Raw genomic sequence first — 284,509 nt, 5'->3', positions numbered from 1 at the left:
GAACCACCAAGAACCAGAAAATGTGGACGAGAAGTTGAACCCGAAGACAGCCTTGGCCTCAATGCTCAATCCCGCACTGGAATCCGAGCGGCTTTTCACTAAAATGCAATTTCTTGATAGTAAACTAGAGCTTCTTAAAGCGGACATTGCAAAAAACACTAGTAACATTAAGAAACTGAAAGCAGATCAAATGGGCATCAGTGACCATGTTTACAGAGCTTGAAGACAAAGAGCGAAGAGACACTATACGTACCTCCAATCTCCCTGAAAATATTGACAGTGAATATTGATTGATATTATTGAAGGTAGGCGCTACCTCCTGTCCTTGCTCCCGAAGTGGTTCCCCACTATCTCCGATAAAAATATAGAGATGATGAGGACTCATCGCCTTGGATCAGAGAGGGGGTATCTCTATGTCTAATCTTATCTTTTGGTCCTATTGGTGGGAGTGGCTGGAGTGGGAAAGAGAGCTGTGGCTAAAGAGTACACAGGTGTCTCCAAATAAATATATAATGCATACTATTACTGTCAAAGTGTTAAGTGTTGAGTGTGCCCTGTCTTGCTCAGATACTATGACTAAGTTGTCTATTGCAAGTTGGAATATTAGCGGCCTCAATAGGCAAACCAAATAATCAGTGTGTTTAGATTGGTTAAAAAGAAATAATATTGAGCTGGCATTTGTACAAAAAACTTCAAATCGGCAGAAACATTTAGACTGGCAAACCAGTACAATACAGAAGTATTACACCGCATCAGCGGCAAGTTATAACTCAAGAAGTTATGGAGTTTTGATACTCCTTGAAAGGGATTTATTTGTATCAATAACTGGAAGTTTTGAGAGTGAGGACGGACGAATAACTTAAGACCAATTAAGACCAATTTTAGTGGGAAAATGTTATTATTATACAGTGAATATTTTATTCAAAAAAGATTCACTGCTCCCAATCAGCCCCATTTAAACCCTCATGCAGTTGGCTCGGCCGCTTCAGTCTATGCTGCAATCGTAAGTTCACTGTGGCTCATGAGGTCCTTCTTTGATCCTTCGGCTCGGAAGAGCGTACGTCCACTGCAACGGCCGACACGCCGCCTGCGCATGGGTCTGCGGCATGGTGCCGGGGCTGGCCGGGTGTCCTAAGCAGAATGCTTGGTGCCACCATGCTCCCAACCAACTTTGAACTTAAACATAAAAAATAAAAAAAAGTAATTTTTTAAAAATTAACTTCATCTTATAAATATTTTATAATTCACAATGCAAAGTGAGATTTGGGGGCCTCCACCAAGAAGTTTTCAACAAAACTCAATTATTTTTCTGTATTCTCGTCTATTTTAGATGCAATATTAATTCATACAATATTAGCAACTCTTTACTGAGGGACCCAATAGTCCCAAAATATCCTTGCTCCGCTCTTGCGTCTCCCAAAGCCTTCTCCTGCTTTTCAGAAGAACAGATCAAGGCTCTAGAAAGTACTACAGGCTGCAATTATTCACACTTTATGTTGCATTTAAGAAATCAGGATTTATACATTTGTAAGAAACTGAACCACTTTTCACTTCTCTTTCTATGGAGAGAGCGATGTGACATTTGAGTTCTAGTTCGTATTGTAATACAGACTATGCCTACAGTAGGGTCACCGTTAAATTGCAAAAGGATCAGTGCAAGCTGCTGCACAAGCCTGCCTGGTCAAGCTGGTGGCGCCCTTTGGAGTGCTTGATGCCCTACGCACTGTGCGTACCGTGCGTAATGGTACGGTCCGGTCCTTCCTCTTTCTCTCTTGAAACCGCCCACTCCAGGCCCCCTCTATGTAGGCCATACACACCAATGCACGCTAACATTTCCCCACATTTCGGCGCTAAGTTCCCGCAAGGCTCGTGTCAGGCTTGTGTCCCTCATCCTCCTCTGGTTTTGGGGGTTATTAACAAGGCCATGGTCCTCTTACACCTATGCCCTAGCTGTACGTTTGTCCTGAACCGCCTTCATCCTGGCAACCCAATACTCTCTGCACCCCTAGTAAGTCATTGCTGCTCTCAGCAAATACTGGTGGTTGTTCTAGCTACCAGTATTCAGTAGCTAGAACCACCAAGTATCAAGTTTATGTTAGAGCTGCAGAATATATCGCATTTGAATACAAATTGCTATTTGAATTTACACAATTTCTATTTAAATATTCAGTCTTTTTTATGAAACTTAAGCCCTGTAGTTTTGACGTTCACAAACATGTTCTGTTTGTGAGACTGGGAAAGGACATGCAGCAAATTGTCAGAGCCATGATGGCTGTTTGCATTGCAGGTATGTGCGTTATGGACTTGACGAGTGACACATAAACATGTTCTTGAATAAATGTTATTGCTGCTAATATTTTAGTTTTTCCTCAAACACAATTGCTCCATGTTTAAAAGATGCATCCACCATCCACCATTCAAGTTCACAAACTTAATGGTTCAAAAAGAAATGAGAAAAAATAAGAAAAAGCCTAAACTACAGACCTATTTCAAATCTTCCTTTTGTCTCTAAAATCCTTGAAAAAGTTGTAGTTAAACAGCTTTGTCGCCACCTACAGGACAATAATTTATTTGAAGTTTTCCAGTCAGGATTCAGAGCCCACCACAGCACTGAAACTGCATTAGTTAAAGTCACAAATGATTTGTTATTAGCTGCTGATGATGGACTGGTCTCAACCCTCAGCTGGTTTAAATATCATTTATCTGATAGTTACCAATTTGTTAATGGAAACCAGAGCTCCTCATCTTGCTCTAAAGTAACTTACCATGCCACAGTGATCAGTACTCGGTCCAATTCTGTTTACTCTTTATATGCTGCCGTTAAGCAAGATTATCAGAAAGCATGGCATTAACTTCCGCTGCTATGCAGATGAAACCCAGCTGTATTTATCCATGAAACCCGATCAGAGCGATCAAGTAGACAGACTTAGTGCTTGTGCGAAGGAGATAAAAACCTGGATGACACTTAACTATCTGCTTCTTAACCCTGAAAAAACCGAGGTCATTGTGCTTGGCCCTAAGCATCTACGAGACGCTCAATCTGAGCAGATAGTCACACTGGACAATGTCAGTGTAGCCTCCAGTTCTACTGTAAGAAACCTCGGAGTCTTATTTGACCAGGAGCTCTCATTTAAAGCTCATATAAATCAAGCCTGTAAAACAGCCTATTTCCATTTGCGCAACATAGCCAAAATCAGAAGAATCCTGCCTAAAAGTGATGCTGAAAAACTTATCCATGCATTTGTAACGACTAGATTAGACTACTGTAACTCCCTGCTCGCAGCGTGTCCTAAAAGCTCCATAAAAACTTTCAACTGGTTCAAAATGCAGCAGCAAGATTACTAACAGGAACTAAAAGAAGAGAACACATTACGCCGGTGCTCAAGTCCCTCCACTGGCTCCCTGTCGAGTTTAGAATACAATTTTAAATTCTACTCCTGACCTACAAAGCCATAAATGACATGGCCCCATCCTACCTCAAAGATGCTATAGTACCATATCAACCAAACAGAGCTCTTCGCTCTCACAATGCTGGCCTTCTGGTGGTCCCAAGAGTCTCTAAAAGCACAGTAGGAGGTAGAACGTTTAGCTACCAAGCTCCTGTGTTATGGAATCAGCTCCCGGTCCATGTTAAATATGCTGACACATTCTCTTCATTTAAGACCAGGCTTAAAACGTTCCTCTTTGAAATCGCTAATTGTCAGGCCAGTTAGGAACAGAAATATAAACTCAGTTTCAGCAACACTGCCCTAGGAGAAACTATGCTGGGGGAAGTATAGCAGCTTGAGCACTATCCTCTTCTTCTGACTTATTCTATCAAACAATATTTAATATTTAATTCCACTTGCAAACTGTTCACTGCCTTTTCTTTTTCTCACTCCTGAGGACCTGTGGACCCAGATGCTCCTCTCCTGGTGAAGTGGTCCCTACCCCGTATGGACGGTCCCTCATCTGCCTGAAGAGTGGGTCCAGCTCGTAGATTTTCCTGGCAGAGAAGGGTCTAAGGACAGAGGACTCTGGAACATCGTCCCTCGCCACCGCAGACAATGCTTGATTCACTTTTCACTGTGGCCCTCAGAGGCAACTGTTGTAGTGATTTTGGGCGTTACAAAAATAAATTTAATTGAATTGAATCGAAATAGCAAATAGAATCACCATTATACTAGTTCTCAAAGTTTTGCTGCTCTAGTATATATGCTCAGAATAAAGAAGTCTTATGGTAAATGCAGTGCAGTGATTTACCTGTAGCCTGTGAATGGCTTGGTCTCGGTCATGTTCAATGTCATGGTACTCTGTCTTCTTACTCTGCAAAATGTGGATCTCCTGAAACAGGGCCTGTGTAGTTAGATTTATGACTGTGAGAGGATGTTTCACAAATGTTACACAGACTGGTCCTGACCTTGTCCTTGGCCTTGAGCAGAGCCTCCAGCTCCCCCAGAGACTGGGTCAGCTCATCCTTCAGGAGGTCACTGGGACCATGGCCTCCATGGGCCTCCAGATCAGCCACCTACAACATACAGCTATTATTATGTAAAAATGGCTTTGTTTTGATGTCAAATACTTTTTTTAAACATGAGTCAAATCAACTTTTCAAGGGTGTAACATGATCTAATATGGTATAATATGAATGCATCTGGTCCGGACTTCTAGTTTTGGCTTCGGTATGGACCAGGGGTCGACAACCTCTTTAGCTTACCGCTCTTTAGCGCCCTCCTTGTGGTTCCCTGGAGCTTTTTCCAAAATTTATGAAAATAGAACTAGATCGGGGGATTTGTTGTTTTACTATGGTTTCTGTAGGACAAACATGATGCAAATATTCTTAACGTTTTCCAATGCTGTAACATTTTTTAGAATAAATATTAAATTTCAAAATTTCTGTCAACAAAGATTTGCGTCGCTCGTTTCAGCGTGACGCACGTGGGCGGCGCAGGTGGCTGTTGTAAACAAACCGTAAAGGAAGAAATTATGACAACAGAGGAAGAAGGAACCGAATCATGTGCTTTCATTGCCAAAGCAGAAGGATTGCTTGCATGTTTCATTTGTCATGTCAAGTTGTCAAATAACAAAAAGAGTCATTTGGAAAGACATTTGGAATGACATGAAGGATTCGCCGCAAAGACAATGAAGGAAAGAGACATTAATTCAGCTCAAGAACAAACTCAAGTGCCTGTGATGAGTTGTGTGACGTGATCAATATCGAACAGGCAGCTCTGTTATGAAGGTATGTGAACTTTGACAGGCCGACTTTGAAGAAATGATCAAATATATAATTACAGGCTGTGTTCAATTCCACTGTTGCCCAGATATGGGGGGAAAGAGAAGATGATTGTATTGTTAGTGAGGTTTGAAGAAGACTGCGTTTTTGCTTTTTTCTAATCATCAAAATAAAAATGACACAAAAAATCTCATTTCTTTTGTAATGTATTTCTATATTTTCATCAATGCAACAAAACATAATACATTGACATTGTAATGAAAGTTAAACTTTGAGCACCAAATATGGCCGACTTTGAAGAAATGATCAAATATATAATTACAGGCTGTGTTCAATTCCACTGTTGCCCAGATATGGGGGGAAAGAGAAGATGATTGTATTGTTAGTGAGGTTTGAAGAGGACTGCGTTTTTGCTTTTTTCTAATCATCAAAATAAAAATGACACAAAAAATCTAATTTCTTTTGTTATGTATTTCTATATTTTCATCAATTTAACAAAACACAATACATTGACGTTGTAATGGAAGTTAAACTTAGAGCACCAAATATGGTATAACAGTGTAGTCACGTGGTGCGTCACTCTCTCCAGGGCGTGCTGCAGGGAAAATAAACATTTAATCAGGAATTCTCATGTATATCTCATCATATGTATTTGTAGCATTGTCATTTTGATAGTAGGCTCACATAGCTAATATACACTTACAGCCTTTATTCCCTTCATATATGGCTTATATAAGGCTTTTAATTTTTTGCAGCTCCAGACAGATTTGTGTTTAGTTTTTTTGGTCCGATTTGACTCTTTGAACATCAAAGGTTGCCGACCCCTGGTATAGACCAAAGCCATAGTTCTACAGTAGGTGTAGGGAGATAATGAAGCTAACTGTTGAATAAACTGTAGCAGCCAGGAGAAAAAGCACTATCAGGTGTTTTGGGTCATGTTAAAATATTGGACAAGAAGAGTTCAAAAAAGCGCTGCGACTTTTTTTGACACTCAGTTTTTAGTCTATGCCTCAAAACTCCTGCCATGGACACAGTGAATAAATATACCTTTGGAACGTACTTTTGGCCATCACAAAGAAATTAATGACACAGACCACACTGATAATCAAAGACTGAACTGACATAGTGACAAACATTTGACTAATGGACTTAATTTAAAAATGGACACATTTGAAAGACTGTGGAACAGACAGGACTCCTATTTTCATTCAAATGTGTGATTTTGTTTTGTGATTTTCAGTTTAGAGCCACTTCTTTTCTTTTTCTTTTGCTCTATGGTCATATTCTGTTCTGTGTTTTATCTTTACTTTTCATAAAAAGAAATGCATTTGGTCCTTATCAAATTAAAAACTTAAGTGTATTACATTTAGACCAAGTAAGTAATTTATTGTTTTAAATTTGGTAATGTGCCCATATTTCACAGGGATGAATTACATTAACTTTTTGAATGTTATTGCATCTTACTTGCATCATATTGTAAGTCCTGCATTTCACATAAATCGAATTATTTGCTGGCTTCCATAAAAAAGGGAACACATCCCTCAGAACAAAAAAAGGCTCCGCTTAGATCCACAGTTGAGATGTTGAAAATATACTGTTGTAAAATCCTATCTCGCAGTGTCTCATGCAAGTCCAGACCAGTTCAACTTCCCACTTTCTTGTGTCAACAAGAAATTTTACACTTGAACTCTGCTTGTGCATGAGTGTAGAGCAACAGAAGGAGGAGGAGGCAAATAATGACCATACTCCTTGGTGATTTCTCAGTTTTCTAAGTGGGGCATGGAAAGTAGGATACGGCTGTCCTACAAACCTCTCTCCATCTCGCACAACCCCAGAGACGTGAGCCATTTTCTGCCACCTGGACCTTGCTTGCAGTAGAGTGAATATATGGAAAACTCCAGTCCTCCATAAATGAAATAATGTGATCAATAAGCAGCGTAGAGGAGATCAATAGTGAGCAAGGCTAGGAACTTTCATGTGCATTTACTGTCGTACTCTCACACAATAATGTCACATTCATGAGCATATAACTGATGTAAATAGAGTGTTTATTTTACCATTATTATTAGTATTATTTTGTCTTACGCTAGCTGTTTTTATTTTATTTTATCTTTATTTTTTCCCCTCCATTCCTTATTAAGAAATGAGAGGTTCTGTCTATAGGAGTTTTTGTTTATAAGAGTTTTTGTTTATAATAAGAGTTCTTCTATTAAGAGTGTTTTTTAAACTTCCTATAAGTTATCTGTCCTTTTCCTCTGTATCTACATGCGTAGACATGTGTGGACAATAAAGGAATATCTTATCTTAACTTGCTTTGGTGATTTGGTGCAACATACAACAATGAACAATATATGATAAATCAAATAAATTATAACGTAATTTTATTTGTATTTATTTTTGTCATATTTTCCTTTTTTGCCATTATTATTATAATTTATTACTATTATTAGGCCCAATCCAAAGGACAAGAATCGTCCCAGCGAAGAATTTATCAAAATTGTATCCCGGAAATGGCCGGAAAAATGCAAAAATCAAGTAGTAAACAAAAACAAATATGCGAATATGAGTGTTATAAAAAAATATAACTCAGAGCTCTAATTTTGAGCAAAGACCCCATGAAAAAAATATTGAAAGACGGCTCAGTAGCGATTAACATGGGGCCAATGGGAGCACCTTGTTGTACTTTTGTCATCTCTGCCTACCGTTTTCATCATAACTGTTGCGTATCTCTGGCATGAGATGTCCTATTTTCCAGCACAGATACACATTATGTGCAAAAGGATGAGCTGAAGGCAAGGATATACAATAAATAGCTACACAGAGCCCCCTTGAACATTTAAACGTCCAAACATTTACTTTGACGTAGACAACTTAAATTAGGCACAGACATCCTTCTTACCATTCTGAAAAAAAAAAGTCAATGACAGCATATCCCTATCTGCAACAATATTACCATGGCAACCTGACAATTTTTTCAGACTATAAGTTGCACCAGAGTATAAGTCGAACCAGCCAAAAAATGCATAATACAGAAGAAAAAACATATATAAGTTGCACTGGAGTATGAAATGCAGTTGCAAGTGTGAAAATAACAAATATCACATATAAGTCGCTCCGGAGTATATGTATATAAGTATATATATAAGTCGCACCCCAACTATGAAAACTATGAAAAAAGATGCGACCTATAGGTCCGGAAAATACAGGTATTGTCATTGACTTACATGGGTTTTGGTTTACAAGCATTTGAAAGAACAAGATGGACCTTTATTTAAATTTAAGGTCGTGGCTGGAGAGCCGCGGCGCGGTCAAATTGCCGCGCAGTTTCAGGGGCCGCGGCATTTCCCTTATAGCCCGTTATAGCCTCATGGCTAACCCTAACCCTAACCCTAACCCTAACCCTAACCCTAACCCTAACCCTAACCCTAACCCTAACCTTAACCTTAACCTTAACCTTAACCTTAACCTTAACCCTAACCCTAACCTTAACCCTAACCCTAACCTTAACCCTAACCCTAACCCTAACCCTAACCCTAACCCTAACCTTAACCCTAACCTTATCCCGGCGCGGTCTAAAACGGCGCTAAAACGCGGTCAAATAGCAGCGCAGTTTCAGGAGCCGCGGCGCGCGGCCGGCACAAAAATAACATGGCAGTTTCGGCCGCGCGCCGCGGCACTGCAGACACTCCTTAAATTTAAATATACCATATTTTGTTTTTTAGTCTATGTTCATTAGACCCGAGTGCCACTGATGGAATAAAATGTGAATAAAGCATAGGTTTTATCATTTGCATCAATATATAACTATGAAAGTATAACCACATATAAGTGTTTTTATATTGGTCATTGCAGTAAAAGATTGTCAGAGCGGCTCCTTCTGTTTAGGCAAAAGATATATGCTGTTTAAACCTTGCCATGATAAGAAGCCGATGTTAATGTCTAGACAAGGACTTGTGAAAACTAACATTGTGTGTGTTTATCTTGGGACCTTGTGAATTTTGATCCTTGACTGCTAAACTCTCAACCAATAAACTGAGGAGAGATGCGGAGAAAGCTCAGAGATGTTTTGCGACGGGCTGAATAAGACCTCTCCAACATTCCTATTATTTCCATAAGGCCGTGTGAGTACCCGATGCAGGAAAGCATTGTTAGTTTGTTATGTTTTCCAAAAACGATATTATGATATTTGAAAAATTGAAACATTGTTTTTGCATTTGAATATTATCATTTTTCTTTCTTCTTGTTGGGACAACCCCTTTACTTTTCACTCAGTGAACATTGACAAAAAGACCCAATGTACAAAAAATGCATTGCAAGATAGGCAATAGCCAAAAACAAATCTGATCGTTGAATCATGAAATTTGGCGCTGACGTAAATAATGGCAAGGGAAATAGAAAATATTATTACAGCAACGCCCATCCTCCCAACCAAATGTAGGCCATATTGGATAAAAAATTTGCTAAGCACCACTCATCAGTTTTGCCAAATGTTGCACTTTTACAAACTCTTCCTAGGGTGTTCGCCCAAAAAGCTGAAATTTGGTGAAAATGGTTTTGAGGAGTGGGGCATCAAAAGTTATCTAATTTATGTTGATACCTTGCACGGTCTCTGTGCTGCAAAGCTGCAAAATGTAGCAACATTTTCAGACATTGTCCAAATTGCGTCAACTTTGAATCAGTTTGTTTACACGTACACTTTCTATAAGTTATCTGTTCTTTTACTTCTGTACCAACTTGCGTTGCAACACCAAAATTTCCCCATTGTGTGGACAAATAAAGGCTTATCTTATCTTATCTTACATTAGTTCTACTAACTTACTAATTTATTATTTATAGATTTACCAGTACTTTGTGAGTTTAAGACATTTAATGTTGGCTGAACAATCGCCACAATCAAGGGTTCCCTCAGAGGGGTTTACAATCAGATTTATAACTTTAGTAAATACAAGCTGCAGAACGAAGCGTGGAACAGTTTTGTCCCATAAGCAGCCATCCTTCTGAACTGGGACTTTTTGAGCAAACGTGTATATTTGACTGTTTGTCATGTTATTGTCATTATTGTATTGATGCCAAACCTGAAAATTGCTGCACTATGAATCTACCTACTGGTACAAATAAAGTCATCTGAACGGAATTACTGATTACTGATTTATTAAAGTAAACATACTTCTATTAAAGGTTGAATAGAGGATTTTGGGCGATTAATCAGTGTCTCTTTTCCTCGTGGCGTGGAAATCACGACACTAGAGATGCGATGCAATCCGGTCGCACTAATAAACAAACGCACGTGTAGCAGCAGAGCTGTTGCATAATCATGCACGAGGTGTTTTAAAAAAATAAAAATAAAATAGGACGAACAGTTGCTGATTTCGCAAATCGGCAAACAATCTTCTATTCAACCTATAATAGTTCCTTTGACCAATAAAAAAATTATATCTTTATCTTTGTGTTCAAAACTCTGTTCAAAAGCTATTCTGCTTGAGGTCAATATGGCTACTCCCCTGTTATAACCAAATTTAGTTACTGTTATAACCAAATTTAACTTTTTATTGTCGTTTAAATGAGTTTCTTGTAGTTGTATAATATCACATTTTCTTTTCTCATCTTTTTTACTATATTTGACTGCTTAATTGGACTCAATATGTCATTAAAATTTAAAGATGTTGAAATAATTATTGTATTTTTGGCTCGAGCATGGAATGGAATTCATTCATTCCATGGAATGGAATGCGAAGAGACTTTGTTCTCGCCTGGTTTCTTCTTATTATTCATGGTCATTTTGCCACAACTCAGGCATTTTTGACCCCCTGAACATCGATGAAAAGTCACATATGGGGGACATAGACGCGATTGGCTCGGCCTGAACTCGAATAAAATGGAGGTTGCGAGAACGCCCGTCGCAACAGAGCCACGTAGTTCAAAAAAGAAAAAACATGAAACTCTTAATCTTTGGCCTAGGGACATGAAACTTGGAACAGTGATAGAGCTACCTTTGACGAGTAAAACACACCTGGCATTATCGCTGTATGATAAACAGTAAGTCAGCCATGTTGAATCAAAGTGGCGCTGCCACGTTTGACTTTATTTCTTTCATAATCGTACTTGTCCTAGGTTTTTTGTCCGATCGACCTCAAAACAACACTTTTTCCATCTAGAGACATTGAAATGTAATAAAAATTTAAAAAATAATAATTTGATTTTCTTTTCAGTCTTTATTTTCCGCCTAACACGCCCTCAAAAAAGGCTTAATTTCCTGTTTTTTCAAGGACAAGTCACGCCTAATGGAATTGATCTGCGGAGCTCATATTTCACTCACTAATGTGTTTTTATGGTCTGATTGGAAATAGTTAATACCCATGTAACAAATTTACTCTATAGCGCCCCCTACCCATTGTGTGAAAAACTCAACATTGTCTAATTTGTTTGAAACTCATGACAGAGTGTCCTGCAGGGGGTGACACTCATGGTCCAGCATAGATGTGAATCTAGCCAGGAATTCTGCTCCTGGTCTCCTCTGGAGCAGCACCAGGTACTGCTCCTCGGGAGCAGACCAGGTGCGGGCGGAGGCAAGGCTAGTTAGCTTAGTTGTAGCATGTCTAGTCTGGTTCTCTGGGGTGTTATTGTTGTTCAGTTTCCTGAAAATAAGCGTCCAGGCTCATTATATGTATGTAAGAAATATTGACTTGCCCCAGGTGAACTTGTAATATAGACGGATAGATCCAACAGATTTAACCGCAGCTCAAAAAACCCGACTTAGCCATTAACTTAGACTGCATTTCCTCTTCATTCCGGGAGATTTTGACTTCCAGGTTTATGGCTAAAATAATGTCTCTCATTGTTGAAATGAGAGACACCTGGCCTCATCCAGGTCACGACATTTGTAATTATTATTATACAACCACGTCAGTGTAATCCCTCATTCATCCAGATGTAGTCATCTGTACACTGTTTTAGAAAAACAAGACGTTTCGACTCTCATCCAAAAGTCATTCTCAATCTACAGCCAATCACAGGGTGGTTATCGGGCCAAGAAGATTAGTTTCAGGGGAAACTGTACTACAAATAGATGAACAGGAGATGCTATTATCAGGAGGTTCCGCACGGTGAACAGCTCAGAGTACGGACAGCTCAGAGTAGGATAAATAAATATCCAAGTTCTCAGACAAGATCTGCCAATCGAGAATTACTCTTGGATGAGAGTCGAAATGGCTTCTTTTTCTAAAACAGTGTCCAGATGACTACAACTGAATCTTTTTCAACAATTGTACAACAATAATAAAATCTATCAAAAGCAAACTACAAATTACTCTCCTATTTCTCGGGTGGTAAGAATACAATGTGTTTGAAAAATGAAAAATGACATGTGACCAACCTGTTCCCGAAGCCTCTCAGTCTCCTCTTGGTAGGCTGCTAGCTGTTTCTTCCATTGCTCCACATTAGCGTTTGCTTCATGCAGTGCTGCCACCAGCTTGGAGTTACTGTCCTGCAGAGAGAAGAGCTCTGCTTCCAGGTTCATCTCACAGATTGACCTGGACAAATGAAACACGCAAACATTCTTTTGTGAAGTATTTAGCTATATAATCCAGAAATAAATAAAAACTATGTGGCAGTTAAGCTCAAGGATCACAAAGACCTATGTTTTCCATTTGTTTGATGTCTGTTACTATGTCAGTTCAGTTCAGCACCCCAGATTCATGTGTTTTTAAATTAAATATGTGAACTGAACAAATCATTGAGGCAATAAAATAATAATCAAAGCTTTTTTGATCACATCACATAGGGTATGGACATTTCTGGTTTGGTCAAATATAATGGAACATCATCTGTGTGGCTGGCAATTTTATGTTTTATGTTACAACCCATCTAATTGTAACACCGTGAATTGTTTTCGATTGTCTAATAAATTGGCCCAATGGTTCCAAGTACAAAGCACACAGGAGGGGAGACCAGGCACAGCCCTGCCTCACCCCACTTTCCAGAGTCAGTGGATTTGTCAGATAACAATTGGTTTTAATTTGTGATGTTGGACCATCGTAAAGAGCACCAATATTTTTTGTATAATTAAATTATCCATTTAAAATTTGTTCAGCACTTTAAATAAATATGGCCAGAAAACAGAATCAAAAGCCTTCTCAGCGTCCAAACTAATTATTACGGCTTTGTTTTGTTGTTTTTGTATATGGTTCATTATGTGTAAGTCATGTTATCTTGTGTTTGTCGTTTGTTAATAAATTTAGTTTGATCATCATGGATTGAGTTTGGGAGTATTTGTTCCATTCTTTTGGACATAATTGAGGTGTATATACGATAGTTCACATTCAGAATAGAAATATATGAGGCACAATCGAGTCGATCCTTCCCTTCTTTAGGTATCAGGGATCTGATGGATTCCTTCCAGCTAGGAGTTTTCTTAAGTGTCCAGCTAAAAGTGGCTAAGAGGAAAGGCGTAAGGGTGTCTTTTGAAGCTTTGTACCACTCTGAGATGAACCAATCACTCCCCGGAGATTTATTGTTCTTAAATCTTTTGATTGCTCCTTGTATTTCCAAAACACTTATTTAAGCTCCTAATTTTTTATTTTGTTCTTCTAACATAACAAGCAAATTCACTGTGTCCAGAAAGGAATTTATAACATCCTTTTTATCTTCTAGAAATGTTTGAAATAGTTTTTATGGAAGGATTCAAATGCTCCTCTCCTTGAACCGACACCTTAACGTGGTAGAGGGGTTTGAGTGCCCGAATGATCCCGGGAGCTATGTTGTCGGGGGCTTCAAGCCCCTGGTAGGGTCTCCAAAGGCAAACAGGTCCTAGGTGACGGGTCGGACAAAGATCGGTTCAGAAGCCTCTTATGATGACTACAAGAACAAGGCAGTTTACGTCGCCCGGATCAGCGTCACCGGGACCCCATCCTGGAGCCAGGCCTGGGATGGGTGCTCCATGGCGAGCGCCTGGTGGCCGGGTCTTACCCCACGGGGCCCGGCCGGGCACAGCCCGAAAGAGCGACGTGGGGCCGCCCTCCCGTGGGCCCACCACCCGCAGGAGGATCCATAAGGGGCCGGTGCAGAGAGATCTGGGCGGCAGTCGACGGCAGGGGCCTCGGCGACCAGATCTCCAGACACAGAGACTAACTCTGGGGACATGGAATGTCACCTCGCTGGGGGGGAAAGAGCCTGAGCTTGTGCGGGAGGTTGAGCGATACCGACTAGATATAGTCGGCCTAACCTCCACACACAGTTTGGGCTCTGGAACCCACCTCCTCGAGAGGGGCTGGACGCTCCACTTCTCTGGTGTTGCCCGCGGGGAGAGGCGGCGGGCTGGTTTGGGCTTGCTGATAGCCCCTCAGCTCAGCCGCCACGTGTTGGAGTTTACCCCAGTGAACGAGAGGGTCGCGTCCCTCCGCCTTCAGGTGGGGGACAGGTCTCTCACTGTTGTGGCGGCCTACGGGCCGAACAGCAGTGCAGAGTACCCGGCCTTCTTGGAGTCCTTGGGAGGGGTACTGGACAGTGCACCGACCGGGGACTCCGTTGTTCTACTGGGGGACTTCAACGCCCACGTGGGCAATGACAGTAACACCTGGAGAGGGGTGATCGGGAAGAACGGCTTCCCCGATCTGAACCCGAGCGGTGTTCAGTTATTGGACTTCTGTGCTAGCCACGGATTGTCCGTAACGAACACCATGTTCAAGCACAAGGGTGTCCATCAGTGCACATGGCACCAGGACACCCTAGGCCGGAGGTCAATGATCGACTTTGTTGTCGTGTCATCTGACCTCCGGCCGCGTGTCTTGGACACTCGGGTGAAGAGAGGGGCGGAGTTGTCAACCGATCACCACCTGGTGGTGAGTTGGATCCGCTGGCGGAGGAGGAAGCCGGACAGACTTGGCAGACCCAAGCGCATTGTGAGGGTCTGTTGGGAACGTCTAGTGGAGCCCTCTGTCAGTAGGGTATTCAACTCGCACCTCCGGGAGAGCTTCTCCCATGTCCCGGGGGAGGTTGGGGACATTGAGTCCGAGTGGACCATGTTCTCCGCCTCCATTGTTGATGCGGCTGCTTGGAGTTGTGGTCGCAAGGTCTCCGGTGCCTGTCGTGGCGGCAACCCCCGAACCCGGTGGTGGACACCGGAAGTAAGGGATGCCGTCAGACTGAAGAAGGAGGTCTATCAGGCCACTCTGGCTTGTAGGTCTCCGGAGGTCATCGACGGGTATCGGCAGGCCAAGCGAGCCGCGGCTCGTGCTGTCGCAGAGGCAAAAACCCGGGCCTGGGAGGAGTTCGGGGAGGCCATGGAGGAGGACTATCGGTCGGCACCAAAGAAATTCTGGCAAACCGTCCGGCGCCTCCGGAGGGGGAAGCAGTGTCTCACCAACACCATTTACGGTGCGGGTGGAGGCCTGCTGACCTCGACTGGGGATGTCGTCGGACGGTGGAAGGAATACTTTGAGGATCTCCTTAATCCCTCAGTCACGTCTTCCGAAGAGGAAGTAGAGACCGGGGACTCGGAGGCTGGCTCATCCATCACCCAAGCTGAAGTCACTGAGGTTGTTCGCAAACTCCTTGGTGGCAGGGCTCCGGGGGTGGATGAGATCCGCCCTGAGTACCTAAAGTATCTGGATGTTGTAGGACTGTCTTGGTTGACACGTCTCTGCAACATCGCGTGGCGGTCGGGGACCGTGCCTCTGGACTGGCAGACCGGGGTGGTGGTCCCTCTGTTCAAGAAGTGGGACCGGGGGGTGTGTTCCAACTACAGAGAGATCACACTCCTCAGCCTCCCCGGTAAGGTCTATTCCAAGGTACTGGAGAGGAGAATTCGACCGATAGTCGAACCTCGGATTCAGGAGAAGCAGAGTGGTTTTCGTCCCGGTCGTGGAACACTGGACCAGCTCTACACCCTCCATCGGGTGCTCGAGGGTTCATGGGAGTTTGCCCAACCAGTCCACATATGCTTTGTGGCTCTGGAGAAGGCTTTCGACCATGTCCCTCGGGGTGTCCTTTGGGGGGTGCTCCGGGAGTACGGGGTCCGGGGGCCTTTGCTCAGGGCTGTCCGGTCCCTGTATGACCGGAGCAGGAGCTGTGTTTGCATTGCCGGCAGTAAATCAGACCTGTTCCCAGTGCATGTTGGACTCCGCCAGGGCTGCCCTTTGTCCGGTTCTGTTCATAGTTCTTATGGACAGAATTTCTAGGCGCAGTCAGGGGTCGGAGGGTGTCCGGTTTGGGGACCACAGGATTCCATCTCTGCTGTTTGCAGACAATGTTGTCCTGATGGCTCCATCAAACCCGGACCTGCAACATGCACTGGGACGGTTTGCAGCCGAGTGTGAAGCGGCTTGCAGTGATGCAGTCGCTGCATCGGACCGTTGTGGTGAAGAGGGAGCTGAGCCGAAAGGCAAAGCTCTCTATTTACCGGTCGGTCTACGTTCCTACCCTCACCTATGGTCATGAGCTTTGGGTAGTGACCGAAAGAACAAGATCGCGGATACAAGCGGTCGAAATGAGTTTCCTCCGCCGTGTGGCTGGGAGCTCCCTTAGAGATAAGAGAGGAGCTCGGCCACACGGGGGGAGCTCGGAGTAGAGCCGCTACTCCTCCACGTCGAGAGGAGCCAGCTGAGGTGGCTCGGGCATCTGTTCTGGATGCCTCCTGGGCGCCTCCCTCGGGAGGTGTTTCAGGCATGTCCCACCGGGAAGAGGCGCCGGGGAAGACCCAGGACACGCTGGAGAGACCATGTCTCTCGGCTGGCCTGGGAACGCCTCGGCGACCCGGCCCCGGATAAAGCGGCTGAAGATGGATGGATTCAAATGCTAATTTGGGCATGTTTGGATAAGATTGCATAATGTTCCCAGTCCCATATTATTATGTTTTTTTTTTGTTTTTTTTTTCAGCTTGTTGTTTTCTAAGTTTTCAAGATAGTAATTTTGAAAATTTTGATCCACGCTCATAATACCTTTGTTTGGTACAGAGCATTTTCTTGTGAAGTCAGATAATTTATTCCTCCTCGTATCTTTTTAATTTCCTGTAAAATTTTAGGACTCACATTATTTTCCTCCAACAATGGAAATTTTTCACAGAATAGGCAGAATAAAAATATCCCCTGGATAATTTTTCTCCAGATAAGTCTTAATGTTGTTTTAAATCCTTAAACAGAGGGCTTAAGCAGACTGGCATTGAATAGTGTGTTTCTTTATCTTTCCTCCAGGTCTACAGTAATGTGAAAGGAGCATGGTCACTTAAGTCTATTGTGCCTATATCTGTCTCAGTGATTTGTCCTTTTATTGAGAATAAAAAAATAGTCTATTCTGGATTAGATTGTATGTGGATTAGAAAAAATGGGTATACTGTTGTGCCTTAGGGATCATCTCCCTCCAGATTCTTCATTCATTTGTGGAACTTTGTTCTTCCAGTTTCTCTTGAGTTCGACACCTCTAATGAAGGTTGAATGCGAAGATTCCAATCGCCAACACAGATTAGGGTTCCCTGAAAGTGGTTTATAATCAGGTCCATTATATCAGTATTAAAAAGTGATATAACTCTCTGGTGCATTCTACACATTTAATAGAGTAAAAACCTTTCCATTAATATTCCCTTAACTAGTACATATCTGCCTTCTTTGTCCTTACATTCAAAACTCTGTTCAAAAGCTATTTGGTTTGAAATCTATATTGCTACTGTGTTTCCTTCCTTCTGTGTTTGCATCTATATGATGAACAGTACGATTTTTTTATAACCAACTTGTGTTCGGTTTTGATGTTAAGTGTCGTTCAGATGTGTCTTGTAGATAGATGATGTCTATTCTTTCGATTGTTTTATTGGGTTCAGTATGCCATTCACATTGAGGGATGCTACTTGTAACACTTCTGATGCCATTGGGTTGATAGTATTCATCTTGCCATTGATCATTTTCAAATGTTTTTAAACTCTCCGGTCGGACACAAAAAACATACACGAGAACCATAATAACACAGATAACAGATGAAAATAGAAAATAAGAGGGTTCATGTTGGGAACAAACACCGAACTCAAAACCTGATCATGCGAGTGATCGTAAAAGAGGAGGGAAGTCCATTCCTAGTCCTAAATTTGGACACTTTGAATAAAAAAGGCCAGCTAACAGAATCAAAAGCTTTTCAACATCCAGACCTCTTATTACAGCTTTGTTTTGCTGTTTTCTTTTATGGTTCATGATGTGTAAAGATCCTTTTATTAGGGCTCAAGCATGACAAGCAAGGGGGGGACCCTCCGTTCGTGCGAGAGCTGTCGAGAGCAGTTGCTGTCGCCAACGCGGCTGGTGCAGAAAAGTAGTGAAAGCTTTTTTGCGCCAAGTTCGCTCTAGTAACGTGCCTACGCACTACCCGGAAAAAGGAAACAAAACAAACCCTGTATGAGGTTTCGGCCAATCACAGAAGACATGAGATTCTCATTGAGACGAAAGCACGTGTTCTGCTTCTGTCATTCTGATTAAGGTCTAAACAAAGGCAATTGACAATTACAGGTTTTGACAAGAAACATTAGTTTCTCACTAGAGCATCCTCTTGAGACCATCTCAATGTGGTCATCTCACAATTTCGGTTGAATGGGATGGTCGTAGGGCCCGTGGACCATGTGGATTGAGTAAATAAACATGCCGCGACAGGTGACATTATTTGGAGAGTTCATAACTTCAGGGATGTTCACTAGAGGTGACTAAGGTCTATCAAGCTACTATCGTTTTATCAACGCTATCTCCAGAGAGAGACAATTTTTTTTTGTATTTTCAGCTTCAACCTATTTTGAGATGATCCCTAAATGGTATGGAAAATTAGAGCTCAGTGTGCTGCAATTTGGAGTGAAACCCCTGAGAAAAACCGCCACCTCAAAAGTTCAATTTCAATTCAATTTATTTTTGTAACGCCCAAAATCACAATAGTTGTTGCCTCGGAGAGCGACAGTGAAAAACGGATTCAACAATGTCCAAAGGGACAAGGGGCGATGTCCCAGGGTGTCCTGTCCATAGACCCTCCTTCTCGGCCAGGAAAAACTACAAAAACTTCCTGGAGAAGTTCCACAGTGAAGGAGGGATCAGACTCCCTCAGATGGACAGGCGGGTGCGAGATAGACAGTGGAGCTGGACCCACTTAGGGTGCTTCCAGGCAGATGAAGAACCGATGGCTGCAATGGGAGCTCGGACAGGGAAAAAATTCAATGCAGACAAATGAAACTTGGCATAAAACATATTCGGCCATATTAGATCGAAAATGAGAATTAAAAAGTCACACATCATAAACTTTTGACATCTCTGCCAACAGTTTTCATTGAAAACAGTTCAAACTTGGTCAAAACGTGCAAAACCCATGTGCGATTAGAAATTTCAAAATTCTAGCTTTTACAAACATTGAAGGATTTGAACGGACCCAGTATAGCGCGCATGTGTGGCAGTAGGCCCTCATAGCCGCTGACAGCCTATGGCCTGTGACCTGGGCCTTTAAAAGGAGGCTTCCTCACCTGCTTTGGCCCTTCTCGCCTTTGACATCACCCGCCATCTGGGAGCAGTGCAAGCGGCACGAGGACCGTAGCATTAGTTGTGATCGCCCTAAAACAGCCCAAAGTTTAGGCTTAAAGCCAGTGATCACACCAGCGTGTTAACCAGGCTGGTTTGCGCTGGCTCACCAATCCTTGTTTAACTTTTTTGTATGACTCGTGCCACACGTTCCGGTAAGCCGTCTCGCTTCTTAGATGTCCATTCTAACCAAACGCAATCTAATTTGTGCGTGTCGGGATTCCTCCCAGCCGCGGCACCTCATCCATGTTAAGATTGTTAAGCATGGTTCGTCCAAATTAAATGCAATCGTAAGATTTCAGTTGTCTAATTAGTCGCTGCTCTATATCGGAATGTATCGCTCTTCCTCTCTCCCTCGCTTGTTGTGCACGGTTCTGGACATTCATATTAGAGTTAATTTCCTAAAATATTGTACATTCTAAGATTGGTAACTCCACGGGTCTCTCCTTCAACCCAAAACCACAAACTTCCCTCCAAGTGTCCTTGGGGGGGTTCAAGGCACGTTTGCACCGGCCCCATTCTCCACTGACAGACTGTAACATATCAAAGTTTGGAGTTTCTGAGTGTCGGCACTGTGGGACTGTACCAGGGCCCAGGCCTACTACTACGGACCAGCGCCACCTCTGGTAGGGTAGTTGGGCCTTAGGGGACAATCTGGGCTGCTGACAATCTGGGCTGCTCTTTTTATAATAATAATAATAATAAATCTTTTATTTATATAGCGCTTTTCAGGGACCCAAAGATGCTGGACATATACAAAAAAAGGGGGGGGGTATTTACAGACGGGGGGGACAGCACGTACAATACATAATAATGAACAGATAAAATAAACAAGACAGGAGAGGTAGAGAGAAAATGATGGGGATGAAACGGGGGGGGGGGGGGGGGGGGGGGGGGACGCTGGACATATACCGGCCCCATGTAGACACAGACACAACACGCTATAGAGCAGCGACTAATTAGACAACTGAAATCTTACGATTGCATTTAATTTGGACGAACCATATTAATATACGGAGGTAGAAATGTAGACAGTGGGGTAGAGGAGGCTAGGGGTAGGGGAGGTCGTAGGCTTGGGTGAAGAGGTATGTTTTTAGGCGGGATTTAAATGTTGTGAGTGAGGGAGAGTGGCGAACAGGTTGGGGGAGGGAGTTCCAGAGTTGGGGTGCTGCTCGGGAGAACGCTCTGTCACCAAAGGTTTTGAGTCGGGATGTTGGTGCAGTCAGGGTGAGAGTGGAGGAGGAGCGGAGGGCTCGGGAGGGGCGGTGGGGGATGAGGAGGTCAGACAGGTAGGGGGGAGCTAGGTGGTGGAGAGCTTTGAAGGTGAGGAGGAGTATTTTGAAGTTGATGCGCTGCTTGATGGGGAGCCAGTGGGGAGCCTATATCTGAGTCTCCTGGTCCACTCAATCTAACGATCTGCGCTTGCCTTTACCTGTGTATGTGTCCCTGGCAACAATCCAGGGTGGCGTTGTTGGAAACTAATACAATAAATAACTATTAATTTAATCCATATGTGGAAGACATCCATCTAAATATATTACCCCTATCGTAGCCACGACACATGCAGAATTGTGAGCTGGACGTAATGATATGCTACTTAAGGTTCTATCTTTTAATATGGCTCTCTGGTGCTTAACTTGTGAAAATGTTTACAAAGTGTGTTCACAGTGGTGCACAATCTCACAAAGTCACATCATTCTAACGTTTATCTTTAAAAAGGGAAATAAAATTAACGAGCGCAAAAGTCTGGAAAATTGGCATATAATTGGAGCTTGGCTAAAATTTACGTTCCATGAAGTAGCCAAGAATCTACTTTACAAAACGGCTCAGTGGCATCCTCTTGAAAATCAAAATACATTATGTCAATGGAGGAGGCGGAGCTTATTTTTTTTCTTCATAGACAAATTAAACTTGGCAGATACCTAAAGCATCTCGAGACAGTCAAAAACTTATATTATGGCCACAACAACACAGAGCGTCAGTCACTTTGGTTCAAACTTGACACGCCCAAAATCCTATCCCCGTATTTTAATAATAATAATAATAATAATAACTTTTATTTATATAGCGCTTTTCAGTGACCCAAAGACGCTGAACATAATAAAAAAGGGGGGGGGGTATTTACAGACAGGGGGGGACAACACGTACAATACACATTAATATACAGATAAAATGAACAAGACAGAAGAAGTAGAGAGAAAAAGATGGGGATGTAACAGGGGGTAGAAGTGTAGGCAATGGGGTAGAGGAGGCTAGGGGTAGGGGAGGTCATAGGCTTGGGTGAAGAGGTATGTTTTTAGGCGGGATTTGAATGTTGTGAGTGAGGGAGAGTGGCGGACAGGTTGGGGGAGGGAGTTCCAGAGTCGGGGTGCTGTTCGGGAGAATGCTCTGTCGCCAAAAGTTTTGAGTCGGGATGTTGGTGCAGTCAGGGTGAGAGAGGAGGAGGATCGGAGAGCTCGGGTGGGGCGGTGGGGGATGAGGAGGTCAGACAGGCAGGGGGGGGCAAGGTGGTGAAGAGCTTTGAAGGTGAGGAGGAGTATTTTAAAGTTTATGCGCTGCTTGATGGGGAGCCAGTGGAGAGAGCGGAGAACGGGAGTGATGTGATCACGGGACCGGGTGTGGGTGAGGAGGCGGGCAGCGGAGTTTTGGACCATTTGGAGTCTATGGAGGGAATGGGAGGAGATGCCAGTGAGGAGGGAGTTGCAGTAGTCAAGGCGGGAGGAGATGAAGGCATGGATGAGGGATTCAGCAGCGGGGAGGGTGAGGCAGTGTCGGATTTTGGCGATGCGGCGGAGGTGGAAGTATGAGGTCTTGACAATGTGGCTGACATGGGGAGTGAAGGAGAGGGTGGGGTCCATGATGACACCGAGATTGCGTACCAGGGTAGAGGGGGTGATGGTCGAGGTGTCGATGCTGAGTGAAAAGGGACCAGTTTTATTGAGAGTGGATTTGGTGCCAATGAGGAGGAGCTCTGTTTTGTCACTGTTCAGTTTGAGGAAGTTGAGAGTGAGCCATGATTTTATTGTAGAGATGCAGGTTTCAATGTGGCTGAGGGGAGGGTTTTGGGTGGATTTGGTGGTGAGGTATATCTGGGTGTCGTCAGCGTAGCAGTGAAAGTCCAGGTTGAGTTGGCGGAGGATGTGACCAAGGGGGAAGATGTAGCAGATGAAGAGGAGGGGGCCGAGGACTGAGCCCTGGGGGACCCCCTGCGTTACTGGGGAGAGGGTGGATGAGTGACCGGAGAGGGAAATGAACTCTTGCCTGTTGGTGAGGTAGGATGTGAGCCAGTCAAGTGCAGAGCCCTCAACACCCAGTTGGCGCAGCCTTTGTAGGAGGATGGAATGGTTTATAGTGTCAAAGGCTGCGCTGAGGTCTAGTAGTAACAGGATGTTGAGGGCCCCGGAGTCTGCAGAGGTGAGGAGATCGTTGAGTACTTTGACCAGGGCTGTTTCAGTGCTGTGAAGTGGGCTGAAGCCAGATTGGAGGGGTTCATAGAGGTTGTTTGACTGGAGGTGGGTGTGAAGTTGGGCGGCGACGATGCGTTCCAGCGTTTTTGAGAGGAACGGCAGGTTGGATTTTAACGTACTTGTCTTAGGGTTTTTAGCCAAAAATCACCAAACTCAGGTAGTATCATCAGGGCAAATGTGGGGTCCAAATGTGTTAGAATAGATTACATAAGTATCAGGGTCTGGTCATAACAAGCTCTTGAAGAAGAAGCAATTTTGAAAGCAGAAAAATCCTTGTAATGTTTTTCAAACGTTCTCGTATTTAGACTGATCATATAAGCCGTTTGTGTATTTTGATGAGCTGGACATAATGAAATGTGAATTAAACATCTATCTTTAAACATGGCTCTCTCTTCAATTTGGTATAAACAATATGCCATTCATTTTTTTGGGTAAAAAAAGCGTTTTCATTAACGTTCAGGGGGTCAAAATTGGGGTGGTTTGTGTGAGAAAAATAAAGAAAATAATAATAAGGCTGAGCAAAATAATGTCTGTTTGCCGTAACCCGACCGACCCGGTATAAAACTAGCTAACTGAAAAAATTTATCAGCATTTTGTTAAGAAAACACCAAAATCTTTTATTTTTCAACTATTTCACCGACTCACCGACCCACTTGAAAAATGTTGGGTCGGGTTACAGCAAACAGACTATATGGGGTAGCCTAACTCTTTTTTCGACAATTTCTTTCCACTATAAAAACTCGAGCTAGAGTCACATGATTTTGTCACATTGTGCCAGGTCACAAATTAACCGGTTATAAATGTTTTCAGTTGTCTACGACAAATAAATTGTCTTTTATGATTTTTTTCAAAATCAAATTTGGAGAGGATGCAAGAGAGCTATTTTATCAGATTGCTACATTTTTATATCATTGGGTTCAACTTGGAAATCTTTCCACACACTCTACAAACATTTTCCAATAAAACTTTTTAAAGAAATTTTGATTTTTTTTTACATTTTCCAAAAATTAAGATTTTACTTCAACTTCACTATGACCACATTTCATTGCGCATGGGTTTTGTGTCTTGTGGCCAATTTTGAAGTGTTATTGTTGAAAACTGTAGGAGAAGATGCCAAAAGTATGACGAGGTGCACTTTTGTCAACGTCTTGTTTGATCCAATATGGCCAACTTCCTGTATGATTTAGGGCGGGGTCGTGATATAATTTTTCACTTATCCTTACATTAACAATTTTTTGGTCTGAGCGTTATATTTTTACAGCGACTTTTTTTTGGCCTCAGGCCCCATGTCAATCGATTTTTGAGGGGGCACTTTGAATATTCTTTCACAAGGTCTTAACTCAAAATTAGAGCTCACTGAGTTCTAATTTTTGATACCACTCATGGGCATATTCATCTTTGTTTACAACTAATTTTTTGCGTTTTTCCGGCCCTCGGATACAATTTGAATAAGTCCCTCGCCGGGACGATTCTCGTCCTTCGGCTCGGGCCTAATAAAATCTTGCATAACTCCATTTAACAGATAAGTCATTATTTGTTTGTTCTCATTTGATATAAATCACACAGTAAATAATGGCAAGAAATCTGTATATAGATTCCGTCAATGCAGTATGGTCCTGAGGTGTTTTATTGAAGTGTCCTTTCTCTCCTTTGTGCATGAGCATGGAGGCCGAAGCATGAGGCGAGTCGCACCCCTGATAGGGAAGGGTCCCCTGGGGTCTCCGACAAGATGTGTCTTGTGTTAGGGTCCAGAGCCTGAGCATGAGTAAGTGGGGATCAGCGGTCTTTTTATCTGACCTCGGAGGTTTGGCCTAGAATGGGAATGAGTTTAAACTGGCTTTGCCTCTCAGTCAATCTTATTGTTCTAATTTGGACAATTTCCACTTGAAGGTGGAATGGACAATTTTTTGGCCCAAATCTGAGTCTCATTTCCTCGTGGCGTGGACTGCCGATTAGTCCTGCACCATATCAATCATAGAACGCACCTACTGCTCACCTGCAGCCTCGCCTTTAAACCAGCAAAATGACATGCAACCATAACGAAATACTGCAACATTGTCAATGAACACACATCATTAGCAGGCAGTCGATGTAATCCCTCATTCCTCCAGGATAGGCCACAGTCAGAGAGCTGTATCTTTCAGTTCCGTTCCCACAATCCGAGCACTACTTTTTAAAAAGTTTTTCTAGGGCCCAAATATATGAAGAATCTTCGACAAAAAGTTCTCCGCGAACAACCTTGCAGTATTTGAGAAAATCGTTCCGAAAGTTGACAGTTTCCTCTAAATTTGGACATATTGAGGTGTATACCACTTTTTGGTAGCCCGTCATCTTGTAACCATTAGGCATGCGACAATGATTTTTCCCCAAGTCATCTGCATTACTACTTTCTACACATTCCTGAAGTCCCAGTCGATTATCTTAATTGACTTAGAAATACAGACATAGTAAAAACATTTTAGAAACCCGTCATTCCATATTCATTGAGGCTAGGACAATAATCTTTGCTGGAGTAATCAGTACCACTCCCCACTTCAAATTCCCAAAGTTTCAGTTATTAATCTTAATCTTGACTTTTTGGTCAAAATTCAGAAATTCTAGGTCTGGTGGCACAACTCTATCGACGATCTGCTAGTGCTCAGTTACTTATATTTAGAATGCAGAGATAAGACTAGAAGTCAATGTGCCAACATCAGACTCCTCAGCCCACAATGCTTCAAAAGATTCTCTTCATGGAAACATATCACAAAAGATATGACAAAGCTGATTTCACTTGCTAGAAATAATTCCAAAGCCCTTGACCTGAAAACTACAAATCCATTAACACAAGCTAAATTGACAGTTATTTCAAGTGTCCAGCAATGCACATTCATCAAGAAACTGCATAAAGGGCTCCGAGTCTCAAAACCAAGTCCCTTATGGACTCTGAATCCCATTATAGACTCAGATGATTGTTAAAAGTGGGAGGCCGGACAGCACTAACTGACCTTCCTTATAACGAAAAGCACCCACTGATACTTCCTAAAAAACATCTTGTGTCAACGCTTCTTGTCAAACATTACCTTCAAGACGTTGCTCATCAAGTTTGTCACTTCACTGAAGGTACCCTTCAGTCTGCTGGGGTTTGGTCGTTGGAGCCAGTGTCAAGTGTAATATTTCAGTGTGTCACTTGCCACAGGCTTAAGGGGAAACCAGTTGAACAAAAAATGGCCAACCTCCCTGAAGATCGTCTTGTGGTAGAACCCCCCTTCACTATGGTGGGCTTAGATGTGTTTGGGCCCTGGATCGTGGTCACACGCAGGACCAGGGGTGGGTTTGCGGAAAGTAAGCGCTGGGCAGTTTTGTTTAGTTGCCTTGGATCTCGCGCAGATCACATAGAGGTAATCAAATCTATGTCCACCTCAAGCTTCATTAATGCGTTGCGAAGATTTTTTACAGTTAGAGGCCCTTCAAAAGTTCTCAGATCAGACCGTGGCACTAACTTTATTGGAGCTTGTAGAGACTTAAAGTGCCACACAATCCAGTGATCCAGAGATCCAAAATTATCTTAGAAAAGAAGGTTGGACATGGACATTTAACACACCCCACTCTTGACATATGGGTGGCTCATGGGAAAGAATGATAGGTGTTGCCTGTCGTATTCTTGACGCCCATGTTACTGCAGTAAGGACCTACTCGCCTTACACATGAGCTACTCTCAATACTATGGCAGAAGTTATGGCCATCATCAGCTTGACCATTAGTTCCAGTTATCACACCGGCTATGCTTCTTCTAACTTAAAAGGCAGGGGCTGTGCCCACTCCCGAAGGGACATTTAACTTTAAGGACATGTACAAAAAGCTGTGACAACACGTCCAGAGCATGGCAGATGCCTTCTGGAAGCGCTGGAGACAAGAATATCTGATATTGCTTCCGCCAAGAAATGGACCCATGACAGAGATAAAGTTAAAGTCGAAGATATTGTTTTAGTAAAAGATGAGACAGTTAGACGTAATGAATGGCCCATAGGACTCATTACCAGGTGCATTACCACCGAAGACTAGAAGGTCAGAAAAGTGCATGTCAGAGTGGTAAAGCAGGGGACTCCACAAGAGCACTTACGGCCAGTGACACAACCTAAAAATCGCGATTAAAAACATTTTGGTCAGAGAGAAAAGAAAAAAGAAGTGGCATAAAGTATTCATGCCGGATGGGGAGTGTCATGGCACACTATGTACATGTGATTAGCATGGCATATATATTGCATTTGTTATTGAGATGTATGCACAAGTAAGCACAAACGTTAATTCGTGCAATTAATATGTATTATTGTCTGTGTTTTACAGCTTTACAATTTATGACTTATGGTGATTAAAGCCAAATTAAACCATTTGTCTGTTAATTGTCTCTCTAGCAGGCGCGTCTAGTAAGGACAGAACAGGATGACACAAACTGCACCAATGAACAAGGACTGGACTGACATTATGACAGACGTTTGAGGGAAAACAATGATGTCACTAAACTCTATTCCATACATTAGGACAGGGGTGAGCAAACTACGGCCCGCGGGCCACATCCGGCCCGCCGGGCCTTTCAATCCGGCCCGCCAAGCTTGTCCAAGTTCTATTAAAATATTTTTTTTTTCTTTTTTTTTTAAATATATATATATATATTTTTAACAAATATTTTCCCGTAGGCTTTATTAGACAGTAGATGGAATGGGAAAGAAAGGAGGGGGAATGAGTGAGAAAGGAGGACATGCAGCAAATGTCGGAGTCGGGATTCGAACTCACGATACTGCGGCTGGCCGTTCATTTTACCTTTCGCCTGTAATGCCCACATTTCCCCAATAGATGGCGAACTTTGACCTTTTTGGTGCCCTCTTCTTCTCTGATAAGCGTTTTGCATCGAGACTTTCTGTAAAAATGAGCTTATCAAGGAAAAGAAAAGTGCATAGTGAGTGCCGAGTGTTTAATGCGGAGTGGACAACTAAAAATGTTTTCATTGAAGTGCAATCAAAGGCTGTTTGCTTGATATGCCAAGAAAATATCGCAGTTTTCAAGGAGTACAATATCAGCCGTCACTTTGCTACGAAGCATGCCAACTGCGCTATCAAACAGTCAGCGCAAGAGCGGGCGGCTACGGCTCAGAGGTTGGCGGCTAATTTACAGACTCTGCAACATTTTTTTCACCGACAAACTTCGATTCAAGAGTCAACCACCAAGGCAAGCTTTTTGCTGGCATTCAAATTAGCAAAAGCCAGCAAACCTTTTTCCGAAGGTGAGTTTTTAAAAGATTGCATGATGGAGGCGGCAGGTGTGCTGTGCCCGGAGAGCCAAGCCAAGTTTGAAAAAATCAGTTTGTCACGTCGGACTGTGACGCGCCGTGTGGAACTGATTGACGAAGATTTAGCCATTCAAATAAACAAAAAAACAGAGTCTTTTAAGTTATATTCACTGGCACTTGATGAAAGCAACAATTTGAAAGACACGGCGCAGCTCCTAATTTTTATCCGTGGAATTAATGAGAGTTTTGAGATAATGGAAGAGTTTTTGAGCATTGAGTCTCTGAAGGGAACAACGAGGATTTGTATGACAAGGTGTCTGCTGCCATCGAGAAACGTAAACTACCTTGGAGTAAACTTGCCAATGTCACGACGGATGGATCACCAAATTTAACTGGAAAAAACATTGGTCTGCTAAAAAGAATATTGGACAAAGTGAAAGAGGAAAACCCTGAGCAGGATGATATTTTCCTTCACTGCATCATCCATCAGGAATCACTCTGTAAGTCTGTATTGAAGCTTGACCATGTTGTGAATCCTGTGGTAAAACTTGTGAACGTTATACGTGCAAGGGGACTCCAGCACCGTCAGTTCATCACGTTCCATGAGGAAACTGATGCAGATCATCAGGATTTACTTTACCATTCTCGTGTCCGCTGGTTAAGTTTGGGCAAAGTGTTTCAACGCGTCTGGGACCTGAAAGAGGACATCAGCGCATTTTTGGAGTTTGGGGGGAAATCTGACCAATTTCCTGAGCTAAGTGACAAGAAATGGCTTTGTGATTTTGCGTTTGCTGTGGATATAATTTCACACTTGAATGAGCTCAATGTGAAACTGCAGGGGAAAGATCAGTTTGTGCATGACATGTACAAACATGTTACAGCCTTCAAATCTAAGCTAGCTTTATTCTCCAGACAAATTGCAAACGCATCTTTTACTCATTTCACCACACTTGGCACGCAAAAAGAGGCGACGCGATACGCAAAGAAATACAGCAAATCACTGGATGACCTGCAGAGAATTCAGTCGCAGGTTCTCTGATTTTGAAAACATTGAAAAGTCACTTCAGCTGGTGTCCTGTCCCCTGTCACAAGACCCTGAAACAGCACCACCTGAGGTACAATTGGAACTGATCGATCTTCAGTCCGACTCTATCTTGAAGGAGAAGTTCAACACTCTTAAACTGAACGACTTTTATGCTTCACTGAACGATTCCACATTTCCAAACCTCCGGAGGACGGCACAGAAGATGCTGGTCTTGTTTGGCTCGACCTATGTATGTGAGCAGACATTCAGTGTCATGAACATGAACAAAGCCCGTCAAAGATCCAGCTTAACTGACTAACACCTCGGATCTATCCTGAGAATTGCCACAACAAAACTGACACCAGACTTTGATGCACTGGCAAAACAGGGAGATCAACAACACTGTTCCCACTGAGATAGAAGGTCAGTTTTCCTGCTCTTTGTACATTAAGCCATGCATGTGTTTGCTTTGTTACAAGTTACAGGTCAAATTTTGCGTGTAATTTATAGTAATTCACACCATCCATATTTCCCTGACCTGGCCCCCCGACAAAATTTTAGAACCCGATGTGGCCCTCGAGTCAAAAAGTTTGCCCACCCCTGCATTAGGACAAGATCCAGAGTTTGTGACTGTCGGTTTATTTACATTTTGAGCAAAACCAATGGTATCTAACAGGATGCTGAAAGAATTACTGAGAGGAATCTCCAGCTATCACTACTTATTCCCAGACTAACACTAAGTTTGATATAAAGTCACCAAACTCTGTTAAAAACTATGAATAGAGAGGTCGGTAGATAACTATGAACAAAACTCCTTTTTGGTTTCGCCAATTTGGACACGTGATTGATAGCATGAGGCTTTCAAATGAGCGAAATGCATTGTTAATTTTAAGACTCAAGAGTAGGCTGAGTGTGAGATCCCTGCCATGCCACCACCTCGGCCAGTGCTCTTGGCGGTCTGAAAGTTAATATGGGTAGGTGGGGTGGACTCATTAAGTCTTACATAATCATCTTGTTGAACTCTAGAAGATGCAGACAATTCTATGTCTATGCCTGTGGACCTTTAAGGTCAAGTGCACAACACAGCCTGAACAACAAAGCATTGATAAAAATACATGGTATGCACTAAATACTCCATCCATCCATCCATTTTCTACTGCTTTATCCGGGCCGGGTCGCAGGGGCAGCAGTCTAACCAGGGACTCCCAGACTTCCTCTCCTCAGACACTTCCTCCAACTCCTCCGGGGGGATCCCGAGGCGTTCCCAGGCCAGCCGAGAGACAGTCTCTCCAGCGTGTCCTGGGTCTTCCCTGGGGCCTCTTCCCGGTGGGACATGCCTGAAACACCTCCCAAGGGAGGCGCCCAGGAGGCATCCGGAGCAGATGCCCGAGCCACCTCAGCTGGCTCCTCTCGACGTGGAGGAGCAGCGGCTCTACTCCGAGCTCCTCCCGTGTGGCCGAGCTCCTCACCTTATCTCCAAGGGAGCGCCCAGCCACCCGGCGGAGGAAACTCATTTAGACCGCTTGTATCCGCGATCTTGTTCTTTCGGTCACTACCCAAAGCTCATGACCATAGGTGAGGGTAGGAACGTAGACCGACCGGTAAATTGAGAGCTTTGCCTTTCGGCTCAGCTCCCTCTTTACCACAACGGTCCGATGGAGCGACTGCATCACTGCAGCCGCTGCACCGATCCGCCTGTCAATCTCACGCTCCATTCTTCCCTCACTCGTGAACAAGACCCCGAGATACTTGAACTCCTCCACTTGGGGCAAGGACACCCCACCCACCTGGAGAGGGCAAGCCACCTTTTTCCGGTCGAGAACCATGGCCTCGGATTTGGAGGTGCTGATTCTCATCCCAGCCACTTCACACTTGGCTGCAAACCGTCCCAGTGCATGTTGCAGGTAAGGGTTTGATGGAGCCATCAGGACAACATCGTCTGCAAACAACAGAGATGAGATCCTGCGGTCCCCAAAGCGGACACCTTCAAACCCTTGACTGCGCCTAGAAATTCTGTCCATAAAAACTATGAACAGAAACGGTGACAAAGGGCAGCCCTGGCGGAGTCCAACATGCACTGGGAACAGGTCTGACTTACTGCCGGCAATGCGAACACAGCTCCTGCTCCGGACATACAGGGACAGGACAGCCCTGAGCAAAGGGCCCCGGACCCCGTACTCCCGGAGCACCCCCCAAAGGACACCCCGAGGGACACGGTTGAAAGCCTTCTCCAGATCCACAAAGCACATGTGGACTGGTTGGGCAAACTCCCATGAACCCTCGAGCACCCGATGGAGGGTATAGGGCTGGTCCAGTGTTCCACGACCAGGACGAAAACCACTCTGCTCCTCCTGAATCCGAGGTTTGACTATCGGTCGGATTCTCCTCTCCAGTACCTTGGAATAGACCTTACCGGGGAGGCTGAGGAGTGTGATCCCTCAGTAGTTGGAACACACCCTCCGGTCCCCCTTCTTGAACAGAGGGACCACCACCCCGGTCTGCCAGTCCAGAGGCACGGTCCCCGACCGCCACGCGATGTTGCAGAGACGTGTCAGCCAAAACAGTCCTACAACATCCAGATACTTTAGGTACTGAGGCACTAAATACTGCTGTAATAAAAATTAAATCCCTGACAATGAGCATATCATTACTTGTATAGGCTATAGCCAACAATAAACCCTAATTTTAGTCATATAGGAATAGCCGACAGCAATAATCTGCCAAGCTCCATGTGCAGCCGAGTTCAAATCCTGACTCCGTCAACTTAGTGCATGTCCTCCTTTTTCTGTCATCTCCATTTCACACTAAGCTGTCCTGTTTAATAAAGCCTACAAGCCAAAAAAATCATAATAATGCATGACAGGCATAATTTAATTTCTGGTTGTAATTATTAACAAACACAAAGACAACAGCTTTAATAAATTGTATAATTCAATATCCCTCCTGCACGAGCTGCTCTTTCAGACAGCTCCTCTCTCCTCCCGCAGCCTGTCCTGCTCCTGTCACTGCTCCTTTCCTGTCCTGCTTCTGTCCTGCTCCTATTCTGTCCTGCTCCTGTTCTGTCCTGCTCTCCCATCACTGCTCATGTCACTGCTCCTGTCACTGCTCCTATCTTGCCCCTATCCAGCTCCTGTCTTGCCCCTGTCTTGCCCCTGTTCTGATCCTGTCTCTGCTCCTGTCTCGCTGTATCTCTGCCCTCAGTGCTCTAGGCATTTACACACCTGTGATAATCCTGATAAAAACTAGCTCAGTTACAAGTTGGTTTTATACGTGGAAAAACAACACGCAGATTTTTGTATATTCTTACCGCTTTCATCTGTCCAGGGTCATAGTGTCGGACTGCCTTACATCTCATCCTGTGCCGCCGTTTTTAGTTCAGAGCCCCGTGTAAATATAGTTTCAGATAAAAGTTTATAAATGTTTAGTTTTTGGCTCTCCCACTCCACAGAGAGATGGACTGAATAATTTCTTCAGACAGGGACAGCAGTTTCCCTTTGAATTAGATCTTGAGCTGAGGTTTGCACTGTGCAGCAATGGCGCTGACAGGAGAGAAACTACGGCTCATAATCTGTGTTTACAAATGTTTAAATGAAAAAATAAGTAATCAACACATGAATAGGCGTACAAACTAAGTGATTTTTTTTTGTAAAATAATATACCAGTCAAAAGGAACATATTTTAGTGGGGCTTGGGGCTTGGGGCTAGGTCTAACGACGTCTATGCCCCTAAACTTGTGCAATGTCGGCGAGTTACCCTTCTGAGAGCATCTTCTTTATGCGCTCCTTCTCTGCGGCCAGCGTGATGTCCGCGCTCTGGCTACGGAACAGCTTGTCCTCGGGCCCATTTACGTTCACCACAGGAGGAGACTGCAGGGATTCCGAGAGGTCCTAACAGACACATGAGTAAATGCACTGGAAAAAGACTACAACCCACAGTCACTCCAGGGCAGCATATTCAAGCCAACAGCCACAAGCCATGTTGCAATTCTTACATCCTGAAAAACATTGGTGCATGGACAGAAAGTGATCCTCTACACAAAGGATAAAAAGATTTGGTGACATTTCCAATATTGGTTTTACATTCAATTACATTTGACACGACTGGATTTAGATTTAGCCTAAGCATTAGCATAACTATGTAGATTAAATTATGTATAAGATACATTTTGTCGTAAAATGTTTGAGTACTAGTCAAATGATTATTTCTATTGTACATGAGACTTTTTAAATATATTATCAACCAAATAAAGGTTGAAATTTGGTGACAGAAGTTTTGTACATGGAGAATATTTATAAAAAAGAAAAGTATTAAAAATAAGTGTATTATTATTATCATTATTATTATTATTGATCATAATAAATCAGTTATTATGTATTCATTTCTCTGTGATAAAAGGTTGTTTTGTATGTTTCAGAGTATGTATAGTCAAGATAAAAATCAATCAAAATGATGAAAATATGACTATGATTAGTCACAATTAGTTGATACATTGTTGCCTAGAAAGAATAAGAGTAGTCTAAGAAAGTCTGGCAGATATCCCTTTATAAAATCATTTGTCCTAATATCCGGCAAATTTGTCAATTTTCAAAATTACAGTAAAGGTAAATTTCTCCATTATATAAATGTAAGTCCAATATTATTTCAGACAGTTGTTTCCATCCCTGTCATCCATTTCCTTGTTATTGCTTTTTTTTTTGCTACAGTCAAAAACATTCCCCATGTATCCATCTGTGTTTTATATTGTTCATGTTTTATGTCCTAGATATAGTTTTAAAGTCAAATCTGATGTGGATTTCAGTTTGCTGTATTACATTGACATCCGTCCAGTATTTATAAACAACAGGGCCAAAACACCTGACAGTCAGGTGCTACTTGGCTCACAGTTTTTGATTTTTTAACTTTTTAGAAAAAAAATAACACTTAATACAAGAATAATAGTTGTTTTGTTCGGAATTAGCTTTAAAACATTGGTATTGAATCACCTTTCTAATATATAAAGTTAAGTTGGAAATGCTTTGAATGAATGGATGTAGAACTTGCAGCTAAACTAGAATATCTCCTTGGTAAAAGCAAGTGCAATCTCAGCGTTTTATGATTTGAATAGAAAAATGACCTCTACAAGAACCATGAAGCATTACCTCTATTGTTCAAGTGTGCATGAGGCCCAGCAAGCAGGCAAGACAAGCTTTCTCTTATATCTATTCAGTGGGAGGTTTTTGTGCAGTGTGAGTTGGATGGGAAAACCAACTGCAACAGGACATGCAATGCTAGTATTATGCTAAAACACTGTGTTTACTATGAAATGATGTCACGCATGAGTAAGAGAAATGCATTTATTTATTGACTGCAAAAAATATTCCAATATGATCTCAATAGTAACTGTATCTATGCTTTTAGATCACATTGCCTATGTAAACTCCTCTGTTTCCCACTTTCCCCTAAAATGTAAACAGTATTTTTTTCTTGAAAAATTTAAATCTGTACTTACCTTTCATTATTCACCCCTTTCTTATTACTTATGTGTATATAATCAGTTTCTGCCTCATTTTTGGAATCTTTTTTTTGGTATGTATATATTTTATAGCCTAATATAAGTAATTGTATAATAATAATAATCAAAATGGCAGACTCACCTGAGAGAACTACCCAGAAATAGCAGAAACAAAACAAAGAAGATTAAGATTTGAGTGAAGCATCACATTCATCATAGTTGAGATATCCAACAGTTGCATTGTTTCTAGATGACTAAAATGCTTTTTTAAAAGACAATTCCCAGCTGTTGTAAATTTTAAATACAAAAACGTGCTATTGACAAATTAAATATTGTCAGGATTTGTAAGCAGGAGGGTGGTTTTGTGGTGAATATTCTGCCGTGTCCATGCACTGGGGAGCTGGGATAATTTTACCTCTGTCCTACTTTACCTAACTTCCTCTGGTTGCTCTCCTCAGAGAGACATGACCTAGCTGTGGTTCTGGCACTTTTCAGTACTGCTTAGAAGATATTTGATTTGATCAAGAGATAAGGTTGTACGCAGTAGTGTTGTAAAAGTACTCAATTTCAATATTCCAAAGGACCACCATAGACTTGGATATCACAATGATGATAAAAAAGACAATAGAATGTAATTTGGACAGAAAATTATGTAGTTTCTTTAATATTACTATGTGGTCTTCATTAATGGGGGCTTAATGTTGCGTGCCATGCACACAAGCATGTTTGAAAAATAGTAATTTGATGCTTTGAAAGACATTACCTTATCGTAATTAAAAGCCACTTGGTGAAAATCAAGTCACAGGTAAAATGTTGGATGGAACAAAGAATGTTATCCATCCTCCAAGGACAAGCCACACTGCCTTCACCAGACCCTCCATTTCCCTTTTGGGTCAACACCTCTGATGAAGAACACAGAGGAAGTTGTTCTCTTTGTTCTGCTGGATTAAGACTTTCTCAGAACAAAGTACTTAAATGAAAATATTTCACATTTAAATTTACTTAATTCTTACTGTGTGATCTAAACTTGTAACTAAATCATGCTTTAGTTTAGTCTGACTTAAGATCTTTGTTTGAAATGTGTTTATGTCATATTTAATGTCTTCCTCATTACCTTTTAACGATATGTGTTCATTGACATTGTTTTTTATTGTGGTCATTCATGTCATTTGCTGATGTACATTACATTTGTCCAAATTAGGAATAAGTTTGACCGAGAGTTAAAGTCACTCCCACTCAATGTCACACCTCCGAGGTCAGATAAAAAGACCTCTTCTCTTCTACTTCTTGATCTGAACCTCTACCAGGACACACCAGGTTGTAGACCCCAGGGGCCCCTCCCCAATCAGGGGAGGGGCCACGTCTGGACCACGTCTCATCATCGTGCTGAGCATTAGAGTTATAATTATCAGTCAATGAATCGAGTACTCCCCTTTCAGAAACAATTAACATAACAATACAGTTGCAAAAATTAAAACACACAAAATGACAACAACAACAAAAAACAAAAACAATAAATTAAAAAACAAACAAACGGATTAAGTAACATTGATACATCATATATAAAAATAAAATAAACCGAAAACAACGCCAGTATTTCAATGTGTTTTAGTAGGCCATATATTTCTTTCCAAAGTAATTTTATTTATTTACGATAACATGTATTATTATTATTATTTATTATTATTATTATTTTTTAATTCATTATTTAGAAATTCATTTTTTACTAATATAATATTTTTTTATGGATTTTATATACAATGTTATACATTGTTATATATATATTTTCAATCGTATTTTGTCCATCAGAAAGTAGGTATTAATGTTTTGCTGAACAAGCTTCAGATGGTGCCCTTTTTAAAAATAAATATGAACATTAACTACTTAAAATCCCACACATGTGTAATGGCTTGTCCCAGAGAATATACATTACAACTGTATGGTGCAACTGTATGAGGAGGAAACAAGATAAATTCCTACATAATGGTTCCGCCATGTGCAGGGATTCTGCACGGAGACGGCACCCAGATTCAATGCAAGTTTTACTGCTGTTTTTCAGCGTGCATCTATCAATTTCACATCGAGATGGCTCAAGACACATGGTTGATGTGTATTATGACATTTAAGAATCGCCACGATGCACCATTACACCCCTTGTATACTGTCAGGATATGATCCCAACTTGAAGGTCAGATCAGGCCCACCAAACAATAAAATCCTGCCCACGGCCTATTATCCAATCTTCCAAAATGTCTTGTTTGGATCTGGTTTATTTCTGGTTCTTGTTTAATTCTGCTTGGACCTGGTTTGTGCCTGGTGTAGTCCTTGTTTACAGTGCATCCGGAATGTATTCACTTTTTGTTATGTTTCAGCTTTATTCCCAAATTGATTAATATGAGATTTATAACAGTGGATGCTGCGGGGTCCAGAGGGCGCGAAAACAGAGCACACACTGTGGTCAGCTCAGTCTGATCGTATGTGCGGATCTTGTGTTGTGCCGTCAGTCTGCGGTGATGTTTTCCAAATAGATGTTCCTCTCTAAGCTGAGCACATTCTAGTCTCCTCGGTCCAGTTTGGTCCAGACCGCGCCGTACCAATGCAGCGCAAAAAGCTTTAAAGGCCAAACGCTAATGCAAAAACTTCGCCGACATGCGAGAGAAAGGAAGGGAAAAAAGTGCGAGTGTGCATGGAGCTGTGGCTCATCTCATTACTCCAAAAATACTTCCAGCATTAACAATTTTGAGAATAAGAAGGTGTTTTAAGTGTAAGCTTGACAACCAATGGTTTAGCCAATCAGAGCCTAGTTAACAGACAGCTCTGCCGAACAAACCTCTTGCTTCTTATGAAGTATGACTTGGCTTTAAGAAAGGGCGTAACAGCTCATGTTTACATGAGTGGGAGAAAACAAAATAACCACGTAAAATGTGACTGTATTCTATAACTTATAATTTGTGTTATTTATGCCCATGATGGTTGTTTTATTATGAGTATTTCCTCCATGTGAGGATAGTAACATAACTCTTCATTCATATTCATATTTTGGCATAATTATGCCTCTTGTTTAGAATTTCACACCCTGTACTGTCATCAATTGCGCTGTCAGGATGCCAGGAAATGAGCTCCGCTGTGCCCACGTTAGCAAAATACACTGCTGTTTTATAGAGCATTGTTGGTAAAATAAAGCTAGGTTTATGCTTGATGCAACATTTTTGCCCACACTCTCGCACACCGTCCGCGTGGACCTGATTTTCCGTCGCGGCGTCAGGGAAAAATGTTTAACTACACGGACGGTTCCGCGCAGAAATTAATTGGATTTCATAGCAGCTAGCTCCAATTTCTACAGTAGACATAGCCTGAAATCCGCGCAGACTACTGTCAACGCCTTCTCCGCATGTCTCATTTCTGAACAGAATTTACATGCAGAAAGTATAATCCAAACTTAAGGGGATACTATATTTTGGATTTTATAACATTAGGTTTCATTGGGCTTTTGTGAGCATTTTTTCCTTTATAACAGCAGTCAAAATTATCACACAGGAGCTGTATCTTAAAGATGATCAGTGAGAAAAGGATGTACCTGAACTCAATTTTGAGTGTCATGGCAAATGCTGTGATTTATTATATTTTCTATAAATTAGCAAAGAATTCAAACAAACTTTTCACGCTGTCATTATGGGGTATTGTTTGTAGAATTTGAGGCAAATAAAAAATGTAATACATTTTGGAATAAGACTGTAACATAATTGAAAAAGTGGAATACTTTCCGGATGCACTGTAATTCTGGGATAGGCCTGGTTCATATCCGGTTGGTGCTAGTCTAGTCCTAGTTTAATCCTGGTTCAGTACTAGTTCGGAGTAATGTTGTAAAACTTTTTATATTCCCCCCCACAAAAATCTAATATAGCAGTTGTTATATTGCCATTATTGAAACAGATCTAGTGTTGGGGATATTTTGTGCAACACCAGATTATGTTGTAGTGGCGCTTTGTTGACCCATAGTCCAAAGCCCTCTGAAAAGTTTGGCCTTCAGGAAAAGTCTGTTTAATTGCCCTGCAGTAATCCAAAGAAGACTATAAATCAAAACTGCATTGCATTTCCTTTGGTTAATGTGAATTCCTCTTCACATTTGTTTACATTTGAAACTAAATAGTGAGTTGGCTGTGTGAGCATGCTCCACATAAAAACAGTTTTGGCTTAATCTCCTTTTACCTGTGAGTCTCTGACAGTCTGACAGCGGCTCACCTGAGGGGCAGCAATGATCAGTGCGGTGCTGGCCAGTTCCTTGTCCTGGGACTTCTCTCTGGCCATACGAGCTGCCTCTTTCACCTCCCGGAACTTCTCTGAGAACTGTCAAAGGAAGAACATACATCTGTCTTACTTCAAAATAAAATTGGGGAGCGCCTCAATGGATGTGAAGGTGTTTTAAAATGAGAACCAGTCAAGTGCTCTTTGAGATGGCGGGTGAATTCCTTTGTTACAATATAAAAATTATAGTCTGCCAAGGATGTAAATATAGCAGACAAAAATCTCTGACAAGTTAAAAAGCTTGATTTAAACATGGCGTATTTAATTAAAAAAAACTTGAGAGTGGAGTCTGCATGTCCTCCCCGTGTTACGGTGGGTTCTCTCCGAGTTCTCCGGCTTCCTCCCACCATCCAAAGACATTCATGTGTTGATGGTAGAACTTCTACACGGCCATCATTGAGTCCATCTCACCTACACCATCACTGTGTGGTATGCTGGAGCCACAGCCAGGGACAAACAGAGATACAGCGCATTGTGCGCTCTGCTCAGAAGGTGATCGACTTCCATCTCTGCAGGACCTGTACATCTCCAGGGCTCTGGGACGTGAGGTCGGACTATTTGAGCCACTCCCCTCAGGCAGGAGGCTACGGTCCATCCGTAGAACCTCCAGCCATAAGAAAAGTTTATTTCCCTCTTTAAACAAACAGTAGGACTGTGTAGAGAACATTGTGTCTCACCAGAAAAATTGTGGAAAGCGCTCTTGCCTCCCAAGAAGGAGATCATGGGTTCGATTCCCGGACCAGACCAACATCACATGATCTCTCTGGGTGGAGTCTGCATGTCCTCCCCTTGTTACCGTGGGTTCTCTCCGGGTACTCCGGCTTCCTCCCACCGTCCAAAGACATGCATGTGTTAGGCAAAATTGGCAACTCTAAACTGGCCCTAGTGTCTGTATGTGTCTGTAATATCTATGTCTCTGTGTTGGGCGAGTTGGCCTTCCTGCGACGAGTTGGCCACTGTCCAGGTTGTACCCGACCTAAGGCCCAAAGTCACTGGGATAGGCTCCAGTCACCCGCGACCCGAAAGGGAACAAACGGTAGAAAATGGATGGATAGATTTTATTGTCTGATTATTCTGGACGTAAAGTGGTTGCTGTACCTGATGCAGCTGCTGCTCTGTGGCAAAACCCAGCCCGTACACCGTGTTAGCTCTGGTGTCAGCCCACTGCCCGAACTTCTGAGACGTTTTAGTGAACGTCATGCTGTGGGTCACGCTGCAGTTGATGATGGCCTACAACACAAGTGACGAGTACTTTCGTTTACTACAGAATGCAGTGGAGAAACATATTGTGGAGGTTGAACAAAGAAAAAATATGGATGGTCCAACAAGGATTTTTCAGATACAATATACAGTACTTGTCTTATTGTTATCATTATTCAAAATGTGAGGATGTTGAAATCAATGTTTTTAAGGACACATATTATGCATTTTTTTAAAGGATGTTTTGGCCCTAAAGGCTTTATTTGACAGGACAGCCGAGCATGAAATGGGGATGAGAGAGAAGGGAGGACATGTAGCAAATTGTTGGAGCTGGGATTCAAACTCACAACGCGGTGGCTAGCTGCATGTGGAGCCTGGCATGTGTGCTGCCGCCTTAACCGCTCAACCACCGGGCAGAACTTATACATCATTTGTATTTTGATTGGCTTTTAAAAATGCTCTTGAGTCCTTCTGCGTTGGCATTTTATGTTTTAGAACTTTGGTCAACAAAAAGTACAAATGACTTTCTTTCAGTCAGGCATTTCCCACGTCAGGAATTCAAGATTCAAGATTACTTAACTTGTCCCAGAGGAAATTTGTCTTGGACACACAGGCTGCCAACCAGAGGGAAAACAATAAAAATACAGTTTGAACTGCTTAGAAATCACAGAATCTGGTGATGTGTTTTTTAAGTTCTTACAAAACAGGATTAATCAAACTAGCATATATGAAGCTAAATACAACTCCAAGTATGTTTTTGAGGAAATATGTTGGACAACTTGGATATGGCAAAAAAAAAAATCTGGTATTGATCCATTGTAATTTAAAAAAAAAAATGAAATTTAATCAAAAACAACCAGAGAGAAGTACAAAATTAATAATACTATTAATAATAATAATAATAAATATAGCCGCAAGCGGCAATGATCGGCCCTCGCCACACCGCCGCCACGCCGCAAGAGGAGGGGGCGCTAACGCACCCCAATTGTCCTTTTATTACGCCTACTGCTGAATCTATGACGCTGTCACATCTTCTCCCCTTTGTTTTACCATCAAAAAGCTATTTTATTTTGAATTCTTGGCAAAATGTGCGGCTTTGCCGCACAGACACCGTGACTCTTTGAATAAAAATGTGAATAACTTTTGACGGTTCACCCCTGAAGATGAGTCTCACCAAATTTCATGTTGATAGGGCTAACGCCCTAGGAGGAGTTGGTGAAAGTATAAAGTGTAAGCATGTTCTGGCGATTTCCCCATTGGAATAACATGGAAGGTTTCTGTCATCACTACGGCAACACCGTAACAATTGACATGGGTCAATGACATGGCTCTCATTTACATTTTTGATGGGAATGCCAATATTTGGTTTTGTGTCAAATTTCGCAAAACTAAACATTTAACCTCCATATAAAATCTGTAGGGGGCACTGTGGCGCCAAATAAATTTATTTCACTTCAAGTAGGTTTAGGGCAAAGAGTTTAACAACTGATTCTAATTTGACGCAATTCGGACTTTATCTGCGCAAACGGCAGAAATTTTAAATATGGGAGATTTCTGAAATTCTAGCTACAGTTTGCGGCTTCGCCGCACAGAGACCGTGAGAGGTATCAATGTAATTTGGATAACTTTTGATGTCCCACTCCTCAGTAGCATTTTCACCAAATTTCAGCTTTTTAGGGCCAACGCCCTGGGAGGAGTTTGTAAAAGTAAGACGTTTGGAAAAACTCCCAAGTCATAATTAGCCATTTTTTAACCAATATGGCCAACATTTGGTTGGGCGGACGGCGTTGCCGTAATAATATTTTTTACTTCTCTTGTCACCATCTACCTCTGCGCCAAATTTCATGATTCTACGATAAGATTTTTTTTGGGTAATTTTCTATCTTAATGCATTTTTGGTACATTTGAGGGCGCTGACACGCCAATTTTCTAAATTTTAGAAAAGGGAGATAGCCAGAATGTAAGGAGGCACGATTTTTAGAGGTGTGTAAATTTTTGTGACTTTTCGTCAATGTCCACTGGGTGAAAAATAGGGGGGTTGGTCCCGAGAAGAAGAAGAAGAAATATAGCCGCAAGCGGCAATGATCGGCCCTCGCTACGCCGCCGCCACGCCGCAAGAGGAGGGGGCGCTAACGCGCCCCAATTGTCCTTTTATTACGCCTACTGCTGAATCTATGACGCTGTCACATCTTCTCCCCTTTGTTTTACCATCAAAAAGCAATTTTATTTTGAATTCTTGGCAAAATGTGCGGCTTTGCCGCACAGACACCGTGACTCTTTGAATAAAAATGTGGATAACTTTTGATGGTCCACCCCTGAAGATGAGTCTCACCAAATTTCAGGTTAATAGGGCTGACGCCCTAAGAGGAGTTTGTGAAAGTCTAAAGTGTAAACATGGCTATTTCCCCATTGGAATAACATGGAAGGTTTCGGTCATCGTTACGGCAACGCCATAACAATTATGACATGGGTCTCATTGACTTTTTTGATGGGAATTCTAAAATTGAGTTGTGTGTCAAATTTCATATAATTTCGCAAAACTAAACATTTAACCTCCATATAAAATCTGTAGGGGGCGCTGTGGCTCCAAATTAATATATTTCACTTCAAGTAGGTTTAGGGCAAAGAGTTTAACAACTGATTCTAATTTGACGCAATTCGGACTTTATCTGCGCAAACGGCAGAAATGTAAAATTTGGGAAATTTCTGAAATTCTTGCTACAGTTTGCGGCTTTGCCGCACAGAGACCGTGACAGGTATCAATGTAATTTGGATAACTTTTGATGTCCCACTCCTCAGTAGCATTTTCACCAAATTTCAGCTTTTTAGGGCCAACGCCCTGGGAGGAGTTCGTAAAAGTACGACGTTTGGAAAAACTCCGAAGTCATGTTTGGCCATTTTTGAAGCAATATGGCCGACATTTGGTTGGGCGGACGGCGTTGCCGTAATAATATTTTTTACTTCTCTTGTCACCATCTACCTCTGCGCCAAATTTCATGATTCTACGATCAGATTTTTTTTGGGTCATTTCCCATCTCTCAATGCATTTTTGGTACATTTGGGGGCGCTGACGCGCCAATTTTTTTTATTTTAGAAAAGGGAAATAGCCAGAATGTAGAGAGGCACGATTTTTAGAGGTGTGCAAATTTTTGTGACTTTTCGTCAATGTTCACTGGGTGAAAAATATGGGGGTTGGTCCCGAGAAGAAGAAGAAGAAGAAGAAGAAGAAGAAGAAGAAGAAGAAGAAGAAGAAGAAGAAGAAGAAGAAGAAGAAGAAGAAGAAGAAGAAGAAGAAGAAGAAGAAGAAGAAGAAGAAGAAGAAGAAGAAGAAGAAGAAGAAGAAGAAGAAGAAGAAGAAGAAGAAGAAGAAGAAGAAGAAGAAGAAGAAGAAGAAGAAGAAGAAGAAGAAGAAGAAGAAGAAGAAGAAGAAGAAGAAGAAGAAGAAGAAGAAGAAGAAGAAGAAGAAGAAGAAGAAGAAGAAGAAGAAGAAGAAGAAGAAGAAGAAGAAGAAGAAGAAGAAGAAGAAGAAGAAGAAGAAGAAGAAGAAGAAGAAGAAGAAGAAGAAGAAGAAGAAGAAGAAGAAGAAGAAGAAGAAGAAGAAGAAGAAGAAGAAGAAGAAGAAGAAGAAGAAGAAGAAGAAGAAGAAGAAGAAGAAGAAGAAGAAGAAGAAGAAGAAGAAGAAGAAGAAGAAGAAGAAGAAGAAGAAGAAGAAGAAGAAGAAGAAGAAGAAGAAGAAGAAGAAAGAAGAAGAAGAAGAAGAAGAAGAAGAAGAAGAAGAAGAAGAAGAAGAAAGAAGAAGAAGAAGAAGAAGAAGAAGAAGAAGAAGAAGAAGAAGAAGAAGAAGAAGAAGAAGAAGAAGAAGAAGAAGAAGAAGAAGAAGAATAATATTCCGATGCGAAAACAATGTTTCCCATTTTTCAAATATCATGAACTATACATTTTCGGAAAGCACTCGCGCTTTCCTACCTCATGGTGTGGGTCCCTGGTCACTGACGGGTACTTTCGTTAATTTTGATTGGGCTCCGCCCACTTTGTGTTTTTGGCCCTCTATACAGTAATAATGTTCAATTTTTGCATTAAATGCTTATATGCACGGAACATGCAAGATATGGGGAACGTATTCGTGAGCTACTTAGTGCAAATGAGTGCTTGTTTAGTGCGTACTTTTGCACGGGCTTCGCCCGTTTACAACGGTAAAGTTCCATTTTCCTACTACTATTTAGTATGCACTGGGCGTGCGTGAGTGAAGGAGTGCGTTAGTGAGTGTTTGGAAGTGGGCGAGCGCTTCGCGCTCGATTTCGTGCGCACTACGTGTGCACTTTCGCAGCCGTGCTTCGCACGGCCTTACGAGATTAATAGGCCTCTCGCCAGCTTGTGCCGCTCGGGCCTAATAATATTCCGATGCGAAAACAATGTTTCCCATTTTTCAAATATCATGAACTATACATTTTCGGAAAGCACTCGCGCTTTCCTACCTCATGGTGTGGGTCCCTGGTCACTGACGGGTACTTTCGTTAATTTTGATTGGGCTCCGCCCACTTTGTGTTTTTGGCCCTCTATACAGTAATAATGTTCAATTTTTGCATTAAATGCTTATATGCACGGAACATGCAAGATATGGGGAACGTATTCGTGAGCTACTTAGTGCAAATGAGTGCTTGTTTAGTGCGTACTTTTGCACGGGCTTCGCCCGTTTACAACGGTAAAGTTCCATTTTCCTACTACTATTTAGTATGCACTGGGCGTGCGTGAGTGAAGGAGTGCGTTAGTGAGTGTTTGGAAGTGGGCGAGCGCTTCGCGCTCGATTTCGTGCGCACTACGTGTGCACTTTCGCAGCCGTGCTTCGCACGGCCTTACGAGATTAATAGGCCTCTCGCCAGCTTGTGCCGCTCGGGCCTAATAATATTCCGATGCGAAAACAATGTTTCCCATTTTTCAAATATCATGAACTATACATTTTCGGAAAGCACTCGCGCTTTCCTACCTCATGGTGTGGGTCCCTGGTCACTGACGGGTACTTTCGTTAATTTTGATTGGGCTCCGCCCACTTTGTGTTTTTGGCCCTCTATACAGTAATAATGTTCAATTTTTGCATTAAATGCTTATATGCACGGAACATGCAAGATATGGGGAACGTATTCGTGAGCTACTTAGTGCAAATGAGTGCTTGTTTAGTGCGTACTTTTGCACGGGCTTCGCCCGTTTACAACGGTAAAGTTCCATTTTCCTACTACTATTTAGTATGCACTGGGCGTGCGTGAGTGAAGGAGTGCGTTAGTGAGTGTTTGGAAGTGGGCGAGCGCTTCGCGCTCGATTTCGTGCGCACTACGTGTGCACTTTCGCAGCCGTGCTTCGCACGGCCTTACGAGATTAATAGGCCTCTCGCCAGCTTGTGCCGCTCGGGCCTAATAATATTCCGATGCGAAAACAATGTTTCCCATTTTTCAAATATCATGAACTATACATTTTCGGAAAGCACTCGCGCTTTCCTACCTCATGGTGTGGGTCCCTGGTCACTGACGGGTACTTTCGTTAATTTTGATTGGGCTCCGCCCACTTTGTGTTTTTGGCCCTCTATACAGTAATAATGTTCAATTTTTGCATTAAATGCTTATATGCACGGAACATGCAAGATATGGGGAACGTATTCGTGAGCTACTTAGTGCAAATGAGTGCTTGTTTAGTGCGTACTTTTGCACGGGCTTCGCCCGTTTACAACGGTAAAGTTCCATTTTCCTACTACTATTTAGTATGCACTGGGCGTGCGTGAGTGAAGGAGTGCGTTAGTGAGTGTTTGGAAGTGGGCGAGCGCTTCGCGCTCGATTTCGTGCGCACTACGTGTGCACTTTCGCAGCCGTGCTTCGCACGGCCTTACGAGATTAATAGGCCTCTCGCCAGCTTGTGCCGCTCGGGCCTAATAATATTCCGATGCGAAAACAATGTTTCCCATTTTTCAAATATCATGAACTATACATTTTCGGAAAGCACTCGCGCTTTCCTACCTCATGGTGTGGGTCCCTGGTCACTGACGGGTACTTTCGTTAATTTTGATTGGGCTCCGCCCACTTTGTGTTTTTGGCCCTCTATACAGTAATAATGTTCAATTTTTGCATTAAATGCTTATATGCACGGAACATGCAAGATATGGGGAACGTATTCGTGAGCTACTTAGTGCAAATGAGTGCTTGTTTAGTGCGTACTTTTGCACGGGCTTCGCCCGTTTACAACGGTAAAGTTCCATTTTCCTACTACTATTTAGTATGCACTGGGCGTGCGTGAGTGAAGGAGTGCGTTAGTGAGTGTTTGGAAGTGGGCGAGCGCTTCGCGCTCGATTTCGTGCGCACTACGTGTGCACTTTCGCAGCCGTGCTTCGCACGGCCTTACGAGATTAATAGGCCTCTCGCCAGCTTGTGCCGCTCGGGCCTAATAATATTCCGATGCGAAAACAATGTTTCCCATTTTTCAAATATCATGAACTATACATTTTCGGAAAGCACTCGCGCTTTCCTACCTCATGGTGTGGGTCCCTGGTCACTGACGGGTACTTTCGTTAATTTTGATTGGGCTCCGCCCACTTTGTGTTTTTGGCCCTCTATACAGTAATAATGTTCAATTTTTGCATTAAATGCTTATATGCACGGAACATGCAAGATATGGGGAACGTATTCGTGAGCTACTTAGTGCAAATGAGTGCTTGTTTAGTGCGTACTTTTGCACGGGCTTCGCCCGTTTACAACGGTAAAGTTCCATTTTCCTACTACTATTTAGTATGCACTGGGCGTGCGTGAGTGAAGGAGTGCGTTAGTGAGTGTTTGGAAGTGGGCGAGCGCTTCGCGCTCGATTTCGTGCGCACTACGTGTGCACTTTCGCAGCCGTGCTTCGCACGGCCTTACGAGATTAATAGGCCTCTCGCCAGCTTGTGCCGCTCGGGCCTAATAATATTCCGATGCGAAAACAATGTTTCCCATTTTTCAAATATCATGAACTATACATTTTCGGAAAGCACTCGCGCTTTCCTACCTCATGGTGTGGGTCCCTGGTCACTGACGGGTACTTTCGTTAATTTTGAGTGGGCTCCGCCCACTTTGTGTTTTTGGCCCTCTATACAGTAATAATGTTCAATTTTTGCATTACATGCTTATATGCACGGAACATGCAAGATATGGGGAACGTATTCGTGAGCTACTTAGCGCAAATGAGTGCTTGTTTAGTGCGTACTTTTGCACGGGCTTCGCCCGTTTACAACGGTAAAGTTCCATTTTCCTACTACTAATTAGTATGCACGGGGCGTGCGTGAGTGAAGGAGTGCGTTAGTGAGTGTTTGGAAGTGGGCGAGCGCTTTGCGCTCGATTTCGTGCGCACTACGTGCGCACTTTCGCAGCCGTGCTTTGCACGGCCTTACGAGATTAATAGGCCTCTCGCCAGCTTGTGGCGCTCGGGCCTAATAATAATAATGCTAATATAAATAATTTAAATAATGATGGTCCAATACGACATGGGGCGTCGGCTGAGGTGTGCAATGTTAGAGCTACTTTCGGGATGGCGCTGCTTTAAGATAAGATAAGATAAGATAAGATAAGATATTCCTTTATTGTCCCACATGGGGAAATTTCATTGGTGCAACGCAGGTAGATCCAGAGGTAGATACAGAGGTAGATACAGAAGAACAGATCACTTATAGGAAGTCTGAAAAACATACAGAAAAAAAATACATAATACATAATACAGAATAAAAAACATCAGCAGTGTGACGGCCAACCTCTGAACCATGTGACCCAACGGGTTACAATTCTCTGAGGTGTCACTGGTTAGGGCTAGCTCCTCTATGACATTGAAGCTGATTATGAGAGGATCCAGGTCAATGCTGCTGACAAGGACAGGAACAAGTACTGACTGCTCGCTCATTCCTGGGACAGCTTTGTGGACCAAAGTAAACTTCACCTCAGTCCATCTATCATAGGGGATCTCTTTTATTTTATTTCATATATTTTATTCCTTTATTATGATGTACATATTCATAAATGCAGGGAGAACACAGTGTAAAGGAGGGGGGTATGTAGTTGTACTTTTTATATGAACACACTGTGCTGCATTAAAATTTGCTTTGTGCTCACTCTTGGATAGTATGTGTATTATTATTACATATTATATATACATACACCAGTGCGGTCAGTGCAATCAAGGCAATCAGTGATTGGTCAACAAAATCTAAATTACCATGTGTCACAACTATATATAAATTGTTCAAAATATATCAAAATAAGCCCGTTTTCCTCTCACTTCTGCTGCTGAGGCTTGCCTGAACTCATTGTGTCTTTTAGTGGTTGCTAAGTAGAAGTATGGTCCTGCTTTTACCATAGCGGCACAATCTGTGACGGTGTTCAGAGGACCCTGCCCGGTTTTGTTTTTTGTTGTTTTATGTTTGTTTTTTATATGTTCTAAAAATGACAATAATACAATAAAAAGGGAAAAGGGGGTAAAAGAACAGGACATTTTCCACTGTCTTCTGGACTTGTGTCTCCAGTGCATCAGGTGATCTGTTGTGTGGAGTTCCTCAGGGCTCCGTCTTGGGTCCCGTCCTATTTCTGCTTTATATAATTCCCCTGGGAATGATCATTAAAGAGTTTAGTGATGTGTCCTATCACCTGTTCGCTGACGATATTCAGCTATATTGCTCTTTTAAACCTTCTGAGATTCAGAAGCTGAACTCTTTGGTCAGTTGTTTAGTGCAAATAAAACAATGGCTGAGTCAAAACTCCTTGCAGCTAAATGCTGACAAAACAGAAACTCTGATTATTGCCCCTGATGATGTCATTCCAGGGATAAACCAGTACTTGGGTGTTTTAGGCCAGACTGCTCTTTGGTCTTTGACAAAGACATGTCTTTAGAGCACCACTCTAAGCTGTTGACAAGGAACTGTTTCTTTCAGTTGAGGAAAATCTCTAAGCTCAGGAAAATGGTGTCTCAAAATGACCTGGAAGTTTTAATTCATGCATTTGTGTCTTCACGTTTAGACTATTGTAACAGTTTGTTTTCCTGTCTTAACAAGAAGGAACTCTCTCGTTTGCAGCTGGTCCAGAACTCTGCAGCGAGGATCTTAACCCGCACAAATAGAAGGGCCCACATTTCACCCATTCTTAAAGCCCTTCACTGGCTGCCAGTCTCCTACCGGATACAGTTTAAAATTCTTGTTTTAACTTTTAGAGCTTTAAATGGTCAGGTCCCATCGTACATCAGCGATCTGATTAAACCGTACGCTCCCTCTCGCTCACTAAGGTCCTTGGATCAGAAACTGTTGTTAGTTCTTCGCACTTGTTTTCGGACCAGAGGAGACCGATCCTTCCAGGCTGTTGCCCCCAAACTCTGGAACGATCTTCCGTTCTCCCTACGGTCACTGGACTCAGTTACTGCTTTTAAGGGTCAGCTTAAAACCTTTTTATTTAGTCAAGCCTTTTAAATGCACTTGTTTTACGGACTGATTTTACTGTATATTGTTGTATATGTATTGTTCACTGTAAGTTTTTTGTGTTTTTATTGTTTTATTCTGTGTTTTGTGAAGCACTTTGTGACCTCTGTTTGTGAAAGGTGCTATATAAATAAAATTTACTTACTTACTTACTTACTAGGGGCCTGTCCTGATAAGGACAGGCTGTTTTCCCTTGACAAAAGTTTAATTGCATCTTAATGTAAAATCAACTTTACAGTACATCAGAGTTTTATTCAAGAAAGGAGCATGTTTGTGACACAAAATGTTTAAAAACACATGCAACAGAGAACTTTAACTTAGTAAAAAATGTAATACCACCGTTCGGCACATGATATTCCCACATTGCTTTTTAGCAGATGAGGGGGGGCTCGGGGGCAATTGTCTACATGACTCTGGTCGATACCCTACTGTAAATCCAGAATTTTGCACTTCATAGACTTGTTCTCCGCCCGCAGTTTCAACACTTCTGCTCTCAGCCGATGTGACTGTCACTTCAGAGGCTGTTTGAAGCCCTCAGGTCAGTAACATGAGGTGCGCTTGTCTCTGCGAGGCGTCCCCTCGAGAGCCATGTTAGCTACGTTAGCATCATTAGCTTGTGAGAAAGTCTGTTTTCCGCTACAGGTTACTACTGTCTGTTAGCTTTGATTGTTCTGCTCCCAAAGCTTTATCTTCCTTGTTTTTTCTATCTTTACTCAACTCTCACATTGTCTAGCTCCTCATTTTTTTGGTTATGTGGGTGAGCAAATGTAGGCAGAGACGCAGAGATGCAGGCAGAAATTTAGGTCACACGAGCACCTTTCCCAGAGCCTTCTACTTCCACTGAACTCACTAGTGTTAAAAAGACACATCTAATGCACTGAGGATAGGGCTTCAACTAATCAATGTGTTGTTTGACCACAAAATATAGATGTTTACTTGCATATATGTAATGCTATGCCATTCTGATGTTTTTCTTGCATTTTTTTTATAGCACATGGCCTGTTTTGAAGTTTGTGCATTGTCCATTTGATTATTAAATAAATTGAAGATTATCTAAATACTCGATTATATGTGAATAATCTATTACATTTTTTCAGCCCTAAATGAGGAAAAACTGGGAATGACACATAGGCACACATTAAACTTAGAAAAATATAAACATAGGGTACAGTGTACAAATAAACAAGAACCACACAGCTGATTTACGCAGCTCACATGTACAATCATGCATTGAAGTTTCACTTTTGTTTTCTACGCAAGTAGCATTTGTTAAAGGCAGCCAGCACAGCACATGCTTTTTATTCACATTTAGGCTTTAACAACCTGTTTACCTGAAGATTGGATACTATTTACCTGCCACTTCATGAGCCACATCTTTACATGCGCTCCACGCTGGATTTTAACCACACCACATTTACCGTGAGATTGAACTTGTGTCTGCGCTGTTTGTTGTTTGCATTGTGTCCGCTCATTGACGCAGATATCTAAAGCCAAGGAACTGGAAGTTGGCTCAGCCTCCTATTGTAACCTGGCTCCCTCTCTCTCCTCCCTGAGTAAATGATTACCTTTTGAATGTATTTAAGAACGTTTTTTCTTTTTTTAACAAAATTGCTTTTTTAACTCCTGTTTCAAACCATCTTTTCAGTATAGAATCTTCACCTCACTGTCTTCAATAAAGTGGTTAGTGGCTTTAAGATGAAGATGCACGGCGCTCTGTGGGTCTGAATTTGCATGTCTTCTTTGCTGATAAAGCCTCTTGTGTAGAGGCTGTTTAGTTTCTCCTATGTAGCGTGCTTTACAATTTTCTTCACTGCATTGGATAGAGTAAACTACATTGCTCTGTTTATGTGTCGGCATCTTGTCCCTGTCCTTAAAAAAAAAAAACTTTATCAGGAGATCCCGCCCGGTCGGCAGGGTCCACTCGGAGAAGGATAAATATCTGAGTTACCGGTCTTGATTCACAGATTGAGACTCTCAGATAAGTGTCGAAACGTTTAGATCAGGGGTCCTCAACCTTTTTTGCACCACGGACCGGAATAATGTAGGTTTTATTTTCACGGACCGGGAAGATAAATATGGCAAAAATAAGAGCATAAAAATTATAACTCACCACACGGCTGAATCAGTGGGAGCCCTGCGCGTGTTTCTGTGCATGAGGTTGTCCCATCTAGGAGTGATGGGAGACAATGACACCCGCAGTGTGTTTAAGTCCAGTCTGCTCTGTAGTTTTATCTTGTTGCCGTCACGGCAGAAAAGCCGCTTCACACAGAAAGGATGTCGTAAATGGTAGTAAGGTTTTTTTTGTGGCGATGACAGGGTATTCTGGCTTGATTTTCACCCAGAATGTCAGCAGAGTTGTTGCCTCAAATATACATTTAAGACTACCATCATTTGCAATCTCCAACAGCTGATCCTCTTGTTGCACATGCTCGATTCGCCCGGTTTAATCACAAATGGTTTGCGGATCTTTTGCGCACGGGAAGTAGCGCTCAAACTCTTGTAAAAGTAAAAGCAGGTGATCGTGCAGCAGCTGGAGAATGCTGGCCCAGGAGACGTGTCCACCAAAATCCCCGCTAATGTTTGGAACATGTCATATATCAATCGATCCACTCGCCGCCGCAGTTTTGAAGGTTTCATTGCCTCGTTAGCTAGCTTTTCCCTGCATATTAGTCCACTCTGCATAATATGCAGAATATGCAGAGTGGACTCGGTGCGAGTGTCACCTGTAGCGACAAACCCATATTTAAGTAGGACTCCTGATATTGTTTATTAAATTTAGCTTTCTTTTTCTTGGAGGTCGTGAGCTCCTTGTCTGGCTCCTCACTTGGCCTTATCCCCTTTGCAAAAACGCTCTCCAAAGACTTTTGTTTTTCACTCATTTTCGCGAACTTTTGGGTCTACTTTTGGGCAACGTGTTTGATGCGACGCATCCGCGATGACGTATCACGTATAATGCACATATCAGCTATGTTATCACGCAGGACAAGAGTAGAGATATAATATACTTGCCATTATATTTAATGGATTTCATCGGCAATTTCCTATAAGGCTGTTCATTATATATCTACAGACAAGCCTATTAGTGTGTCAAGAGGGACATGCGAAAGTTACGTCGGAGAAGATGCTGTCACTGATAGATTATTTTGTTTTTGTGCTGCCCGGTACCAAACGCGTTGTGGACCGGTACCGGTCCCTGGCCCGGTGGTTGGGGACCCCTGGTTTAGATGAATACAACTGAATCTTTTTCTACAATGGAACACTCCTGGACGAATGAGGGATTACACCGACACGTCCATTATTTATGTTGAAATACCCATCCATCTCCTTTTTCCAGCTTCATTACATGTTCGACTGTAAAGTTCCACTTAAAGCTCTAGACATTACTTCCTCGATTTGAAAAGTATGGCAGGCATGGGCTGCAGCTTACAGCCTTTTGCCTGCTCCTGCTTTCCACTCGCAGTGATGATGACATGCCTTCTGTGTTTCTGAGTTAACCAGCACTGCAGCAGATTACAATGTGAGTCAAACGCCTTTTGTGAGCCTCGGCCACAGCGATTCTGGGACAAGCAAATGTGGTTAAAACAGGTGCTGAGGAGAGATCAATCTTCTGACCAGTCTGCGAGGCACTGGACAGCTGAGACTCTTAACTCCACAATGGACTTCCTTCGGTTTAGGTTTTAATGAAATGTGGAAAATTAAAAAAAAAAATGTACAACACAATATTTTATCTGAATGTTTGTTGGAAAATGTGGTTGGTTTTAGATTGTATGATGTCACACTTACAGATGAGGAGAGAAGAGTCAGTAGCCCAGGCCAGTGTTTTGTATTACCAAAGCTTATGTAACAGAATTCTTTGTGTTGAATTATGTCAACGTATGCAAAAATATAATTTTAAAATGTTGTGTTCCTAACATGTTATGTTTTTACTTCAGTTGCCGTTTAATTTAGTGCAAAAATAGTCTGTAGCAACCAATCTCACTGTCCCTCCAAATCTGTGTGGAAAACACTGGTCTGCCTGGCAAGCATTTAAGAGTTTGAAGTCCACTTCAAACAAATTGTGAACAATATATTCAAAGCAGCAACCAGTAAACAGTCAGTGAACACCTTTGGTGATGCGCTCACAGAAGGAGGTTCCAATCACAAAACTGCACAGATGTACAGCATGTGTTACACTAGCTACAGCTGCTGTCCTCACTTCAGAGGCAGCAGCAGGTTCATATTAATTTGAGATTGATGTGCAAGTTAAGCTTTATCAACTGAAGCTCCAGGCCAACCAGTGGCACTGTATACAAAATAATCTTGGGATGTAAATCTGACTCACTTTCCTTCTGCAGTTTTAATGTCTCATACAGGGCTCTTTCTTACAGGGGAAATTAGTTTTATACCAGGAAACCAGGTAAAATCCTCCAGCTACAGTAGTCCTGACTAAGCCTAGCACAAAGATCTGGAGATGCTGCATGCAGCAACCACTGCTCCTGAGGAAATGCTCCAGTGGCATTGGTGGATGGATCAAATGCAGTTGTCTCACACACAGTTGGAGTATTAGTACGGAACATTAGATACGTGACCCTGATTCTTAAGGACAGGATTGCATAGGTCAAATCTGTGTATGGCTGACCTTAGTCCCACCCACACTGATGATGCGGTACACATGCCGGTTGGCATCATAGAAGAATGACACGGTGACTGCATGTTTGCTGGCAGGAATCCAGTTCCTCTTGGTGGCCGGGTCGATGTGGAATACATGAGCCCGCGTACTGAAGAAAGGCTGCTCCCTGCCACAAAACAACAGACAATTAAAAAGCTTTTGTGAACTACAACAGAAATACATTGTTATGTCTCAAAATACAAATAACCTTCACAACAAGTACGGTGTTTGTGCACTGTTTAATAACCTCAAAGTTTGCATCCATTCTCCACTTTATAGTTAAAACGTTATATGATTGTACACCATATATTATCATGAGGCCAAAATATTGTACTAGTTATTTTCATAAATACCAAAAGATTTTGTAACAAATGAAGCCTGCGTAAATTCACCTGGAAGACCTAACTTAAATCGGCGTCGGCCACCATGGAAGGACCCCTCTCCCCAGCGCCATCATCGCACTCAAGCGGCGTCCGCCTGTCCGTCTGTGAGAGTCAGATCCCTCACTTCACCATGGACTCTTCCAGGTTTCTGCGCTTATCCCAAGAGGTTATGCAGTTTTTCCCGGCCAAGAAGGAGGGTGTAAGGACAGGGGGCGTCTGCATCATGGCCCTCGCACCTGCTCCTCATCCCCAATCAACGCTCTCAAGTGACTCCTCCCCGCTCCAATCAGCACCAGGCGGTCGCATTTAAGCCCTCAGGCAGATGGCTCGGCCGCTCAAACCGTACTGCGACCCACCGCCTCCCCTTCTCCTCCTCTGCATTCCCCTCATCCTCAACCTTCTCTCCACATCTACCACCACCAGTCTCCAGGCTCCGGGGGGAGACATCTAATTAAATTAGATTATAGAGTGCCCATGATCACTGTCTTCCACCGGGGTCTGAGCGCCAAATAACCTCCGTAATAAAGCTCGCTTATCATTCTCTTCTGTGTCCTGTGTCTGAGTCTCTCCAGGGTGAAATACTGTTGTTCATACGCAACAAATATCAAAATGAAATAAATCAAATATTTTGAGGCCAAAATTGTGACCTGAACTGAACCAAACAATTTACTTTTCGTAAATGATGTTAAAATCTCATTCTCGTGGATCCAATCTTGTATCTCGTCTAGTCTTGCGGGACATATATGGTAACAAGTTTTGCTCTGGTTTCTAGCCAATCAGGACACAGACTCGAAGAGTGAATTGTTCCCAAAAGAACTCCATTATTTGGCCAGACACTGTACTTTTCTCTCTGACCCCATTAGTGATACAAATCCACTCGAACTCCTGGAGTCTGTCTGTAAAACCTAATGAGAACTTTCTCAGTATTTTTCAGATGAGAAAAATGGCCACCTGCTGCAAGCTGTGATCGGAGGATGTGAAGACAATGGGTCTGTGGTGCGACTTACCACAGCATAACCTGACAGAATTATTTGGTGAAATTGGACCAATTTGACTGTTTATCTAACACTATTTTGTTTTCTGACTGAAGCATAATTCTTGCATATAGTTAAATATATTATAGTATAAATTAGGGATATAATGTAACCGAATGCTTTAACCGCTGATGCAAAATCAGTGACGTCACACCTAGGGCTGCAACGATTACTCGAGTTAATCGAATAATTTGATTACAAAAAAGCTTTGATTATTATTTTATTGCCTCGATGCTTCGTTTAATTTACATATTTTATTAAAAACACGTGAATCTGTGGCGTGCGGAGCGCACGGAACGACTTGTGGCGCTTTTGTTCCCCACGGAGCTAGTTCCTGAAGCAACTGAAGCACAACAGAGAGAGCGGCGTGTTTTAAACTCACAATACATGCGTTCTCACTTCCGGCAAATTACCAGTACATCCGGGAACTTGAACCCGCCGCCATTTTGACCGGGTGACGCTTGCAACAGCTGGACAGCACGTCATTTTCTACGTCATACTGAGCGCATAGTACTTTACAACCGCACGACTACTATATTCACCAAAATGTCAAAATACTGCGTTGTTTTTGGACGCAATGTTCGCGTATTGGATAGTCAGAAACTTAGATTGCCAGGTGAAAATTCCCGAGCTTTCAATCAAAATAGTTGTAGATACTGGGCCAATCCAAATCAGTCAGTCGGGCTGTCCCTCCACAAACCCTGCGGCATTCTGTAGGGACATTCCGCTGGTGTCAGACCAAAGAATGACAGCTTTGTCATGTACCTTTTTCTGCCGTCATCGTCTAAAGAATTATAAAATTCGTAGCTCATTATGCCGCGCTCACTATGACATAGAAAATTACGTGCTGTCCAGCTGTTGCAAGCGTCACCCGGTCAAAATGGCGGTGGTACAAGTTCCCGGATGTATTGGTAATTTGCCAGAAGTGAGAACGCATGTATTGTGACCCATGGATCTATTATAGGTGCGACCGGGAAGAGTTTTGTGTAAAAGAGCACGGTGCCGCGAGCTGCCGCTCTAACCACTACAACTAGTTCCGCGCGCCGCCCGCCCCAGCACCCGCGTCCTCACTGCGCCACCGCGTCCCCCTGCGTCCTCACTCTGCTTCCCAGTCACACTCGTACATTTAAAACATGCCACGCACTCTTCTGCGGCGCCTTGAAACGGCCAATACATCCATGGAAACAGCAGGAGGACCGTGTTATAATAATCTGATGTGAAACAGAAAGTTTGCGATGACACAGAGCCAAAGCCGTAAAGTAACAAAATGCAAAATGTAGAGCCACCGCTCAAAACACCAGCATTACTGGTCCCACACACAATGTTTTACAAGCAAATGTCTTATTTTAAGTTATGTGACAGAAACGCAAATGAATTCATACTGTAACTGTTACAAACAGACAAATTAATTATCCTTTAATATATATTCTTTATATACAAACAAAACACTTGGACTGGTGAAGTGAAATGTTGCTGTTTTGGGGACAAACTTATGTGAAATTAAGAATAAAATGTGTTTTTTTAGGCAGAAACTCAATTTGTTATTTGTTTATTACAATGAACTATAACGCTTATTTTTTTTTAAATGGTTTACGGAATGTACAAAAACATTAACCGATTAATCGAAGAAAAAATCGATAGATTAATCGATTACTAAAAGAATCGATAGCTGCAGCCCTAGTCACACAGGTAACATGCTGTAGCCGGACCCTAATTGTTCTGGTCGGACATGTGCTAAACAGAGCGGAATTTTACGTTTTACACGACGAATCTTGCAATAACACGGAGATGTGTAGCAATGCACTGCTCTCAAGAGGGAAGCGGGCTCTTTGAGTGGCCCAAACGGAAGAGTAGAGGACGTCTTTGGACATGAATTCCAACGGCAATGTATTTCACAGAAGACAGTTTCCAAAACCTCGCGTAGTATCGACTTGGATATGCGAAAAAGTAAGTTGCAAGATATTTTCACATCAAGGCAGCTTTCGTAGCCGTCGTATGCGGCTGTCTGACTGACGCCGTTTGCATGATGGCATGTTGTTGTTCACGGCGAGAGTGCAAACTTTATGCATATTACTGGTTGTAAAAATTATACCAGGAAGTTGAATGGACCGGTGTGAGTCCGCTGCGCTGCGTCTTCCACCGCAGTGGACTCTCCCCGGAGGACGCAGTGCAGCGGACTCATGCTGGAGTCCGGTCAATGCGAAAGAGGCCGGTGTTCGCCGCGCTGTGGATATTCCGGTGCAAGCGCAGACTTCATCATCCACATCGGTGAGCAGCAGCACGCACGGGCACTTTAGATAATGCTGCTATTGGACTTGTGAACTTTCGGACTTGTGGGGGGAAATATTCCAGTTTCACACGCACTATTCAGAAAGTCTGTCGATGTCCAGTCGCCATCTCATTCTCGTCTCCTCATCATCATTCTCATCCGCTCTATTTTTGTCGTCTGAGAGGCGTCAGGCTCAAATATATGAGGCAGCAACTGCAGGACCTATTCTTCAACTGAAATACAACATAAGAGGACATCATGTAACGAAGCACCAAGACAAATACAAACACCTGGACATGACACAAAGGCTTCAGAAGATTGAAGAGCTAAAAAGAAGTCTGGTTTCACAGCAGACTATGTTCTCTAAAGCCAAATCTCAAAGTGAGGGTGCTGTTAAAGCCAGTTTCCTTGTGGCAGCAGAGGTTGCAAAATCTCCTTCACTGAGGGGGAATTTATCAAGAACTGCATGCTTAAAGTTTGCGATGCAGTTTCCCCCGAAAAAAGGCAATTGTTTTTAAATGTGAGCCTGAGCCGAAACACCGTTGCAGACCACGTGCGTCAGCTTGCGGACAATATCCAACAGCAGCTCGTGAAAATGGAAAGGATTTCATTTCATATTCCCTTGCCGTGGATGAGAGCACTGACACTGATATTGCCCAACTCTCTGTTTTCATGCGTGGAGTAGACTCGAGCCTGTGCGTAACAGAAGAGTTGTTGGGATTGCAGTCAATACACGGCATGACTACGGGGAAAGATCTATTTGAAGAGGTGTCTACATGTGTTGATAAAATGGGACTGACGTGGAATAAACTTGTGGGACTGACAACAGATGGAGCGCCTGCGATGTGCGGGAAGAAAAGTGGATTGTGGGGAGGATCAGAGGAAAGATGCAGGAGGAAAACGTCACAGGTGAGCTGACCGCTTATCATTGTATCATACACCAAGAATCCTTGTGTGGCAAAGTATTGAAAATTGAACATGTGATGAGCGCCATTACACGAGTGGTTAACTTTATCAGAGCCAAAGGTTTGAACCACCGCCAGTTTAAATCTTTTCTGGAGGAGTTCAATTCACAATATGGAACGATTTTTCGAGTTGCGTGAGGAAATCTGTGAGTTCATGGAAAGCAAAGGGAAAGACACAACAGAGCTCCGAAGTAAAAAGTTTCTGTGTGAAGTGGCGTTTTGGTGTGACATCACGAGCCACATGAATGCGCTCAACCTGCATCTTCAGGGACGGGGCCGTGTCATCACTGACATGTACGCTAACAGTCAGGGCTTTCAGAACCAAGCTTGCGCCTGTGGGAGTCGCAGATGTTGCAGGATAACTTGAGCCATTTTCCGCATTGCCAAATAATGCAAGAGCTGGACACAGCCGCCGTTTTTCCCACTGCACAGTTTGTTGAAAAACTCGGCATACTCGGTGCTGATTTGGTGGCGATTTGCTGATTTTGAAGCTCAAAAAAGCAGGTTTGAACTGCTCAGTAATGCATTTTACAGTTGAGGTGGAAAGTGTACCATCAAACCTCCAAATGGAGCTGATTAACCTACAATCTAGTGACACACTGAGGGGAAAATATGAGTCGGTGGGCCGCAGAGTTTTCACGTTTTCATCCACGACTAGGGATGCATACCTAAACCCACGTTCAGGTTCAAGTCCGGATTCGAATCCAGAGGTTTAGGTTCAGGTCCGGACCTAATGAGTCCGGACCTAAACCATGCCATATTTGCATAATGTTATAACTGCATAACACAAGCTACTTGGCTAAATTAAGTTGAAGACACTTGAACAAGGACGACTATCAAACACAAAGCTTAACTGCAGAGTGCAATAAACTCAACTTGTCTGGTTTATTCACAGTTTTTTAACAGAAGTTGCAACTTACAAATCACAAGCTATGAGCTAGCTGCTAAACTATAGCTTAACAGTTAACACACATTACTTGAGGAACAACTCAAGACTCAACTCAACAACAAGAGCAAGTATTGTTGACAGGGTCAGTCTGGGTCAAGGGTCAAAGCAGCTGTTTTATCTGATACAATGTTTTGCCTTTAGATACATTTCCACTCTATAATTTTGCAGATCCATTGGCATCAAAAGTCACCAAGGTTGTGTTAAGAAGTTTTCAATAAACGTTGAACCCCTCCGGCCCTTGACTTGTAGCATTTTTTTTTTATTTGGCTCACTGTGTATTTGAATTTGACACCCCTGGCCTAGAGTATGATGAGAACAAAGGTGTTGTCATGAGTCTGCCGCGAGTTCCGTCGAGAGACAGAATCCCTCTGTGATTTCAACCCAGCGTTCATCGACGGCAGCAAAAATCTACACCTTTCCAATGCAAGGGACCACACCAGTTCGAGCTGCCATGCCAAAGCATACACCCATCACCTTAGAGCTATCGGCAAAGCTGAACAGGTAGGTCTTGAACTTGTTGGAGTATTATTTATTGTGTACTAGGCTGTACTAGCGCCGTGGTGTACTGGCAATTTCAATTCAATTAACTTCATCGACCACAACAAGATGATTAATGTGGCAAGTGATTAGGCCCAGGTGAAAAATAATATCATGATATTAAAGACCACGCAACATACTTGCTGTCAGCCAATCATCTGAGACTTTTTTGTTATAAATAGCAATCAGCAGATCAGATGTGTTTGTTTTTAATTGATAGTCAGTGCATTGCAGTGTAGTGTTATTGTTTAATTAATTATAGACTTAAATATAGACTTCTGCTTGTATTCTTGATTGTATTAGTAATTATTGAATTACTACATCATGTCAGATCATGTCATAGGCTTTTAATTAATAATATACACCACCCACACACACATGTAGGCCTACCTATAGCCCTACTACTAACTGGATCATAAAACATGTTTTTTCTCATGTTTTATTTGGCTTTTATTTTACAGATTCCTCAACAAGATCCTAGACAGAAGACAATTCTTGAGGGATTTTCCAAAATGGATGCTACAATCAAAGAGCAGCTAAAGAATATATGCCACATTTGAAGTGGCATATCTAATTGCCAAAGAAGAAATGTGAAGTTATGTGAATGATAAGCAATGTGGAACATTCATTGACTGCCACGGAGAATATCTACAAGAGACTTTAAAAAATGAACAGAGATTAGCAACATTTTTGAGTGTCTTAACAGATGGCACAACTGACAGTAGTACTCAGGAACAAGAAGTTGTGTATGTGCTATACTTCAATAGTAAGAACTATGAAAGTGTTGATTTTGATGAGATAGAAGTGAAAGCTGGTATTTTTGTACCTAAAGTCTGTTAGACAAGCTGATGGAAGTGGCATCCAGTCAGCAATTGAAGCAAGCTTTAGCAGCATAGGTATAGACAGGGAAAGTCTGTATAAGTCTGCAGATGGTGCCTCGGTCAACTCAGGAAGAAAATTTGGTTTGGCTGCGAAGCTGAAAGAAAAGGCACCATGGCTAATTTGTATTTGGTGTGTGGCCCACAGACTTCAATTAGCCATCAAAGATTCACTAAATGACAGCTACTTCAAGTCTGTGGACCATATGTTGATGAGACTGTATTACATATACTTCAAATCATCCAAAAAATGTGTGAACTGAAGGGTCTTGTAGATATCCTCAAAGATTGTTATGACAAACAGTGCATGGAAACCAAAAAAATCTTGTGGAACTTGCTGGATCAGCTAGAAATCTCAAGCTGTTTGTAGACAAATTTGGTCTGTATATTCAGCACTTGGAAAGTCTGGTGGCTCAGAAATGGCAGGATACTTACGAAAGTGGAAAGATCCTCTCATGTTACTTTATTCTGCCTTCTTCATTGATATTCTGAAGCCAACTTCTATTCTGAGCAAGGTGTTTCAAGGTAAAGGAGTTGATATTGTGAGCCATTGATGCTATATGTAAGTCAGAGCGTAAACTTGAAGCCCTGAAAGACAGCCAGTTGGAGAACTTTCCTCCTGTCAAGCATGTTTTGGGCAAGATAGATAAGCCTAATACTGGTTCCTACATCTACCAGGGTGTCAACTTTAGCTCTGACAGCTACCACCAGGCATTAGAGAAGGTCAGGCTTAAAAAAACTGTGATAATTGACAAGATTATCAAAGAAACTAAGGCCCGTCTCCAGGTAGACGATCAGCAGTCTGTTATGTAAAAAAACTACTTCCATGATATTGAACTGTCAAGGCTAGATAGCAAGGGCTACAGCTCCAAGAGTTCAAGAAAGCTCAGAAGACCAAGCATCGAGCAGTGTTTTAGATGATGAAGGTGCACAGAACATCAATGAAGAAGCTCTGAACCAAGATGTTCTCTTCCTATTCAATCATTTGAAAGCACTGCTTGGGAAATCTGGGCTTTCTTGCTCAGAGCATGAGTTCATCTGTGAATGGGAAGATCTGTTTTATTATGCCATCAAGTATCTCAACCCAAACTTCATATCTCACAAGAAACAGTTGTTTCAGTCTGCCTATGCTAGATCCAAATGGCGTAATGTTCTACTTCTCATTGAGATATTGTTCGCATTGCCTGTAAGTATTGCTAAACTTGAAAGAATGTTTTCTAAGCTAAAGCGTACTAAAACAGATTTCCGGTGTTCACTGGGAGAACAAAGATTGACACACCTTCTTAGGATAATGGAAGAGGGGCCTCCTCCTACATCATTGATGTTTCACCAGTAGTAGATTTGTGGAACTCTAAGAAGGTGACAAGGGTCCATCAAAAAAAAGGAAAGCCTACAAAAAACGGGCCCAAACTTCCAGTAGTCTTGGAATGTCAGCTACAAGTGCCTGTAGCTCAACCAGCAGCAGCGATAATCAATGCAGTGAATCTGAAAGTTGCACTGGTTTTGAAATCTGGTGGGAAAATGCATTCCTATCAGATTCAACACCATGTATTTTCTTTCATGACAAATGTGACACAAGTTTAAGTTTAGTTCATTGTGAAGGTCACAACTTCTATTTTTCAAAGAAAATAAATCAAAGTTATACTTGTGCATGGTAGTAATATATATTGTTGAGTGACCAGTTTCTCTCTCTCTCTCTCTCTCTCTCTCTCTCTCTCTCTCTCTCTCTCTCTCTCTCTCTCTCTCTCTCTCTCTCTCTCTCTCTCTCTCTCTCTCTCTCTCTCTCTCTCTCTCTCTCTCTCTCTCTCTCTCTCTCTCTCTCTCTCTCTCTCTCTCTCTCTCTCTCTCTCTCTCTCTCTCTCTCTCTCTCTCTCTCTCTCTCCTCTCTCTCTCTCTCTCTCTCTCTCTCTCTCTCTCTCTCTCTCTCTCTCTCTCTCTCTCTCTCTCTCTCTCTCTCTCTCTCTCTCTCTCTCTCTCTCTCTCTCTCTCTCTCTCTCTCTCTAGGGACGTAAAAATAATAATTTCAAGGCTTGAAACACTATAACATGTGCTGTGATGTGGCAAAATAAAGTTTTGCTTTTTTAAATTTGATTTTTCATATTTTCCTACAAAGGCACGTCACACCACAGGGCAAACACACCTCAAATGTCAAGTACACAACTATTTTTTGATAACACATCCAATCTGAACATTGAACATGCTAAAGATGCTAAAGAGACCCCAGCTGATGGAGGGTTTAAGGGGGGTCTGTCAGCACACACAGGGCTCATTCTGATTGGACAGAGGCTAATACTGTACCCCAGGATAAAGGACCCCACTAATACCCAATCTAAAGTAATCTTCCCTATCTAAATCCAGACGCAGCTGCCACATGTACAGTATATAGTATCTACAGTGCTTTTGAAGGAAACCATGCTTCTGCTCAGTACATAAGACACAACAAGGTCCAAACCTACCTTCAGTGGCATTGTTGGACCGAGCAAAGCAGATGGTCATTGTTTTTGTTGTGCTGTAAATAATTGTAGCCCTTAAAAAGTTCTGAAATTATCATTTTACATTTTAAAACACACACATGCACCAATACCTGTGTGTGTGTGTGTGTTAATTATGTATAGATGGATAGATAGATAGATAGATAGATAGAGATATATAGATATAGCGATAGATAGATAGATAGATAGATAGATAGATAGATAGATAGATAGATAGCTAACTGCTGCGAGGTTCTGACTTCCTGAAGTTCCACAGTATCAATAGGACCCTGCTGAGATAGACAACCTGGTGCAAGTCACTAGGTTACTTAGTAACTAAATGACTGTTAATCATTACCTACTTAAAGCAGGGGACAATATCAATTATGCAGAATGAATACATGATACAGGCTGATTTAATGTAATTTCCTTACCTTTCTCTGTGGTGAGGGAACATCTTCGACAAATTCTTCTCTGCAAAGAAATGAGTCATTCAAACGGTGTTAGAGTTAGGGTCCTAATCCTGCACATTTCAACTTAATAATATAAATATATAATATAATAATATAAATATAATATTATTATATTATTGTTATTATTATATTATTATTATTATTATTATATGTTATTATATGTTACAGCCTTATTCCACATTCATCATTTGACTCAAAATTCCATAAACAATACCTCATAATGACAACTTATAATATCCATCTATCCATCCATTTTCTGCCGCTTTATCCGGGGCCGGGTCGCGGGGGCAGCAGTCTGAGCAGGGACTCCCAGACTTCCTTCTCCCCAGACACTTCCTCCAACTCCTCCGGGGGGATCCCGAGGCGTTCCCAGGCCAGCCGAGAGACATAGTCTCTCCAGCGTGTCCTGGGTCTTCCCCGGGGCCTCTTCCCGGTGGGACATGCCTGAAACACCTCCCGAGGAAGGCGCACAGGAGGCATCCGGAGCAGATGCCCGAGCCACCTCAGCTGGCTCCTCTCGACGTGGAGGAGCAGCGGCTCTACTCCGAGCTCCCCCCGTGTGGCCGAGCTCCTCACCTTATCTCTAAGGGAGCGCCCAGCCACATGGCGGAGGAAACGCTTGTATCCGCGATCTTGTTCTTTCGGTCACTCAGCTCATGACCATAGGTGAGGGTAGGAACGTAGACCGACCGGTAAATAGAGAGCTTTGCCTTTTGGCTCAGCTCCCTCTTCACCACAACGATCCGATGCAGCGACTGCATCACTAAAGCCGCTGCACCGAACCGCCTGTCGATCTCGCGCTCCATCCTTCCCTCACTCATGATACTTGAACTCCTCCACTTGGGGCAAGGACTCGCCACCCACCCGGAGAGGGCAAGCCACCTTTTTCCGGTCGAGAACCCTGGCCTCGGATTTGGAGGTGCTGATTCTCATCCCAGCCGCTTCCCACTCGGCTGCAAACCGTCCCAGTGCATGCTGCAGGTCCGGGTTTGATGGAGCCATCAGGACAACATCGTCTGCAAACAGCAGAGATGGAATCCTGTGGTCCCCAAACCGGACACCCTCCGACCCCTGACTGCGCCTAGAAATTCTGTCCATAAAAATTATGAACAGAACCGGTGACAAAGGGCAGCCCTGGCGGAGTCCAACATGCACTGGGAACAGGTCTGACTTACTGCCGGCAATGCGAACACAGCTCCTGCTCCGGTCATACAGGGACCGGACAGCCCTGAGCAAAGGGCCCCGGACCCCGTACTCCCAGAGCACCCCCCAAAGGACACCCCGAGGGACACGGTCGAAAGCCTTCTCCAGATCCACAAAGTACATGTGGACTGGTTGGGCAAACTCCCATGAACCCTCGAGCACCCGATGGAGGGTATAGAGCTGGTCCAGTGTTCCACGACCGGGACGAAAACCACTCTGCTCCTCCTGAATACGAGGTTCGACTATCGGTCGGATTCTCCTCTCCAGTACCTTGGAATAGACCTTACCCGGGAGGCTGAGGAGTGTGATCCCTCTGTAGTTGGAACACACCCTCCGGTCCCCCTTCTTGAACAGAGGGACCACCACCCCGGTCTGCCAGTCCAGAGGCATGGTCCGAGACCGCCACGCGATGTTGCAGAGACGTGTCAACCAAGACAGTCCTACAACATCTAGATACTTTAGATACTCAGGGCGGATCTCATCCACCCCCGGAGCCCTGCCACCGAGGAGTTTGCGAACAACCTCAGTGACTTCAGCTTGGGTGATGGATGAGCCAGCCTCTGAGTCCCCGGTCTCTACTTCCTCTTCGGAAGACGTGACTGAGGCCTCCACCCGCACCGTAAACGGTGTTGGTGAGGCACTGCTTCCCCCTCCTGAGGCGCCGGAAGGTTTGAATTTCTTTGGTGCCGACCGATAGTCCTCCTCCATGGCCTCCCCGAACTCCTCCCAGGCCTGGGTTTTTGCCTCTGCGACAGCACGAGCCGCGGCTCGCTTGGCCTGCCGATACCTGTCGATGACCTCCGGAGACCCACAAGCCAGAGTGGCCTGATAGGCCTCCTTCTTCAGTCTGACGGCATCCCTTACTTCCGGTGTCCACCACCGGGTTCGGGGGTTGCCGCCACGACAGGCACCGGAGTAAACAGTTTTTTTTATTGTATTCAGTAACAGTGTATCTGTATTGTATAATACAAAATTTGCCGTAAGTTATTTGACTTGCAAAGAAATTTACCACTACTTAAGACTACTACTACTACTACTACTACTACTGCTACTACTACTACTACTACTGCTACTACTGTCACTTTATCTAGTTGACAAGTACAGACATACATGTACCTTTAAGCCAAGAAGACACATACGGGCTAGTTTCAGCAAGTACTTTCAACAAACGGAACCTGTTGCTTTGGATGATAAAGCTTGACTGGGATATTTCTTGGTGACACAAAATTAGTCAATTGTTGCATTTAAATCCTGTGTCAAATGCCTACTCACACAGTACAAGTTTGTTTTTCAGAAGTCTTTGATCAGAAAGAGGTGACATTCAGTCCATTTGTACCAAGTTGACTTGGGTTTACTCGCTCGTAAACATCCTTGTTAAAGATGAGTCTTTTTTACTGGCAGGATCAATGAGGTAGCCCTAGGTGCGTGCCGAGCAAAGGAGCTTGCATGCGCGTCAACTGCTGTGGGGATATTTTCAATAGCAGGAATTGGGTCAGGATCATCAGAAAGATGAATGCAGCAGTGTACAGTGACATCCTTGATGAAAACATGTTCTAGAATGCTCTGGACAACGGTTTATCTTCCAATTAAACAACATCTCTAAGCAAACAGCCAGGATAACTGAGGAGTTGCTACAGGACAACTCTGTGAATGTCCTTGAGTGGCCCCGCCAGAGCCCACCAGATGCTCAGCAACCAAACTTATTGGGGTTGGGAGGATTTGCAATGACGAATGGGAGAAACTGCCCATAAATAGGTGTAGCAAGCTTGTAGCAAAATACTTTAATTAGTGCCAAAGGTGCTTCAACAAAGTATTGATCAAAGGCTGTGAATACTTATGCAAAAGTTTCAAGTTGTCATTATGGGGTATTGTTTGAAGCATTTTGAGCCAAATAATGAGTTGAATGCATTTTGGAAAAACAAAATGTGGAAAAAGTAAAGCACACGCATGCATATTACTTTTATAGGTCACTTTTATAGGAAGCTTTTTTTTTTAGAGATACTATTTAATTCTAGATTAAGAGTTGTATTCATTGTGCACAAAAGTAGGACAAACAACTGGACTAAAAACTGCAAAGGTCTAAAACAGGCTACAAATCTGGGCTTTAACTTACCCAGTTGCGATGTAAAAACTTGAATTTACAGAAGATCTCAAACGTCTTTAATTTGCCGTTTAAATCCCAGCCATTGTCCCAGTTATTATTTTATCTTGGGCTGCAGTCACTCCTCGGAGCGGGTACAGGGCTGTAGCTCCCTGTTCGCGTGGCTCCTCCGGCTGTCCGTCCATGCCGCGCCGCTCCGTTTTCTTTCTCACTATGCAACAGTACACGCAATGACAAGCCCCCTGTCGTCTCCTCTCGTGTGCGCCTTGCTCTTCATGCAGACTACCACCGCCTGCTGGCCTCGCGCTAAACTGTCACTCAATGCTCTCGTCTCACCACTGCCTCATATCGGGGTTGCCAGATTTAAAAAAAAAAGAAAAGGTTTTTGTTTATTTTTAGGGCTCGAGCTGAGCACCACGTACAAGACCTATTGTAATTGTCAAATGTTGAGGGAAAACTCAAAAATCAACTTGTAAACACCGACAAATATGCAAATAAACGGTGGCCTTCAGTGAGCTCTAATTTTGAGTAAAGACCCGGAGTAAAACTATATAATTGAATTGAGAATGACTCTTGGATGAGAAACATCTTGCTTGAAAAAAATAACAGTGTCCTGATGACTGCAACTGAATTGTTTTCTACAGCTCAATTAGAGCTCTGCTCAAATTTAAGTTATATAGGGTCGCCAAGAATCTACGTTACAAAACGGTTCAGTGGCGCCCCTTGAAAATAAAAATACATGAGCCTAGTTTTTTAATATGGTTAAACTTGGCAGATACATAGAATATCTTGGGTTGAACAAAAATGTATATTATGGCCACACCTTAAAGCACACAGGGCGTCATTTTGGTTAAAACGTCCAAAAATCCTGTCCCCACATTTTAACAAATTGTCTAGGGTTTTTATCCGACGGTCATCGAACTGAGAGAGTATGAGTACGAATGTGTGGGCAAAAGCTGTTTGAATGATTCGCACAAGTCTGGTCATAATGAGCAGCAATTATGAAAGAAAAACGAATTGCAATGAATTTGATTAGAAATGCATTGATATAATTTAGATAGTATTCCCTGTGCGATACTATGTGCGTCCGGTATGCACTGATTATTGATAAATCTTCAGCTGAGTCTTCCTCGGTCAGAAGGAACAGACAAGTCCAGTTCACACTTTGAACATTTATTGAGGGGATCAAACATTGGGAGGAGGAGGTCTATATACAGATGGGTTGAGAGGAAAGGTGCGAGGGTGTGTGTGTGTGTGTGTGTGTGTGGTTATCTGAAAGAAAAACAATAAAAACTGTGTCAGGAACAGTCACAAACAGGTTGCATTGAATATGGATAAAGGCATGTAGTTACACTCGGCGACCACCAGAGGGAGCCCTGATGCAGTTACACTCGGCGACCACCAGAGGGAGCCCTGATGCAGTTACACTCGGCGACCACCAGAGGGAGCCCTGATGCAGTTACACTCGGCGACCACCAGAGGGAGCCATAGTGTAATAGCATCAAATGACCACCAGAGGGAGCCATAGTGTAGTTACATTAAATGACCACCAGAGGGAGCCATAGCTTATAAGTGGTTACAGGTGAAGCTTAACTTTATACAAAGTAAACTGCACAAATATACATAAGGGACTATTTACCAGGAAACATACAGGACAGAGGATTGGATTATGGACATGCATGTGTAGAATTTAAGAACTATTTGTAGGTAGTAACAGGTGGAGCAGAGCCGCGCGCTATCACTTTAACAGGCACGCAAACAAGCATCTGCGCTCTAACTTATAGAACTTTAATATGCATGCATGGTTACAAACAATACTCACATCATATGGACGCACACGGTACCTATACACACAGGATAAGGTTGGATAAAAGGGCAAGATAAAAAGGCAGGAAAAAGGGCAGGATAAAAGACAGCGAACCTGGGCTCTGCTCCTCACACAGTGATGGCAAAAACAGTAATGGAAAAACACACGGCATACGGGCCTTAAGGAACTACAATGAACCCTGTTGCATTGTGGGATGTGTAGTACTTTCCCGGGGGACTTTTAACAGCCGCCCCTGTATTTGCAGGGCAAATACACACATACTAAAGTCCACTAGTCTAGAGAAATGCTAACAGCGTCTTCAGGCACTGCAGGAAGCTCTACCAGTTTGGTTACAGGGCGAACGTAGGTACTGTCATTAACCTGAACCTCTTGCGGCTCTAACAACGCCGTCTGATCCAGGGAAAACTTTGGTGATGGTGCCAACTGGCCACAGTCCTCTGGGGAGATTTGCATCCACTATCATGACCACCTGTCCTACAGCAACATTGTCAGTAGATTTACGCCATTTCTGTCTCAGCTGAAGGCCGGGGAGATAGTTCTGGACAAAGCGCTTCCAAAAGTGGTCACTTATCACCTGGCTGTGTTTCCATCTCCTGTTGGACAGAGCATCATGAGGTCTGTACACAGCCTGAGGTAGTGCTGAGTCACGCCGCCCCATTAGCAGGAGATTAGGTGTGATGGGGTCCGCGTCCGCTACATCGGAGGAGGCGTACCCGAGGGGTTGTGAGTTGAGGATACCTTCAACCTCTATCAACGTGGTAAGCAGGACCTCTTCTGCCACAACTTGGTCCTTCAGGACGACCTGCAGAGCCGACTTCACCGACCTTATTTCCCTCTCCCAGGCTCCACCGAAGTGAGGCGCGTACGGTGGGTTAAAGTGGAAGTTGATCGTGTGCTTGGCCAACTTTTGCTGTAGTTCTGGGGCCATGTTGTCAAAGGCGGTCTGGAGCTCTTTGTTGCCACCCCTGAAGTTCGTGCCTCGGTCTGACCACAACTCGTATGGCTTTCCCCTGCGTGCGATAAACCTGCGTAAAGACATAAGAAAAGAGTCAGTGTCAAGGCTAGGCAGGAGATCCAAGTGCACACATCTGGTGGTGAGGCACTTGTAGATGATCCCCCAGCGCTTCTCTCTCCTGCGGCCAATCTTCACCAGGTATGGGCCAAAACAGTCCATGCCTGTGGACCAGAATGGTGGTTTGTACAGTCTCAGGCGAGATGAGGGAAGATCAGCCATTTTTGGAGTAGAAGGAGAAGCGCGCCATCTTCTGCAGTCAACACACTGGTACTGATGTTTCTTAATGGCCTGGCGTCCTCTGATGATCCAGTAGGTGCGCCGTATCTCTGCATAGAGTCTCTCTGCGCCAGGGTGGAGGAGTTGAGCGTCGTAGTGTTTGATGACAAGCGTAGTCAGAGGATGATCTGCTGCCAGCACTATAGGATGAATGCTGTCTGGGTCTACATCTGTGGCCTGACGCAGACGTCCTCCAACTCTGATTAGTCCGCTGAGCTTGTCGTATTCAGGAGAGAGAGCACTCAGACGGCTGCTGGTTGGTACTGTGTGGCCTGTTCGGAGGGCTTGAACCTCTTCAGGAAAACTGTCTGTTTGTGCAGAGCGAAGCAACTGTGTCTGTGCCTCGAGACGCTCGGCTGCAGTGCAGGGAGTGGCCGCCCCATGCAGGGACTGGTGAGTGGCCAGGACTAGGTTGTCCAGAGTTGCATACTGTGCTGGATTTGGGAGGCTTGGAAGTGCAGTGGTATGGCCACAAAATGCTGCTTTCTTGAGCTCCTCACTGCCACAGTCTGTGAGCTCTGTCGGAGTCTGTGGCCACAGGTCCGGTGTTCGAGTCAGGAAGTGTGGCCCGTCCGACCAGCGGCTGGAGACAGTCAACTCTGCCAGGTGTTTGCCTCTTGTGAGGTCATCAGCAGGGTTATTTCCAGAGTTTACATAATGCCACTGCTTTGGAGAGGTCAGCTCGTGGATCTCGCAGATTCGAGCCCCGACGAATACATTGTAGCGGCAGGAGCTGGACTGGATCCATTGCAGCACTGTGGTGGAATCTGTCCACAGGTAGACAGACAGCAGTGGGATTGTGATTTCGGTTTGAAGCACCTTTGCGAGTTGGGCTCCGGTGAGCGCAGCACACAGCTCCAGTCGGGGCATTGACACTTGCTTGCGGGGTGCGACTCTGGACCGGGCCATGACAAATGAAGTGGAGCTGTGCACTTGCTCGTTCTTCACTCTGAGATAGGCTACAGCCCCATAAGCCCTCTCAGAGGCATCACAGAAGATGTGGGCCTCATTTGTCACACCGTTGCTTTGTTGAGGAGGAGCATAACAGCGAGGAATGGCAACGTGCTGAAGATGTGAAAGCTCTCCCTCCCATTCCAGCCAGGACTGGAGCAGCGTGCCTTCTATGGGCTCATTCCATCCTCTCTCTGTGCTCCAAAGGGCCTGCACAATGAGCTTTGCCCTTGTGGTGTATGGGCAGATATAACCCAGTGGGTCATACTGACTGGCCAGGACTTTGTACACATTACGCAGTGTGGGGGTTTTGTAGGTCACTGGGCGGTACTTGTATCCCAGGATGTCGGTTGGGCAATGCCAGCTGAGGCCCAATGTTGATTCCTGAGGATCAAGACATTTGAAGTTTAGCCACAACTCACAGCTGTCTGACCTGGCTGTGCTGGGTAGATGAGCAACCACTTCGGGGATGTTACTGGCCCATTGGCGTATTTCAAATCCACCTTGGAGGAGAAGATCTCTCATTTTGTCTATGAGAGCCTTAGCTTCTTGTGGATTGGAAAGGGACTGCAAACAGTTGTCCACATAAAAGGCTTTGTGCACTGCGTCATAGATGTCCTGGTGGGTGTCTTTGTGCGCCCTCACATGGCGCTGTAGTGCAAAGATAGCACAGCAGGGGCTACACGTAGTCCCGAATGGCAGGACTCTCCACTCATAAACGTCTGGGGGCCGCTCTGTTTCACCATCTCGCCACAAGAACCGCAGGAGGGGCCGGTCCTCTGGCAGCAGCCGGACCTGGTGAAACATGGCTTTTATGTCTCCGCTAACAGCCACAGGAAACTGTCGGAAGCGGAGGAGCACGCCGAGCAGCGTGGGGCCCAGTGGAGGTCCTGGCAGGAGGTAGTGGTTGAGGACGGTCCCCTGGAACTCAAAAGAGCAGTTAAAGACAACCCTAGACTTGTTGTTGTGATGTACTATGTGGTGTGGTACATACCAAGATTCAGTAGAGTTATCTATCTGGTCTGAAGTCAGCTTAACAACATAGCCTGTGTCTACTAACCTTTTGATCTCCTTGTTGTAAGTGAGCGCTAGATCAGGGTTCCTAGCTAGCTTACGTTCTGTGGATCTCAGGAGGCCTTTGACTACTTCCGGAGAGACTTTAAGCTGTGGGAAATCTTTCCTCCTAAGCAGGGGAGTGGCATATCTCTCTATCCCTTCTTCAGGAACTCTGATGGTCTTGGCCTCTAACATATCTATGGCTTCTACATCCTCTTTAGAGCGTGTAACCTCCTTCTCTGGTCTGTAGAGGGGAGCGTCTAGTTGCCACAGACGCTGTACATTCTGCTGTAGGGCTTCTGCAGGAGAAAGGCACGATATGTTCAGGCAGTGCACCTCCCCCTGCTGTGTAGGCAGACTGCTGCATGGACCCTGGATGGTCCACCCGAGCTTGGTGCAGATGGCCACGGGCCCATGGGCTGGCCCACGCAGGACTGGATGGACAGGAGTGATAAGGTGAGCATTGTCAGAGCCAATTAAAACCAAAGGCTGCACCTGTGTGAAACCCTCAAGCTGTACCCGCTGTAGGTGGTGGTACTTCTCCTTTAAGAGCTCTACTTGGCATGACTGTTCAGCTAGACTCAATTGTGTAGCGGTGAAGGCCTGCGTTATCTTGTAGCGGGTTTTCGGCTTGGACTTTGGTGAGAGCTGAAATGAGACATAGGCTCCCTGTACCTGAATCACATCATGACGGATAGTCCTCAATGAAAGGGTCTCCTCTGCCTGTTCTAAACCTAGGGATTTGACTGCCGCTGGAAGTATGATAGTTTTCTCTGAGCCGTCGTCCAGAAGAGCAAATGTGTCCAGGGACTTGCTGTCATGGTGTAGCTGAACGGGAACGACCTTGAGCATAACACGCCCTGAGTGTCCGAGAGGACCCATGAAGATCCTGCTGATGCTCACAGTTAGAATGTTAGGGTCGCGTTTCTTAGCTTCAACTAGGTCATGTAGCACTGACAAGTGCTGATCTCCGCAACTGCTGCACGGTTTCTTCAGGGTACACTGATCAGGAGAGTGTTTACGGCCACAGCGCCAACATTTGGATTTCTCTTTTACCCAGGAGGCTACAGCTTTAAGGTCTAGCTTCCTGAAGTCTTCACAGCCGTTAAGGTAGTGCTCTGTGCCTTCACAGTAAGGGCAATATGGCTTAAACTTCTGCCTCTGCTTAGAAGGGACGGAAGGAGAAGCTTGTGCCCTGGGCTCTGGCTTTGGTTGTGTTTGAGCAGGGTCTGAGCCATAATAAATGGAGGTAGACTTACTCTGTGACTACGGCCCTGTAATGCCTCTTGGGTTGCTTCTCTCTTGGCGTGGCTTGTCTGCCAGCTGAGGTTGAGAGGTGTGTCTTGACAGCTGCAAAACCTGTGATTTCCGTTCCAGCCATTCCGAGATGTCATACATGTTGTATGTGCGGCTGCTACCAGTGCGGATGATACCACGTGTGATGCAGTACTCAATGAAATTGTCCCTGTAGCTTGGAGGGAGCTTGGTGAGTAGTCTGTCGACATGTGAACCACACTGAAGCTCACTGGCTGCCACATCATCTATAGAGCTGAGGAGACCAACCAAGCTGGATACTGCTAGTGAGAAATCTTCGAAGGCCTGAGTGTCACCGGCCCTAATAGGAGGGCTATTAAGTATGGCACTCAACTCACTCTGGACTAACTGCCTAGGTTGTCCGTACCTCTGTTCTAGCGCCCTCATAGCACTAGTGTAGGGAGTGCGGTCATGAATGTAGCGCCGGGCCACCTGTGCAGCACACGGATGCTCTAAATGGTCTAGCAGGATGTGGAATTTATACTCCTCTGTGAGATGAGTATGTGGGCCAAGTAGACTGTCTAGCTCCTTCTTCAGCAATGCAAAGTCACTCTCTCTGCCTGACCTGAACGTCGCCAGCTTAGGTTTAGGGATGCCATATGATGAAGCTACTATCATTTCCATCAGGTTTGGCGGGGTTACATCTGCGGTAGGAGGATGATAGGCATTGGCTATATCAGTGGGCGGAGAAACATATTGTTGGTTAAGGGCAATAGGCTGCTGTACTCCTGCCACCCATGACGGCTGATACAAGGGTGTAGAGTAGTGCCTACTGAAATCTGCAGGCCCATGAGGCTGTGCAGAGTTAACCTGGTTAGAGTTGTGTAGAGGAGGCAGATGTTGCAAACTCGGGCTGTACAGGAGTTGGTCTCGACTTGGCTCCATTCTTTCAAGCTGCATTGATTGGGCTACTCGAACGGCAGGTTGTCGCTCAGGATGAATAGCATGATTGGCTCTAGTTGGGGGAGCAGGTAGTGGAGCAGGCCGAACCATCGGAATAACTCTCGGGTGCGGAGCAGGCTGGACAATAAAGCTTGTATTTACTGCAGCAGGTTGCACTGGCCTAAGCAACAGGTTCATATGTGTTTCGGTGTCCTGCCTTGAGGTTGATGCTGGTTCAGCTGTAGGCGGAAGAGAAGAAACTCTGACTGGCGCAGGCACATCACTGCGCTGAGGAAAAGGGCTACTTGACGTACAGTCACGCTCTAGGTTTTCCACGCGCTTGGTTAATGCACTGCTGGTTTCCGTCATGGTGACTTGCATCTCTTTCATGGTTGTCAGCACTTTGTCCCAAGCATTCTCCATCTTCTCCCATCTAGACATCTCCTCCTTGTCTGATTCTACTGAAATGCTGTCAGATAAGTCCTCTGGATCAGATAAGCCATGTTTGTAGTCTGCCAGATGTCCTGGAAGCTTCCTGCTCCTGCGTGGACGGTGACTACGCTCTGGACTCTTCTCCTGAGGCGCCTCATCTGGATTCTGTGGAGTTGTCATCTCGTTGACTCAGCCAAAGATTATCCGGCTCAAAGGACCACTTGTGCAATACTATGTGCGTCCGGTATGCACTGATTATTGATAAATCTTCAGCTGAGTCTTCCTCGGTCAGAAGGAACAGACAACTCCAGTTCACACTTTGAACATTTATTGAGGGGATCAAACATTGGGAGGAGGAGGTCTATATACAGATGGGTTGAGAGGAAAGGTGCGAGGGTGTGTGTGTGTGTGTGTGGTTATCTGAAAGAAAAACAATAAAAACTGTGTCAGGAACAGTCACAAACAGGTTGCATTGAATATGGATAAAGGCATGTAGTTACACTCGGCGACCACCAGAGGGAGCCCTGATGCAGTTACACTCGGCGACCACCAGAGGGAACCCTGATGCCGTTACACTCGGCGACCACCAGAGGGAGCCATAGTGTAATAGCATCAAATGACCACCAGAGGGAGCCATAGTGTAGTTACATTAAATGACCACCAGAGGGAGCCATAGTGGTTACAGGTGAAGCTTAACTTTATACAAAGTAAACTGCACAAATATACATAAGGGACTATTTACCTGGAAACATACAGGACAGAGGATTGGATTATGGACATGCATGTGTAGAATTTAAGAACTATTTGTAGGTAGTAACAGGTGGAGCAGAGCCTCGCGCTATCACTTTAACAGGCACGCAAACAAGCATCTGCGCTCTAACTTATAGAACTTTAATATGCATGCATGGTTACAAACAATACTCACATCATATGGACGCACACGGTACCTATACACACAGGATAAGGTTGGATAAAAGGGCAAGATAAAAAGGCAGGAAAAAGGGCAGGATAAAAGACAGCGAACCTGGGCTCTGCTCCTCACACAGTGATGGCAAAAACAGTAATGGAAAAACACACGGCATACGGGCCTTAAGGAACTACAATGAACCCTGTTGCATTGTGGGATGTGTAGTACTTTCCCGGGGGACTTTTAACATTCCCCTTGAAATTTCCCTTGATTCTAAAAAATCCATCAGAGGGTAATGTCATTACTTTGTTTAATGTCTTGGTTAAAATAACTCCCTGTTTGTAAATACCTTACCTTTAAATACAAATGTCCTGTTTCTCCAAGTCAAAGGATTATTTCACCATTTCAAAGCTTTTCATGTGATTCTCTTTTACAATCTGGTGGAAAACCTCTAGACCTTTTCTCACGTCAGTTCTATTTGGTAAAAAACCTTAGTCATAAGCCATCAGTTTAAGATTTTAACATCTCAGTTTAGTTTATATGTTTTGATTAGCTCCACCCACATTGTAAGCACAGATTTTACCCAGGGATTCTTAACTTCCTCCAAATGGCTAAACCTGTTTGTCATCTGCCACTAAGGCCTGTACAGAAACCCCCGGCACATCATTCATCTAAATATTTTTTCCATTGAGCTTCATATTCTGGATCGCACAAGTACAACAGCGCTCTGATTTGAGCTGAAATAAAGTATTTTTTCAGATAAGGTATACCCCAGGCTCTTTTTTCTTTTGCTAATTGCAGAGTTTAAAATCGGATTCGAGGTTTACTGCCCTGCCATACAAATCTTGAGATTGTATTATTCTACTCATTAAACAGCCGGTTGGGGATGGAAATCCGAAGAGTCTGGAATAGACAGAGAAATAATGGCAAAACATTATTTTTTATAGTTTCAATCCTGTGATTTAAGTATGGGATTAGAGTCAATTTTTCAAGATATTTATTTATAGTGGAGAAAAGATGAGTAAAGTTTTTTTCTCTAAGGTTGTTGACCATTCTTTACCTAAATATTAAAGATATTCTGTTTCCCATTTAAATGTATTTCTTAAGGACATAGGGGGTTGACAGTAAGAGAGGATTTCAGTTTTTTGTACATTAAATTTGTATCCAGATATTAGACATTCAATCTGTAAAAATGAGCAGATTGAGAATGACTCATGGATTAGAGTGGAAATGTTTTGTTTTTCCTAAAAACAGAGTCCAGATGACTACAAATAAATATTTTTCTACAATAGAACACTCATCGACGAATGAGGGATTACACCGACCACTCTTCTTTGTTTTCTAACAGCCCTGTAATGGGCTATCTACATCCTGTTGTTACTAATCCACAGTGATACGCAGTCTCCCCAGTTCACCATGCCTTCTCGCCGCCCTCTACATGTATAAACAAATCCAATCGCCCACATTTGGCACTCAGATGAGTGGACGCAACTAGACACAACTAAAGCTTATGTTCTAAAGCAGACAGTAAGTAGTGAACATGGAGCTGTCGACATGGAGCATAACGTCCCATGCTGGTAGCTCCACCTCTCGTCGCTCCACCTTTCATCGCTCTTCAGTTCTCTGTGTTTTGCATCGTCCTGAGAAGAACCTCTGCCTCTCCTGGTGTTCTGAGCATTTGTTTTTTACATTCGAAAGTCACTCGAAGAGTTGATGGGAAAGACAAACCATATCTCAATTTCTTTCTTCCTGTATTGCTCACAGATGTGGCGGAACTTTGCTTGTTGTTGACGAACCTTATATGGTCCGGGGCGAAGGTGCTACCCAATGACCGAGTGGTTAAGGCACAGCGCACCTATGCCAAGTGTTGGTTCTAATTTACTGAGAATAACAAGACAAGATTCTGGTCGTTATAATAAAAGTATTTATTCCCTACGATTACAAAACCATCCATCCATTTTCTACCGCTTGTTCCCTTTCGGGGTCGCGGGTGACTGGAGCCTATCCCAGTGACTTCGGGCCTTAGGCGGGGTACACCCTGGACAGTGGCCAACTTATCGCAAGGCTGACACAGAGACATAGACATTACAGACAGTTCACTCTCACATTCCGATTACAAAACCAACAGATTAAAACGCATGTCATGTCCCTCAAGTTCCCATCAGACATCTGTGCTCCTCATCTGGGGGCCTCTCACACACAGGACAAAGAATATGAATATTCATAAGAAGGTGGATCTTTTCTGGCACCTCTTGGTACCAGGCTGTACCTTCCAGGACATCCTAATATGGTCGTGAGATGCGACCCTTGACCCAGACAGAGAAGCTGGGGGAGCAGAGACAGACACAACCAGACAGAGCAAGAATTTGCAGTATGTGTGTGTGTGTCCAGTCTGCAATAACAATGATAGGTATATTAATGCATTACAATATTAAATGCTTATTAATTCCTTCACAAGCTTCAAGTGCAGCCGGCTGCAGTGTTGTGGGTTTGAATCCCGACTCTGACAGTTTACTGCATGTCCTCCCTTCTGTCGCATTCCCCATTTCACACTTTCTTCTCCTGTCTTTATTAGACAAAAAAAAAATGATTATCTGGGGCAAAGAAGACAAAAGCAGTGTCTACAAAAATTAGAACAATTATTTTTTTATTGAGTACAATAGCAAAGAAAATTATAACGGTCTCCTGCCTAAAACCACAACCTCGTAAATTGAATCACTGGTGGGAAAGGATTACAGATGTCAGAAAGGGTGACAGCGAGATTGTGGTTTAAAATGAAGAAAATAATACAGGCAACAAAGGACTAATTTATACTCAGATCCATATGTGTAACCTACAGTTTATTTATTATTAGGCCCTGCGAGGCCCTGTAAGGCCATGCGAAGCCCAGTTGCAAAAGTGTGCACTAAGTCCGCAAGAAATCAAGCGCAAAGAGCTGACTAAGCAAGGCAGGTTATATAATACTTTGAAAACATGAGTTATCAAGTGTTAGAATCTTTTCAGCTGTACTTTCAGCATATCCAGCGTCTGCTTTTATAAACTTCTTAAGATTCATTACTGCCTCATGACCAACGTAAGACGTCAGAATAAGAATCAATGAACAAATTGTCAATGAACAAAATTCACAAACATAAGAACTTTTCTTGGTGAATCGGTGCAACATAAAACAATGAACAATGAATAAGTCATAAGTTAAAAAATAGGCTTAATATGTACACAAATGTACAGTTGTACAGATATTCATATGTAGTGCAGAAAGTGAACAGTGTAGTGAGTGATTAAATCGTAGTTAAAGTGAAAGCGTTTAGGAAGTGGAAAAGAAACTGTTCTTGTGGTGGGAGGTTCTGGTCCGGATGGACCGTAGCCTCCTGTCTGAGGGGAGTGTCTCAAATAGTCCATGTCTGCACATCCCACCAGAGTCCTGGAAACGTACAGGTCCTGCAGAGATGGAAGTCTGCAGCGATCACCTTCTCAGCAGAGCGCACAATGCGCTGCAGTCTCTGTTTGCCCCTGGCTGTGTCTCTAGCACACCACACGGTGATGCAGGAGGTGAGGATGGACTCAATGATGGCCATGTAGAACTGGACCATCATCTACGCTGGCAGCTTGGCTTTCCGCAGCTGCCGCAGGAAGTACATCCTCTGCTGGGCCTTCTTGATGAGAGAGCCGAGGGTGAGCTCCCACTTGAGGTCCCGGGTGATTGTGGTGCCGAGAAAGCAGAGGGAGTCCACAATGGAAATGGGGGAGTCTGTGATGGTGAGGGGGGACTTTGACTTTCCTGAAGTCAACGATCATCTCCTCTGTCTTCTGGACGTTGAACTCCAGGTTGTTACCGCTGCACCAGGACACCAGCCTGTCCACCTCCCTCCTGTAGACAGACTCATGCCCGTCCGATATGAGCCCGATGAGGGTGGTGTCGTCCGGAAACTTTATTCGTTTTACGGAGTCGTGGCTGGAGGTGCAGCAGTTTGTGTACACGGAGAAGAGCACACCGAAACGGCGAGGCAGTCTTCAGCGGAACCATCTACTCAACATTAGCATTAGAGTACTCAAATTACTTTTTTAGAATAACGATGAACATAATAAGTTAGATTTGTGCACCCATATAATCTAGTACTCCCCAACTTACTGTTATAAATCAGTTAGTTTTGGTTAGGTCATCAACTCTATGCCGGTCTCATCTCCTCACCGCAATCCCAGAGCTTGGCATGTTGTGAGCATGCGCACTGCAAAACATTTTCATTGCTTGAGGAAAGGTCCACACATGCATTTTGCATGACATTGTATTCTGGTAATCCGTCAACATAAAAGGTAAATAAACATCCTTTTTTAATTAAACAACATTTAAACAGACACAATGAAAGAAGAAAACAACGTGAAAAATGACACAGAATAAAAAATAGTAGAAATCCAGCAAATAATAAAGCAAAAAACCACAACATCGAAATCGTCCCATTTAGTCAAAAGTCTGTCAAATTTGAGAGTTCAGATTTCTAAACTTTAATGAATTTACACTTTGTGTTGCAACAAAGTGTAGATTACTTGCTGGTGGCAAGTCCAACACAGTTTATAACTGTACAAATCTTATACCAGAAGAGATATTTGAAGCTGGCATGTAGTAGCAGAGTAGCGGTTGAAAATGTACATTAATTTACGCTCATGGCCTTTGGAGAGCATTCACTTTAGAGGAGCAGTGAGGGAGGGGTGGGATACATCAATCAAGAGCGACTGTCAGTTTTCAAATTCCCACAAAAATCCTCCAATATAGCTTTAATGCCCTCCACAGTCAGAATGCTTAGGACAAATGAAGCCTGCATAAATTCAGCCTGGAAGACCTAACTCCATCCATCTACGTCAAGGCCACCATGGAAGGACCCCTCTCCCCAGCGCCATCATCGCACTCAAGCGGGCGCCCGCCTGTCCGTCTGAGAGAGTCAGATCCCTCACTTTACGATGGACTTTCCCAGGTTTCTGCGCTTATCCCAAAGAGGTTCTGCAGTTTTTCCCGGCCAAGAAGTAGGGTGTAAGGACAGGGGGCGTCTGCATCATGGCCCTCGCACCTGCTCCTCATCCCCAATCAACGCTCTCAAGTCACTCCTCCCCGCTCCCAATCAGCGCCCAGGCGGTCGCATTTAAGCCCTCAGAGTTCATTCCACACTGCGCGACCTGGCTAGCTTCGCCCACTCCCCTCTCTACTCATCTGTATGGCGACTGCGTCGGCCCCACCTCACTTCCGGTCCCGCCTCCTCCACGAGTGGAACGGTTTTTAATTTTTCCATGACAAATCATTCCGTCTCTGACTCCCGGCGCTTTTACACGATCGCTCCTCCTCCTCTGGTTTGGGGGGTATTAAAACTCTATTATAATCTAAGGCCTGCCGGCACCTGCCGTCTACCGGCACTCTCAGCCCACGTTCTGCCGTCTACCGGCACTCTCAGCCCACGTTCTGTCGTCTACTGGCGCTTCCAGGTCTACGCTCCGCCGCCTGCCGGCGCTTCCAGGTCTACGCTCCGCCGCCTGCCGGCGCTTCCAGGTCTACGCTCCGCCGCCTGCTGGCGCTCTCCTGTCCACTCTCTGCCGCCTGCTGGCGCTCTCCTGTCCACGCTCGCCTGCCGGCGCTCTCCCGTCCACGCTCTGCCGCCTGCCGGCGCTGCGCTCTCGTCCACGCTCTGCCGCCTGCCGGCGCTGCGCTCTCGTCCACGCTCTGCCGCCTGCCGGCGCTGCGCTCTCGTCCACGCTCTGCCGGCGCTGCGCTCTCGTCCACGCTCTCGTCCACGCTCTGCCGCGCTCTCCCGTCCACGCTCTGTCGCCTGCCGGCGCTCTCCAGTCCACGCTCTGCCGCCTACCGGCACTCTCAGTCCACGTTCTCCCATCTACCCCGGCTCTTCCCCGGTGCACTGCCCGCGCGCTTCGCCGTCTGCCCCGGCGCACTGCGTGCAGGCTCCGCCGTCTGCCCCGGCGCACTGCGTGCGGGCTCCGCCGTCTGCCCCGGCGCACTGCGTGCGGGCTTCGCCGTCTGCCCGGCACACTGCGCGCGTGCAACTGTGTGCCCGCTCCGCCGTCTGCCCCGGCGCACTGCTGCGCGCACGCTCCGCTGTCTGCCCCGGCGCACTGCGTGCATGCTCTGCCGTTCTGCCGGTGCTTTCAGGTCTATTCTGCCGTTCTTTCCAGGTCCACGCTCTGCCGCCTGCCGGCGCTCTCGTCCACGCTCTGCCGTCTGCCGGCGCTCTCGTCCACGCTCTGCCGCCTGCCGGCGCTCTCGTCCACGCTCTGCCGCCTGCCGGCGCTCTCGTCCACGCTCTGCCGCCTGCCGGCGCTCTCGTCCACGCTCTGCCGCCTGCCGGCGCTCTCGTCCACGCTCTGCCGCCTGCCGGCGCTCTCGTCCACGCTCTGCCGCCTGCCGGCGCTCTCGTCAACGCTCCGCCGTCTGCCCCGGCGCACTGCGTGCGCGCAACTGCGTGCACTCTCCGCCGTCTGCCCCGGCACAGTGCGTGCGCGCAACTGCATGCACGCTCCGCCGTCTGCCCCGGTGCACTGCGTGCATGCTCTGCCGTTCTGCCGGCGCTTTCAGGTCTACATTCTGCCGTTCTTTCCAGGTCTACGCTCTGCCGTCCGCCGGCGCTTCCAGGTTTCAGTTCTGCCGGCGCTTCCAGGTTTCCTTCTGCCGGCGCTTCCAGGTTTCCTTCTGCCGGCGCTTCCAGGTTTCCGTTCTGCCGGCGCTTCCAGGTTTCCGTTCTGACGGCGCTTCCAGGCTTCCGTTCTGACGGCGCTTCTAGGCTTCCGTTCTGACGGCGCTTCTAGGCTTCCAGGTTTCCGTTCTGCCGGCGCTTCCAGGCTTCCGTTCTGACGGCGCTTCCAGGCTTCCAGGTTTCCGTTCTGCCGGCGCTTCCAGGCTTCCCGGTTTCCGTTCTGCCGGCGCTTCCAGGTTTCCCAGTTTCCGTTCTGCCGGCGCTTCCAGGTTTCCGTTCTGCCAGCGTTTCCAAGCCTACGTTCTGCCGGCGTTTCCAGGTCTATGTTCTGCCGTTCTGCCGGCGCTTTCAGGTCTACGTTCTGCCGGCGCTATCCCGTCCACGCCCCACCGTCTGCCGGCGCTCTCCGATCCATGCTCCGCCGTCTGCCGGCGCTCTCCAGTCTACGCTCAGCTGTCTGCCGACACCTCCACTTCCTGTTGTCTGCCGCCTGCTTTGTTTTTGGAGGGAATCAGAATTCTATTATAATTTAACTTTCAAAATCCCTAAAGGTAAAGCCCCTGCATCATCACAGCACGCACACGTGGCTCTCAGGGCATCGGTTAAATTCTCAATCGGGTCAAACCACAGCGCACTTCATTCCCCGCTGTTCCTAACTCCAGAGGCAGCCCATGACAGCAGCCCCCTGGTTTCGGAAATACCCGAGGGGAACATCGATCCTATGCAATCTGCCCCCTCGTCATCTCACCGGGCACCGGTTTAGAATAGGAGCCGCTACATCCGCGGCCACTCAGGGTATATCCTCCACAGCCCTCTAACAACTCGGGCGACAGTCCCTTTCGCCCATGCCCGTACGTTCGTCCCTACCTGCCTCCAATCTTGGTGGCTCAACGCTCCTCGCATCTCTAGTAAGTCTCGTCTCGCAACAAATACTGGTGGTGGTTCATATTTCCCGTTCCTTAGCAGCATCCTCTAGCTCTCCCCGTGTCTACGTCATTTCTTATCTACTCCCAGGTGCTTCATATTCCTGTCCTCGGTCCTTCACCACATCTCCGTGAATAGAGGCCTCCATTTCAGACGCTTCGAGTTTTCAGGGCTTCGCCCCCTTATCTCCCCGTCACTACGCATCCGCCCCTCTCGGGCCACCACGTGATCAATGGCGGCCTCATGGCCTGACCAGTCTACTCTATATTAAGTATCTGCTGTTATGTTCTTTCGGAGTATCAGTAATAACCTTGGCACACAGCTGCTCAGACCCCGGGTTTTTGGGGGGAGACATCTAATACAAATAGATCATGGAGTGCCCATGATTGCAACGTCTTCCGCCGGGGTCCGAGCGCCAAATAACTCACGAATAAAGCTCGCTAAACGGTCCATTCTCGTGGTCTCTTTGTCTCTCCAGGGTGAAATGAAGCCTGCGTAAATTAAGCCTGGAAAACCTAACTCCACCCATCTACGTCAAGGGCACCATGGAAGGACCCCTCTCCCCAGCGCCATCATCGCACTCAAGCGGGCGCCCGCCTGTCCGTCTGAGAGAGTCAGATCCCTCACTTCACCATGGACTCTCCCAGGTTTCTGCGCTTATCCCAAAGAGGTGATGCAGTTTTTCCTGGCCAAAGAAGTAGGGTGAAAGGTCAGGGGGCGTCTGCACCATGGCCCTCGCACCTGCTCCTCATCCCCAATCAACGCTCTCAAGTAACTCCTCCCCGCTCCCAATCAGCGCCCAGGCGGTCGCATTTAAGCCCTCAGGCAGATGGCTCGGCCGCAAACATCTTGAAGCTGATAAGATTTGCTGTAACTAGGATTGGCTGTGTTTGTGTTTTTCCTCTGGATCATCAGGGGAAAGACACCAGGTTCACAGAGGGTAAGGTTCTGAAAACCATACTTTGTCCTTTGAAAATGTCTCCACCTTGAGCCCTCTGGATGCTGCATCTGCGAGAGCCTGTGTCCACATAATCTCCACTAGTTTTGTTGCAAGGATTTAAAAAATCTCAGCCACACAATTTGCCATTAACACTCTGAACCTGGTTGTCTCGTCCCAGATGTACTTTACTCGACATGCAGTGTCAGTCCAAAATACAGAGTCTACCAGGTTCATGTCTAGTCATGTCCTTTTGCCATAAAGGCATTTATTTGACTGGCAATTGTGGCTACCACAAGCACCATTCTGGGAATAGTGTCTGCTTTGCTGAAGATTTCTTCATTATAAAAAAGGTTCTGATTTTGAAGAAGTATGTATGTCACTGAACCGTAAAAATTCTCACTGACATAAAAAAAGTAAAAGCAATTGGGTAGCCACATCTTCAAGCAGATGGAGCTGTTGTATCCATTTCAACCACTCCCTTATGGCAGTCTCTGGTATCCAGCCAACTGTCCTTTGACACAGGTCTCTTAAGATCAACTTTGCCACCAGAACACCAGGACTCATCATGTCCAGAGGGTTATAAATGCAGCTCACATTTGAGAGGATGCCTGTCAGCAAGCGGTCTTCCCTTAAGCTCAAAATTTAACATCCACATGTCTGTTTGGCCCTTTCCAAATCCACTTCCTTTTCCCTTTTTCTACGCACAAATCATAATTTTGTCCAGTCTGAAATGGAGTAAGCAAGAAAGGGTCATTATCAGCCCCTTCGCAGCATGTCCGCATTAGAGCCAACAGGTATGTTACAGCAAGAAGCACCACACTGGTTTGGTTCTGTGGAAGCGTATAAATTGTAACTTTAGTAATTTATTAGAGTAAGGCTTTGATAAATGAAAGAACCATGCTGCCAGCTCAGATTTAACTTTCAAACGAACACAGGTAGTGGAGGAATGATGGGACCTTTGGTTGCCATCATCTGAAATGCAGTCATCAGGATACACTTCATTCTGGGCCTCCTTCAAAAGGAGGACAATTCCTCAGTGCACAATGGCAGATCTTTTTTCTGTAGTTGGTGATTGTTGCTATGGCGCATTTGAACTGTCATTTGTGGGTTTTTGTGATTCCATCAGCTTACCTTTCCAATAAAGGAATATTTTTTGTTGTATTGGAAAACCATTCCTTTTGTTGTCCCATTTCATCCAAGCATACAGTGGCAGCAGCAGCTCATTGTGTGGATGTAGCCTTTTCACATGGTGCACTTAGGTTTTCCAGGTGTGGTTGAATTTGTGGAGCATTTTCCTTTGATCATTTATGGAATTGCCCTTTCCATATTTGGGCATCTGGGCACCATGTGATTGACACATACTATGTTATTTTAAGATTAGATACATCTCACAAAACCTCCAAATCAAAAGGGTTAGTGAGTTACTATGCAAGTCAGGTTTTAGCAAAGCAGTCCACAACTCAACAGGCATGTTTGAGATTTATAGTATTTTAACTCAAATGCAACAATTTAAATAAAAAAGTTTCAACAGAATTCTGACTTGTGTAAATTATAATCTTTGACAGTAAAAATAACCTGTCCTCTGGGGAAAAGGGTGGCACATTCTATAACTACAAACTTTTCCCAAACCCAGATAGAGAGTGCTACATCAATCTAGCTTCACCCTTCAGCCAGTTTATGACGTAGGTTTGCTGTGAATCATGTTACACAAACAGTGTAATCACAAGAATCGTACAGTTATACAAGGGAAAATATTCACATGTAACTGATCAAGCCCACAGTTCATAGAATACCTCAGCTGTGCCAATGTGTGCTTTTATTCCAGGCACAATGAACCCAGTAATGGAATACAACTCATTAGAATATTCTGTGAATGTCACTGGAACCTGTGGAAGGGTCAGGTCAGCAAATTCAAGATTAGAAGCAGTAAATCACATTTTAAATCACAAAAATGAAATGATCCACAAACACTGAGGGACAGGTTTCACAAAGCAACCCTCTCCATTTCTCCAGGCTGGGGACTGGCAGAAAGTAGACACACAGCGCCCCTTTGTGGCTGGATTAAACCCACCGCCCAGTGCTTGTGCAAGGTTAGTGTTAGTCGTGTTTGTAGTTAGAGCATGCACATTTACAGACAAACATGAATCAAAAAAACAAATCCAACAGGACAATCACATCATACATAAACTTGCAAATTCAATGTTTTAGCTTAGCAGTTAGCGGTACTCATTAGCATACACAGTTGCGTATAGCATAGGAGTACTTTCAGATTTTAGCTGAGACATACACAAACTTGCAAATTCAATGTTTTAGCTTAGCAGTTATTTGTACTCATTAGCATACACAGTTGCGTATAGCATAGGAGTACTTTCATATTTTAGCTTAGACATACACAACCTGCAAAAAATAAGTTAGACACGGTTACATATAGCTTTGAAGCCCCTGGAGACGCTCGTCCGCCGCCTCGGAGCCTCTGGGGACGCTCCGTGCCGGCCGCCTCGGAGCCTCTGGGAACCCTCCGCGCCCGCCCCCTCGGAGCCTCTGGGACGCTCGCCTCGGTAGTGGGGCGATGTTTAAGACCTTTGTACTAGTGTCACTAAACTAAAATATATACTCTTCTCTATACCAAAATTATAACTAAATGTTATTTCTCTTAAAGGCCAGGTTAGACAATAGAGTGGCATAATTTTAAAACTGGTCAAGAAAATATAACATTTGTTCTGATGTTTGTTTTAATTACTTGAAGAAATGTATAGTTTAAATAAAAAATTAACATTTAATTTAATACTTTTAAACACCTGTACTGTGAACCTGTCTGACCCTACCCCTTAGCCTAACCCACCTTTCTGTTTGATGTTGTGCTTGTTGTGTGTGTGTGCAGGGATTAAGCAACTAGAAAAACTTTATTAAGCCCTACACGGAGAAGGAGAAGGGGATTTATGTGTGAATGTATAGGCCAACTCTATATCCAACCAACCAATCCATTCTATCAATCCAGAGAACAAATACAATTCCAAAACAACCAATCTCAACATCACACCACAAAAAACAAAGCCTCAAAACCGACCACCAAACAAACAAACAAACATCACTTACCAGCACAGCCAGCTAGCTAGCTACCAGTCAGCCAACAACCACAGAACCAAGCTACAGACACCGCCAGAACAAGCCACAAACCACTCCTGAGTTCCATCTCGACACCTCAGCCCCAAACTGACACGACCAGGACAGACTAAACCGACACGACAAACTAAACCGACACAACAGACTAAACCGACACGACAGACTAAACAACAGGAATGTTTGGCGGGTTTTACCTCGACTCTGTCCCTTTGCTGAGGCTGCTTTGTGTGGAATCTGTTGGACGCTGCTTCCATGGGCTCACGTCAAGCTCCCGCTTAACTCTCAAGCAGGAAGTAGTGAACGGATGTGACGAACGTATAGGCTCCACCCCCCGCACCTGAAACATACAAGGCAGGCTGTAGCCATGGACGACGGCAGCCTGTATTTACAACTCTCAAATAAAGAAACAAAAATATTACCGAAGCAAATGCGTTTTGTTATGATCATAATCATTGAAATTAGATATTATATCCTCAATTTTTGTATTGTTGCCTGTGCAAAACGTTAGAAATAAACAGACAAAATGGAAAATAGAAAGGTAATAAAATCATTTTTAAAGTTCCTCTCTAAAAATGTGGAAATTCTATCGACCTTAGTCATAGCATTTATATTAAATTGAGGTTATAGGTTATAGCCTGTTTAATTGTGGTGTGTTCACTTGTGTTTGTTTGATTAGATTGACAGAGACGTGACAAGGGTCGTCACACCACGGCCTGCAGTTACAGTGAACGTCCAATAGATGGCGCTCGTAGACCACGTGTAAACTTAGGGATCATCTCAAAAAAGGTTGAAGCTGAAAAATATATTTTTTTTCTCTCTCTGGACCCCCTTCCCCCTCAAAAGACTAAAAAACAAAAATTTCTGGCAATACATAAAATGTATTTTTTTTAAAAACGTTAAAACATAACTTAACAGTCATCACTTGAAAACTCGCTCTCAAATAAACAACAATATAATATAATTATGTTACATATATACATAATATGGCATCTGATTCCTACAATATGAAGTATTCTGTCCATCTGTGAATATGTCTTGTTGTTTACGATTGGGAAATTTCACTTGCTGCAGTACGACGTACGCGTTGATAAAACAAAGGTAGTTTGATAGAGCTTGCTCACCTCTAGTCCCTGAACATCCTTTGGTATGTTTATCAGTTTATCAGCACTACGGCCATCCCATTCAACCGCTACGCCAGCACCATGCAGACTCAACCCATGATTTAAACAACGTTTCTGATTGGCTGCTGTAAATCGCTATGCACGTTACATTTCACAGCAAGCAAAGTCATGAGTGTCTGATGTCATGGATGTTGGCCTAATGCTCATTGCTGAGAGTTTTTTTAGAATTTCAAAACAATTACTGCCACAACGATGTATTGAAGCTTCAAAACAACATAAAAATATTTAGTCTTTTTCAGCTTCAACCTATTTTGAGATGATCCCTAACTCCTTATTTGTAAAAGTAAAACCATTATTCTCCTCAATCAAATGAGGGATGAGGACAACAAAGCACTTGGACTTGGCTATGAGAAGGTGGAGGACAAGTTGTACATGATTTCCTCAAATAACTTCTCCAAGAAGAAAAAGAAAATGAGGCTTGGCAAGAATCTTACCAAGGAGGAGGAAAGGGATGAAACATCAAACCCTTTAAGTAGAAGAGAGCTTTTTCAGCCTATCGGCTGGGTGACTCCTCTGAGACAAAAAGGAGCTATCCTTGTATTGTGAGAAGGGCTTTCCAAGAAAATGGTGTTGGAAGAATGACAAATGGGACAAACCACTTACAGAGGGTCTCAGAGAGGAGGCTATCAAGCTCTTCGAGGAGTATGCAGAATTGAGTCCAATAAAGTTCCTCAGAAGTATTACATCTCCTGATTGGAAAGCTGAACCAGTAGTGGTTACGTACTCTGATGGAAGTGACAAGACTTACGGTGCTGCCATGTGCCTGAGATGGACTCCTGCACATGTGGCTGAAGTCCGACTTGTGGAGGCAAAAGCCAAGCTAACACCACTTGATCAGAAAGGTGAGGTTGTAAAGGCTAACATTTGTGGAGTAGTATTTGCAGCTCAAATCCGTAAGTACTTTGAGAGGCATGAGAGAATGCAGATGGCGCAACGCTTTCATCTAGTAGACAGCCCAAGTCCCATGAACATTGTTTAATGTGTTTCACTGTTCAATAGATTTTTGTAACCCAAAATCACAACAGTAGCTGTCTCAGAGGGCCTGAGACCGCTACTGTTGTGATTTTGGGCGTTACAAAAAAAGTAGAATTGAATAGCCAAACAGTACTAAGAGCCATTCAAAGAGACTATGGTTATCTATGGTTACCAAATGTTCTTCGCTTGTCGTGTCAGAGAAATACAAAAGACCGCTCCAGTGAAAGATTGGTGGTTTGAACGATTTGCATAGCTGATATAATCACAAGAGGTAGTTCGACGAGGGACTTAAAGGAGGGATCCAGAATGGACCTGACTTCTTAAAACTACCAGTGGAAGAGTGGCCCATAAAGTCCCCCAAAGAGGTGGCAGCTCAAGCAAAAGACACCGTGGACCGGCTACAAAGAAAGTCCTTCGCAGCTGTCAAGACCAGAAGTCAGTCAAGCCATAATACCTAAAAAGGCCAAAGGTCGAGGGGATGAACAGAGAGAAGAGGACCAGTTGATTGGATCAACAACAATATGGATATATTCAGCATTTTACAGAAATTGGTTGATACGGAGGCTTTGACCTGGCGAGCTGCTCAAATGTGGCTGTACAAACTGCTGCTGATGCCCTCAGAGATCTATATCTCTGTGGAAAAAAACATTGATGGGCTGTTGATGTTGCCTGACCCGCCAGCCCCGCCCACATTCTGTTCGAATGCGTCTCGGTCTGGACTCGGAGTCGTCAATAGCCAATGAGATCGTCGGTATTCCATCTACCGACCAATTTACCAATCCCAGGCGGAGGTTTTAACGCGTCACACTGAGAGACGGAAGTAACTCTCCACCCCCGTTCCACCCCGCTCCAAAACATTCAATATGGCGGACCCGGCTCGTGACCGAGTGTTTACTTCTGCTCTTTCTTCGGTTTTGAACAATCAGGAAAGTATCAAATCCTTAAAAGCAGAGCAAAAAAATTGCGTTGTAGGCATTTATATTGAAAAAGGACGTTTTTGCCACTCTTCCAACTGGATTTGGAAAGAGTTTAATCTATCAGTTGGCTCCACTTGTTGCAAAAGAAATGAAGATGAATGAAAACCCCTGCCTGACCAGCCATTCCCAACATGTTTTGGCAAACTACTTATCAAAACTGTGTATGGTGAAAACCCCGTCGTCGTAGTCATATCTCCGCTGTTAGCTCTCATGGAACAACAAGTAACGGAGGCAAATAAACTTGGTGTTACAGCGATGCAACTCGGGGTTAATACAGAGGAAGACATCTGTACCGGCAGACCGCAGTTGTTGTTCGCAGCCCGGAGGCTTGGTTGCTAAATGACAAATGGCGACGCTTATTGTCCACCCTGACGGACCTCATCGGCATCGTTGTTGATGAGGTTCATCTCACCTACAAATGGTCAGTAAATCTTGAATAATGCTATTACGAGTAACTGTAAAAAGTGTTGAAGGAACGCCATGTTTTGTATTAAGCATTTTAAAATCTGTACTGATATGATAATACTATTAATAATTAATAATATGTGACGACACAATCCCGAGCTCTATTAAGTGTCTTGCAGTTTCTGTCTGATCACATTGTGCTGACTTGAACTGTTTGTGACTTTGCAGGGGACAAGCTGAGAGCGGAAGAAGTGCCTTCAGGGAGAGCTTTGCCAAGCTTGGTGAACTACGCTCCATTGTAAAATCTGGTAATTCCTATTAATCAATTAATACGATTAACCAAAATAAACTGTGCCAGAATCATTTTTGTTTAGTTCAAGTACCATGTTCTATTTATTTACTTTAGGAACAAGCTTTAAAATCATTCAATTGTAAAAGACAAATGTAGCCGGGTCATATAATAGTTTAAAAGCTAGTTGCAAGTCTCCGTTTAGCCAGCAGATGTGACTGTGGTCAAATGTGAGCACAGTCACACTTGCACCTGTGACGTCACCACAGCGCGACAGCCAAGTGCCTCGTTGAGAGAAAGCAGAATTTGGTTCGTATATTGTGAATCTTTCTTTAAAATGAGCTTTTAGTACAAAAATAATCTTTGATATCGTTAGACAATGCTTTAAACTGCATCATATTTTAAGATTATTCTCCTCTAATTTTGTAGAGAACAAGGATCGATGTAGATCGACTACTAGCCCTGTGAAGCGTGTTACTACTGACGTAAGGGTAGTTTGAAACAGCGTGACGGCGTGAGTTGCAATATTGATTGATTGTCATGTTTATAAATGTTTAATATTGTGTTTTTGGTTGTTGACCAAGTTTGTATTTGCGGTTAATGCAGAGGGGAGACAGTACTGCTCGTGGTCCTTCTGTGCTGAGTGTGGTCCGAGCAGTCTGTTTGCTTTTTTTCAAGTGAGTTAAGGTTCATTGTCATACTGTGGGATTCTAATGTAATTTCATTTTCATTGTATCCACAGTCGAATGTATAAAGTAAGATGTATTTATTCTTTGCGTTTTCATAGGACTTTAAGCCCACTACTGTTGTCTTTTTTTGTTGATTTTTATTTTGTTCCTGACACAGATGTTAAAGTGTAAAGTATATTTTTTGAGTAAGCCAAATCAAACCATAATTAATGCTGTTCTCCTCCTGAGGACAGTCGGGAAATAAAAGACCCACATTATTTTTTGGAGCTGCTGGTGTCTGTGTCCATCATTTTACCACCTGGCCACACACCCCTCTTTTTGGTGTCAGGAGTGGGATTTCCTGGTAAATTTAGCTGTTTTTGAACATTTTTAATTTTAAGACAACAGTAGTGGTGAAGAGGTGTTCCGCTCAGCTGAAGACTGATGCTGTGAGGAAGAGTATCCACTGGAACGGTTCCAAAGGACTTGAGGACTACAAGAAACTGCAACTTAAAGAAAGACATTGCAAGATGTCAGACGGAGAGGACGGACCAGGCGGTTCAATTCCTGGACCAAGCCATGCAGGAGGTGAATCGGCAGGAGGTGCTTCCTCTACACCTCTAACCGAGAGTGGTAACCAGTTATTAGGGTTACAGTTACAGCTTAATGAACTGAGTCGAAAACATGATGTTGTAATGTCCAGTATTGCTTCTTTGGGTGACGTACAACTGAGGTCCGTTGTGTATGTGCCAAGAGAGAAACAGATTGTACCTTTTAATGGTGATCCGGGTAAAGACGCTCACTCTGTGGACGAGTTTATTGAAGAGATTGAGCGGGCTATGAGTCTAAGGGGTCTAAGGGAAAGGGACCAAATAGACTTTATTTTGTCACATTTAAAGGGTTCTGCATTAGATGAGATCAAGCTACGTACACATGGACACACGGTTGCACCCAATGAATTGTTTTCTTTCTTACGTGAAGCTTTTAGAGAGAAACGTACAACACCACAGTTGTTACATGCATTCTATGCACGTAGACATTCAGATGGAGAAGATTTGAGGGACTATTCGCATGCTCTTTCACAGTTGTTAAACTCTGCTCTATTAACTTCTCCTAATGTTGTTAATGACCCGCAACTTGCAATAAGAGACCAGTTTATTGAGGGGGTGCGTGATTCTGCCCTCCGCCGCGAGCTCAGACGGCTGATCAGAGAGAAACCACTGTCCAGCCTGTTTGATGTTCGTGAAGAAGCCATTATGTGGAGCCTCGAAGACCGTAACAGAACTTCCAATGTGGCGAGGAATAGAAACCTTGTGGGAGAGAGTCTGGATGGATATTTTGTAAATGCTAAGTCCAACAGCAACACAGAAAGTGAATTGGCCTCAACACTCCAGGAAGTTGTGAAAATAATAGCTCAGCAAGGTAAAGCTATTGGAGAGTTAACAACTGCTGTGCGTGATCTTAACGCTCAAAAGACAAAGTCAACTGTACCAAACATGACCAATAGGCCAAAAGTAACTCCCAGATATACTGAAGATGGTCAGCCTATTTGTCTAAGGTGTGAAGGAGTTGGACACATGGCTAGACAATGTCCTGCACGTAGAGCTCTAACCCAGACAAGCACAACTACCTCTTCTGTACAGGGAAACGGAGTCCCTCCATTGCTATGAGCCAGGCAATGCGAGGTAAGTCCGAAGGCTCCCCTCAAACTTTGACCAAAGAGTGCTTTTTGAGAAATGCAGTAGGTAAATGCCCCATTGTCGACATTTAAATTGGTGGTGTTTCCCTGCAATGCCTCATAGACTCAGGAAGCAATGTTAGCACTTTAACAGAGAGATTTTTCAGGGACCATCTCCATGGGGAGGATGAGGACATGCACTGTACATCAAAATGGCTGAAAATCACTGCGGCTAACAAGCTACCACTACCGTACCTGGGTTATGTAGAGCTAGATATTCAAGTCATGGGGGTGACACTACCTGAATGTGGATTTTTGATAACACGAGACAGAGACGGCAGTAAAACAGACAAAAATGAATATGATCCATCTCCACCTGGCATAATTGGAATGAACATTGCAAAACGGTGCAAAGAATTGATACTAACAGAATTTGATGCAGCACTTGGAGGAGAACTGGATTCAGAGTGGAGAGAGGCTTTTCAAAGAGTACAGAAGGCGGAACTGTTGGAAAAGACGGCCTTGGCTCGTGTTGCACAGAAAAATAAATGTCACCTGCCTGCCCTTTCAGTGTCCACAGTTTATGTAAGGGGCCCAAAGAGAGACTCTAGTGACACCTCTGTTATGGTGCTAGAACCAGGCAATACTTCTCTACCTGGTGGTGTTATTGTTATGCCCACTGTTGTATTTGCTAATAGTCACATGTGTCCAGTCCAAGTGATCAACTTCTCTCAAAATGATGTGTGGCTCCCAGGGAAAGCCAGATTAGGTGTTCTTACCCCATGTGAGTGCATTGAAGGTGACCCTTATGAAGTTAAGTTTCAGCGCATATCGGCTACACACGAGGAGGTCACTGTTAGTCAGAAGAGTGAAGAGAATCCTGACAAAGACATGCAGGCCCTGTTTGATCGGTTACACTTAGTGGCACCAGTGAGCAGAAAACAGAGTTAAAGGCGCTATTACTTAAGTATGCTGATGTTTTTTCAGTGCAGGACGAAGACCTGGGATACACTGACCATGTCCAACATGAGATCCCAGTATTAGACGAGACGCCTGTTAACCAGCCATACAGACGGATCCCACCAAATCAGTACAAAGAGGTGAGGGATCACATTTCAGAACTGTTAAGAAAGGGTGTTATCAAAGAAAGTTCAAGCTCATATGCGTCACCAATAGTCTTGGTCCGTAAGCCCGATGGTAGTCTGAGACTATGCGTAGACTACAGGAAGTTGAACTTAAAGACTAGGCGTGATGCATTTCCGCTACCACGTATTGATGAAAGTCTAGATGCTTTAAGTGGTGCAGAATTCTTCTCAAGCATTGACCTTGCCAGCGGGTACCATCAAGTTGCAGTCCATGAAAAAGACAGGCACAAAACGGCCTTTACAACACCTTTCGGCCTATATGAATATCTACGCATGCCGTTTGGATTATGCAACGCGCCTGCAACGTTTCAGAGATTAATGCAAGCAACAATGAGTGACCTTGCCTTCCAGATTGTTCTCGTTTACTTGGACGACCTGCTTGTGTATTCCAAAACCTTTGAAGAACATCTTGAGAGACTTGAAACTGTCCTCCAGAGGCTGAAAGAAACAGGTCTAAAAGTTAAAGTTGAAAAATGTCGACTTCTTCAATCTGAAGTCAAGTTCTTAGGTCATCAAGTTTCCGCTCAGGGTGTAGGCACTGATCCTGAGAAGATAAGTGCTGTGAAAACTTGGCCTCAGCCAAGCTCAGTTAAAGATCTCCGGTCCTTTCTGGGTTTCTGTAGTTATTATAGGCGGTTTATTGAGGGGTTTTCACAGGTTGCAGGGCCACTTCACGACGTTGTAAATGGCTGTATCAAGGAGAGTAGTCCTGCTAAGGCCAAACAATTGTTCCAGTTGAACTGGACTCCAGCATGCTCTGTGGCGTTTGAAGTTCTAAAAGCCAAGTTGACAGATGCGCCTATGCTAGGTTATGCAGACTTTCAGTTACCATTTATCCTAGAGACAGATGCTAGCAACCTTGGTTTAGGTGCAGTTCTGTATCAGGTTCAGGGTGGGAAGAAAAAGGACATAGCTTATGCGAGTCGCAGGCTTAGAGGGGCTGAGAGGAACGACAGGAACTACAGTAGTATGAAGCTGGAGCTTCTTGCGTTGAAATGGGCGGTAACGGAAAAGTTTCGCAGCTACCTCCTTGGGTCCAGGTTCACAGTCCTAACTGACAATAACCCACTTTGTCACCTGTCTACAGCCAAGTTGGGGGCTATCCAACAGCGTTGGGTAGCGCAGTTAGCAGTGTTTGACTTTGATGTTAAGTACCGGCCCGGTCGCTGTAACTCAGCAGCCGATGCCCTTTCCAGACAGCCGGCTTTAACAGAGTTGGATCCAGATTCAGAGGATGCAGAGTTTGACGGTTGTGTAGCTATATGCAACGTTGTTAGGGTAGGCACTGCTTTGGGTTCTGAGTTAACTGCTGCAGGGGTTGAGCACTGCAGAGTGAGACAGCTAAGTGTTTTACACATGGACAGTGAGGAGATAGATTCAGTGCAGAGCAACACACCAACTCTTCCCAGTTACACAAAGGCTGAGCTCCAGACATTCCAAGCTTCGGATCCAACACTTAAGGTTTTGAAAGAGCTCTGGGATAGGAGACAAAAACCTTCTATACAGGAAAGACAAACTCTGCCCATCCCAGTACGGTCCCTACTGAAACAATGGCACCGTCTCAGAGTAAAAGATGGACTCTTGTATCGTGAGATTGAAGATGTAAATCTTGGAAAATGCTTCCAGCTATTATTGCCTTCCTGCCTTAAAGAAAAAGTCCTCACCAGTGTGCACAATCAGATGGGACACCAAGGGATAGAACGAACTCTTGGGCTGTTGAGACAAAGGTGTTTTTGGGGAGGAATGCATGAGGATGTAAAAAAATGGATCAAAAACTGTTAACGGTGCGTGTTAACAAAGATGCCACAACCCAAAGTTCGTGCACCCCAAACTCCATTTCTAGCTACCCGTCCTCTTGAAGTTGTTGCAGCTGACTACACTATACTTGACCGAGCAAGTGATGGGTGTGAAAATGTTCTTGTGCTCACCGATGTTTTCACAAAGTTCAGCCAAGCCTTCCCCACTAGAAACCAGAGGGCAGACACAACTGCTACAAGGTCATATTGAAAGAGTGGTTCTTGAAATATGGGGTGCCTGAGCGCTTGCACTCAGATCAGGGCAGAAATTTCGAGAGTGCTGTGATTGCAGAATTATGCAGTTTGTATGGGGTGAAGAAGAGCCGCACCACACCTCATCACCCGCAGGGAAACCCCCAGTGTGAGAGGTTTAATAGAACTTTACATGACCTTCTGAAGACACTTCCCCCTGAGAAAAAGCGCCGCTGGCCTGAACATCTAGCTGAACTTGTGTACGCTTATAATGTGACTCCACACTCCTCGACTGGGTACTCTCCTTACTACATGTTGTTTGGAGTACACCCTCATCTACCTGTTGAGGCTCTGCTTGGGCAGGAGACAACCAAAGATGAGAAGACAGACTGGCTCAGGGCACACAGAGAACGTCTTCAGAATGCACATGAGAGAGCCAGAGAGTTTTCTGAAAGAAAAGCGGCAGAAAGAATGGCTCGTCAGAATGCTAAAGCTTATTGTCCAGCTGTGGAAATAGGGCAGTACGTGTACCTTCGCCATCGTCCTATTGGCAGAAATAAGATTCATGAAGTCATTGATGTCCAGGGGACAACACACACAGTAGTCCCAGTGAATGGTGGTCCACTAAAAAGAGTGCATAGGTCTAATCTTCGTCTTTGTGTAGGGCCTTTGCCACCTCCAAGTCAGGAAGATCAAATGATTCCCCTTGTTCGTGTGCCTGAAGCTGATATAGACTCAGAAACTGAATCCACAGCCTCAGAACCTGACTACCTGCTAGTGGAACAAGTTGATGAACCCATTGGTCCAAGGTTGGAAGACCTAGAAAGTAATTCTGAGGGCGAAAGCAGGAGTAAAACTGGAAGTGACCAACTGTTGGATGTTGACATGATGGATGAGCCCGGTGAAGATTCTCCTCACTCAGGATCAGTTGTGGGAAGTCCGGGTTTGTCTAAAGAAAGACCAGTACCTGCTCCGCGGCGGAGGGCAGCACCATCCAAGATAGTCACGCCTATGCCACCCCCACGCAAAAGTGCAAGGGCAACCGCTGGTCAAAACAGAAATCCATTTAACTTACCTGTGAGTGCCTGCAATAATGCAGTATCTTTCACACCAGATGTGCTGTCTCAGGTGTTAGCTGGTATGGTCCTTTACACATCAAAAGCTATGGCTGATGGTTAGGAAGTCACAGAGACGTTGACTTCTGGCAGGGGAGAATGTAGCCGGGTCATGAAATAGTTTAAAAGCTAGTTGCAAGTCTCCGTTTAGCCAGCAGATGTCACTGTGGTCAAATGTGAGCACAGTCACACTTGCGCACCTGTGACGTCACCACAGCGCGACAGCCGAGTGCCTCGTTGAGAGAAAGCAGAATTTGGTTCGTATATTGTGAATCTTTCTTTAAAATGAGCTTTTAGTACAAAAATAATCTTTGATATTGTTAGACAATGCTTTAAACTGCATCATATTTTAAGATTATTCTCCTCTAATTTTGTAGAGAACAAGGATCGATGTAGATCGACTAATAGCCCTGTGAAGCGTGTTACTACTGACGTAAGGGTAGTTTGAAACAGCGTGACGGCGTGAGTTGCAATATTGATTGATTGTCATGTTTATAAATGTTTAATATTGTGTTTTTGGTTGTTGACCAAGTTTGTATTTGTGGTTAATGCAGAAGGGAGACAGTACTGCTCGTGGTCCTTATGTGCTGAGTGTGGTCCGAGCAGTCTGTTTGCTTTTTTTCAAGTGAGTTAAGGTTCATTGTCATACTGTGGGATTCTAATGTAATTTTATTTTCATTGTATCCACAGTCGAATGTATAAAGTAAGATGTATTTATTCTTTGCGTTTTTCATAGGACTTTAAGCCCACTACTGTTGTCTTTTTTTGTTGATTTTTATTTTGTTCCTGACACAGATATTAAAGTGTAAAGTATATTTTTTTGAGTAAGCCAAATCAAACCAAAATTAATGCTGTTCTCCTCCTGAGGACAGTCGGGAAATAAAAGACCCACATTTTTTGGAGCTGCTGGTGTCTGTGTCCATCATTTTACCACCTGGCCACACAAATATAATTAAAATACAGCAAAGCAATGTAAATACAAGAAAGTATCAGTTTAAGATACAGTTTAAGTTTAAGATCATAACTGCTCTAAAGAGACTTGTAAAGCATAGAATTACTAGTAGAAAGTAGCTACACATAGTCAGTTTAAACAGAGTTAAGTTATAGTGTTTATCTGTAGAGTTGCAATAAGATATGCAAGTTAAGTTTAGATGAGTGTGTTTATTAATTATTATTGTCTCTGTTTTAGGCACACCAATATTGGCCCTAACAGCTACTGCAGATATTGAATCAAGGGCAAGAGTGAAGAGACAGCTACACATGGAAGAGGCAACATTCATCACAGCAAGTCCAAACAGGGAGAACATTAGACTTGGACTGAAAAAGACACTGGACCCGTCACTGGACTGTCTGAACTGGATTGTGGAAGAAGTTAAAGAGAAAGGACTTGACATGTGTCCTATCCTTGTTTATGCTCGGACAGGGTGACGTCACTTCCGGTGAGTGTATCGCTTTTTCAGAGCTGTTTGTTCTTAGAGCTTTTTATCTATTAATCCACGAATTATACACACTATTTATGCATCATATACACAAAAGTGAAAGTTTGATTGCTCCGCAAACAATCCGGAGCTTCAAACCGCTCACTTTTCTGTATTTCGTGGATTTAAAAGCCCTCCTTACTCTCTAGCTCCAGCCTGAACTAGCCTAGCGTAGCCTAGCCGCTAGCGTCATGGCTGGACCTACCTTTACCTGTTTAAGCTGTCATATGTCGAGTCAGAACCCTGGCTCCTTCTCTGATGATAGGTACGGAGTTAGAAGCGCGGATCCACTGTTTAGAGGAGCTAAAGTCCAGCTATAGTCAGGTATTAGCTCGAGGTCTACCAGACCGCGCTTTAGGGCGTAGCATTAGCATTAGCAGTAGCAGTAAGGCCGAGCTCAGCCCCTCAGCGTCCCCCGTGCAGCTTGGACTAGACCAGGAACAGAATAGGGACCAATTTGTGACAATTCGGAGGGGACAAGGCGCTAAACGCCGAACCTTAGTGCACCGTGAGCTTCACGTCTATAATAGGTTTTCTCCCCTCAGCGATCACACACCCGCTGAACAGACTAGAGAAACTCTTGTAATTGGGAGTTCTATAAGTGAAGCGGCCAGCTGCTAGCGTTAGGTGTTACCCTGGGGCCAGAATGGGTGACATCGAAGGAAATCTTAGGATCTTAAAGCAGTGTAGGCAGAATTTCCGTCAAGTCGTGATACACGCAGGCGGTAACTACACCCGGCAGAGACAATCAGAGGTGCTCAAAGTTCAAGTAGCTGTGATGTGTGAATTGGCGAAGTCGATGTCAGACACTGTAATATTTTCTGGTCCCCTGCCCAATCGGATCAATGCTGAATTGTACAGCCGTCTTTCAGCATTCAACAGCTGGTTATCTAGATGGTGCCCTCAAAACAAAGTAGTCTTTATTGATAACTGGAGTGCGTTTTGGGGAAAGCCCGGGCTCATACGCAGGGATGGCATCCATCCGACTTCGGAGGGTACATCCCTATTAGTTCGGAATTTGACCGATAGTCTTAGTCGTGTTAAGTGACCATCTAGGGATGAGCCCCGGGTGCAGAGCAACAGTTTAAGACGCTCCTCTGTCGCTGAACTCTCGCCCGCTCTGTCACATATGAAGTGTTCAGATTCAAGACAGATAGAGACTGTGTGTGTCCCTCGTGTCCCTCGTACAAATAATGCCAAAAAGTCACATCTCAGAAAAACTATTTCAGGCGTCCGACCAAATAACTTAAGGAAAATAACAATCACAAATGACACAAATATACAAATTAATAAACACGTACAATGTGGACTGCCAAATTATTAGAGCAATTTCCTCCAAATCGCTCTTAGTTAATGAATTAATTAGTGACTATAACATAGATTTTCTAGCTCTAACTGAAACGTGGCTTCAACAAGGCGATTACGTCAGACTAAATGAGTCCACCCCTACCACCCATGTTAACTTTCAGACCGCCAGGAGCACAGGCCGAGGTGGTGGTGTGGCAGTGATCTCACACTCAAGCCTACTTATGGAGCCCTAAAATTAACAATGCATTTCACCCATTTGAAAGCCTCATGCTGTCAATCACATGTCCAAATATGAAAAACCAAAAAGGAGTTTTGTTCATAGTTATCTACCGACCTCCTGGTCCCTATTCAGAGTTTTTAACAGTTTTCTGACTTTATATCAAACTTAGTGCTAGCCTGGGATAAAATAGTTATAGCTGGAGGCTTTAATATCCACGTGAACGTGAGTGATGACGCTCTCAGTAATGCCTTCAGCGCCTTGTTAGACAGCATTGGTTTCACTCAAAATGTAAATAAACCGACTCACACTCTTAAGCACACTCTGGATCTTGTCCTAACGTATGGAATAGAGATTAGTGACCTCATTGTCTTCCCTCAAAACCCTATATTGTCAGATCATTTCCTAATTACCTTTCAGTTTATTCTTAAAGATCATCCAGCCCCACAGAATAAAGTTATAATGAAAAGGACAATATCTGAAAAATCTATCTCAAAATTCAAAGAAATAATAGAGCCAATATTCAGTGACATGTCATGTGATCCTGCTGAGAACAGCTTTAGTCCCAGTTTAAGTGATCAATTTGTCGACTTGACCATGAATTCTCTGAAGTCTGCTCTTGACGTTGTCGCGCCGTTAAAACAGAAGGTCATTAGGCCAAAGCGCGCCTCCCCATGGTACAACCAAGAACTGCGTTCACATAAACAAAGAGTTAGAAAGTTAGAGGGATTATTTCGTCGCTCTCACACCGAAGAATCCCTAAAAGCATGGAAAAGTTGCCTGCTGTCCTATAAGCAGGCTCTGCGTAAGGCCCAAACCAGATATTATTCAAATCTAATAGAAGTCAACAAAAGTAACACTAAATTCCTTTTCAGCACTGTAGCTAGGCTAACAAACTGTCACAGCGTAGTAGAGCCCTCAATGCCAGCTTCTCTCAGCTCTGATGATTTCCTCCTATTTTTTAACAATAAAATAAAAACAATCAGAGATAAATTAGATGAAATTACCCCCGCTATTAGCCCTGATCTAGCCCAAGCTGTAAATCTAACGTCCCATATAAATCCACCTGTAAATTTAGAAAGGTTCACAGCTGCTGATCAAGCAGAGATAACTTCAGCCATTATGTCCTCTAAAAGCTTAACTTGTGTCCTAGACCCCATTCCAAGCAGACTCCTCAAAGACATTCTCCCCCTTAATATAGACCCTATTCTTACTATAATAAATACTTTACTCGAAAGTGGCTATGTTCCACAGTCCTTCAAACATGCAGTCATTACTTCTGGAAAAGCCTAACCTAGATCCCGACCTATTGGTAAACTACAGACCTATTTCAAATCTTCCCTTTGTCTCTAAAATCCTTGAAAAAGTTGTAGTAAAACAGCTTTGTCGCCACCTGCAGGACAATAACTTATTTTAAGTTTTCCAGTCAGGGTTCAGAGCCCACCACAGCACTGAAACTGCACTAGTTAAAGTCACAAACGATTTGTTATTAGCCACTGATGATGGACTGGTCTCAATCCTGGTCCTGTTGGACCTCAGCGCAGCGTTTGACACCATTTACCACAACATTCTACTGCAGAGTGTCATGATCTGTTTTGGTGTTAGAAGTTTTTCTGTCTTTTTCCTCTGCTCCTCTTTGTTTCCCTCCTCCCTTCTTGTTCTTCCTCTGGTTACCGCCCCTTTTGTCTCTCTGCTCACTCATAGCTGTACCTCATTTCTAATCACTGGGTGTAGTATATTAGTGTGTGTGTTCCTTTTGTTCTTTGCAAATTTGTCTGTCATTGCCCCCTTAGCCCCAGCATTCTAGCGTTTTTTCTGATCCTCTGTTTTGACTTTTTGACTCTGATTCCTGCCTGACCTTCGTTGTTCCTGTTTGCCGTTATCGACCCTGGACCGCCTTGTGTTTCTCCTTTTGCCTGATCCCTGATATTGCTGTTAGCCCGTGTACCGAACCTGGAAAGGATTTCGTTTACGACTCTCGCCTGCTCTCTCACACTGCTGGGTACTGGACCTGACCTTGCCTGAAGATTTTTCATTTTTCTGTCTTATTTTTGGATTAAAGACTGTTTAATTCTTCGCCTGTCTCCCGATCCGTAATTGGCTCCGTTCTGCCATTCGTGACACAGAGGTTAGAATGTGATATAGGTGTTGGAGGAACAGCCCTTAGCTGGTTTAAATCCTATTTATCTGATAGGTACCAATTTGTTAATGTAAACCAGAGCTCCTCACCTTGCTCTAAAGTAATTTACGGTGTGCAACAGGGTTCCGTACTCGGTCCAATTCTGTTTACTCTTTATATGCTGCCATTAGGCAACATTATCAGAAAGCATGGCATTAACTTCCATTGCTATGCAGATGACACTCAGCTGTATTTATCAATGAAACCTGATCAGAGCGATCAAGTAGACAAACTTAGTACTTGTGTGAAGGATATAAAAATCTGGATGACATTTAACTACCTGCTTCTTAACCCTGAAAAAACCGAGGTCATTGTGCTTGGCCCTAAACATCTACGAGACGCTCTATCTGAGCAGATAGTCACACTGGACAATGTTAGTTGTCCAGTTCTCCCTCGCCACCACAGACATTGTCTGACTTCATCGCCACCACAGACATTGTTGATTCATTTCTCACTGTGGCCCTCAGAGGCAACTGTTGTTGTGATTTTGGGCCTTACAAAAATAAATTGATTTGATTTGATTTGAGTTAGTGTAGCCTCCAGTTCAACTGTAAGAAACCTTGGAATCTTATTTGACCAGGAGCTCTCATTTAAAGCTCATATAAATCAAGCTTGTAAAACAGCCTATTTCCATTTGCGCAACATAGCCAAAATCAGAAGAATCCTGCCTAAAAGTGATGCTGAAAAACTTATCCATGCATTTGTAACGACTAGATTAAACTACTGTAACTCCCTGCTCGCAGCGTGTCCTAAAAGCTCCATAAAAAGCTTTCAACTGGTTCAAAATGCAGCAGCAAGATTACTAACAGGAACTAAAAGAAGAGAACACATTACGCCGGTGCTCAAGTCCCTCCACTGGCTCCCTGTCGAGTCTAGAATCAAATTTAAAATTCTACTCCTGACCTACAAAGCCATAAATGACATGGCCCCATCCTACCTCAAAGATGCTATAGAACCATATCATCCAAACAGAGCTCTTCGCTCTCAGAATGCTGGCCTTCTGGTGGTCCCAAGAGTCTCTGTACTGTAGTACTGTAGGAGGTAGAGCATTTAGCTACCAAGCGCCTGTGTTATGGAATCAGCTCCTGGTCCATGTTAAATATGCTGACAGTCTCTTCATTTAAGTCCAGGCTTTAAACGTTCCTCTTTGAAATCGCTTATGGTCAGACCAGTTAGGAACAGAATTATAAACCCACAGCTTTAGCTATGCTGCCCTAGGAGTAACTATGCTGGGGGAAGTATGGCTACTTATTCTATCAAAACAATATTTATTTTTTAATTCCACTTGCAAACTGTTCACCGCCTTCTTTTTCTTTTTCTCACTCCTGAGGACTTGTGGGCCCAGATGCCCCTCTCCTGGTGAAGTGGTCCCTGCCCCGTATGGACGGTCCCTCATCTGCCTGAAGAGTGGGTCCAGCTCGCCTCCGACGGTCCCTCATCTGCCCGTAGAATGTGGGTCCAGCTCGACTCAGATGGTCCCTCATCTGCCTGAAGAGTGGGTCCAGCTCCAGTCTCCCTCACGTCCGTCTGTCCGTCTGTGAGAGTCAGATCTCTCCTTCACTCTGGAACTCCTCCAGGTTTATAGTTTTTCCTGGCCGAGAAGGAGGGTCTAAGGACAGAGGACTCTGGGACATCGTCCCTCGCCACCACAGACATTGTTTGACTCCATCGCCACCAGACATTGTTTGACTCCATCGCCACCACAAACATTGTTGATTCATTTCTTACTGTGGCCCTCAGAGGCAACCGTTGTTGTGATTTTGGGCCTTACAAAAATAAATTGTATTGAATTGAATAAAGGAGGTTGGTGGAATATATTGCTATTTGAAAGCCGAACTAAATCAATATGCTTGGGTTAATCAGGATCTCCAACAAAATCCAGAGAACTTGCTCATCGGTATGTTTCACAGTAAAATCCTGCCACAGAACAAAACAAGGGTTCGGTCTTCTCTAAGTGGACAGGGGAAATGTAGAGTAGTAGTTGCTACAACTGCCCTTGGAATGGGTTTAAATTTCCCCAACATATCACATGTGATGTATGGTTTACCAGAAGATTTGGAAGCTCTGGTTCAGGAAATAGGTAGAGCAGGGAGGAATGGTAAACCATCCCATGCTGTTATTTACTCTGTTACACAACACTCAAAGGTAGATGAGTCGGTCAGGAGTATGCTAGTGACATGCAAAAAGTCATGTTTCAGAAAGGCTTTGTATAGTCATTTTGAAGAGCAGGTCACAGAGGTTTCACCTATTGCCACAGCATATGTTTATGTCACCCACAGGGTTGTAAAGAGTCTACACCTGTGTACGAACTGTGTGAGTGAAGTGAGATGTCAACTTTAGCTAAAAGACGTGTTACAGTGGATGACATTGAGATGTTAACAGAACTCTTGGTGCAATATCAAAGTAGTTTAGTTGAGGAGGGAACACATCTGCACACGAGTACAACAGCATGCACAGGCTTTGAATCCTATAGATGCTGTCGTAGAAAACAGCACATACATTTTTGATGTGGATTATATTATGAAGCATCTCCCTGTATTTCAAATGCAACATTCCTAAAATATTTTTAGAATACTAAATGAAGTATTTAATACACAGTTTTGATAAGTAGTTTTCCAAAACGTGTTGGGAATGGCTGGTCAGGCAACTGTTGATGTGCGGCGGAAGATTTTTAACCTTTGTAGAGGAGCAAGCAACTGTATCCATCCTACCATTTCAAAGTCGGATCTCCAGCCTTCTTGCCAGAGACGCCCACAATGCTAATCGTGAAGGAATTGCAGGGACTCACCTCAGAATGAGAAAGAAGGCGTGGGTTTATCGAGGGCTGGAGGCATGACAGTAGAATTGTTGATAGCTGTGTGATCTGCAGGAGAAACAAGACTTGTCAGCAAATAGTGAATGATCTTTCTCCAGAAATAATAATTCCAGCCCATCTGTTCGAATACACCTCTGTAGATCTGTTCGGACCATTCATGGTGAAAAACGAGGAGGAAAAAAAAGAACTATACGTTGTTTTCTGCTGCATGGCCTCTAGAGCTATTCAAGCTGATGTCGTCAGTGACCAGTCCTCTGAAGGGTTTCTTATAGCTTACCAAAGTTTTACAGCGCTGAGGGGTCATCCCATGAAACTTGAAACCACATGAGGTGCAATTGGAACTGTTCGATCTTCAGCCTGACTCCATCTTGAAGGAGAAGTTCAACACTCTTTAACTTAACAACTCTTATGCTTCACTGAACGAAACCACATTTCCATACCTTCGGAGGATGGCACAGAAGATGCTGGCCTTGTTTGGCTCGACCTACCTATGTGAGCAGACATTCAGTGTCATGAACATCAACAAAGCCCGTCACCGATCCAGCTTAACTGACCAACACCTCGGATCTATCCTGAGAATTGCCACAACAAAACTTACTCCAGACTTTGAAGCAAAACAGGTAGATTAACAACAATGTTCCCACTGAAATTGAAGGGGAGTTTTCCTGCTGTATTTATTCAACTGAAATGCAATTAAATTAATCCTTAATTTAATGCAGTTGGAAAACAATTTGTACAATGAGCCTTGCATAATCATGCTTTGTTACATTTTACAGGTCAAATCCTGCATGTAATTTATAGTAATTCATTAGTTCACACAAACACACCATCCATCTGTTCCTGGCCCGGCCCCTCTGTCACATTTTAGAATCCATTGTTGCCCTCAAGTCAAAAAGTTTGCCCACCCCAAGACTAGAGGATAGAGAAAAACACAGAACGGAATGGTCCGGGAAAAATCCATCCTGCAAACTCTCCTCACAGGAATGGAGCTGTTGAAGGTGCAGTTGGCCTCGTCAAAAGAGCTCTGTATAACCTTGGTGGTGGTGGTGTCTTCAAGTGGAGTGAATTCCAAACGCTTTTGTTCATGGCTGCAAACCTTGTAAACGTAAGGCTGATAGACGCCAGAGTGCAAAGCCGAGAGGGGTGTATACACTATGCCCGCCCCAACAGTCTCCTGCTTGGATGGGCAAACCCAAAGGGTAACTTGGCAAATTTCGACTTTGGAGGAAGACTCCAGAGCATCCAGTCAGAAGTTAAAATATTCTGGGGGAAGTGGTGCCAGCTGGTGAGGCCCAACTTAATTGTGAGGAGCAAGGGAAAAGAAAGAAATGTAGCCGTTGGCGACATCGTTTGAGTGGCCGCTCAGAATGCCCTAAGAGGACAACACACACTGGGGAGAGTGATGGAGAGTGATCTTTTAATTTTAGCCTGTAAAAACAACATTAGAGCCCTAGGCAGTGTATTTTTTTCGGGTTGAGAGCAGTTACACAGTTTTTAGCTGTAGGAAACTGAAGTCATGATCATTTTTGCCTCATCTTAGGTTTTAGTAAACTTATTAAACTGAATCATTGATCGGATTGAAGGACATTATGTAATGGAATATTTGATTTAATGCTAAAGCCATTTTAGATTATTTAGACCAACTTATAAAACTACTTATCCATCCATCCATTTTCTACCGCTTGTTCCCTTTCGGGGTCCCTTTCGGGGTGACTGGAGCCTATCCCAGTGACTTCGGGCCTTAGGCGGGGTACACCCTGGACAGTGACCAACTCGTCGCAGGGTTAACACATTACAGTCAGCCATTCACTAAGATAAGATAAGATATTCCTTTATTGTCCCACATGGGGAAATTTCATTGGTGCAACGCAGGAAGATACAGAGGTAGATACAGAAGAAAAGAACAGATTCACTTATAGGAAGTTTGAAAAACACTTTCAGTAGAAGATCTCCTATAAACAAAAACTCCCAGAGACAAATAAATAAATACATAAATACCATTGCATGTGATCACGCCAGTAATTGCACATGAATATGTGTCACGACGGCACATAGATTGCACATGAATTTCACAGTAATTGCACATGAATCACAACAGTAATTGCACATATGACGGAATTGCACATCAGTATTAGGTTAGTTCAGTATTGCAAGTGTTCAGGACTAACAGTGTTTGTTACAAAGTCTGACAGCAGCAGGAAGGAAAGACCTGCGAAACCTTTCCTTCACACAGCGAGGGTGGATCAGTCTCTCACTGAAGCTGCTCTCCAGAGCGGACAGAGTGTTCTGCAGGGGGTGAGACTCATGGTCAAGCATAGATGTTGTTAGTATCCGCTCTGCAGAGACTCTATTTCCCATGTGCCCCTTGTGTTTGTCATGTGCTCCCATGGTTGTTTCTGTGTCTCCGCCCCTCACCTGCTGTCTGTTACTTCCTGGATTTCCCAGTCACCTCCCACCACACCTGTCAGTCTTCTCGTTACCTTAATTAGTTTCTCCTGCCACTTGTTTGTTTCCCACCAATCACCTGCTTCTCTGTGTGTATTTAAGTTCTGTCTCCCCTTTGTTCTGTGTCCGTTCGTCACTTGATGTCTGTCCTGCTTGTACTCCTGCCCTGTCGTGCGCCTGCCTTGTTTATCTGCCTACCTGAGCAAGTTTGTACTTTTCAGTTCTGTTTTTTTGGGAAATTTGGATATTTTGTGTTTTTTGACTTTTGGAGCCTTTGTGCCTGATTATGCGATTGATTTCCAAACCCTCTCAACCTCGTCAGGCTGGAACTCTGACGCCTTGTTTGACACTTTCCTTAATGGATTATCTGAGGAGATCAAGGACGAGCTCGTCGCCCATAACCTGCCCAACACCTGCGAGGACCTTGTGGACCTCGCCATCCGCATCAACACGCAACTGCAACAGCGCCAACGTGCGAGGGTCGTGGCAGGCCCTCAGACCTTTTTCTCCACTCCTGCCGCCCAGCCAGCGTTCCTGTCTGCCTCTGCCCCTGCCTCCTCTGCACCAGAACCCATGCAGGTTGACCGCACCCGCCTGACCACAGCTGAGCGGCAAAGACGTCTCAGCTCTCGCTCCTGCCTGTACTGCGGCCAGCCAGGGCACTTCATCTCCACCTGCCCAGTAAAAGCCAACGCTCACCAGTAAGAGGGGTACTGATGAGCGTGACGCCAGTAAAACCTTCATCAGACCAACGAACTCTCCTTCCTGCTGTCCTGAGGTGGGGGAACAAACAACAGGAGGTAGTGGCCCTGCTCGACTCAGGAGCAGAGGAGAATTTCATAGACTCTTGCTTTGTGGCCCAGTGGGGACTACCTACCAATGAACTCAAGACTCCGATGGAGGCCAATGCGTTGAATGGTCAGAAGTTGGCCAGAATCACCCGAGCCAGTGTTCCGGTGGACCTCTGCCTGTCGGGTAACCATCATGAACAAATGAGTTTTTTAATTATTGATTCTCCCCATGCGCCCTTGGTCCTTGGTCAGCCCTGGCTTTCCAAACACAACCCACATGTTGACTGGGTGAGTAAGGGAGTTGTGGGTTGGAGCCCGCACTATCATTCTCACTGTCTCTTGCGTGCTCACACCTCACAGTCTCTTGGGCCTAGGACTCCAGAGGAGTACCCAGATCTGTCGGATGTCCCTCCAGAATATTTGACCCTCAAAGCTGTCTTCAGCAAATCCAGGGCCTCCTCCTTACCTCCTCACCGCCCCTATGACTGTGGTATTGACCTCCTTACTGGCACATCTCCCCTAGAGGTCGTCTTTATTCCCTGTCCCGACCAGAGACTGAAGCCATGGACAAGTATATACGGGAGTCCCTTGCTGCGGGCATAATCCGTCCGTCCTCCTCTCCTGCAGGGGCTGGATTATTTTTTTGTTGGCAAGAAGGATGGCTCTTTACGCCCATGTATTGACTATCGAGGACTCAATAACATCACTGTTAAGAACCGTTACCCGCTTCTTCTTATGTCGTCTGCTTTCGATCTCCTTCAAGGGGCCTCTGTCTTTACCAAACTCGACCTACGTAATGCGTATCATCTCATCCGCATCCGTGAGAGGGATGAATGGAAGACTGCTTTTAATACAACCTCTGGCCACTATGAGTACCTAGTCTTACCGTTTGGTCTTACAAATGCCCCTGCTGTGTTTCAAGCATTAATTAATGATGTGCTCAGGGACATGCTCAGTTTGTTTTTGTATATTTGGATGACATCCTATTTTTTTCTAAGTCTCTGTCTGATCATGTTTTCCATGTCCGTAGAGTCCTTCAACGACTGCTTGAGAACCAACTTTATGTCAAGGCTGAGAAGTGTGAATTCCATCAGGACACTGTCACTTTTCTGGGCCATGTCATTTCACCCGGCGCCATCCAGATGGACCAACAAAAGGTCAGAGCAGTCCTCGAATGGCGAACACCCTCTAGTCGCGAGGAGCTTCAAAGCTTCCTTGGCTTTGCAAATTTTTATCGCCGTTTTATTCGTAATTACGGCACTTTGGCAGCCCCCCTCACAGCTCTGACCTCACCGGCTGTCAAGTTCAACTGGTCCTCCTCCGCCGAAGGGGCGTTCTGCTCCCTTAAGCAACGGTTCACCACAGCTCCCATTCTTATCCAACCTGATCCCGAGCGGCAGTTCATTGTGGAGGTTGATGCCTCTGACATTGGCATTGGAGCAGTACTCTCCCAGCGCTCCGCCAAGGATAACAAGATCCATCCCTGTGCTTATTTTTCTCACCGCCTCACCCCCACTGAAAATAACTATGATGTTGGCAATAGGGAACTGTTAGCGGTCAAGATGGCCTTGGAGGAGTGGAGACACTGGCTGGAGGGCTCTTCCGTGCCATTCCTGGTCTGGACTGACCATAAAAATTTGGAATACATTCGCGCCGCCAAAAGACTCAACCCCCGCCAAGCCCGCTGGGCTCTATTCTTCTCTAGGTCTATCTTTCCGCCCCGGTCACAAGAACTTGAAGCCTGATACACTGTCCCGAATGTTTAAGCCTCATGAAAGATCCCAAGAATCTGATACCATCCTTCCCCCAAGTTGTGTTGTTCGACATCAAGTCCATTGTTCTTACAGCCCAGTCTAATGAAGCAGGGCCCAGTAAATGTCCTAGTAATCGACTTTATGTTCCCAGTACTGTTCGCCCACAGGTACTGCAGTGGGGCCATTCCTCCCAGCTGTCGTGCCATCCGGGATCCAAGCGGACGCAAGCCTTCATCAGATTTTGGTGGCCCTCTATGAAACAAGAGGTCCACAAATTTGTTCAAACCTGCCCTGTCTGTGCCCATAATAAGACCTCCACCCGACCACCTGCTGGCCTACTGCAACCCCTGCCTGTTCCTAGAAGACCCTGGTCCCATATTTCCCTCGACTTCGTCACGGGGCTACCCCCATCAGCGGGAAACACAACAATCCTTACTGTAGTAGATCGTTTCTTTCCTTTCCTTCTGCCAAGGAGACGGCAATGTTAATGGTTCAACATGTTTTTAAGCTCCATGGACTACCTACTGAGGTGGTTTCAGACAGGGGGCCACAATTTACATCCAGTTTTTGGAAGGCGTTTTGTAAATTGCTTGGTGCTTCTGTCTGCCTTACTTCTGGGTTCCATCCACAGTCCAATGGTCAGACTGAGAGGGCCAACCAACAACTGGAGACGGTGCTGCGTTGCGTGGCCTCCCAGAACCCTGCTTCATGGAGCCAGCAGTTGCCGTGGGCTGAGTATGCCATAAACTCGCACATTTCTTCTGCCACTGGTCACTCACCCTTTGAATGTTCCCTGGGCTATCAGCCGCCTCTTTTTCCGGATCAGGAGAGTGAAGTGGGGGTTCCCTCTGCTGAGGCTTTCATCCGTCGCTGCCGCCGGACATGGAGGCGTACACGCTCTGCTCTTCTCCGCTCCTCCGCCAAGATGAAGGCCCAAGCTGACAAGCATCGCTCCCAACTATCCCCTTATCGTCTGGGACAGCGCGTATGGCTCTCCACCAAAGACCTTCCTCTCAAGACGGAATCCCGTAAACTCACCCCCCACTTCATTGGACCCTTCCCCATCAACAAGGTCAACAGCCCCACTGCAGTCCGCCTCAGCCTCCCTGGTCCCTTGCGTCGTATCCACCCAACCTTCCATGTTTCCAAGGTCAAGCCTTTGTTCTGCAGCCCCCTGCATCCTGCCCCCAATCCCCCCCCACCCCCAGCGCCTCATTGAAGGTTCTGAGGTGTATTCTGTACGCCGGCTACTGGATGTCCGCCGCCGGGGTCGAGGACTCCAGTACCTCGTGGACTGGGCGGGCTACGGCCCTGAGGAGAGGTGCTGGGTTCCGTCCCAGTACATCATGGACCCATCACTCCGCAGGGACTTCCCCCGTCAGCATCCTGTCCCACCCAAGAAAACGCCTGGAGGCGTTCGTTAGGGGGGGGGGTACTGTTAGTATCCGCTCTGCAGAGACTCTATTTCCCATGTGCCCCTTGTGTTTGTCATGTGCTCCCATGGTTGTTTCTGTGTCTCCCTCCCTCACCTGCTGTCTGTTACTTCCTGGATTTCCCAGTCACCTCCCACCACACCTGTCAGTCTTCTCGTTACCTTAATTAGTTTCTCCTGCCACTTGTTTGTTTCCCACCAACCACCTGCTTCTCTGTGTGTCTCTTCTCCTTTGTTCTGTGTCCGTTCGTCACTTGATGTCTGTCCTGCTTGTACTCCTGCCCTTTCCTGCGCTTGCCTTGTTTATCTGCCTACCTGAGCAAGTTTGTACTTTTCAGTTCTGGCTTTTTTGGAAATTTGGATATTTTGTGTTTTTTGACTTTTGGAGCCTTTGTGCCTACCTTTGGATTTTGAACTTTTTGTTAAATAAATTCTTATTTGCCTTATCTGGACTGCTTTTGGGTTTTTGCCTCCGGGATCATAACAGATGTGAATCTAGCCAGGACCCTTCTGTCCCCCACCTCCTGCACCGAGTCCAGAGCACAGCCCAGAACGGAGCTGGACTTCTTGATGACTTTGTCCAGCCTCTTCCTCTCCCTCTCTGTGATGCTGCTGCTCCAACAGGCCACACCGTACAGGAGGGCTGATGCCACCACAGAGTCGTAGAAGGTCTGCAGGAGTGGCCCTGTCACTCCAAAAGACCTGAGTCTCCTCAGGAGGTAGAGCCGACTCTGGCTCTTCCTGTACAGTGTGTCTATGTTATGAGTCCAGTCCAGTTTGTGGTTCAGATGAACACCCAGGTACTTGTATGAATCCACTCTCTCAATGTCCCGTCCCTGGATGTTCACTGGTAAGGGGGCAGTGGGGTGGGGTCTGCGAAAATCCACCACCATCTCCTTGGTCTTCCCCGCGTTAATGAGGAGGTGGTTCCGCTGACACCAGTCCACAAAGTCCTGCGCCTGTACTCTGCATCGTCGTCGTCCGTGATGAGTCCGATGATGGCAGAATCATCAGAGAACTTCTGCAGGACACAGCTGTCCGTGTCGTGTCTGAAGTCTGCAGTGTAAAGGGTGAAGAGAAAGGGCGCGAGGACAGTGCCCTGGGGCGCCCCCACACTACAGGTCCGAGTGTCAGACACACAGTCCCGTGCTCTCACAAACTGGGGTCGGTCCGTGAGGTAGTCCAGGATCCACTCTGCCAGGTCATACTCCACACCAGCCGTCTCCAATTTGTCCCTCAGGAGCAGCGGCTGGATGGTGTTGAAGGCGCTGGAAAGATCGAAGAACAGGATCCTCACAGAGCTGCCAGGCTTTTCCAGGTGAGAGAGAGAGCGCGGTGCAGCAGGGAGATGACGGCATCCTCCACTCCGATGCCAGGCCGATATGCAAACTGCAGCGGGTCCATGGCTGAGCTCACGGTGGAGCGGAGGTGGTCCAGGACCAGCCGCTCCAGTGTCTTCATCAGGTGGGACGTGAGAGCCACTGGCCTGAAGCTGTTGAAGTTTTTGGCGCGCAGTGTCTTGGGCACAGGTACCAGACAGGAGGTCTTCCAGACCTGTGGTAGCACCCTCAGCTTCAGGCTCATGTTGAAGACATGCTCCATAACTACACACAGTTCATCTGCGCAGGACTTAAGGAGCCTGGGGCTGATGCCGTCAGGTCCTGCTGCCTTCCTCACTTTAATCCTCTTCAGCTCACTCCTCACCTGTGCTGCTGTGACAGTCAGTGGTTGGCAGGGGGACTGTGTGCTGGGGGGATGGGTGAGTCCAGGCGAAGTGGGGAGCTGATGGTCCGGGGCAGAGAAGTGAAGAGGAACAGACGCAGGGCATTGTCCAGCTGTGGAAGAGGGAGCATGCAGCTGTGCAGTGGGAGGGGCGGGTGACCGATCAAATCTCAAGAAGTGAGCATTTAAATCATCACCCACTGTAGATCCCCCTCTGTCTGGGCAGGGGGGATTTTGAAGCCAGAGATTCTCCACACTCCCTGAATGTTGCTCCCTGCTGCAGCTGGTCCTCCATCTTCCTCTTGTAGCCGGCCTCAGCCTGCCTGATCTTCCTCCTCAGCTCCTTCTGCACAGTCCTCAGCTCCTCCTTGTTCCCTGACCTGAAGGCTCTCTTCTTCTCCTTCAGCAGAGCCTTTAGTTCACGGTTAATCCATGGCTTGTTGTTTGGAAAACACTGCACCGTCCGGGAGGGAACAATGTTCTCAAAACAGAAGTTGATGTAGTCCGTGATGCACTCTGTGATGGTGTTGATGTCCTTCCCATATGGGCCATAGAGCTCAGTCCAGACAGTGGTGCTGAAGCAGTGCCTCAGAGCCTCCTCGCTCTCAGCAGACCACATCCTCACCTCACGGGACACCACAGGCTGCCTGCGCACGATGGGTCCACAGGCCTCAGATGTACAAGGTTGTGGTCCGAGCTGCCCAGGGGAGGGAGGGGGGAAGAAGAGTAAGCCTCTTTGGTGTTGGCAAAAACAAGTCCAATGTTCTATTGTTTCTGGTGGGGCAGGTAACATACTGGGTGTATGTTGGTAGAACAGAAGAGGGAGAAGCGTGGTTAAAGTCACCAGAGACGAGGAAGAAAGCCTGTGGGTGCTGTGTTTGCAGCCTACAAGTGCAGGAGAGCAGTGCTTCACAAGCATATTCAGCATTGGCAGACGGGGCCACATAGACTGCGATCAAAATCACATGTGAGAACTCCCGGGGCAGATAATATGGCCTCATGCTAATAGCCAATAGTTCAATGTCCTTGTTACATAGCTGCTCCCTCACTGTGCAGTGTTCGGGTTTGGACCAGCTCGTGTTCACATACACAGCCAGACCTCCTCCTCTTTTCTTTCCGCATTCTCTCGTTCTGTCCGCCCGCAGCAGATGAAAATTGTCCAAACCTACAATAGAGTCTGGCATTTCTGCTGTTAACCAGGTCTCTGTGAAAATTAAGACGCTGCTGTCCCTATAGATCCTCTGGGACCGCATGAGGCTCGCTATTTTTATATCATCATTTTATTTTGAAGGGACCTCACGTTACCCATGCCTACGGCGGGAACCGACTTCCTGTTTGTCCCTCTCTTCTCTCTGAGTTTACGTCCAGCCCGTCTGCTTCGTTGCGTTTTCCTTAGGATGTCCGCCGGGATAACGTGACGATCTCCGGGTAAGACGACTGTCCTCCGCAGTTTCATGAGTTCTTCCTTTGTGTAAACGCAGTACGGTGCCGGCCGGGGGGCGCGGGGGGGCTCAGAGCCGAGGCACATCACGACGAAAACACCCAATCCAGCCGAAAAAAGTCAAAACAAGTTCATTTAAAGCGATTCCAGTGCGTGTCTCGATCGTTCGTGAAGTTCCTCTTTTATATAAACGTGTACCGGCGGCACGCCGTACTTTAGCGGCTGCCGCAGGGCACGGGGGGGCTGGGGGCTAGCTCAGAGTTAAGTTTCTGAGAAAAAAGAGGAGCGTTTACCACTACTAGCTGTACCAGCGCCTTATGACGTAAGTGATAAATTGACCAGGGCCAATTCAGAGTCACCAAAATGTCTTTGGACGGTGGGAGGAAGCCATAGAACCCATGTAACACGGGGAGGACATGCAGACTGGTCCGGGAATCAAATCCATGATCTCCTTCTTGGGAGGGAAGAGCGCTAACTGCCTTTGCCACCGTGCAACTGTAAAACTACTTAAAACAATGTATTTATTTATTTATTCATTAAAAACTGAATTAGTTTATTTATTAAAATATATTAAAAGTCAGCAATTAAATATTGATACAATCCTATTTCATATTTTAGAAATTAAAAACATTAAACATCATTAAAAATGTAAATACTTTATTATTTCTGTATAGAATTTTAAAAGTATAACAGAAATAAAGTGCCTTATTTTTGCATTTGTTTAAAGGTTTTTAACCTGCTACTGCTGATGCTGATGTAACTGGAATAAAAGTTTGAAGCCGAGTTGAGACTTTTTCCTGGGTCTTTCGAGTTGGACCAGTATTCATCAAGAATAAACTTGACAGATATTATCAGTCAAACTGCAGGATTCATTCACCGTCATTTACCAGTTCAAAATAAATCACAAATTGGCAGCCAATTTAAAAGGTGCATTTACCGCCACCTACTGTATTTGTACGTTTTCAAAGTATGTGTTTTACGCTATACTGTAAATAAGAGAAAAACAAGGAGAGGGAGAAGGACAGCGAAGGAGAGCGAAGGAGAGCGAAGGGGAGAGAAGAAGAGAAGGAGAAAGAAGGAGAGAGAAGGAGAGAGAGCGCAGCCACTTTGGTTTGTAAAGTAGAGTACAACTACCACTGTAGTCCGGGTGCAAAACTCATTGTTCTTGGATTTCAAATCATTTATCTCCGCAGTTGCCACATCTATTTGAGCCACTCCCCTCAGGCCGGAGGCTATGGTCCATTCGAACCAGAACCTCCTGCCACAAGAACAGTTTCTTTACCTCTGCTGTTGGACTCATGAACACTCCTCCAACACTGTCACTTTAACCATAATTTAATCACTTCTCACTGCACTGTTCACTTTCTGCACAACAAATGTATATCTGTACAACTGTAAATTTGTGTACATTTTAAGCCCATTTTTAATCTTTATATTTTTTATTGTTATGACTAATTCATTGTTTTGTGTTGCATTGAATCACAAAGACGTTTGTGAATTTTGTTCATTGACAATGATTGATTCTGATTCTGATTCTGATCTATTTTTGCATCCACTGTCTTTATAATCTTGTCAGTAATCTCCCGTAAAGCCGCCATAATCACCGGGTCTATACGACTCCGAGTCTCCTCTGTTGAAGAATCTGGAGCTGTAGCCATAGCGGTCACGTGACGCGGCCGTAGCAACAGCTTGGACCAAGTGTGCAGCAGCCCGAATGCACAGAGACGCACTGTTCCAGTCAGGTCCATTTATTTAGAAATAAGTATGGTAAGTACTACACTCCTCTTATGTATACTCCTGTATGAGGAATAGTAGACTGTTATAACAACATTTCGTCAATTTGTTTTGTTGTTTAAGTGGGTATCTTGTAAAAATATAATATGCATTTTTTATTTTCTCATTTTGTCATTATGGACCCAGTATCAAAGCTAATCATATTTTTTCAATTGTCATTGGATTAAAGCTAATCATATTTTTTCAATTGTCATTGTATTAAACATCATTCTTGAAATTTTATTTGTGTTACAGTGCGGGTCGACCACAACACACAAACAGGAACCACAACAACAAAACACAATAGAACAAACAAATTGCAACAAAAAAAAGAGCTCATGCCAAAAAAGTGCAAAGAACTCACAAATATATATATATACATATATATATAATATATACATATATATATATACATATATATATATAATATATATATATATATAATATATATACATATATATATATATAATATATATATATATATAATATATACATATATAATATATATAATATATAATATATATGTATATATATACATATATATATATAATATATATACATACGCAGCCCTGAGAAGGGAGAAAGGGAGAGAGAGCCTCGGTGACATAATTTGAGATTTCTTGTTCATTGGAGAATTTTCCATTTATGTTGAATTATACAATATTTGTTGTGTTTTCAATTTTGATTTTCTAGACAAAAAAAAATACTTGTGTTCTTTTCCCCCTCTTCTAACCCTTTTGCACTAATGAATCCATCTTTTACCAAGTTTATAAACAGTTTATCTAACTGCTCATTGTATATTTTCAGTCTTTCACTTCTGACTTTGACAGACACTTACATGCAAGGGATTGGTCAAGGCGCTAAATGCGCTCCTACTTAGCCCCTCTCATTGACAAGGATAACTTCCTATAGAGAGCTGGCAACAAGAGCGAACAGGACTCAGGAAGACAGGTTTTTCTCTACTGATGTGAGTGCACTGTATACAACTATAGCACAAGGCACACACCTGCACACAAGGAGACAGATCAAGGGCAAGATGGGAAATGACTCTTTTCAGGACAAGGACACGGGGAGGCAATAGTAGGGTACAAAGCAAGAGGATGAAATTCTGCAGCCAGAAAAACAACTAAGAGATGTAATCAAAAGCATTATCCAAAACATATTTCAATTGCCCAGCTGTTAAAAAAACATTTGAAGAATCAATTTTAAATTAAGTGCTTATTGAACACTCAAAAGACGAGTTACATTGCATTATTCATTCACTCCGTATTCTGTTGTGACAGCAGCCCTGGGGCTGATTGAAAGAAGCAAGGTTGCCAATCTGCAGCACCGGTCACCTAACCAACATTCACACACATACACCACATTAATGCAAGGCGTGGCGAGTGTCTCCCAAAAGACAGAACAACAGTGATCACTTACAATATGAAGATAATGCAGCAATATATTCCATCCCTGAAATAAAACTTGTACAAGGACTCTTCAAACTATGACTCATATTAAAGGTTTTATATTGTTTCTGAATCATAGCATAAGGTTTAGTAAAGGCAAAACAGACCACATTCATTACTAGTACAGTTTATTGATTGAGCTTGATGCTAACTTGGCCTGCAAAGGCAGAACAAATATAGTAGTGCAGTCATCAAAATCATTTGGCAATGTTTTCCCTGAGATACCAAAACATGATTATTTTGACAACATACTAGTCTTGTATTATTACAGTGGAATTAAGAGATTATTAGATTATAATCATTACATATAAACAAAAATTACAAAGATAAAAGGGTTAAAAGCTACATAGTGATGAGCAGAAATCAGAGTTTATTTGTGCTGCTTGTGGCTGCCATGGGGTGCAGGCTGCAGCGTCGTGAGTTCGATTCGAGCTCCAACCATTTGCTGCATGTCATTCCCTGGTTTTATCCCCGTCTCATGCTGCACACTCCTGTCAAATAAAGCCTACGGGCCAAAAAATTCCTTTAAAAAAATAAATCATGGTGTATTTTAATTTCTCTGTTGGATGTGGCAGCAGTAAAAATAATATGTGATGTTAGACTATTTCACGTGCAGTTTAAAAGATCCAACTCAAAATATCAGAGAAAGGTGGAACAAAATGAAGTTGGAGAATAATTAAACATAAAAGGTCCAACTCGTATTATATTATAAACTTTATGAAAATTAGAGACACCTGGTTTCCAACATGTAAGATAACATTACAGTGTGTAATTTGAAAGTGAAATTTGTGAGTTTAGACCAAGTTTATAGATTGACCAAATTTAGTCCTAGACCTAGAGAGATAAACTACAATTTTTTACTTTTTACATTTTATCATCACAGTTAGAGATGCCTGACAAAGGCAAATGTTTTCATGTGCAGGACATTATAGCATGAATTCAGTGAGCAATGCTGTACAAGTGCATGAACTATTTAGTTATCCAAACATGTTTACATTTTGAATTTAATCTGCAAATTAACATCCATCCATCCATCCATTTTCTACCGCTTTATCCGGGGCCGGGTCGTGGGGGCAGCAGTTTAACCAGGGACTCCCAGACTTCCATCTCCCCAGACACTTCCTCCAACTCCTCCGGGGGGATCCCGAGGCGTTCCCAGGCCAGCCGAGAGACATAGTCTCTCTAGCGTGTCCTGGGTCTTCCCCGGGGCCTCTTCCCGGTGGGACATGCCTGAAACACCTCCCGAGGAAGGCGCCCAGGAGGCATCTGGAACAGATGCCCGAGCCACCTCAGCTGGCTCCTCTCGACGTGGAGGAGCAGCGGCTCTACTCCGAGCTCCCCCCGTGTGGCCGAGCTCCTCACCTTATCTCTAAGGGAGCGCCCAGTCACCCGGCGGAGGAAACTCATTCCGACCGCTTGTATCCGTGATCTTGTTCTTTCGGTCATTACCCAAAGCTCATGACCATAGGTGAGGGTAGGAACGTAGACCGACCGGTAAATTGAGAGCGTTGCCTTTCGACTCAGCTCCTTCTTTACCACAACGGTAAAGCGACTGCAGTGATGCAGTCGTTGCACCAATCCGCCTGTCAATCTCACGCTCCATCCTTCCCTCACTCGTGAACAAGACCCCGAGATACTTGAACTCCTCCACTTGGGGCAAGGACACCCCACCCACCTGGAGAGGGCAAGCCACCTTTTTCCGGTCGAGAACCATGGCCTCGGATTTGGAGGTGCTGATTCTCATCCCAGACGCTTCACACTCGGCTGCAAACCGTCCCAGTGCACGTTTGCAGGTCCGGGTTTGATGGAGCCATCAGGACAACATGGTCTGCAAACAGCAGAGATGAGATCCTGTGGTCCCCAAACCGGACACCCTCCAACCTTTGACTGCGCCTAGAAATTCTGTCCATAAACACAGAACCGGTGACGAAGGGCGTCCAACATGCACTGGGAACAGGTCTGACTTACTGCCGGCAATGCGAACACAGCTCCTGCTCCGGTCATACAGGGACCGGACAGCCATGAGCCCAGGGCCTCGGACCCCGTACTCCCGGAGCACCCCCCAAAGGACACCCCGAGGGACACGGTCGAAAGCCTTCTCCAGATCCACAAAGCAGATGTGGACTGGTTGGGCAAACTCCCATGAACCCTCGAGCACCCGATGGAGAGTATAGAGCTGGTCCAGTGTTCCACGACCGGGACGAAAACCACTCTGCTCCTCCTGAATCCGAGGTTCAACTATTGGTCGGATTCTCCTTTCCAGTACCTTGGAATAGACCTTACCGGGGAGGCTGAGGAGTGTGATCCCTCCGTAGTTGGAACACACCCTCCGGTCCCCCTTCTTGAACAGAGGGACCACCACCCCGGTCTGCCAGTCCAGAGGCACGACAGGCACCAGAGACCTTGCGACCACAGCTCCAAGCAGCCGCATCAGCAATGGAGGCGGAGAACATGGTCCACTCGGACTCAATGTCCACAGCCTCCCCCGGGATATGGGAGGTCTCCTAGAGGTGCGAGTTGAATACCCTACTGACAGAGGGCTCCGCAAGACGTTCCCAACAGACCCTCACACTGCGCTTTGGTCTGCCAAGTCTGTCCGGCTTCCTCCTCCGCCAGCGGATCCAACTCACCACCAGGTGGTGATCGGTTGACAACTCTGCCCCTCTCTTCACCCGAGTGTCCAAGACACGCGGCCGGAGGTCAGCTGACACGACAACAAAGTTGATCATTGACCTCCGGCCTAGGGTGTCCTGGTGCCATGTGCACTGATGGACACCCTTGTGCTTGAACATGGTGTTTGTTATGGACAATCCGTGGCAAGCACAGAAGTCCAATAACTGAACACCGCTCGGGTTCAGATCGGGGAAGCCGTTCTTCCCAATCATCCCTCTCCAGGTGTCACTGTCATTGCCCACGTGGGCGTTGAAGTCCCCAAGTAGAACAACGGAGTCCCCGGTCGGTGCACCGCTCCTTGAACCGACACCTTAAGGTGGAGGAGGGGTTTGAGTAGGGGTTTGGGTGCCCGAATGATCCCGGGAGCTATGTTGTCGGGGACTTCAAGCCCCTGGTAGGGTCTCCCAAGGCAAACAGGTCCTAGGTGACGGGTCAGACAAAGATCGGTTCAGAAGCCCCCTACAAAAAGAACAAGGCCGTTTACGTCGCCCGGATCGGCGTCACCGGGGCCCCATCCTGGAGCCAGGCCTGGGATGGGTGCTCGATGGCGAGCGCCTGGTGGCCAGGTCTTACCCCACGGGGCCCGGCTGGGCACAGCCCGAGAGAGCGACGTGGGGCCGCCCTCCCTTGGGCCCACCACCCGCAGGAGGATCCATAAGGGGCCAGTGCAGAGAGATCTGGGCGGCAGTCGACGGCAGGGGCCTCGGCGACCAGATTTCCAGACACAGAGACTAACTCTGGGGACATGGAATGTCACCTCGCTCCTGAGCTTGTGCGGGAGGTTGAGCGATATCGACTAGATATAGTCGGCCTCACCTCCACGCACAGTTTTGGCTCTGGAACCCATCTCCTCGAGAGGGGCTGGACGCTCCACTTCTCTGGTGTTGCCCGCGGGGAGAGGCGGCGGGCTGGTGTGGGCTTGCTTATAGCCCCTCAGCTCAGCCGCCACGTGTTCCAGCAATTTAACATAATTTACAATATGGTTGGTGTAATCCATCATTCACCCAGGAGTGTTCAATTGTAGAAAAAGATTCAGTTGTAGTCATCTGAACGTTTTGACTTTGATCTAAGAGTCATTCTCAATATGCGTATCGAGTCTGTGAACTCAGATATTTATCCTACTCTGAGTAGACCCTGCCCATTAGGCGGGACTTGCTGATAAATGGTGTTTAGAGTTTGTGAGAATGATTCTTGGATGAGGGTCGAAACATTTTGTTCTTCTAAAAGTCCTGATGACTACAACTGAATCTTTTTCAACAATATACAATATAATAAATAATTCTCAATACAAATAACCAGCACCACTTGAAAGCAGCATATAATGTACCCAATTCACAATGGCATCCAATCATGTATTAAAAATTCTCTATAAATAATTTCTGGAGAATTAGTTGGCTCCTGGGGCCAAAAAGTCTCCAAAAAGGTCAAAATAATACCGCTTTCTATTTTCCCAGGCCTTCATGTTAATGGGGGACTCATTGAATAAGAGTGTGGAGCATGTGGCCTCAGTGATGCCCCTTGTGGTTGCATTGTGCCTGTGCGTGCTCATCCTCCAGCTGTTGGAGCATCTCTATGATTATGGTCTGCAGAGTGCGACCCAGCTCCTCACTGCTGTAGGGCTTCCCCAGAGGAGGCACGTGGATGAAGGCGGCGCGACCGTTCCCCACAAACAGAGACGTGTAGTAGGTGTAGTCGCACAGATACCTGCAGGATCAACACATGCAATATTGTAAGAAAAAACATTTTACATAGAAAAAACTGCTTTCTAAATTCAAACTTCCAAATGCATTTTCCCCCCATTTGTTGCTTGACACTTTGTCATTATAAAAAGAGATTACATGGAGATGTGGTTACAGCTTTGGTATGGACACAGGCTTTTGCCAGACCCTCTCACTAACGCTAACGAGGCTAACATGGCTAACATGACTGGCGCGGCTCCTAAGAGACTTGGGTCGGACGAAGGAGAGGACATAACTTTACAACAGCTGGCCCTTTTGTTAAGGGAAATGCAGCGTGACATTGGGAGCTGAGGTCTGCTCTCCAGCGCCCGGCTGAACACAGTGGAAGCCTATGTGGCGAGCTTGAAGGCAGGAGGAGATGGAGGGTGTTTTGCAGAGGCCGAACAACGTATTTCAGACATTATGGATGAGTTACGGGAGCTGAAAGTTGAGGAGGTGAAACTGCAGGCAGAGAAAAATACTATAAATAACAAGATTCTGGATTTGGAGTTCCTGCAGAAACAATCTAAGACACGTGGGAAACCGGAGGGTGGCAAAGGGGGGAAACACAGGGCTTTCTCGAGAGGGTGATACTAGTCCAAATAGTGTAGTTTTATTTATGTCACTTATGAAAGAAGGTCACATTCAAAGTTGATTACAGAACTGGATCAAGATTTACAACATGCCACACACCATTAGAGTGTGGGTATGTATATTTAGTATACTTTAAAGGTGGTGTGGGGCACCAGCCTTTTGTAGGCAATTACCAATTCTCAAATGAAATATCTAAATTCATAATTAAAAAAAATGTATAGTGAGTTAATCTGAAGGTTATGAGAACGTAACTTTGACATTGACCCCTTTTCTGGAAAAGAATGAACACTTTACAAACTGTGGTATATGAAGATTTACTGACCAAACCATTAAACTGCTAATATAAATATGAAATATGTAGTCTGTCAATTGTTTTTTTGTTTTTTTTCAAATTATCCTTTCCATTTTACAAATGTCCATTATAATCCAGTCCAGTCCTTGATTGTCGGTGCATTTTGTGTCATAAATTTTTTTGTGAGGGCCTTTTCCGCTGCCACCAGGAGGATGCTCCAGAGATAGCTACTGGTTGTGTCCATAGCAGGAGTCCTGAGGCCCAGATACATTGTGCGGAAATCCAGTGGGATGGTGATGTCATAAATTGTCTGTAAAGCTTTACTGATCTCTGTCCAAAACCCCAAAAGGACGTGATAGTGGTTTGCCTCCTGGCTGCCAGTTTCCTTGCGAATAATGGGCATTTTGGCATGGTGTTATAAAGAAGCGTGACTGTGATTTTGTGGTCCTCCACTGAAATGTACAAATACCCTTCCACTCTTGATCAGCCAGAACAAGTGGCCACATCGCTCTCAGATGTCATATTTTGCATTCAGATTGTGCCATGGGCTTTCACAACCAAACTGTAGACAAGTTGACATTTACTTGACAGAGCTTATAGGATATCTCACCTGCCTGCGTCCTTGGACACAGTCACTTTGGTCCCGACGCCTGCTTCACCGACCCGTTTGCACACCATATCCATGTCCAACACAGAGCTGATGCATTCGGGCCCATCTTCTATACAACACTCGGACTCTGGGGAGAAGCAGCAGTTGTCCAGCCGCCTGTAGCCCTTATTGTGACCACACTGCTCCAGAGTGACAGCCTTGGCCAGACCGGAGACGCCCACATGGACTACTAACTGAGCACAACAACACACTAGATAAAGTTAGACAGAATTCACAATGATGCCTGTACGTAAGACTGGATTTCTGACTGACCCGTGGCTGGTGCTCGGCCCACATTGAAGGCAATAGAGTCTGTACAGCTTGGTATTCCACTGGCACTTCACACACAAAGAGGTCTATGTACTCGCCTAGACCAATTCGATCCAGCTCCTAAAAGAACAAAAACAGACTGACATTATTCAGCTCAAGCATTATTCTCAAGATGCAACTACTAATCGGCTGAATTGTAATTGATTAACAATTTAAAAAACAATCAGTGTTGTGCAAGTTACTCTGAAAATGTAGTTACAGCTCTAAAAACGTAATATATTTGTATTACAATAATATTGTAATACAATAATAAAGTAATATTATTACATTCCCAAAAATGTAACAAATTTGTAGTTCCCAATTTTCTTCATAATATTGCAAATTACACTTGCATTTCCAATCATCATGGAACTGGTTGCCTTCTGTATTTTCTAAAGGGAGTGTCTGCAGAGCCGCGGCGCGCGGCCGAAACTGCCATGTTATTTTTGTGCCGGCCGCGCGCCGCGGCTCCTAAAACTGCTGCGCTATTTGACCGCGTTTTAGTGCCGTTTTAGACCGCGCCGGGTTAGGGTTAGGGTTAGGGTTAAGGTTAAGGTTAAGGTTAGCCATGAGGCTATAACGGGCTATAAAGGGAAATGCCGCGGTCCCTGAAACTGCGCGGCCATTTGACTGCAGCCAAATGCCAAATCTCCAGCCACAGCCTTTTCTAAAACTGCCCATGTTTCATCCCCCTTTTTGGACCCTCGGACATTTTGAGAACCACTAACCAAATGTAAGGGCTGTGCTCCATAGCTCTGAGGTAGAAGTCATGTATAAAGTAGTCATAAAAGCTACTGAAGAAAATAAAAAATATATATGCACTGAAGGATTCTTTTTCTTCACCGTTCAGTGAAATAATTTGTTGACTTCCCCAAAGAAGAACGGATAACAAATAACTTACTAAGAAAATCTAAACAGCTGCTTTGCACACTTTTCTCCATCCCCTATCTGTATATGCATCCAGAAGCTCCTTCAAGCTACTTTTTTCTTCTCAGATTAATAAAGCATGCATTGTGCAATGCACTCTGTATCTACTTCTGTATCTACCTGCGTTGCAACAATGGAATTTCCCCATGTGTGGACAATAAAGGATTATCTTATCTTATTGTCTCCAGATGCCAGTTATCCCTTTGTGGGGTTAAATCTTAGTTTAAAAAAGTCTCATCACTATCCTGTATTTGGGACTGCTCTATTATTCATACATACTGAACGGAGACGAATGAGTCACTGAAGACTATGTTCAACATCAATATTCCGTTTGACTCCAACAACGTAAATGGAATATAATTTTGGCAACAGCAAAAAAAAGCAATAACAATGATATGGAAAACGGCACATACGGTGTTATATACGGCTTACTTTTATTTTTGTAGGATTACTCTAATTTTGTTTTTGAATTTGTGTTTTTATCTGACTGTAGAGACTGTTACCTGCACAGCCACCCAGCTGGCATTGACTGCATGCTCTCCAAATGGTTCGAAACCTGTGCAGAACGACACAAACCACCACTCAGTTCAGTACAGTTTCCAGTAACTTGAATCAAATGCCCCATCAATTATTATTATATATATATTGTATATCACAATGTATAACAGTGCTCACATTGTAGTAAAAATAAAAAACAGTGCTGCATCAGAAATGTGTTAATTACCGGTATTATAATTTGTTTAAAAATCTAGAAAATGAAATTGCAAAAAGAAAAGATGGATAAGCATAGGGTTTATTTCCCACAACTGAGAAATAGACATAATAAATAAACACCAATACATTAATATACAAATGGATTTTTAATAAAACTGTTGCCTCCCCTTTTCATGATAGAACCTGTTTATTTTTGGGACCATGAAATTAAAGCCCCAATTCCATGGAAACATTTATTTCAAACAAAATTAGTCGCTATAAGATCATTCAACTTCAACAAAAAGTTCTGCAAAAAAAATCTGAAAAAATGTCTAAAGGCAGCTAGAACATGATTCTTACTGCAGGTCAAGTGAGGAGGAAATAGAAGACCTGTTACACCTTTGTTATGTGGCTGAGTATCTTGGTTACAGTCAATGTTTTTTTTTTTTAATTTATAATTTATTTGTACAGAGGAAAAAGAGAGAATCTCTGCTTTTCATTGGCACCCTGTCAAATACAACATACAAAATAAAACAAAGAAACACATGATATCCTGATGAAATGCAAATAAAACATCTAATAAAACAATCAATAACATAAAAAAATACCTAAAACACACAAATACAAAATGGGATAAAATTAAGTAAGACAAAAGCACTGGTTCTGTGGGTAGTCTCTAACCAGTGCTTTGAATTCATTAAAAAGGCATAAAATCTATTCATTTAAAAAGTCCTTGTATTTTTTTTTCCATAGACTGGGAGCAAAGTTGCTGAAAGCCTTTTTCCCTAGCTCCATATTGATTCTGTGAGAATGCAAAATAACAATGTCCTGAGATCTTAATCAACGAATACCGAATCTGATGTTCAGCCAATTTGAATAATGAGGCAAAATCCCAATGAGAGCTTTTCAAGTAAACAAACGGCAGTGCTGTTCTCTTCTTGCATCCAATGATTGCATCCTACTTTAAAATATTATTTGCAATGGTGAGTTCTGTATCCTTCTCCTTTAATGAACCTTAAGGCTAAATTATAAACGGAGTTCAGAGGATTTTAGACTCTTGCTGTAGAATGCGTGCACCATAATCTAGAACTGAATTAAATGTAGCCTAGATTTAACAGTACACTTAAGAGGAATATCATTTTAATTCTATATAAGAATGAGAATCTGGCTTTCAGATTATTTGTCAGCTCTTCTGAATGTTTGTTGAGAGTTTATCATCAATCCAGGTTTTTGTAATAGAGTTCAAACATATTACCATCAAGCATCTTTTGAAGTGCCTTTTGAGAACAGTGTCTTTTGGAGAACAGCATACATTTTGATTTACCTTTAACCCTTAACCTTTTGTTAAAATATGAAAATTCAGATTTGAAAGCTATTGGCCAAAACAGCTTGAACTCTATTTTTGAGTAAATTGGCAAACCACTTTTGTGTATTTGTATCAAACCCAATAGTATCCAGACATTCAAAGAGAAAACAATGATATAAAGCAGGGGCCCCCAACCACCGGGCCGCGGGCCATCTGCTACCGGTCCCCAGAGGCAAATGTAACCTATGTATTTTATTATAATTTTTTTATAGTCTGTTGTTATGTTCTGTTGTTATGTTCCAATATTCTATGTGCTTTACCATGGACATATAAAACCAATTAATCTAATAAACAGCAAACATAAGTAATAAGCAATTTATAAAAGTTATAGAAGAGTTCGTACACATTTTACACTGTTGTTATTGGCTCTACCCTCTTCAAACGGGCCCTGAAAAAAAATCTTGTGATCGCACCGGCCCTTGTGAGGAAAAGGTTTGGGGATTGCTGATCTTCAGAATTAAAATATGCTAATATAGTATATACTCTGTACAAAAAAATAATTGTGACAAGCGCTGTAACGATTAATCAACTAATAATAACTAATCGACGATAAAATAAAATAAAAATTAGCCATATTTTGAGCATCATAATCTTTACTTGGACTATAAAGACTCTAAAACATATACAAATATATCTTGTTCTAATAAAGGCAACAGCATTAAAATTTCAAAATAAAAAAAAAACCTGACCTCCTTTGGTCCGTCTATACATAAATAAAAACAAAACAGTGGCTATACTTCTATGTGGACCAAACACATCAACATCATCAATCACAAGAAAATCATGAAAAAAGGGCAAACTGATGTGGCAAAAACAAAATGTTAAAGATTAAGACTTCATTGTGTGTCTTCCAAATGCAACAGTTACTCTAACAACCAATTCATTCACTGACTTTGATGATCAGATTTCTCTTGTGAAATCATATTTAAGTATTACCGGTAAGTCATTTGTTGTCTTTTCTGGCTAATGAAAATGTGCCCACTGTTATTGAGTGCAAAGGTAACTTCCCAGTTAAACATTAATGTATAGGCCATGGATAAACACCGTCCGTAAAAGACAGTGCACAAAATTCCTCTCGATAAATATGCCGGATCACGCCAATCTGTGCTCATATTATCAACCAGAAGCTGCAGCTATGATTGTTTTCGGCACGCACCATTAGTAATAACACTGGGGGTAATAATACAGCCGGATTGTACAACGATTTAGCCATAAAACATTGTCTTACCTGTGACAATAACTTTCTTCTTGTGGGCCATGATAGTATATCTCTCAGATCGCTGTCATCAGTTTGAAAACGTGCTTTAAAGGGCACAAAAACAAAACTATTATTGGATTGTCAGTCGCTTTTCCGCCACTCTTTTCTTCGGACTTGGTTAGAACGGCATTAAAGGCGTGATTGGGGGACACCGCCATCTGCAGGACTAGCGGGCTAATACAACGGGGGGAAGAAGGAACAATTTTAGGGAGAAACGCGGTGCACAGAAAAATAAAGCTGAAAAAACGGTTTAATGCCCAATACAGGGAAATTAGGCAATACGTAAAAAGGGTGAGGAATTAAGAAGCTAGGTGTCCACAACAAAGAATAGATTTGTCTTGCTCAGAAAAATAGAACATTTCAAATATTAAACAATTACTACCTGGGCTAAACAATGTGCGAAAATGTAAACTACCAATTATTAATTTAAATAATTGATCAAATGTGTTTGTCCAGAGTTTTTATGAGGGGTCAAAGTAACAAAAATTGAATTGAACGATGTTTGATGTAAAACCTCAATCATTGAAAGTAAATGTGTTAATAATGTTGTTGTGAATCTTTCGACTTGGTTAATTTTGATGTCCTAATCATGTAATTGCCATCAAATGTAATAGTTTTAATCGTTTAATGTATTTTTTTAATAATTCAACGTTCGAGTCTACATCATTCATTTGTCCAGAGCATTTGCGTCTACACCATTCATATGTCCAGAGTATTCGCGTCTACATGGATCTATTATAATATTTGGATAGGTTATGGCTAGGGTCAGCACTAGATCATACACTCATGGAAGTGACAAATTCGGTCCCGGAAGTGACAAATTCGGTCCCGCTAATACAGCTCAGGCAATCATTTTCTCTCTAAAAAGCTTTTTTTCATTGCATTACAGGCTGTTCCACTTTACACATAGTATATTTTGTTTTGTGCTTGAATGTTGAGCGCTTTTTGTTTTTGACCAAACCACAATAAATAAAATAGGGTTAACCCCTAACCCTAACCCTTAACCCTTAACCCTTAACCATTGTAGCGTCCAGTCGAATTGAGAAGGCCAGAACTGATTAAATGTCTTTTAATGAGCCTTTCCGTGTCATTCAACCAACGTAAGAGCTAGACAGAATAAAATAAAAAAGACAATTACATTTTGGACGTAAATCCCCGTATTTCTAACTCATTACATTGGTACTATATTTTCACAACATATACATCCATTAAACATTTCAAATATCTCATAAATACAATTGTTTTCCACTACAGACCTTGTTCCCCTGTCGACTGTAGCTAGATCCTTGAGTTTGTCCGTGTTTTGTCCGTGTTTTGTCCGTTTTCCGTTGTTCAATTTACTTTTCGTCTTTTCCAGTGTGTCAAGTAGACTTCCGTTTTACCATCACTTCCGGTTACACAGGAAGTTACCAAAATAAAGCAAAACCTTACCATAAAACATAAATGTGTCAAATTGACCTTTACAACCATTAACCCCTAACCTTAACCCCTAACCTTAAACCCTTAACCCCTAACCTTAACCCCTAACCCCTAACTCCTAACCCTTAACCCCTAACCTTAACCCCTAACTCCTAACCCTTAACCCCTAACCTTATGTTTTTGTAGAAGTTAGGAGACGAGGGGGAAAAACCAACTAGACTACAATCTATAAATTAAAGAATTTAAACACAAAAAAAATTAAGCCAGAACCCAGAATCTACAGCATGACACGCTGCGGATCAAACCGCTGGGCCCATTATGCCCATTTTCTGTCCCATTTTCTGTCGAACCTCAGATTCAGGAGGAGCAGAGCGGTTTTTGTCCTGGTCGTGGAACACTTGACCAGCTATACTCTCCATTGGGTGTTTGAGGGTTCATGGGAAACGCCCTACCAGTCCACATAATGCTCTGTGCATCTGGAGAAGGCTTTCGACCGTGTCCCTCGAGGTGTCCTTCGGGGGGTGCTCCGGGAGTACGGGGTCCGGGGCCCTTTGCTTAGGGCTGTCCGGTCCCTGCATGACCGGAGCAGGAGCAGTGTTCGCATTGCTGGCAGTAAGTCAGACATGTTCCCAGTGCATGTTGGACTCCGCCAGGGCTGCCCTTTGTCACCAGTTCTGTTTATTGTTTTTATGCACAGATTTTCTAGGCGCAGTCAGGGGACCACAGGATCTCATCTCTGCTGTTTGCAAACAATGTTATCCTGATGGCCCCATCAAACACGGACCTTCAACATGCACTGGAACGGTTTGCAGCCGAGTGTGAAGCGACTGGGATGAGAATCTGCACCTCCAATTCCAAGGCCATGGTTCTCGACCGGAAGAAGGTGGCTTGCCCTCTCCAGGTGGATGGGGAGTCCTTGCCCCAAGTGGAGTTCAAGTATCTCAGGGTCTTGTTCACGAGTGAGATTGACAGGTGGATTGGTGCAGCGGCTGCACGGTAGTTAAATGTACATGTATTTTAAGTTGCAGTTATGTTTTTAATTACTCGAATCTCCCATTGGTGACGGGGGACCTTCGGCAGGGTTGCAGGTCCAATAGGTCCTACGCCCTGCTGGGGCCTGGACCTAGAAATAAATATATATTATAAAATACAAATATATAATTATATAAAAAAGAGAAAAAGAAAAGACTCAACAGAACACAAATCTTAAAAAAACATTTACACAAATAATTGCTTTGTCCATTTGCCATTTGCAGGGACGCCATTTGTTTTGTTGAAGTTAAGTATGGGATGGTTTGCTTTAGTGACAAGTGTTTATGTTTTAAGTAGCACAAGCAGCTTAAAAGAATTGTGTGCAGTCCAAAATGTTGACTCCTGTAACCGCAATACATTTCAAAAACTTACTTATATTATATAGTACAAACCAAATATGCACACATTATAATGCACATTGAGAATACACATTACACATTACACATACAGAATACACTTCTTGCTGTTCTTTATATTTTAACCAATACAATACACAATTCCTTGTAAGTCATTATACATCAGTTTATTTTACAAACAGTAGGTGGCACATTCTCAAAAAGAACCAGCAATATGATTTAGATGAGAACTGCAGCGTGAGACTGCAGCTAAGCGTCACAGTGCTGTCCCTCCAGCCTGCTGATTCATCTTATTTTTTTTTTTGTGGTTTGGTCAAAAGCAAAAAGTGCTCAACATTCAAGCACAAAACAAAATAAGAGATACAGATGTGTTATTTGACCAGGTGTAGGCAGAAGCCAAGGCTTATTGTGCCGACCCTTCCATTTTTCATTTTGTAATAATTGTAATAATCATTGCTGCCCTGACCGACAAACAATAATTTCCCCCGTGTAGTGCCCCTATGTCCTTCTGGTTATTGGCCTGCGCGTGGCTCAGGTCCTGGTCACTGTGTAGGACACTGACCACGCTCAGAGACACAGCAGGTGAGGGACTCTCGGACCATCGCTCCCTCGACTTCTGCCTCTTCACCCTTCTAAACTTTGTACAAAGTCACTGTTAATATGAGTTTTTTGAGTGCATAGGTTTTACATCAGAGCACTATGGGCTTGTGGAGCTGCAGTGCCTCACAGTTGGTAAAATGTGTAAAATGACGTACTCCGGTGTTGGGTGCACTTGTGTTGTTGGAGCTGCGTTCATGCCATGGCCATGTGTAAGCATGGCCATGGCATGTCTTTATATGTTACATGGCTACATGAGTGTGTTAGGCTGTAGTTGTGTTACTGTAAGTTGTGTCGGCTGTAAGAGGTGGAATGAGTTGTATGGATGATGGCGTGTGCGGTAAAACACAATCCAAGCGTTAGACAGGGAGAGCTGAGTGGAGGCACAGACTGAGTTTGTCTAAGGGATGCCAAAAAGTTAGAATCGGTGCATAAAACTTAAGTGCACACAATGAGCACATAAGAATAGCGATTGTGCGCTACGTGCCCATGTAGAGAAACAAGGCAATAGAGGAGCAGAGAATGTGTGAATAACAGAGGCTGCAAGTCCAGTCTATGGGCGGCTGTGGCATGGGGCACGGCTGGTGTTTGAACCCATGGTGCACTACGGCTACGCCATGGAGAAAGAAAAGGGTTTATCCAACAGTTTGTGGATGATGCATAACAGGAAAGGTGCTGATAAACTTCTTGTCTTGTCTTGTAATCTTGTAATCAGCACACACGTAAGACATTGTTTTAAAGGCCAGGAAACACTTTAACATCATTAACATAAATCAGCATGTAACATTGCTGGCTTTTATGTAGTTCTAAGCTGTCCACTCATCTAAGCCCGTTCTTTTGCGTTCTGGCCGTGGTTGCGAAAAGGAACTGCTCACGTCACTTTGAGTCGGAACATTGACACCGGCCCCTAAACTACGACGTTATTATCATAAATGTATGACTTTATTCTCGTTAAATTACGAGTTTATTCCCGTTGATTTACAACTTTTTTCTGTCTTCAACTTTAATCTCATGATTATGACTTTAATGTTGAAATTGTATGACTTTTTTGTCATAGTGCCCCGCATTTTTTGGGGGGGTTGGCCCTTATTCTCCAACTTACTAATGTCCACCAACATAAAAACTTTTTCAACCCACATAATATCTATACTTTTTTATTTAAGAGATAGGACCAAAATTACAGAGGCAGACATGGTACAATAGATTTAAGTCAGGTCCTCCAAAGACTCCTAGAGAACTAGCTGTATGTGAAAGCTGAAAAGCGTAAATTTCATGCTTAAGACTAAAAGAAGAGAAGGGCTCTGTCCCAATACACAGACATGTGCACTTCACATACATGTTCATGACGAGCCGCTGAAGTGTACAGGGTATCCCAATTCTTCGAATGTTTTGACCCGCACTTCACCACAGGCTTCTCTCCGCATTTCCAGCAAGTGTGAAGCGATGATGACTTCAGGCAAGTACATTCCCGACAATGTATTCCATTGTACTGTTTTCAAATGGCACAGTACTTCTGCCTTAGCAACTTAGCAGCGAGAGTTAACAGGAAACAATGAAAAGGAATGTCTTAACAGTTAAACTGATGATATTTTAATATTTAATTCAGCAAATTATCCAAATTAATCTTAGCTGTGTCTTTGTAATTAATTCAACGGTGGTTTAACAACACTGACAGCTGTTTTATTTTGCTGTTTTTCTTTATCAAATTCACAACGCTCTGAAATACAAATTGTTTCAATTCTCCTGTTTACCTCCCAACTTTCACACTCTGTGTACTTTCAGGAAATACACACTTCAGTCAAGTGTGTAGTTTGTAGTGTGAGCTTTGGGATAGGGCCAAGATCTGTCCATTTTTATCTGCCGCCATTGAATGAAGTGAAATGTTTTCACCCAGAAGTGGGCGGGGACTGAGGGCAACGGCAAAGTGTCTGTATGACTGAAAATATTTATAGGTCGAGGTAATTCCAAAGCAACCATGTTGTAAACAAGGACCATAATCTATTTAAATCACACATTAAATGAATGGTTAACCTGTCATAAAAATGTGAAAGTTGTGTGCAAATTTTGGCCCTGTCCCAAACTTGCAAGCTTGAGATGCACGATCATGACGACCCGCATTAGTGTGCAGGGTGTCCCAATTCTTAAAACATTCACCACAGGCTTTTCAAACGGTGCAGCGCTTCTGCTTAACAGGAAGCAATTGAAAGGAATGTCTTAAGAGTGATATTTTAAATAAATATGTGACAGTAAAAAAAAGGTTATCAACCACATTCTCATTTGATTTTGGTCAATTCAACAAATTATCCAAACTAAACTGATCAGTGGCTGACTTAGATTAATTAAACTACGGTTTAGTTACACAGAAGACAGCTGTTTTACATTATGTTTTTCTTTAACGCTCTGAAGTGCAGATTGTTCTAGTTACCTCCCCTGAGCCCTTGTGCACTCACACAGTTTGTACACTTTCAGAAAATAACTATTTCAGTCAAGTGTGTAGTGCGTACTGTGAGTATTGGTACTGTATCTTTGGTGGAATGGTGGTTTTTGATTACCCAAGTGGAGGTATTCTGTTGTAGAACTCAGTACTACTTCCTGTAATGTTCAACTTTTATTTATCAGTTTTTTTTTCACAAACTGCAGCTTGACTGATGAAAAACTATGATCATTATTTACCACAGGGACTATCTTACCAAACAACTTCATATGGGTTTTAAAGGTCAGATCGGTATGCATTCTTTATGATTATGTGAGATTTTTGTTGAAGGAGATGTATTTATTGCTCTTTGCACCTCAAAAACATACCTCAATTGAAGTGGAGTTTTATTCATGCATGTTACAATAATCCTGTTTGCTGAATTCCCTAATTTTCAAATGACCAGTATATGGTATAATGAAACTGAAGGCAGTGGTAGGAGTTGCAGCAGATGAAAGCAGAGGGAATGAAACTGTAGATGGAGAACAAGACTAGAAAGATAGTTATTTCACATAGATTCGGAGCCCCATGCTAATAAAAATAAAAATGCCCCAAAATAATACAATCAATTTGAACCCAAGGAGGAGAAAACAGACCATTCATCATACAGAGGTACAAGAGGGGAGTGGCAATATTAATCTCATACCAAATAGCTTTTGAACAACATTTTTAATGTAAAGACAAAGATGGCAGATATGTACTGATTAAGGGACAAATATTGTAATGGCTTTTACTATTGAATGTGTATGCTCCAACAGGGAGTGATATCACCTTCGATATTAAGCTAAATGATCTGCAAGAAAAACTAAAACACCTGGAAATAAATTATGCCAAGAAGGAGAATCCTTCATGAAATTTAAAAGGTAAGAGGAGAAATGAATCATCTGACCACACAGGAAATCGAAAACAACAAGCTGAAAGACTGAAATTAAATGTATTTTATTTAAGTTAACAACAGTTACCTTTAAGAGTGAAACAGATTAAACAATGTTCATAGGAAATTAGCAAATATCCCAACATCCCTTGTCCTTAGACCCTCTTTCTCAGCAAGGAAAAACTACAAAACCCTTTGGGAGAAAGTAGAAAACACGCGGATTTGCAGATGGACTGTGAAGCCAGAACAATGCAAGACGAGAGAGGGTGGCTTAGCTGGCAGGCCGTTCATCTAGAGTAGAGTGCATTCCTCCAGGCAGTTGAGGAGCATCCAGATCTACAGCCAGGTCAGCATCGGCAGTGTCTGAAACAGTATCACTCCCTGAGAGGAGTGGAAGAAGAAGAAAAACATGTGAATAGGGGAACTAGAATATTAAATATTGTCGATAGCAAAATAAGGAGGATGCAGAGGAGAATGCTCAAGCTGCCATACAACACGGCAGTGTAACTGGGAAATTGTAGGTTTTTACTTCTGTTCCTAACTGGCCTGACCAAAAGCTTTTTCAAAGAGGAACGCTTTATGCCCGGTCTAATGAAAATACTGTGTCTACCACTTTAACATGGACAGGGAGCTGATACAATAACAGGAGCTTTTAGCTGAACTCTCTTTTAGAGACTCTTGGAACCACCAGAAGTCCAGCATTTTGAGAGCAACGTGCACGGTTTGGATGATATAGTACTGTAACATCTTTGAGGTAGGGCCATGTCATTTACGGAGTATACCCAGAGTAGGATAAATATCTGAGTTCCCGGTCTTGATTTGCAGATTGAGAATGACTCTTGGATGAGAGTCAAAATGTATAGTTGTTGTTTTTTTAGTCCAGATGAACTGAATCTTTTTTAAAAAAAAATTATGTTTTGCCAGATTTCGCTTTCTGTTCCGGCTGTTGGATGAGTAGAATAAAGCAATATAGTCAGCAAAAAACCCTGTATCCTATTCAAAACTTTACATTTATCAATAGAAAAAGAAGGCTGAGGATTACCTTGTTTGAAAAAAATACTTTATTTCAACTCAGATCAAAGCGTTGCTGTGCTGGTGTAACCCAGAATATGAAGCTCAATAGAAAAGTATTGAGATTGGTGTTGTCAGCAAGTTTGCTGTCATCTGCAGCGTGGGGGGCTCCGGGTCTGTGGTTGGTGAGAAGCTGGAGCCTTCTACACACAGAGGCAGGGTTGTTGTCAGAGAACTGTTGCTCAAGATACGTATTATACTGCGCTAGCTCTCTGTCTGGTAAATCCACACTTCGCTACTTTGTAGCACCCTCTGTCACCAGCCCTGTGCACTGCCTCCTTCTGCTGCCTTAACTGCTTCAGTTTTGTTGTGAACCAGGGTTTGTCATTGTTGAAAGTGACATTGGTGTGTATAATGCTGTCCTCACAGAATCAAATGTATGACGTCACAGTCATCGGCGGAGCAGGGGGGTGGCTTAGGGGGCTCAAGCCCCAGATGTTTTTCCAAAAGCCCTGGATATTTTTGGGTCTTATAAAAGGGGGATTTGGTGATTTAGCTCAGCTGTTAAGACTATAGATTGGGGTGCAGGCAAACGGGGTTCATTACCCGCTCTGACCTCAAATTTTTTATCTTGTTCTTCTCATGTTTAAACTTTTTAAAGAAATAGATTGTAAAGTCTGTGGTGTTTATTACATATCTTTCGATTCAAAAGCAGAAGTTTCATGTTGAAATTTGTCATTTGTGCAGAGTTGAGCGCTGAACCTCTCCTCTGCGCCGTTCCCAGCTCTGATTGGCTTCTCTGGCTGTTCGTCTGAAACGCTTCTCTATCTCTGATTGGATGCTGGCTCTCTTTATCCGTTGTCTCATTGATTATTTTTGTTGAACTGGTGTATGATTGGCGGCATGTAGAAAGTGGGCGGGAGCGTATTAAGTACATGTCATGCGATCGTCATATGAAAGTCCAAAAGTGTCTGCTACAGGTAAGATTGATTTTTACTTTCTACAAAAATTTAACTAAATAATTTCAGTTGGAGCAGTGCAAAAAGCACACATGTTAAAATAATTTATTAATCATAAAGTAAAAGACTGTTACTTCAAACTAAATATTACTCAAGTAAGAGAAAAGTGTAGGGTTAGATAGTTACTCCAAGATGTACAATTTCTTGAAAAAGTAAATGTAACTCAATGCTACCACCTCTACTGTTCTGTTCAACGTTTTCTGGAGGGAGGACCTCTGCTTTCAGAAGGCAAGAGGGCCATGGTCTTTCTTTACCTTTTACTGTATGTACAAGAAATACAGTATTGGGGGAACTAAAACCACATAATATTGGCCTGAATGAACACCTTCTCTTTCTTTTTGGGCAAAGCCCTGGATTTTTAGAATGTCTGGCTCCGCCTCTGGTCACAGTGTCTGTGTACTCATCCAAACTATCTGTGGCAGCTCTGAAAACTTCCCTGTTTGAAATGTCCAAACACGCACGTTGCTCCTCCACTGCCTCACTGGTCCACTTCTGAGAAGTCCTCACTACAGGTTTGGAGAGCTTCAGCCTCTGTCTGTACGTGGGGATCAGGTGAACCATGGTGTGATCTGCAAAAAAAAACACAGCAACACGAGCCATGGCGCGGAAGGCGTTGCTGATAGTTGTATAACAGTGATCTGCTCTCTGGACGGGTCTGTACTTTGGTAGGTCATGGCTGAGATTCCCCTTGTTACAATCACCCAGAATAATAAGCAGAGTCCGGGAAGTCTCAAACCACTCAAAACCTGGGCTGAGAGCACACGCTGTGCCTCCTGCACGTTCGCACTCGGTGGAATGTAAACAGTGACCAGAATGAAGGAGGCAAACTCACGTGGAGAGTAAAATGTTTTGCAGTTAATGAAAAGATGTTCCAGAGCAGGAGAGCAGTGAGTCACATCACCAGGAATTGTGTACAAAAAAACTGAATCCTCCGCCTCGTGTTTTCCCCCCAAAGAGATCCCTTTGTCGGAGCAACTGGAAGCCCTCCAGCTCTACGGCGCAGTCCGGGACCGAAAAAGAAAAGTCTTTATTTCATCTCATCAGCAGTGCCTGTCAAATCATCATCAAATCAATTTATTTTTGTAAGGCCCAAAATCACAACAACAGTTGCCTCTGAGGGCCACAGGGAGAAATGAATCAACAATGTCTGTGGTGGTGATGGAGTCAGACAATGTCTGTGGTGGCGATGAAGTCAGACAATGTCTGTGGTGGCGAGGGACGATGTCCCAGGGTCCTCTGTCCTTAGACTCTCCTTCTCGGCCAGGAAAAACTACAAAAAAAACCTCTTTGGGAAAAAAGCGTAGAAACCTGGAAGAGTTCCAGTGAAGGAGAGATCCGACTCTCACAGACGGACAGACGGACACGAGGAGACTGGAGCTGGACCCACTCTTCAGGCAGAAGAGGGACCGTCTGAGTCGAGCTGGACCCACTCTTCAGGCAGAAGAGGGACCGTCTGAGTCGAGCTGGACCCACTCTTCAGGCAGAAGAGGGACCGTCTGAGTCGAGCTGGACCCACTCTTCAGGCAGATGAGGGACCGTCGGAGGCGAGCTGGACCCACTCTTCAGGCAGAAGAGGGACCGACTGAGGCGAACTGGAGCCACTCTTCAGGCAGATGAGGGACCGTCCACACAGGGCAGGGACCACTTCACCAGGGGAGGGGCATCTGGGTCCACAGGTCCTCAGGAGTGAGAGAAAGAAAAGAAGGCGGTGAACAGTTTGCAAGTGGAATCAAAAAATAAATATTGTTTGATAGCATAAGAAGTCAGAAGAAGAAGAGGATAGTGCTCAAGCTGTCATACTTCCCCCAGCACAGTTACTCCTAGGGCAGCGTAGCTGAAGCTGTGGGTTTATGTTTCTGTTCCTAACTACTCTGACCATAAGCGATTTCGAAGAGGAACGTTTTAAGCCTGGACTTAAATGAAGAGACTGTGTCAGCATATTTAACATGGGTCGGGAGCTGATTCCATAACACAGGAGCTTGGTAGCTAAACGCTCTACCTCCTACAGTACTTTTAGAGACTCTTGGCACCACCAGAAGGCCAGCATTCTGAGAGCGAAGAGCTCTGTTTGGATGATATGGTTCTATAGCATCTTTGAGGTAGGATGGGGCCATGTCATTTATGGCTTTGTAGGTCAAGAGTAGAATTTTGAATTTGATTCTGGACTCGACGGGGAGCCAGTGAAGAGACTTCAGCACTGGCGTAATGTGCTCTCTTCTTTTTGTTCCTGTTAGTAATCTTGCTGCTGCATTTTGAACCAGTTGAAAGCTTTTTATGGAGCTTTTAGGACACGCTGCAAGCAGGGAGTTACAGTAGTCTAATCTAGTCGTTACAAATGCATGGATAAGTTTTTCGGCATCACTTTTAGGCAGGATTCTTCTGATTTTGGCTATGTTGCGCAAATGGAAATAGGCTGTTTTACAAGCTTGATTTATATGAGCTTTAAATGAGAGCTCCTGGTCAAATAAGACTCCAAGGTTTCTTACAGTAGAACTGGAGGCTACACTGACATTGTCCAGTGTGACTATCTGCTCAGATAGAGCGTCTCGTAGATGCTTAGGGCCAAGCACAATGACCTCGGTTTTTTCAGGGTTAAGAAGCAGGTAGTTTAGTGTCATCCAGGTTTTTATCTCCTTCACACAAGTACTAAGTCTGTCTACTTGATCGCTCTGATCAGGTTTCATTGATAAATACAGCTGAGTGTCGTCTGCATAGCAGTGGAAGTTAATGTCATGCTTTCTGATAATGTTGCCTAATGGCAGCATATAAAGAGTAAACAGAATTGGACCGAGTACCGAACCCTGTGGCACACCGTAAATTACTTTAGAGCTTGGTGAGGAGCTCTGGTTTACATTAACAAATTGGAACCTATCAGATAGATAGGATTTAAACCAGCTGAGGGCTGTTCCTCCAACACCTACATCACATTCTAACCTCTGCAGTAGAATGTTGTGGTCGATGGTGTCAAACGCTGCGCTGAGGTCCAACAGAACCAGGATTGAGACCAGTCCATCGTCAGCGGCTAATAACAAATCATTTGTGACTTTAACTAGTGCAGTTTCAGTGCTGTGGTGGGCTCTGAACCCTGACTGGAAAACTTCAAATAAGTTATTGTCCTGCAGGTGGCGACAAAGCTGTTTTACTACAACTTTTTCAAGGATTTTAGAGACGAAGGGAAGATTTGAAATAGGTCTGTAGTTTACCAATAGGTCGGGATCTAGATTAGGCTTTTTCAGAAGAGGTTTAATGACTGCATGTTCATCCATTTTGTTGGAAATTAAGCAAATGTTAGACAGGAAGATCCCAGGTAAGTGAGTATGCGCGCCACGCTTCCGAAGGCTCACAAACGTAGAGACTTATTTTCCTCATCTGCGGCATCTCACTCTTTTGGCCAAAAAGGAGCAATTCTGCTTCAGATGCTAATAAAACTGGCACTAGATCCATATGAGTTGTAGATCTGATGAATAACTCTTCAAGGGTGTAAGAGCATGCTGACACAGGATGAACGTAAAAAAAACGCAACAAAAAACACCAGGGCATGCGTCTGCGGCGCCATCTTGGTTAGAAGAAGAATTGTATGTAACACACAATTTAAAAAAATAGTTCTAAGAAATGGATCTACATAACAAATATTGTGTCAACAACTTCTCCCTACTGCTCTCCTCTTCTAATGGCTTGTGGTCAAAGCAGCCAGTGGCCCATCTGTGTTCATTGCAGACATGATGTAGTACACCTTTCCACACTATCTGTAAAGTAAAGTCATTATTCTATTGTGGATAATATAATCACATTTATTGTTATCAATATAATATATCTTGAATTGCGCGCGCCTCAGTTTAAGCTTATACCAGACAGCAATACCAGAAGTGATTCACCACATCTTCGAGCCAAAGTGGAGCTTGTAGCCTGGATGAAAAAGATTCACCTTTCAATTACAATTATTCTACATCAAATAAGAAGAAAGAACCAAAAGGACAGAAAGGAAAGATGGAATAATTTTTGTCTCTGAGCTTCCTCGCTAGGTTTTTGGAGGCATACCAAATGCCACATTTTCTATTATTGTACTTTCTCCCATTGGAAATTATTCTGCATAATTAGCCATTACTAATTACCCATCATGTTTGGTAGTTGTCCGTGTCCTTTGCTCGGTGTGGATGTTGCGTCAAATCTGTGTTCACAGTTAGGCAGACAAAGTCTGTAAAGGTTTATGGAAAGAAAATAAACAAGTAAGCAGTCCTATTTTACCATTACAAAGCTAAACCTAGGTGTTTCTTTTAAAGCTTTATACCATTCTAAGGTGAACCAATAGAGTATATATTTTTTATGATGTTGGAAATTCTAAATAAAAAATAAATACATTTCTGATTAGATTTTCAAGCCCTCAAATTCAACAGTCTAAATTTAGAGTGTAACATTTAAAGTGAATTTAGCAGAGCAAGGCCTTAGCAATCAATCAAGTAAGTCACTTGCAATTATAACTACATTGCTATGCTAATGTTTCTAAAAGCACAGCAGGAGTCTCTAAAAGCACAGTAGGAGGTAGAGCGTTTAGCTTCCATTTATAAATTAAATTAACTAGATCTGCATTTTGGCTGATGTGAGCACTTTTTTAGTTTTTATTTCTTGTTCTAGTAGTTACTAAACATGCAGTATACTGTAATGTAATATACTGCTTTTTCCATCTTGACAACTGCAACAAAAAACTAACTAACTTCACTCCGAGGTCCAAGAGCTGACCTCCTTGTCCAAACTGTGGCCCAGGGGCCAAATGCGGACCACAGACCAATTTTTGTTGGCCCTCAGGCTTCAAATTGGCCTAAGCAAACAAAAAGTAATACTTTTTACTGTAAAATTGGAAAAATGCAAACATTTTGATGATACCAACCTAATATTAATGTTCCAGGTCTTATAAAAAGTGTGGATGCACATCGAAACTATGTCAAATGCAAAATTTTGAATGATTCACTTCATTGTCAGGTTGTTTAAGATAAGATATTCCTTTATTGTCCCACATGGGGAAATTTCATTGGTGCAACGCAGGTAGATACAGAGGTAGATACAGAAGAACAGATCACTTATAGGAAGTCTGAAAAACACTTTCAGTAGAAGATCTCCTATAAATAAATAAAAACTCCCATAGACAAATAAATAAATAAATAAATAAATACATAAATACCATTGCATGTGATCCCGACAGTAATTGCACATGAATATGTGTCACGACAGCACATAGATTGCACATGAATTTCACAGTAATTGCACATATGACAGAATTGCACATCAGTATTAGGTTAGGTCAGTATTGCGAGTGTTCAGTACTAACAGTTTTTGTTATAAAGTCTGACAGCAGCAGGAAGGAAAGACCTACGGAACCTTTCCTTCACACAGCGAGGGTGGATCAGTCTCTCACTGAAGCTGCTCTCCAGAGCGGAGAGAGTGTCCTGCAGGGGGCGACACTCATGGTCCAGCATAGATGTGAATCTAGCCCTCTGTGGCCCTCTGCTCCGTATAAGTTTCAAAATCCGGCCCTCTGTGAAAAACGTTTGTCCTAGGACGACTGAAATGCAGCATCATACTCATACTCATTTAATTTAATTGTTTTTTGCTTCGTTTTGTGTTTGAGCCATGTTGTCTATTACAGGTCCATGCTACCAATGTGTTATTGACTTGTGTTATTCACTCCTCATTATGCCAGCAGACAGCGTCAGAGGGTTATTATTTGCCATACAAAAATATATATGTAATACGTTAGTGTTGGTAACCATTACTGAGTTAAATCTTGGAGTTGAATTTTTATTTCCTATCTAGAGTATTTGGAGGTGCAGAGCTATTTCTTCCCAAAAAGGAGCTTGTAGGTTCAATTTCCGGGCCAGACCAGATGATCTATTTGGGTATAGTCTGCTTGTCCTTCCTGTGTCACTGCAGGTTTTCTCCAGGTACTTTGGCTTCCTCCCACCGTCCAAAGACATGCATGTGTTAGGTAATTAGCCAACTCTACTGAATGAATCCCAAAGTAATTGGGATAGGCTCCAGTCACCCACAACTCTTTACAAGAACAAGCAGTAGAAAGATAAGCTAGAGATCAACCCATCATATGTTTTAGAATCCAGAGCCGCTGATGGTCGATAAATTCAGCAAATATTTTTGGGCCAATATGTAGGGCAGATTTGATCATTTGAAATCATTGAAAATACTAACTTAATTACTGTCTATACTTTTCACTACTCTGCATAATACAAATATGATAAACATCCACAACATTGTTTTACAACTAAGTCATAATGGAGCACTGTAGTCACATTATGTGCATGCCAACAAGGCACTAACAGAAAAAAGAAAAGATGCTTTGCGTATTCCCTTCTTTCCTTTAAACAATTGGTCAGGCAAAACAAAATATCAGCCTATGCTGGAGATAGGCGATATGCTAAAAAGTGCAAACATCTGCCCAATATATAGCAATATATCTCTATTCTCTAGCTCTATTATTTATTTTATTGTGGGGTATTAATCAGACATTCCTCCCCACTGCTCCTGTCCATGCTCTGTGCCGGTGTCCATGTTGACCTGTTTATTTTATAACATATTTATTTTTAACATAATGTATAGCTCTCAGTATTTATTATTTTAATGTATTAGGGTCCCTTAGGCTCCTTAAACCAAGGTTATAGCCTAGCCTAACCCTAGCTATTGAATAAGGCCGGGGGTCAAATCAGGCCCTCCAAGTGATTTATTCTGGCCCACAACCCATCTTCCAAATATTAAAAACAAAAAATCTTGTTTACTGGTTTAATTCTGGGTTAGCACTAGTTTAGACCTGGTTTGGTCTTGGTTTAGTCCTTGTTTAATTCTGCTCTCAACCTGGTTAGAGTCTGGGTTAATAGATCTGGTTGGTACTAGTCTAGTCCTAGTTTAATTCGGGTTCTGAAGTGGATGGGCAATTTTTTGCAACACAATGTTGGTAAAGTACTTAACTAAATTTATTGAAACAGTGTTGGGGATATTTTGTGTGACCCAAAATAATGTTACAGTAGAGGCGTGTTGTGCAGTGTGTAAAGTGTACCAATGATTCCTTTCCTTTGAGTCTGGAGAGTGCCCCGCCAAGAGCCCAAAGGTTTGGAACTATGATGACTACAAACCTCCGAGTCAACAATCTCACTCTTTTAGATTTTACATCTTGTTCTTCCGCTCTGTCATCTCTTAGATCGCCTACATTGTACTATCCTCCCAGTTTGTGTTCATTGTCTATTTTCTCCTTATTCTTTCCCTTCAGTGGTTCCAGACTGATTCTCTTCTTTGTTGTCCTTCATTAACTTTGCTCCTCCATTAACTTAACTTTCCTTGATGTTGATTTTGGCTCAGCTTCTTGTTTGTTTTATTCATAAAAAAGATGTAGGTTATATGAATAATCTCTTTATATATATACAACAAGTTTCTTTGCCACATTTTTAAGAGAACAGAAAGTCCGGTTCTGGGCCCACTCCTTTAGCAACGTCCCCGCCCAAACTCCCTCTCCTCCCGCGATGACATCAAACCACAATGCATTGCACTGTTTAGAGTTTACCTTCTCGTCTCCATGGCTACGGGCGCGGCTCTGCCCCTTTATTCAAATTGTACCGGAAAAGCGCGTCATTTTGGACCAATCTCTGCGCGCTGCGGTGACATAATGGAAATGTTAGACCCGAATCTCCCAGAATCTAGCCCGGATTGAGATCGAGAAGGAACCTGCGCCCGGAGGACCTGACCAGGAAAACAGCACGGGTATGAGGCTGTTCTATTCTCTATACCGAGGCTTTAAACAAAAGCTCGTGTCTGTGGACTTGGAGTTTAGGCTCGTCGTGAGTTGAATGGCAGTTTTAACTCGTTATATAGTTTACTTGGATTCGCTTTTAGTCTGCATCTGTATCAACGTTCTGCCCTTTGCCCTATCGTGTTTTGAGTGTTAGTTGTTGTAACGAAAGCTAAACCCGTCTTCGGTAAAGGATTGCTTCTTCAGGGCGCTGTTGTGTCAGCCAGTTATGACGCACAGGCTGAGCTCTGTGATTCCGGCTTGTCCGGTTTGTGCGCTGAATTGTGTTGCCATGTTAATATTGCGACGTAACAGTGGATTTATTTCTCTGTTCTTCAGCTCAACACAGTGCGGTCAGATGCACGCCTGGTGCTTGATGTGACACGGACATGGAGCCCTTGTTCTCGGGTGTGTCCCAGCGGCTCTCGGTGCTTAAGATGGACATTCCCGGAGCTTTGGAGCAGGAGCAGACACAGCTGAAGCCCGGTTCGGATTCTACAGAGCTCGGTTTGATGAAACTGGCCACCCCGGACCTTGAACGGCTGCTCGTGCAGTCGCACGCGCCTTTCCTGTGCCCTAAGCCCGCGGAGGCAGAGCAGGAGTTCGCGGAGGGCTTTGTCAAGGCTCTGGAGGACCTGCACAAACAGAACCAGCTGGAGGCGGTGCACGCGGAGAGGCTAGAGCTGATGCACGCAGACCTGCCCGTTTATACTACACTTAATGGATACGGACACGCGCTCGGCTATGCCACGGACACGACACAGTTTCCCCCAGCACCTCACGTAAACCAACAGTCCGCTGCTGTGCGCCTCAAGGACGAGCCACAGACCGTGCCAGACGCACAGAGTTTAGGAGACAGTCCGCCGCTGTCGCCTATCGATATGGACAATCAGGAGCGCATCAAGGCCGAGCGAAAGAAGCTACGCAACCGCATCGCCGCCTCCAAGTGCCGCAAACGTAAACTGGAACGTATCTCGCGGCTCGAGGACAAAGTAAAGACACTAAAGACACAAAACACTGAGTTGGCGTCCACTGCCAGCGTCCTGCGCGAGCAGGTGGCACAGCTCAAACAGAAGGTTATGAGTCACGTGAGCAGTGGGTGCCAGCTGCTGCCCAATCAGGTGCAGGCTTATTAGTGCCTTCATCCTCGGGACACTTGTGAGGGCTGATCGACTGAGAGCCAGGGCAGTGTCTGCTCAGTCCTGGAGTGTTTGTACCTGCTGCTGTTCTCGCTTGTACAGGTCTTATGTTGGGCTCAGCAGCAGAAACACATCACGTGCCTCCTCCTCCTCCTTTCAGCTGGGCACATGTGATGGACGTCTGTGTCTGATTTGGACAAATTGTTTTTTTTTTTAAACTTTTGTCTCATCAAACCAAAGTTTATCACTGTGGAATATAGCCGAGCTTCTTCTCACTAAAGGCCTGAACCAGGGCTGACCTGAAACACTCCAAACGCCGTCAGTGATGAACTTTAAAGGAATGCAGGAGTCTCCACTGAGGTACAAAGCTGCTGTGGGCTCAAACCAAAAGTGCAACCAAAGCCGCCGTGCCAAGTGTATGACTGTTTACAACCACTTACTAATATAGGCTACATCTATATATTACTATGTTTTATGAATGCATGTTTCATAACTTCTGTACATACCTCCCTCTTTGTATCTTTCTTCAGGTGGTCCACCAAAATGCTTATCTACATGTTTTGTTATTGTTTATTAAATTATCACTAAAGCTATTCAGATCTTGTACTTTTTTAGATGTTGAATTAGAAAAGGGGGATGTTTAAACTTTTAAAACATGTGTAATCATCAGGAGGTAGAAGAGAACAGGGTTTAGCCACACCTCAGATGGTCAAACATTTCAAGCGTGAAACATGAGTATGGCGCCATCTTGTGGACAAACTGGATATTTATATTAAGGTTAAAGGTCACGTTCTTCTGGAAAGCATAACGTTATTGTAAATTTTAGACTAAGCTTTATTTTATGCATTGTGGTTGTTCTTGCGCTTGCCACATTAGCTTTTTATTTATTTATTAAGACAGGTAACACTAGTAAAGTAAATATTTTAATTGAGTAATAACATTAGTTACAATTCATACTAACTTTGCATGACTTTTTCTGACCAAAAACTGGATAAGAGAGTCTGATCAATAGAATTTAGTCCTACGTTAACCATTGTTATGGTGTAGGGTTGTCATAACTAGCTAAATATGGACTCAGAGATGACCAGAAATTAAGACATTTGATTCTTTTCAAGGGTATGGAAATGGTGTTTATAAAAGTAACTTTAAAGCAGCGTTAAGTTGAGTAACTTGCCCATCATGATTAGAGGTGATAAAATAACAGTGAATCGGAACAGTCTCTAGCTTTTAGTTTTCTTCTTTAATATCGTATTTTTTTAAACAAATCTTCAGCATTTCAGAATTACAGCACAATTCACACAATTTAACTAACACTCAGAGGGGCAGAAATTCCTATTTACAGGAATGGAATGTACGGTTTACAGCTGTAGCAAAAAAACAATAAAAACATCCAATAAAAGAACAATAAAAACATAGAAATCAAGCATCAAGTGTTCAGAATAGTTCAAAAGCTGTCCCTTTGCTGAAGCTACACCTGGGCTCCGTTCGTCTTTGGTCTCCAGGTGACAGTCTGCGCCATGGATAATTGGGTGTGGAGAGGGGGACGACTAGGCTATTGCTCTGGAAGAACAGTCTGCTCAGCTTTAGAACATTACACAACTCATATCAAAAGACAAACAAACCTCCACACACATTGCTCGTGATACAGAACGAGGCCGGGACGCTGGAATGTACAACTGGCTGTAAACACTTTTAAAAAGCCTTTAACACTACTGAACACCTCGTAGAAAAGCTCTGAAATGTACTGTACATTGCAATGCAGGAAGAACACTGCTAAATAATTAGTGATGAATTAAAAACCGGAGAAGGATGGTAGCTGTAGTTGACCAATTTTCTTCTCTTTATCATACATTTAAAAAAATGGGGCAAGTAGGGTTTCCATGAGGTGAATTTGGTAACATTTACACACACATGATCACGTACAGTTAGTTTAATATAAATACATCTGTTAAATAAATATGCTCTTCTTTCTAATGCTCTGACATAACGCCACCTATATAAACCCAACTCCAATCATGCCTATGTACTGACATGTGTGTATTGTCCACAGTGGATGAAAGTGAACAAAGAAAGCATGAACCTGTTTGTGAACAGCAGAGGCTCAGCGACAAGAGTAAGAATTTACACTGAAATGTTTCTCTTTTCACTATATCTGTAGTAAAAAGAACGCTGAATGTCAAGTAGATTTAAAACTAATTTTATATTATATATTTTTTGTCGAGGTCATTCCAATAATTTAGAATGATCAAATCGACAGAGGTACTGGTGTGGTGTTTCTATATTTAAATGGCCAAGAAATAATTCAGTATTTTCATTAAAACACTTTACCACAAGTGTATCGTACTCTCAGATAATGGCAGAACAGACTTGATTATCAACTATTTTAACGCAGTTTTAAGATTCTGCCGTCCTTATTCTCTTCTCCTTCCACTCCCTCAGTATCCTTTCCTTCCTCTGACTCCTCCTTCTGCTGCCCTCTCTCTTTACAAATCTAAAAAACAAAAACCCCTTGGTACAAGGCTAGCAGCTATTCTTCAGTGGGTATTGCAATGATGGGAAATACACCATACAACAATGATTTCCCAAACCTTTGCCCATTTACACATCCTCTTTCCTATAGGCATAATTTTACTTTAAAGATTTGTCTTTTTCGAATTTCGCTGCTGAAAACAAATCTAACTTGGACCCAACTCGAAAAACCCCGGAAAAGACAGGTGGACATGATCAAAAAACACAAACCAGCAAAAAGAAACAAAAAAACCCCAGCAAAGACAGCAACAAGTCTAAACGTCAACACTCAGAATGACGTGTTTTTTTTGGTCTGCCCATCCATGGCCTTCAGCATTCAAAGCGTAGTGTTGAGTCGGTTGGACAGAGTCAAACCAGGGGAGGTGAAGAAAGACGAAGCGGCTTGTGTCTCCTGTCGTGGACGTGTTTCTCTACATTGCCTGTCCCGTTGTTTTCCGAGGGGACAAGGTCTGCAGTGTATTGAGAATATAGGTGCTGTGGCTACTGTTTGGGATGCCACTTGAAATACAGTGGATATTTTACACCGCAAAATTACACCTCCTTAAAACTACAACAATACACTTGTTTCAGGCAAAAATGTCCTTGAAATAAGTGAATTCATCTGCCAGGGAAATAAGTGAATTTACTTAAGAATTCTTGAAATAAGCTTTATTCAGTAGAAATGTCAATAAAATTAGATGCGTTTGATTTATGATCTAGAGTTGAATAAATCTTGGGTAGATTAATAAAATTTGCAGTGTCCAATTGAAAACCATTAAAAGTACTTTCATTGACAAACACGCCATTTGCTAGAGCTGTACTTGGTATAAGTAAAAACAGAGCATATTCTGGTTCTTTTTCCACTGCAGACCTGGGTACAATATAATGTGTTGTGTAGTGCAAGTAGTTTGGACATGGTCTTAACAAGCACAGTCCTGGTGGGACCTCTGAGGCTGCTCGTTGAGTTGGGGCCCCTGTTTGGCTCCTGACACAGCTGGGTCATTGTTGTCCAGGGTCTCGGTCATCCTCTCACAGATGATGTCCACCAAGCGCTCGAATGCCTGCTTCACGTTGATGTTATCTTTAGCACTGGCCTCAAAGTACTCAAAACCTGCATAAAATACAAATAATTACTGCCATATTCCAAAATAAATTACATATAAATACTTTAAAAACAGTCTTCATGTTGTTTGCACTGAAATGGAGCAAAGGATCACAGTTTATGTAGTGTTTTAGTTGTTGATGCAATAAACTGCATTTAAATGGGATGTACCCGTTCTGGTTTTTTGGGTTTTGCTTTATGGAATTATGTCAACTCTGTTTTGTTCCAGATCATTCAGCCTGACCCCGACAAGTACACTTTGACTGACAACTTTTAAAGGCTTGAACCCCTATACATTGTTCAAATGCGTGCGTAGCAAATAACACATGCAGCAAACGGCACATGAACAACACACACATAACTCCTTTGCCTTGCCAAGAATGACATGGCGACTACATTTACCGCACCAGTCCCAAGCCTGTGTAAAATTATAGAAATTAGGCCTGGTTCGGGCAAAGACCCTCAAGTCTACTCAGAATACAGTAGGTAAGTGAATAATACATGTGGACTGCTGCAAAACAGTTTGAAAAGTATTTTTTCATGTTTCTAAGAAGAAGAAGAAGAATATAATTGGATATATTGTGACTTTTGACAATATGACATATTTCGGTTATTGTTACATCCGTATTATCCACTGGGTTATACAAATAAAAACAAGTGACATCCATCGAACAAGCTTGAGTGTGTGCACTGACCAAGCTGGTCCGAGAGCTGCCGGCCCCTGTCTGCTGCCACCACTCTTTCGTCTTCCATGTCACACTTGTTTCCCACCAGCAAAACCTGCGCGTTGTCCCACGAGTACGTTTTTATCTGAGTCGCCCTGAGGAAAAGTGGCACAATTCCATTACATTCGGCAGTCAGCTCAGGCAATCCTCATCTGATATTTTCATCAAATTGCCGCTCTGTTTTGGATGAGCCAACAGTTAACTAGCAGTGGAGCGTGGCCTCACCAGTCCTGCACGGCGTTGAAGGAGTCCTCGTTGGTGATGTCGTACATGAGGATGAAGCCCATGGCCCCTCTGTAGTACGCTGTGGTGATGGTCCTGTAACGCTCCTGCCCCGCCGTGTCCTGGAAACACACTACACGTCACACACTGCCTTCTGCTGTACAACTGGGGCATCATTTTGTGTTCCGTATCATATTCAAACATGGTGCAAAAGTAGTTTATTGGAGGCATACCATTTATTTTGCCAATTGATTAGTCTAGCAATTGTTCTTTCCAAAAAGATGTACAATGGGCTACTCTCCTGAAAAAGAGATGCGACAGTGGAAATGAGCTACAACCTGGTACAATGCATCTCACCTGTTAAGGTTAATTGTATACTGTGCACTTTCCCCATCTGTCTCAATAAATAAATCAAATGAATAAAAATAAATCGATTGCCTTTCAAAAAAACGTAAAAAAAAAAAGGTCTAATATTTTGGTAGGAGGGCCTTAGCTTTGATTACAGCACACATTCGATGTGGCATGGTTTCTGCAATATTAAAATATTTATTTCCATCCAGTGTTGCATTATTATTATTATTATACATTTCACCAGTCCTTATAAGAACAATACCAAAGCATGTGCCCAAGTGTCTCTTATTAGCCAAATGTTCTTGTAGTGTTTAGGGCCGATGAAGCAGGGTCAGCCAGGGGCCTCACTACGGTCAGCGCAGATGAGGGGCTACAGCAGATGAGGGGCCACAGCAGATGAGGGGCCACAGCAGATGAGGGGCCACAGCAGATGAGGGGCCACAGCAGATGAGGGGCCACAGCTGCAGACAATCACAGTTCCTCGTGTGGATCGGAGCCACAGAGCTGGGCCTCATGAGATCATCTCACATAAGCGTTGGGATTAAACACACAGCCGACTGCCTCAGGATGAAGGAGGAGGAGGACACTTACAGGCAATATGAAGTCATGACAATGTGTTACAGGCAGCACTGAGTCAATAAAGGAAGGTTTTGTTAGGTTTCCTTATTTGGAAAAAAGATTGGTGGATGTTTGAGAGGTCAGAACTAATTTAGGACAATCAGAGAAAATTAAATAGGCTCTTATTTTTTATTGCAGCTTTTAATAACTAGACTCTTTTACATTTGGTGTTTCACATTTTAAAACCTTAAAAAATGAAAATGCCTGGAAGTCATTATTTTGCAGTACACTTTGATTTACTTTCATAAGGAATGCTTGGCTCAGTGAAGATCCCTTAAGCTAACACCAGCAAGGCTATTGCCAATGTGAAGCGAACATATCAATTAGTATTAGTGAAGGCAATTTGAGAATTTTTTCAATGTCATAAAGTAAAGTATGTATAAATATTGTATACGTCTCAAAATAAGACCGCTGTCTGCATCCAATAGCGCTCCGCGGGCGAGCTAAAAATAGCCATGTGACGTCACTGCGCCAACAGCGCATACCCGGAAGTCAGTCAATGAAAACTGTGGGGCCATCTATTTGTCTGGTCGGACTCCGGTCCCTTCCCTCGTACCAACCCCTCGTCTCAGAGTTTGTCTAACCCGAAAACAAAACCAAACCTCCAATTCCATTGAAAACACTTCATAAAGCGACGGTCAAAACTGATTATTACGACCCAGAATTGACTCATTTGTTCCACAAAGACGTTTAGCAACAAACACTGCTGCAATGGAACCTGAAATGACGGGCGTTTGGTTCATAACTTTCCTGAAGCAGACGACCGCGGCTCCAGCGCAGGCAGCGGTGAGTGACAACCTGCGTCCCCGGGGTTTGCTTACTTTCACGGGCAGAACGCGTCCCCTCCGTGGTGCTCTCCGGAGAGTGGTCAAAGACTCTTGTGTCCATGTCTTTACCGGGAAATTTAGACCCGGAGAGCGTGGGGAAGGGGGCGCGTGAAAGTGAGCATACCCCGGGGACGCAGGTTGTCACTCACCGCTGCCTGCGGCTGGAGCTCCGGGATATAAGTTTATCGTGTTCCGCAAACGCTGTAGAATTAACATCAGTTTTATTCAGTAAACCCTCACAAATGCCATGTCGTAATGTTCAAAAATCTGACTTGTTGTGAACCGAGGAGAGAGTTAGATGAAGACACTGAAAGCCCGGATATACTTTTTTACAAGTTCAGCCTTCTTTTCGCTAATACGACATCCTCTGCACCGTAAACATCGCTTCAACTAGTTTAGAATGGCCCTCTACTTTATGCTGTTTCAGCTTCGCTCTTGGGACGTCATCTTTCGTCAATTTGAGTGAGATTAGCTGTCGTAGTCGCTGTTGTTCTGCCATTTTCCCATGTTTTTTCCCTGACGGCCTGAGCGGGCCTGAATGTTCATCCGGGACTTTTGTGGTGCTCATTAATATTCTGACGTCACGCCCGCCTCCATCTATTATTGGGTGTTTTTTGCAAAGCAAGTGTGCCGTTAACAAGCTAATGTTTGGTAGCCTGTTAAAATTCACTCCAGTCTCAGACTCGTATTAAGTTATTGTGGTTGCCATGGCCACACCCAACCGTCTATTCAAATCAAATTGATATTTAATTGCACATGGATTTTGCACATTTCTACCAAGTTTTGTGTGTGTTTTTGATGAAAATTGAGATGATGATTTGTGAATTGAACTTCCTGTAGTGTTTAGGATGGGGTCATGTAATTGTTTATGTGTGTTTGATCCATCTTTTATGCCAACTTTCAACAGTCTACGTTGACATTTTTCTGGTTAGAGCTCCCATTGCAATCACAAATATATATATTTTTAGGGGGTGCAATTGAGCCGTCTTTCAATGTTTTTTTTCTCGGGTTCTCAAATTTAGAGCTCACTGAACTATAATTATCTATACCATTTTTTATCGTTAGAATAGGGTCAAACGTGTCGCCCCCTCACACTGCTGTGTCCTTAATTAAAATGCCCAGAAGGCATTAGGAAGTGAGCAAGAACCTTGGTGACCTGGCTCGTGCCAGACTGAAATGTGTCTCACTCTGAATTGAGTTCTTCAAATGAATCAATTTGGGAAGGCTCTCGCAGAAAGTGGTCAGGATGTAAAAAGAAATACTTCACGCTGATTGGTCAAAGCATCACAACAGCAGAAGAAGCAGAAACATCTAAATTGTGTTAAATACAGGTTCAGAAAAGCACATTCTTCTTTCTCATCCACAAATGTACAAAGTGCCAGTGTGTGCATGTTTTGAAAAAACAAAATAGTCTGTGTTTTTCCTAAAACAGGTCGAAGTACAGCCATAGGCGACGCTATGTTTGTTTTGACCATTGCTGCTGCTCTGTGATTGGTTCCAGTCCCGCTTGAGGGCCCTAAGGTTAAGAACTCTATATTCTATGGAAGATAATTAATTTAACCAGATTTTGAAATTTAAATGGTGGCAACTTTCTCGCTTTGATTTTTTTAACCCTGAATTAACGGAATTATCTTTTTTTTTTTTCCCTAAACCCTTCAATTTTACTTTCTCTGAATTCAAACAGTTACATTTGGGGATTGATATCTATGCAATGAACATCTAAAAAGTGACTACACTGAGAAAAACTGAATTTTGTGGCAGAAACAGGAATAAAAACAATTCAAACATGTTTTTCCAGGGCTAAAAATTCAGACCTGGAAAACTGCCAGCATTTAAATTTAAAATCTTTCAAAAATGTTCTTCCAAAGTACTGTTGCAAACCATTTCAAATTAAGTCAACATGTCTCCCCAATTCAACTTTTCAACCATCTATGTATATATATTAAGTCATGTCCCAAAGCTCAGATGGGACAAGGGAAGGAAACCACTGAGGGATAACGAGCAAGAGTTCAGGAGGCAGACAGAAGATACAGTAACGAAAAACAAATGTTGAGGTATGTTTATGTTGGTTTTATGTCAGAGACCCGATTATTAATTAAACAGGCTTAGATTTCAAGCTTTGAGCAACACAGGGAAATGTGTGAGCACCTGCAGCCTGTTTGCTCCTTTAACCCTCTGACACCCAATATTTTAGGTACCCTTCGTGTCACAAACGGTTCACAACACAAATGTGCTATAAATCAGGACTAAATATTTTTTGTCAACTTTTATAGATATGGGCCAACGTAGGAACCTTTAAGAATGTTTAGAATGGGCCATTTCGTCTGCAAAAGTGACCCTTTTTTAGATGACAAAATTACATAAATTACAAATAAAGTGGATGATTTGAGTTGACGTTATTAGACCCTTACATTAGTGTGTATTGAGTTATAGCGGTTTATAAATAAACCCAAGGCTGAAAGGTGAATAAACAAAAATAAAGGAAGTCATCTACAGTAAGAGGGCCATGTTTCTGTTCAGCATCCTCATAACCACAGTAATGCTTTATAAGATATAATGAAGTCTAATGCCAAAAACAAATAGATCACGCAATAATCATCCCTTTCTACAAAACAACAGAAATGTCTGATGTCTCTTATATTACTTGAATGCCCATACCCCATATGTTAGTGGATCCATTTCTTTCTGCAGTTCAGTTCTCTGTGTTTTCCTTTTTTTTTTTTTGAGTATTTCTGCTTCAGAAGCCATGCCTTAGTTATTTCCTCTTGAATTCCACACAGATGTGGCAAAGCTTTTTGTTGTTGAATAATTTCATATGGAATATCTTGGGCAAAGAACACCTTCTTGCCTTTGAACCGGAGGTCTCCTTTGGTAGCCTTCATGACACGCTCCTTCTTATCATCAGGCCATGAGGTTTTTCAGCTTCTTGTCCCCAGCCCCAGATAGAAGTTGCGGATCAACCTCTTGAGGAAACCCTCAGTGTTTTACCCCTCGCCCTCGGGCAATCCCGCTGAGATTTTTTCAGCGAGACCTCGACTCCAAATCCAGAATCTTACTCTTCATAGTCTTATTTTCCGCCCGCAGTTTCACCACCTCGTCTTTCAGCTCCTGTAATTAATCTATAATGTCTGAGATACGTTGACGTTGGCTGGTAGGATTTATTTGATAGGACAATGCATCGTGAAATGGGGATAAGACTGGGGAAGGACATGCAGTTAATTGTCGAGAGCCGGATTCGAACTCACAACGCTGCGTGCTAGCCACCATTTCTTGGTCTTTTGACTCAGAATAAAGACTGGATTAAAATTCATAATCTGTTCCGTTAGAATATAGCAGCAAAAAGCCTCTGTCCACAGATCTGTTGTTTTCATCCCGTTTCTACGAAAGGACAGCAGAGTTAATAACCCTTTCATTATCTGAGCATAAAATTGGCAGACTGATATGGGTGCTTTTGGCCCAGACCGATATTACTCTCCACACCATTGTGTGTATATCGGCGTTACAATACTGGGCCATTATGTAAGATCCCTAGTGGTTTCCCAAATATGTTTTTACTCTTTCTTGGACCACTACTTTGTACTTCTACTCGAGTAATATTACTTGAAGTAACTGTACTCTGGAGTAAATAGTTTGACTACTATCCCCTTCTGTCTGTTAATTGGTGTTTGTGCGGCTCACCCATATCTGCAGCTTGATCCTCTTGTCGTTGCGGTAGATGGTCTTGACCTTGAAGTCGATGCCCACAGTAGAAACAAATGCTGGGGTGAACGAGTCGTCTGCGTACCGGAACAGGAAGGAGGTTTTCCCCACACTGCTGTTACCGATGATCAGGATCTTAAACATGTAATCAAAGTTCTGGTCCGAGGACTCCTTCTGACCGTAGGTGGCATTGGCCGACGCCATCTAAAAACCCCAAAAGGAACACAATCGTCAGACAGAGAAGATGATCCTGATTTATAAGGATTCATACAGCCAAAGAGGTTCTGTCAAATGTTTTTTCTATGGCTTTTTATATACTTCTAGCACATTCATTTGTATTATTTTATTTGTTTTTTTTCCTCTTTTGAGAATGTATGCATGTATGTCTCCAAGTAATGCCTGTCTGTGAATATATTTCCTTGTCTAATAAAAACAGTTGTCCTTCCTATATCTGGGGGTAGAAAATGGTTGTGTCTTTTTTTATAGCTCCTTCCTTGGTTTTATTACTTTTCGTTAATTTGGCTGTTTTTAGGATCCTCTGTTCTGCTTTTTGTCCCAAATTTTGTATTTTCTGGCACACCAATTCTGTTGGTAGAATATAGCCTTCTATGGGGATACTCTCCGGAGTTGTGGCAAGATTAGTCCTTGTGCAAGTACTTAGTTCTGTGATTTTTTCCATTGTGCCCAATTTTCATTTAATTTCATCTCGTTTCTTTCCTGTTTGTATATTTTTTTAGGTGTTTAACTTCCTCTTGTATTTTCTGTTTGAAATGTTGCCTGTATTCCTCTTTTTCTTTTTCTTTTTTAGCATGCGTTTGATATATTCTTTCTCGTTCAGCGTTGTTGTCCTTTTTGGATTATGGGTTGGTATCTAAGATTCGATTCATCACAATTCAATGACAATTTTTGGTAACAAAAAACCTATGAAATAATTCATTTTAAATGATATATATTGTAATACTCTGTCGTAATTGAGTTCATGGCATATGTTTTCAGAGGGTTTAGTATAGGCGCCCTTATATTTCATTTAAATTTAGGCTGATCTTCATATGAGGTTATATTAAGTATGCAAATAATACTCCACGTTTGAGCTTCTTTATGCTACTGCATAAAGAGTGTTTCTGTGTCTTTACATGTGTCTATGTGTCTTTACATGTGTATCTCAAGACACACTCAGCATTTTAATGTTGTTTTTCAGCACACGTATGATGCGTATCATGACATTTAATAATCACAATGTATTGTGGAAGCATCGTTACACTCCTACTTAATGTTATTTGACATTGTTTTCTTTAAACAAAGGGTCATTAAGCAGGCTAGCATTGAACCTCCAAAGTGTGTTTTTTAGTTTTTCCTCCAAGTAATGTAGATGCATGATGACCAAATATTTTTGGTTCTCCTACAATGTTATTTATTATTTATTATTTAGTACTCACAATGTTATTTTTGCCCTCTTTTGATAAAGGGAACTTTTCCACATTGTCATGTCACGATGACAAACCTAAATAAATTGTATCGGCCTTTTTGTGAAAGCAGAACACAATTGTGAAGTGGAGGGAAAATTATACACGATTTCCAGATTAAAATTAAAATAAAAACCTGAAAAGTGCAGCGCAACAAATCATTCATACTATTTTGGCATGAGTGGAACCAATTGCTGTCAGAAGTTGCCTGATGATTGCAGAAAGATTGAATGTTGACCTAATGGTTAAATAGAGTCCAACTGTGTGTAACCTAATCTCAGTATAAATGCTGTTCTGTGAAGGCCACAGAGGTTCATCATGAAGTCCAAGGAACGCACCGGACAGCTCGGGGATAAAGTTGGAGAAGTTTAAAGCAGGGTTAGGTTATAAAAACATTTTCCAAGCATTGAACATCTCACAGCGCACAGAGAGACTTTAGCACAACAGCAAACCTACCAAGACATACAGGCAAAACAAGGCGGGCCGAGAGACCCATAGGAACTCTGGATGAGCTGCAGAGATCCACAGCTCAGGTTGTCACAAAACTATTGGTCATGCACTACACACATTTGGCCTTCATGAAAGAGTGACAAGAAAGCCACCGTTGAAAAACAGCCATAAGGAGTCTTGTTTGGTTGTGGCTAAAGTAGCACTTGAGCACAACGGTAACAAGCATTTCCACTTCAGTTACAATTCCATGGTAATTGAAGTTTTTTGACGTTCCATCCCGAGCTAATACGATCAGCCTGTTCTGTTGTGTGTCATATTTGCGCAGGCAGAGACAATGGATAAGGGGACGGAAGTACCGGGGCTTAGGCGCTTTAAGCATCAGGTAAAGTGCCTCCCTTCCTCCCCGGCTGACCATATGGCTGCCCCGGCCCTGCTCCAGAGGCCTTTCAGTCAAATCATCACGGTGAAGAACAGACACGGAGGAGTATCTTAAAGCAGGAGACTTACAGAGATGCTAAACTCATCCAGTACAGAAAAAGCATTAACTGCTAGAAGAGGGAGAGATGTTTTTGCGAGCTGCTTCTGATTAGATTCGTTGGTATCAAATTAAAATAATTATGGAAAAATGCAGGTTGCCAACTATTTTTTTTTTTTTTATTTAACGTTGAATACGGACAGTATCACGTTTGCACAACATATATCTGCATTTAAGTGGCATCGGGGTCTCCTAGCTAAGCATCCCAGCTATGTCAAATGAAGGTTACTCTCTTCTCATTTACGATACGTTTGTTCTAAGTGCTAACGTGAAAAAGCGGCAAAGTACCCGACCGCTGCATGACGCCAGGGATGAGGCGTTACGGAGGCTGGATTTACCGTGAAACGAGTGTAAATCCTCCGCGTCGCTAACCCCGGGCGCAGCTTTGCACCTGCAGCAGCAGCAGTAGTATATGGCAGCTCCTCTTCTGCGTTGTGATCACAGCTGCGACGTAAAGCATAGGGTGGCGACGTCATGACGCAACAGAGGATGACGGGCAGGAGAACGGGCCAATCAGAACACGATTTCCGCCTCTTTTAGATGTTTTCTTTGCATGAGTACTATTGTAGGATTTTATTGTCCAATCTGATCTTATAAGTGTGAATACATATGTTGAGTTCTATTGATGATATAATATAACGATAATGAGATGTCTTTTTTATTTTTACGAACATCCATCAACAAAATAAGAGAAGAAAACAGCAAGAAAATAACACATTATGCAAATAAAAAAAAGATAAATATCTTAAATCAATTTAACTAGAATGTTACAAATACTTTGAATAATTAAGATTCAAATAGCAAAATAGAAGGAGTAAAAATATAAGGTTACAAAACGATTATGTACATTAAGTGGCTACGTTTAAGCAGTACAACATATAAATAAAATGGCCTATACTGTGGGCTATTAGCAATGTCTATAGCTATCCATCTATATATCAATGGCTCCACATTTCTAGTAGAAAAAGAGCTAAATTGTGCTAAGAATTTCTTAATTATAATAATGTGATATATTGATATATAAATGTATCTTGTGATTCTCTGATATTAATGAGTTGTTACTGTTATTATGTCACTCTTTGGTATTTATACTCCAAATATATTTCATACAAAATCTAACAAATATTTGCAGTTAGAAACAAATAAATGACAGATAATTGAGGCGTGAAGAGTTTATACCTTTATTGACAAGGCATACAGTCACAGAGAGGACAGACATTGTTTTTGAGATTGTCAGAGGTGCAAGTCACACACTGCATGGGACCCGTGTTAGAAAAAAACCTCTGAGGATTCGACACACCAAGTAGATGAATGAACTTCCTTACTGAGCAAACTAAATGAAATAAATAACTATACAAACAAATAGTAGGCAGAGCCGTAGTGGTGCATGTAATGGAAGAAGTTAGTCCTTAAAGGCATACTGGAGTGTGGTGTATCCCAGTAGGACAGCAGTTTATAGAAATCATCATCTTAAACCAGTTTGAAGAAAAAATAAAGTAAAATAAATAAGGCTGTATGCGTTCACACAATAAAATACAATGTTCTGCCCCTTTACTATTAACACGTCCATGTAAAATGAGCAACAATCAGCCATAAGAAAACAATGAGAGTGGCACATTGGAAGAAAAATACACTGGAATTGGAAGACCCTTTCTGGAAGCTTAGTGCCAGAGAAGAAAATATCTTGACATCTGTATGAAGAAGCTTGCTATAGCGTTTTTTTTTTTTTGTCTAAATATTTATACACCATTGACTCCATACACTATTTGAAGTGATTACCATACGTAATTTGAAAACCGAATGCGCTACCCTGTTCTTGAATAATTAGTTAAATATTTAAAAGGAAAATTCACATATCTACATAAGGTAAATACCATCCCACAAAATCTTCAAATGACAAATTTTCAAATCCCACTGGAAACTGATTTTATTTTGCACTAAATAAAGCTGATTGAGTTGGAAGTATTAAAAGTCTTTGAAGGTAGGTTATGTAGCCTGAGCTCTCATTGGTTTAAAAAAAAGGGAACAACAATCACAGCTGAACCTGGATTGCCAGTACCTTAACCTGCAGACAGAGGACACATTCAAGTTTCAAACATTAAAACGGGAAACCCAAATGAGAAATGTGAGGTCAGTTCTGACCAAAAGACCAAATGAACAATAAACAACGTGTCCATCATGTGCAATGTTTTGTAATCAAGAATAATTAAATTACAATTTTTATCAGCAAAAGCTACATTCAATTTGAACATGTTTACTTAGTACCTTGGAACACAGAGTGATTATATTCAAGCCATATGAAAAATCAAAACAAATCATATTACATATATTTAAGTTGAAAATGCACATACTAGAGTTGTAAAAAAAGAAGGGGGAAAATATAAAGAATAATTAGATACTAATCGATTCTCAAATGAAATACTCAATACTGAAAAAGATCTCTAACACAGGACTAAATTGAATCGCTTTAGAATGACCTTGATATATATCAGGACTGGTATAAGACCACTTGAATTACTAAATAAACTATTATTTTGGGTTGAAAAATATATTTATTGTGCACTCATTGTATTATCAAAATTGGTAATGATTTTACTTTAGTATTGTTTGACATTTTAGAATCAACCAAAAAAAAGAAAGAAAATGCTATTAATATTGGAACCCTATCACATTACGGCTGATGGCTGATCACTTGACCTGTTGGACTCGAACAGGCAGTGTCATGCATTCACTACATCACAGTAGACTGTATACAGTCCAATAGAAACACGCATACATCACTGCTCCTCTCATCCACAGCCTGTAGGAGGCGCTGCTCCTGCTGCAGTGCTGGAAGTGCAGGGAAGGTACCATACAAAGTGCTTTGAATCTTTTTTTTTTTTTTTACTTTTCATAGCAAATCTTTAAAAAAAAAACACACAAAACCAACACTCACTCACCACAGTTTTTTAAGACAATACGAGTTCTCAGGGTCAGATTGGCACGGGGGCCCGCTACAATCAAAAAGCAGCAAGCAGTCAATGGAAAGTAGCCAGCGGCAAAGTGGAAATTACAGTACACGTTGTGTCATGCTTGGCACTTGTTTTGACATTGACCGCAGTGTCCCCAGCTGAAGTATTGAACCGTCACACATGTCCAAAATTTGGCACGGTCACAAGCGACGGCCTGTTTTGGTTTTTCTGGTACAGTCCAGGCAGTGCATGCGCTCGTTACCCTGCTCTATACCTTGTGTCATAGAAAAACAAATGAACAGTAATGCACTTGCTCAGACTTTTTTTTTTGCAGGTAGCTTCAGTCTTTAGCCTCCATTGTATCCATAGTTTATAACGAGCCCTTGACAATAAAAGAGCTGGCAAAAAAGAATAAAAGAAAGAAAACATAACTAAAGTGCTAAGGCAAACTGATCACAGGGTGCTGCAATGTTAGAGTGAGTTAAATAAAAATGTAATTATGTACAAGCAACACTGATATCTCTGATTAGGCCTACAGTTATGAAACTACCTATAATCAACACCAGAGGACCCCCAGTGTTTTGAATGAAGTTTTCACTCCATGTTAAATTGTTTACTTCAATGGTCTATTAAAAACAAAATTGTGTAGATGAATATGCTCTCAAACATTGTTAAACAGTAAAAATATCTTTGTAGAATGTTTCAATGTAAAGATTATACGCAGCAGTTTTAAGCTAAATTTAAGTTGTAGTACGTGGGAAATTTGAACCAAAACCATTGAAAATTTGTGATGTTTAGTTAAAGGATATCAGTAAAAATTACATTTGCTACATAAACATTACCTGCATAGCTCCACCTCCTCCTTCAGTGGTCTTAAATAAACATAATTGAAAAAGACTATAACCTCCAGGAAGTTGCAAAAGTGTCTGATGTTCTTAAACAGGAAGACGGCCATTGGATTTAAGACCTTTAAAAAAGTCTGAAAAAAGGGGATGCGTTTTTAACAGGAAGCCAAAACTCTTGCCTCTCTTCAGTGCAACAACCTCAAGAAGTCCTGAAAATTTCAAAAAACAAACTAAAATTGATGCAAAAAACAGGTGCTATGTTCCAATTTTGCACAAACCCGAAACACCTTCTTTCTCTGTCTGTTCCAAAGAAAACGTCCTTCCCTCCCCGGATCTTTTGAGGGGCCCACTTTGTGACGCCTCCTGTTCCTCATTAGGGCTCTCGTTGTCCGATTCACCCTCTTCCTCCTCCAGCGTGAGCTCGAACTGGAACTTGTCCGTTGCCGAGGTGTTGGGGGCGGATGAGCCCAGTGTGAAGGAGGCGTCTGAGGCGGACACAGCGGCGCCCCTGTCCGGACAATCGGGGTGGGGTGACGGGCTGTGCGGGATCATGCTCTGGTACCACTCACGGTTGTCCTCCAGCGTGTCCAGAATCTCCTGGGCGTCGGGATGCACCAGGTCGGCCCACGTCTCCCACAAAGGATGGACGATGTAGTCGATGAAGCCCACCTGATGGAGAGAACACAGGGTTATTATTATGTACTTTTGATAGCAGTCAATGTGAAGTTTGAAGTTCCATGAGTCTAGAAGAAATTAGGACCGTTGAAATATTGTGTGCGATGTTTTTTGTTTTAGAAAGTCCTCTCCCCTCCGAGTGTTTTTGGTTCTAGTTCTAAAACATGAGAACTAAAAAAACTAAAGATCCTTAAGAGCATGTTTTGTCCACCATCATATGAAAGGGAACTATCAAGCTGCTTAATATGCTGTACACAAAAATAAAGCTCTCTCCCTCTTATTTCCAGTCAAATCAATCATTCTGGGAAGCATCAGGGTCAGTTTGTACTCCAAACCCATAAGTAAAATATTACCCTTAAAACAAAATGAAAAATGAATAGGACATTTATATGGATTCCGCCTGGACATTCTTGCTTTATTACAAGTCCCTAAAAACTTTTAAAAGAGCTTTTAAAAGAGAATTGTCGAAAATCAATAAATGCTAAAACTATTGTCAATCAGACCTTACCTCCAGACACCAGCTTTACTCATGCATATGTTTGACAAAGAAAATCTAGGCGGGATTTAAAATCTGATTTCCTCTGTGCAGAGCTTGTTTGCACTTAGAGTAATTAGAGGAAAACAGACGTCAGAGTCCAAAACTATAGAGTCTCAGCTTCACAAAGGCTCCAGCCAATTGTCTGTGCTCTAGGAGGTGCAGAAACAGCTTCAGTTTTAAAGGGGGTCATTTTTTCAGACGTTTTTGGAACAAAAGTCCTGAAGCTTTTAATAACAATACAAATAATTCATAATATTTGTCAAATAAAAAGTCTTCAAAATGTTGCATGTACATAACAGGAAGTTGAAACCCATGAATAAAATAATACATTAAGACTGAGTGCAATTTTTGAGTGTATTGAGGTTTGAAATGTAGGTTTTTTTTGTTACTGTACTGCTGTAAAAAAAAAAAAACAATCCCTTTCAGAATAACAATACCACATTATTATGATTCAAAACCTTACCTAAGTGAGGTCATCATAAATGCAGTAATACAGTGGCATCCTTTTCACTCGTCATCGTAGTACATGCTAAATGTCAGAATGACACTGTCTGCAACTAAGTATAACACATTTTCATTCTCCAGTATGCTAGTTGTTGTTTGTCAGCTTTACTGTGATGACAAAATCATCTGGCCCATCTGGCCTCTTAAAGTTGAAGAAAAGAAAAAAATGCTTTTAAACTCATCAGGGTGAATAATTATATGTTATGTTATGCTAAGTATTTTTACATTACCCCTGAAACCTGGTTGTGAGTTTAGATTCTACTTACCCCAAACACCCATTAATTGTGTTTATGTTTGATTGAAACATTATAGCATTACATTTCCCCCCCCCATAATGGACATAAAAAGTGTCTTTGAACAGTCCAAAGGTAGCGCTCTGGTGTCTCATCTTCTCATATAATCTATAAACTTCTAATTGTATTTCTGCTTTCGTCAGTTGACTCAGCTTTCTAAATACATAACTATTTGTAGAAATGTTGTGTGGTGCATACCTGGTTCTTCTCAATTGAGGCATTGTGCTTGTCACACATCGGGCTGACCTCCATGCCCTTGTCTCTCTCACGGTCACCTTGAGTGAAGAACTCCACCATGATGCGGTCGGTCCACTGTCGGTACAGCTCCAGGGGTTTGGTCGGGTTACTGAGGTCTGCGCAGTGCACCATGTTCTGCAGCACCTGAAACAAACATGTATGCACTGTTAAAATAGGACCGGGTTTAACCTTGCCAGCAAGATGAATTCTAGAATACTCTTGGGAATCCTTCTTGTTAGGCTCCCGTTTGTGGTACGCACCAGGGGTAGACGGGCTTTTAGCATTTAGGGCCCACGGGCGGTGATTTCCCGAATGTGTCTTTATGTCTTATATGTATATACTTTATTGTGAACTAAATAAAGTGGAGGAAGGAAAGACTGAACAGGCACAAGACAAACAGTTTATTGTACGTGCATCACTGGAATAAACATGCAGGTAAACAGTTGATCATGTGATATATTTTGGCTGGATTAACTTGAGACACACGAGACCTGTTTCAATGGGGGTAATAATGAAACTGTAAAATGCAGGGGTAAAAATGTATATTTTAATGCACTCTGTCCATTCATTGGCTCATTAACATCTCTTTCACGGCTCACTTGTGAGTCAATATATAATTTGAGAGACTTCAATGAGTAGAATTTAATGCATTTTTAATGTTCTGGTTATTCTGAAGCCAGATTTTCTCTTTTTTGGTCAAAGAAACAACAATACATTGCCCTCTTTACTGTTGACGGATCTTAAATTGGTCAAAAACCAGGACAACTGCTGTATGTTTTGCACAAAACTGGGACAAATCAATTGTTTTGGATACATACGCTGGGACATGGGACACAGGGTTCAATACTGGGACTGTCCCAGGTAAATAGGGATGTCTGGTCACCCTAGCCAGTAAGTAAGTACACTTTTGCCTTTATCTTGTTCTAACTTTAAGCACACTTAAGCAACATTAAATCCTGACAAACCTGTATGCGGTCGGAGTAGTTGTCCAGCAGTAACACTCCCAGACTGGTCACTTTCTTGGTCTCTACCATGGTTTTGAGATCAGCCAGAAGGTTCATGTGTTTGGACATGTCTGTGGCCAGCACCTGGAGAGAGAAACAAAAAATAAGCTATACGAAGAGAGGTTATTCACAAATGTTCTTAAGAGCAGACTGCAAAAAGCAGTAGAATAAAAAGAATCCCTACTAAACTATTTCAATATAATTTGATGCAGATACTTCAAAAACGTAGTGTAGTGTAATCATTAAGCTATTTGCCGTACCATGTCAATAACCATTTTGCGAAGCGACTGCCTCTGCTTTTTGCTGAGGTTATGGAAGATATCACAGTTGTCCTCCTGAAGGAGCTTGAAGCCGACAGCCAAGTGATGGTTCTCCAGCACAGATGAGTCATTGTACATCAGCGCTAACTCCGAGTCTGAAACAAAATGTATAATTTAGATTTCGCCAGAATCATAGCATAACTGCCTAAATTGTGCTAACGCTTGTATTCGTGCATCATACACAGAGTTGGAGTTGTGAACTTACTGGTGTTGATGAGGAACTGGTTGGACACTCCTGGATGGTCCACATCGTGAATAGCACTGGCAAAGAGAGCAGCCAGGATCTCAAGGTCAGTGAACACAGCCTGAGGAACAGAGCAATGGTATGAGATGATAAGGTCAGATTGAGGAAACGTACGGATGAAATGCTCCAAGATATGCTCATAGTTTCTTTTGTGGAAAAATCCTTTTTTTGGGCTTTTATCTCAATGATTTTTTTGCCCACAAGTTTTATAAGTCAGTATAACGTGAAATAGGGAAAAACTGGGGAAAGACTTTGTAGCAAACTATCCAGAGCCGGATTCAAACTCACAACCCTGCAAGCAAAAAGGGCTTGTTTTAGTAGACAAGATTGCCTCATAATCAATCAAATACACATTTTAATATGGAGACTGAAAGCTTCAAGAATTTTCCAAAAGATCAAATTATGTTTTGATGAGTTAACTTAATAATACAACGGTCTGTGTTATGAAGGGTCTTTTTGTACGTGATTTAGAGACTGTATAGTCTCTATATCATTATATAGATAACGATTACATTTTATAGTTGACTAGACAATTGTTGTAGCCCTAAAAATATCTGCAATATTTTTTCAACATAAATAAGATTTTATTTTGGACTTGTCTTCAGTATTCTATTGACTTTAACACCAACAATGGCAATGATTGATGGATACCTGTGCAACGTAGTCTTGGCTGCAGCAAAAATGGCATTGATTGATGGATACCTGTGCAATGTAGTCTTGGCTGCAGCAAAACTGCAATAAGGCAAATGGAGGCCAGCTCTTTTATCATCATGAACTAAACTTTTATCACCATGAATGACATTTAATAATACTTCGATATAATACAAAGACTAGCTGTAATCCCAATGGTATACAGAATTCTAAATAACTCTACCTCTGCACATTGATAGTGACTTGCAGAGCCACACATGCATTCACTAGAGCATCACAATCCTCCACCAGGGGCCAGTATATCTTACTAAAATGTAAAACCTCCTTAGAACAGCCTTCTCCTCTAACACAATAGGAGTGGAACAATCTTCTAACTGAACTAAAAAGTCAAACAAACTATTCAAATTCTCAGTAGAACCTAAAAACTCATGGAATAGTCTGACTTGTCAGCACTGATAATACAATGTTTGCTTCCCCTTATAATAAGCGAGTGAATGGTAAATGGTTAGATTTATATAGCGCTTTTCTACCTTCAAGCCACTCAAAGCACTTTAAATCATTCATACAACAGTGTGCGCAGACACTGGGGATGAAGCGGGTTAAATGTCAGTATTCACCTGTGGCAGCTACAAAAAAAAAAATTTTGTAGACTATTACAAATTATAAGACTATTATGCGATCAGGTTATGTAAAGTATGTACTGTAAAGTATGTGCAGAACAACTCTTTTAAACTAATTCATATTTGGGTGAGAGAAAGTTCATGAAAGTACCTCCAGAGCAGGCGTGGACAGCAGCACATGTGTGGACTGCACCACATCTGCTGCGTGGATGTTGTTGTGGTAGGCCACGTCTGCATGATAGTGCTCCTCTAACGTCATCATGAAGGTGATGAAGGTGTCCGCCGAGATCTTAAAGGATTTCAGCAGGTCGCGCTCCTACAACAACACATCAGCACCGTTACCGTTCACAATTCAAGAGTAAGGCAGCAGAATATGAGAGAATACAGGATGTTTCAGGATAATATTAAGTATTGTAGTACATGTGTACAATCCTAGATATATAATGGGTTCATGTGGCTTTTCATTATTAAGAGGGAGTACATTTAAAGATTCAGATGTTTAATAGACCTTTTAAAACAAGGCCGTGGCTGGAGTTTCAGGGACTTATTTCCCTTATAGCCCGTTATAGCCTCAGGGCTAACCCTAACCCTAACCCTAACCTTAACCCAAACCTTAACCCGGCGTGGTCTAAAACGGCGCTAAAACGCGGTCAAATAGCGGCGCAGTTCCAGGAGCCGCGGCTCGCGGCCGGCACAAAAATAACATGGCTTTTCTCCGCCGCGCGCCGCAGCTCTGCAGACACTCCCTTAAAACATATACATTTAACATTTCAGAATAGAGGCAAATGGAACATAATGTGATTTCTCTTTAATATCAGAATATCTCTTTATCATTTAGCGAAATTATATGATAAATGAAAACCACTCAGATGGAGCCTGGTTTAAAGACATTTGTTCATTTATTCATTGAATTATTTTATTTGTTTATTTAAAAGAAGATTATGAAAGATACTTTTTTATGAAGGCAAAACCCTGACTTTCAGGGTTTGTTGAACAAACAGGCACAGAAATGTTGCGCCCTCAATAGGTTTTTATTTTATATACAGAAAGGTAATGCAGGATTTTGAGATATGAAAATAGATTTGCTTTGCTTTTTCATCTTTTGTAATAGAAAAGCAAACTAATTGACATTTCTAACCTGGACATTCAAAATTGTTGCCCATTTTTGGTTGTAAAGACTTCAAATTATTAGCATTTAGATTTTATGTCAGTTCATTTAAAAAATGTGTTGTCATTTAACCTCCAGTCACCTCCATTCTGGAATATTGAACATGCTGGCATCATATTTTAATGTGTCTATCGGTAAAAACTGAAACTAAAGCAAAATAAAGTTGAATGTCTTTAGCTTCAGGTGAAATTAAACCCATGTGTTATTTTTACTTGGTTTTCATGTGTTTTTTGTTGTTGTTGTTTTTTATATTTTCGTTTCTTGTGTGTAGATGTAGTGGTGTTGTTACCTGGAAAATGGTGTACATGGCGACTGTGAGCGGGCGAGATCCAGAGTACTCAGAGACTTTAAAGATGTCTATGCCCCATCTGTTTATGTCCTCCAGCTTCTGTTTACGCACAAACACATACACATTCATCTCCTCAGAGCCCAGAGAGCACATAAAACCCTACTATTGAGTTAACTCTGTACACATACTAATGCTAGGCCTGTCCCGAGAAGGTTGAAATATAAAGCTGAAGAAAACATTCTGACACACAAAGATAAGGAAATCCCTTCAAAAGCATCTGATTTGGTACAATTATATAGTACTTTACAATTTCTTATATAACTGAATCAAACAAACAAAGCTGAAGTTCAGGTAACAAAAACACATTTAAAAGGTGCACTATTTAACTTCCGGGTCACCTGCTCATCTCATGAAAATATTATTGTTTTGCCTGGAATGTTCTACAGTATGATATTAAATGTATCCATATTTCATTTATTCAATGATAGGTGTTTTAACCTACTTGTCTCCATGGAGATGGTAAAGATGTATGCCATTCTGTGGAACATTCTAGGTAAAACTACATCTCCATGTATGGGTGAGAGATGTATCAAAATCTGATAATATCGCAATAGGGTTTTTTGTTGTTGTTGAAATATTAAATTAGAATTGAACAATAAAAAATTATGGCAAAAGAAGCTGGAAATAAAATTAGCAGAAAAAGTTAAAAGGTGATATGGACGATTTTTTTCAGCAATTTTTTTTTATCATATTTCCTTGTGGCGTGGATAAATCATTTGTCCTGCCATGTATCAATCATAAAACGCACCTATCGCTCACCTGGAGCCGTGTCAGGCTTAGGCACGCAGAAACGTGGGTTTCTGCGTGCCTAAGCGCATGGATCTATCATAATATAGTTCCCTCAGTGTACGGGGCAAAATGAAGACGGAGAAAGACAGTTCGAGCTGACGCAGAAGTGGACAGAAATCTACGGGAGACGAGCGATGCGATGCGCTCCGTTGCGCTAATAAACAAACGCACGTGTGTGTTGTATCAGTCCGCACAGGGGAGTGCGCATGCGCACTTCCGCCTGCGTTCTCAAATCGCCGAAAAATCGTCCATACCGCCTTTAAGTGTAATCTCTCAAATGATATTTGCGCAATATTCTGCTTAATTTTATGGTCCAGTCCCGTTTTGTGCGATACATGAACTTGAGCAAAACATTTACAGATACATTTTAGCACATTGCATGTGATGCATTGTTAAAATATTGTTATTGTTGAGATAATGCAAAAACAATTGAGATAAGATTTTTTTGTCCATATTTCCCATTCCTACTCTTTGACCTAAAGAATTACATAATTAAATAATTATATTTTTCAATGAATATTGAGTACTATGTTCTTCTTGTTGTTATTATTAAATCCATGTTACCTTAGCCAGCAGACCCTCCTGGCAGGGTGTGACCCCAAAGCGTGGGATGGTGGAGGGGGCGACGCTGGGGCTTAGCGTGGCCTTCTTCACTCCACTGATTTGGGACATGAGCCTCTTCTTCTTGTCCTTCTCTTTGGCCGGAGGAGACATGATGTCCATGTCATGTTGCTTTTCTGTAGGGCAGAGAAACACATAATATTTACAAGAGTTAAGATGTATTAAAACATATTCAGAAATAAGTGGTGATTGTTCATACCGAGGAATGTGCTAGAGATGAACTCAGACACTTGGTTACCCGAACGGCTGGTCTCTGACAGCTGAGTCAGCTCTCGATTCAGCATCCTCTTGAACTGTAACCACAGACAGAAAAGTACAAGATTAAAACACATTTAGATTACATTCTAAATTAGGAGTTAAAGATGCACTATGTAATTTTTTTGGCTAGCGGGATCTGCTTCCTGCTTGCCTACATGGAGATGTTATTGTTTTCTAATATAATAATACAGTCAAAATAATATATTATTTCAGTGAGAAGACTTGCCACACCACAGATCTGGGGTCTTATTTATAAAGCGTGCATACGAACAAACATTTTGTGTAAGCAACTTTCAACATAAGTTTATGATCTGTAAAAGTACAACTTGACAAAGAAATAGGCAAGTCCGGTTCACAAATTCTGAACTTTGTGTGACTGGGCTTTCAGAGATGAAACAGAAAACAATCTGAGCTCAGAGACCGAGATTGTGGAAGTTTGTGTTGTTTTATCTGCACTTTTAGGAAGAATTCCACATTCGATTTTATAAATAAGTGACTATCCTGATAGGGATTTTCAGACAGTATTACATAATTTTAAACATATTAATTTATGTTTAAGTTGAATTACAAATTAGCTCTTCTTTTACCATCTAATTGTTTTTACTATAAACAATATACTCAATAATCAAATTTTGCATTTACAATATTATTTAAGCTTACATATATTGCCCACCTCTAACACCCTAGAACATTCCAGGCAACCCTGGTGGCGGACCCTCAACCAGAAAAGTTACAAAGTGCACCTTAAACTATATGTTTAGAATCCTCTGACGGATATAGTAGTCAGCAGTGAGTAGTCAACATTGGAGCAAATTACATCCTTCTGGAAAATTATGCATATTCAAAAACCCTATACCTATCCTATTTCTTAACATCTAAAAAGTTAAATTGCAATATAGAGAGTAGAGAACAACCGGAAACAAAAATAAATTGAATTCTGAGTTTTTGTGGTCAGGTGTGAATGAATGTCCATGTTCTCATTACACATCTGCTCCTGTAGCCTGAAGTGAGTGACAGAACACTGTGAAACAAGCACAGCCAAACAGTTTGCCCCACACATTACCAAGTGCTACTATCTGACCACAAATCAGCCTCCACCATCCGACTCGCCAGTCTTCTCCATCCACTCCATCCACCAATATATTGTAAATAAAACCTTGCAGTACTGATCAATTCCTTTAGACATCTCCCCCTGTACTGTCCCTTCTCACAGCAGCTCCGTTGCCCCAGTAACTGCTCAGCTTGTGTGTAAATCCTCAATGAGAGTCAAAGAAATGGCGCTTCTGATTGCACTAACAAGCCATTCCGTTTGGACACGATTAGATTACTCACTGCACAAATGTGATTATCGCATGTTTAGCTCGTTTCAGCCACTGGCCAACTTTACCTGAATGACCATCCGAGACATGGGGATAAAACGCCTCACTTCTGGCATCGCAGCGCACGGTCGAGCATTGGAATCACAACAAGAAAAGCCACATTGCGGGTTTCGAAAAAGAGAAGAAAGGTGGTGGCAAAAAAGCTGAAATTTTAAATGGAGAATCTGCAATGGAAGACAAAACTGGAAGAGCAGAAGACTGTCCCACCTCGCTCATTCACGAATATGTGTAAACACTGGCAGAACGTGGTATACGCTACTCCCCGCCCCCTTTCCCAAAATGTCTAAGAATAGCAGCCAATGGTGGCAGCCGGCTGCGGCACGAGCAAGGGGGACTCCGGGCGCGCCAATTGGACAGGAGCGGCACGAAGGGGGAGGAGCCTCGTGAATGATGTGAGGCAAGCCATGTGCACCGAGGTTTGAAGATGTAATGAAGGAAAAGATGGAGAGAAAGAGAGTGTGGGGAGTGAGAGAATGTGGGGGAAAGGGTGGTGGGGGAGAGGAGAAAAGAGAGAAGGAGGAGGGGGTCATTCAACGCGCTAAAAATAAAGAAGCACATGATGTACGATGTACTGCGGCTATAAATATGTCTACAGTTACTATGAATGACACGATGAGAGTGAACTCAAACCGGCAGGATCTCAGGGTGATGCTGATAGAGGAGGACAGGCAAATAGAATGAATGAAATCATGTATTCATCTTGAGTGTAGTAGTACTCTTACAATGTTTATTTGCAATGTAATTTGAGGTCTTTCTTTTCATTTCGGAACTTTTGCTACTGCAGCCAGAGGTACATACTACAGGTATCCATCTACTATTTCCATCGTTGGAGGTTTGTGTCCTAGATATATAATTTTAAAAATAAAGGGAATGTTGATGTTGTGTTGCCCTTGTATGAGGAATACAGGGGCAAACAAGTCAAGTTTCAGACACAGAGAACTGCATTAGGACGGATCATGTACATGGACATAGCAGACGGTCAACAGCATGTAAAGATGCAGTAAAGAAGCTCACACGTGGAATATGATAAGCATAGGCTAAATGCATCAGGCAGTTCACCTAATTTGAAGATGTAGCTTAAATTGAACTGAAATATAAGAGTGAGTCTTTGTTATACCCTCTATGCAATAAAAACAAATGACATAAATGCAATTAGGCTACAGTTGTGCAATTTGCAATTTACATAATATTATTTACAATAACAATTACAATTAAAGTTGCGCTAGCGGCGATGATGGCTCTCACCACCCGCGCGACCGCCTTCCCAATTCAACTTTGAAGTGTTTTTTAAGAAAACTGTAGGAGAAAATGCCAAAAGTACAAAAGGTGCACTTTTGGCAGTGCCGTGTTTGATCCAATATGGCCGACTTCCTGTTTGACTTAGGGCGGGGTCATGATATTGTTTTTTACATTTCCTTACATGAACAATTTTTTGGAGTGAGAGTCATATTTTTACCATTGGCCCATTGGCCCCATGTTAATCGATTTTTGAGGTGGCGCTACTGAGCCGTATTTTCAATATGTTTTCACAAAACCTCTCAATACCACTCACTAGCATTTATTTACTACTCGATTTTTGCGTTTTTCCAGCCCCCGGATACAATATTAATAAGTCCCTCGCCGGGACGATTCTCGTCCTTCGGCTCGGGCCTAATAATAAGAAACCAGGTGAGAACAATGGCTCCTCGCATTCCATGGAATTCCATTCCATTACTCGAGCCAATTCATAATTCTTATTTCACCTTTTTTGTTACAATGACACGAACATTTTCATCATTTTAAGAATCGTGATAAATTGTGAGTGGGGGGATGTCTTGTTGAAGCATGTACCGTTATGTGCGTAGTATCCGGGCAGTACTGTACTGCCATTATCAGGGCGGCGTCTGTAGTATGGCAGCAGGCACGTGTACTGTGAGTGGGCAGGCTGGTTGTTATAGCGCTCGGTGATGAAGCTGGGGGTGAGGGGTAGAAGTTTATCCATGTGTTCTCATTTGTTTCATTCATGCTGTGCATTTCTGTAGCAGTGGCCTTTATATGAATAGAGATGGGTTCAGTGCATGAATGAATGGGCGGTAAAGGTGTAGTTCAACATTCAACATACATACATTTAACCGTAAATCACTGTTATGTTTAGAAGTCTACTATAATTGTCAACTGACTTTATGACTTCTGATATTACGGTGGAAAATGGCCATACCAACTTGTCAATGCCCGATATCATCAGATCTCTGAAGCTATGCAGGAATGGGCCTTGTTAGGACTTAGATTGGAGTCCACTGGAATGCCAAGTGCCCCAGTGGGTGGTAATACATATTGTCATTGTGACCTTGGGCAAGACACTTCACCCACCTTGCCTCCAGAGCAACAATTTATGCTGCTGCATGAGTAAAAGTGTTTGAGAGGACAACAAATGAAAATTAGCCAATGGCTACAATCTGGCATGTTTACAGCATGTAGATCATGTATGTTCTTTAACATGCACTGACCTGATTTATAAAATAATAATAAAATCCAGAAAATAATGAATTTGCAAATTGAGATGTCACAATATTAAATTTAGATTATAGAGGAAAAACAACATAACTTAAAGGCGGTATGGACGATTTTTCGGCGATTTGAGAACGCAGGCGGAAGTGCGCATGCGCACCCCCGTGCGGACTGATACAACACACACGTGCGTTTGTTTATTAGCGCAACAGAGCGCATCGCATCGCTCGTCTCCCGTAGATTTCTGTCCACTTCTGCGTTAGCTCGAACTGTCTTTCTCCATCTTCATTTTGCCCCGTACACTGAGGGAACTATATTATGATAGATCCATGCGCTTAGGCACGCGGAAACGTGGGGACGAGCCTGACGCAGCTGCAGGTGAGCGGTTGATGATTGATACGTGGCAGGACAAATGATTTATCCACGCCACGAGGAAATATGATAAAAAAAAATTGCTGAAAAAAATCGTCCATACCACCTTTAACAATTATTCATGATTACTGAGACCAAACAGCTAGTTTTACAAAATGTACCTTTCTGAATGACAAAAATAAATAAATGTGACAAAAACAGATAAGAAAGTACCTCAAATTAAATTTGAGGTACTTTCTTAGATAATTCTTTTAACGATAGATTTGTTTTGTTTTTTGTTCTTACGAGAGCGATATACTGTGATCTTAATATTCCAGCTGTATGATTTTATATAGAACTGCCAATCCCCACAGGAAATAAATTGTACGGACTACAAAGCCGTTTTTAAGTTGCCCAGAGAAACCGGGTTGATTTGTGTAAAATAAACCTATAAAAGTCTCGCTGGTAAATTTATTATAACATTTTTATAACAGCGTTATAAAAATAAAGACTTATCTCTGATTCTCCATAAGATTCACACTTAACTGAAAGTGCAAACCACAATGGAAGTACAGGTCAGATATTGATAAATACTAAAGCCATACCGAAACTAGACACTAATTTGAGCAAGTGTTGATATAAAAAAATATGACCTTTCTTGAACAGTTTTAGAATGATCTAGATCAGGGTCACCAACTTTTTTAGGGCTGAACCCTATTTTATGAGCATGGACTTGGTCGAGGGTTACCTGTTGAATGAACCTAAATGGGCCTATAATTATATTTGTAACCAAATTACATAACAATTAAACTGTGAGTAATTGCAGTGGCGGCTGATCCATTAAGGGCGATGAGGCGACGTCCCTCCTGTCAATCAGCTAATTATGTCAAATGGTATTAGAACATTTTTGGTCTAAAACAATATGATTTGTTCAGAATTATGATATATTAATATTAGTTTAAATATGTAAAATAATGATGCCTTGTTTTCCGTGTTTACTTTTTAAAAATGTATCTACAGACTTCAGTGTTCGAAGGTACGTTCAAAACAATTCAGAATGAACTCATTGACTGCTGGCTGTGAATAAAAACTATATTTGTGATGAAGTGAAAGCGGCTAATTTCTTTCTGATGTGTCGAACCTGTAGCACCTGTAGCTCCGTTACCTTCACTGCAAACATACCAAACAGTTTATTACCTGGACAATTCCAATGCTAAAAGAATGGCTGAACATCTATTTACTATTATAAAATAATATATGGAGAATATATAAAATGTCAGTTTATTTCCGTTGTGGTTTCATTGTTGTATCAAAATCCATATTAAGAATAGAGTTTATTCCTGAGTATCGAAATTTAATTTGACAGTTTTGTATTGTGACAACTCTACCACTACTAGAATTAAATGTGAGCGAGGTGGAATAAGGTAAATAGCTTTTTTTCCAGACCTTCAAAGTTGCTCTAGAATTAACGTGTATTATTAACATGCAGCTCTAAACTACTTCTCCAAAGTGAATTATGGTTCTGTTTTGTATATCACTTCAACCTCTATACCTACAATTTATTCCTTGATTTACAAACTCAGAATCCGTCTTATTCCTTGTAGGAAAAAGAGCCATAGATTTAACCACGCTGATTATTTAGTCCTTGTTTTCACACTAGTGCGAGGACGGGGAGCTAAAAGCAGCCTGTAGCGTGGGCACTGGTGTGGGAACACTTTGGTTTTGGCCATACCTTTGTGGAGGCCATCTCGCTGACGGAGTGCCTCGTCTTCAGCGTCTCCAGCTGCTCCAGGCACCAGTCCAGCTCGTCCAGTGTCTCTATGGCCAGCTGCTGGTGAGGCTCCTCTGGACAGGGCAAGAACAGAGAACATACTGATCAGCTAAAGCATTATAACAACGTATTTTCACGTCACAGAGAACCCTTTTGGTTTATTGTCTAGGCTTTAGACATAGGATCTGGCAACTCAAAGTAAGAAGCTCATTTCGATTTCAATTTGGATAGTTGGTTCTAAAACCAAAACACAAAATGTACAACTAGCGTAATTTTCAAACTTTAAGCCGCTACTTTTCCCCCATGCTTTGAACCCTGCGGCCTATACAATGGTACGGCTAATTTATAGATTTTTACCGGGAGAAGCTGTTCAGGCTTCAACATGATGTGCGTTTTATTGCAACACATATATTGCTAGATTAAACACCCTCTCTCCTCCTGAGGGGTTCTGGCGCCCTAGTCGAGCTGCAATTAATTTGCTAATTTCCTCACTGTCGCTCTTTAGGCAACTGCTGTTGTGATTTTGGGTGTTACAAAAATAAGCTGAATTTAATTGAATATATAGATTTACAATTGTGTACCTATTTTTAGTCACTTATTAAATCTTATTGCTAGTCATCACAATTACACACATTCACATTCATTAAGGCAAAGCTCACCTAAAGTTTACCAAGTATGAGACCAACATTTTATTGACCTTTATTTAATCAGGAATGGTGTAGCAGCTCTTTTTCAGGGGAGTCCTGTCCCCAGAGAGTCGGAGCCTATTGTACATGTGTTTAGTGGTAGGGGAAACCTACACAGACACAGGGAGAACATGCAAACTCCACACAGAGTGCTGACCTGCAAGGCTGGTCTTGCATAAGGACGGCGGGTTGATCCCTGAGGATCTGGTCCTGTCCACACAAAAACAAAGCCAGTATTATTCATGCATCTCAGCTTCATGTGTTTGATGGAGGATTTTATGTGCCAAGATGTTATGATTAAATGCACAGTTCATTAATATGTCATCAATTAAATAAAATGACACAAAAAATATTAAATGATCAATTAATTGATTCAATTTGTCAATGAATAAATTGAAGAAACATTTCAAGCTTAACATTAAAAAATATATTAAAATAATGAATAATCTCATGGTGTTGGTGCAACCATTTAAGAAATCTGTCAGACTCACTCGTCAAACTCAAACTAACAGTTGCCTGCAGTGGTCAAGTCTCTACAGAGGGGCCACAGCTGTTACTATGATGTTGCTTATATTAGCAGGAAAACTGTAGAACTGTATCACTGTTGTTTAAAAAAAGAAAATTGTGGATGACCCTAAAGGCGCGTAGCATGTGCCTCGCAAGCATGTCACTTCCTGGTGTCAGAGCAGAACACGCTGCTGTGTTTAGTTTATTTGATCCTTTAAGCCTGCTTTCTTTTTGTTTTTGGCCTATTAAACAGCACAGATAATGATAGGCTATTAGGTATTTTATTTTGTCTGCTGTATACATTGTAATGTGACAATAACCTGGGGCACTGTTCAAGCAGTAGCACCAAACATTGTCTGGTGCGAGAGGACAGTGACATGCCATATTACTATGGCATGTAAGCCAGTGTAAACAACTGTAAAAAAAAGCGTATGACTCCCACAATGGATTAGTCTCTAAACCTGGACTAAACCCGGACACTTGACCACCAACTCATTGCCCCCCGCTGAAGACAGGAGCAGCCATGATGCACAAGTCCATTTCCTCGTAAACAAACATGCAGTCATAAATCCACTTTTGACAAAGAGTAATCCTGATCCTGTCTTCAGCGGGGGGCAATGAGTAGGTGGTGGTCTTCCCTTTGTCTCTAAATTCCTTGAAAGAGTTGTAGCTCACAAATTAGTTATTAGCTGCTGACATTGGACTGGTCTCAATCCTGGTTCTGTTGGACCTTAGTGCCGCGTCTGACACCATCGACCACAACATTCTACAGCAGAGATTAGAATAGTGTAGGCATCAGAGGGACAGCCCTCAGCTGGTTTGAATCCTATTTATTGGATAGGAACCAGTTTGTTCTAAAGAAACCTATGGTGTGCCGCAGGGTTCAGTACTTGGTTCAATTCAATACTTTGAGTCTTATTTGACCAAGAGCTCTCATTCAAAGTGCATATAATTAAATCCTGTAAAACAGAAAAATCTTGTCTGAAAGTGATGCTGAAAAATGTACCTATGCATTTGTTACATTAGACTACTGTAACTTTGTGTGTGCAACGTGTACAAAAGCTCTATAAAAAGCTTTCAACTGGTTCAAAACGCAGCAGCAAGATTACAACCATGAACTAAAAGAAGAGAGCATATTACGCCGGTAAACTCTTCACAGGCTCCCTGTTGAGTTTCCAATCAAATAAAAAATTCTCCTCCTGACTTATAAAGCCATAAGTGACATGGCTTCATCCTACCTCAAAGATGCTACAGTACCATATCATCCAAACAGAGCACGTTACTCTCTAAATGCTGGACCTCTGGTGGTGCCAAGAGTCTCTAGAAGCACAGTTGGAGGTAGAGCGTTTAGCTACTAAGCTCCTGTGTTATGGATTTAGCTCCGAAAAATGGACTTGACCAAAGCAGCCTGAGTCCTGCCCTCTGAGTTTGACGAGTGAGCCTGACAAATTCTTTAAGTGGTTGCACCAACACCATGGAATTATGAATTCATTAAATAGATCTTATTAATGTTAAGCTTTAAATATTTCAGTACATTCTTTATTGACACATTTAATTAGTTGATTGACCATTTAATGATTCATTGTGCATTAAATTAATCATTTCTACATGTATTTAATTAATTAATTGCATATTTAATTCATCCTTTGTAAATTAACTCATGTAATTTACACATTTGCACATTTAATTCATTTATCGTGTAATTTTAATTAATTAATGACATGTATAATAAATAAATTGTGCTTTTAATCGTTTAATTTTGATATACAAAATCCTCCATAGTGTTTATTTTCTGTTAGTGACCGTTGTATGAGCCCTACTTGCTGGCTGTGCGGTCTTGCTGTCCGGTGATGACGGAAAAGTTATTCCGGACTGTTCTCAGACTGGCCAGGACCTGAAAAAAAAAAAAATACACTGAGAATTGTGAATGAGTTTGTATTGTCAGAATATTTTAGATGAGGAAAGACTTAAACAGTTTATGTGTGAGGAATAGCATATGTGATGATATAGTCACAACGCTTCACAAGGGGGAGCGGGGTGTGCTGTAGGCCCGATCAATATACTGTATATCGGCTGTTATATCGGACTCGTATCGGTCAATATCGGTCTGGCCCAAGTGAAAACCATTGAGTTATAATATAGGCTGAAAATCATTCATAATCAATTCATAGATTTTTAAGTGTTTGAATTAACATATGGTAATGTAATATTTGTGGTCCTAATAACGAAGAGAACACCACCTGTCTATCTCCGTCAGTACATTGGTTTTCTGAATTATGAAAATTAATATTCACCCTAAAACACGGCACTGATCTTTTCTATGGAGAAAAATACTTTCTTTCCTAAGTATTTATTACAAAATTATGATTAAAAAGTTCAACTCCCCAATTAGTTTGGCTGTTGGAACTGGTTACTATAGGTTACTATGGCGACGTTCTCTCTTTCCATAGGATTCAGTCACGTGATTTATTTGTTGGTGTTGTCATTTTGAAGACGTTGTTGCCTCTACGCTGTTAGATAGACATGAAAAGCAGCCCATACAATTGAAGACAGAAGTTATGGGCTTTGATCCTGATATATATCTGCAAATTACTGACAACACTTTAAAACAGCGACAACTTGCCACAACAAACTTCAGTGGAAATTTACATCCAACAGTTAAGCTTCATTGTCCACAAGCCCTCTGCACACCGGACAGGCCCTCAAAGCTTTCAAGAGCACGGTCTTTATGTGAGGTGAGTGTTTATATACAACCCAGACAGTTAAGCTCGTTAAAACTGTAAGTATCGCTGAGGTATTTAGCCTGCAGGTTTTGTTAGCATTCTGGGATATTCATATAAATTTGGGTTGTCACTTTATCCTTCTTCATGTGTTTGTGTCTGTATTTGGAACAATATAACTCCTAAAGTCAGTGTCTTTTCTTGTAGTTGTTGGACAATGGGTAATGGAGCACTACTAAAATTAAAATGAATGGATTGATAAGCCACAGAGGTCTGTTAGTGCAGTGATTCTTAACCATAGGGCCGGGGAGCAAAGAAGGGCCGCAAAACCAGTAAAATATAATACATTTAATATGTACTTGGGCCCCAGGTTTCTTTCTCCCGGAAAGGTAGGGCCTTGAGGTCAAAAACGTTAAGAATCCCTTCATTAGTGGGTGTTCCCTTGTATGTCAAATGCATCTTTTGGATATAATTTGGAAAACAGACCTCAGCGGGTTATTGCAGAGCCGGTTCTTGACATTTGGTGGTCCTAAACAAGATTTTGGTAGTGGGCCACCATATGACAAATGCGTTCGAGGTGACGTCATACATCCGGGACTTCCCTATTGCGGCCATTTTGAAAGGGGCACGTGATATAAACCACCAGGACTGAATCCTTTTCTATGGCATAATGAGCTACGAATACTTTGATTCTTTAGACGATAATGGCAAACTAAGGTACACGACAAAGCTATCATTCCTTGGTTTGTCAACAGAGCAATATCCTTACAGAATGCAGGTTTTGGGCATTTTAGCTTCATATATCCTGGATATCGTATGTAGTAGACGTGCTGTTGTGCCCCTTTCAAAATGGCGGACTCAGTTGCAACTGTACAAGTTCCCGGATGTGCAAACGCATGTATATCGTTAGCCGACAATCCCTTTGCGTTCCTGAACAAAGTAACATAATTATAATAAACGAGCAAAGTAAAGGTGCTTGACTGAGATTTATTAGTTTTTTATGTTGACAGTTTACCACTATACAATGCCATTCAATAAGCAACCCGACAATGAAGTGAACCAAAAACGCCTGAAAAAATTACCCCTAATTCAAACTGAAGCTGTTCCTGAACCCTTTGGAGCACAAACAATTGGCTGGAGCCTTTGTGAAGCTGAGACTCTGCAGTTTTGGACTCTAATGACTATTTTTAGGGTAATTTTTATTTGTGGGTTTTGGCGTATAAACGTACCAGGATTTTCTTCCCAGAAAGATTGATTTGACTGAAAATAAGTGGGTTACAGCATTATATTTATGTACAACATATCCAGCAGCTTGAGAGATTCCTTTTATAAGAAGGTGAACAAAATGGAATAAAGAAAACGAAGATATTATGAAAGCGGTTCAAAATTTTTAAATTAGCTTTGAAGCTTAGAAAACAACAGACAGAGGTGCTGCCTGGGGGTCGAGTGGTTAAGGCACAGCACTGTATGCCAGGCTCCAAGTACAGCCGGCCGCAGTGTCGTGAGTTCGAATTCCGACTTTGCAGGAACAAAATCTTAAAAAAGAAAACAACAGGCAGAGACACCAGTCTTTAAAATAAGAGGCAGAATAACGTCATTTTAACCAAACAAGAACAAATGCAATCATTATTTAAATAATTCTACAGAAAACTTTTCACCAAAATATCAGGAAACAAGAAAGACATTTTAAAAATACTCAATTTATCTGCCATGACCGAAGAGCAAAACAAAAAAATAGGTGCTGAAATACTATCTACTGAAATTCAAAGTGCAATTAAAAGACTAAAAAACAATAAATGGCGAGGAGAGACTGGTTCACCTCAGAGTGATGTAAAACTCTAACAGACACATTTACTCCTCTGATTTTATCAACATTTAACTGGGCCGTTAAAAAACTCAAATCCCTCCGAGTTGGAAGGAAGCCATCAGATCCTTAATACCTAAAGAAGGGAAGGATCGACTTGACTGTCCATCCATCCATCCATTTTCAACCGCTTGTTCCCTTTCGGGGTCGCAGGTGAATGGAGCCTATCCCAGTGACTTCGGGCCTTAGGCGGGGTACACCCTGGCCAACTCGTCGCAGGGCCAACACAGAGACATAGACATTACAGACAGTTCACGCTCACATTCATTCACTAGGGCCAATTTAGAGTCACCAATTTTGCCTAACACATGCATGTCTTTAGACGGTGGGAGGAAACCGGAGAACCCGGAGAGAACCCACGGTAACACATGGAAGGACATGCATACTCCACCCAGAGAGATCATGTGATGTTGGTCTGGTCCGGAAAAATCGAACCCATGATCTCCTTCTTGGAAGGCAAGAGCGCTAACCGCCTTTGCCACCGTGCACCCCGACTTGACTGTACCTCATATAAACCTAAATCTAAATTCTGCACGGAAACTATCGTATATGAACCTCAATTATGTCCAAAAGAATACTGTTGACAAATACTCCCAAATCTAATTCACAATAATCAGACAGGATTTATTAAGAAACGACAAACGCAAGATAACATAAGGCGTCGTTACGCATAATGACCCACATACAAAAGCAACAAAACAAAGCTGTAATAATACGTCTAGACACAAAGAAAGCTTTTGATTCCGTTAACTGGGTTTAATTATTTAAAGTGATGAGCATTTTTCAAATAGATGACTTAATAATAAAAATAGTGGCGCGGTACAGAAACATGAACATCACCCCCATCCTCATACAAGGCCCTTCTGCACACCCACCACTGTCTGCACTGTGAGGCTCCCACTTACCTCACAGAACTGCTCATACTACACACCTCAGCGAGGACATGGCTCAAGACCATGGGAGACAGCGCCTTTGAGGCTGCTGCTCCCCGTTTGTGGAACGCCCTCCCAGACCACCTCAGGGCTCCACAGAAGGTGGATGTTTTATGTAAAGGATAAAAGACCTACATTTTTAGAAATGCTTACAGCTAATTTTAAAATTGTAATGTGTTGTTTGTTGTTTTTCTTTGTATTTGTTTTGTGGCACTTCTGTATATATAAAATTCCTTATTATTAAAATGTTTAGTGTCTCAGTTGATGGGACTATTGTTGACCAAACCAGAAATGTACATACCTAATGTGAATATTCCTTCATGATATTGGTCCATTGTCTGGATACAAACTGAATGTACAAAAAACTGAAATTCTCTCTTACGAGCGACCCTTTCTGTCCTTTAGAAAAACCGACCCATTTAAATTGCAAACAGCATTCCTTAAATATATTATTGTGTAGTCTTCCACAAAGAATTGTCAACAATCTTAGAGAAAAACGATACCCCTTTTTTCTCCACTATAAAGAAAGACCTTAAAAAATAGATTCAGATCCCATACTAAAGTTTAATTGAAAGGAGGAGGAAAAATACTATCTGCAACCGGGTGCTTGATGAGTGGATTAAATTAATCTCAAGATTTCTATAGCAAGGCAAAAAACCTTGAACCTTAAACCTTGGTAAAATTACTTTATTTCAGCTAAAGTCAGAGCGTTGCTGTACATGTGTGATCAGAATATGAAGCTCAATTGAAAAATATTGAGAGTAATCTCATGCCGGGGGTTCCTGTGCAGGCTTTACAAAAGCAAGGATTTAGGATTTAATCACAATTACACACTAAACACAGATGTTAAAATCTAAAATTGGTTGGCTTATGACCAAGGTTTTGTACCAAATAGTACTGACCTGCGCTTCAAGGTGTGACTAACAAAATATATAATTTTTTCACCAGATTGTAAAAGATAATCAAAATAAAAGCTTTGATATGCTGAAAGAAGTCTTTGGCTTGGAAAAAAACAGGACATTTATATATATTTACAAATAAGGAGTTATTATAACCAAGAAAAAGACTTTTTTTAAATCAAGGCTAATAAATCAGAACTTTCAAGGGGAATCGTATATACATGGTATCAGTGCATTGCTAATCTGGACAGCTACTGCACTAAATATATCCGTACAGTCCAGTGGAGGCCCTCAAAATCACATACCTGAAGGGAAATTTTCTGGAAAAATGTTTATTCATAACACCATGTCAACTGTTAACTTTTAGAGAGACTGTGGGAGCCAAGAGGCAAACCACTATAACGTGTTTTGGGACTGTCCTGTTATTATAATAATAATAAGTAATATATAATATTAAGTAATATATAATATTGGACAGAAATTAACAAGGCACTGAAGACTGTTTTTGACACATTATTAATAATTTATTCATATATGTTTTGGTAATGTTCTCTGACCATGTTCTTTATTTTGTGTTTGTTTATATTTCAAAAATTGAAAAAAATAAAAATAATTAAAAGCCATTTTTTTTAAAAAGAAACCAAATTTGTATTTTTGATTTGTTTTTACTTAAAGTAGCATTATGCGATAAATGTGGTAAATTTGAAAAATGTGGCATTAAAATCTAATCATTATCTGACAGGTTTTTTAAAGGCTGCAAACTATTTGTCAGAATCAAATCAATTTATTTTTGTAAGGCCCAAAATCACAACAACAGTTGCCTCTGAGGGCCACAGGGAGAAATTAATCAACAATGTCTGTGGTGGCGATGAAGTCAGACAATGTCTGTGGTGGCGAGGGAGTCAGACAATGTCTGTGTAGAAGGACATCTACACTGAGGCTTTCTGTTACATTTATAAAAACATTTTTAAGAACCTTTGGTTTTGTGGGTGTCGTGCCATCGGCTCAATAGCAAGACGCATGTCCCGTTTATTTGCTCTTTTTCACTGTTTCTAAATTAAATTTCATCAATTTAAGACCATTTGGCTCCTTGTGTCTCGTAGAATATATGTGGAGTTGCTCCAGCTGTACCCCTGAGCTGCTCGTGTGATAACTCGAGTTGGAGCGAGAGAACAGCGACACATGTTCTAGTGTTAGTTTTCAAATGATAAAGAAAAAAAAGTAGGCCTCTCTGTTTAACTGCAAATGTGTATCAACTGCACAAAATTATATTCTGTCATTCAATCCAAACTGGTCAAGTTGGTGGCGCTCGTAACACTTACCCTACACACTGCTAATTATGTGCACCATTTATTTGTCACATATGTGGCTTATCTTAGTTTTACAGTGTGCTTCATTCATCTCGTGTTTGGGTGTTTTTTGGGTTGCCATTTGGAGCTAAGCCTTACTAAGCCCACAGACTTCAAAGCCCCAGGGCTCACTCACACAGGGCTCACACAGGGACTAGAGCCTGACGTCAACCACTCCAGCAGAGAGGACTGGGCACAGAGAGGAAGACAAGTCCGAGGACAACCATGCTGTTCCCAAATCTGCTCACGTCATCTTTCTGCTCATTTATTTAAAAACATCGGCAGCGTATGAAGATGATATGCAATAGAAGTCTAAAAATAGTATAGAGTTTTACAACAGCAAAAACAACTATCAATTATGGTCCTTTGTTTGTTATTTATTTCCGTGCACCTACATGTAAATTGTACTATTATTTCAATGTAAATTTGGTCAAACGTGAAAAAAACTAATCAAATAAATATATATATATATATATATTTTGTTATTAAATGTTTTGCAATTTAAAATAATTACAGACGTTAATTTGATCTTGCACGACAACATTTGGAAACTCTGAGCTCAACTGATCACGTCTACAAACTATCACACATTTTCTCTGGCTCCTCTCAAAATAAATTTGCTCCCATAATGTGCAAAACGTATTGATACAAAAATATCTATATTAAACAATTCTCAAAAAAAAGGTTGAAAGAAAAAAATTATATAACATAAAATTGTTCATAGTTGAGTTTCAATGCATTTTAGTACAAAACCTATTGGTATCAGTATCGAATCGATATCGCAATATTTGCCATAGTATTACTTGTCATCGAATCAAAAATTAGTTGTATCGGATATTACTTCTGGAAAGGATTCAAATCAAATCAAATCAATTTATTTTTGTAAGGCCCAAAATCACAACAACAGTTGCCTCTGAGGGCCACAGGGAGAAATGAATCAACAATGTCTGTGGTGGCGATGATGCAAATATGTGAAAGATTATTTTATGCTGTAGAAAGGACTGATTGTGAATAAGGTTACATATTTTTTAGGATGGACTGGTCATTATAGCACCAAGGGGGAATTAGAACTTCAGAGCTACAACGATGTATCTCTTCTGTTAAGGTTTATGTATAATGTACTCTGTCTTTGTCTATTTGGGGTAGTTTGGTAACCCCTGTATGTTAGAAGAGACTTACCTGTGCAAATGGTGTGACAATCATGTCTTCTGTATGTCTGCAACACAGAACAGTGTCATCAATAGTTGTTCTTATCAATAATAATAATAATAATAATAATAATAATAATAATAATAATAATAATAATAATAATAATAATAATAATAATAATAATAATAATGTTGAAAATGTATTTTCAATTGAATTTCGACTACCAGTAGTTTAGTGTATTTACATATTAGACTGTTTGAGTAGAGTGTGTGTAATTGTATTGGCTACCTGATACTTAGTCTATTATTCTTATTCAGCATATTTTTGTAGATTTATGATGTCACTTTTCTGGTGGAGGGTCCGACACTTGAATTTTTCTCCTTGACAAACTACTTTGCCTGGAATGTTCGACAGTTTGGCATTAAGCTTATATTTATATTTCACTTTTCTTCAAATAATACCGTGTTACACAAGCTATAGCTCATTTACCTGACATGTTTCGGCAGCATGTTTCTACCTCCTTGGAGACAAGACGGTGGCACCGTAGACGTACAAAGAAGACACGCTGTGTCCATTAGCTAATGCTATCGACCACTTGCCATCAAGCTAGTTTGGGAAGATCCATGGGTTTCAGTCATTGGTGCCTATATAGTTATGTTAGTCATGAAAAATAGCGCATAACATTTTAAATGAAAAGGGTTGATACTTTAAGAAGACACAATTTATGGGCTTTGGTCCTTTGCTACAGCGACGAGTCGCTGACACACTTAAAAGCAGCGACAACTATTATGCTCTATATAGCATAGTTTTAGTATTCACTATTATTTTTATATAAAATAATTTGTTAAAATATTAATAGTAGTAAGAGTGCTCCTGACTCTGGATTTGTTCTTCTAGAAGATTATTTTCAGTTAAGAACAAATTTTGTGAATGCCAAAAATCTTCATAAGAAGGCCTTAAGTACAAATTTGTGCGTTAGAACACTTCACTAATGAGTCTCCCCAGTCTGCCGGGTTTTGGGAGAAGTCACTGTCATTGCCCATGTGGGCATTGAAGACCCCCAGTAGAACAACGGAGCAATGGAGTCCCCGGTCAGTGCACTGTCCAGAACCCCTCCCAGGAACAACTTCAACATGTGTCGGTTGAGCCTCTCTCCGGGAGCAACGCCAGAGAAGTGGCGTCCAACAACCTCTCTCGCACACGCTCTCTCTGAGGTTGACTATACCTAGTCGGTAACACTAGACCTCCCTGACAAGCTAAGGACACAATGGCAGTATTCACTTGAAGCAGCTGGATCTGATTGCCCTACCAACTTCAAGAGCACAGATGTGGTGTCAGCGACTGGCCACTCTAGATCAGGATCAAAGCCCATAACGTCTTCTTGAAGTATCAACCCTTTTCATTTTCAATTTTATTCGCTGTTTTTCACGACTATCACTAACAGTAGAGAGGCAACAGCATGCAGGGATGTCTTCAAGATAGCAGTGACAACAAATATGTCACGTGACTGAAACCCATTAAATTAAAATTCCCTTATTATTATAATAAAGAGAGTTGGCTGGTACCACTGTTGCTGTTTTATTTTAGATAACAATTAGCATGATCTAGAAACTAATTACTTTTAAATTGAGATTTCTGATTTGTGGTTCTGACACACATATACAGTATATACTATAGACATATGGTGACCAGTAGACCTCCTCGTTTATGTTGTTGATGTGTTGATGTGTTTGCTATTTTTGTTATTCTGCTTTGCTCTGTAGCACTTTGAGAGTTGGGTTAAAATGTAAAGTGCATAATAAATAATGTTTGTTTTTCAATGCATTTGTTGATAATAAAAAAAAAAAAAAATCTTATATGAACAAATGCAAGACAGGGAAGTTTAATGCCATACTGTGGAGCTTTCTGTGCAAAGCAATAACTTCAGGAAGACAAACAGATGGCGGACGCCCACAACAAATGTTACATAGAACTGCTTTAATTTAGAAACACTATAGATTTAAATATTTTTTTCCAGATGTGGGATTAATAATTGTTTACAATCAGCAATTTGATCATCAATAAAACAAAAACATGTAACCTATGACGACACAATAGTAGCAGTCTATTCTGCTTTGAGGACAGGGCAGCTCATGCAGTGTCCAGCTGTTCTGGAGGAGAGGCGGAGGTGCAGGAAGGGCTGACAGGAGCAGACAGGTAACTGGGTTGTATTAGGTCAGTTTGTCTCATCATGCACACTGTGAGGGCTCTAAGGGGGCTCAGGGTGCAGGTTGCTTACCACAATTTACAGGCAAATCAACGTATGTCTAACATTCTTTTCATTTACAAAAACACAACACATGCTTTGGTGGTTTATATGCAGTCTGTAAAGTTACTGTCTGCTGGTATTCTTTATATTAAACACCATGTCCAAAGAAATAATAATAATTTCATTCACATCACAAAAAGTCCAATTTGGTCTGTCCATGATGCAGCCCAGTCTAAATTTAAATATTGTGGAATCCATATTAGAAATGTACATACATTTAACAGTGGTTTAGAGAATAAAACAAGGGTGGGATGTGACATAATTCTCACAAGACAAGACACAATATTATTTTTTTCAATCTTTTAGGACCAATTACCTATATCAATACTAATCCGCTGTCTATGAAACAAAAAACTGGGAAAGAGTTTTACGTTTTCTCTGTCAGAATTAGCAGAATTAGCAACACTTTTAACTACTACTATAGCTGCTCAAAACACACAACTTCCCAGCCCTTAACTATTTTAGGCCGGTGCCAAATGTAAAGACAGGGAAATAAATATTATGAGATCGTTCTACACTTTTGTGCACAACCTCATGTTAATTTGATTTCGCAAGATCTTGTCCCATCCCAACAAGAAAACACTCAAACAGACAAGCAGGCAATTTCGTCTGACAGTATGTGCCTCTGGTGAGTTGTCAATCTGTGCCACAATCTCCCTATGTTCTTGAAACCACTCCACACAGCACTTTCAACAATGCAAGTTCCTAGTACAGTGTAGTCAAAGCTTTAAGGGGAAGAACAGTGACCCCCGCTGACCCTGCCCGCGCTCCAGTGGACACAGCAAACACACATCACGTTTGGGGAGTGAGGGTGCAGCTTGGGATGGGGCAGGATACTTAGGGACAGTATCAGTGGGTTCTAGAACTACTATACTTCTCACCGAGATGACAACCAGTTGACTTCCCAGTGCTTCAAGCTTTCCTCCCTTCAAAAACACATAATAACTAATTGATATTTTAACCGTAATTTAGAAAGGGAGCAATAACATTTATTATGCACGTCCCTATGCTTTGCTACACTGTTCTCAATTAACATTGGCAAATATTGGCTGAACTGGCTAAAATACATTTCAAAAATACACACTCAAAATATAATTTTAACATAAAATCACTGGGGAAGATGCTCATGTAAAAAATATTGTGTGCCACAGCTAACTACAGCCCACTGTAAATATGTTTGTGAGTGTACTGTATATATTTATATATTATTTTTTTTTTCCAAAAATGTGCCAACTAGGACTGTCTAATGTGTTTAAGTGACCTGGATTCAGTGGTGAAAGAAGTACTCAATTTTGTCATCCGAGTACAAGTGCAGATACAGAAGCAGCAAATGTACTTGTTAAAAAATAATAATAAAGAATTGTCCTGTTTTATTAGGCCATCAATGCTCTCAATATAAAAAAAAAACTTACAGAGATTAAGTCTTTACTTTTCAGTCGTAGATTCACACTCTCAGATGTAGTGACGTAAAAGTAAAAAAGTCTAAACTGTAAAATTGACTGATGTGAAGTACAGACTTTTAAAAGTAAAGTTCTTTTACTTTTGTTACTTTCTACTACTGCCTGAAGGTGATCTCAATTAGGCTACACAAGAGAATGAGATCAGTGCCCCCAAAAACCTTTCTAATAGTCCTGCTTTAATCTTGATTTAGTCCTAGTTAAGTCCATGAATTGAATCTAAAGTTGGTAATAAGGTTTTTTAGCCAGAAAGTCCGCAACTGCCCAAAGTTTCCAACAGTTTATGATCTACAATATAATATATATGACTTTAAGTGCTCATATTTTATGTGGGTGTGTGGGAGTGGTGGACTCACAGGTCGCTGGCCCCTGATGAGTTCCTGGATGGGACCTTGGGCGACAGGTCAAATTCCGAGTCAGAGCGATACAGGAAGGACTCGCGGCGCTGGCTGTGGGGGAAGTTGGCCTGGATGACCAGACCTGAGCCGGGGGAGGCCTGTGCATCCAGAGGGCTTCGTCCCACCGAGAGGCCATTCTCCACATCGAAACTACAACACACAAGAACACACATGAATATATGTGAGACTAGTTGTTCAATATGCACTGACATCACTGTTTATTTTATTATAAAAAATCCTCTAAACATTCCAACTGAGTGGAATTGAGTGATAGCACAACTAACAAAATGTGTTTCTTTGCTTTTTTGCCTCATTGCCTCATGCCTCCCAATAAGGACATGATGGGTTTGATTCCCAGACCAACATCACATGATCTCCCTGGGTGGAGTCTGCATGTAGTCCCCCTGTTACCATGGGTTCTCTCCTGGTTCCAAAGACATGCATGTATTAGGCAAATTGGCAAATGTAAATTTCCCCAAGTAAATGAGTGTGAGAGGGAATGGTGTGTCTATGAGCTGTCCAGGGTGCACCGTGCCTTAGGCCCAATGTCACTCGCGGCCCTTAAATGGAACAAGCGGTAGACAATGAATGAATTGTAGTTGAAGATAACTCAAAGTACGTCAGAAAATCTGCATGAACATTTATCAGACATTACAGTGGAGACAAAAACTGACGGCTGTAGTGACATTAAAAGAGAATCAACTGAGTTTGGGTACTTCTCTCTGTGGGAACAAAACTTGACTGACAATGTAGCCAACATCAGAAATGGAAAACACAAATGGAAAAAAATACTGGTGTGACCCAATGGGAAAACATTGAGTGTAATGTTGTGGGTTCCTGTACCTTACTGGCAGATGAAAAATGGGTCATATAAACTAAACAAAGATGTTCAAATCTAAACTGGTTGGCTTTCGATCAGTGTTTTGTACCAAATAGCAACGACCTGAGATTTAAGGTCTGGATAACAAAAGGTATAAAACATGTTTACCAGATCCAGATTGTAAAAAGAAAATCAAATAAAAAGCTTTGATATGTTGAAGGAATCCTTCGGCTTGGAGGACTTTTATAGATATTAACAAATAAGGAATTATTACAATCAAGAAATTAAGCAAAGCAACAACAGTCATTATAACCTTCTGATGTCGTTATTAAGACATATAAATCCAAACTTTCAAGGGGAATGAAATCTAATTGATATAAATGCATTAATAATTTGGACAGCCCCTTTATATATTAAAAGCAAATGCGAAAGAGAGGGTATTTTGTTTTGACAGACAAAGAATGGGAAAATATATGTACTCCCTGCGTGCAACACCAGAGAAGTGGAGCGTCCAGCCCCTCTCGAGGAGATGGGTTCCAGAGCCCAAACTGTGCGTGGAGGTGAGGCCGACTATATCTAGTCGATATCGCTCAACCTCCCGCACAAGCTCAGGCTCTTTCCCTCCCAGCGAGGTGACATTCCATGTCCCCAGAGTTAGTCTCTGTGTCTGGAGATCTGGTCGCCGAGGCCCCTGCCGTCGACTGCCGCCCAGATCTCTTTGCACCGGCCCCTTATGGATCCTCCTGCGGGTGGTGGGCCCACGGGAGGGCGGCCCCACGTCGCTCCTTCGGGCTGTGCCCGGCCGGGCCCCGTGGGGTAAGACCCGGCCACCAGGCGCTCCCATCGAGCACCCATCCCAGGCCTGGCTCCAGGATGGGGCCCCGGTGACGCCGATCTGGGCGACGTAAACGACCTTGTTTTTGATGTCATCATAAGGGGCTTCTTTTTTATTTAATTTGTTCATTTTGATCTCAAGTATCCTCTCTGGTCTTGTTCCATTTCTTGTGTTTGTTGTATGTAATAAACATTTTCTAAGTCTAAAGTTAGGCTGGACAATAATACACCAAAAACTATTTACCACTACTACAGGGCATCCGGAAAGTATTCATTCATGTTTTATTAGCTATATTGGGTCATAATACTTGTTGCCAAATGTAACCGTATTTTCCGCACAAAAAGGCTCACCGGACTATAAAGCGCATTAAGTGAAACAAAACAGACAGATCGGATAAGTCAGTCAGTTGAGCTTTATTAAAGACGTTCAACTCATTCAGATCAACATTGTTCAAGATCAACATTGTTCAAACGTTAATGAGTGTATTCACAACAACTCTGACTTCATTTTGACAGAGCGTTGCGAGTGCCGTGTGACACGGTAGACTACTGTTCCCAGAATGCTTTGTATACATGTTGTTGGGACCCGGTTCCGGTTAATGAGTACTGTAAACGTGCTTCTAGACGTGAGTCTTTCGTGTCCCGAATCTGCTTTATACACCGTGTACCACACAAAATTGCTTCGAGGTCAGTAAGCATAACCAGAAATAATCCATATATTATGCACACTGGATAATAAAGCGCACTGACGTTTTTTGAGGAAATTTAAGGCTTTTAAGTAGGCCTTATAGTGCGGAAAGTACGGTAAATGATGACCTTGTTGCCTCATTAAAATAAATGAGATAGAACGTATACATCAACAGTATCAGGCTGTGAGCCCAATTCAAAACATGTCACTCCTGGAAGGGTTGTTGATTCTATAATTGCATCAGAATGCCAGATTTTTATGTATCTTTGCAAACCACTAAAATATCCACTGCATGTTTAGAATAATAGATTAATTTAACACCCAGATCCCTTAGGTTAAGAATCTCCCCACGTGAAGCAGGCTGCGAGTGAATGTGACTGTATTGAAATGAGCCTGCTGTCTTGACTGAAGGTTTAATTTTAGCCCGGAGTATTGATGCTCGCTGCAGCGGCTGCTGCTGTGGCTCTAGGAATAGTAAGAATAAGAATAGTTCAGGGGAGGAGGTGGTGCGCTCACAAGGAAAGCCCTTCATTATCTTCCTCTGGCATGTTACGGCTTCACCGACAGATCAATGAAAGAAAGCCTGAGCAGATAAACATGGTGATAAACAGCTGATTGGAAGATTGTGAGTGGAGAAGTGTAGCTTAAAGGTGCACTGTGCAATTTTACTGGTGGCAGGTATACTTTGTTCAGAATGTTCCACAGTATGGCATTTAACTTTTCCATTGGTGCAAGTGTACTGTACTGCAAAATGTGTTCAGTGACTTTGGCCTCACATCAAACAGTGGCACTGTAGGTGCTCATTGGAACGTTTTTGAGAGGTTGACTGATGTTGGTAGCTGTTGATGTATGTAAATAAATTAATACTAATACTATAATTCCATGAGGTTTACAGTTAAATCTGATTTAGCTATTTGTGTCAAAGTTGACATCGCAAAATGTCTTCTTATAATGATTGTAACTCTATTTTGACATGATTCAACGATATTGAAGTATTAGACAATATTTTGTTTTTGGCTAACCAAATTACTTAAAGGTGCTTTATCTGATTTTACGGTCCTAAACACTTCACATTATTATAGCATTATTCACCTGAGTTTTCAAGCACTTTTCACCATTTTAAGAAGCCAGAACGGAGTCTTGCCATCACGCCACTGCGAATTGCAACTAGCATTTTAATGGTGCACTAGTGTTTCTCCCTGGTACAAAATATTGTCAGCAACTGGATTCTAACAAAATGGTTTAGCATCTGCAATGCTGCTACCTCTCTCTGTGTGTCTCTATCTCGCTCTCTCTCTGTTTGTTGTTGTTGTTGTTGTTGTTGTTTTATGGCGGTTGGCATCCGAGTGTTGCATTACCGCCAGACTTTATTCCTCAGACGTTTCGTTTGTCTCTCTCTCGCTCTCTCTATTGCACGCTCGCTCGCTCTCTCCTCCCTTCTTTCTCCCCTCCCTCAGACATTGGTGAGATACTGGCTTTTATTACATAATAGGGAATGCTTCAATCATGTGACACTTGAGAGTGCATCTGGAGGAGCGGGTGGGGAGGGGGCGGTGTGTGCTGACGATGTAAAACACATTCTAGAAGTGAGGTTACAACATTACAACATAAGCCGGTCTTTATGGCTATTCTGATGTAGTATTTCTACAAGTCCAAATATTGTACTGATATTCATGTCTTCCTACTTACAAAAGAGGTGACAGTCAAAGTTGATATTAAAGAATGGATTAGAATTTCCGATATGCCAACAGCTCTTGGTGAGAGCATGGGTAAGTTTATTCCATATATTTTATGTTATGCGAGGCACCTCAAATTTGAGGCAATTACTAATTATCAAATATCTAAATTCATTATCTTTTATCAATGATGAATTGTTAGATTTTGGCTCTTAGTATGGTTGCTATGTAACAGTTGTGGAATTACCTCTATGGTAATACATAGTGGACCACAGTTTCAAAGGTAATTCACTATGCATTCATGCAGGACGACTGCATGCTGCTGGTCGTGTGCAAGGACGCGGCTCAGCAACGGAAGGCGATTGGAACTAAACGTCTGGGTGGAAAGGACATTCTTGTGTCTGATGCTGAAAGAAACACGGTCAGAGGAGTTATCGTAGGCGTCCCTACGGCGACGTCTGTGGATGAAGTTAAGGAGAATTTGACTGGAGCTAAGGTGCTGGACGCTAGGCGGTTGAAGGTGACCCGGTCTGGGGTAAGATGTGACAGCTTGTCGGTAATGGTAACACTTGAAGGGAGGTGCCTGCCTAGTAAGGTGTTCATTGGGTTCATGTGCCATGACGTTAGGCCATATGTTCCACCGCCCCTGCGTTGCTTTAAGTGCCAGCGCTTTGGGCATATTGCAGCGGTCTGTAGAGGGAGGCAAAGATGTGGTAAATGTGCAGGAGATCACGAGTATGGGAAGTGTGACGTGGGAGCAAAACTGAAGTGCTGTAACTGTGGGGAAGAACATAGCTCTGCCTACGGGGGATGCAGGTTTAGCAAAAGAGCTGCTGAGGTGCATAAAATAAAGGTCTCTCAAGGTATATCCTATGCAGATGCAGTCAAGAAAGTTTCAAGTAACGAGTTTAGAGTAAATACAGAGAGAGGAGCCAGCGCTGCTCCCAGCCAGGGCGAAATGAGAAAGGCCAGCGTGGCTCCCAAGAAGTGTGAAGGTTTCAAGAGTGGAGGTCCCAAGTGTGCAGGTTCCAGAATTAATGAGAATACCCTGGTTGTGGATAGAGAGGATTTTGTACTCTTTATGGTGGATGTTGTAAACTGTGCTGCTCAGGCTCAAAGCAGAACTGAAAGGATCAGGATCATTGCTAAAACTGTAGGGAGATTCCTTGGAACAAAGGAGCTTGATTGGGCAGATATAGAAAACAGGCTAAAGGCGCTAAATGGGAGTCGGAGTGATGGGGGTCTGCTTTTGGGGAGTCAGAGTGATCAGAGTGACGAGATGGGGGTGGGGGTGGTCTCCTGTCCTCGTCCAGTCTCGTAGACGCACGGCAACCAAGCAGCGACATCAGTGGAAATATTAAAGCCTATGGAATGAAGCCTAAAGAATAAAGCTGTACGGTGGAAGCACCGAACGTCAAAGAAGGAGAGGAAGATGAAGAAGAGTCTCCCTGGAATAAAGCCGGTTGTTGTTGTTGTTGTTGTTGTTGTTTTATGGCGGTTGGCATCCGAGTGTTGCATTACCGCCAGACTTTATTCATCAGACGTTTCGTAGTCCTCAGACTCTCAATAAAGCCGGTTGGTCTCTGAAACAACAACTATTCTAGTCACAAAGACATATCATGACCTCATGGGCTTTGTAACACCAAAGCAATGGAAGGAGTACTTTTACGGACTACGACAGAGTCTGAGGACTACGACAAAGTCTGAGGAATAAAGTCTGGCGGTAATGCAACACTTGGATGCCAACCGCCATAAAACAACAACAACAAAGCAATGGGAGGAGTACTTTTACGGACTACGACAGAGTCTGAGGACTACGAAACGTCTGAGGAATAAAGTCTGGCGGTAATGCAACACTCGGATGCCAACCGCCATAAAACAACAACAACAACAACAACAACAACTGTATTAAGGAGAGAATGAATGGGGCCATGTATTGCGAGATTTTAGGTTACAACCTCCTTCCCTCAGTCAGAGCATTGAAGATGGGTCATGGTTGGGGTCCTCCAACATGACAATGACCCGAAGCACACAGCCAGGATAACCAAGGATTGGCTCTGTATAAAACATTTCAACGTTCTGAAGTGGCCTCACCAGTCTCCTGACCAATACCGATGGAAAATCTTTGGAGGGAAACACGGGAACCTCCGTGTTGATCAGCGACAGCCCCGGAACCGGACAGAACTAGAGAAGATCTGCGTGGAGGAGTGGGCCAAAATCCCTACTGCAGTGTGTGCAATCCTGGTCAAGAACTACAGGAAACAATGTAATTGTAAACATAGGCTTCAGTACCAAATATTAACACTGATTTTCTCAGGTGTTTTTATTTTGGATTCTGTCTCTCACAGTGGTAATGCACCTACGGTGAAAATGTCAGACCCCTCCATCATTTCATATACTTCAGTTATGTCCAATTTGGGAGTATTTGTTCCATGCATACCGCTGTTGCTGTTGTCCTTCAGAAGATTCAGAAAGTGCAAGACAAACCCATTACATACTTATTATAAACTCATCATTATAAACCCAAAATAGGCTCTGCTTGTGGTTTTCCCATGCATTTCTAATACCATTCAAAATGCCTCTCAAAACTCTGCTGCAGTCAGGCAGACATTTCTCATTGATTTTTGGTAATGACTTGAGCAGCAAATTGTTTACTGCTCTCTCCATCAACTTGTCTATTCCTGTCTATTCCTGTGTGCTCTGGCTGTGTTTGCTCTGCGTGCTGCTAAAAATAGTCATCCCACGGGGTCTGCAGGCGGCGCAGGGCTAAATATAGAGCATCAGGTAGAAACCAGGCTCATCGCGCTCTCTGTGTCCTCTTATTCATGAATATGGAAGAGGCATAGGCGCTATTTCAGGCACAGCGCAGCTGTATTTAGAAGAGTGTGCATGAAAATATCGCCCCCGCTTTTCACAGACTTCTCTCTGGAGCTAAGTTCAGAGCAGGGAATGGATAAAACTAACTGCTGTGTCTCATTTAGGATGCTACAACAAAGACGTCATCCTGTGTTATGGTATTTACGGCAATGTGCTTCTGAAAATAACAAATTGATATCACTTCTTACTTATTCATGTGTTTCAAACCCCTGTTTGTAAGAGCAGTTTTTACCATTCAAAAGATATTTTTTTAAATTGCTATAATTGCCATGGCAACTGTCACAATACTAAATACTGTTTTAATTAAACTAATGACTCATTAGTACTTTCTTTATGTTACATTTTGGTCTTGTACATGAAACTTGGAACAGTGATAGAGCTCCCTGTGACGACTCAAACACACCTGGCAGCATTGCATACTGTCCAAGGTTTTTAATGCCTTCACTTCCTCTGCCTCTTTTATTTTGATGGGACATTTCCTCTCGTGCGCGGTCTTAGCATTAGCATTAGCGGCGGGTCTCTGTTGCTAGGTGATGGAGGTACAGGGAGGATGTTGTTGTTGTTGTTGTTGTTGTTTTATGGCGGTTGGCATCCAAGTGTTGCATTACCGCCAGACTTTATTCCTCAGACTTTGTCGTAGTCCTCAGACTGTCGTAGTCCGTAAAAGTACTCCTTCCATTGCTTTGGTGTTACAAAGCCCATGAGGTCATGATATGTCTTTGTGACTAGAATAGTTGTTGTTTCAGAGACCAACCGGCTTTATTCCAGGGAGACTCTTCTTCATCTTCCTCTCCTTCTTTGACGTTCGGTGCTTCCACCGTACAGCTTTATTCTTTAGGCTTCATTCTATAGGCTTTAATATGTCCACTGATGTCGCTGCTTGGTAGCCGTGCGTCTACGAGACTGGGCGAGGACAGGAGACCACCCCCACCCCCATCTCGTCACTCTGACCACTCTGACTCCCCACAAGCACACCCCCATCACTCCGACTCCCATTTAGCGCCTTTAGCCTGTTTTCTATATCTGCCCAATCAAGCTCCTTTGTTCCAAGGAATCTCCCTGCAGCTTTAGCAATGATCCTGATCCTTTCAGTTCTGCTTTGAGTCTGAGCAGCACAGTTTACAACATCCACCATAAAGAGTACAAAATCCTCTCTATCCACAACCAGGGTATTCTCATTAATTCTGGAACCTGCACACTTGGGACCTCCACTCTTGAAACCTTCACACTTCTTGGGAGCCACGCTGGCCTTTCTCATTTCGCCCTGGCTGGGAGCAGCGCTGGCTCCCCTCTCTGTATTTACTCTAAACTCGTTACTTGAAACTTTCTTGACTGCATCTGCATAGGATATACCTTGAGAGACCTTTATTTTCTGCACCTCAGCAGCTCTTTTGCTAAACCTGCATCCCCCGAAGGCAGAGCTATGTTCTTCCCCACAGTTACAGCACAGTTTTGCACCCACGTCACACTTCCCATACTCGTGGTCTCCTGCACATTTACCACATCTTTGCTTCCCTCTACAGACCGCTGCAATATGCCCAAAGCGCTGGCACTTATAGCAACGCAGGGGCGGCGGAACATATGGCCTGACGCTATAGCACATGTACCCAATGAACACCTTACTAGGCAGGCACCTCCCTTCAAGTGTTACCATTACGACAAGCTGTCACATCTTACCCCAAACCGGGTCACCTTCAAACGCCTAGCGTCCACCACCGTAACTCCAGTCAAATTCTCCTTAACTTCATCCACAGACGTCGCCGTAGGGACACCTACGATAACTCCTCTGACCGTGTTTCTTTCAGCATCAGACACAAGAATGTCCTTTCCACCCAGGAGGAGGGGGCACAGTGTCTTAGACTTTGCCTAAAGAATAAAGTCTAAAGAATAAAGTCTAAGAGAATGCAGTGTCGGGGCAATCGCGATCAAAACACGCGCGGGAAGGCTGTCGCGCGTGAAGACGGTCGCACGGGAAGGCGGTCGCGCGGGTGGCGAGAGCCATCCTTGCCGCTAGCGCGGCTTTAATTGTTCATTGTATTATGTTGCATCAAATCACCAAGACAAGTTCCTATGTTTGTGAATTCTGTTAATTGACAATGGCCAGGCTGAGAAATAGATTTTCAAAGTTAGGGGCCAGGGGGGCCCCCTAACTAAAAAAGTTAGGGGCCCCCCAGCAATTTCAAGGTTCCAAAAGCGCGCACGGCATCGCGGCGTCATAAGAACAAGATAAATGTGTTGTTTTAAACCTCGTTTTTAGGATGTAAAACAATTTAAAGTACTTTTATCTTTTATTTGATATGAAGGAAGAGCACAAATACTGAATTCCTATAAACAAGAGATCATGATCTTTCAATACTGTTTAATTCAATATAATAATGTTTCTAAGATACAAAATACAGTACACACGAACGCAGCGGCCAATCAGATGCCCGCTTTCATCGAAATTAGATCACGGACACCGCTCGGCCAATGAGAAGCGAGAAGACTGCGAAGTGGGCATGTCTGTCAAAATGAAACTTAAGCGATGAAAATGCCCCAAATATGGCCAAATTACTAGTTAAATCTTGATTTTTTTCTAATTTAGATACAGGGGCACGGCGGCCCCCCTCCTAATTCAAACCCCGGGCCCGTCGGAGATTTGACTGCTTACGGGCCCCGGGCCCCCATCTATTTCGCACCCTGATGGCAATAAATCTTTTCTGATTCTGATTCTCAGATCTGTTGAGTGGTGCTCCACTAGCTCCACATCCGGTCTGGTTTGGTACTAAACAATCAACCCCTAACCCTAACCCAAACCTTATCCAAATTAACCATGTAGCTATCGTTAATAATGCGGATGTGACAAGAGTGGAGGTCCAATCAGCAGCCAACTGTGGCAAACCTCCACTCCATACAGTGTCTATTGCTGGACTCTCAGGACTTCCTAAAAAGGCACTGTGCCTGGATTGTACAAAAAACATGAAAAACTTTTTTTTTTTAAACATTTTAAACTGTTTGCAGCAGTTCACATGTTTGTTTGTTTGTTTGTTTGTTTGTTTTCTCCTACTGTTTGAAGCATTTTGAATTGCCTTCTGTATGAATTGTGCTCTACAAATAAACTTGCATTGTCTTCCTCACTTTATCATGTATTCCGAGCATTAATTTATGTTATTATTTTATTGTTTCATTCAACTTTTATATACCGGTGGAATAACACAGAGTTAGTAAACAAACATAATAGGATGAGCCATCAAAACAAGGTCCTAAAAGTGTAGTCCCATTTAGTCCAAAGTCTGCCGAATGTGTCCATTCCACTGAACATTTTTTTTTTTTTTTTTTTTATGTGAATGTCCATTACTGTATTGGTCCAGTCTTTTAATTTGAATTTATTTTCTAAATTAGGCTCTTCAGGTGAAATGAGGCAGTTTGATGTTTAAGGTGCACTATATAAGTTTTCTAGTGGAGGGTCCTTCATGTGACGTTCTCATAAAATTGTTCTTGTCTGGACAGTATGATATAAACTCATCTGTCTTGCATTTATCTAGTTAAAGGACATAATATAGTAGGATATCATACAATTCTGGCCAACCACGTGTATAAAATAAATAGATAGATTAAAAGAAAAAGTTGATGAAATTATCCCTATTTTCAGATTTTTTTCCTGGGTCCCCAAGACGCCCCGGCACCTTCCTGCAGGACTCCCAGGAGTAAATATTACTTAAATTCCTGGGCCATTTTTCCACCCAGTCTGCCCCTGTTACACAGATCATGAACAAGATGTTTTTAATTGTAAGTGGATTAAAGCACCTAATTAAAAGTAATCAGAACAGAAATGACTGCTGTAATTTAATTATTTTTACAAAGCATGTCACTTGGACAGATGTGATATGGGCGTGGCAACAGAGCACATGTCTGATGTTGCTCACAGTGGTCCATGGGGCCGCTCAGGGACTTTGTGTGTTTGCTCAGACACATGGATGTTAGAGGGAACATTGGCTATAGATATAGTTCACGCTCTACGTTTGGTCCCAGTCTGTTTTAAGAGTGAACGCAACCCAAACCTACCACACACTCACAAGCTAACTATATTCTTAGAACTTTCCATTGCCACCATTGTATTCCACTTCCCAATACCTAATTTATCAACACTCTACAAGTCACCCCAGCCATTTTGTGTTTTTAAGGAGGTTAAAGTTCATCGTGTCCAGACAGGAAGTTCCCACAAAAGCACTATATTTTTTAAAAGCATTGCTCTTTTTCTCATGGCAGCCCACTTGTACCACAACACCCTCCCCCGACACGACGGAGGAGAGCTCAGAATAATGTGATGAGTGGGAGCCTGTTCACAGCTTCATTCAAAAACAAACAGCAACCCTAGTGAGATGGGATGACTGAGGGCCTCTGCTGGAGAACTGGAGGAACCAAGTATTACGTTGAACGATTTGAATTTTGAATCTTAATTTGAGAAGGTTTAATTCGTTTTCATTGATTTACTTTACTACTCTGACTTTTTTCATAGTATTTCCGTATTGTCTGATTTTCATAATTTATCTTAAAGCCAGTACTAAATAAGTGGAACCGTATATATACTATGTTTAAATATTGCAATAATATTGTTATTGTTAATATTGTTTTTTTTTCTAACATTGAGCAGCCCAACCTAGTTTATAATGCCACATAGAGGTGAATCTAATTTGCACTACAGCCGTGCCATTTCATTTGGTAAGGGCGATCAATGTTAATTTGGCGGTACAGCTACAGGGTTGAGACAGGGGGTTAGGTGGCGTGCACACAAACGGAGCATGATGGATGGGCAAGTGTCAAGTGCAAGGGACACCCGACACCCAGCCTGCGTCACGGCATAACAGAGGAGAGCGAGGGAGAGAGAAATGGTAGGTGACATCTGAAACAACTACATTCATCATTCCCAGGACTCTTCTGTCTTAACCCGTCAGGCCTGTTCTAAACACAAGAAGCTATTATTATTAGGTCCGGACTTTCAGCTTCCTGTAATGCGTAACATTTGGAGGCCTTTTCACTTTTCAAAAGGTATATTTTGTTTTAAATTGTTAATTGCTATGAATTTGGTCCTCATTTCTTATCATTGAATTTATGAGCAGTATCGTGGTTTTGGGTCCATGTAAACACCATATCCTGATTTCATTCTCACTGGAATATTCCAATAGTATCCAGAGGTAGGCAACAGCTTGCAGTGGCATCTTCAAAATGGCAGTGGGAAAAAATAAGTCACATTACTGAATCCCATAAATAGGCAGAGGTAATCATCATCATTATTATTATTACTATTATTATTATTATTATTATTATTATTATTATTATTATTATTATTATTATTATTATTATTATTATTATTATTATTATTATCATTATCATTATCATTATCATTATCATTATCATTATCATTCATTTTCTACCACTTGTTCCCTTTTGGGGTTGCGGCTGACTGGAGCCGCAGGACACAATTTTGAAATAGTTGTGGGACTCAAATTTGTGTAAAACTCTGCCCAAGAATGGCACTTGAAGAAAGGATTGTTTAAACTGACAAGAAAATCGGTCAGTCGTATGTAAATTAATTGTTGATGGAATGTCGCTTAAAGGACAAATATTATGCATATTCTTGAGTGGCTTCACTTTGGCTTCTTAAGTTTAAAAACAAATAAATAAAACAGAAAGTCAACAAAAAAGCAATATTAGTTTGTCATAGCCTTAGGAAATGCCGGAGTAAGCTTTGGTTCCAGTAATAACTGGTGGAACGAGCAGCTTTTCCATAGACGTTCTTTAGAAAATACCGGGCCAGCCGCAGTGACGTGGGCCCAGTCTGAAGAAAAATAGCCAAACAAACGATGGAGCAGAGCCAAGGGGCTGCTGTCACAATGCGCTTAACAACAGCATCAGGAGACCACTTTACCATTTGGAGTCCCAAGTGAAATGGTTTTGGACGCTCTCCCATAAGCAATTATTCAGAAGGTTTACAGAGCTTAATGTCAATTTTGAAGCTCCCTGGCCGATGTGGCTGCTTGTTTTAGCCGTGAATAGCCATTTGGTGTTTTTATAACCCAAATTACCTCTAAATGTGGTTACTGATATAGTCAACAATGACATCAAATCTACACTAATCTTGCAATGTAATTTTCAGCTTCTGCTTGAGGGCCAAAACACATAATGCAAACATACACAACTTCAATCATCTTAAATGTTTTTGTATTTGTGAATTAATCAATATTTCAATTGTTACACATGTTTCCAATCAAATCATCTGGTTTTAGGCTATGGCAGGTCCAGATTTTTTCCCCTCCAAATATGATTATTTCAGGCATCAGACCAAATAACTTAAGGAAAATAACAATCACAAATGACACAAATACACAAATGAATAAACACGTAAAATGTGGACTGCTAAACATTAGAGCAATTTCCTCCAAATCGCTCTTAGTTAATTAATTAATTAGTGACTATAAAATAGATCTTCTAGCTCTAACTGAAACGTGGCTTCAACAAGACGACTACGTCAGACTAAATGAGTCCACCACACCCACCCATGTTAACTTTCAGACTGCCAGGAGCACAGGCCGAGGTGGTGGTGTGGCAGTGATCTCCCACTCAAGCCTACTTATGAGCCCTAAAACTAACAATGCATTTCACTCATTTGAAAGCCTTATGCTGTCAATCACATGTCCAAATATGAAAAACCAAAAAGGAGTTTTGTTCATAGTTATCTACCGACCTCCTGGTCCCTATTCAGAGTTTTTAACAGAGTTTTCTGACTTTATATCAAACTTAGTGTTAGCCTGGGATAAAATAGTTATAGTTGGAGACTTTAATATCCACGTGAACATGAGTGATGACGCTCTCAGTAATGCCTTCAGCGCCTTGTTAGACAGCATTGGTTTCACTCAGAATGTAAATAAACCGACTCACACTCACAAGAACACTCTGGATCTTGCCCTAACGTATGGAACAGAGATTAGTGACCTCATTGTCTTCCCTCAAAACCCTATATTGTCAGATCATTTCCTAATTACCTTTCAGTTTATTCTTAAATATCATCCAGTCCCACAAAATAAAGTTATAATGAAAAGGACAATATCTGAAAAATCTATCTCAAAATTCAAAGAAATAATAGAGCCAATATTCAGTGACATGTCATGTGATCCTGCTGAGAACAGTTTTAGTCCCAGTTTAAGTGATCAATGTGTCGACTTGACCATGAATTCTCTGAAGTCTGCTCTTGACGTTGTCGCGCCGTTAAAACAGAAGGTCATTAGGCCAAAGCGCGCCTCCCCATGGTACAACCAAGAACTGCGTTCACATAAACAAAAAGTTAGAAAGTTAGAGGGATTATTTCGTCGCTCTCACACCGAAGAATCCCTAAAAGCATGGAAAAGTTGCCTGCTGTCCTATAAGCAGGCTCTGCGTAAGGCCCAAACCAGATATTATTCAAATCTAATAGAAGTCAACAAAAGTAACACTAAATTCCTTTTCAGCACTGTAGCTAGGCTAACAAACTGTCACAGTGCAGTAGAGCCCTTAATCCCAGCTACACTCAGCTCTGATGATTTCCTCCAATTTTTTAATAATAAAATAAAAACAATCAGAGATAAATTAGATGAAATTACCCCCGCTATTAGCCCTGAACTAGCCCAAGCTGTAAATCTAACGTCCCATATAAATCCACCTGTAAACCTAGAAAGGTTCACAGCTGTTGATCAAGAAGAGATAACTTCAGCCATTATGTCCTCTAAAAGCTCAACTTGTGTCCTAGACCCCATTCCAAGCAGACTCCTCAAAGACATTCTCCCCCTAATTATAGACCCTATTCTTAATATAATAAATACTTCACTCGAAAGTGGCTATGTTCCACAGTCCTTCAAACATGCAGTCATTAAACCTCTTCTGAAAAAGCCTAATCTAGATCCCGACCTATTGGTAAACTACAGACCTATTTCAAATCTTCCCTTCGTCTCTAAAATCCTTGAAAAAGTTGTAGTAAAACAGCTTTGTCGCCACCTGCAGGACAATAACTTATTTGAAGTTTTCCAGTCAGGGTTCAGAGCCCACCACAGCACTGAAACTGCACTAGTTAAAGTCACAAATGATTTGTTATTAGCCGCTGACGATGGACTGGTCTCAATCCTGGTTCTGTTGGACCTGAGCGCAGCGTTTGACACCATCGACCACAACATTCTACTGCAGAGGTTAGAATGTGATGTAGGTGTTGGAGGAACAGCCCTCAGCTGGTTTAAATCCTATCTATCTGATAGGTTCCAATTTGTTAATGTAAACCAGAGCTCCTCACCAAGCTCTAAAGTAATTTACGGTGTGCCACAGGGTTCGGTACTCGGTCCAATTCTGTTTACTCTTTATATGCTACCATTAGGCAACATTATCAGAAAGCATGACATTAACTTCCACTGCTATGCAGACGACACTCAGCTGTATTTATCAATGAAACCTGATCAGAGCGATCAAGTAGACAGACTTAGTACTTGTGTGAAGGAGATAAAAACCTGGATGACACTTAACTATCTGCTTCTTAACCCTGAAAAAACCGAGGTCATTGTGCTTGGCCCTAAGCATCTACGAGACGCTCTATCTGAGCAGATAGTCACACTGGACAATGTCAGTGTAGCCTCCAGTTCTACTGTAAGAAACCTTGGAGTCTTATTTGACCAGGAGCTCTCATTTAAAGCTCATATAAATCAAGCTTGTAAAACAGCCTATTTCCATTTGCGCAACATCGCCAAAATCAGAAGAATCCTGCCTAAAAGTGATGCCGAAAAACTTATCCATGCATTTGTAACGACTAGATTAGACTACTGTAACTCCCTGCTTGCAGCGTGTCCTAAAAGCTCCATAAAAAGCTTTCAACTGGTTCAAAATGCAGCAGCAAGATTACTAACAGGAACAGAAAGAAGAGAGCACATTACGCCAGTGCTGAAGTCTCTTCACTGGCTCCCCGTTGAGTCTAGAATCAAATTCAAAATTCTACTCTTGACCTACAAAGCCATAAATGACATGGCCCCATCCTACCTCAAAGATGCTATAGAACCATATCATCCAAACAGAGCTCTTCGCTCTCAGAATGCTGGCCTTCTGGTGGTGCCAAGAGTCTCTAAAAGTACTGTAGGAGGTAGAGCGTTTAGCTACCAAGCTCCTGTGTTATGGAATCAGCTCCCGACCCACGTTAAATATGCTGACACAGTCTCTTCATTTAAGTCCAGGCTTAAAACGTTCCTCTTCGAAATCGCTTATGGTCAGAGTAGTTAGGAACAGAAAGATAAACCCACAGCTTCAGCTACGCTGCCCTAGGAGTAACTATGCTGGGGGAAGTATGACAGCTTGAGCACTATCCTCTTCTTCTTCTGACTACTTATGCTATCAAACAATATTTATTTTTTGATTCCACTTGCAAACTGTTCACCGCCTTCTTTTCTTTCTCTCACTCCTGAGGACCTGTGGACCCAGATGCCCCTCCCCTGGTGAAGTGGTCCCTGCCCTGTGTGGACGGTCCCTCATCTGCCTGAAGAGTGGCTCCAGTTCGCCTCAGTCGGTCCCTCATCTGCCTGAAGAGTGGGTCCAGCTCGCCTCCGACAGTCCCTCATCTGCCTGAAGAGTGGGTCCAGCTCGCCTCCGACGGTCCCTCATCTGCCTGAAGAGTGGCTCCAGTTCGCCTCCGACGGTCCCTCATCTGCCTGAAGAGTGGGTCCAGCTCGACTCAGACGGTCCCTCTTCTGCCTGAAGAGTGGGTCCAGCTCGACTCAGACGGTCCCTCTTCTGCCTGAAGAGTGGGTCCAGCTCCAGTCTCCTTGTGTCCGTCTGTCCGTCTGTGAGAGTCGGATCTCTCCTTCACTGGAACTCCTCCAGGTTTCTACGCTTTTTTCCCAAAGAGGTTTTTTTGTAGTTTTTCCTGGCCGAGAAGGAGAGTCTAAGGACAGAGGACCCTGGGACATCGTCCCTCGCCACCACAGACATTGTCTGACTTCATCGCCACCACAGACATTGTCTGACTTCATCGCCACCACAGACATTGTTGATTCATTTCTCCCTGTGGCCCTCAGAGGCAACTGTTGTTGTGATTTTGGGCCTTACAAAAATAAATTGATTTGATTTGATTTGATGATCTGGATCTGATTTTTTCATGTCACTGTGAATATTCGAAATCAGATTTTCTTTTCAATACGTGGTACTAACTCTGATTTGAATCTGATCTTTTGCAAACCAACTGAAATGCAACAGATGCCATGCTTTTTCATTGCGCTATATATTTATCATTGTTTTACATCAATCAAGTTGCATCGTGTGAAGAAAAACTCAGATTCCCTTTTATCCGTCATTATTTAAAGGACACATACAGTACTTCGTTCATACTAGTTTGATGAATCCTGGTGAAAAAGTCCTCCCCCCTCCCGACCGTCAAAAACACTCATTCACATTCTGTATTCGGATGTTTTCTTGTTCTGTAACATAGCTCTGAGAATCTTCTGTGCTGTTTTTTAAGTCCGTAAATCCTTGCCATGCTCCTCCTGTACATTTCTGCTGTCTAATCATAATCTTTACAACTGCGTGGCTCCATCATGAAGTGAGCAGGCCAGCTTTAAGTGTTTATAGTAAACCTGTGTAATTCAGGGTCAGGGGTGTCAAACATTATGGCCCGCAGGCCGCATCCGGCCCCCCAAACGTTTCAATCCGGCCCGCCAAACATTTCTAATTTATATTTATTTAAAAAAATTATAATAATGGAATAGATTCATAGAACCAAAACTACATCCGTAACTTTCGTTTTTATCGCTAAAACTACACGTCCCACAACGCCGCTGGTGGCCGCCCCTTCCCAGCGCGGCTCTTCTACTTCGTAGTAGGGGAGACGTGCTGAGAAGTAACGACGCGCGTTTGCGCGAAAGAGACGTGTGTTTTTGGGAAACACGTGGAAGAAAAAAAGGAGACGGTTTTGTGGACGTTAGAGCTGGGCTAAAAGTGGAGCTAATGTGGAGCTAACAAGTAAACAAACTTCTGATGATGCTCTGTGAGGAAAACATCCAAACCTCTACAAACCTGGACAGATCAGAATCCACAGGTAAAAACACAGGTCAGAGTGTAATAAAGTATGAACATGACTGTGTCCACACTAATGTGACTGAACACAAACATAATGCACGAGTCACTACATGAATCATTTGTCACTAAGATCAGCTTAAACTATGAAAATAGCGAGCTCATATTGAGTCAACATTTCATATCAGAAATCACATCAAAAGTCCATGTTCCTGTTCCTGCTGCTGCATGAATATGGACTCAGTCTTTCACCTGCTGCAGATTTGTGCAACAGTCTCTACAACTATTACTAGGCTGTAAAAAAGCTATTTATTTCTTATATTTTTTATTGTTTTATTTTGTACATAATGTTCGGCCCACGATTCCACAAAAGAGTTTGGTTTGATGGAACACTGTGGCTCATTGTCATGGAATTAGACATACACCGATGCTATTCCGTAACACATCGAGAACACAATTCAACCTAGAATATGAAACGACACAGAAACATCAGACATTTGTGTGGCATGCATGGGAGAAAACGCGGGGACTGTGTCAGCCAGGCCGTTGTAAGGAGCCTGGCTGACCCTCCTGCGTCTCACCCCCGCGTCTCACCCTGTTTTTTCCCATGCTGGTTGGTTTTATTAGATATTCTGGAATAGGCGGGTCACATTTCTCATTGGTCAGCCTCACATCAAGGCACTTGGTATTTTTCCGTAGAGATAAAGCCTGCAAGGGGGGGTGCAACTCCCCCCCCTGGGGCAACATTCTTTGGCCCATCTTTACGACCCCTTCACAAATGCAGTTTGTCACACACCCGTTCTTCTCTTAGACTAATGATGCAGATAAAATATCACTATTATGCAGATAAAATATATCACAGAAATATAATCATATATTCACATTTTATCACACTCATGCACTTATTCTATATTTTCAAGGCATGAGGGGTAACTTAACCTCCTTACTTAATAGCTCCCACGTTTGTTTGTATTTTGTGGTGTGTCAGTTCAGGTGTACAGATAACTACACAGACGTGGAAATGCTAGTTAGTACATTTAAAAGGTTTTTTAGATCTTGAGAAGTTTATTTTGTTATAAAGTCAAATACAATATTTTTCAGTTCCAAATACCTATGACTAAATGTTTATCTCTGTAGATCAACTCTGAAGTTGTGATGCACATAAAACTGAAGCACAGTATTGGTGAAATTACACTTGTTTTTCTTAATACATTTCAGTTTATGAGAACAAAAGGGTTTGTAATTTCTTTTAATCGATCCAGTAATTGCTTCAAAAACAGCATAGGCTATATAAAAGGCCATATAAAGCTATTTATTTCTTATATTTTTTTATTGTTTTATGTTTTACGTTATGTTCGGCCCGCGACCCAGTCTGAGTGTCGAAATTTGGCCCGCGGACCAAAATGAGTTTGACACCCCTGGATTACAGCCATTAATGAGAAGATGGAAACAATACACAATTGTGCTTCATCCTCTGGGCTATTGGGCTGTGAAGGTGACTGAAGGTGTAGTCAGCTTTTACTTTAATATTGGTCTGTTGTGACAACTTTCAATCTCAATTATTAAATGTCCTTAAAAGAGACATATTATATTATGCAGGTACTTACTATTGTATTATAACATAAGTAGATTAACATTTTCAACAAAACAGCATTTATCATGTATATATTAATGTGAAATTCCTTCTACAAAGTGCTCACAGCTGTAGCATTGAGGGGCAGATCACAGATTATCACTAAATACCAGAAAGAAATGTGTTTTCTCCAAGATTTTGTTATTAAAAAAGACAGTATCATGATTATGGCTAACAACTTTTTCCTCAGTCCAGATAAAAGTGGCCATTCCTGAGTCCAAATCTCTAACATCCTGAGGAGAAACAATGTGTGAGTGACCAGTGACCTTTCCAGCGCTGCTCAAATTAAAGATCCGGTATTTGGTGAAGAATCCCCACAAAAATGTGCACACCTCCTTCTGTATATTTAGACTGCTGCTTCATTTGACACAAACTTAGCAGGGATTTTTTAGAGGCAAGTCCAAGCAGCCAATGAAAAAAGGCCCAAATGATGCTCCAGTTTGTAAGCCTGTTATCATGTATCCAGACTTTATTGCTGTGTGTGATTGTATTTACCAAAAGTCTGTCAACACAAAATCACAAAGGTACATTTTATGCATCCTTTTGACACTTTATCCTTATTTATTAGTCTTTAAACACATGAATGGTGGACTGAATTGAATACACTCAAATGTACATTCTTCCCTTTGTTGACTGGTATGCTGAGATGGATGGGATAAACAATTCTGTATTATTTATTTTCTAAATGTGTCTAGTAACAAGACTTGATTGAGAGAAGACTGAAATATGACCCTCTGTCTAAGCTAACACAAGGATTAGAGCTGAAGATCTTTGCCTGAACCCGACGGGTCCCGATGCGTGTACCTCGTTCATGTGCCATTTGCAGCAAGCGTGGGCCGTTCATGTGCCGTGTGTTGTATGAGTGTGTGCCGTCTGATGCGCATGCTTTTGAACAATGTTGGCCGTGACCGGGTTTGGGCCTTTAAAAGCTGTCAGTCAAAATGTAATTGTCCGGTTCGGGTGGAATTCAGTTGGGCTTCAGGTCTGTCAGGCCTAACTTTTATGGCCCGATCACAGCTCTAGGGTATATTTGTAAATGGCTCTCCCCCCAACCCTATTCAAGAGCACACAAGACGCAGGGCCGTTTGGGCAACCTCTCACAATACACACCAGTCCGTGTCAATGCCACAATAATAACTATTAAACAACTGCATGCATTCAATAAACCATAATGTCTCACACTCGCTCCTCTCACTGTTCAGCATTGACCTATAGCCCTCTCAGTCACCAACGCGGGCGTGTCTGGGGATATCTGTGAGTAAAAGGCAAATCCCAGCTTGTGTGCTAATCAGGAGATTCAAAACATAATGAAAGAAGTAAACCGCTTGCAGCAGAGCTTCTGGAGAGTCTGATCTGAAATGCGTTATGCGTCAAAATGACTATTATCTGCACTGTTCCTTTTATAATTAAACAGGGAGCATATAGTGTAGCCCTACTTTGCCTTTAGTTATCATTTAAACTAACACTAGAACTTGAGTAACAATCGCCACTCAAAATGAGTCTGAGATCCACTGTTCAAGCCACAGTTTAAACACACAGATCAAGGGCAACCGGAAGGTTGAATTCTAAACCTCTATTTCGGTTTAAAGACGGATTCTCTTTTTTAACAAAGATTGCCTCCTTAACTAATTGGAGGTTTGGAGGTTTAAAATGTAACCTCCCAGTTGTATATAATAGTGTCAGGTTCCAATAGGCTGTAGAAAGCCCATTACAGGGCTGTTTGAAAACAAAAAAGAGCAGTCTCAAGTGACAACTAAAATTCTTTATCAGTGGGTCCCGCCCGGTGGGCAGGGCTTACACAGAGTAGGATATAAAACCTTGAGTTCACAGACTCGATTCACAGATCGAGAATGACTCTTGGATGAGCGTCGAAACGTTTTGTTTTTCTAAGTCTGAGTCCAGATGAATCAACTGAATGACTAAATACATTGTTTTGATCTCTCCTGTACATGCGGAGAATTGCCAAGATTATTTTACCCACATATTTACCTCAATCAGTCCTCCTTTGGTAACTGAGATGTTTATAGGTCAATGCTGGACAGAGAGGAGCAAGTCAGACATTATGGTTTATTTAATGTGTGCATTTGTTCAACTGAGTAATTATAGTGGCATTGGCACAGGACTGTCAGCATGGTGCACACCTGGCACTGCGTCTTGCGCACTCCACATAAAGGTCCAGCTGGCACCAGTGTCAAAAACAGATTTATTTCTAACATTTCAACAGACAGCATTAAAACAGTTGGATACAAACAGGCTACAGTGCAGACAATTTGAAATACCATTTATTTTACTTATATAGCCTAGATAAAAGGATTCACATTAACCACACTCCAGACGTTCTGTTGTGTTAGCTCAGATGACACGCATCTCGGGATTCTGTCTTACAAACAAAGTGTGACTAAAAAATTTGTGCGTTCATGCTTCAACTTTACCGTACATTACAAAACATGTCTAAGTCATAAAAGGGCTTTTCTTACTTTCACAGCCCGCACTGAAGGTCTTATTTGGCCAACAACACAAAGCCCGCATTGTGGCATCTTTAGCAACACGTAAATCTATAGAAGTCCGCCCCTATAATAAAACATCACAACCAACCTCCGCCTGAACTTTGAACTTGAACTTGTATCATCGCCGCAAGACAAAATTAATAATGTACAGACCGGACAGTACAAACGCTTGACAATTCACATATTGTGTGCACTAACGCTGGCTGTATTTTAGAGGAATTGCATGGTGAGACGAGAGAGAGAGACCATGATGTGAGCAATGGTCTGGAGGTGAGAAGAACCTCGTCAGGAAATGAAAACATGTCCAGACTGTGCACTGTTGTAATGTGAGGAGCAAAGTTGGGGGTAACGCATAAGCCAGTAACGCTTAGTTACTAAGTAAATTACGTTTTTAGAGTAACGAGGAATACATGGGTTTTGTGCACTCATGTAATCTAGTACTAGTTACTTTTTCAAATCAGTAACACATTAGTTTTACAAAATGTACTTGAACTTGAACTTTTAACCATGTTACAGTGTGCCCTCATCCAGCCTATTAAAGGTAGGTTTATGCTTGACGTGTCTGTGAGCTGTCCGCACGGACCTGATTTTCAAGTTCTATAACATAAGAGGCAATTGTACTCAAGAGCATGTTCAAAAGCCAATGACAAAACAAGACAAAATGCATAATATGTGTCCTTGAAAAAGGAGGTTGTATGTCAGCCTTTAAAGCCCTATTGTTTGCACTTTCAAAGGGGACCGTTAGGAACACCATCAAACATTTCTGCTTAGGGCTATGGGCTATGAGTGGCCCCGCTCATTCCACCACACATTTCTAAAGTTAGTCAGAAGTGTACTCTTTATATAAGAAAACATATGACTTCCTAAGACTCTGTGACAGGTATTGGCCTTGTGTTCACATTTCTTGGCTATGATGGATTACACGTTGCCTAATTTGCCATTGCATCTTCAGTTTTTAGATCCAACCAAGAGCAAGAGCAGACAGGATCAAATTTCCTGGAAATACACCTTCTATAGCTTACAGTGTGTTAGCACACAGTGGAACACCTGCCAAATCTGTCATCTGTCTAAGAGCCTTAATTCATAATACATTACCCTGGGTATAAATCAGCGGCCCAAACTGCCAAGGTGCCTGTAATAGCTGTCAGTGTGGACTTTAGGACTAATCTCCACGCTCAAGACATGTTCTAGGCTTCTCCAGTCACAGTAATGTCGCTGCCACTCTGCTCTCAAGACCCTTCTGTCTGCAAGTGATATGTCTGGTGTTAGGTTCCTCATGAGATGTTTGTTTGGTTTGGGATTGGGGTGGGCTACATGGGAAAAGAAATCTAAGAACTTATGGTGCAATGTTTTAATTGCCAGTGAAGCCAGCGATTGTAATGAGGATGCCCATACTGACCATGTTGTAGTTCTCATATGGCATCACAAAATGCATTAAAAGATCATTCTGTCTCAGGGCGTGTCAGCTTCAGCTCATAACTCCCTTGCTTCATAGTCCAGTCCCCTAACGTCAACACAAATGCAAAAGATGCAAACTGAAGTGATCTGTTTTTTTTCTTTTCATTTTTTTTTATACCTTGGGCCGCAGGCTCCACCAGACAGGACGGGGATGGGGATGAGAAAGAGAAAGAAATGCAGGAAACTAATGAAGCCGATTTTGAACTCGATCCCTGCAACATTTGTGCCAGCCACTCGAGCAGCATAACAGGGAAAGACTGAGATGGGAAAGCACGTAGAAATCCTCTTGCAATATCAGTATTTCCATACTCTATTTATGTATCCGTCAACTACAAATACTGAAGAGTTCAGGATGTTTTGGAAATAGTTGGCCATAAAATATTTTTATTTAGTTTTAGCGTACAAGAAAGCCTAGACTTAAGAAGCAGAGCTTTAATGTCTCACTAATGTAAATCATGAAGACACATGATAACTGTACAGTAGTTCATGCCTTGACACAATAGTTTATAGTCTATTTTTCTTCTGAAATAACTTGTTTTTTTTTTCAATCAGTTCCTTCATAAAGAATTATCATCGAATTTTTCATCTAATATTTGGACAAAAACAATCAATTAATACTAACGCAGTGGTGTGTGGGTGAACCACAGATCTATTCAATTAACTGGATAGGGTATTGCTGGCTTAAACCGTCGTGATTCTGCCCCAGTGGTCAGTCCATTGGGACTGCAGTAAAAGAATCCCCGTTAGCCCAGAGAGCAGAGGCACCTGCAGCTTTCAAGAAGATCGGATTTCGTGGCAATTTTTGCCTATTTTCAGGTAACAAACTTCTTTCTGGTTAAAAATCCTGAAAAACAGCTTTTAAATCTTTCGCTTTGGCTTACTCTACTTTGCGCTGCTGCGTACTACCAATTCTCACGTGGTAGGCAAGTCCACGTCACTTGATGCTACTTCAGGGTCACCGAGCCACCAGATGTACCTAAATGTACATAATAATATTTTACGAGTCAATTCAACAGGAAGACAGACAGAATGGAGTTGCCTACTTTTTAATGACTTGTTTTCTTTCGGTCCTTATCACTCTGGCTTTAATCTGGGTCCCTCCTTTGTAAATGAAAAAAATCCAGATACAGGTGCTTTATATGGCAGATGGATAAACATTTAGTGTGGGATTTATATTTGACATTAGTTTAATCAGGTGACGAATGCTTATCTAGATGCTTTCAATGTGAATGTTGAGAGGCATTTTGGTGCGGTTGATTTTATGGCTGCTTTTGGAGTTCTGGGTCCACAAGCAGCCCTCATCCTTGCTGAGACGTGCACATCAAAGCCTACCAGGGCCAGCTTTGAAATCATCCAAGAAGAGTGGAACTCTTTCAAGGAAGTGGTGTCTGGTCCCCTCAGTGGAGGTCTGTTAACATTTTCACTCAAGGTTTTAACACTATTTGGATAAGACACATGCAGATATTTTGTAACAATTGGCCTCAATATATGAGGAATTTAAGGTCTTGTACCCATTTTTGAGTCTCCTCTCCTCCGTCGCCTTGACAGTACCTGTGACATTTCAACAATGAAAAGGATAATTCAATATAAGCTTTTTATGAGCATTTTAATGGTACAGTATGTACCACCGGTGTGCTGTCATTTCCCCCGGTGCGACATTTCAAACCATACTGCATCACGGTCCCCCTCCTAAAGTTGCCGACCAAGGGGAAACACTGTTGGAGACCTGGAGTTAAAAATATTTGTTGAATTAAAATTTTAAAAAACATTCTGCTTTTATTAAATATATACATTAAAGAAGTAGAAGTCAAAATTAAATGAAATACTATTATGTATGCTATTAAATGTGTACTTTGAAAGGACTGTAACCACAACCGCACTTTGCTTCTCCAAACACACTTTACTCTGAGGGAGGAGCTACACGACACAAAACCTTCTCTTATTTTTACAGGCTCTTGTGTGTTGTTATTGCTCCCTCCGGAGAGAACTGATGACTGACTGTGTGCCATAAAAGGCATAACGCTCTTTTGTAATGAGGAGGATGATGCGAATAACTGCAAGTTTCAGTGAGAGCCATAGGATTTCAGCTCAATATAGAAAACTTTGTGGATTAACCGTCATCAAAATGTAATCAAATTCAGTTGGCCACAAAGCTCTGAGGAATGCAAGGGACTTAACTATTCCTTAATATACACATCTTTATTAAAGAGGCATGTACTTTCTGAACTGTTAATGTTATATAATAGTAGTCATCATATTGTAGAGTTTGTTTTATTCAACAAGTTCAATTAATCATATCTGTTAGCAATTGAACAACAACAAATGCTCATGTATGTGTTTAAAAAGACACACAATGTGTTTTCTGTTATATAGTTATAATCTATGATACCTGTGGATCGTCATTTATACTTTGGACATTCGAAATTGCAATATTGAGCCACAACAACTTAATAATAAACAAATCCGCTGATTTCCGACCTGCCCCTTTATGGTATTTCACCGTTTACGTCAAAACAAACATGCTGGAATCACTCTAAATACTTTGAGTAGATAAATGAAAGGATAAAACATCATAATATGGTTAAAAGCTCTTAAAAGTTAATAGGCTAACTACCTCTGCTTCCGAAGAGTGCACACGCTTTTTTGCTCGCTCCGCTTGCTATCGCTGTTTTCCTTATTTATTTTGCTTTTTAATCAGTTTTTGTCTTCCAAACATTTTTGCTTTAGACTTTTTCAAGTAAACCAAGGATTTTAAGAACCTTTTTCCAGTTTTAACGACATATCTGACGCCAGCGACATGTCCGGGAGAAGAAGGGAGAAAGACTGTGAACGCTGTCGGAAATATCAACAAGAAATTAATGAGCTGAAAACACGGATATTTGTTTTGGAATCTGAAAAAGTTCTTCACGATACCATTCCTGTGTCAACCGACGGTAAGAAGAGCACACTTTTTACAAGAAAAACTGCTACTTTCAACCTAAACCGCAGTGACTCTGTGTCGTTTCCAAAACTGTCTAAAAACCAGAAAGACCAGGCTGTTTCTTGGAACAAACTTGGAGTAAAGCCTAAACGATACAAAGATAACGTGAAGTCGCCTAAAATACAGCTCACCAACAGATTTTTACCACTTTCAGAGATGGAATTAAATGAAAAAAGGAAAGATGACGTGGCCAAAATACAGCGAGGAGGATCTGTGCCAGGAGCCAAGGTCACAAAGATTGTTTTAGTTGGGGACGGCGCGATAAGTCACGTGACGCCTGAAAATATAAACACACATTCTTTTCCAAGCGCCACTGTTTCTGAGATAACGTCACTCCTTCCAAATATTATGGCTAAGCATGGAGGAGCTAAACAGCTGATTATGCACGTGGGTGCAGTGGACATGCGGCGGGAACAGACTGAAGTTTTGAAAAAAGACTTCTTGAAGTTATTCGACGTGCTTGATAAAATGGAAATCAAAACATTCATAAGTGGACCTCTTCCAAACATCGACAGGAGGATAAACAAGTTTAGCCGGCTTCTTCAGCTGAACACATGGCTGTCCAAAGAGTGTTCCCCGAGAGGACTACACTACATTGAGAACTTCTATCTATTCTGGAAACGAGAGGACCTGTTTAAGAGAAATGGCCCCCACCTATGCAGAGGTGGAGTGAGGGTGCTGACAGAGAACCTGCTCCACGCTCTGAGGCATTGGACTGGGCCTGGACAGGGTCCTGAGCAGATAGTTAGAGAAGAGAGGAATGAGAGAAGAATTCCTGCTCCATCAGCCAGAGACCGAGCCAATGTTTCAACATCAAAAGCACCACAACCTGAGCCTCCACCAAAGGATTCATCAGCAGCTGCTCCACCACCACCAGCAAAGGATTCAGCTCCAGCTGCTCCGCATTCACCTCCACCGCCTCCAGCAAAGGAACAATCTTCAAAGGCCTTGGACCCATCTGTGACAAGCCCAACAACATCCCTGTCATCGCCCCTGCCTTCACACCAGCCCTGGGTTCCCCCTGCAACATCTACTCCCACTAAACTCATCCCCATCCCCGTCCTAACAAAAATAAATTGATTTGATGATTTGATTTGATTTGATAAAGATTCATCATTCTCCTTCTCATATCCACTCTCACCCATGGGCCTCAAATCAGGCATTAAGATGGCTCCACTCACGCCCAATATAGCAAGGGCTATGTCTTCCCTGCACAAGCCGACTACACCAACAAAAGCCCCACCACCCATCCCCCCTCGCCTCTCACCTGGTCCCAAACTCTCCTTGGCTACAAAAGCCCCACCACCCATCCAACCTCGCCTTTCACCTGGTATCTCCCATAGCTAGGATGCACTGGGTCTCAGCGTTGCCGGGACTTATTGTCACATTAAAAATCAAACCAACCCGGGGCCCTATGTAAAAAGAGCCCCCCCTAGTGCTATTTCTGTAGTCACATCATCACAGAGATGGAAAAACAAAATGCGAGTCAGGCCCAATCTGAGAAATGTGATTCATATTCCCTGTGAAAAGATAAAGCCCAGTCTCACTGAAACTAGTCTGAAACTTGCTGTGCTAAATGTCAGATCCTTATGTAACAAATCTCTCTTAATTAATAATTTTATTTCTTCTTATAATCTTGATTTTATGTTTTTAACTGAAACATGGCTTGACAAAAACACAGGAAATGTAGTTCTGATAGAATCTGCTCCACCCAACTTTAAGTTTGAATCTGAAACACGAGAAAACAAAAAAGGGGGTGGAGTCTGTGCTGTCTTTAGAGATGAAATAATTACCCGCAGGTTGTCTTTTGGGGTGTTTTCATCATTTGAGTATGTATCCTTTAAAATGGAGCTAAAACGGTCTCCATCCATTCTCTTCATTGTTTTATACAAGCCTCCCCAGCACTGCCAAAGTTTTATTGATGATTTTACTGAGATGCTTTCAGTCATATGCACAGACTTTGATGGTTTGGTCATTACAGGTGATTTTAATGTGCATGTTGATAATATTTGTGACAGAAACGCTAAAGAGCTTGATGCTGTCCTTGAAACCTTCAGTCTTACTCAGCATGTGAGCGGCCCCACCCACAGCAAAGGACACACTCTAGATCTCATAATTACAAAGGGGGTAAATATTTCAAATGTTAATGTGATCGATGTTGCTCTGTCTGATCATTTCTGTGTTTTCTTTGACCTGTCTATTTCTCCCAAACCTCCGGTTGGTCCTGCAGTTGTTCAGAGGAGACACATAAGTGATGGCACAGGTGCACTGTTTATGGAAATGATAAACTTTGAAAATGTCTCATGTTCTAATGTAAATGATTTGTTGAACTCTGTTACATCTAGTGTTTTGAATGTTCTGGACACCATCGCCCCTATAAAGGCTAAAATGGTTAAAAATAAGCAGAAGGCGCTGTGGAGAAATGATGATTCGGTCAGGGCACAGAAAAGGGAGTGCCGCAGGGCCGAACGGAAATGGCGCAAGTCAAAGCTCCAGGTTCAAAAAGAGATTTACAAAGAAAAACTGAACATGTACAACCTAATCTTATGTAGAACTAGGGAAAGATATTTTTCTGAAATAATTGGAAGCTGCAGTAACAACTCGCGTGTCCTGTTTGCCACAGTAAACAGATTAACAAACCCTCCAGCTCAGCTGCCGTTAGAACTCATTTCCACATCCAAGTGTAATGAGTTTGCATTATTCTTTAATGACAAAGTTCAGGGCATTAAAAATGCTATAAATCCCACAATGCAAAAAATTACCCTAAAACCACCAAGACACTTAGAGCTAACTCACTTTGCACCAGTAACTGACAAAACTGTCCATGAGATCATCACCAGTCTGAGTTCATCTACATGCTGCCTTGATGTGTTACCCACCAAATTTCTAAAGTCTGTGCTGAACAGTTTGTTAGCACCATTCACTCACATAGTTAACATGTCGCTTCAATCTGGAACATTCCCAATGTCTTTGAAAACTGCGGTCATAAAGCCTCTCCTAAAGAAGAGCAGTCTTGATGCCGCAGTACTGAGTCATTACCGGCCCATCTCTAATCTACCATTTTGGGGCAAAGTCCTTGAAAAGGTTGTTTACCAACAGCTCACAGATTTCCTCTTAATAAACAACTCATTTGATGTTTTTCAGTCAGGTTTTAGACCTCATCACAGCACTGAGACTGCTCTTGTCAAGGTGACAAATGACATCCGCCTGAACACTGACACGGGCAAAGCCTCAGTCTTAATTCTGTTAGATCTGAGTGCTGCTTTTGACACTGTCGATCATGGGATCCTCTTACAGAGACTAGAGGACTGGGTGGGCATCACTGGCACTGCCCTAAACTGGTTAAGGTCCTATCTGGAAGACAGGAAGTACTTTGTTGAAATTGGTAGCTGTGTCTCAGACCACATGACCCTGACCTGTGGAGTGCCCCAAGGGTCAGTCCTGGGTCCCCTTCTGTTCAACCTCTACATGCTGCCGTTGGGTCAGTTGATACGCAGTGAAAATGTGTCCTATCACAATTATGCAGACGACACTCAGATCTATGTTTCACTATCGGCAGGTGACTATGGACCAGTAGATTCACTCTGTCACTGCATCCAACAGATCAGTGTGTGGATGCAAAACAACTTTCTCCAGCTGAACTCAGACAAGACTGAAATAATCGTTTTTGGCCCACAGAAACAAAGAGAAAGTGTTAGCGGTCACCTCCAGAGTCTCGCTCTAAAACCTACAAACCAAATTATAAATCTGGGGGTAATAATGGACTCAGACTTGAACTTTAATAGCCACGTCAAATCAATAACATCAGCAGCTTTTTACCATCTAAAAAACATTGCCAAAATCAAAAATATACTGTCAAAACCAGATTTAGAGAGACTTATCCACGCGTTTGTCTCCAGTAGATTAGACTATTGTACTCTCCAAACGAGCTGTAAAACAGCTGCAGTACATCCAGAACGCTGCTGCTCGGGTCCTGACCAGAACCAGGAAGTATGAGCACATTAGTCCTGTTCTCAGGTCTCTGCACTGGCTCCCTGTGGCTCAGAGAATAGACTTTAAAGCAGCTCTGCTTGTGTACAAGTCTCTCCATGGCCTAGCACCAAAGTACATCTTGGATATGTTAGTGCCATATGAACCATCTCGGACTCTGAGGACCTCAGGGACCGGCCTCCTGCTGGTGCCCAGAGTCAGGACAAAACATGGGGAATCTGCGTTTCAGTTTTATGCAGCTAAAATCTGGAACAGTCTTCCTGAAGTTGTGAGACAGGCTTCTACTCTGACAATGTTCAAATCTAAGCTAAAAACAGTTTTGTTTAGCTGCGCATATGACTGAAAGGAGTTTTTCTTTGCACTCTTCTCTTTTGTTTGTGATTTTATTAGTTTAGAAAATCAGTTGGATTGATAATTTTGAATTTAGTTCATTTTATTGTAGTTAATTTTTATCTTTGCACTCTTCTCTTTTGTTTGTGATTTTATTAGTTTAGAAAATCAGTTGGATTGATAATTTTTAATTTAGTTAATTTTATTGTATTTCTGTAATTTCTTTGTGATTTGAAAGCATTTTTCCTGCTGTGTGAAGCACTTTGAATTGCCTTGTGTATGAAATGTGCTCTACAAATTAACTTGCCTTGCCTTGCCTAGTGCATAATTTGTCACCATCACATGAAACATTTAGTGGTCAGAAGTATCAACATTAGTCTTATGTTGACTATAGTGCAGCGAATTTGTCAGATCAAAGACCTTCACTCGCCACTATTGTCAGCAGAGGGCACTAGTAGATGTGTAGGGATGGCTTATAAAAATTGATAATATCACCCAATTGTAGTTTTGGAACAATGCAAATTAGAAAATTTAATACTCAACAATGAGAAAGTCGTGTACGCGCAGAGCTGAGAAGTGCCAGTCTCTGTCCATGTACGCACCCACAGCCAACAACTCGGCAGCACTTCTCCTGTCTTTGACAAAAGCCTATACCTTCAGTAAATATGCTCTTAATGATATGTACCTACTTAAAGGCGGTATGGACGATTTTTCGGCGATTTGAGAACGCAGGCGGAAGTGCGCATGCGCACTCCCCCGTTCGGACTGATACAACACACACGTGCGTTTGTTTATTAGCGCAACGGAGCACATCGCATCATCGTCTCCCGTAGATTTCTGTCCACTACTGCGTCAGCTCGAACTGTCTTTCTCCGTCTTCATTTTGCCCCGTACACTGAGGGAACTATATTATGATAGATCCATGCACTTAGACGCGCGGAAACGTGGGGACGAGCCTGACGCGGCTGCAGGTGAGCGGTAGGTGCGTTTTATGATTGATACGTGGCAGGACTAATGATTTATCCACGCCACGAGGAAATATGATAAAAAATTTGCTGAAAAAAATCGTCCATACCACCTTTAAGCTCTATGACCCGCATGGGGAGGACATCAACACCATCACAGAGTGCATCACGGACTACATCTACTTCTGTTTTGAGAACACTGTTCCCTCCCGGACGGTGCGGTGTTTTCCAAACAACAAGCCGTGGATTAACCGTGAACTCTCTGCTGAAGGAGAAGAAGAGAACCTTCAGGTCAGGGAACAAGGAGGAGCTGAGGACTGTGCAGAAGGAGCTGAGGAGGAAGATCAGGCAAGTCCAGCTCAATCCTGGGCTGCGCTCTGGACTCGGTGCAGGAGGTGGGGGACAGAAGGGTCCTGGCTAGATTCACATCTATGCTGGACCATGAGTGTCGGACACTCAGCTTCAGTGAGAGACTGATCCACCCTCGCTGTGTGAAGGAGAGATTTCGCAGGTCTTTCCTTCCTGCTGCTGTCAGACTTTATAACAAACACTGTTAGTCCTGAAAACTAGCAATATGACAGTATTGCTAGTTTTACTGTCGGGATTCATGTGCAATTACTGTGCAATTCATGTGCAATTCATGTGCAATTACAGTCGTGACACATATTCATGTGCAATTACTGTCGTGATCACATGCAATGGTATTTATTTATTTATTTATCTATTTATCTTTATTATTTTTCCCCTCCATCCCTTGTTGGGAAATGGGAGGTTTTGTCTATAGGAGTTTTTGTTTATAAGAGATCTTCTACTGAGAGTGTTTTTCAAACTTCCTATAAGTGATCTGTTCTTTTCCTCTGTATCTACCTCTGTATCTACCTGCGTTGCAACAATGAAATTTCCCCATGTGTGGACAATAAAGGATTATCTTATCTTATCTTAAACATCCTCTGTGTCCACATTCGGATCCAGTAGTAAGTCTGTGTGATAAATCTATCAGGAAAAAAAATTATATCCAGGGCCACAGCTAGCCATTTGGGTGCCCTAGACAGAAACGCTCAGTGGCGCCCACATGCCCCCAACCCACTTAGAACGTGTAAGAAATACATAGTTTGATGTCTGCGCACACCACAGTGTCAGCTCTGCGGTTCGCAGCTCTAGCTTGTGTTGTTTCATTCTCTCTTTTTCCCAGTTTCTAATTGAATGTGATAAATTTTCATCATCTAAAGACCATTTTGCTCAATGTGGTTTGTAGAATACGTATGCGGATCAAAACTGTTCCCAGGTGTGCCATCTGCTCATCTGTTTGTTTCTGTTTAAACTGACTTGTCCCTGCGTATCTCAAACTTGCTATGGAGATGCTGCCCTGTACACCAGACAGGTAGCCTCCAATATTGTGGGCTGCGACTCCTGAGGAGTTCCACCTCCTCCCATTGGGATAAGTGTTCCAAGTGCCAAGCTGCAGAACAAAGTGTTATAGGAACAGTTGTGTCCCATCAGCAGCCATGCTTCTGAACTAATCTTATGGGATTTAATTTTTGTAAGGTATTTATTAATGTGTCTTACGCCAATATGAGTGACTGTCCAATTATGTGTTTTTCATGTTATTGTCATTATTATATTGATGCCAAAAATCAGAAAATTGCTGCACAACAATTAATGTAACTATGGAACAAATAAATTCAACTTAACTGAAACTGAAAAGTGGATTGATCCTATAGTGTTCCCTTACATCCTCTAATCCCTCTTTTAACATTTCACCTTTTAACATGAAAACTACGTTATTTTTTTATCAGGGGTTTTCAACTGTTTAAAAAAATAATGACACCATTGACACTTCCATACATTTCTCATGGATAATATTTTTAAAAAATGAAAAATACCGTTATACCATAATGCATTTGTTTTTTTCTAATTAAACAGGAGGCCAGAGCAGCGTTACACAGTAAAGCACATTTACTAGCATGCTAATAGTGCACTTCCTGGTTCTTAGACAATAAAAATTGTTCAAAACTGCTAGATACAGACAGCACACTGTGGTTTCATTTTGACTCCAGGAGCTGCTTTTCCAATATAGCTGTATTGCAGCAAAATAAATTGAAGTTATAAAACATCCAAATGTATTCCAAAGCCACAACACATAAAAACACTGAACTGATCTTCTCCAGCGGCCTTTAAACTGGCTTGTATATGAGGAGCAGATGTTTCCCCTCATATCCATCTAAGGAGAAGGCCTACATTCTCTGCACGTTGTCTCGGGCACTTGACTTGGGATAAGGGTCTACTAAATCTCGCACCCGGAGCTCTGGGTGCTGCGTCATGTGTTCAAGTTCAGAAATACACACCGGCCTCCCTTTCCTCCGTGCTGGGTTAAATGCACAAAGGGAGCTGCAGCCTTCATGACAGAGTGGTGAAAGGTCAGTCCAAAAGGCCCTGTGCGTGTTAAAAGAGTCAGAGGAGGATAATTTAGGAAGCCCAGGGGTGACGTGTTATGAGGCGGAAAAGGGCACAGTTTCTTGCAGATGTGCTTAATTTGCTGCAACATAAAATAAATGGGAAAGTTATTGGTTGTTGCTCAAATCCTATTGCATGGCAAAAATATAATTTAAAAGGTCCATTATTTTGCAATGATTATCCAACCAACACCAAAATGTAAACATGGAGCACTACTCCCTGCTGCTGATATTTGCCTTTAAAATCTCTTTTTCACAAAATCCACTCAGTAAAATGTTGTTTATCTAATGTCAACAAAATAAAGCAGGGCATTTAATCCGTTTTTTTTTTTTTTTTTTTCAGATTTAGATGTTCCATTACATATCCATTATCCATATACAATTCTTTACATGTAAAATGCCTTTGATTGTGTTCCCTTGAAGTGTCTCATCTTAAAAGTTAGAAATTAAAGTTTAGAGGAAAAACCTTTTACATTACGGTAATTCATTTTCTAAACTATATTGCCAAATAATCCAGTCTCTGTCACACTCTGGGAACTGTGCTGTCTGTAAATTGCATATTATAATTTCTAAATTAAAAAAAAATGTGATTTCCGATTCTTTAGAACTTTTATACCAGGTTCACAACATGTTTTTTCTTTCTTTCTTCTCCATTGATCATAATCTTGCTATTTCTGAAGCTGACAACATCCTGTAGGCAAAGGTCAGAACATATTTCTCCTTCCTACCATTTTTGTCCCTCTACGTAGACCTTTTAGAATCATAAGCAGAACTAAATCCTATATGTTATACTTGTGACATACAAACTAGAAAACTCCAACAAAACAAACTCAATTTGTGCATAAGCAGATGATGACACGCTACTACAAAAAGAAAGATATGCAATAAAATGGATGAACAGAGAGGTAAGCAGACCTCCACTGAACTAAGACTAGACCACAGCCCATCCATCTATCGCTAATATGTTTTGAATAATCATATGACTGTCAGACAGAACATGGGATTTCAAAAACCTCAGCTCATACGCACCACCAAACATGCAAATCACATTTATACAGCACATTTCTAAATTCACGGCACTCAAAGAGCTTTCCATCATTCATACACCAGAGATGTTGCCCTGTGACTTTAAAAACTGTTGGCAGTAGAGTGGGCACAGTTGTTAAATAAGGCAATAAGGCATAAGAGCAACCATAGCAAGACATGTTGTATTGAAGTAAAGTAAAAATGTAGTAAATTGTGTGATGAAATGATGAAGCAAAGGTGTGTAGAGTGTATAAAACACAGGTATAAATAAAACAGAGGTACACCTCTGTATACAGCATTTGGATATTTAATTTATTTATTTTCACTGCACTTCTATTTCCATACTTAATAAAAAAAAAAGGGCCAGACATGTCTTATACATTGATACCACTATTAACCCTAACCCGAACAATATATTGTCTGTAAAAACACACTTTTTGGCAATAGAATGTAATTTTCAACACAAAATAATAGTAGTTTATTTAATATTACAATGTAGTCTTATACTAGTTCTGACCATTCAAAACTATTCAGTTTGATTTGGTTATGTATGTGATTATTTATTTTTTTATTGATACTTTAGTGTCAATAGGTATGATTCAAACATACAAGACAACACAATTGTTTTTTTCAAATCCTCATTACCCTCACAGAGGGTTATGACATAGAAAGCGTTTAAACATCTGATAAAGGCAGAAGAATGTTTGTGTAAATAGTACAGCTAATAAAGTTGGTTGGTTTGGATATGTGTGTTATAAAAGAGGGCAGGGGAGATCCAGTGTTTAGTCTCCAGCAAATGATGCATACAGCTGGCAACCAGGCGTTCTTGGATGCAGCTGAAGTAGGTTATAATGGGCGAATAATGGGCCATGAGAGCAGCAGGAGGTAAATATATATTAAAATATCACCAATTTGACTTTTTTAAATTCTGATAACAGAAAGGATTATGCTAAAACACCACCAGCAATGTCAGTGCAATGTCAGCGATGAGCAGAATAAGAACATGTTTAGTATCAATCAATCTATGCATACAAATGTTGGATAGGCATACACTTTTAGGGAGTGGGTTGGGACAAGATTTCGCAAGATAAAATTTCCCCGAGATTGCGCAGACATGTGGGAAATGATCTTGTGAGTTTGCATTTGGATTGAACAAAAAAGGATTAACGCTAGTGAGTTGTTGTGTATATCTTGTAAAGCGGTAGCAGCGGATCAATCTCTATCTATCTAAGTATGTAAAAGCTCTATGAGTAAGAAATGCTAAAAACATTCATTGGACCGCACCATTTGATTATTAAATTATGTCCAAATCTTGTCTTGTCTCGTGAACCCATACCTCGTTTTGTGGGGTTTGCATGGGAACTGCATTCTCTGTGGTATATTAAACTGTGGCTGTGTCCAAACATTGCATTCAAATTGGGACAAAACTGTAACTAAACCGGGCACTAAACCCAGATTGGAACAGGACCAAACCAAGTGAACATTAACACTGGGTAGACCCAGGACAGATTAATTATGTAATTTCTTATGTTTATTTTTTATTATGACAAATAATATTACCAAATACAATCAACAAAAACGTATTCACTTTTCTTTTTTAACTTTTACTTAATGAGAAACTTCTAAATGGAATGGAATAAATCAACAGTAAGAGAGAATGGTGATGCAGTAATGGACAAAGAAAAGAGAAAATGTTTATCCATTGTATAAACTGTCTGGATTTTATGGAATCCCCAAAAATACCAACAATTAAACCGATTCATGAGTGAAATTTAGTTACCATGCAATAAATGACAGGGGGAAAACATAGAGTAAACTTGAGCTGTTCTAGTTACCGCCGGCGTTTCTGAATGATGTCGATGGGCCGGTTGACCGCGCAGGGCGACCCCCACTTGTTGGCGCTCCTCGGTCCCATCCCGGCCAGACAGTTGGGCACGCTCATCTCTTATCCCAGTATCCCAGAAGCGTATTAATAATTAGTTTCCTTCTTTTGTTTAAAATCTTCTAAATTCTACCTCCTCACCCTCCTCCTCCTCTCCTGCGCTTCCTCTTCAGCTCCGGACCATCCCTGGCCGGTGCGTTGCCTGCACTACCAGCCCGCTTCCTCTGCTGCCGCGCCGGTTCAGGAGAGCTCATTCCTTCCACTGGACAGCTGCGGGTTAGACGCCTCCGAAGGTCCGAGCTACCATCGCGGCAAGGAACGCTATCTCTCGCCTTGCATCTGAGTGGAGTTCCTAGATCCTGCAGTGTAAGCTTCAAAGTGCTGATGTGTCCGGTTGCCCGCGCGCACGTTCCTCTCACCTCCTCACAGACCTCGGACAAACTTGCAGGCTAGAGCGTTTGTGCGGCCACAGAAGAGCGTGTGCGTCACTGTGGGCATGTGATCCGGCAAGTGTCTGTCCTTCTGCCTGTGTAGTGAAGCAGAGGAGGGGGAGTGTGCAGGGGGAGAGGGGGGGAGGAAGAAGGGGTTTGGTTGGAGTGAGCTCAGAGCTGAGAAAAGGAGGCGGGATTCTAGAGATTCACAAATGTGCTGGCTGGTTTAACCCCGTCAAGACTGCAGGGTTGTCTAATGGAGCTGAAGACCTCCGCTGTCTATGGGGTTTCCTTGTTTCTAAAAATACATTATTTTTTATATCCTCAAATACTCATCTGCTGCATTAAGTTAAAACTCAGAACATTAAATAATCATATTTTAAATACATATACACCTTTTTCTATACTCGGGTCCTCTACTAGAGGCCTGGGAGCTTGAGGGTTCTTCAGTATCTGTTCCTTGCACTGCAGTTGTCTGATGTTTTTCAAAGGATCTGCTGTAGCCGCTCCTCCAGTTTGGGGGTCACTGCCCTGAGTGACCAATGACCACGGGCTTTGAGTGAGGTCATTGAGACAATCCCGCACATGTCTGCAGGGTGTAAGATGTTGGCACGGAACGCATACATGGAGTGCCATAACAAAGTTGCTGGCATAGTGTACACATAGTGTGAACATCTGTGCCCAGTATGGACTGAATAGCCCAAGTTTAGATCCTGTGGGACTTGCAGACACAGACTGACAGAATGGTAATGGCAAACCAACCAGATATTGTGCTGGTAGATAAACTGCAGAGGAAAGCCGTGGCTGACGTGGCAACACCAAGTGAGGAAAAAAGAACATGAGGATCTGGAGAAGGCATAGAAGGTGATGGTGAATGTGCTGCCCATGGTCGTTGGAGCACTCGGGGCAGTGACCCGCAAACTGTTGGAGTGGCTACAACAGATCCCTGGGGAAAAAACATCAGAAAAGTGCAGTTGAACACAGATACTCTAAAGCTCCCTAGTAGAGGACGTGAGCTTAGAAAAATGGGTGAGACCACCCGTGGAAGGTGGGAAGGGTCCATTGTAAGCGCTTTCCCCATAGAGTGTAATGTAAAAACAAACTGCTGGTGTTTGGCTGACTGTAAAAAACAGCTTCTTCTTTAGATTCAGTTTACTCTGCTTAAGCAACTGATTGATTTTCCCCCATTAACTTGAGCCTACCTAAAGCACTGGAGATGAATTAATCTAGTTCTCATCTGGACATCGGCTGCAATGCCCAGGCTGCGTGTCACAAGGACACTGTTACACACTGACACAGGACAATCTGAATCTTCCAACTGTTACTAACCATGGCCATACCAACTTGTCAATGCCTGATCTCATCAGATCTCAGAGCCTGGTTAGTACTTGGATGGGAGACTACTGGAACTCCAATTGCCCCAAGGGGGTATGGTGGTGTATGAATGAGAGAGTGAGAGTGAATGTGTAACAACGGATAGAAATTAGCCCATGGCTAAAATGATGAATGAGTCCTTTTGTGCTCTGGGGCACCCATTGTTCCCGACAGGTGCCCTTGAACATTGGATTTAAATGTATGATCAAAATTATGCATTTATTTATTTACCTACATAGCGTATTCTAATGTTTGTAAAGTTTTATTGGAGACTCAGTCCTCTTTTCTATATGTGCTACATAAAGCATTCTTAATATTTAATAACCTTAAACACTACCTTATAAAAATAGCTTGAGTAGATAATCCTTTTTGCAGTGTGTTGCAGGTTCTATGGACTCCCACAGACAAATGCAGTTAGCTCTGTTAGCACGGCTACCCGTGTTGTGTAAAGAGATTGATGTCAGTGCGGTATGATGGGGTATTAGTGTAAGCAGATGAGACACAGGCCCGTCCCCTATACATAATGTCCTCTCTCTCTAACGGACTTATGGAGGTCACTCAGGGCCCGGGGCGCTGCTTCTGAAGAGCACAAATACACAAAGTAAACATTAAAACCTACAACCCGGATGACTAGCGGGACCAGCCGGCACGACATTTAAAAAGGAAATATTTGACAAGAGGGCAGTGAAGTGAAGCATGCGTTTGGAGCCACAAGAATCAAACAATGTGTCCTCCTACAGAAACATATTTATAAGTGGGATATAATGTAGCAGAGAGTTTTGTGACTTTAGCATATGTATTTATTATTAAATTTCATATTTAGTCTTTGATCTTTCTCAGAGAATGTGAGCTGTTGGGGGTTGGGTTTTTGAACATAATAGTAATATCTCTCATAATATAAACTTAAAGGCACAACACAGTACATAGCTTTTTATTAAAAAATAGGCTAAAACAAAAGTATGTTTTTTTTTTATTGCACTAAAATTAATATAATATGCTGTGAGAGGGCTTGCATCTCCACAAACCTGCCTGGAGGAGGAGCTTCCTGCTTGTTTCCATGGACATGTTCCTTCAGCTATAATATTCTAAACTATGGTATAAACTGTTTTATCTCTATGGAGAATGTTTAGATGGTTAGATGTTTAGACTATGTTCAAAACCAGGTGGCCTTCCTGTACATGCTATGCTCTTATAGCGTTTCATACTGCATGACAGCATGGGCCAGCCACAAAGAAATTTGGTTCTCTTTACAACCATGCAATCAAAATTATGGCTAGAAAACATATCAACAATCATGATTTATTGAGTTTTGAAAGCTTAAGTAACTTGCTTTCTTAAATGATGTTTCAAATGTAATAATAACTTGGCGCCTAAACCACTCAGTACATTAATTAAGAAGATAATATAGCAGCAGAGTGATAAGAGGCTCCTTAAACCAAAACTGTAAAACCCCACAATGCAAAACTGTAAAACCCCACAAATCATCCATTTCCTATGAGAGCTTACCAGAGAGTCTTACCAAATATCAGAGCCCTTTTTTTTTGGATAGGAATCTGGCTCACGTCAAATGAAAAAAATTAAATAAAAACCTGATCTACATCTCTGAACTGACTTCTGAACGCTCTTGCCGAAAGCCATCGGGATGTTAAAAAATACTTCACGCTGGTCATAGCTTCACAACTGTGGAAAAATCTGAGTTGTGTTGAATCCAGAAAAGCACAGTCCTCTTTCTCATCCACAATGTACAGAGTGTCAATGTGTGCATTTGTGAAAACACCCAAACCATGTTTGTTTTGGGTGTTTTCACTTCCACCAAAACCACAATGCTGCTCTGTGATTGGTTCCAGTCCCACCTGTGAGCCCTAAATCTTGCTGGCAAGGCTAGTGTATTTAGGCAGGAGGCTCTTTTGCAGACATTGTTTTGCTTGTGCTTCAGACTGAATGAGATGTGCGTGAGTTTTGACCACGGCCCTGTTCAAGCATGCCCTTCCTGACAGAGCGAAAGCAGTGGGAGAGATATGAATGGATCAGAAGCAGAGGGACACTCTGGGAACAAAAAACAAAAGCATCTGACACATGAAGCTCTATCAGGCACTCTTATTCTGCCATTGAAACTGCTTGTGGAGCAAGTTTAAGAGCAAGCTGTCTGGTAAGGTCCGGGCTACATGTTGCAAGGTGCGTAATGACATATGCACGTGTCCAAGCGCTTGATTAAGCTAAACCTCGCTCATGTGAAGGAGGAGTTTTCTCTCAGGTCTGATCGCTGTTTCATAAATCCATTTACAGATTCAGAGGATGTAGGGTCACAGACACAGACTGATACGCAGCAGTGGCTGGTTTATTCAGAAACATTTTATATTCTTATTAGTGTAAATGTGTAAAATAATAATATATATATACATTTATGACAGCAGCGGCTGGTCCATTACGGGCGCTGGGGCGCCGCCCCCCCTGTCAATCTGCCAACTACGTCAATTTTTTTTTGTGTCTAAAAACAATATAATTTATTCAAAAATATCTTATATTCTTATTAGTGTAAATGTGTAAAATAATAATATGTATCCATATATATATATCTATAAATAGATATAGATGTATACTTTGTTTGCACGCCGCGTGGTCCACTTTTCTACGTTCTCGTGGGGCGGTTTGAAAAGCGCCCCAGTGCCCCATAGAAAAGCAATGGGGATTTTTAGCCAATCAAATCACAATCAAAAGTAACTATGGTTTTCTCCATAGGAAAATAGCGACTATGGGGCGCTCCAGAAAGCGCCCTTTTGAACGTAGTAGTTACGCCATGGAGCTACACTTTTTACACTAGAACCTGAGGCATGTGCGCGCGCCTACGCGGAAGTGCCACACACGCCGTGTTTTCCGTCTTAAAACTGCATCTACAGACGTCTGTGTACAAAAGGTACGTCCAAAACGACTCAGAATGAGCTCCTCGACTGTTTTCTGGCTTTATTCGTGTTGAAATGTTGAGCCGAGACATGTGATCTGTCAAACCCCGTGCTCCGTTACCATGACAACAAACAGCAGTTTTTGTTTTGTTTATTACTTGCATAAGGCTAACGCTAAGCATTAAGTATTGCTTAACTTCTAATGATAAAAATATGCTTTTGTTATTAGAAAACCCATGAAAGAAAGCTATAAATGACAACTTTCCATACAGCAATAATGGCTGATGATCCATACAGTCAATGTTAAAAAATTCAATTTTGGACATTCGATAACAAAAACACGGTCATGTGAAATAGCCCTCCCTATTTGTACCACCAGCCGCCACTGATATATGATATTATTTGTTTGCGCGCAGTGCGGTCTGCTGCGTGGCGCAGCCTGCGTCACTTTTCCACGTTCCAGTGGGGCGGTTTGAAATGCGCCCCAGAGCCCCATAGAAAAGCAATGGGGATTTTTAGCCAATCAAATCACAATCAAATGTCACTATGGCTCCAGAAAGCGCCCATTTTAATCATGGATCTATGGATTTTAACGTAGTAGTTACGCCATGGAGCTACGTTTTTTACGTTAGAGACAGAGGAATGTGCGCACGCCGTAAGTGGAGGTGCCACACGGCGTGTTTTCCATGTTTACGTCTTAAAACTGGATCTACAGACGTCTGTGTACAAAAGGTACGTCCAAAACGACTTAGAATGAGCTCCTCGACTGTTTTCTGGCTTTATTCGTGTTGAAGTGAAAGCGGCTTATTTCGTATCAATCCGAGCCGAGATATGTGATCAAACTCCGTGCTCCGTTACCTTGACAACAAACACACTAAAGAGGAGTGTTTTTTTTTAGTTTATTACTTGCATAAGGCTAACACTAAGAATTAAGTATTGCTTAACTTCTATTCATAAAAATATGCTTTTGTTATTAGAAAACCTATGAAAGAAAGCTATAAATGACATGTCTAACTTTCCATATATCAATAATGTCTGTGATGATTAAATATAAAAATGTAACATGTTACACATGTAGTTCAGGGTAACTAATGCCACTTAGAAGCTGTTTTATGAAACACCAACAATTGTTTGTGTTTTTAGTTCCTCTTAATGTGGTAATTGCTATTATGCACTATAAGTTACAGTATCACTGAGATTTTTGATTTGTTCTTTTCAATCTGATATTTTATAAAGTGTAAAATATGATTTTATGTCAAATGTATTTTCTCACAAATGGTATCTGCCTCTAAGTCATTGTATTATCATTAACAAAAGTGGAAATAAAGTGTGTTTGTTTAATTAATTCAGTTGTAAAATGTATTTAAAATATGTATCCATACTGTCAATGTTAAAAATTTCAATTTTGGACATTTAAAAAAAAACTAAAAAAACACGGACATGTCAAATAGCCCCCCCTATATTTTGCACCCCCCAGGCGCCACAGCTGATACGGGATACGGGATCACAGCGCGGACTGAGAAAGAGCATCGGTAATGAGCACCGCGTTCATTTGTGTCACGTGTTCTTCCTTAAACTCTCTTCACTTCTGCTCCTATCCACGAGTGTTGCCTTTCCCCCATGACTCTATGAATTGTTATTTAATTGCTATGGCAACGGTCCCAATTTCTCATCATTCTGAAACCCATGGAGCTGCGTTATGAAAAAAAAGAATCTCTCTGTCATCAACATCGCATCCAAAATGCTGTGACAATTTACGCACAAAGATTTTGAAAGTTGTTGTCTTAATAATAACTAGTGTTGGGTGGTGTTTCTTTTTAAAATAACTTGTTACGTTACTGCACTACTTTGTTATAAAAATGAATGCGTTAGAATAAATACTCTTGCGTTACCAATAATTCTAATACCAATATTAATAACTTTATTGTAAAGCCCATATCGTTTGCCGACAATCTCTTTGCGTTGCTGAACACAGTAACATAATTATTAAAAGTGTTAGGTGCTGTGGCTCTCTCTCTACTCTGCAGCTGGGAAACAAACTTGGCTCTGGGATTGGGTGAGATTGGGTGAGAGATTTGAGTACTCTAACGCATTACCAGCTCAGACATTACCCCCAACACTGATCATAATTACTGTGACAATGAAACAAACTTTTTAGCAGAATCATAAAAGTCAGCTAAGTTTTAGTTAAATTGGTTGTGTAACATATCATGCGCTTTAACAAAACATGAAGTATAGTTTGACTTCACTCTAATAGTTTGCATTGAGCAGTAAATACAGATAGACATGAGCTCTCCAGTGGTCGTGTGGAAGAAGGAGTAACCAACACACTGATGTCTTGAATCTGTTATAAAGTCAACATGTAGTTCCCATTCACAAAACATTTCCATACATGGACTTGGATTTCACCACATTAAGCCATTTGACTCGGCTCAATTAAACTGCCAAATCAAACAGTGGTGTGGGCTCACTGCTTTGGAATCACAAGTGTGAGATAAAGCAGGGAATGCTACAAATGATAAGATATATATACTTAATATGAAGCAATCTAACTATTGCAGGCATGGTGCAATAGTTCACATGTGAAGTGGTTCTCAAACTCTGCTGCACGGACAGCTGGTGCGTGTGTAAGTTTGTCCTTGTGGTATTAAGGAGACATTTGGTTGATTTGGATTTGGTTTATAATTGGTTTAGCTCTGAAATAGTTCTAGATCAAGTTTGGACTGGCCCTGGTTCCCCAGACCAGTTGACCTGTCTGCTATGTGAGCAGCTGACATCACACAAACATGTGTTTTTCCTGATCTGAATCAAATCATACCTATGCTTTTTAACCATGAGGTCGATCTCTGCTGTTCGCAATTTAAATTTTGTGGCTCTGTGAGATGCGGCTAAAGAGAAACCTTAAAGAAGTTTTTTCTGCATTTATTTCACTTCTCTGCACCTCTTTTGAATGAATTTAGATGCTTTATGTACTGAAAATATTATATTTTTTGTTGAACAACAACAGCTAACGTTGGTAAGTCTGTCGGTTCAACATGAAAAAGTGACAACTAGAAATACAGCAGTTACAATACAAGATCAAGTCAGCAATCAATTGTTTTTTGCTTTTTGTTGCTTCTTGTCTGCGTTTTGCTGCTTCATGTTTTCACCTGAGTCTCCGTTCTCTATTGTCCAATGATCTTGCTGCGTTGTATCGCCCTCACTGCAGCTCCACCTTAGCTGAAGTGGACCTGAGTCTTGACAGCTCTTGAAGCTAGACCTAGCAGCTTTAGATCGTATTAACTGGCCAATATTGTTCACTTAAGACATGGACCGTTCCAATCAAAGCAAATGTCTAGTTTAATACAATTATTTTTAGAGTTAGGGGTTGAGGTCAGTGTGAATTTAATGCACCCTTAGCTTTTTCAACCTGAAGTCCCTTATTATACCTAGTTCAGTCCTGTTTATTAACAGATTAGAAGTTGATCAATCCTGATTCAGAGTAGGTTTAGACCACAAGTAGTGTTTAGTTTAAATCTGGTCAAATCCTTTTTAGTCCCAGTTTATAACTGGTTAAATCCTGTTTTAATCCAATGAAATATTCTCTGAGGTTGTACTTTTAACTATCTATGTAATTCAGTCATCCTTCAATCTAACACATGGATCTTCTTATAGTCCCTGAGAAACACCATTTATGGAAGTCTGCATAAAAAGCCGAAACAAAGATAAATTAAAGAGCTCTATACGCCTTCCTGTTTCCTGCAGTGAGCTGGCCCCAATCCAACCAAAACAGTGTCTTTCCGCCCTGACATGACAACTGGGCTGTATCTAACACCACATCTGAGCCACATTGGTTCACATCATATAAAAAAGGCACACAAGGCAAACATATCCAACATTTGACTGAGATCTCCCGAGTGATCTTATTCAACAGAGACAGAACTCTAGCGCAGCAAACAAGTCAAACTGACAAAATGAACTCTATGGGTTCCGATTGAAAGATTGTCTTATTTATTTTAAAATAAAGATGTGGGCAAATTGGGCAAATTTCTATTGCCCAAAGAAACAGGCAGAAATTACGTTTTGGACATATTTCACAACAAGTGGACAAGGAAATATATTCTAACAAAAAAAAAATAATGCAAATGCTCACAGTACCAGCAGAATAGCAATGCCAAAGTTCTACAATAAAACCATCTCAGACTTTGAGGACCTCAGTCAGAACTAACCTGCTTGTGCCAGAGTCAAGACTAAACATGGAGCTCAGGGACCGGCCTCCTGCTGGTGCCAGAGTAACCTCCTGACTTGTTACTTCAAGCTAAATTCCAGCCTGTTTGGAGCCCATTTGTGACAAGGCGGATGTCTTTGATAACAAAGATGGATGCTCATGGATCTTCACAAAGGCACTTGTCTCCAATAAAAACCTGCATCACAGGGGGAAGTGAAGGCCATGACAGAACAGAAACCCTGCTCCTGCTCTGTACCAGGCTGCAGAGACACATGTGCTGAGGGGAAAGAGCCCTACATCCCAGAGCGCAGGGCTCCTGGCTACAAGTGTGTGCAATGGGTGGAAAGGGGCCTGTTGCTGAGCTCATGCTTTGGACGGCCGCTGCATTCCTGTGTAACGAGCTGGTGAAGTGAGCGCAGTGTGACTGAGTGTTCGGCCCAAAAGATGACTCCAATTAATGTATTCCATCAAAAGAGCAGCCAAGATAATGATGAGCACTTAACTTTAGCTAAAACAATCCACCATACACAGAGCATCAATGTACTACACACAACAACTTTAAGGATTGTGACACATAACATAATACATATGTCTAAATATTTACTCTTATGACCTGTACAAACTAAACAAAGATGTTAAAGTTTTGAGTTGGTTGGTTCATGAGCGAAGTTTTACCTGAGATTTAAGGTCTGAGAAACAAAAGCTATAGATGTTTTTTAACACATTGTAAAAGATAATCACATGTATAGTTTTGACATGTTGAAAAGATCCTTTGACTTTTATAGGACTTTTATGGATATTTACAAATAAGGAATTATTGAAACCCAGAAATCAAACAAAGCAAAGACAATTATAATCCTCTGACTGAAATCTTTATTAAGGTTTATACATCTGAATTTTCTGAGGGATTAATATCTGAATTATATAACTGTATTAAAGTCTGCTGCTCCACTAGATATATTAAAAACAAACCGGAAAACCATGTAACCTTGTTTTTGACAGACAAAGAGTGGTAAAGTGTACATCTCAGTGGAGGACCACAAAGTCACATGTTTGGAGGGAATTGAAAAAATGTGTTTCATAACAACATGTCAAAGTGCCCATTATTCACAATGAAACGCTAATTGTTGGTGAAACTGTGGATGCCAGGAGATTCACCATTACCAAGTTTTTTAAGACTTTTGCTTTGAAATATTGGACTGATAAGATAACCTTTATTTGTCCCACAATGGGGGAATTCCAGTGTTGCAACACAGATTAGGCACAGAAGTAAATAATAAAAAAACAGATTTATAATCAAATTTATAAATTTATAATCAGATTTATAAAGAGTTTATAAAAAAAACTTGTATACTCTTAGTAACAATAAAAATAACACTCTTATTTACATCTGTTATATGGACAGAAAATATTGCGCCAGGGATGATTGACATAGATGATTAATCACAGTATTGCACATGAGTATAACAGTATTGACACATGTTCAGGGATAACAGTGTTTGTTGTAAAGTCTGACTGCAGCAGAAGGAAAGACCTGTGAAATGTCTCCTTCCCACAGTGAGGGTGGATCAGTCACGGAAGCTGCTCTCCAGAGGACAGTGTCCTACAGGGGGCGGCACTCATGGTCCAGCATAGATGTGAGTTTAGCCAGGACCCTTCTGTCCCCCACCGCCTGCAACGAGTCCATAGCACAGCCCAGGACGGAGCTTTGTCCAGCTTCTTCCCCTCCCTCTCTGTGATGCTGCTGTTCCAGCAGACCACACCGTACAGGAGGGCTGATGCCACCACAGAGTCGTAGAAGGTCTTCAGGAGTGGCCCTGTCACTCCAAAAGACCTGAGTCTCCTCAGGAGGTAGAGCCGACTCTGGCTCTTCCTGTACAGTGCGTCTGTTTTATGAGTCCAGTCCAGTTTGTGGTTCAGATGAACACCCAGGTATTTGTGTCCACTCACTGGATGTTCACTGGTGAGGGGGCAGTGGAGTGGCGTCTGCAGAAGTCCACCACCATCTCCTTGGTCTTCCCCGCATTGATGAGGAGGTGGTTCTGCTGACACTAGTCCTCAAAGTCCTGTGCTAGTCCTCTGTACTCTGCATCGTCGCCGTCCGTGATGAGTTCGATGATGGCAGAGTCGTAGAGAACTTCTGTAGGACACAGCTGTCCGTGTCATGTCTGAGGTCTGCAATGTAGAGGGTGAAGAGCCTCTTGGGCGCAAAAAAGTCTTTGATTTCAAAACCCTATATCTGGGCCTTGAAACACCTGCTATGGACACAAACACCAGATATAGTTAGAGCATACTCCTGGCAGCAGGGAAAAGGCCCAAAAATAGAATGGTACCAACTATCAAGTACCGGACTGAAATGGTTATGGACATTTGCAAAATGGAAAAAATTGCATTCAAAATCAATTAGAAAATGGACAAATTCGAAAGACTATTTAGGATATATGCTGGACATAGAGCTATTTTGATGTAACTATGTAAATTGTATGTTCCCACACTGTTTCCTGTTCTGTGTATTGTTCAGTTTATATATATTTGAAGAAAAGAAAAAAAAAACATATATATATATATATATATATATATATATATATATATATATATATATATATATATATATATATATATATATATATATATATATATATAGGGAGTGTCTGCAGTGCCTCGGCGCGCGGCCGAAACTGCCATGTTATTTTTGTGCCGCGGCTCCTGAAACTGCGCCGCTATTTGACCGCGTTTTAGCGCCGTTTTAGACCGCGCTGGGTTAGGGTTAGGGTTAAGGTTAAGGTTAAGGTTAGGGTTAGGCCGTTAGGGTTAGGGTTAGCCATGAGGCTATAACGGGCTATAAGGGAAATGTCGCGGTCCCTGAAACTGCGCAGCAATTTGACCGCGCCGCGGCTCTCCAGCCACGGCCATATATATATATATATATATATATTTTTTTAAATCCGAAAAATGTAAAATAAAAAATAAACTAATTGTCTTTGTTGCTAGTTGGCAGTCCGTGCTGGCTGGACAGGCAGTCTGCTACTTTAAAAGATTATTTAATACATTTAAAAGACAATTTACTAACTTACTTTATCTTATTGCTAATTTATGAAGATTATTTATTGTCATTTAGAGTAAATAACCACATAAATATGGTTAGTAAGTAGACTATGCATGTTGCAGTTATCTGATAAGCTTGCCAATTTATCTCAACGTGATATACACATTTAATTTCAGGTTAAAATCAGAGAGTTATAAAACTAAAGTTGTAGTTTGAATCTTTGAAATAATGACATGTTACATTTCGGATCACAGAACAGTTTGAATGCTCTCTAGAGAGGATCTGAGAGTAAATTTAACCTGTGCGCTTTGGACCTCATGTTTCAGCCCTGGACGTTATGAAAATACTTTCTCAGCGTGAGGCTCTATGAATCACTCATCAGCCATCTGCTATGAGCTAACGGGGCTAACGGGGCTTCAAGGCTACAGGGGGTTCAGGTCACGTCACTGTCCGACATGAGAGACCTGAGAGGGGAGCATCTAAATAAGCTCATAAGTATTCGAGTTGGTGTAATCTCTCACTCATAAGTATTGCATTCATATTTGTTTATATTATGCTATATATTTCCAAAATCTCTAGTGTCAGTACATTTTGGCCAATTAATCAGACCAGCTGTTTAGAAGCATTAAATATAATGCAAATAATTAACAAAAACAGTACGATAATATAGTGTTGCACACAGTTCAGTCTTGGGACGGCATAAAATATTTTATATATTTTTCAAAATTATTTAATTTTTTTTTTTTTTAAATGATTAGAAAAACGATAAAACCGATCTTGGTAAAGCCTTTTCTAAATGTTTGACTTTTTTTTTTTCTTCTTTTTTTTAACCTGAGCGGCAATAAAAACATAGCACAATAAACATTTATTCTAGCAACAAAGTGTTTTCTAATTGGACCCTCTACAGCTAAAATGTTGCATTAAAAAAGTGACAAGAATTATTCTACTAGGAAAAAGAAAAAAAAAAGACAGTATATATTGAGCCCTAAAAAGTATTGTTTTGTCTATCAGTTATTGAACTGTGAGTCAATATAGTAATTAATGTTACTCATGTATCATTACATCTACTCAAAGTTTGGAAAATATGTTTGAATGTATCGACTAATGTAAAAGTATTTTTCATCTGACACCAGAAGCAATAGTAGCACATGTATTAGTAGCATATTAGCAGTAAAGTAGGATTTGCAGCCACATTAATGAGTGATACTAATAAAAGTAGCAAATGCAATAAAATGATTAGCAGTAGTATAAAACCTTTGGCATTTCTTAATCAGAGTTTGAACTCTTTTGAACTTGGACTCAAAATCTCTGCTCTTTTCAGTGGACAAGCTAGGCCTTTGAACAATTGTCTGAGCATAACGTGGGATGTTTTGCCCTCTAGTGGTGAAAACAAGCACTCACACCCCTTTCTGGTTAAAAAAAAAGAAGAAAAAAACATACATAGATGACTGTCAAAAGAAGTGCAATGTTTTATCAAATCAAGTAAATGCTACAAACTGAAAACAATCCCAATTTATAATCTAATATAATCTGACATACTAGTTGTAGTCTATGAGATATATTCTTAATTGTCTTGTAAATTCATAAACCAAAAAAGGAAATACAACTTCAATCATATTTATTTGTATAAGACAGAGACAGTAAGTAATAGTAATGTTCATTTGTTTTACTGTAGTGTCATGATTGGATGCAGATTGTGTGTTTGGATTTTGCCCGTGTCAGTCTGTCCGGCTTGGTCGATTGGTAATTGGGGAAATCAGTCATGCTTAAAATATGGAGTACAGCAGTGACGCACGGAGCAGCCGCACAGCCCCTATCGACTAATCAGGCTGCTGCTGGGGGGATGGGGGATGGGGAACGGAAGGGACGGGGGAGGATTGCTATATTGGGACCTCTGACATTGACACTTTCTGCCCTTTTGGGTTTGCTGGCCTCACTTGACATTCTCTGGTTTTATTTAGGTATGTGTAGTGCAAACAGACAGGTTTACATATTGTTGTTCTTTAACAATATTACTTTCTTTGGTTGGATGGATGGAGAAGTAGTTACACAAAATACTATCCAAAATGCAGGACAATTTACTGCCCTAGGAACATATTTTAAATATTTCTCCTTATTGTTAGTTTTAACATTAATTTAGAAATACCCCGATGCATTTCAGTAGATTATTTAACTTGAATATTTTGTTGTTTGCAATGAACATAATGTTACTTAGAGGATTGCAGCCTTTGAGATTTGCAAATTGTGATCATTCAAGGAAGCTAAAAACAAAATAAATTCACTATACTGCAGTCTTTCATATGTAACAGATGCAACACTGAACCAATTGGCCATTTACCAAATAGTATGCAGCCTCAAACCTGACTTGAGCTTTGGATCCATGCAAACCCACAATAATCTGGACCTCACAGTGTGTCAACAGTCAGATGGAGGGATAGTAAGTACTGACAGTGGGAGTCGGAACTACGAGCCAGCCTGACCCACATGTTTTTGCCAATCAATCCACCAATCTTTATTTGTATCACACTTTTAAAACATATGAAGTGCACTCTTTTCACAGAGTTACACAATTAACAAATAGTTATGTTGCGATATCACAAGACATTTCAAATTACGATTATTTTCATTATTAAAAAAACTAAACTTACTTTGATAAAAACTCAATTGGCTTAAAATGATTGTGGTAGTATCAATATCCCATGACACTTTGCCCTGTCCAGCAAATCAAATTTAAAGTAGACATGTTATTCAGTATTTGCATTATTGTTTAAGGTGCTTTTGTGCCTTTACTTTGGCAGCTCATGTTTTAGAATTTTTATTGAAAACCACACATGACATACTTGCCAGTGGTGCAGAGGTTAAGGGCGTTGTGGGTTCAATTCTAGCCCTCGACCATTTGAAGAATGTCTCTACCCTCGTTCTACCCCTTTTTCCCCATAAATGTCTTGTTGGATAATGCCTTTGGGCCAGATAAAACTTAGACACACACGCAAAAAAAAAATAATTCTACCAGTCACAGACCCTCATCAGGATTTGGTGTTAGCACTGCATCGACTGGCAGCAAAGGGAATTATCATGGGGAGATAAACAAAAACTAGCTGGCTCCCGACATGCACGCTGTTGTAATGAACGTGATTTGACCGCAAAATGACTCAGAACGAGTCTGGATGATTTGTAGACTTAAAAACAGCACAGAGATTTCTGAGCTCCATGAGATCACAAATACAAGAAATTTGTTTTGTGAGGCTCAGAGCCAGAGGAGGCTCGTAAAACAGCGTGTGAATGAAGCTAAATACAACTCAAGGTATGTTTTTGATCATGTTCAAGAAAGTAGCTTTTATATATAATGTGTCCTTTATCTTATTACCTTGAATAGACCATTTTTAAAGTTTGTAACTGCGTTCAATATCCACTCTAAAGCCTATAGACGCCCAACCCACGACAGTGGTGAGTTTGTTGTTGTAGTTGTAGTTGTAGTTGTGAGCCTCATTATCACAGCACAGAGCAGCTCTGGCTACCCCTCCCCTCCTGCCACTACTTTGTCTTATTATCATCAGTCTGCAGTCACAAGTACAACTGCCTCAACTGTCCACAAAGGTCCTCTAATCAGGCATGGTATAATAATCACAATATCAACTACTTTATTAATGAAAAATTAATAAATATTTTCAGAATCTTCTTTTGTGAATGGATTTACTAACCTTTTCTCTCCTTACAATAATACTTATGTTTGTTTTTTTACAAGTTTTTATGTTATTTAGGAGCATGAAATTATCCTTGGCATGAAAATGGTGTAATAGTCACAATTTCAAATTTATTTTATATCATTTATACTTTTATTTGTTTTCTTTTATTTAATATTTAAGTTTAACATATTTTTAACATAAAAAGACAACAAAGACACAAGAACAGGACCAGAGAGAGAGCAAAAGACAAAAATCTAAATAAACAGACATCCAACAGGTGAGAAAAGGAAAGAATCAAGGCACACGTAAACCCAACCAAATGTCCCATTTAGTCCATAGTCCTTCAACTATGTCAATTTTTAGTTCAGTTCAGTTCAATGCCGAATGTGAGTTTTTCCATTTTTTTAATGTCCAAAATAATTTCCATCCAGTCCTTGATTGTCGGTGCAATTTGTGTCATTCATTTTTTTGTCATGGCTTTTTCACCTTTTTTGAGTCACAATTTTCTATTTCAAACCTCTGGAAGGCTACAGACTTTTTACACCAATTGTGTGGCGGAGCAAGAATGAGGTTTAGAAGAGGTTGTATATGACACATGACTCTTTTGTCCTGAGAGACTCGCCTCAAACTCCCATCAAACAGCTCAAATTATGTTCCGAGTACACAGAGTGATTTACCCATAAATACACAGAACAACATTTTATACCAAAAAATTTGAGTAAAATTTTGACCAACAATGAAACATTTCTGAATAGATATCTGGTGTCAAATTATGGAATTACAATGTTCAAGTATGATACAATTCAAGAAGAAATATATAGAAAGGACGATGGTGAGCTATGAAAATAATGTTAAGTTGAAAAAGATTTTATTGAATACATGAGTTATTAATACGTAACAGGAAACTTAGAATATTAAGTTACAATTAGGAAAGGGGGTGGGATTAAACTTGTTATACTTCTTCACACACCCTTTTTCACTTCTTGGCTACTTGGATTTGCAATAATGCAGTAACCAGCGAGTTTTTACTTTGTCGGAAAAAAATGTTAGGAAGTTTTACAAGAATAGAAAAAGTGAATCCTGAAAACGAGAATCAGTATTCACACCCTATACACGCCAACTCAAGACATTCACTGCAATAAACAATATAGCGTGTTCATTTTTGTACAAAGACACATATGGGCTGGATTGAGTGGAAGGATGTGGTGAATGGCATCCTGGTCCTGTAATGGTCATTCAGGACTTTGCACTATTGTGACACAGACACAAGCCTTTGTTAGATATACACACATCTGCTTCCTTTTACAACTGTTCTTATCTTTTAGTGTTCGTAGATTTATTTACCCGGAGAATAATGAATAATTAGATGTTATGTTCCATTGACTCTCAAAGTTAAATCAAATAAAAGAGACTTAACTTAATTTTAAAAATAAGCAAGATTTCTTTAACCACATCTGTCAAGTTGCTGCTACTGCTCTTTGTTCTGAATGACAATGACGAAAACTAAACTTAACAATGTTTTAAACCATTAAATTGGATTAGGAAGAAGTCATTGAGAAGTGATTTACCAGCTATGCATGTATGCTAGTCCAACTACATTTGAAAAAGTTAAAATAAAATGATAAGAATGCAAGTGAAGGCAAGTCAAGAAAATCCTAAAATGTTGAACCCTTCTCCTTTCCTTTCTATTTTAGTTATTAGGGCTGCAGTTAACATTCATTTTACTGATTCGGCTACTCTACCAATTATGCTCTCAATTAATTCAAACAAGGAGAATTATACTACATTTTATCCAAATAAACCAAAAATCATGCCGCTTGAGGCCATCCTGATAGAGTATACTTACAGACAGAATAGGATTTTCATCAAAAACACTAGAAGTACATATTTCCGGTTTCATTTTGAGTCATAAAACCTTTTCTCTCAGCACATGGCATGTTAGGTCAGTATATATTCAATTAATATTATTTGATGATTATCTCAATAATAAGTTTAAATTAATCAATTAACTTATTTCAGCCCTATTAGTGACAAAACTTGCTGTCCAAAATTTTTTTTTTAAACATTTTACAAAAAACAACTGTTTTTAGAAGCTACAAACTGAGAAACTTAACTCCAAAAATAACACATCTGCAGTGTGTAGCTATATTGTGGCTTTATTGATTGTTCTGCTTTATTATTAACCCAAAGTCGTCGGGCAAAAGGTTGGGTAGAAAAAATATAGGTTAATTTGCATGAATGACAATTAACTAAATATTTCACTTTTATTTTTTGGAATTCTCAAAACTAATAATTGACAATTCACAAGCTACATTTTACTGACAACACTGACATTGTTCTTCAGTCTAATCTATTCAATTACATAAGGGTTGACTGTAGTTTTTCCCCTTTAATAAACGTCCTTTTGTTTCTTGTGCTGTAAGAGTTAGCCTGCCTGTGATCCCATGTGTCCTGGTGTGTGTGGGGGGGCCGGGGAGCAGCATGTACAAATCAGGTAAAGAGAATGGGCTCGTTGTGAGTGGGGCCCTATATTTAAAGCTGTGGTTGAAAATCTGCTGCTTTGATCTCCTCATATGATCCGCAAAGGCTCACGGCTGGTGGAGCTGAGAGCACAACAGGGAAGCATATGTCTCATGTCCAGGGTTCACAATATTTCAAAACACCTCAACCGCGCTTCAAAACACCAGAAAATCAGACTGTATGGTGTGTTATATGGTTAGATGTAGCTAATTGTATCACTTCAACAATAGCCTGCAACTTTTCCCTCCCAATTGAAAGTAATACATAGTTAAGGATACATTGATACAGCTTTTTCAATTCCGATACTAATTCTGATACTTGAGTTTGAGTATCTGCCAATACCCAATATTGAGTGATACCAAGTGGCTTTCCTTAAAAGTAAGGTGTTCCCAAAATGCTAAGGGTTGTGATAACCAGTAGAATTGTCTATTCATTTTATTGACACCCCTTTTACATTATCTTCACAACTACAAATCAGCTACAAAAAGCTAGAGGGGCTTACCATGAAATGAATTTACAGCCTATATATTTACTTGTCTTTTCCTTTATCATGTGCATTGTAGTTGTATTTGCATGGTTACAGCGCTCAAAAGGATTTATTATCTTTTTCTCATGTTTTAAAAAGTTACCCAACAAGCTATTCAATTAAACTAAGCACCTGTCACGATCAAAATTCTGTCCCAGACTCAGATTTTAGAACTTTGACCAATAGCCTAACATTGCAGTGGAGGGGGTCCATTGCTGATCTAAAACGAGTGAGTTTACACACAAAAATATATTTTCCAGGCTGTTTTTTAGCCCAGTTGAATGCTGCTCCTGGCCTACCCTTGGTAGGACTGCGAGAGTACATACAGGATTCTCCAGATGTTCTTGTTGGATCTGGGTGGTTTGAATTACAACAACTCCGCCGTGCAAGGGCTTACAGGCATTTTGAAAATCCAGTTTACGTCAGAGTAGGCCAGGTTTCCGGTTTTCTTGGCATGCTCGTAGACTGGTATTGTTTTTTTTATTTGTTTTTAATTTAAGTTTGTTTTTATTTTGATTTTGGATTTGGTGTCCAGATGCTGCTAGAAACAATGACAAGACAGTGATCCCAAACTTGTATCCGGGACCGAAGTTGTGGTCCTACACATCCCCATCGAGAGGGCACATCGACTCGGCCGGAAAAGACGCTGAAAAGCCACAAGGCCTAATAATGGGGTTTCATCCCCACCATGAGAAGGAAAGCATCCTGAAGGCATGATGGTAAAGGGGACCGCCAGTACAAAGGCAAGAAAGTGTTTTTTTCTCTAGATTTTTTATTCGTCAGCAACAAGCAGAATTTTACCACGTCTGTGAGGAATTCAGAAGGAAACAACTAGCGCAAGGCTTTTCAATCGTGACTTTGAAAGAAATATCGGTATCAAGAACAATATGTAGTTCCTCATTGACCTCTGTCCAATATTTGTGAATAATAGGGCAGTTCCAAAACACATGGTGATGATGAGCCACTTGACAACCACTGTTTCTACAGCAGTTAGCAGATCCTTGTGGGGGAAAAAAACACTTTGACATGGTGTTAAAAAGAAATGTGATACACTTTTCCAACAGAATTCCTTCCAAACATGGAAGATCTTAAAACCCATGTATCAGTATTGGTATGGGAACTGAAAAATCTTGATCGGAGCGCACAACCCCAAATATTTCAATATAGTCTGATAACTTTAAATGGACATTGTGGAAAAAGGGTTTTAATGTGATACGCCATTTTGGAATTCTTTGATTCTGAGTTGACACAAGTTTAAAGTGCACAAATTCTCAGAAGTGACCCTTGGTGCTGCAGCCTGCGGTCTATCTCTCTCCAAACATGCCTGCGTGAAAATGCTTGGTCCATGTATGAGCACGAGCATGTATTGAATGTCTGTTTAAGCGGATAACATTACATAAGCACTATCCTGAAGGGATCTCATGACAGCTGTAGTAGATTTTCTTGCTGAGCTCGGTCGTATCGTGTTTCAGCCCCACCGAAGCCAATTAACGTAGTGACGTACGTCAACGGGCCGCTCAGATTTACTTTACTGTCCACTTATTAATATTTGATTCCAACTTGTTTGCTCTCCAAAGGGATGAGCGATAGAGGAGTGATGAGATGTGCTCAAACTGCAGGGCTGCTAGGCATGTTTCCACCAGGGTTGTGATGCTCCTGTTATGAAAGAGGCGAGAGTAGTGAGCCACATGACTGATCATATTGTGCCTTAACATTGGCTGCTGGCTCTGTTCCTACACCAGGATAGAGGGAGGAAAGCTCTGCTCCACAAACAAACAGCTCAGCATCCTCACTAGTGTTGAGATTATTTCACGATGATCACTCTGTCACATGGAATAGCTGCTTTTTAGATTTCAATTTGAATGGAACTAATTTGAAGAGTCTTCATCTGATCTGTTCAAAACAAGCATCCCAGCAAATCACCCTTTCTATCACTCTACAGACAAACACAGACCATTGGGACAGAGACAGTCCATCCCATGACCAATGGCTTGGGATCACGTGACATTGCAACATTCTAGAATCCCTATAGTTCAAAACTGAGCTGGAGGCCAGGTGAGAATACTGTTTAAGGAAAGGCAAGACAAGGCAAGTTTATTTATAGAGCACATTTCATACACAAAGCAATTCAAAGAATGCATTCAAATCACAAAGAAATCCTCTCCTTGAACCGACACCTTAACGTGGTGGAGGGGTTTGAGTGCCCGAATGATCCCGGGAGCTATGTTGTCGGGGGCTTCATGCCCCTGGTAGGGTCTCCAAAGGCAAACAGGTCCTAGGTGACGGGTCAGACAAAGATCGGTTCAGAAGCCCCCTATGATGACAACACGAACAAGGCAGTTTACGTCGCCCGGATCGGCGTCACCGGGGCCCCATCCTGGAGCCAGGCCTGGGATGGGTGCTCGATGGCGAGCGCCTGGTGGCCGGGTCTTACCCCACGGGGCCCGGCCGGATACAGCCCGAAAGAGCGACGTAGGGCCGCCCTCCCGTGGGCCCACCACCCGCAGGAGGATCCATGAGGGGCCGGTGCAGAGAGATCTGGGCGGCAGTCGACGGCAGGGGCCTCGGCGACCAGATCTCCAGACACAGAGACTAACTCTGGGGACATGGAATGTCACCTCGCTGGGGGGGAAAGAGCCTGAGCTTGTGCGGGAGGTTGAGCGATACCGACTAGATATAGTCGGCCTCACCTCCACGCACAGTTTGGGCTCTGGAACCCATCTCCTCGAGAGGGGCTGGACGCTCCACTTCTCTGGTGTTGCCCGCGGGGAGAGGCGGCGGGCTGGTGTGGGCTTTCTGATAGCCCCTCAGCTCAGCCGCCACGTGTTGGAGTTTACCCTGGTGAACGAGAGGGTCGCGTCCCTCCGCCTTCGGGTGGGGGACAGGTCTCTCACTGTTGTGGCGGCCTGCGGGCCGAACAGCAGTGCAGAGTACCCGGCCTTCTTGGAGTCCTTGGGAGGGGTACTGGACAGTGCACCGACCGGGGACTCCGTTGTTCTACTGGGGGACTTCAACGCCCACGTGGGCAATGACAGTGACACCTGGAGAGGGGTGATCGGGAAGAACGGCTTCCCCGATCTGAACCCGAGCGGTGTTCAGTTATTGGACTTCTGTGCTAGCCACGGATTGTCCATCAATGATCGACTTTGTTGTCGCGTCATCTGACCTCCGGCCGCGTGTCTTGGACACTCGGGTGAATAGAGGGGCAGAGTTGTCAACCGATCACCACCTGGAGGTGAGTTGGATCCGCTGGCGGAGGAGGAAGCCGGACAGACTTGGCAGACCAAAGCGCATTGTGAGGGTCTGTTGGGAATGTCTAGTGGAGCCCTCTGTCAGTAGGGTATTCAACTCGCACCTCCGGGACAGCTTCTCCCATGTCCCGGGGGAGGCTGGGGACATTGAGTCCGAGTGGACCATGTTCTCCGCCTCCATTGTTGATGCGGCTGCTCGGAGCTGTGGTCGCAAGGTCTCCGGTGCTTGTCGTGGCGGCAACCCCCGAACCCGGTGGTGGACACCGGAAGTAAGGGATGCCGTCAGACTGAAGAAGGAGGCCTATCAGGCCACTCTGGCTTGTAGGTCTCCGGAGGTCATCGACGGGTATCGGCAGGCCAAGCGAGCCGCGGCTCGTGCTGTCGCAGAGGCAAAAACCCGGGCCTGGGAGGAGTTCGGGGAGGCCATCAGGACTATCAGTCGGCACCAAAGAAATTCTGGCAAACCGTCCGGCGCCTCAGGAGGGGGAAGCAGTGTCTCACCAACACCGTTTACGGTGCGGGTGGAGGCCTGCTGACCTCGACTGGGGATGTCGTCGGACGGTGGAAGGAATACTTTGAGGATCTCCTTAATCCCTCAGTCACGTCTTCCGAAGAGGAAGTAGAGACCGGGGACTCGGAGGCTGGCTCATCCATCACCCAAGCTGAAGTCACTGAGGTTGTTCGCAAACTCCTCGGTGGCAGGGCTCCGGGGGTGGATGAGATCCGCCCTGAGTACCTAAAGTATCTGGATGTTGTAGGACTGTCTTGGTTGACACGTCTCTGCAACATCGCGTGTCGTTCGGGGACCGTGCCTCTGGACTGGCAGACCGGAGTGGTGGTCCCTCTGTTCAAGAAAGGGGACCGGAGGGTGTGTTCCAACTACAGAGGGATCACACTCCTCAGCCTCCCCGGTAAGGTCTATTCCAAGGTACTGGAGAGGAGAATCCGACCGATAGTCGAACCTCGGATTCAGGAGGAGCAGAGTGGTTTTCGTCCCGGTCGTGGAACACTGGACCAGCTCTATACCCTCCATCGGGTGCTCGAGGGTTCATGGGTGGCGGCGCGTGCACAACGCGCGGCTCAGCGTCTCTCTGCCTACCACCCACACTGGACCCCTTCCAATTTGCCTACCGCCAGAATAGGAGCACGGAGGATGCCATCTCTACGGCATTACACTCCGCCTTTGCTCACCTGGACAATAACAACACCTATGTGAGAATGCTGTTCATTGACTTTAGCTCAGCATTCAACACCATCATCCCCTCCAAACTGATGACCAAACTCAGTGACCTGGGTATCGATGCTTCCCTCTGCAACTGGGTTCTGGACTTCCTAACCAACAGACCCCAGTTTGTTAAGCTGGAAAACCACACCTCCTCTACACTCATCCTGAACACCGGTGTCCCACAGGGCTGTGTGCTGAGTCCTCTCCTCTACTCCCTCTTCACCCACGACTGCACACCTGTACATGGTTCTAACACCATTGTCAAGTTTGCAGACGACACAACGGTGGTTGGCCTCATCAGCAACAACGATGAGACGGCGTATAGAGAAGAGGTTCAGCATCTGGCAGTGTGGTGCGCCGCCAACAACCTGGCTCTCAATACCAAGAAGACCAAAGAGCTCATCGTGGACTTCAGGAAGAAGAGTGGCACACACACCCCCATCCTTATCGACGGGACGGAGGTCGAGCGTGTCACCAGCTTCAAGTTCCTGAGGATCTCTCTTGGTCTCTCAACACCTCAACCCTGGTCAAGAAGGCACACCAGCGTCTCTTCTTCCTGAGGAGGTTGAAGAAGGCCCACCTGTCTCCTCTGATCTTGGTGAACTTTTACCGCTGCACCATCGAGAGCATCCTTACCAACTGTGTCTCAGTATGGTATGGCAGCTGCTCTGCTGCGGACCGGAAGTCACTCCAGAGGGTGGTGAAAACCGCCCAACGCATCACAGGTTCCTCACTCCCCTCCATTGAGACTGTCCAGAGCAAGAGGTGTCTGCGGAGGGCGCGCAGCATCGTCAGAGACAGCTCTCACCCCAGCCACCAACTGTTTGCCCTCCTCCCCTCCGGGAGGCGCTACAGGGTGCTCCGTTCCCGGACCAGTAGGTTCAGGAAAAGCTTCCTCCCTGCAGCGGTCATCCTGCTGAACTCTCTACCTCAATGTCCCCCCCCCCCCACACACACACACACAGACATGCACATACAGAGACTGTAGACTGTCACACACACACACAGTGATTGTGGACAACTGCTCATACCCCATACTGCCCCCTACTGTACATTCTGTATTTATTCACTGATTCACTTTACATACTCTGCACTTTTAACTGCTGTTTTGCACTTCTGGTTGATGCTAACTGCATTTCGTTGTCTTAGTACCTGTACTCTGTGCAATGACAATAAAGTTGAATCCAATCCAATCCAATGGGAGTTTGCCCAACCAGTCCACATGTGCTTTGTGGATCCGGAGAAGGCTTCCGACCGTGTCCCTCGGGGTGTCCTTTGGGGGGTGCTCCGGGAGTACGGGGTCCGGGGCCCTTTGCTCAGGGCTGTCCGGTCCCTGTATGACCGGAGCAGGAGCTGTGTTCGCATTGCCGGCAGTAAGTCAGACCTGTTCCCAGTGCATGTTGGACTCCGCCAGGGCTGCCCTTTGTCACCGGTTCTGTTCATAATTTTTATGGACAGAATTTCTAGGCGCAGTCAGGGGTCGGAGGGTGTCCGGTTTGGGGACCACAGGATCTCATCTCTGCTGTTTGCAGACGATGTTGTCCTGATGGCTCCATCAAACCCGGACCTGCAACATGCACTGGGACGGTTTGCAGCCGAGTGTGAAGTGGCTGAGATGAGAATCAGCACCTCCAAATCCGAGGCCATGGTTCTCGACCGGAAAAAGGTGGCTTGCCCTCTCCAGGTGGGTGGGGTGTCCTTGCCCCAAGTGGAGGAGTTCAAGTATCTCGGGGTCTTGTTCACGAGTGAGGGAAGGATGGAGCGTGAGATTGACAGGCGGATCGGTGCAGCGGCTGCAGTGATGCAGTCGCTGCATCGGACTGTTGTGGTGAAGAGGGAGCTGAGCCGAAAGGCAAAGCTCTCTATTTACCGGTTGGTCTACGTTCCTACCCTCACCTATGGTCATGAGCTTTGGGTAGTGACCGAAAGAACAAGATCGCGGATACAAGCGGTCGAAATGAGTTTCCCCCGCCGTGTGGCTGGGCGCTCCCTTAGAGATAAGGTGAGGAGCTCGGCCACACGGGAGGAGCTCGGAGTAGAGCCGCTGCTCCTCCACGTCGAGAGGAGCCAGCTGAGGTGGCTCGGGCATCTGTTCCGGATGCCTCCTGGGCGCCTCCCTCGGGAGGTGTTTCAGGCATGTCCCACCGGGAAGAGGCCCCGGGGAAGACCCAGGACACGCTGGAGAGACTATGTCTCTCGGCTGGCCTGGGAACGCCTCGGGATCCCCCCGGAGGAGTTAGAGGAAGTGTCTGGGGAGAAGGAAGTCTGGGAGTCCCTGCTCAGACTGCTGCCCCCGCGACCCGGCCCCGGATAAAGCGGCAGAAGATGGATGGATGGACAAAACAGTTTAAGACATGAAAGAAAAGAGTGCAAAGAATGTTATGCTAAACAAAACTATTTTTAGCTTAGATTTGAACATCGTCAGCGTAGAGGCCTGCCTCACATCTTCAGGAAGACTGTTCCAGATTTTAGCTGCATAAAACTGAAATGCCAATTCCCCATGTTTAGTCCTGACTCTGGGCACCAGCAGGAGGCCGGTCCCTAAGGTCCTCAGAGTCCAAGATGGTTCATATGGCACTAACGTATCCAAGATGTACTTTGGTGCTAGGCCATGGCTAGACTTGTACACAAGCAAAGCTGCTTTAAAGTCTATTCCCTGAGCCACAGGGGCCAGTGCAGAGACCTGAGAACAGGACTAATGTGATCGTACTTCCTGGTTCTAGTCCGGACCCGAGCAGCAGCGTTCTGGATGTACTGCAGCTGTTTTACAGCTCGTTTGGAGAGGGCAGTGAGCAGGCCGTTACAGTCTAATCTACTGGAGACAAACGCATGGATAAGTCTCTCCAAGTCTGGTTTAGACAGTATATTTTTGATTTTGGCAATGTTTTTGAGATGGTGAAAAGCTGCTGATGTTATTGATTTGACCTGGCCGTTAAAGTTCAAGTCTCAATCTACTATTACATCCAGATTTCTAAATTGGTTTGTAGGTTTCTGGAGGTAACCACTAACACTTTCTCTTTGTTTCTGTGGGTCGAAAACGATTATTCAGCTGGAGAAAGTTGTTTTGCATCCACACACTGATCTGTATGCAGTGACAGGGTGAATCCACTGGTCCATATTCACCTGCCGACAGTGAAACATGGATCTGAGTGTCGTCTGCATAATTGTGATAGGACACATTTTTGCTGTGTATCAACTGACCTAACGGCAGCATGTAAAGGTTGAACAGAAGGGGTCCCAGGATTGACCCTTGGGGCACCCCACAGGTCAGGGGCATGTGGTCTGAGACACAGTTACCAATTTCAACAAAGACCTGTCTTCCAGATTGGACCTTAACCAATTTAGGGCAGTGCCAGTGATGTCCACTCAGTCCTCTAGTCTCTGTAAGAGGATCCCGTGATCGACAGTGTCAAGGGCAGCACTCAGATCTAACAGAATTAAGACTGGCGGATGTCATTTGTCACCTTGACAAGAGCAGTCTCAGTGCTGTGATGAGGTCTAAAACATGACTGAAAAATATCAAATGAGTTGTTTATTAAGAGGGAATCCGTGAGCTGTCAAAATGCAGTATTTTTATGGTATGGTTATCCATCTATGAAATTACTTGGCCTATCCGCATCAAACAAAAAGGCAAAGTTCAAAGTCTTATATGTCAACATAAGCAATGTTAGTATTCATTTTGACAATAGCTTCAGAAAGTGCCATTATTCAACTTTAAAGTCATTATTGCTTGACAAAGATCAATATGATACATCTTAGAGCCAATTCCTAACAAATAATGATGAGTTTGACATTTGTGTGATTTTAGTTTGTATATTTCTTTGAAAAACAATCTTCAATAGAGTTGTATAGGCCTCTGCCCCCCATTTCAATTTATGAGATCATAAAATTCTGGAACGCAAGAATTAGTTCAGATGCATTTGAATAATTATTATTTGGATGCAGTTTCAACCAATCATAGCCAAGAATACTTAAGCAGGGCCGCAATGTTAAGTCCAAAACTAGAGTATGATTGTGCCTACCTAAGAAATGAGGACAATTTGTGAACTCCAGGATGTATAGCTCCAGCTTGCCTTGCAGTAAAGTGAGTAAAACATCATATGATGAGTATATCAAAACATATTTGAGTCCATTCAAAGTGTGCTGTTATGTTATCAGAAATTTACAATAAATTATACATTATCTTCAGCCATACTTCTAGTGGTTTTCTACAACAAATGATTGAGACAATGTTCTTAATAAAATATTTGCTTATCATCCAGCACGACAACAAGATATGGGGTAAAATTTAAAAGCATTTAAAATGGTTAAAACAACCTACCCAAGTACTTAAATGTAAGTTATCTTTACTTTTCTAAAGCAACAGTACAGTATCAATTTAATTCTGGCCTTTTTAGCTCATAATATTCGGAACTGTAAACCATAATAGCTGAAAAATCATTATGAACAAGCAGTATCATCCATGAAAATGCAGCAAAACCATGACAGCATCCTCAGCTCTGCTACATTAGCCAGTGCTATACAACCCCATCATCCAACTTCCAGCCAAGTTTATGATAAGATCACATTATGTCTAAATACATTTTCAGAGTTTGACAAAAAGCAGATTTCTCCTCAAGCACAACTAAGCACCTTTGGAAATATCCTGTCTCATAAATCAAACAAACGTAACTGTAACTCAGCAAAGAACTGTCAAACACAGGATGAGCACACTTCCTCAAACTTGAAAAGGGATAAGCGTTTATTAAAATACTTACCCAATACACGAGTGCCTACGAGTGGAGAAATTAACAGGCGCCTTCCTAGAAAACCTTGAATCTTTGTTCATCATGTTGCGTTGAAGCTGAAGAAAGGAGACCTTTGTGTTGATGTTATAATGGAAGCATCAGAAGTTCATCTGTTGAATGCTGGAGGTGAAGAAGTAAAGGAGTTTAAAAGTTTGGGTCCTGATTGAGTCGTCCATGCTGTTTTCCAAAAAGTCTTGACACAAATCCCTCTGACGCGCAATGCAAAGTAGAATGAAAATGCAAAACGCAGGAACAAAACGCACCTGGGTAAGGGAGGGTTGTAAGAACTTGTCGAACCACTTTTAGTCCACTTCAAATAACCATTCTAAGTCCGAGCAGAAACTGAGTAGGGGATTTTGTCCTGGACATCAATATATCTGCATCACTTTTGGACAAGGACCTAAAAAGGCAATGTTAGCGCACATCTCATCTCCAAATGAAATTAAGTCAGCTGTCCGTCCCAAGTCCGCTTAGAATTCCTTAAAGCAATTGGCATCTAAGAAGTTCTCTCAAAACTTTCCAGGTTATTCTACGCTAAAGCATGCTGAGGGGAGATAAAGAAGAAGGTGGTGGTTGTGATAATCCTGTCCGATCCTGCCTGAAGTGGGACACCCCATGCAAAAGTGCTGCTCCGTTAGCGGGCCATAACAGGGCTCTTGTGTGTGCTCCCTCTCCTGTTGTGTCTCCAGAGAGTGGTGGGACCAGGCTTAAAACAACAAACAAGAGTGCTGTCTCCCCCCGGGACGAAGAGAGAAAGAGAGATAGAGGAGAGAGAGAGGGGAGGGTGGGCGAGAGCAGGCTGCAGTGTTCAGGGCGGGACATTTATAGACATATAGAGACGGAACAAGCTAGAAGAGCGGCATGAGAAACATTTAAAACAAGAATTGAAATAGAAATTGAAATAGAAATTATGCTATTTGGTATTATGTGTATCAGAACTTTATTAAAAGGTTTGGTGACAACAACACTGTCCAAATTTTTATACAGCTTTTCCCATCACACTTTAATTTTAAAGGACACATTATACAACATTTAAATTTTAACCATGTTCTATCATTGTTCACTCATCAATCAATACCTGGAGTTGTATTTAGCTTGATTCACGCTTGTTTCATTAATCCTCTTTATGAGGTCCTCTCCCTCTGAACCTCAAAACATAATGGGTTAAGAGCTGAGATCTTCTGTACCATTTTAAGTCAATAAATCCCCACCCCTTTTGGCTGAGCCTTTCTGCCTTAAATCACGTTCATTATAACTGTGTGCTTACATTAGCATGTCAGGGGAAGCTAACTTTGGGTTTGATAGGGCAGCAACGATTAATCAAGTAAATCGACTAATTCAATTATAAAAAGTTTTCGTTATTATTTTATTGCCTCAATGATTCATTTAATTAACATGTTTAATAAAAACACAAGAATTTGTGACGCACGGAGCGCATGGAACGACTTTGTGGCACTTTCGTTTCACATGGAGCTTGTTCCGCGCAGACCGGAGGACCGTGATTATGAAACATAAAGTCCACGATGACGGGGCGAAGACGCGGAGGCTTAAGTGAATGGCACACGGAGCTTATGCAGCAAAATGACTGCAGAGTTACAGCCAAAAACACCAGGGATTACAGTTTTCACTCAACACAACATTTTACAAACACGTTTCTTCTATAGTTATGTGACATAAACTGAAATTAATTTATAGCTACTGTAACTGTTGACTGTAACAGTCTGATGTCAAGTTAATTAGTCCTTTATTCATTATTCTAATGTTTGGACTGGTGAAGTGAAATGTTGCTTTTGGGGGACATACTTACGTGAAATTAAGATTAAAATGTGTTATTTTAAGCAGAAACCTGTTATTTGTATATTAGTATGAACAATAACGTTTATTTACAAAATGATTGCATATGCTTTTAAATGGTTTACGGAATGTACAAAAAATTTACAGATTACTCTGTTAATCGAAGAAAAGATGCAATAGATTACTCGATAACCAAAATAATCGATAGCTTTTGATTTTTGAAAAGTGCCAAAATGTGACATTTTAAAACTCTACATGTGTCACTCAGAATTATATTTTGTCAAATACAGGGAAATACTGGGATGTGGGCAGGTATGGAGAACTTTGTATCTTGGATTATAATCTTGTATTTGGATACATTATACATCCCCAATGTACTCCCCTATGTACTCCCCTCTGTAGTTCCCACTGCTGGAAGTAAACAAAGCTCTAACTTCAATTCCTCATGTGGGAAACGCCTGACTTATATGAACAAATGTGTGCTTAAAGGACCCCCAAAAAAAAGCATAATATTTGTCCTTTCATTTCTGCACCTCTTCAGACAAAATCTATTGCTTTTTTTATATTTCAAATCAAACACATCAAATGCATGTTCTGTTTCTCAAAGTCAAAGGATTCTTTTAACATAACAAAGCTTGTCATGTGTTTATCTTTTACAATCTGGTGGAAACTTTTAAGTTTTGTAATCCAGACCTTGAATCTCAGGTCAGTTCTTTTTTGTACAAAGCATTGGTCATAAGCCACCCAGTTTAAGATTTTAACATCTTTGTTTAGTTTGTATGTTTTGATTAGTGCCTTCCATGTTGTAAGCACAGATTTTACCCAGGTATTCGTAACTTCATTCAAATTACTCCTTGTTTGTCATCTGCCATTGAAGCCTGTACAGGAACCGCCGGTATAACATATTGAGCTTCATATTCTGGGTCACACTAGTACAACTAATTTTTCAAACAAAGCAAACCCCAACCTCCTTTTTCTTTTGATAGTATTAGAGTTTTGAACCGGATATAAGATTTACTGCCTTTCCATAAAAATCTTTTTAAAATTGTTTTATTCCATTCATCAAACAGCCGGTTGGGATGGAAATTTGGAGAGTCTGGGAGAGCTAGAGTCACCTGGGCAAAACATAATTTTTTATCACTCCCCAGAGATTTATAGTTTTTTAGTCTTTTGATTGCACTTTGAATTTCAGCATCAACAAAAAATGTTTTGCTCTTCGTCATGGCGGGTAAATTGAGAGTGTCCAAAGAAGATGATTGTATTTGGTCTTGTTGGATAAAATTACATTATTCTGCAATCTTGTTTAAAAAAAATATTTCTACTGGTTGTTTTCCAAGCTTAGGCTGCAGTTATTTCATTACTTGGTTTACGGATCCGCCGCACTTAGATTATTGATTTCTACAATATAAATAAAATAAATTATTATAAAAAAAAATGTATAAAGTACCGCCGACAACGCAAAATAGCATTAAATTAAATATAAAAAGCGGTATTAAGTTAAAAGATATGAGAGCGTGAAGCAATTTTTCCTGCTGGAGTCCGTGACGGAGCAGCTCGTCCCTGTGTGTAAACCAAGTAACAAAATAACTTACAAGCTAATAATTTTGAGAATTTTTTACCGCCTCTATATTATCTTTCTTTGGTGAAGAGCTCTTTTTTTTCAATCAATCTCACCCCTTGTCCTTACAATTTCCTGTAGCATTTGAGTATAAATTTTTTCGGGCATGATTAGCATTTTTTCTGTCTTTGTTTCTTTTTGGCCAAAGTGACAGCAATTACCTTGCCCCTCAAAACTGCCTTTGATGCATCCCAAATAATGGGTGGAGAAAATCCACCATTGTTGTTTTTCCTCTACATACATCTCAATGTCCTTTGTCATATTTTTAGACATTGTGGGTCATTGAGTAGACTAGCATTACATCTCCAAAGTGTGTTTTTTTTGGTTTCTGTTCCAGATCTACAATGATGTAAATAGGAGCATGATCACTTAGATCTATTGTCTATGATCTATGTCTGCCTAGGACCTATCTTTGTTCATAATTTAAAAAAGTAGTCTATTCTAGTATAGATCTTATGTGGGTTAGAAACAGAGTATGGTATATTGGCGGACATTAGGATTCCGCTCCCTCCAGATATCAACCATATATTATTTATTAATTTGCTGAACAAGTAAATTCCAGTCTCTGCTACAGACAAGGGTTCCCTCAGAGTAGTTTGCATTCAGATCCACAATTTCAGTCTAGAAAGTGAGGTTGCTTCCTGGTGGAGCATATATATTTATCAAAGTACACTTCCATTAATACTTCCTTTGACCAGTAAACATCTGTCTTTTTTATTTTTGTGTTCAAAACTCTGTTCAAAGGCTATTCTGCCTGAGATCATTATGACCACACCCCTGTTATGTTTGCCTCTGTATGAGGAATTGTCGTTTAATTGGTTTCCTGAAGATATATATTAATTTGACCCAATATGCCACTAACATTAAGAAATGCAATTTGTAATTATATTAACCATGTTGAAATCATTCTAGTAAATCTGCTTTGTTACACGGCTCTCTGGTTGAACACAACACACATGTGGGGTTAAAAAATGACACGTAACCATAAAAAAAAAAAACACTTAACCACTGAAATGCAACTACGAGGAGGCGTGGTCTCTCAGTTTGACAGTTTTGAACAGGAAGTCAAAGGTCTCATTTCTATTATAAGCCCATTTTAGGTCAATATTGCAGTTTACAAATAACAAATTGGAAAATTATGATATACGCATTGGAGTTGAGGGCAATCCTCCTGTTCTACTGCGTTGTAACAACGAAATTTCCCCTTGTGTGGATATTAAAGGATTATCTTATCTTATCTTATCTTAAGGGTGATATATTTGTTTGAGTATCCCAACAACAATATTCAGACAATATATTCAAATAATATGACAATCCAACAGAAATATGCTAAATCATGCCTTTAAACATCTTAGTTTAGAGATTTAATTATCAGACTTTTTTTGTTTGAATAAAAATACATAATAATAATAATTTTGCAAGTCTTCAAAAAACATTAAAGATAGTAACTACATTTTGATATATTACCTACATCTATGCATGTTTGCATGTTATTAAGTATAAGAAAAAAGTATATTAAGCAAATATTATTTTATGTTTTAAAAAAAAGGTATTAAAATGTATTGATAAGAAGTTTTAAATTATCATTGTGGTATCAAAAGTATTGAACCTTTTCCTTAGTATTGTGTTCGAAATGTTTGCATTGTGACAACACTAATTTGCATACAGTTGAGTCGTGTTAACCCCTGCTGTCAATTATAGTATTGTGTTAAGCACTTCACTGTATATGTCATGGTGTTAGCTTCCGTGTCATCTGCACAGCCTTGCTACTCAATAATTCAATATGGCATGCTTTTCAAAATAAGGCAATTCAATTACCCGTTTGATACTGACCTCTGCGCCTTTAACACAATTTCACATCCACTGCTAGACGAGCCAAACATGAGAACTCAACAGTGTGGAGACATGTGAATGGAAACATGTCATTTTTCATGACTATGACATGTCGGAATGTAGCACATATGAAGCACATTTTATTTAAAGAACGTTTTGAAAAAGTGAGCCATGGTTATTTGTTATATACAGCTGAACTAATGTTTATTTTAGTCAAACATATAGACGCAGCAGAAAAAAATTGATTATACTGTTTCAAGGAAGGTTCCTGAAATTTAAACTAAAGCCAATACGTTTCAACAGAATGACAGAGGGAATGTTCAACAGCAGCCTCTAGTGGATGTAAATTGTCATTACGTGGATGAGGGAACTTGAGAAGAGGGCTAGATTAACGATAAAAGAACTTAAAAGACATGAGAGGTTTACTTATATTATACTATTACTTAATACTAAAACTACTAAAGTCAATACAAATTGTAAGTACTGTAAATTCATCGATGTAATGTATTCTTTAACTAATTTAATAATAGGCTAAATGCTATAAGACTAAATGCCCTTGAATAAAAGAAATGAAGAGATAGCAGTTTATGTAGAGAGACCAACAAATATGATGTAATAACACAACACATACACAACATTGACGCTTTGCTAACTTGCGGCTATATAGGGTCAATGGTATGCAGCACGACCTTGGTCTTTGGACTTTTCTGTGAGACTAGAGAACAAATAGGTGCAGACATGCTACTGAATGCAGACAGTTTGTGGATATCTAACCATCAACTTCATTCCAAAGGTGACAATGTGCTTTTTTTGCTTTGTATGTTGTTTTAAACTACAACAATTTTGATCTTTAGTGGCTTAAAGTAAAAACATGTCCATTGACTTTCTGTTCAAAACTGCAGAACTGATAAGCCCCACCTCTTCATAGTGACATTTCAATGCAACAAGCACAAGATTGTCATTTACATTTTTTGTTTACGTGACATTTTAGAACTCCACATGTGTCACTCAGAATCTTATTTTGTCCAATAATCACAGCTAGTGCTGGGATGTTGGGGAGGATAGAGTGTAGATGAAAACAGGACTTTTCGAAGCACTTAAGCCTCAGGTGCAGGACAATACAGGATTACTCAAACATGCAGGAATCAATCAAAATCCAACTTTGAGTAAACAAATTATGCAGAAACATCGTTATAACAAGGTAAAAATCTCATTGAAGTCAATTTGACATAATGTTCCCTTTAAAGTTGGAACAAGTTGGAAGCTACCTATGGGTGGCTGACAAAACTATACTATGGAAATCTATCAGAAATTTGCTAAAACATGAATGTAAATGCTGCAATTGAGGTTCAACGATTGCAAAACATGAATGGGCTGCAAAATTATCCACAAAAATGCTAAAATATCTCATTATTATACCATTAAACATCATGTTTATTCAATCAAAACATTTTATCTGATCTTTTAGCCGCCTTTTGGATGTGTTTTACTCATTATATTATAAGGGATATTAAGATTATTCTGTTAATCAATAATCGTAATTTTTCACATTACAATATAATATAACCGTGGCTAAAGTAAATCATTTCCATTAAATGAATAGACCAAATAAGTACAAATGAATGTATTTCTTATGTCATATTAACAAGTCTGGTCACATTTTAGCAATGGTATGCTAGGATTTCACTGTTGTTTGATCAAGGTGTCAACAATTGTGAACAATTGTTATTTTTTAATAATCTGACATTAATATTGCAATTTTGCTCCAACAATATTTTTCTTCAGGCTTTTGTTGCTTATGCTACTTTTAGATGTTAATGTCATGAAATTGAAAACAAGTTTCAGACTTGACTATAGAATGGACAAATGTGAAACATTTGGGATGGGATTTGTGTTGGACTTGTTAGGCCGTAGCTTTATTTATGTTTTATCATATTGTGCTATTATTATTATTTTTCATTATTTGTATTATCACTATTTTCCTTTGCTCTCAGATCGTGTCCCTTGTTATTATGTTTTGTGTATCATTAAACTGTAAAAAAAACATTTAATAAAAACAATTCAAGAGAAAATGATATCCACTTTACTTTATTTTTTTTTAAGGCTTTTTGGCCCGTAGGCTTTATTGAAGAGAAGGGAGGACATGCAGTAAAGAGTCAGAGTCGGGGTCGGGGATTAAACTCATGATTGCACTTGGAGCCTGGCATACGTGAGCTGGGCCTTAACCACTCGACCACCGGGCAGCACAACCACTTTACTTTCAATAAAGAATAAACCATTTTCCCAAATGTAAATATTATGTTTGATAAATGCTCTAGGTTTAAAAATAGTTCCAAAAAAATGGCTGTTACAACCCTCAGACGGTTGCTGTCACTTTACAAGTCTTTGCAGTGTGTGCGTCCTCTCCGGCACATTTATTTTCCATGTGGTTTGTTTAATTCCTGCTGCTGCCTGCACAAGCTCAGCCCCTGCCATGTACTTCTGTGTGACCTCTGGCTGCTTAGCGTTAGCCTCTGACATGTTTTCTATTAGTAAATGCTTCACTGTCCGAGAGGAGCACTGGAAAAATACTATTAAGGCTATTTTCAAGACTTTGTGAGAGAAAACTGCTGGAGAAAGAGTTCCAGCCTCAAAGCTTCAGATAAATGAACGTTCAGAGGTGACTGAACTTTTGACTACATATTTTCACTTTTATTAGAACAGTAAGTTCAGGCCCAGGTCAATCTGTAATTGTGCCATTTTTATAAGTTTTTTTTAATACATTTGATACATGAGAATGAGGGAAAATGGGAGAAAATGCACAAACTCAACATCCATCCATCCATTTTCTACCGCTTGTTCCCTTTTTGGGTCGCGGGTGACTGGAGCCTATCCCAGTGACTTCGGGCCTTAGGCGGGGTACACCCTGGACAGTGGCCAACTCGTCGCAGGGCCAACACACACACAAACTCAACAATTAATACTAATATAAATGTTTTTTTCAGGACTTGTATTACTCCTGTAAAACTGCACCATTTTGAAAGTAAGTATTCGAATAAATGTTATAAATGTAATATTGAAACTAAAAGCTTAATTCATTGTTTATGGGAATGCCCTGAGCTTAAACATTTCTGATATGCAGTATGTGGACATATCTCTGCATTAATTGGATGCAAGATCCCTGTTGATGCCAAACTACTGTGTTTGCTTCACATATACCCACAAAGTCTTTCTTTTGAAAGTCAAGAATGGCCCACTTATTAAATATCAGACTAATTCAAGAAACATAAAGAAGGATTGCAGAATGAACAATGGATAAAGGAGTATTTTTACAATCCAAAGTGTTGGACAAAAAATGACACAGAAGTGCAGTAACATCACTTAAGACACTGGTTTGTATGATTATACTGCAAGTTTATGTTATTTTAGTATGAATCAACTCTTTAAATGCAGCCTTTAAATACATTTGTCATGATTGACAATATACATGATATTCTAATTTTGCATAATTTCAAAAAGGCCATTGCGATATTTTATTATGTATTTTCAGTTATGTTTTAAGTCCAATTTATTGAAAGGTAAACATATGTTTGTATTATTATATTTTGTATCAGATGAGTCACACAAGACATAAATGATTGCTTTTCCTGCTCTTCAGTTTGGATTTGAGCCAGGTGCACATGAGCTGAAGACACTTTGTGGCTCAGTTTAAGAGTGTGTGCCGAGGAGTGCAGGGTAAATAAAAAAAACACAGTGGCATTGAAACACCCATGACGAGGAAGTACAGGGCGTCCTCCCACTGCCGGAGGACAAACAGCCAGCTTTCAGATCTGGTGAGTTCTATCCATAAAGTCAGCGAGCGAGGATCAGGTGAAGACGGGACTCGAGTTGTGACGCAGTCGGCAAAGTAAATGTTTGATTTTCATTGTGAGCCAGATGCATTCACGGCTCATAAAGTAAAGCCGTGATAAAGCACTGAAGTAATGCTGCAGAGGACGTCTAAAGGGAAAAACAAGCAAAGAACGTTTTCTTCAGAATCTTGTCTGACAAATGGTCTCTGACAATACCAGAAAATTAATGTAAATGTATGTAAGTAAACTAGTTTGTCGACGAAATAAAACTTTATAAATAATACCAGTAAAACACCTTTTTGTTTCACCACAACTTTTTGTTTATTCAATGGCAAAAATGTACCAATGCTCCCAGTCTCCAACAATTAACAGGTGTATTTTAGCTAAAAAACCCTATTGGGTTGATTACAAACCAGTTTTAGATCTGAAACCCAAAGTGAAGAGCTAATTCTGCTTTCTTGAGAATCAAATTACAAAACTCTTTTGCTTCATAGCTGAGGACACAGAAAGGTAATTAATATGAACAGGGAGGGGCTAGTTACTGTATGTCTCTTCCAATCCTTACCTCTCTTTATAAGCAAACGCCTTCAGATCGGACTTTAGTAGTAGGGCTATAGTAGTAGGTGGTAGATTAATCTGTTGATGGTGTCTTAGTTGACTACATGTTTTATTAGTCAATTAGTTATTTTATTAGATTATAAGGACATCATATGGACAACATCAGGAAGGAGGATAAGAGCTTTAAAACGATTATTCACAGCAAAAGCCATGTCTTTACAGTCCTAATTATACATGTATTTGGTTTCATCTAGATTACTATTTATTTGTTCACTGGGATTCCATTTCTGTTTTATTATTATTGAAAAATGTACAATACAAAAGGAAAAGCAAAATTATTTTTTTCATGTTTGCTTGTATAGGGGGTTCTCTCTTTTTTTTAATCCGTTAACGATAGAAAATGGATATTGTGTCAATTTATGTGTGAAAACATGCCTGTAGAAGTTTCAAGTATCTCCTTCAAAGTAAATGGACTGTAAAATTAACCATAAACGTGCATAAATGTGATATATTATCCTTGATTATCCGGGAACCTACGCCAGGATCCTGTTTGTGGACTTCAGCTCTGCATTCAACACCATCCTCCCTGCTCTGCTCCAGGACAAGCTCTCCCAGCTCAACGTACCTGACCACCTGCATTGACTTCCTGACGGATCGGAGGCAGTGCTTGCGGCTGGGGAAGAATGTCTCAGACACGCGGACTATCAGCACAGGAGCTCCACAGGGCTGTGTACTTTCTCCCCTGCTCTTCTCCCTGTACACAAACTGCTGCACCTCCAGCCACGACTTCGTAAAACTAATTAAGTTTGCTGAAGACCCACCCTCATCGGGCTCATCTCGGACAGAGTTGAGTCCGTCTACAGGAGGGAGGTGGACCGGCTGGTGTCCTGGTGCAGTGATAACAACGCCCACAAGACAGTGGAGATGATCGTGGACTTCAGGAAAGTCACAACTTCAGGAAAGTCACAGCCCCCAAGCCCCCCCTCACCATCTCAGACTCCCCCATCTCCACTGTGGACTCCCTCCGCTTTCTTGGCACCACCATCACCCAAGACCTCAAATGGGAGCTCACCATCAGCTCTCTCACCGGGAAGGCCCAGCAGAGGATGTACTTCCTGCGGCAGCTGAGGAAAGCCAATCTGACAGCGGAGATGATGGTCCAGTTCTACACGGCCATCATTGAGTCCATCCTCACCTCCTCCATCACCGTGTGGTACGCTGGAACCACAGCCAGGGACAAACAGAGACTACAGCGCATTGTGCGCTCGGCTGAGAAGGTGATTGGCTGCGAACTTCCAGCTCTGCAGCACCTGTACGTTTCCAGGACTCTGGGATGTGCAGGTCAGATCACAGCCGACCCTTCTCACCCTGGACACGGACTATTTGAGCCACTTCCCTCAGGCAGGAGGCTAAGGTCCATTCGGACCAGAACCTCCAGTCACAAGCACAGTTTCTTTCCCTCTGCCGTTGAACTCATGAACACTACCTAAGCACCTTTCACTCACTGCACTGTCACTTCCTATTGCACTACTTAACTTTAGATTTTATTATGCACATATCACCACTTCCTATTGCACCACTACATAACTTTATCCTTTATATTTTATTATGTACAGATCATGCCGTTCAGTATTCATTGTTCAATGTTTTGTTGTTTGTGTTGAATCACCAGGACAAGTTCCTATGTCTGTACATTTTGTGTATTGACAAATGGCAATAAACCCCAATTCTGATTCTGATTCTGTTTGCAGAGGTGTTTTTTTCTTATAGTTATAGACGATATATTCCACGGTCTAAATTTCCATACTTTTAAAACAACAACTGAGATATCATCCATTTACCTTCCAGGCTCAAATGTATGAATCTAAACTATTTGTATGAGTTCCAATTAACCTCTGCACAAATGTAATACAAGTGCCACAGTCGGCTGCTTCATAAAACAGTAACAGTACCTTTAACTTCTCGGTGTACAAAGAATTGAAATTCGAAAAATGCCTCCTAAAACAAAGACTCCTTGTCTGTCGTCCCATGCGGGTGAACAGCAGCGATAGATGAGCATCTTGTGGTTGTGGATGTGTGAAAAAGGCAGTGCAGCAGCCAGTGCAAAAATAAACCATATACGCAGCCGTGAGCAAGTACTACTTTGAATCAGCAAGTACTTTCGAGACAATGCTATGTTTGTTCGTTTCTAAGTATGAGAGATTCTATGTACACACTACATGGCAATACTATTTGGTATTTCCAGAACAAGCTGAATTATTGCGGGGCGAGGTTAGTAAATTATGCCAGTTTAATATGAGTAGGCTTCCCAATAGAACAGGAACACAAATATAGAACAAAAAAGCTACACTGTGAGGTCAAGCCAAATGATCTCCAAAATGAGTCCAGGAATGATTCATCGTGGAAAAGGCTTCAAAGGTAAAATTTGTCACATTGTCCAGATCATTACTTTTGAAACGTTTGCTACAATGTTCAATAATGACGATCATATAGATATTGTAATATTAGAAATGTCCCAATAGTTTGTATAATAGTATAATATATCAGCTGACTCAGGTTCTAAGATAAACAATTCTGTAGCAGTCAGGATGTAAAACACTCTACATATACCATGATTCTTTGGTCTTTTTAATTGCAGCTAACATGAAAGAATTGCTATTATTGTGAATTTTTTGGCTTCAACTTTTTTGATAGTCCCCCACATGGCTCGTCACTGATAATTTAAACTTTTATAGCTCGTCACTGATAATTTAAACTTTTGCTACTGAATGCATTTCCACAAGCTAGAAATATTGTTCAGTAATTGTATATTGTGGCATCCGTAGCATTTTCAAGAACAATGCGTCATCAAACATGGAATTGAAGGAGAGCAACAGAAAATAGTCGCGGTTCGGTGCATTCACGGTGATTGGTTGCTCACCTGGGCGTATGGGCCAGAGTGAAGCGCCGGCGCTGGTTGATGCTGCGGTTCATGAGCAGTTTCCTGAAGAGCAGGGGAGAGTTCCGGGGAGAACCTCGCGGAGAATTCCGGGGCGAGATCTTTGGAGAGTCTACAGGCGAACCGCCCTTGGACCTGGGCCTCAGATGGATCATAGAATGCCTTGGCATCTTTGGTTCCTTCTCCTCCATATCGGAATGGTCTTCCTCTGAGCTTGTGTCATTCATGGTTAGCTTGGAAGATATTTATTCTTAGTTAATTTCTTTTAAATATTTTTAATTTGAGCGTAGTTTCCCTTTTCTCCACGGTTTTCAACAATATTGTTAAAGGCCTTCAAAAACGTAAAATTGTACAATTGGAAAACTTGTACAAATCCAAGATGGCAGCGATTTCCCTTTTTTTTCAGATCTTTCAACATCCAAACTGGTAGTGTAACATCAGTTTGTTTCAGCATGATTTGGGCAATCTGGGCCTCCAATGTCCTAACTAAACAGTCCACCATAGTTAAAAACAAGCATAAATCTAATCTTGAGTTTTGAGTCCATAAACAAATATTTCTTGATGAATTTGCTCTGGTCTCTGAAAAATCCAAGGTCTGGATGTTGTCTCAAAACACGACAAGAGACGTGACGCAAACTCCATCAATCCATTTTGAATATAATCCAAGTTGCTTAAGTTGAATGAATCTTGAGGTTTCCCCCATGATGAAATAAGTCAGGAAAATAAGAAAAGCTAATAATGGAAGTCAAATGAAAAGTCAAAGCAACAGCAGCAGCAGCAGCAGCAGCAGCAGCAGCAGCAGGATATGTTGTCTCCCGAGAGTGCAGGCTGAACTGAAATGTTGATGTCCTCCCTCCCTCTGTAGCTCCCAGGCTTTGTTTACATTAGCTGGGACTACCCTCTTTCCTACTAAATATGGACGTCTCATTTACGAGGAGGGAGAAGCATGACTGATCCTAGCTATTTCCAACCCATCAAGCTGCCTCAATCCAAATAAGTCACTGCCAGAGCACCAAAAACTACGCTCAAATGAATAACACGGTAGAACATAGCCGTGACTAATTACACTGTTATCAGTTAACACAGTCATAAATGCCCAACATCGATCATCGTCAGTCATGTGATCTTGATGTTAAAGTTTGTTTGCAGTGGAGAGTACAATAATGCTTGCATGTTTCTGCATCAGGTGTTTGAACTGCCGTGGTGTTCAGACACCTTAGCCATTGCATAAAAAATCACATGAAAATAGATGTCGTCTTTGTGTCAGTGTTGTGGCCAATAACCGATGATTGTGGATACCGATATTAATATTGTAAATCCATAAGGACCACAAAATGTATGTTAGTTCACAAATTAAGTCACCAACTTGTAAAAAACACCAACAAAAAGTAAATTTTTGCTGTCATATCACAGAGACAATGTGTTATCGCTTTATATTGCTTTCTTAATAATGTTTTTTTTTCACCAAACTTCAACGGAACAGTGCCAAAAATTAATGGATGTGAAAAGCCTTCCGCATGCTTGTTGTAGAACAGATTTGTATTTTTTTAATTATTTCTGGATTTTGCTACAGGTACGTAACACCACAGGATAGAAAGAAGGCATTACACCCCCTGACATATCTAGGATATCAAATAATTTGTTGCATGATTGTGTAAACATAAAAACATGTTTTTAGTGAAGCATAATTGCTCATTTTTAATTTTTCATTAGTTTGTTCAAAAAGACAAATATGATACACTAAGTACAAACTGAGAATGACACAAAATATAAATGTGAAATCTCTGCAATTCTTTTTATATTGGGCCGATGCCGATATCTAGAGAAACCCACCGATATCAACGATATTACACTACTTTTTAGTTAGTCTTTAAGGGGAAATTAAAATCTATTCAGTATGAACTATCTGTACATGAATCGTGATAGTAATTATTTGCTAACTTGAAGATGAAGATCCAGCACAGCAGTGCCACTACGCACATAACGTGCAGTGCAAGGGGCATCAGGTGCTTCAAGGGGCACCATCAGCTTGACCAGGCCGTTTGGATTAAATGACAATGGCTTATTGTGCAACAACTGCACATTACAATTAAACGTGGAGACATTAGATGAAGAAAAAATGCTTCATATTCAATTAGAAACCATGAAAAAGAGAGACTGGACTTCCGGTTATGGTGGCGCTTTGAGCTAACAAACCCACACCTCTGCTCCAAAACCCAGCTAAGAAGAAGAACGAGACATGTGTAAACAAGGAAGGCACAAGTCTAGTGAGACAGAAAGGAGGACATGCAGTACATCGTCAGAGTCGGGATTTGAACTCACAACACTGCGGCCGGCTGCACTTGGAACCTAACATACGTGTGCTGATGCCTTAACCACTCAACCACACGGCATAAAAAAAAAAAAAAAAATATCCAATTTAAAACTTTACAATTATCAAAAAAATATTTGTTTCAGCTCTGATCAGAGCCGCGCAGTGCTAGAATATGAATACCCAGAATAGAATACCCAGAATATGAATACCCAGAATAGAATACCCAGAATATGAATACCCAGAATAGAATACCCAGAATATGAAGCCTAATGGAAAAAATATTGAGATTAGTGTTGTGCCGGGGATTCCTGTGTAGGCCTTGCTGGTGGATGGCGGCAGGTTGAGTGATTTGGAGGGGGTCAGGAATGCTTGGGTGAAGTCTGTTCTTGCATCATGGAGGGAGCTGATCAAAACATACAAACTAAACAATGATGTTAAAATCTTAGATTGTAAAGGAGAAGAGCTTTGATGAGTTGAAATAATCCTTTTGCTTAGAGAAACATGTTTTTAGGTATTTCCAAATAAGGATTTATTATAATCAAAGAAATCAAAAATAATGATGACCATCATAGCCTTTTGACTGAAATATGTATTAAAGCTTATAAATCAGATCTTTCAAGAGGAATAATATCCGAAACTTATAAATTTAGGCTATCATTCCACTGATTACATAAAAGAAAGGTGGGAAAGAGAGGGTCACTTTGTTCTGGATGATGAAGAGTGGGAAAGTATATGTACATCTCAGTGGAGAACCACAGGATCACATATCTGGAGGGAATTCTGTTGGAAAAGTGTGTCTCGTTTCTTTATAACCCCATGTCAAAGTGCTCATTATTCAGGGAAATGCAGACTGTTGGAAAAACTGCAGAAGCCAGGAGGCAAAACACTATCATGTGTTATGAGACTGTCCAGTCGTTCAGGATTATTGGACTGACATTAATAATGCACTGCAGAAAATTTTAGAACAATGTTTTTCGGCCTTAAAGTTCCTGCCATGGACATGATCAGCCTTCGGAGTGGGCTTTTGGTGGCAGGAGAACAGGCAAGGTTTGTGTCAAAGAAATGGTTGGCACAAACATCGCCAACGATAAAGGACTGGAATGTATTGTGACTGACAGACAGAAGGAAAAAAATACATTCAGCCTTATTTTGTTCATTGACAAATTTGATAGACTTTGGACTAAATTGGACTTTTTGTGATTTTGTTTGTACTTATGTCGATGACTACTTGTGTTTTATTTTAATTTATTCTCTCTGTTTTTGTTTTCTGTTATTTTTCTGTTATGTTTAATCTTTTGTTTATAAAACTGGAACAAATAAAATATTTAAAAAGGAAAAAGAGAGAATGACACAAGATAAGTCAAGCTGGTGGAGCTGACACTGCGGCGTTCAACTTCTTACAAATGCCTATATTTTCATAAATGCAACAGAAAGCTTCAATCTATTCTGCAGAAGAGCAGAAGGGCTCTGAGTGAAGCTTGAACAGGGGCGGAGAAGGGGCGGGAAGGGGCGGAGCTGGGAGATTTGTGGACTGTGGGGGGCCCTCAAAATAAGAGAGTAATGAGTTGCTAACAATATTACCGCTAAAAAGCAACAGAATACAGGAAATTACATGACCGCCCTTAGGATAAGGATTTATACAATATATACATACAGTATATATATATATATATATATATATATATATATATATATATATATATATATATATATATATCGGGCCCCACCTGATATCTGTGTCGGGGGGCTGTTCGTTCTCTCTCTGACGTTTGCATAACCCACGGAGCTGGAGCATCTGACACCAGACTGAACCTATGACCAACAGCTGGTATGCGACAACGCTCCTCAGGGCTGCTTTCACATGTAACGCATTTTGTCGCCTCGCTACATGTACTACTGAGAGATAAAAGAGCTGCTTGTGGAATATGGTAAGGACTCAAATGGTGCAGCAGTAAAGACATGTTCTAAGAAGTTATATAAGGTCTACTGTGAAAGTGTCCATTATTACACATTCACAAAGCATGGAGGCTAAATAAAACCATCTAATTGCAAGTAATATATAATTACAGGACTGCATATTTTAAGCACAAGCATACTAGTTCATGGTTTATATAGGTTTTACGCACAAGATGCCATTCAGATGACATTATAAAGGTAAATATCTGCAGTCTTTGCACTTTGCTGATTGCCACAGTTTTATTCTGATTCATGATATTTTATTACATTTCAGAGTCGCAAGTGAAATTTAAAACCTTTTAAGACAGCTTAAGTCAAATCTAATGCTACCATTGCGGTGGGAAAAAAACACAAAATATATTTTTACAAGTTTAAGATATAAAATCTTATTTATATTTAAAACAAATTAGTTAAGCTTTTCTGGATTAATAATAATAAGCAAGAACAATTGATAGTTTTTAATAAAATGCTTGTAAGGCCTTAATTTGGAACTATCATTTTCAGTACTTTTTAAATGCTTTAAAGACCCTGCAGTTACCCTGTGTTTTATGTTACCTACAGATTCAAAGCTACTTACAATACTGTGAAAAACAAACTATCTCATTCAGACCATTTGTAAGACTTTACCAAATGTAAATGCGTTAGTGTTAAAATAACGCTCTACACACTGTAGTTGAGTCAAGAAAGTGTTGGTTGACAAAAGATATGCCCTGACAGTTGTTTTTTTTAGCAAAGATTAAAAGAAAGTGCCAATGGCACAAACGGCAGGGTCATATGGAGGAAACTGAGAATTCTGGGTAAAAGCTGTGCTTACTACCTGGAAAAAGCTAATGACAAGATTTTGTACCAAACAGTACCAACCTGAGATTCAAGGTCTGGATAACCAAATGTATTTGTTTTGGAAGATTGTAAAATCAAATTAAATTAAAGGTTTTGACATGTTGAGGAAATCCTTTGGCATGGAGAAACAGGACTTTCATGGATATTTACAAATAAAAAGTTATTATAACCAAGAAATTAAACAAACCAATGACCACTATGACCCTCGCTCTGACTGATTTTTTATGAATGCATACAAATCAGGACAATATCTAATAATATCTAAACTATATAATATACTATATTATACTATACTATATTCGGGTTGTTGTTGTTTTTTTAATGGGAAAGAGAAGGTAATTTTGTTTTGACTGGTGAAGATTGGGAAAATATACATCCCAATGGAGAACCACAAAATCACATGTGTGGAAAGACTTCTTTTGGAAAAGATTTTTCCATAACTCCATGTCAAAGTGCCCACTATTCACAAAGAAATGCTAACTGTTGGCAAAATTGTGGTTGCCTGAAGGCCCACCGTGCTTATTGGGACTGTCCCGTGGTTCGAAAATATTGGACCAATAAAATATTTAAAAAAGAAAAAGAGAGAATGACACAAGATAAGTCAAGTTCTTGACATCACCACCTTTGGAGCATACTTTTGGCTGCAGGGAAAAGGACTGGACTGACATTGAAAGTGCCATTTGTAAAATGGAAAAGATAACTTTCAGACTCGATTCAATAATTGACCAATTAACAGACTTTGGACAAAAGGGGACTTAAATTTAGGACAATTAATGCTGTGAGATTTTTTTACATGACTTTTGCCATTATTACCTGTTTAATCTCACTGTGTACTGCTCAGTGTTTTGTGTTGTTTGAAATTTAAAAACGGAAAAAAAGAAAGACTGCCTTGTAAAAATGACATAGCACCAGTTTTGTACTGCTGCTTCTTCACACGCTGATAACAGACCAACACGTGTCATTTGACATAACTATGACTTGTCCTTTTTTTAAGTTTGAATATACATTGCACAAGTACAGGTTTGGTGGCTTTTCCACACAGACACAATACACTGATATACTGTTGTTATGGCTACTATCACAAAAGCATTGTCAGTAAGATCTCTGATGGAGGCTGACACATTCACACATGAAGGACGCAGGGCATACTTACCTATGTCCAATAGAAGTGCCACACATATCACGACTCTACCATTGGAATTTATATTCAAAATCGAATATACTTCTTGTTCTTGTTTTTTCTATGACTTGAATTAAAACAATACTGACTCTGCATTCATCACAATCAGATACATTTTGCTAACTTGTGTAGTCTTTACATAGCAGTCATCATCTTAAACTTACAACAGTGGAGACACCAGGACCAAAACAAACCATCTTAGACAGGTTCCATGGACTTAATTGGATAAATTAGACATGATAATGTTTTAATCTGCCACCTGCTCTGACTCTTTGATTGCTTTTGAATCGGTCACATCGAACTCCGTACGCATCCCATTGAAAAAGTGGACAGCCTCATTAGCCGCTAACGTCAACAACTCAAGACTTACCAGCGCTGATATTTCCTAATCTGGCCCTTCTGAGGCCTTTGGTGGTAAGTCTTCATTTTGCAACCAAGCTGTAGCTACTTCATCTGGATTTATCCTCCTGTTTTTAAATCGCTACAGGTTCCTTTTTGGGACCTCTGAGCTGCTCGTCTTTGGTTCCTGGCCTTTTGCCTGTCTCTGTCCCCAGCACTTCACTTGGCACCAGCAGATGTTGACATTTAAATCTAAACTTCAGGCTATCGAGTAGCAATTCGACTAGATCAACTATCCTCTTCAGTAGTAGAAAAAGCTTCAGTTGTAGTCCTGTATCCTCTTCAGTGCAACGAGCAGCATGTGTACTCTGGACGATCTTTCCTATTTACAAGTGGAATGTTCATCACTCGAGTCGAAACATTAATACCAGACCTTATTCATCGACAAACCCAGAACGCCTCTCATCATTGTGTGTACTCTCATTAGGATCATGTGATCATGTGACCTATGACCAAGTCTATACTGCCCTGCGCAGACTCATGTAGGTGTTGACGTTAACTTGATATTTAGCCATTGGACGTGCCTCGGACACAAGCGAACACTCCTAACATCTCTTTTATAGTACATTTATTTATTTATTATTTATTTATTTCAATCGTGTGTTATTCACATTAAGCCTAATCTGAGCAAAAAGAGTGTCGTTTAACATTGGAGCTACTTTTCCTTAGCTCACCTTACCTTTACACAAAACGCTGTAATCTGAAGTGATTCTGGGGGTGACTTACAAGTTCTTAGGGATGCAGCTGGTGAGAGTGCCCAGGCTCCTGGAGTGTTTGAGTGTGCAACGCTCTGGTAACCGGGCGTCCTCTGGGGCTCCATCACAAGGATCATCACTGTCTAGAGCTGTGCCCAGGTCTGGTGGCCGGTCCCTAGCCGTGAGCTCGTCCGGGCTCTGGGGGGGCACTCTGCAGGACAGCCTGGGCAGGTGGAGACGCCCCGACACCAGCCTCTTCACAGCACATGCTAGGCCCAGGTGGTGATGGTGCTCCAGGTTCAGGGCCTCCTCTGCCCACTGCCTCTGCACACATAACAGAGAAGGAGAGTAGAGAAGTGCCCACTGTTATTTTCATATTTGGTTGTATTTGTAGACTTTTGAAAAACAAAAACCTATAGTGATTATTGACAATATGCACCTACACTACATTAACCATACTTTCATCTTAATCTTCAGAAAATTCATCATGATAATCCAGCATCCAATCCACCTTTTAGCCCAAAGAAACAAACCTGCTTGTTTCCATGTAAATGTTGTGTGTATGGCATAAAAAACTTCCAAAGTAAAATATTATTATATTAATATAAAATATTCCAAAGTATTGTTATTTACACAAGATTAATGTACAGTGTCCCTGAAAAGTGCATTATCCCTGAAAAGTAAAAAATAAATACACTACAAATACACTTTGTGCAAGTTTTTGTTTCATGAAAGTAGGGCTACAACCATTAATTGACTTCTCATGAGAAAATGTGGGAAAATAATAAGAATTTAAATCACTTTATTTGTAAATATACTCTAACTAGAAACCTCCAGTGCCCATATTTAAACTTTATTTATGTATTTAAAAAGTCTCAATGTATAATAAAAATAATTGTTTTAGAGGTCGACTAATTGAAAAAATAGTCGCTGACAAGTCGAATACTTACATAATCATTTGTTGCAGTCCTAATAGACTATATATACAAGAGGGAAGTTTTCTTTAATGGAACTTATTGTGGCTATCCAAAGAAGCAAACCTAACTATCTGCAGTATAGTACATCCACAGGACTGTGTTTGATGGTACGGTAGCTGTGAAAGCCCTGTTTGGGTGTGTTTTGATCAGAAAGCACTTAAAGCAGGTCCTGAGACTGCAGTGACCTGCTTATCTGTATCATTATGATCAACTACCTTTATCAGCTACTGTCAGCAGCACAGTATTCCATAAAATAATACGTTACGCGGAAGGTTCTCACACTGAGAGTAATGTTAAAGGGAAAATATTTTGCACAATCAACTTCATTCATTCATTTTCCACAGCTTGTTCTTGTTCCTGTTAGGGAGTGTGGGTGACTGGAGCCTATCCCAGTGATTTTGGGCCTTAGGTCAGGGGCCAGCTCGTCACAGAAAATCAACTTTAATGACCCTTTAATCTTGTTACAACAACTTTTCCTCATCAATAGTTTACCTTATCAATATCAAGGTTTATTCATAAAGCCCTCTTTCAACCATAAAAGCTCAAAGTGCTGCACAGCAAAGTGAAATAATACATATAAACAAACAACATAAAATACATGAAGTTAATAAAAATAATGACTCAGCACAGTCCGTGTTTAAAAGGCCAGAGAGAAAAGGTAGGTATTGCGGCGATGGCATCCAAATATATACAAATCTGTGGTATTTGCAGATTGAAGACGCATCGCAGAACAGTTGCACATGTTAGGTTACTTTATTGCTCAGAAAAATGCACTTACTTCCATTAAGATGACACATACGCTTTGGCCACAACAACGATACCTTAACCGGCAAGTCTTTCTGGTGAGATGGAAACGATCAACATAAAACGAGACGTAGAATGAGAACGGTCAACAAAAGTCTTCTTCCACGTGCTTACCCCGCCGCCATTATCCAAGCCACACACACAGAAGGTGAGCGCTCTCACTAATAACCACACACACACCCTAGTGCCGCCCCCAAACACTGCAGTCGTGCTCGTGCACAAACCTACATACACCTACAATAGGTTTTTAACTGCTCTAGTGTCTCAGCAGCTCTAACACCCAGAGGCTGCATGGTACGAGCAGGAATATGTTGGGACAATATTTCCCGCAAATAACAGGGAGCCAGCTGCAAGGTGGTCATGTCCCCAGCTGGGGCCCTCGGTGTAGCTGGTACCGGGCGGGTCGGGCAGGAATGTAATGGCTCGTCGTGGGGGGCCTAATGTGGTGCGTCTTGGACAGTGAAGATCCAACGGCACTGGCCCTTTCCTTTTACTCGCCTTTTGCTGGCCTTTTACTCGCCCTTATACTGTCCCTTTTACTAGTCTTTTAATCGCCCTGTTAATCACCGTTTTCCGTTTTGTTTACTATTTTCTGTTTTCTTTTACATTTGGAACATATTTATTGTGATCATGTGTACTTTACGTAATATGACTAGAGATGATCACAGACTGTAAATACCACCAGCTAAACTGCTAACCGAAAATAAATAATGGAACTTATTCAGCACTGCCTCATCAATGAAATTACCTTTGTGTCCTTTTTAGTTGAATTATTATTATTTTCTGGATTAATCTCCAGTGGCGTTGTTGGTTCTTCTTAATTTAACTTTTATCACAATATAGTACCACCCGATTGCCACATATGGAAAGAAATGGCACAAGGCTCGTGAATGCAGAAATTAACAAAAAGAGCAACATGAGAAGCAGTGGTACAGTTACTATTAGAGCCCCACACATAAACACAGTAATTGTAGATGGCAAAAGAAACCAATGCTAAACAAGCATAAAAAAAACACAGTTTCAAAACTTTGATGAGACCTTCACACCTGAAAGACACATCATGGAGCTGGCTTTATTCGTCCTCGAATGAGGACGAGGAGCAGAAGAGATCTACCTGCAAGACGACGAAGGACGCAGAATAAAAGCAACATTAGACGGAGCACCTTACATCCCTACGTACACGCAGGATCTTCTCCAAGCAGCAACGGAGCTTCAGTCACCTTCAAGAAGGGAAGTAACCAGCTAATTCATAAAGACGGTACAAAGTTTGACATAAAAGTGTAGTGACCTGCAGATGACCTCTGAATGTTGCCATGGTGACAGGAATGCTGTAGTAAGATTGTACCATGGTACTGGAGATTTATGACATCTCTGCAGGAGCAGAGACTTCACAATTTGACCGTTGGGGAAAAAACTTTTTTTCCATCAAATGACTGCTTTGGGATTAAAATGAACTCATGAAGTCATTTTCTCTCCCAAGACAAAAACTAAATGCTAAAAAGACTATGCAGCTTTAGTAATTGCAGACTTCGTCCACAAGATAAGTACATAATATTATTGTGCTCTGCATGTCCATTTAAAGGTGGAATGGACGATTTTTTTCAGCAAATTTTTCATCATATTTCCTCGTGGCGTGGATAAATCATTTGTCCTGCCACGTATCAATCATAAAACGCACCTATCGCTCACCTGCAGCCGCGTCAGACTCGACCCCACGTTTCCGCGTGCCTAAGCGCATGGATCTATCATAATATAGTTCCCTCAGTGTACGGGGCAAAATGAAGACGGAGAAAGACAGTTCGAGCTGACGCAGAAGTGGACAGAAATCTATGGGAGACGAGAGATGCGATGCGCTCCTTTGCGCTAATAAACAAACGCACGTGTGTGTTGTATCAGTCCGCACGGGGGAGTGCACATGCGCACTTTTGCCTGCGTTCTCAAATTGCCGAAAAATCGTCCATTGCGCCTTTAACTGTTTTATAACTCGTCTTCTGAACAATATTACCTTTGTAACTATGTGGCCTAATGTTAATGCTAAACAATGGCTAAACAATGGCTGCATTATTCCGGATTATAACATTTGTGTACTTCATAAAGGCGAAAAGTGACACAGTTGAGGCAACTGAAAAAATAATTGCAGATGTCACACCTTATGGGAAAGTTAAACGTATCAGAGCAGACAATAGAATGGAATTAACTTCCAGAAGATGACCAAACCTTAACAATCATTGATATAGAGTGATTTGGAAGGGATTTCCTCCAACTGCAGACATGACATCAGTACGCTGTTTGATGCAGCTTAAAACTTCACCAAATGGATGTAAAAAATTATTCTTTGCAAGCTCCGATCGATTATGAGGTGTACATGGAGCAACCGAAAAGATTTGAAGTAAAAAGTTAGTTTGCAAACCTAACACATTTTTATATGGTTTGAAACAATCTGGTAGAAACTGGAACAAGATGTTACACGATCATCTATGTGAAAAATGAGAGAGTTATTCTGATAATTTGGTTTATGACGTTATCATTGCTACTGCCAATGAAGATTGACTCAAAAATGTGGAATAAATGTTAAGCAAAATGTTTAAGATGAAAGATCTTGGTGAGCTTAAACACTTCCTCGGTATCAACTGTACCCAAGGCACAGAGATAAAACTGAACCAGACAAGGTATATCACAAACATACTGGAAAGATAGACTGTAAGCCTACTCCTTGTGAACAAAAACACAACTTTGATGCTGATGGTGAGTCAGTAGTAGATGCAGCAAGGTATTGTGATCTAGTGGGAAGCTTGATACATTTGATGACTTGTACACGGCCAGATGTGTTATATATGTGCTCTACACTGAAAGTGCCTACACCGGAAGTTCCATCTAATAAACAACTGTATGTCAGTTTGAACCGGTCTAAGTCACTGATGGTGTGTCTTGTTTTTCCTCCGTGAAATTTGCGCTTTGCCACGGTATTCCCGTCCTCAAAAAGATCCGACCAACAAATCTCTTTTGCAGGGGAGTACATTTTTCATACTTTTTTGTGAGGAGAAAGTTGTGGAGTTGTTCTTGCACCGACACAGATGCTGGTTTGGAGCTGGAGCTGAGGATGAACAGTTGTCAGTCTGTTCTGGCTGTAGCTCATATGGCCAGTCTCTTTCCCTCGTCTCTCACTCCCTGTGTCGAACCACATCCACACACAAAAAGACGCATTGAGGCAAGTATACTTAACTTGGCACTGTAAACTGCCTCTCTCTGCCCGCGGAGCAAAGAGGTGAGATGGGAGTCTTTCCTCCCGCGCTTTTGATTGGAACAAACTGAAAATGTTCGCGCTCTGACTCCTCTCTTGTTTAATCAGATAATAAAAACATGATGGACCTCATTCTCAGTGATGTCGTTGCAAGCACAGTTTAGCGCAGAGTTTATGGAATGAGTTGAGGCCTAAAATAGAGAGATGGATCTGGATTCAGCACTGTATTTCGGGAAAAGCCTGGACTTTTTAAGATACTTTGATGATTGATTCTAAAATGTCAAGTAGCCAAATTAAAAAAATTAAAACAGCTTGTTACCGAGAAATGTGAAATGAAGCACTCTCCTTAAACAAGCTTTTGTAGCACTAACATGTCTTACTTTTTACATTGTTCATTTTGCAAGACATATTGTAGTCCCAAAACAATTTCAGCCTTTGCAATTCACGGCTTTTTAAATATGATTTTGAATTCAACTCAATCAGTGCAAAGATCGTCAAACTTTCCAGCGTTTGATTAAGAAATCATTGAACAACCTATACAATTATGACTGAATTACCATACAATTTACAGCAGATCTTTTTCTCTTTTCAGCTCCGTCTCTTAGTTGGACTTGACATTAAAATCTTCCCTGGCTCCATCCATTGGCTTTGTTTGTTTAGTATCTAAAATGTCAGATTCTGTACTAAGGAAATGAGTTTGAATTCTGGTGACTATGGGATAAAGTTAATTGGTTTTAAAGATGCAATGAATCAGCAGACCAACCATCACAACTATAAGCTTAGCGCACAGTCTTGTCTCAACCAGTTTTTCCACTGAATACCTGGTCCTACTGAGCATTCAGGAAATAAATTGTATTAAAATAGACAAGTTTTCTTCGAAACAACACTGGAATACAAGACTACTAGGATTAGAATGAGTCTTACCTCTGTGTGATTGAAAATTTTAGAGTTGTTTCTCCTCATGCTTTAAGTAATGGCTGTGTCAACAAGACAACAGAGGAAATGCCACAGAGCAGGACACAGGAACCAGGTTTAAGATCAGATATGAGCAGTGACATGTCGAGATTTTCCACGCCTCTCCATACCACTGTGCTCTCATTAGCCATCATTCTATGCTCAGCTATCTAAAGTAGGTCATATCGAGAAGTCGTTTACTCAAGAGATGCAGTTGCTTTTGTCCACCTACAGAAAGGCCAAATTAAGCTTTATAATGCCCACTTAAAGGACACCTATTGTGCAAAATCTGCTTTAATGAGATTTTAATTTGGTTAAAATGCTTTTCCCTTGCCAATAATTTGCTCAGAGTTGCGTTTTGAGTGATTCATGCATGTTTGACTGACTACACTGACTAAATCTTTTTTTTTTTTTAATTGATGATCGTATTTGACAGTCTATTACTAAATACATGAAATAAATCAATGTCTTCTTTAATAGCACAGTAGAAAGCAAACATCTAATTATAGTATTACGCGTCTATCCAGGTTTGTTTTGTTACAAAATAATCTCAAACCCAAACTTAATCTTTAGATAACAATCATGCCTGTATGAGAAAAATGATATGACATTTAAGTCATACTATAGTAAAGGTTTAGTGCTACTGAAACAGGGTTTATTTGAGGACGTGTGGAACCGATCAAAGATGTTGTGTGGTGTTTTTTGTCCTCTTTTTGTTATGGATAGTGTTTGTGTTACTTTTCTTTTTCATACAATTTTCAAATGTGACAAAGAAGACATTGAACCTATAAACAAATGGAGAAAACTTTGCAAAATCTTGTCAATAGATACTTTCAATAGCCAATCATCTAGTCTTTTCTTGTTTTTAATCGCTTTGTAAATTTATTAAACCAATAGAAATTATATTTGCAGATTATTGCAGCATTTCCGTTGACAGCTTAGGTAGGCCTATAAAAGAGAATTTATGGGAAATTTCTGAGAATTCATGTTTAAATTAATGTTTTTTCTGGATAA

The 284,509-nt window shown here is 42.0% G+C and overlaps 6 protein-coding genes, 1 long non-coding RNA gene and 1 pseudogene across 16 annotated transcripts; 4 read left to right on the top strand and 4 right to left on the bottom strand.

The window, feature by feature from the left end:
* Window positions 1–1,019: 1,019 nt before the first annotated feature.
* LOC140355862 (homer protein homolog 3-like) lies at window positions 1,020–68,127 on the bottom strand. Its single transcript, XM_072440502.1, has 11 exons — window positions 67,880–68,127; window positions 64,525–64,564; window positions 54,575–54,731; window positions 40,389–40,520; window positions 39,228–39,332; window positions 33,248–33,381; window positions 12,588–12,744; window positions 4,400–4,507; window positions 4,243–4,323; window positions 1,957–2,051; window positions 1,020–1,176 (listed from the first exon to the last, which is right to left on the bottom strand). Exons 2-11 carry the CDS (start codon window positions 64,545–64,547, stop codon window positions 1,020–1,022), a joined length of 1,149 nt encoding a protein of 382 aa, XP_072296603.1. The 5' UTR covers window positions 64,548–64,564; window positions 67,880–68,127.
* On the top strand, window positions 26,411–29,509 carry LOC140355625 (general transcription factor II-I repeat domain-containing protein 2-like). Its single transcript, XM_072440290.1, has 2 exons — window positions 26,411–26,528; window positions 28,758–29,509. The coding sequence occupies exons 1-2, from the start codon at window positions 26,411–26,413 to the stop codon at window positions 29,507–29,509; spliced, it is 870 nt and encodes a 289-aa protein (XP_072296391.1).
* LOC140355624 (general transcription factor II-I repeat domain-containing protein 2-like) lies at window positions 56,599–62,432 on the top strand (annotated as a pseudogene).
* Window positions 68,128–91,519: 23,392 nt separating the features above from the next.
* On the top strand, window positions 91,520–105,620 carry LOC140356703 (uncharacterized). The gene is made up of 3 exons (XR_011926084.1): window positions 91,520–91,758; window positions 91,971–92,050; window positions 99,815–105,620. It is a non-coding gene; the product is annotated as an uncharacterized lncRNA (long non-coding RNA).
* A 13,922-nt stretch (window positions 105,621–119,542) lies between these two features.
* Window positions 119,543–130,032, bottom strand: LOC140356702 (pyroglutamyl-peptidase 1-like). The gene is made up of 5 exons (XM_072441861.1): window positions 129,881–130,032; window positions 127,097–127,149; window positions 125,631–125,747; window positions 125,319–125,551; window positions 119,543–123,808 (listed from the first exon to the last, which is right to left on the bottom strand). The coding sequence occupies exons 1-5, from the start codon at window positions 129,909–129,911 to the stop codon at window positions 123,610–123,612; spliced, it is 633 nt and encodes a 210-aa protein (XP_072297962.1). The 5' UTR covers window positions 129,912–130,032; the 3' UTR covers window positions 119,543–123,609.
* Window positions 130,033–146,328: 16,296 nt separating this feature from the next.
* On the top strand, window positions 146,329–148,209 carry LOC140356701 (transcription factor JunD-like). Of its 2 annotated transcripts, none has more exons than XM_072441859.1 (2): window positions 146,329–146,459; window positions 146,817–148,209. In XM_072441859.1, exon 2 carries the CDS (start codon window positions 146,867–146,869, stop codon window positions 147,611–147,613), a length of 747 nt encoding a protein of 248 aa, XP_072297960.1. In that variant the 5' UTR covers window positions 146,329–146,459; window positions 146,817–146,866; the 3' UTR covers window positions 147,614–148,209. The 2 variants fall into 2 exon arrangements, with proteins under 2 accessions (XP_072297960.1, XP_072297961.1); XM_072441860.1 differs by having other exon boundaries at window positions 146,358–146,449.
* Window positions 148,210–148,833: 624 nt separating this feature from the next.
* LOC140356716 (ras-related protein Rab-3A-like) lies at window positions 148,834–160,535 on the bottom strand. Its single transcript, XM_072441891.1, has 5 exons — window positions 160,455–160,535; window positions 157,648–157,872; window positions 152,177–152,295; window positions 151,922–152,046; window positions 148,834–151,235 (listed from the first exon to the last, which is right to left on the bottom strand). The coding sequence occupies exons 2-5, from the start codon at window positions 157,870–157,872 to the stop codon at window positions 151,045–151,047; spliced, it is 660 nt and encodes a 219-aa protein (XP_072297992.1). The 5' UTR covers window positions 160,455–160,535; the 3' UTR covers window positions 148,834–151,044.
* A 3,235-nt stretch (window positions 160,536–163,770) lies between these two features.
* Window positions 163,771–283,545, bottom strand: pde4ca (phosphodiesterase 4C, cAMP-specific a). Of its 9 annotated transcripts, XM_072441873.1 has the most exons (17): window positions 283,466–283,545; window positions 277,551–277,843; window positions 192,399–192,590; window positions 191,467–191,511; window positions 188,308–188,344; window positions 181,185–181,258; window positions 179,015–179,067; window positions 178,133–178,245; window positions 172,125–172,218; window positions 171,869–172,041; window positions 170,456–170,554; window positions 169,150–169,314; window positions 167,689–167,788; window positions 167,424–167,578; window positions 167,125–167,247; window positions 166,121–166,303; window positions 163,771–164,581 (listed from the first exon to the last, which is right to left on the bottom strand). In XM_072441873.1, exons 1-17 carry the CDS (start codon window positions 283,502–283,504, stop codon window positions 164,168–164,170), a joined length of 2,352 nt encoding a protein of 783 aa, XP_072297974.1. In that variant the 5' UTR covers window positions 283,505–283,545; the 3' UTR covers window positions 163,771–164,167. The 9 variants fall into 9 exon arrangements, with proteins under 9 accessions (XP_072297974.1, XP_072297976.1, XP_072297975.1 ...); XM_072441875.1 differs by lacking the exons at window positions 277,551–277,843; window positions 283,466–283,545 and adding an exon at window positions 270,118–270,377 and having other exon boundaries at window positions 163,772–164,581; XM_072441874.1 differs by lacking the exon at window positions 191,467–191,511 and having other exon boundaries at window positions 163,773–164,581.
* Between the last annotated feature and the right edge of the window lie 964 nt (window positions 283,546–284,509).

This window comes from Eucyclogobius newberryi, unplaced genomic scaffold, assembly GCF_026437365.1.
Source record: "Eucyclogobius newberryi isolate DKJ021-1_F unplaced genomic scaffold, fEucNew1.0.hap1 SCAF_12, whole genome shotgun sequence".
NCBI classification, from domain to species: Eukaryota; Metazoa; Chordata; class Actinopteri; order Gobiiformes; family Gobiidae; genus Eucyclogobius; species Eucyclogobius newberryi.
Note: the sequence above shows the minus strand (reverse complement) of the source record. Positions and strands in the feature narration are given on the sequence as shown.

Coding starts and splice junctions, on each gene's coding strand:
- LOC140355862 (XM_072440502.1), bottom strand. CDS start 64,547: ATGTTCCCTCACCACAGAGAAAG. Junction 39,333..40,388: donor CAGAGCAGCAGCTGCATCAG/GTACAGCAACCA, acceptor TTCCTTTGACAG/TTCTCAGAGAAGTTCCGGGA. Junction 4,324..4,399: donor TGCTCAAGGCCAAGGACAAG/GTCAGGACCAGT, acceptor GCCCTGTTTCAG/GAGATCCACATTTTGCAGAG.
- LOC140356701 (XM_072441859.1), top strand. CDS start 146,867: ATGGAGCCCTTGTTCTCGGGTGTGTCCCAGCGGCTCTCGGTGCTTAAG.
- LOC140356716 (XM_072441891.1), bottom strand. CDS start 157,872: ATGGCGTCGGCCAATGCCACCTACGGTCAGAAGGAGTCCTCGGACCAG. Junction 152,296..157,647: donor GGATCAAGCTGCAGATATGG/GTGAGCCGCACA, acceptor GTGTGTTTCCAG/GACACGGCGGGGCAGGAGCG. Junction 151,236..151,921: donor GCAGCTCTCGGACCAGCTTG/GTCAGTGCACAC, acceptor TATTTTATGCAG/GTTTTGAGTACTTTGAGGCC.
- LOC140355625 (XM_072440290.1), top strand. CDS start 26,411: ATGGCCAACCTCCCTGAAGATCGTCTTGTGGTAGAACCCCCCTTCACT. Junction 26,529..28,757: donor CAGGGGTGGGTTTGCGGAAA/GTAAGCGCTGGG, acceptor GAGTCTCTGAAG/GGAACAACGAGGATTTGTAT.
- pde4ca (XM_072441873.1), bottom strand. CDS start 283,504: ATGAGGAGAAACAACTCTAAAATTTTCAATCACACAGAG. Junction 277,844..283,465: donor AAATTTTCAATCACACAGAG/GTAAGACTCATT, acceptor TTATGTGTGCAG/AGGCAGTGGGCAGAGGAGGC. Junction 188,345..191,466: donor GTCAACTGGTTGTCATCTCG/GTGAGAAGTATA, acceptor TCTGTGTTGCAG/ACATACAGAAGACATGATTG.
- LOC140356702 (XM_072441861.1), bottom strand. CDS start 129,911: ATGGCCCACAAGAAGAAAGTTATTGTCACAG. Junction 125,748..127,096: donor CCAGCTGGGTGGCTGTGCAG/GTAACAGTCTCT, acceptor TTGTTCTTTTAG/GAGCTGGATCGAATTGGTCT. Junction 125,552..125,630: donor GGGCCGAGCACCAGCCACGG/GTCAGTCAGAAA, acceptor TGTTGTGCTCAG/TTAGTAGTCCATGTGGGCGT.